The sequence below is a fragment of the Nasonia vitripennis genome (assembly GCF_009193385.2).
Source record: "Nasonia vitripennis strain AsymCx chromosome 5 unlocalized genomic scaffold, Nvit_psr_1.1 chr5_random0002, whole genome shotgun sequence".
NCBI classification, from domain to species: domain Eukaryota; kingdom Metazoa; phylum Arthropoda; class Insecta; order Hymenoptera; family Pteromalidae; genus Nasonia; species Nasonia vitripennis.
In genome coordinates this window covers 1,809,027-2,049,513 of record NW_022279652.1, presented here as the reverse complement: position 1 = coordinate 2,049,513, position 240,487 = coordinate 1,809,027, and the positions used below count along the sequence as shown (strand labels likewise).

At 35.1% G+C, this 240,487-nt stretch overlaps 2 protein-coding genes across 2 annotated transcripts; both read right to left on the bottom strand.

Annotated features, from left to right (window-relative positions):
• Positions 1–107,580: 107,580 nt before the first annotated feature.
• Positions 107,581–237,502, bottom strand: LOC116417797 (protein scarlet). The gene is made up of 6 exons (XM_032602132.1): positions 237,290–237,502; positions 223,325–223,552; positions 211,748–211,883; positions 175,522–175,627; positions 152,204–152,304; positions 107,581–107,815 (listed from the first exon to the last, which is right to left on the bottom strand). The coding sequence occupies exons 1-6, from the start codon at positions 237,500–237,502 to the stop codon at positions 107,631–107,633; spliced, it is 969 nt and encodes a 322-aa protein (XP_032458023.1). The 3' UTR covers positions 107,581–107,630.
• On the bottom strand, positions 122,230–124,395 carry LOC116417798 (probable serine/threonine-protein kinase kinX). The gene is made up of 2 exons (XM_032602144.1): positions 123,243–124,395; positions 122,230–122,933 (listed from the first exon to the last, which is right to left on the bottom strand). The coding sequence occupies exons 1-2, from the start codon at positions 124,279–124,281 to the stop codon at positions 122,350–122,352; spliced, it is 1,623 nt and encodes a 540-aa protein (XP_032458035.1). The 5' UTR covers positions 124,282–124,395; the 3' UTR covers positions 122,230–122,349.
• Positions 237,503–240,487: the final 2,985 nt, after the last annotated feature.

Sequence of the window (240,487 nt, the reverse complement as noted above, 5' to 3'; positions counted from 1 at the left end):
AGTCTATTTCAGTACAGACATATTTCAAAACACATTGCAAGCGCATGTATATCAAGTTTCTCTTGCATACATAGCACCACTTTTGCAATATATATTTTTAAATCACTTGGACCTTGAAAAAGTGAAATTATATAAAAGTGCAAAATTTATTAAATCAACATATTTGTAAAGTTAAATCACATATCTGTCACCAGAAAGTGTACTTCGTTTCAACTTATCGCCTTTTGCGTAAGTTTTTCCAGAACAAAGTACAGATTCGAGTGGTTGTGAGTCTATTTCAGTACAGACATATTTCAAAACACATTGCAATCGCATGTATATCAAGTTTAGTTGCATACATAGCACCACTTTTGCAATATATATTTTTGAAATACTCAGATCTTGAAAAAGTGAAATTATATAAAAGTGCAAAATTTATTAAATTCACATATTAGTAAAGTTAAGTCACATAACTGTCACCAGAAAGTGTACTTCGTTTCGATTAAACGCCTTTAGCGTAAGTTTTTACGGAACAATGTACAGCTTCCAATGATTGTGAATCTATTTCAGTACAGACATATTTCAAAACACATTGCAAGCGCATGTATATCAAATTTCAGCTGCATACATAGCACCACTTTTGCAATATATATTTGTAAATCACTTGGCTCTTGAAAAAGTGAAATTATATAAAAGTGCAAAATTTATTAAATCAACATATTAGTAAAGTTAAGTCACATAACTGTCACCAGAAAGTGTACTTCGTTTCGATTAAACGCCTTTAGCGTAAGTTTTTCCGGAACAAAGTGCAGCTTCGAGTGGTTGTGAATCTATTTCAGTACAGACATATTTCAAAACACATTACAATCGCATGTATATCAAGTTTAGTTGCATACATAGAACTAATTTTGGAATATATATTTTTAAATCACTTGGATCTTGAAAAAGTGAAATTATATAAAAGTGCAAAATTTATTAAATTAAAATTTGATATGCTAGCCATTGTCATGTATTGCAACATATTTGTAAAGTTAAGGGAATTATCTGTCACCAGAAAGTGTACTTCGTTGCAATTAAACGCCTTTAGCGTAAGTTTTTCCGGAACAAAGTACAGCTTCGAGTGGTTGTGAATCTATTTCAGTACAGAAATATTTCAAAACACATTACAAGCGCATGTATATCAAATTTTAGTTGCATACATAGCACCAATTTTGCAATATATATTTTTAAATCACTTGGACCTTGAAAAAGTGAAATTATATAAACGTGCAAAATTGTATAAAATGAAAACTTGATATGCTTGCCCTTATCATGTATTGCAACATATTTGTAAAGGTAAGTGACTTATCTGTTACCAGAAATTGTACCTTGTTACAACTAAACGCCTTTAGCGTAAGTTTTTCCGGAACAAAGTACAGCTTCGAGTGGTTGTGAATCTATTTCAGAATAGAAATATTTCAAAACACATTGCGCATGTATATCAAGTTTAGTTGCATACATAGAACTAATTTTGGAATATATATTTTTAAATCACTTGGATCTTGAAAAAGTGAAATTATATAAAAGTGCAAAATTTATTAAATTAAAACTTGATATGCTAGCCATTGTCATGTATTGCAACATATTTGTAAAGTTAAGGGAATTATCTGTCACCAGAAAGTGTACTTCGTTGCAATTAAACGCATTTAGCGTAAGTCTTTCCGGAACAAAGTACAGCTTCGAGTGGTTGTGAATCTATTTCAGAATAGAAATATTTCAAAAAACATTGCAAGCGCATGTATATCAATTTAGTTGCATACATAGCACCAATTGTGTAATATATATTTTTAAATCAGTTGGCTCTTGAAAAAGTGAAATTATATAAAAGTGCAAAATTTATTAAATTAACATATTAGTAAAGTTAAGTCACATAACTGTCACCAGAAAGTGTACTTCGTTTTAACTTATCGCCTTTTGCGTAAGTTTTTCCAGAACAATGTACAGATTCGCGTGGTTGTGAGTCTATTTCAGTACAGACATATTTCAAAACACATTACAATCGCATGTATATCAAGTTTAGTTGCATACATAGCATCACTTTTGCAATATATATTTTTAAATTACTCAGATAAAAATAAAAGTGCAAAATTGTATAAATTTAAAACTTGTTATACTAGCCCTTATCATGTATTGCAACATATTTGTAAAGTTAAGGGAATTCTCTGTCACCAGAAAGTGTACTTCGTTTCAATTAAACGCCTTTAGCGTAAGTTTTTCCGGAACAAAGTACAGCTTCGAGTGGTTGTGAATCTATTTCAGTACAGAAATATTTCAAAACACATTCAAGCGCATATATATCAATTTAGTTGCATACATAGCACCACTTTTGCAATATATATTATTAATTAATCAGATCTGTGAAAATTGAAATTATATAAAAGGGCAAAATGTATTAAATTAACATATTTGTAAAGTTAAATCACATATCTGTCACCAGAAAGTGTACTTCGTTTCAACAAAACGCCTTTAGCGTAAGTTTTTCCGGAACAAAGTAAGCTTCGAGTGGTTGTGAATCTATTTCAGTCCAGAATATTTCAAAACACATTACAAGCGCATGTATATCATGTTTAGTTGCATACATAGCACAATTTGTAATATATATTTTTAATATTACTCAGATTAAATAAAAGTGAAAATTATAAATTTAAAAGTGTATAACTTATCATTATTGAACATATTGTAAAGTTAAGTTCCATCTGTCACCAGAAAGTGTACTTCGTTTTAATTAACGCCTTTGCGTAAGTTTTTCCAGAACAAAGTACAGATTCGGTGGTTGTGAGTCTATTTCAGTACAGACATATTTCAAAACACATTGCAAGCGCATGTATATCAAGTTTCTCTGCATACATAGCACCACTTTTGCAATATATATTATTAATAATCAGACTGTGAAAATGAAATTATATAAAAGTGCAAAATTTATTAAATCAACATATTTGTAAAGTTAAATCACATATCTGTCACCAGAAAGTGTACTTCGTTCAATTATCGCCTTTGCGTAAGTTTTTCCGGAACAAAGTCAGTTCGAGTGGTTGTGAATCTATTTCAGTACAGACATATTTCAAAACACATTACAATCGCATGTATATCAAGTTTAGTTGCATACATAGCACCACTTTTGCAATATATATTTTTAAATTACTCAGATCTAAAAAGTGAAATTGTATAAATTTAAAAAGTGCATACTAGCCCTTATTGTATTGCAACATATTTGTAAGTAGTAAGTCAATTCTCTGTCACCAGAAAGTGTACTTCGTTTCAATAAACGCCTTTAGCGTAAGTTTTTACGGAACAAAGTACAGCTTCGAGTGGTTGTGAATCTATTTCAGTACAGAAATATTTCAAAACACATTCCAAGCGCATGTATATCAAATTTAGTTGCATACATAGCACCACTTTTGCAATATATATTGTAAATTATCAGATCTGTGAAAAATTGAAATTATATAAAAGGCAAAATGTATTTAAATCAACATATTAGTAAAGTTAAATCACATATCTGTCACCAGAAAGTGTACGTCGTTTCAACAAAACGCCTTTAGCGTAAGTTTTCCGGAACAAAGTAAAGCTTCGAGTGGTTGTGAATCTATTTCAGTACTGACATATTTCAAAACACATTACAAGCGCATATATATCAGTTTAGTTGCATACATAGCACCATTGTGTAATATATATTTTTAAATCAGTTGGCTCTTGAAAAAGTGAAATTATATAAAAGTGCAAAATTTATTAAATTAACATATTAGTAAAGTTAAGTCACATAAATGTCACCAGAAAGTGTACTTCGTTTAACTTAACGCCTTTTGCGTAAGTTTTTCCAGAACAAAGTACAGATTCGAGTGGTTGTGAGTCTATTTCAGTACAGACATATTTCAAAACACATTGCAAGCGCATGTATATCAAGTTTCTCTTGCATACATAGCACCACTTTTGCAATATATATTTTAAATCACTTGGACTTGAAAAAGTGAAATTATATAAAAGTGCAAAATTCATGATTTAATTTAATATATTTTGTTCTTTATATAATTTCACTTTCACAGATCTGAGTAATTTAAAATATATATTGCAAAAAAGTGGTGCTATGTATGCAACTAAACTTTGATATATATAAGTGCTTGCAATGTGTTTTGAAATATTTCTGTAATTGAAATAGATTCACAACCACTCGAAGCTGTACTTTGTTCCGAAAAACTTACTAAAGGCGTTTAATTGAAACAAGCACACCCCTTTCTGGGTGACAGTTATGTGACTTTAACTTTACTTACAATGGCAGCACTTAATAAAGTTTGCACTTTATATAATTTCACAATTTTTCAGGAGCCAGCATTTAAAAATATATATTCCAAAAATTGATGCTATGTATGCAACTAAACTTGATATATAAGTTTTGTAATGTGTTTTGGAAATATTTCTGTACTCGAAATAGATTCACAAACTACTCGAAGCTTTTACTTGTTTCGGAAAACTTACAAAGGCGTTTTGTTGAACGAAGTACAGCCTTCAGTGACATATGTGATTTAACTTTACAAATATGTTGATTTAATAAATTTTGCACTTTAATATAATTTCACTTTTTCAAGATCTATAATCCAAAATATATATTGCAAGTGGTGCTAATGTATGCAAGAGAAACTTGATATACATGTGCTTGCAATGTGTTTTGAAATATTTCTGTACTGAAATAGATTCACAACCACTGAAGCTGTACTTTGTTCCGGAAAAACTTACGCTAAAGGCGTTTTGTTGAAACGAATTCATACCATCTGGTGACAGACATGTGACTTAACTTTACAAATATGTTGCAATATATGACAAAGGCACATATCATGATTTAATTTAATACATTTTGCCCTTTTATATAATTTCAATTTTCACAGATCTGAGTAATTTAAAAATATATATTGCAAAAAGTGCGGTGCCTTGTGGCGCAACTAAACTTGATATATATGCGCTTGTAATGTTTTGAATATTTGTACTGAAATAGATTCATTAAATCACTCGAAGCTTGTACTTTGTTCCGAAAATCTTATTAAAGGCGTTTAGTTGAAACGAAGTACACTTTTCTGGTGACAGCAGGATTTAACTTTACTAATATGTTGATTTTAACAATTTGCACTTTTTATATAATTTCTACTTTTCAAGAGCTAAGTGATTTATAAATATATATTGTGTGCAGTTATGAAGTGTTGAAATATGATATACATGCGCTGCAAATGCCTCGGAAATATGCCCGTACCTAGGGAAATAGACCCAAAACACCGAAGCTTACCTTTGTCCGGCAAAACCTACGTTATCGGCGTTTCTAATTGAAACGAATTACACTTTCTGGTGACAAAGCATTCTAATCCTTTACCAATATGTTGATTTAATAAATTTTGCACTTCCCTTTACATAATTTCACTTTCAAGAGCCAAGGATTTACAAATATATATTTAAAAAGTGGTGCCATGTATGCAGCTGAAACATGGTTATACATGCGCTTGCAATGTGTTTTGAAATATTTGTGACTGAAATAGATTCATGTTCATTACTCGAAGCTTTACTTTGGTTCCGGAAAACTTACGCTAAAGGCGTTTTGTTGAAACGAAGTACACTTCTATGACACAGATATGTGATTTAACTTTTACAAATATGTTGATTTACTTCAAATTTAAAATTTTATATAATTTCACTTTTCAAGATCTGAGATTTCAAAATATATATTGCAAAAGTGGTGCTACGTATGCAAGAGAAACTTGATATACATGTGCTTGCGTCGTGTTTTAAATATTTCTGTACTGAAATAGATTCACAAACCACTCGAAGCCGTACTTTGTTCCGGGAAAAACTTACGCTAAAGGCGTCTTTTGTTGAAACGAATTACACTCATCTGGTGACAGACATGTGACTTAACTTTACAAATATGTTGCAACATATGACAAAAGGCTAACATATCATGATTTAATTCTACATTTTGCCCTTTATATAATTTCACTTTCACAGATCTGAGTAATTTAAAAATATATATTGCAAAAGTGTATATGTATGCAACTAAACTTGATATATATGCGCTTGCAATGTGTTTTGGAAATATTTCTGTACTGGTAGATTCACAACCACTGAAGCTTTACTTTGTTCTCTGAAAATCTACTAGCTAAGGTTTTGTTGAAACGAAGTACACTTTCTGGTGACAGTTATGTGACTTAACTTTACAAATATGTTGATTTAATAACTCTGTACCCCTTTATATAATTCCCCACTTTTCAAGATCTGAGTATCAAAAATATATATTGCAAAAGTGGTGCTACGTATGCAAGAGAATCACATACATGCTTGCAATGTGTTTTGGAAATATTTCTGTACTGAAATAGATTCACAACTGACTGAAGCTGTACTTTGCTCCTGGAAAACTTACGCTAAAGGCGTTTTGTTGAAACGAAGTACACTTTCTGCGACAGATATGTGATTTAACTTCTTACAAATATGTTGGGATTTAATAAATTTTGCACTTACATAATTCCCTCACTCTTTCAATCTGAGCAATTTAAAAATATATATTAAAAGCGGTGCTATGTATGCAACTAAACTTGATATATATGCGCTTGCAATGTGTTTTGAAATATTTCTGTACTGAAATAGATTCACAACCACCGAAGCCGCACTTTGTTCCGGAAAACTTACGCAAAAAGGCGTTTAGTTGAAACGAATTACACTATCTGGTGACAGAGACATGTGACTTAACTTACAAATATGTTGCAATACATGACAAAGCAATATATCATGATTTAATTTAATACATTTTGCCCTTTATATAATTTCAATTTCACAGATCGGAGTAATTTTAAAACATATATTGCAAAGGAAGCATGTATGTGCAACTTAAACTTGATATATATATATTGCAATGTGTTTTGAAATATTTCTGTATCAACAGACTCACAACACTGAAGCTGTACTTTGTTCCGAAAAACTTACGTTATTTATGCTTAATTGAACGTGAATTACACTTTCTGGTGACAGTTATGTGACTTAACTTTTACTAATATACACTTAATAAATGCACTCTTTATATAATTTCACTTTTCAAGAGCCAACTGATTAAAAAATATATATATTACACAATTGGTGCTATGTATGCAACTAAACTTGATATATATGTTTGCAATGTGTTTTGAAATATTTCTGTACTGAAATAGATTCACAACCACTGAAGCTTCTACTTTGTTTCGGAAAACTTACGCCAGCTATGCTTTGTTGAAACGAAGTACACTTCTCTGGTGACAGATATGTGATTTAACTTTACAAACATATGTTACTCTAATAAATTTTGCACTTTAATATAATTTCACTTTTTCAAGATCTATAATTCAAAATATATATTGCAAAGTGGTGCTACTGCATGCAAGAGAAACTTGATATACATGTGCTTGTACGTGTTTTGAAATATTTCTGTACTGAAATAGATTCACAACCACTCAGTTGTACTTTGTTCCGAAAAACTTACGCCAGTTAGCGTTTTGTTGAAACGAATTCTCACAATTCTTTATCTGGTGACAGACATGTGACTTAACTTTACAAATATGTTGTAATATGACAAAGGCTAACATATCATGATTTAATTTAATACATTTTGCCCTTTATATATTTCAATTTTCACAGATCCGAGCAATTTAAAATATATATTGCAAAAGTGGTTCTACGCACCCAAACTTGATATATATGCGCTTGCAAATGTTTTGAAATATTTCTGTACTGGAAATAGATTCACAACAGCTTCTGTACTTTGTTCCGGAAACTACGCTTTCAAAGGCGTTTAGTTGAAACGAAGCACAATTTCTGGTGACAGTTATGTGACTTAACTTTTACTAATATGTTGATTTAATAAATCCCTTGGGTAACTTTTATATAATTCACCTTTCAAGACAAGGATTTACAAACATACATTGCAAAGTGGTGCTATGTATGCAGCTGAAATATGATATACATGCGCCGGTAAATGTGTTTTGAAATATGTCTGTACTGAAATAGACTCACAAACACTCGAAGCCGTAATTTTATCCCGAAAACTTCATGCCATCGGCGTTTAATTGAAAACAATTACACTTTCTGGTGACAAAGTTATGTGGACTTAACTTACTAATATGTTAATTTAATAAATTTTGCACTTTATATAATTTTACTTTTTCAAGAGCCAACTGATTTAAAAATATATATTACACAATTGGTGCTATGTATGTAACTAAACATGATATATATGTTTATAATGTGTTTTGAAATATTTCATGACTGAAATAGATTCATTAACCACTGAAGTTTTACTTTGCCCGAAAACTTACGCTAAAGGCGTTTTGTTGAAACGAAGCACAATTTTCTGTGACATATGGATTTAACTTACAAATATGTTGATTTAATAACCTTTTAATTCTTTATATAATTTCACTTTTCAAGATCTGAGATTTCAAAAATATATATTGCAAAAGTGAAAGCATGCATGCAAGAGAAACTTGATATATGCTTGCAATGTGTTTTGAAATATTTCTGTACTGAAATAGATTCACAACCACTCGAAGCTGCACTTTGTTCCGAAAAACTTACGCTAAAGGCGTTTTGTTGAAACGACCACACTATCTGGTGACAGACATGTGACTTAACTTTACAAATATATGTTGCAATACACATGACAAAGGCTAACATATCATGATTTAATTTAATACATTTTACCCTTTATATAATTTCAATTTCACAGATCTATAATTTAAAAATATATATTGCAAAAAAGTGGTGCCATGTATGCAACTAACTTGATATATATGCTTGCAATGTGTGTTTTGAACATTTCTGTACTGGAAATAGATTCACAACCACCTCGAAGCTGCACTTTGTTCCGAAAACTTACGCAGTTTATTGAAACGAATTACACCATCTGCGATGCAGACATGACTAACTTTACAAATATGTTGCAGCACATGACAAGGCCAACATATCATGATTTAATTCTAATACATTTTGCCCTTTATATAATTCTAATTTTCACAGATCTGAGTAATTTAAAAACATATATTGCAAAAAGTGGTGCTATGTATGCAACTAAACTTGATATATATGCGCTTGCAATGTGTTTTGAAATATTTCTGTACTAAAATAGATTCACAAATCCTCACCTCGGAAGCTTCGTACTTTGTTCCGAAAACTTACTAAAGGCGTTTAATTGAAACGCACACTTTCTGCGATGCTATGTGACTTAACTTTACTAATATGTTAATTTAATAAAGTTTGCACTTTATATAATTTCACTTTTCAGAGCCAGGTGGATTTAAAAAATATATATCTCAAACATATGGCAACTAAACTTGATATATAAGGCTTGTAATGTGTTTTTGAACATTTCTGTACTGAAATATTCAACCACTGAAGCCTTTACTTTGTTTCGAAAACTTACGCTAAAGGCGTTTTGTTGAAACGAAGCACACTTCTGGTGACAGATATGTGATTTAACTTTACAAATATGTTGGATTTAATAAATCTTTAATTTTAATATAATTCACTCTTCAAGATCTGAGTAATTCAAAAATATATGCATTGCAAAAGTGGTGCTACGTATGTAAGAGAAACTTTGATATACATAAAAAGTTTCTGCAATGTGTTTTGGAAATATTTCTGTAATTGAAATAGATCTCACAACCACCTGAACCGTACTTTGTTCCGGAAAAACTTACGCCAGCTAGCGTTTTGTTGAAACGAATTACACTATCTGCGACACACTAACTTTACAAACATAAGCAAATATACACAAAGGCTAACATATCATGATTTAATTCTAATACATTTCGCCTTTATATAATTTCAATTTCACAGATCTGACACCGAAAAATATATATTGCAAAAGTGGTGCCTCTGTATGCAACTAAACTCTGATATATATGCGCTTGCAATGTGTTTTGGAACATTTCTGTACTGAACAGATTCACAACCACTCGAAGCCAGGTACTTTGTTCCGAAAAAATCCATGCTAAAGGCGCTTAGTTGAAATCGAAGTACACTTTCTGGCATGACTTAACTTTACTAATATGTTGATTTACAAATTTGCACTTTTACATAATTTCTACCTTTCAAGCCAAGATTTACAAATATATATTTAAAAGTGGTGCTATGTATGCAGCTGAAATATGATATACATGCGCTTGCAATGTGCTCTTGAAATATGTCTGTAATTGAAATAGACTCACAAACGGTGAAGCCGTACTTTGTTCCGGAAAACTTACGTTATCGGCGTTTAATTGAAACGAATTCATACCTTCTGGTGACAGTTATGTGACTTAACTTTACTAATATGTTGATTTCCTAATAAATTTGCACTTTTCATATAATTCTCAATTTTCAAGAGCCAAGGATTTACAACATATATTGCAAAGGGTGCTATGTATGCAGCTGAAATATGATATATACATAAAGTGCTTGCAATGTGTTTTAAGTATCAGACTGAAATAGATTCAATAAATCCACTCTAGCTTTACTTTGTTCCTGGAAACCACTAAAGGCGTTTTGTTGAAACGAAGTACACTTTCTGCGACAGACATGGATTTAACTTTACAAATATGTTTGATTTAATAACCCCTTTAATCTTTATATAATTTCAATTTTTCAAGATCTGAGTATTTCAAAAATATATATTGCAAAAGTGGTGCTACAAAGAGAAACTTACATACATGCTTGCAATGTGTTTTGAACATTTCTGTACTGAAATAGATTCACAACCACCTCGAAGCCGCACTTTGTTCCGAAAAACTTACGTTAAGGTTGGTTAAAACGAATTACACTATCTGTGTGACAGACATGTGACTTAACTTGCCAAAATATGCTGCAATACATGACAGTACATATCATGATTTAATTTAATACATTTTGCCCTTTTATATAATTTCAATTTCTTACAGATCTGAGTAATTTTAAAAATATATATTGCAAAAGGTGCCATGTATGCAACCAAACCTGATATATATGCGCTTCGCAATGCGTTTTAAAACATTCTGCACCGAAATAGATTCAACCACCGAAGCCGCACTTTGTTCCGGAAAACCTACGTTTAGCCAACGAATTACACCATCCGGGTGACAAGACATGACTTAACTCTTTACAACATGCTGCAACACATGACAAAGGCCAACACATCATGGACGGACTACATTCTACCTACAATTTCAATTTCTCACAGATCTGAGTAATTTAAAATACAAAGTGGAAGTATGTATGTAACTACAACTTGATATATATGTGCTTGTAATAAAGTTTGAATATTTCTGTACTGAATAGATTCATTAACCACTCGAAGCTGTACTTGTTCCGAAAAAATCCCCATTAAAGGCGTTTAATTGAAATGAAGTACACTTGGCATACAGTTATACTAACCTACTAATATAGCACTTAATAAAGTTGCACTTTATATAATTTCTACCAGAGCTACAGGGGTGGATTTTAAAAATATATATTCCAAAATTGATGCTAAGCATGCAAATCTTTAAACTTGATATATATGCCTGCAGGCTTTAAATATTTGTACTGAAATAGATTCATAAACTACTGAAGCTTTACTTTACTGGAAAAACTTTACGCCAGCTAAGTGTTTGTTGAAACAGCAAGTACACTTTCTGGTGACAGATATGCATGAACCCCAAATATGTTGATTTAATAAATTTTGCACTTTAATATAATTTCACTTTTTCAAGATCTGAGACCAAAATATATATATTGCAAAAGTGGTGCTACGTGCATGCAAGAGAAACTTGATATACATGTGCTTGCAATGTGTTTTGAAATATTTCTGTACTGGAAATAGATTCACAACCACTCGAAGCTTTCGTACTTTGTTCCGAAAACTTACGCTAAAGGCGTTTTGTTGAAACGAATTACACTATCTGGTGACAGACATGTGATCAACTTACAAATATGTTGCAATACATGACAAAGGCTAACATATCATGATTTAATTTTATCAGATTTGCCCTCTTTTTATATAATTTCAATTTTCACAGATCTGAGTAATTTTAGTAAAAATATATATTGTATGGTGCTATGTATAACTAAACTTGATATATATGGGTGCTTTTTGCAATGTTTTGAAATATTTCTGTATCGAAATAGATTCACAACCACTGAAGCTCGCACTTTGTTCCGGAAAACTTACGCAAAAGGCGTTTAGTTGAAAACGAATTACACTATCTGGTAGACAGACATGTGACTTAACTTTACAAATATATGTTGCAATACATGACAAAGGCTAACATATCAAGGATTTAATTTTAATTACATTTTGCCCCTTTTATATAATTTCAATTTTCACAGATCTGAGTAATTTAAAAATATATATTGCGTAATGGTGCTATGTATGCAACTAAACTTGATATATATGCGCTTTAAATGTGTTTTGAAATATTTCTGTACTGAAATAGATTCACAACCACCGAAGCTGCATTTTGTTCCGGAAAACTTACGCTAAAGGCGTTTAGTTGAAACGAATTACACTATCTGGTGACAGACATGTGACTTAACTTTTACAAATTATGTTGCAATACATGACAAAGGCTAACATATCATGATTTAATTTAATACATTTTGCCCTTTATATAATTTCAATTTTCACAGATCTATAATTTAAAATATATATTGCAAAAAGTGGTGCGCTATGTATGCAACTAAACTTGATATATAAGGTACAAACATGTGCTTGAACATTTCTGTTAAAATAGATTCATTAAACTGACTGAAGCCGCACTTTGTTCCGTAAAACTTACGCAAGGCAAATATTTAAAACGAAAATGGGTGACAGTTACGTGACTAATCCTTACTAATATGTTGATTTACAAATTTTGCACTTTTATATAATTTCACTTTTTTTCTCAAGAGCCAAGTGATTTTACAAATATATATTGCAAAGTGGTGCCATGTGCATGCAGCCAAATACATGCGCTTGCAATGTATGCTTTGAAATATGTCTGTACTGGAAATAGATCTCACAACCACTCGAAGCTGTACTTTGTTCCGAAAATTTACGCTAAAGGCGTTTATTGAAACACCACTATCTGGCATGACATGACTTTAACTTTCTTATAAATATGTTGCAATACATGACAAAGGCTAACATATCATGATTTAATTTAATACATTTTGCCCCTTTTATATAATTTAAATTTTCACAGATCTTGAGTAATTTAAAATATATATTGCAAAAAAGTGGTGCTATGTATGCAACTCAACGATATATATATGTATTGCAATGTGTTTTGAAATATTTCTGTACTGAAATAGATCTCACAAAACACTCGAAGCTGTACTTTGTTCTGAAAAACTTATTGCCATCGGCTTAATGTGGAAACGAATTACACTTTCTGGTGACAGTTATGTGACTTAACCTTTACTATCATAATTTAATAAATTTGCACTTCTTTATATAATTTCAATTTCTTTTCAAGAGCCAATTCGATTTAAAAATATATATTATACAATTGGTGCGTATGCAACTAAACTTGATATATATATTGCAATGTGTTTTAGCATTTGTACTGAAATAGATCTTCACAACCACTGAAGCTTTTACTTTGTTTCGAAAACTTACGCTAAAGGCGTTTTGTTGAAACGAAGTACACTTTCTGGTGACAGATATGTGATTTAACTTTACAAATATGTTGATTTAATAAATTTTGCACTCTAATAAAATTTCACTTTTCAAGATCTGAGTAATTCAATATATATTGCAAAATTGGTGCCATGCAAGAGAAACTTATATACATGTGCGCTTGCAATGTGTTTTGGCAGGTTCACTCGAAATAGACCTTATTGTAACCACTGAATCTGTACTTGTTCTGAAAACTTACGCAAAAGGCGATAAGTTAAACGAAGTATACTTCTTCTGGTCACAGCGTGGATCTAACTCTTTACTAATATGTTAATTTAATAAATTTTGCACTTTATATAATTTTACTTTTCAAGAGCCAACTGATTTAAAAAAATATATATTGGTACAATTGGTGCTATGTATGCAAACTAAACATGATATATATGGCAAGGTTTATAATGTGTTTTGAAATATTTCAGGACTGAAATAGATTCACAACCACTGAAGCTTTACTTTGTTCCGAAACTTATTAAAGGCGTTTGTTGAAACGAAGTACACTTTCTGGTACAGATATGTGGATTTAACTCATGCAAACATGTTGATTTAATAAATTTTGCACTTTTATATATAATTTCACTTTTCAAGATCTGAGTATTTCCAAAAATATATATTGCAAAAGTGGTGCTACGTATGCAAGAGAAACTTCTGATATACATGTGTTTTGGCCGTGTTTTGAAATATTTCTGTACTGGAAATAGATCTACAACCACTGAAGCTGCCTTTGTTCCGGAAAAACTTACTAAAGGCGTTTTGTTGAAACGAATTACACTAATTGGTGACAGACATGTGGACTTAACTTTACAAATATGTTGCAATACATGACAAAGGCTAACATATCATGATTTAATTTAATATATTTTGCTCCTTTTATATATTCCCCACTTTCACAGATCTGAGTAATTTAAAATATATATTGTAAAAGTGTGCTATGTATGCAAACTAAACTTGATATATATGCGCTTGTAATGCTTGGAAATATTTCTACTGAAATAGATTCACAACTACTCGAAGCTGTACTTGTTCCGAAAAACTTACGCTAAAGGCGTTTAGTTGAAATGAATTACACTATCTGGTGACAGACATGTGACTTAACTTTCTATTAAATATGTTGCATTACATGACAAAGGCTAACATATCATGATTTAATTTAATACATTTTGCCTTTTTATATAATTTCTAATTTTCATAGATCTTGAGTAATTTAAAAATATATATTGCAAAAGTGGTGCTATGTATGCAACTAACTTATATATATGCGCTTGTAAAATGCTCGAAATACTTCTGCACCGAAATAGACTCACAAACACTCGAAGCCGTACTTTGTCCTGTTCCATGCCATCTATGCTCTGAATTGGAAACGAATTCACACCCTTCTAAGTAGACAAAGCCATGTGACTCTAACTCACTAATATGCCACTCTTAATAAATTTTGGCACTCTATACACCTCTCACTCTTTCTCAAGAGTCAACTGATTTAAAAAACATATATTACACAATTGGTGCCATGTATGCAACTAAATCCTGGATACATATGCGCTTCTGCAACGTGCTCTTTGAAACATTTCTGTACTCGAAATAGATTCACAACCACTCGAAGCTTTACTTGTTTCGGAAAACTTACAAGCGCTCTTTGTTGAAACGAAGTACACGCCCTAAGTGACAGATATGATTTAACTTTTACAAATATGTTGATTTTAATAAATTTTGCACTTCAACATAATTTCACTTTTCAAGATCTGAGTAATCCAAAACATATATTGCAAAATTGGTGCCATGCATGCAAGAGAAACTTGACATACATGCGCTTCTGCAATGCAGTTTTGAAATATGTCTGTACTCGAAATAGGACCAACCACCGAATCTGTACTTTATTCTGGAAAACTTACGCAAAAAGGCGACAAGTTAAAACGAAGCACACCCTTCTGCGATACAGGTGACTTAACTTACTAATATGTTGAATTAAATAAATTTTGAAATTCTTTATATAATTTTACTTTTCAAGAGCCAACTGATTTTAAAAATATATATTACACAAATTGGTGCCATGTATGCAACTAAACATGATATATATGCGTTTATAATGTGTTTTGAACATTTCAGACCGGAAATAGATCTCACAACCACTCGAAGCCTTTACCAAGTTCCGAAAACTTACGCCAAAGGCGCGTTTTGTTGAAACGAAGTACACTTTCAAGTGACAGATATGTGATTTAATCCTTTACAACATGTTGATTTAATAAATTTTGCACTCCTGCATAATTTCACTTTCTCAAGATCTGAGCATTTCAAAAATGAGCATACTGCAAAAAGTGGTGCCATGCATGCAAGAGAAACTCTGATATACATGCTTGCAATGTGTTTTGGAAATATTTCGTACCAAACAGATTCACAACCACTGAAGCCGTACTTTGTTCCGAAAACTTTACGCTGCGCTGCCTTTGTTGAAACGAATTACACCTTCATTCAAGGACAGACATGTGACTTAACTTTACAACATTTTGCAATACATGACAAAGGCTAACATATCATATTTTAATTCTTAATACATTTTGCCTTTATATAATTTCACTTTCACAGATCTGAGTAATTTAAAAATATATATTGCAAAGTGGTGCTAAGTGTATGCAACTAAACTTGATATATATGCGCTTGCAATGTGTTTTGAAATATTTCTGCACTGAAATAGATTCACAACCACCGAAGCTGTACTTGTTCCGAAAAAACTTACGCTAAAGGCGTTTATTGAAACGAATTACACTATCTGGTGACAGACATGTGACTTAACTTTTACAAATATGCTGCAACACATGACAAAAGGCTAACATATCATGATTTAATTCTAATACATTTTGCCCTTTATATAATTCTCAATTTTCACAGATCTGGAGTAATTTAAAATATATATTGCAAAGTGGTGCTATGTATGCAACTAAACTTGATATATATGCGCTTGCAATGTATGCTCTTTGAAATATTTCTGTACTAAAATAGATTCATGTCCACCTGAAGCTGCACTTTGTTCCGTAAAACTTACAAAAGGCGTTTAGTTGAAACGAAGTGCCACCTCTCTGGGTGACAGTTATGTGACTTAACTTTTACTAATATGTTGATTTAATAAATTTTGCACTTTTATGCTAATTTCACTTTTTCAAGAGCCAAGTGATTTACAAATATATATTGCAAAAGTGGTGCTATGTATGCATTGAAATATGATATACATGCGCTTGCAATGTGTTTCGGAAATATGTCTGTACTCGAAATAGACTCACAAACACTGAAGCTGTACTTTGTTCCGAAAATCCATGCTACCGGCGTTTAATTGAAACGAATTACACTTCTGGTGACAGTTATGTGACTTAACTTTTACTAATATGTTATATAATTTCACTCTTTCAAGAGCCAACTGATTTAAAATATATATTACACAATTGGTGCTATGTATGCAACTAAACTTGATATATATGCGCTTGCAATGTGTTTTGAAATATTTCTGTACTGAATAGATTCAATAACCACTGAAGCTTTACTTTGTTTCGAAAAACTTACGCTAAAGGCGTTTTGTTGAAACGAAGTACACTTCTCTGGTGACAGATATGTGATTTTAACTTTACAAATATGTTGATTTTAATAAATTTGCACTTTAATATAATTTCACTTTTTCAAGATCTGAGTATCCAAAATATATTGCAAAATTGGTGCTACGTATGCAAGAGAAACTGATATACAAGCGCTTGCAATGTGCTCTGAAATATGTCTGTACTCGAAATAGACCCATTAACCACTGAATCGGTACTTTGTTCTGGAAAAACTTTACGCAAAAAGGCGATAAGTTAAACGAAGTACACTTTCTGGTGACAGTTATGTGACTTAATCCTTTACTAATATGTTAATTTAATAAATTTTGCACTTTTATATAATTTTACTTTTCAAGAGCCAACTGATTTGTAAAAATATATATTACACAATTGGTGCTATGCATGCAACTAAACTTGATATATATGCGTTGTAAATGTGTTTTGAAATATTTCTGTACTGAAATAGATTCATAAACTACTCTCGAAGCTTTACTTTCTTGTTCCGAAAACTTACGCTAAAGGCGTTTTGTTGAAACGAAGTACAATTTCTGGGTGACAGATATGTGATTTAACTTTACAAATATGTTGGATTTTAATAAATTTTGCACTTTTATATAATTTCACTTTTTCAAGATCTGAGTATTTCAAAATATATATTGCAAAAAAAGTGGTGCTACGTATGCAAGAGAAACTTGATACATGTGTTTGCAATGTGTTTTGGAAATATTTCACTGAAATAGATTCACAACCACTCTGAAGCTGTAATTGTTCCGGAAAAAACTTATTAAAGGCGTTTGCCTAGAATTACACTATCTGGTGACAGACATGTGACTTTAACTTACAAATATATGCAATACATGACAAAGCTAACATATCATGATTTAATTTAATACATTTTGCCCCTTTTATATATAATTTCACTTCACAGATCTGAGTAATTTAAAAATATATTGCAAAAGTGGTGCTAAGTAATGCAACTAAACTTGATATATATGCTTGCAATGTGTTTTGAAATATTTCTGTACTGAAATAGATTCACAACCACTGAAGCTGCATTTTGTTCCGAAGAACTTACGAAAAGCGCCGAGTTGAAACGAATTACACTATCTGGTGACAGACATGTGACTTAACTTTACAAAATATGTTGCAATACATGACAAAGGCTAACATATAATGATTTAATTTTAATACATTTTGGCCCTTTTATATAATTTCCACTTTCACAGATCTGAGGAATTTAAAATATATATTGGCAAAAGTGGTGCTATGTATGCAACTAAACTCATATATATATATGCTTGTAATGTGTTTTGAAATACTTGTACTGAAATAGATTCAACCACTGAAGCTGTATCTCTTTGTTCCGGAAAAAACTACAAGGAAGGAACGAATTACACTATCTTGGTGACAGACATGTGACTTAACTTTACAAATATAAGCTGCAATACATGACAAAGGCTAACATATCATGATTTAATTTTAATACATTTTGCCCTTTTATATAATTTCAATTTCACAGATCTGAGTAATTTAAATATATATTGCAAAAGGGAAAAGTGCAACTAAACTTGATATATATATGCGCTTGCAATGTGTTTTGAAATATTTCTGTACTAAAATAGATTCTACTAACCACTCGAAGCCGCACTTTGTTCCGAAAACTTTACGCAAAAGGCGTTTAGTTGAAACGAAGTACTTTCTGTGACAGTTATGTGACTTAACTTTACTAATGTTGATTTAATAAATTTTGCACTTTTATATAATTTCACTTTTTCAAGAGCCAAGGATTTACAAATATATACGTAAAAAGTGGTGCTATGTATGCAGCTGAAATATGATATATATGCGCTTGCAATGTTTTGAACATTTCTGTACTGAAATAGATTCACAACCACTGAAGCTTTACTTTATTTCTGAAAAACTTACGCTAAAGGCGTTTTGTTGAACGAAGCACAATTTCTCTGGTGACAATGATATGTGATTTAACTTTACAAATATGCTGATTTTAATAAATTTTGCACTTTTATATAATTTCACTTTTCAAGATCTGAGTAATTCAAAATATATATTGCAAAATTGGTGCAAGAGAAACTTGATATACATGCGCTTGCAATGTGTTTTGAAATATGTCTGTACTGAATAGACTCACAAACCACTGAATCTGTAATTTTGTTCTGGAAAACTTACGCAAAGGCGATAAGCAAAACGAAGTACCTTCGGTACAGTTATGTGACTTAACTTTACTAATATGTTAATTTAATACATTTTGCAGAACTTTTATATAATTTCACTTTTCAAGATCTGAGCATTTCAAAATATATATTGCAAAAGTGAAGCATGTACAAGAGAAACTTGATATACATGTGCTTTAAATGTGTTTTGAAATATTTTGCACTGAAATAGGGATCACAACCACTGAAGCCGTACTGCCTGAAAACTTACGCAAAGCGTTTCTAGTTGAAACGAAGTACACTTTCTTAAGTACAGTTATGTGACTTATCCTGCATAAATATGTTAATTTAATAAATTTTGCACTTTTTATATAATTCTTACTTCTTTTCCAGATCTGAGAATTCAAAATATATATTGGTAAAAGTGGTGCTATGTAAACTAAACATATATATATGCTTGTAATGTTTTGTGTCATTTTCAGACTGAAATAGATCTGACAACTGACTGAAGCTGTAATACTTGTTCCTGAAAACTTATTAAAGGCGTTTAATTGAAACGAAGTACACCTCTGACAGAGAATTCCCTTAACTTTAGAAATATGTTACCATACTATTAAAAATACATAAAGCTCTAAATTTATACAATTTTGCACTTTTATTTTTATCTGAGTAATTTGAAAATATATATTAAAAGATATGTATGCAACTAAACTTGATATACATGAGATTGTAATGTGTTTTGAAATATGTCTGTACTCGGGAAACAGACTACAACCACTCGAAGTTGCATTTCAAAAACTTTGATGCTAAAAGGCGTTTGTTGAACGAATTACACTATCTGGTACAGACATGTGACTTAATCCTTTACAACATGTTGCAATACATGACAAAGGCTACCATATCATGATTTAATTTAATACATTTTGCTCCTTTTATATAATTGATGACTATATAATTTAAAAATATATATTGCAAAAAGTGGTGCTATGTATGCAACTAAACTTGATATATATGCGCTTGCAATGTGTTTCTTGAAATATTTCGTACTGAAATAGATTCACAACCACTCGAAGCCGTACTTTGTTCCGAAAACTTACGCCAAAGGCGTTTTAGTTGAAAAACGAATTACACTATCATCTGGGTGACAGACATGTGACTTTACTTTACAAATATGTTGCAATACATGACAAAGGCTAACATATCATGATTTAATTCTAATTACATTTTGCCCTTCTTTTAGCAATTTAACTCTTTCAGCAGATCTGAGTAATTTAAAATATATATTGCAAAAAGTGGTGCCATGTATGCAACTAAACTCTGATATATATGCGCTTGCAATGTGTTTGGAAATATTTCTGTACTAAAAATAGATTCACAACCACTGAAGCCGCACTTTGTTCAGGAAAACTTACGCAAAGGCGCTGAAGAAACGAAGCACACTTCTCTGGTGACAGTTATGTGATCAACTCTTACTAATATGCTGATTTAATAACCCTTGCACTTTTATATAATTTCACTTTTCAAGAGCCATGATTTACAAAGTGGTGCAGGTAGTAGTTGAAGAGGATATATAGGCTTTGTAATAAGCTGAAGGTTCAGATTTGAATAGATCTATTAAAATACTTGAAGTTGTATTTTGTTCTGAAAATCTCTGTCACCAGAAAGTGTACTTCGTTTCAATTAAACGCCTTTAGCGTAAGTTTTTCCGGAACAAAGTACAGCTTCGAGTGGTTGTGAATCTATTTCAGTACAGAAATATTTCAAAACCAATTATAAACGCATATTATCATGTTAGTTGCATACATAGCACCAATTGTGTAATATATATTTTTAAATCAGTTGGCTCTTGAAAAAGTAAAATTATATAAAAGTTGCAAAATTTATTATTAACATATTAGTAAAGTTAAGTCACATAACTGTCACCAGAAAGTGTACTTCGTTTTAACTTATCGCCTTTTGCGTAAGTTTTTCCAGAACAAAGTACAGATTCGAGTGGTTGTGGGTCTATTTCAGTACAGACATATTTCAAAACACATTGCAAGCGCATGTATATCAAGTTTCTCTTGCATACGTAGCACCAATTTTGCAATATATATTTTTGAATTACTCAGATCTTGAAAAAGTGAAATTATATTAAAGTGCAAAATTTATTAAATCAACATATTTGTAAAGTTAAATCACATATCTGTCACCAGAAAGTGTACTTCGTTTCAATTAAACGCCGATAACGTAAGTTTTTCCGGAACAAAGTACAGCTTCGAGTGTTTGTGAGTCTATTTCAGTACAGACATATTTCAAAACACATTGCAAGCGCATGTATATCATATTTCAGCTGCATACATAGCACCACTTTTGCAATATATATTTGTAAATCACTTGGCTCTTGAAAAAGTGAAATTATATAAAAGTGCAAAATTTATTAAATCAACATATTAGTAAAGTTAAGTCACATAACTGTCACCAGAAAGTGTACTTCGTTTCAACTAAACGCCTTTTGCGTAAGTTTTTCCTGAACAAAGTGCAGCTTCGAGTGGTTGTGAATCTATTTTAGTACAGAAATATTTCAAAACACATTGCAAGCGCATATATATCAAGTTTAGTTGCATACATAGCACCACTTTTGCAATATATATTTTTAAATTACTCAGATCTGTGAAAATTGAAATTATATAAAAGGGCAAAATGTATTAAATTAAATCATGATATGTTAGCCTTTGTCATGTATTGCAACATATTTGTAAAGTAAAGTCACATGTCTGTCACCAGATAGTGTAATTCGTTTCAACTAAACGCCTTTAGCGTAAGTTTTTCCGGAACAAAGTACAGCTTCGAGTGGTTGTGAATCTATTTCAGTACAGAAATATTTCAAAACACATTGCAAGCGCATATATATCAAGTTTAGTTGCATACATAGCACCACTTTTGCAATATATATTTTTAAATTACTCAGATCTGTGAAAATTGAAATTATATAAAAGGGCAAAATGTATTAAATTAAATCATGATATGTTAGCCTTTGTCATGTATTGCAACATATTTGTAAAGTTAAGTCACATGTCTGTCACCAGATAGTGTAATTCGTTTCAACAAAACGCCTTTAGCGTAAGTTTTTCCGGAACAAAGTACAGCTTCGAGTGGTTGTGAATCTATTTCAGTACAGACATATTTCAAAACACATTACAATCTCATGTATATCAAGTTTAGTTGCATACATAGCATCACTTTTGCAATATATATTTTTAAATTACTCAGATAAAAAATAAAAGTGCAAAATTGTATAAATTTAAAACTTGTTATACTAGCCCTTATCATGTATTGCAACATATTTCTAAAGTTAAGGGAATTCTCTGTCACCAGAAAGTGTACTTCGTTTCAATTAAACGCCTTTAGCGTAAGTTTTTCCGGAACAAAGTACAGCTTCGAGTGGTTGTGAATCTATTTCAGTACAGAAATATTTCAAAACACATTGCAAGCGCATATATATCATGTTTAGTTGCATACATAGCACCACTTTTGCAATATATATTTTTGAATTACTCAGATCTGGAAAAAGTAAAATTATATAAAAGTGCAAAATTTATTAAATTAACATATTTGTAAAGTTAAGTCACATAACTGTCACCAGAAAGTGTACTTCGTTTCAACTAAACGCCTTTTGCGTAAGTTTTTCCGGAACAAAGTGCAGCTTCGAGTGGTTGTGAATCTATTTCAGTACAGAAATATTTCAAAACACATTGCAAGCACATGTATATCAAGTTTCTCTTGCATACGTAGCACCACTTTTGCAATATATATTTTTGAAATACTCAGATCTTGAAAAAGTGAAATTATATAAAAGTGCAAAATGTATTAAATTAACATATTAGTAAAGTTAAGTCACATAACTGTCACCAGAAAGTGTACTTCGTTTTAACTTATCGCCTTTTGCGTAAGTTTTTCCAGAACAAAGTACAGATTCGAGTGGTTGTGAGTCTATTTCAGTACAGACATATTTCAAAACACATTGCAAGCGCATGTATATCAAGTTTCTCTTGCATACGTAGCACCAATTTTGCAATATATATTTTTGAATTACTCAGATCTTGAAAAAGTGAAATTATATAAAAGTGCAAAATTTATTAAATCAACATATTTGTAAAGTTAAATCACATATCTGTCACCAGAAAGTGTACTTCGTTTCAACAAAACGCCTTTAGCGTAAGTTTTTCCGAAACAAAGTAAAGCTTCGAGTGGTTGTGAATCTATTTCAGTACAGAAATATTTCAAAACACATTGCAAGCGCATATATATCATATTTCAGCTGCATACATAGCACCACTTTTGCAATATATATTTGTAAATCACTTGGCTCTTGAAAAAGTGAAATTATATAAAAGTGCAAAATTTATTAAATCAACATATTAGTAAAGTTAAGTCACATAACTGTCACCAGAAAGTGTACTTCGTTTCAACTAAACGCCTTTTGCGTAAGTTTTTCCGGAACAAAGTGCAGCTTCGAGTGGTTGTGAATCTATTTTAGTACAGAAATATTTCAAAACACATTGCAAGCGCATATATATCAAGTTTAGTTGCATACATAGCACCACTTTTGCAATATATATTTTTAAATTACTCAGATCTGTGAAAATTGAAATTATATAAAAGGGCAAAATGTATTAAATTAAATCATGATATGTTAGCCTTTGTCATGTATTGCAACATATTTGTAAAGTTAAGTCACATGTCTGTCACCAGATAGTGTAATTCGTTTCAACTAAACGCCTTTAGCGTAAGTTTTTCCGGAACAAAGTACAGCTTCGAGTGGTTGTGAATCTATTTCAGTACAGAAATATTTCAAAACACATTGCAAGCGCATATATATCAAGTTTAGTTGCATACATAGCACCACTTTTGCAATATATATTTTTAAATTACTCAGATCTGTGAAAATTGAAATTATATAAAAGGGCAAAATGTATTAAATTAAATCATTATATGTTAGCCTTTGTCATGTATTGCAACATATTTGTAAAGTTAAGTCACATGTCTGTCACCAGATAGTGTAATTCGTTTCAACTAAACGCCTTTTGCGTAAGTTCTTCCGGAACAAAGTGCAGCTTCGAGTGGTTGTGAATCTATTTCAGTACAGAAATATTTCAAAACACATTGCAAGCGCATATATATCAAGTTTAGTTGCATACATAGCACCACTTTTGCAATATATATTTTTAAATTACTCAGATCTGTGAAAATTGAAATTATATAAAAGGGCAAAATGTATTAAATTAAATCATGATATGTTAGCCTTTGTCATGTATTGCAACATATTTGTAAAGTTAAGTCACATGTCTGTCACCAGATAGTGTAATTCGTTTCAACAAAACGCCTTTAGCGTAAGTTTTTCCGGAACAAAGTACAGCTTCGAGTGGTTGTGAATCTATTTCAGTACAGAAATATTTCAAAACACATTGCAAGCACATGTATATCAAGTTTCTCTTGCATACGTAGCACCACTTTTGCAATATATATTTTTGAAATACTCAGATCTTGAAAAAGTGAAATTATATAAAAGTGCAAAATTTATTAAATCAACATATTTGTAAAGTTAAATCACATATCTGTCACCAGAAAGTGTACTTCGTTTCAACAAAACGCCTTTAGCGTAAGTTTTTCCGGAACAAAGTAAAGCTTCGAGTGGTTGTGAATCTATTTCAGTACAGAAATATTTCAAAACACATTGCAAGCGCATATATATCAAGTTTAGTTGCATACATAGCACCAATTGTGTAATATATATTTTTAAATCAGTTGGCTCTTGAAAAAGTAAAATTATATAAAAGTGCAAAATTTATTAAATTAACATATTAGTAAAGTTAAGTCACATAACTGTCACCAGAAAGTGTACTTCGTTTTAACTTATCGCCTTTTGCGTAAGTTTTTCCAGAACAAAGTACAGATTCGAGTGGTTGTGGGTCTATTTCAGTACAGACATATTTCAAAACACATTGCAAGCGCATGTATATCAAGTTTCTCTTGCATACGTAGCACCAATTTTGCAATATATATTTTTGAATTACTCAGATCTTGAAAAAGTGAAATTATATTAAAGTGCAAAATTTATTAAATCAACATATTTGTAAAGTTAAATCACATATCTGTCACCAGAAAGTGTACTTCGTTTCAACAAAACGCCTTTAGCGTAAGTTTTTCCGAAACAAAGTAAAGCTTCGAGTGGTTGTGAATCTATTTCAGTACAGAAATATTTCAAAACACATTGCAAGCGCATATATATCAAGTTTAGTTGCATACATAGCACCAATTGTGTAATATATATTTTTAAATCAGTTGGCTCTTGAAAAAGTGAAATTATATAACATATTAGTAAAGTTAAGTCACATAACTGTCACCAGAAAGTGTAATTCGTTTCAATTAAACGCCGATAACGTAAGTTTTTCCGGAACAAAGTACAGCTTCGAGTGTTTGTGAGTCTATTTCAGTACAGACATATTTCAAAACACATTGCAAGCGCATGTATATCATATTTCAGCTGCATACATAGCACCACTTTTGCAATATATATTTGTAAATCACTTGGCTCTTGAAAAAGTGAAATTATATAAAAGTGCAAAATTTATTAAATCAACATATTAGTAAAGTTAAGTCACATAACTGTCACCAGAAAGTGTACTTCGTTTCAACTAAACGCCTTTTGCGTAAGTTTTTACGGAACAAAGTGCAGCTTCGAGTGGTTGTGAATCTATTTTAGTACAGAAATATTTCAAAACACATTGCAAGCGCATATATATCAAGTTTAGTTGCATACATAGCACCACTTTTGCAATATATATTTTTAAATTACTCAGATCTGTGAAAATTGAAATTATATAAAAGGGCAAAATGTATTAAATTAAATCATGATATGTTAGCCTTTGTCATGTATTGCAACATATTTGTAAAGTTAAGTCACATGTCTGTCACCAGATAGTGTAATTCGTTTCAACTAAACGCCTTTAGCGTAAGTTTTTCCGGAACAAAGTACAGCTTCGAGTGGTTGTGAATCTATTTCAGTACAGAAATATTTCAAAACACATTGCAAGCGCATATATATCAAGTTTAGTTGCATACATAGCACCACTTTTGCAATATATATTTTTAAATTACTCAGATCTGTGAAAATTGAAATTATATAAAAGGGCAAAATGTATTAAATTAAATCATGATATGTTAGCCTTTGTCATGTATTGCAAAATATTTGTAAAGTTAAGTCACATGTCTGTCACCAGATAGTGTAATTCGTTTCAACAAAACGCCTTTAGCGTAAGTTTTTCCGGAACAAAGTACAGCTTCGAGTGGTTGTGAATCTATTTCAGTACAGAAATATTTCAAAACACATTGCAAGCACATGTATATCAAGTTTCTCTTGCATACGTAGCACCACTTTTGCAATATATATTTTTGAAATACTCAGATCTTGAAAAAGTGAAATTATATAAAAGTGCAAAATTTATTAAATCAACATATTTGTAAAGTTAAATCACATATCTGTCACCAGAAAGTGTACTTCGTTTCAACAAAACGCCTTTAGCGTAAGTTTTTCCGGAACAAAGTAAAGCTTCGAGTGGTTGTGAATCTATTTCAGTCCTGAAATATTTCAAAACACATTATAAACGCATATATATCATGTTTAGTTGCATACATAGCACCAATTGTGTAATATATATTTTTAAATCAGTTGGCTCTTGAAAAAGTAAAATTATATAAAAGTGCAAAATTTATTAAATTAACATATTAGTAAAGTTAAGTCACATAACTGTCACCAGAAAGTGTACTTCGTTTTAACTTATCGCCTTTTGCGTAAGTTTTTCCAGAACAAAGTACAGATTCGAGTGGTTGTGGGTCTATTTCAGTACAGACATATTTCAAAACACATTGCAAGCGCATGTATATCAAGTTTCTCTTGCATACGTAGCACCAATTTTGCAATATATATTTTTGAATTACTCAGATCTTGAAAAAGTGAAATTATGTTAAAGTGCAAAATTTATTAAATCAACATATTTGTAAAGTTAAATCACATATCTGTCACCAGAACGTGTACTTCGTTTCAACAAAACGCCTTTAGCGTAAGTTTTTCCGAAACAAAGTAAAGCTTCGAGTGGTTGTGAATCTATTTCAGTACAGAAATATTTCAAAACACATTGCAAGCGCATATATATCAAGTTTAGTTGCATACATAGCACCAATTGTGTAATATATATTTTTAAATCAGTTGGCTCTTGAAAAAGTGAAATTATATAAAAGTGCAAAATTTATTAAATTAACATATTAGTAAAGTTAAGTCACATAACTGTCACCAGAAAGTGTAATTCGTTTCAATTAAACGCCGATAACGTAAGTTTTTCCGGAACAAAGTACAGCTTCGAGTGTTTGTGAGTCTATTTCAGTACAGAAATATTTCAAAACACATTGCAAGCGCATATATATCAAGTTTAGTTGCATACATAGCACCACTTTTGCAATATATATTTTTAAATTACTCAGATCTGTGAAAATTGAAATTATATAAAAGGGCAAAATGTATTAAATTAAATCATGATATGTTAGCCTTTGTCATGTATTGCAACATATTTGTAAAGTTAAGTCACATGTCTGTCACCAGATAGTGTAATTCGTTTCAACTAAACGCCTTTAGCGTAAGTTTTTCCGGAACAAAGTACAGCTTCGAGTGGTTGTGAATCTATTTCAGTACAGAAATATTTCAAAACACATTGCAAGCGCATATATATCAAGTTTAGTTGCATACATAGCACCACTTTTGCAATATATATTTTTAAATTACTCAGATCTGTGAAAATTGAAATTATATAAAAGGGCAAAATGTATTAAATTAAATCATGATATGTTAGCCTTTGTCATGTATTGCAACATATTTGTAAAGTTAAGTCACATGTCTGTCACCAGATAGTGTAATTCGTTTCAACAAAACGCCTTTAGCGTAAGTTTTTCCGGAACAAAGTACAGCTTCGAGTGGTTGTGAATCTATTTCAGTACAGAAATATTTCAAAACACATTGCAAGCACATGTATATCAAGTTTCTCTTGCATACGTAGCACCACTTTTGCAATATATATTTTTGAAATACTCAGATCTTGAAAAAGTGAAATTATATAAAAGTGCAAAATTTATTAAATCAACATATTTGTAAAGTTAAATCACATATCTGTCACCAGAAAGTGTACTTCGTTTCAACAAAACGCCTTTAGCGTAAGTTTTTCCGGAACAAAGTAAAGCTTCGAGTGGTTGTGAATCTATTTCAGTCCTGAAATATTTCAAAACACATTATAAACGCATATATATCATGTTTAGTTGCATACATAGCACCAATTGTGTAATATATATTTTTAAATCAGTTGGCTCTTGAAAAAGTAAAATTATATAAAAGTGCAAAATTTATTAAATTAACATATTAGTAAAGTTAAGTCACATAACTGTGACCAGAAAGTGTACTTCGTTTTAACTTATCGCCTTTTGCGTAAGTTTTTCCAGAACAAAGTACAGATTCGAGTGGTTGTGGGTCTATTTCAGTACAGACATATTTCAAAACACATTGCAAGCGCATGTATATCAAGTTTCTCTTGCATACGTAGCACCAATTTTGCAATATATATTATTGAATTACTCAGATCTTGAAAAAGTGAAATTTTATTAAAGTGCAAAATTTATTAAATCAACATATTTGTAAAGTTAAATCACATATCTGTCACCAGAAAGTGTACTTCGTTTCAACAAAACGCCTTTAGCGTAAGTTTTTCCGAAACAAAGTAAAGCTTCGAGTGGTTGTGAATCTATTTCAGTACAGAAATATTTCAAAACACATTGCAAGCGCATATATATCAAGTTTAGTTGCATACATAGCACCAATTGTGTAATATATATTTTTAAATCAGTTGGCTCTTGAAAAAGTGAAATTATATAAAAGTGCAAAATTTATTAAATTAACATATTAGTAAAGTTAAGTCACATAACTGTCACCAGAAAGTGTAATTCGTTTCAATTAAACGCCGATAACGTAAGTTTTTCCAGAACAAAGTACAGCTTCGAGTGTTTGTGAATCTATTTCAGTACAGAAATATTTCAAAACACATTGCAAGCGCATATATATCAAGTTTAGTTGCATACATAGCACCACTTTTGCAATATATATTTTTAAATTACTCAGATCTGTGAAAATTGAAATTATATAAAAGGGCAAAATGTATTAAATTAAATCATGATATGTTAGCCTTTGTCATGTATTGCAACATATTTGTAAAGTTAAGTCACATGTCTGTCACCAGATAGTGTAATTCGTTTCAACAAAACGCCTTTAGCGTAAGTTTTTCCGGAACAAAGTACAGCTTCGAGTGGTTGTGAATCTATTTCAGTACAGACATATTTCAAAACACATTGCAAGCGCATGTATATCATATTTCAGCTGCATACATAGCACCACTTTTGCAATATATATTTGTAAATCACTTGGCTCTTGAAAAAGTGAAATTATATAAAAGTGCAAAATTTATTAAATCAACATATTAGTAAAGTTAAGTCACATAACTGTCACCAGAAAGTGTACTTCGTTTCAACTAAACGCCTTTTGCGTAAGTTTTTACGGAACAAAGTGCAGCTTCGAGTGGTTGTGAATCTATTTTAGTACAGAAATATTTCAAAACACATTGCAAGCGCATATATATCAAGTTTAGTTGCATACATAGCACCACTTTTGCAATATATATTTTTAAATTACTCAGATCTGTGAAAATTGAAATTATATAAAAGGGCAAAATGTATTAAATTAAATCATGATATGTTAGCCTTTGTCATGTATTGCAACATATTTGTAAAGTTAAGTCACATGTCTGTCACCAGATAGTGTAATTCGTTTCAACTAAACGCCTTTAGCGTAAGTTTTTCCGGAACAAAGTACAGCTTCGAGTGGTTGTGAATCTATTTCAGTACAGAAATATTTCAAAACACATTGCAAGCGCATATATATCAAGTTTAGTTGCATACATAGCACCATTTTTGCAATATATATTTTTAAATTACTCAGATCTGTGAAAATTGAAATTATATAAAAGGGCAAAATGTATTAAATTAAATCATGATATGTTAGCCTTTGTCATGTATTGCAACATATTTGTAAAGTTAAGTCACATGTCTGTCACCAGATAGTGTAATTCGTTTCAACTAAACGCCTTTTGCGTAAGTTTTTCCGGAACAAAGTGCAGCTTCGAGTGGTTGTGAATCTATTTCAGTACAGAAATATTTCAAAACACATTGCAAGCGCATATATATCAAGTTTAGTTGCATACATAGCACCACTTTTGCAATATATATTTTTAAATTACTCAGATCTGTGAAAATTGAAATTATATAAAAGGGCAAAATGTATTAAATTAAATCATGATATGTTAGCCTTTGTCATGTATTGCAACATATTTGTAAAGTTAAGTCACATGTCTGTCACCAGATAGTGTAATTCGTTTCAACAAAACGCCTTTAGCGTAAGTTTTTCCGGAACAAAGTACAGCTTCGAGTGGTTGTGAATCTATTTCAGTACAGAAATATTTCAAAACACATTGCAAGCACATGTATATCAAGTTTCTCTTGCATACGTAGCACCACTTTTGCAATATATATTTTTGAATTACTCAGATCTTGAAAAAGTGAAATTATATTAAAGTGCAAAATTTATTAAATCAACATATTTGTAAAGTTAAATCACATATCTGTCACCAGAAAGTGTACTTCGTTTCAACAAAACGCCTTTAGCGTAAGTTTTTCCGAAACAAAGTAAAGCTTCGAGTGGTTGTGAATCTATTTCAGTACAGAAATATTTCAAAACACATTACAAGCGCATATATATCAAGTTTAGTTGCATACATAGCATCAATTTTGGAATATATATTTTTAAATCACCTGGCTCCTGAAAAAGTGAAATTATATAAAAGTGCAAACTTTATTAAATTAACATATTAGTAAAGTTAAGTCACATAACTGTCACCAGAAAGTGTACTTCGTTTCAATTAAACGCCTTTAGCGTAAGTTTTTCCGGAACAAAGTACAGCTTCGAGTGGTTGTGAATCTATTTCAGTACAGAAATATTTCAAAACACATTGCAAGCGCATATATATCAAGTTTAGTTGCATACATAGCACCACTTTTGCAATATATATTTTTAAATTACTCAGATCTGTGAAAATTGAAATTATATAAAAGGGCAAAATGTATTAAATTAAATCATGATATGTTAGCCTTTGTCATGTATTGCAACATATTTGTAAAGTTAAGTCACATGTCTGTCACCAGATAGTGTAATTCGTTTCAACTAAACGCCTTTTGCGTAAGTTTTTCCGGAACAAAGTGCAGCTTCGAGTGGTTGTGAATCTATTTCAGTACAGAAATATTTCAAAACACATTGCAAGCGCATATATATCAAGTTTAGTTGCATACATAGCACCACTTTTGCAATATATATTTTTAAATTACTCAGATCTGTGAAAATTGAAATTATATAAAAGGGCAAAATGTATTAAATTAAATCATGATATGTTAGCCTTTGTCATGTATTGCAACATATTTGTAAAGTTAAGTCACATGTCTGTCACCAGATAGTGTAATTCGTTTCAACAAAACGCCTTTAGCGTAAGTTTTTCCGGAACAAAGTACAGCTTCGAGTGGTTGTGAATCTATTTCAGTACAGAAATATTTCAAAACACATTGCAAGCACATGTATATCAAGTTTCTCTTGCATACGTAGCACCACTTTTGCAATATATATTTTTGAAATACTCAGATCTTGAAAAAGTGAAATTATATAAAAGTGCAAAATTTATTAAATCAACATATTTGTAAAGTTAAATCACATATCTGTCACCAGAAAGTGTACTTCGTTTCAACAAAACGCCTTTAGCGTAAGTTTTTCCGGAACAAAGTAAAGCTTCGAGTGGTTGTGAATCTATTTCAGTCCTGAAATATTTCAAAACACATTGCAAGCGCATGTATATCATATTTCAGCTGCATACATAGCACCACTTTTGCAATATATATTTGTAAATCACTTGGCTCTTGAAAAAGTGAAATTATATAAAAGTGCAAAATTTATTAAATCAACATATTAGTAAAGTTAAGTCACATAACTGTCACCAGAAAGTGTAATTCGTTTCAATTAAACGCCGATAACGTAAGTTTTTCCGGAACAAAGTACAGCTTCGAGTGTTTGTGAGTCTATTTCAGTACAGACATATTTCAAAACACATTGCAAGCGCATGTATATCATATTTCAGCTGCATACATAGCACCACTTTTGCAATATATATTTGTAAATCACTTGGCTCTTGAAAAAGTGAAATTATATAAAAGTGCAAAATTTATTAAATCAACATATTAGTAAAGTTAAGTCACATAACTGTCACCAGAAAGTGTACTTCGTTTCAACTAAACGCCTTTAGCGTAAGTTTTTCCGGAACAAAGTACAGCTTCGAGTGGTTGTGAATCTATTTCAGTACAGAAATATTTCAAAACACATTGCAAGCGCATATATATCAAGTTTAGTTGCATACAGAGCACCACTTTTGCAATATATATTTTTAAATTACTCAGATCTGTGAAAATTGAAATTATATAAAAGGGCAAAATGTATTAAATTAAATCATGATATGTTAGCCTTTGTCATATATTGCAACATATTTGTAAAGTTAAGTCACATGTCTGTCACCAGATAGTGTAATTCGTTTCAACAAAACGCCTTTAGCGTAAGTTTTTCCGGAACAAAGTACAGCTTCGAGTGGTTGTGAATCTATTTCAGTACAGAAATATTTCAAAACACATTGCAAGCACATGTATATCAAGTTTCTCTTGCATACGTAGCACCACTTTTGCAATATATATTTTTGAATTACTCAGATCTTGAAAAAGTGAAATTATATTAAAGTGCAAAATTTATTAAATCAACATATTTGTAAAGTTAAATCACATATCTGTCACCAGAAAGTGTACTTCGTTTCAACAAAACGCCTTTAGCGTAAGTTTTTCCGAAACAAAGTAAAGCTTCGAGTGGTTGTGAATCTATTTCAGTACAGAAATATTTCAAAACACATTACAAGCGCATATATATCAAGTTTAGTTGCATACATAGCATCAATTTTGGAATATATATTTTTAAATCACCTGGCTCCTGAAAAAGTGAAATTATATAAAAGTGCAAACTTTATTAAATTAACATATTAGTAAAGTTAAGTCACATAACTGTCACCAGAAAGTGTACTTCGTTTCAATTAAACGCCTTTAGCGTAAGTTTTTCCGGAACAAAGTACAGCTTCGAGTGGTTGTGAATCTATTTCAGTACAGAAATATTTCAAAACACATTGCAAGCGCATATATATCAAGTTTAGTTGCATACATAGCACCACTTTTGCAATATATATTTTTAAATTACTCAGATCTGTGAAAATTGAAATTATATAAAAGGGCAAAATGTATTAAATTAAATCATGATATGTTAGCCTTTGTCATGTATTGCAACATATTTGTAAAGTTAAGTCACATGTCTGTCACCAGATAGTGTAATTCGTTTCAACTAAACGCCTTTTGCGTAAGTTTTTCCGGAACAAAGTGCAGCTTCGAGTGGTTGTGAATCTATTTCAGTACAGAAATATTTCAAAACACATTGCAAGCGCATATATATCAAGTTTAGTTGCATACATAGCACCACTTTTGCAATATATATTTTTAAATTACTCAGATCTGTGAAAATTGAAATTATATAAAAGGGCAAAATGTATTAAATTAAATCATGATATGTTAGCCTTTGTCATGTATTGCAACATATTTGTAAAGTTAAGTCACATGTCTGTCACCAGATAGTGTAATTCGTTTCAACAAAACGCCTTTAGCGTAAGTTTTTCCGGAACAAAGTACAGCTTCGAGTGGTTGTGAATCTATTTCAGTACAGAAATATTTCAAAACACATTGCAAGCACATGTATATCAAGTTTCTCTTGCATACGTAGCACCACTTTTGCAATATATATTTTTGAAATACTCAGATCTTGAAAAAGTGAAATTATATAAAAGTGCAAAATTTATTAAATCAACATATTTGTAAAGTTAAATCACATATCTGTCACCAGAAAGTGTACTTCGTTTCAACAAAACGCCTTTAGCGTAAGTTTTTCCGGAACAAAGTAAAGCTTCGAGTGGTTGTGAATCTATTTCAGTCCTGAAATATTTCAAAACACATTATAAGCGCATATATATCATGTTTAGTTGCATACATAGCACCAATTGTGTAATATATATTTTTAAATCAGTTGGCTCTTGAAAAAGTAAAATTATATAAAAGTGCAAAATTTATTAAATTAACATATTAGTAAAGTTAAGTCACATAACTGTCACCAGAAAGTGTAATTCGTTTCAATTAAACGCCGATAACGTAAGTTTTTCCGGAACAAAGTACAGCTTCGAGTGTTTGTGAGTCTATTTCAGTACAGACATATTTCAAAACACATTGCAAGCGCATGTATATCATATTTCAGCTGCATACATAGCACCACTTTTGCAATATATATTTGTAAATCACTTGGCTCTTGAAAAAGTGAAATTATATAAAAGTGCAAAATTTATTAAATCAACATATTAGTAAAGTTAAGTCACATAACTGTCACCAGAAAGTGTACTTCGTTTCAACTAAACGCCTTTAGCGTAAGTTTTTCCGGAACAAAGTACAGCTTCGAGTGGTTGTGAATCTATTTCAGTACAGAAATATTTCAAAACACATTGCAAGCGCATATATATCAAGTTTAGTTGCATACAGAGCACCACTTTTGCAATATATATTTTTAAATTACTCAGATCTGTGAAAATTGAAATTATATAAAAGGGCAAAATGTATTAAATTAAATCATGATATGTTAGCCTTTGTCATATATTGCAACATATTTGTAAAGTTAAGTCACATGTCTGTCACCAGATAGTGTAATTCGTTTCAACAAACGCCTTTAGCGTAAGTTTTTCCGGAACAAAGTACAGCTTCGAGTGGTTGTGAATCTATTTCAGTACAGAAATATTTCAAAACACATTGCAAGCACATGTATATCAAGTTTCTCTGCATACATAGCACCACTTTTGCAATATATATTTTTAAATTACTCAGATCTTGAAAAAGTGAAATTATATTAAAGTGCAAAATTTATTAAATCAACATATTTGTAAAGTTAAATCACATATCTGTCACCAGAAAGTGTACTTCGTTTCAACAAAACGCCTTTAGCGTAAGTTTTTCCGAAACAAAGTAAAGCTTCGAGTGGTTGTGAATCTATTTCAGTACAGAAATATTTCAAAACACATTGCAAGCGCATATATATCAAGTTTAGTTGCATACATAGCACCAATTTTGAATATATATTTTTAAATCATTGCTCTTGAAAAAGTGAAATTATATAAAAGTGCAAAATTTATTAAATTAACATATTAGTAAAGTTAAGTCACATAACTGTCACCAGAAAGTGTAATTCGTTTCAATTAAACGCCTTACGTAAGTTTTCCGGAACAAAGTACAGCTTCGAGTGTTGTGATCTATTTCAGTACAGAAATATTTCAAAACACATTGCAAGCGCATATATATCAAGTTTAGTTGCATACATAGCACCACTTTTGCAATATATATTTTTAATTACTCAGATCTTGAAAATTGAAATTATATAAAAGGGCAAAATTTATTAAATCAATATTTATTATCAACATATTTGTAAAGTTAAGTCACATATCTGTCACCAGAAAGTGTATTCGTTTCAACTAAACGCCTTTGCGTAAGTTTTTCCGGAACAAAGTCAGCTTCGAGTGGTTGTGAATCTATTTCAGTACAGAAATATTTCAAAACACATTCAAGCGCATATATATCAAGTTTAGTTGCATACATAGCACCATTTTGCAATATATATTTTTAAATACTAGATCTGAAAAAGTGAAATTATATAAAGTGCAAAATTTATTAAATAACATATTGTAAAGTTAATCACATACTGTCACCAGAAAGTGTACTTCGTTTCAAAAACGCCTTTAGCGTAAGTTTTTCCGGAACAAAGTACAGCTTCGAGTGGTTGTGAATCTATTTCAGTACAGAAATATTTCAAAACACATTGCAAGCGCATGTATATCAAGTTTTTGCATACATAGCACCACTTTTGCAATATATATTTTTAAATACTCAGATCTTGAAAATGAAATTATATAAAAGTGCAAAATTTATTAAATCAACATATTTGTAAAGTTAAGTCACATTCTGTCACCAGAAAGTGTACTTCGTTTCAACAAACGCCTTTTGCGTAAGTTTTTCCGAACAAAGTCAGCTTCGAGTGGTTGTGAATCTATTTCAGTACAGAAATATTTCAAAACACATTGCAAGCGCATATATATCAAGTTTAGTTGCATACATAGCACCACTTTTGCAATATATATTTTTAAATTACTCAGATCTGTGAAAATTGAAATTATATAAAAGGGCAAAATGTATTAAATTAAATCATGATATGTTAGCCTTTGTCATTATTGCAACATATTTGTAAAGTTAAGTCACATGTCTGTCACCAGATAGTGTAATTCGTTTCAACAAAACGCCTTTAGCGTAAGTTTTTCCGGAACAAAGTACAGCTTCGAGTGGTTGTGAATCTATTTCAGTACAGAAATATTTCAAAACACATTGCAAGCACATGTATATCAAGTTTCTCTTGCATACGTAGCACCACTTTTGCAATATATATTTTTGAAATACTCAGATCTTGAAAAAGTGAAATTATATAAAAGTGCAAAATTTATTAAATCAACATATTTGTAAAGTTAAATCACATATCTGTCACCAGAAAGTGTACTTCGTTTCAACAAAACGCCTTTAGCGTAAGTTTTTCCGGAACAAAGTAAAGCTTCGAGTGGTTGTGAATCTATTTCAGTCCTGAAATATTTCAAAACACATTGAAACGCATATATATCATGTTTAGTTGCATACATAGCACCAATTGTGTAATATATATTTTAAATCAGTTGGCTCTTGAAAAAGTAAATTATATAAAAGTGCAAAATTTATTAAATTAACATATTAGTAAAGTTAAGTCACATAACTGTCACCAGAAAGTGTAATTCGTTTCAATTAAACGCCGATAACGTAAGTTTTTCCGGAACAAAGTACAGCTTCGAGTGTTTGTGAGTCTATTTCAGTACAGACATATTTCAAAACACATTGCAAGCGCATGTATATCATATTTCAGCTGCATACATAGCACCACTTTTGCAATATATATTTGTAAATCACTTGGCTCTTGAAAAAGTGAAATTATATAAAAGTGCAAAATTTATTAAATCAACATATTAGTAAAGTTAAGTCACATAACTGTCACCAGAAAGTGTACTTCGTTTCAACTAAACGCCTTTAGCGTAAGTTTTTCCGGAACAAAGTACAGCTTCGAGTGGTTGTGAATCTATTTCAGTACAGAAATATTTCAAAACACATTGCAAGCGCATATATATCAAGTTTAGTTGCATACAGAGCACCACTTTTGCAATATATATTTTTAAATTACTCAGATCTGTGAAAATTGAAATTATATAAAAGGGCAAAATGTATTAAATTAAATCATGATATGTTAGCCTTTGTCATATATTGCAACATATTTGTAAAGTTAAGTCACATGTCTGTCACCAGATAGTGTAATTCGTTTCAACAAAACGCCTTTAGCGTAAGTTTTTCCGGAACAAAGTACAGCTTCGAGTGGTTGTGAATCTATTTCAGTACAGAAATATTTCAAAACACATTGCAAGCACATGTATATCAAGTTTCTCTTGCATACGTAGCACCACTTTTGCAATATATATTTTTGAATTACTCAGATCTTGAAAAAGTGAAATTATATTAAAGTGCAAAATTTATTAAATCAACATATTTGTAAAGTTAAATCACATATCTGTCACCAGAAAGTGTACTTCGTTTCAACAAAACGCCTTTAGCGTAAGTTTTTCCGAAACAAAGTAAAGCTTCGAGTGGTTGTGAATCTATTTCAGTACAGAAATATTTCAAAACACATTGCAAGCGCATATATATCAAGTTTAGTTGCATACATAGCACCAATTGTGTAATATATATTTTTAAATCAGTTGGCTCTTGAAAAAGTGAAATTATATAAAAGTGCAAAATTTATTAAATTAACATATTAGTAAAGTTAAGTCACATAACTGTCACCAGAAAGTGTAATTCGTTTCAATTAAACGCCGATAACGTAAGTTTTTCCGGAACAAAGTACAGCTTCGAGTGTTTGTGAGTCTATTTCAGTACAGAAATATTTCAAAACACATTGCAAGCGCATATATATCAAGTTTAGTTGCATACATAGCACCACTTTTGCAATATATATTTTTAAATTACTCAGATCTGTGAAAATTGAAATTATATAAAAGGGCAAAATGTATTAAATTAAATCATGATATGTTAGCCTTTGTCATGTATTGCAACATATTTGTAAAGTTAAGTCACATGTCTGTCACCAGATAGTGTAATTCGTTTCAACTAAACGCCTTTTGCGTAAGTTTTTCCGGAACAAAGTGCAGCTTCGAGTGGTTGTGAATCTATTTCAGTACAGAAATATTTCAAAACACATTGCAAGCGCATATATATCAAGTTTAGTTGCATACATAGCACCACTTTTGCAATATATATTTTTAAATTACTCAGATCTTGAAAAAGTGAAATTATATAAAAGTGCAAAATTTATTAAATCAACATATTTGTAAAGTTAAATCACATATCTGTCACCAGAAAGTGTACTTCGTTTCAACAAAACGCCTTTAGCGTAAGTTTTTCCGGAACAAAGTACAGCTTCGAGTGGTTGTGAATCTATTTCAGTACAGAAATATTTCAAAACACATTGCAAGCACATGTATATCAAGTTTCTCTTGCATACGTAGCACCACTTTTGCAATATATATTTTTGAAATACTCAGATCTTGAAAAAGTGAAATTATATAAAAGTGCAAAATTTATTAAATCAACATATTTGTAAAGTTAAGTCACATAACTGTCACCAGAAAGTGTACTTCGTTTCAACAAAACGCCTTTAGCGTAAGTTTTTCCGAAACAAAGTAAAGCTTCGAGTGGTTGTGAATCTATTTCAGTACAGAAATATTTCAAAACACATTGCAAGCGCATATATATCAAGTTTAGTTGCATACATAGCAGCAATTGTGTAATATATATTTTTAAATCAGTTGGCTCTTGAAAAAGTGAAATTATATAAAAGTGCAAAATTTATTAAATTAACATATTAGTAAAGTTAAGTCACATAACTGTCACCAGAAAGTGTAATTCGTTTCAATTAAACGCCGATAACGTAAGTTTTTCCGGAACAAAGTACAGCTTCGAGTGTTTGTGAGTCTATTTCAGTACAGACATATTTCAAAACACATTGCAAGCGCATGTATATCATATTTCAGCTGCATACATAGCACCACTTTTGCAATATATATTTGTAAATCACTTGGCTCTTGAAAAAGTGAAATTATATAAAAGTGCAAAATTTATTAAATCAACATATTAGTAAAGTTAAGTCACATAACTGTCACCAGAAAGTGTACTTCGTTTCAACTAAACGCCTTTAGCGTAAGTTTTTCCGGAACAAAGTACAGCTTCGAGTGGTTGTGAATCTATTTCAGTACAGAAATATTTCAAAACACATTGCAAGCGCATATATATCAAGTTTAGTTGCATACAGAGCACCACTTTTGCAATATATATTTTTAAATTACTCAGATCTGTGAAAATTGAAATTATATAAAAGGGCAAAATGTATTAAATTAAATCATGATATGTTAGCCTTTGTCATGTATTGCAACATATTTGTAAAGTTAAGTCACATGTCTGTCACCAGATAGTGTAATTCGTTTCAACTAAACGCCTTTAGCGTAAGTTTTTCCGGAACAAAGTACAGCTTCGAGTGGTTGTGAATCTATTTCAGTACAGAAATATTTCAAAACACATTGCAAGCACATGTATATCAAGTTTCTCTTGCATACGTAGCACCACTTTTGCAATATATATTTTTAAATCACTTGGACCTTCAAAAAGTGCAATTATATAAAAGTGCAAAATTTATTAAATCAACATATTTGTAAAGTTAAATCACATATCTGTCACCAGAAAGTGTACTTCGTTTCAACTTATCGCCTTTTGCGTAAGTTTTTCCAGAACAAAGTACAGATTCGAGTGGTTGTGAGTCTATTTCAGTACAAACATATTTCAAAACACATTGCAATCGCATGTATATCAAGTTTAGTTGCATACATAGCACCACTTTTGCAATATATATTTCTGAAATACTCAGATCTTGAAAAAGTGAAATTATATAAAAGTGCAAAATTTATTAAATTCACATATTAGTAAAGTTAAGTCACATAACTGTCACCAGAAAGTGTACTTCGTTTCGATTAAACGCCTTTAGCGTAAGTTTTTACAGAACAATGTACAGCTTCCAATGATTGTGAGTCTATTTCAGTACAGACATATTTCAAAACACATTGCAAGCGCATGTATATCAAATTTCAGCTGCATACATAGCACCACTTTTGCAATATATATTTGTAAATCACTTGGCTCTTGAAAAAGTGAAATTATATAAAAGTGCAAAATTTATTAAATCAACATATTAGTAAAGTTAAGTCACATAACTGTCACCAGAAAGTGTACTTCGTTTCGATTAAACGCCTTTAGCGTAAGTTTTTCCGGAACAAAGTGCAGCTTCGAGTGGATGTGAATCTATTTCAGTACAGACATATTTCAAAACACATTACAATCGCATGTATATCAAGTTTAGTTGCATACATAGCATCACTTTTGCAATATATATTTTTAAATTACTCAGATAAAAAATAAAAGTGCAAAATTGTATAAATTTAAAACTTGTTATACTAGCCCTTATCATGTATTGCAACATATTTGTAAAGTTAAGGGAATTCTCTGTCACCAGAAAGTGTACTTCGTTTCAATTAAACGCCTTTAGCGTAAGTTTTTCCGGAACAAAGTACAGCTTCGAGTGGTTGTGAATCTATTTCAGTACAGAAATATTTCAAAATACATTGCAAGCGCATGTATATCAAGTTTCTCTTGCATACATAGCACCACTTTTGCAATATATATTTTTGAATTACTCAGATCTGGAAAAAGTAAAATTATATAAAAGTGCAAAATTTATTAAATTAACATATTTGTAAAGTTAAGTCACATAACTGTAACCAGAAAGTGTACTTCGTTTCAACTAAACGCCTTTTGCGTAAGTTTTTCCGGAACAAAGTGCAGCTTCGAGTGGTTGTGAATCTATTTCAGTACAGCAATATTTCAAAACACATTGCAAGCGCATATATATCAAGTTTAGTTGCATACAGAGCACCACTTTTGCAATATATATTTTTAAATTACTCAGATCTGTGAAAATTGAAATTATATAAAAGGGCAAAATGTATTAAATTAAATCATGATATGTTAGCCTTTGTCATATATTGCAACATATTTGTAAAGTTAAGTCACATGTCTGTCACCAGATAGTGTAATTCGTTTCAACTAAACGCCTTTAGCGTAAGTTTTTCCGGAACAAAGTACAGCTTCGAGTGGTTGTGAATCTATTTCAGTACAGAAATATTTCAAAACACATTGCAAGCACATGTATATCAAGTTTCTCTTGCATACGTAGCACCAATTTTGCAATATATATTTTTGAATTACTCAGATCTTGAAAAAGTGAAATTATATTAAAGTGCAAAATTTATTAAATCAACATATTTGTAAAGTTAAATCACATATCTGTCACCAGAAAGTGTACTTCGTTTCAACAAAACGCCTTTAGCGTAAGTTTTTCCGAAACAAAGTAAAGCTTCGAGTGGTTGTGAATCAATTTCAGTACAGAAATATTTCAAAACACATTGCAAGCGCATATATATCAAGTTTAGTTGCATACATAGCACCAATTGTGTAATATATATTTTTAAATCAGTTGGCTCTTGAAAAAGTGAAATTATATAAAAGTGCAAAATTTATTAAATTAACATATTAGTAAAGTTAAGTCACATAACTGTCACCAGAAAGTGTAATTCGTTTCAATTAAACGCCGATAACGTAAGTTTTTCCGGAACAAAGTACAGCTTCGAGTGTTTGTGAGTCTATTTCAGTACAGACATATTTCAAAACACATTGCAAGCGCATGTATATCATATTTCAGCTGCATACATAGCACCACTTTTGCAATATATATTTGTAAATCACTTGGCTCTTGAAAAAGTGAAATTATATAAAAGTGCAAAATTTATTAAATCAACATATTAGTAAAGTTAAGTCACATAACTGTCACCAGAAAGTGTACTTCGTTTCAACTAAACGCCTTTAGCGTAAGTTTTTCCGGAACAAAGTACAGCTTCGAGTGGTTGTGAATCTATTTCAGTACAGAAATATTTCAAAACACATTGCAAGCGCATGTATATCATATTTCAGCTGCATACATAGCACCACTTTTGCAATATATATTTGTAAATCACTTGGCTCTTGAAAAAGTGAAATTATATAAAAGTGCAAAATTTATTAAATCAACATATTAGTAAAGTTAAGTCACATAACTGTCACCAGAAAGTGTACTTCGTTTCAACTAAACGCCTTTTGCGTAAGTTTTTACGGAACAAAGTGCAGCTTCGAGTGGTTGTGAATCTATTTTAGTACAGAAATATTTCAAAACACATTGCAAGCGCATATATATCAAGTTTAGTTGCATACATAGCACCACTTTTGCAATATATATTTTTAAATTACTCAGATCTGTGAAAATTGAAATTATATAAAAGGGCAAAATGTATTAAATTAAATCATGATATGTTAGCCTTTGTCATGTATTGCAACATATTTGTAAAGTTAAGTCACATGTCTGTCACCAGATAGTGTAATTCGTTTCAACTAAACGCCTTTAGCGTAAGTTTTTCCGGAACAAAGTACAGCTTCGAGTGGTTGTGAATCTATTTCAGTACAGAAATATTTCAAAACACATTGCAAGCGCATATATATCAAGTTTAGTTGCATACATAGCACCACTTTTGCAATATATATTTTTAAATTACTCAGATCTGTGAAAATTGAAATTATATAAAAGGGCAAAATGTATTAAATTAAATCATGATATGTTAGCCTTTGTCATGTATTGCAACATATTTGTAAAGTTAAGTCACATGTCTGTCACCAGATAGTGTAATTCGTTTCAACTAAACGCCTTTTGCGTAAGTTTTTCCGGAACAAAGTGCAGCTTCGAGTGGTTGTGAATCTATTTCAGTACAGAAATATTTCAAAACACATTGCAAGCGCATATATATCAAGTTTAGTTGCATACATAGCACCACTTTTGCAATATATATTTTTAAATTACTCAGATCTGTGAAAATTGAAATTATATAAAAGGGCAAAATGTATTAAATTAAATCATGATATGTTAGCCTTTGTCATGTATTGCAACATATTTGTAAAGTTAAGTCACATGTCTGTCACCAGATAGTGTAATTCGTTTCAACAAAACGCCTTTAGCGTAAGTTTTTCCGGAACAAAGTACAGCTTCGAGTGGTTGTGAATCTATTTCAGTACAGAAATATTTCAAAACACATTGCAAGCACATGTATATCAAGTTTCTCTTGCATACGTAGCACCACTTTTGCAATATATATTTTTGAATTACTCAGATCTTGAAAAAGTGAAATTATATTAAAGTGCAAAATTTATTAAATCAACATATTTGTAAAGTTAAATCACATATCTGTCACCAGAAAGTGTACTTCGTTTCAACAAAACGCCTTTAGCGTAAGTTTTTCCGAAACAAAGTAAAGCTTCGAGTGGTTGTGAATCTATTTCAGTACAGAAATATTTCAAAACACATTACAAGCGCATATATATCAAGTTTAGTTGCATACATAGCATCAATTTTGGAATATATATTTTTAAATCACCTGGCTCCTGAAAAAGTGAAATTATATAAAAGTGCAAACTTTATTAAATTAACATATTAGTAAAGTTAAGTCACATAACTGTCACCAGAAAGTGTACTTCGTTTCAATTAAACGCCTTTAGCGTAAGTTTTTCCGGAACAAAGTACAGCTTCGAGTGGTTGTGAATCTATTTCAGTACAGAAATATTTCAAAACACATTGCAAGCGCATATATATCAAGTTTAGTTGCATACATAGCACCACTTTTGCAATATATATTTTTAAATTACTCAGATCTGTGAAAATTGAAATTATATAAAAGGGCAAAATGTATTAAATTAAATCATGATATGTTAGCCTTTGTCATGTATTGCAACATATTTGTAAAGTTAAGTCACATGTCTGTCACCAGATAGTGTAATTCGTTTCAACTAAACGCCTTTTGCGTAAGTTTTTCCGGAACAAAGTGCAGCTTCGAGTGGTTGTGAATCTATTTCAGTGCAGAAATATTTCAAAACACATTGCAAGCGCATATATATCAAGTTTAGTTGCATACAGAGCACCACTTTTGCAATATATATTTTTAAATCACTTGGACCTTGAAAAAGTGAAATTATATAAAAGTGCAAAATTTATTAAATTAACATATTTGTAAAGTTAAGTCACATAGCTGTCACCAGAAAGTGTACTTCGTTTCAACTAAACGCCTTTTGCGTAAGTTTTTCCGGAACAAAGTGCAGTTTCGAGTGGTTGTGAATCTATTTCAGTACAGAAATATTTCAAAACACATTGCAAGCGCATATATATCAAGTTTAGTTGCATACATAGCACCACTTTTGCAATATATATTTTTAAATTACTCAGATCTGTGAAAATTGAAATTATATAAAAGGGCAAAATGTATTAAATTAAATCATGATATGTTAGCCTTTATCATGTATTACAACATATTTGTAAAGTTAAATCACATATCTGTCACCAGAAAGTGTACGTCGTTTCAACAAAATGCCTTTAGCGTAAGTTTTTCCGGAACAAAGTAAAGCTTCGAGTGGTTGTGAATCTATTTCAGTCCTGAAATATTTCAAAACACATTGCAAGCGCATATATATCAAGTTTAGTTGCATACATAGCACCACTTTTGCAATATATATTTTTAAATTACTCAGATAAAAAATAAAAGTGCAAAATTGTATAAATTTAAAACTTGTTATACTAGCCCTTATCATGTATTGCAACATATTTGTAAAGTTAAGGGAATTCTCCGTCACCAGAAAGTGTACTTCGTTTCAATTAAACGCCTTTAGCGTAAGTTTTTCCGGAACAAAGTACAGCTTCGAGTGGTTGTGAATCTATTTCAGTACAGAAATATTTCAAAATACATTGCAAGCGCATGTATATCAAGTTTCTCTTGCATACATAGCACCACTTTTGCAATATATATTTTTGAATTACTCAGATCTGGAAAAAGTAAAATTATATAAAAGTGCAAAATTTATTAAATTAATATATTTGTAAAGTTAAGTCACATAACTGTCACCAGAAAGTGTACTTCGTTTCAACTAAACGCCTTTTGCGTAAGTTTTTCCGGAACAAAGTGCAGCTTCGAGTGGTTGTGAATCTATTTCAGTACAGAAATATTTCAAAACACATTGCAAGCGCATATATATCAAGTTTAGTTGCATACATAGCACCACTTTTGCAATATATATTTTTAAATTACTCAGATCTGTGAAAATTGAAATTATATAAAAGGGCAAAATGTATTAAATTAAATCATGATATGTTAGCCTTTGTCATGTATTGCAACATATTTGTAAAGTTAAGTCACATGTCTGTCACCAGATAGTGTAATTCGTTTCAACTAAACGCCTTTAGCGTAAGTTTTTCCGGAACAAAGTACAGCTTCGAGTGGTTGTGAATCTATTTCAGTACAGAAATATTTCAAAACACATTGCAAGCACATGTATATCAAGTTTCTCTTGCATACGTAGCACCACTTTTGCAATATATATTTTTAAATCACTTGGACCTTCAAAAAGTGCAATTATATAAAAGTGCAAAATTTATTAAATCAACATATTTGTAAAGTTAAATCACATATCTGTCACCAGAAAGTGTACTTCGTTTCAACTTATCGCCTTTTGCGTAAGTTTTTCCAGAACAAAGTACAGATTCGAGTGGTTGTGAGTCTATTTCAGTACAAACATATTTCAAAACACATTGCAATCGCATGTATATCAAGTTTAGTTGCATACATAGCACCACTTTTGCAATATATATTTCTGAAATACTCAGATCTTGAAAAAGTGAAATTATATAAAAGTGCAAAATTTATTAAATTCACATATTAGTAAAGTTAAGTCACATAACTGTCACCAGAAAGTGTACTTCGTTTCGATTAAACGCCTTTAGCGTAAGTTTTTACAGAACAATGTACAGCTTCCAATGATTGTGAGTCTATTTCAGTACAGACATATTTCAAAACACATTGCAAGCGCATGTATATCAAATTTCAGCTGCATACATAGCACCACTTTTGCAATATATATTTGTAAATCACTTGGCTCTTGAAAAAGTGAAATTATATAAAAGTGCAAAATTTATTAAATCAACATATTAGTAAAGTTAAGTCACATAACTGTCACCAGAAAGTGTACTTCGTTTCGATTAAACGCCTTTAGCGTAAGTTTTTCCGGAACAAAGTGCAGCTTCGAGTGGATGTGAATCTATTTCAGTACAGACATATTTCAAAACACATTACAATCGCATGTATATCAAGTTTAGTTGCATACATAGCATCACTTTTGCAATATATATTTTTAAATTACTCAGATAAAAAATAAAAGTGCAAAATTGTATAAATTTAAAACTTGTTATACTAGCCCTTATCATGTATTGCAACATATTTGTAAAGTTAAGGGAATTCTCTGTCACCAGAAAGTGTACTTCGTTTCAATTAAACGCCTTTAGCGTAAGTTTTTCCGGAACAAAGTACAGCTTCGAGTGGTTGTGAATCTATTTCAGTACAGAAATATTTCAAAATACATTGCAAGCGCATGTATATCAAGTTTCTCTTGCATACATAGCACCACTTTTGCAATATATATTTTTGAATTACTCAGATCTGGAAAAAGTAAAATTATATAAAAGTGCAAAATTTATTAAATTAACATATTTGTAAAGTTAAGTCACATAACTGTAACCAGAAAGTGTACTTCGTTTCAACTAAACGCCTTTTGCGTAAGTTTTTCCGGAACAAAGTGCAGCTTCGAGTGGTTGTGAATCTATTTCAGTACAGCAATATTTCAAAACACATTGCAAGCGCATATATATCAAGTTTAGTTGCATACATAGCACCACTTTTGCAATATATATTTTTAAATTACTCAGATCTGTGAAAATTGAAATTATATAAAAGGGCAAAATGTATTAAATTAAATCATGATATGTTAGCCTTTGTCATGTATTGCAACATATTTCTAAAGTTAAGTCACATGTCTGTCACCAGATAGTGTAATTCGTTTCAACTAAACGCCTTTAGCGTAAGTTTTTCCGGAACAAAGTACAGCTTCGAGTGGTTGTGAGTCTATTTCAGTACAGACATATTTCAAAACACATTGCAAGCGCATGTATATCATATTTCAGCTGCATACATAGCACCACTTTTGCAATATATATTTGTAAATCACTTGGCTCTTGAAAAAGTGAAATTATATAAAAGTGCAAAATTTATTAAATCAACATATTAGTAAAGTTAAGTCACATAACTGTCACCAGAAAGTGTACTTCGTTTCGATTAAACGCCTTTAGCGTAAGTTTTTCCGGAACAAAGTGCAGCTTCGAGTGGTTGTGAATCTATTTCAGTACAGACATATTTCAAAACACATTACAATCGCATGTATATCAAGTTTAGTTGCATACATAGCATCACTTTTGCAATATATATTTTTAAATTACTCAGATAAAAAATAAAAGTGCAAAATTGTATAAATTTAAAACTTGTTATACTAGCCCTTATCATGTATTGCAACATATTTGTAAAGTTAAGGGAATTCTCTGTCACCAGAAAGTGTACTTCGTTTCAATTAAACGCCTTTAGCGTAAGTTTTTCCGGAACAAAGTACAGCTTCGAGTGGTTGTGAATCTATTTCAGTACAGAATTATTTCAAAATACATTGCAAGCGCATGTATATCAAGTTTCTCTTGCATACATAGCACCACTTTTGCAATATATATTTTTGAATTACTCAGATCTGGAAAAAGTAAAATTATATAAAAGTGCAAAATTTATTAAATTAACATATTTGTAAAGTTAAGTCACATAACTGTCACCAGAAAGTGTACTTCGTTTCAACTAAACGCCTTTTGCGTAAGTTTTTCCGGAACAAAGTGCAGCTTCGAGTGGTTGTGAATCTATTTCAGTACAGAAATATTTCAAAACACATTGCAAGCGCATATATATCAAGTTTAGTTGCATACATAGCACCACTTTTGCAATATATATTTTTAAATTACTCAGATCTGTGAAAATTGAAATTATATAAAAGGGCAAAATGTATTAAATTAAATCATGATATGTTAGCCTTTGTCATGTATTGCATCATATTTGTAAAGTTAAGTCACATGTCTGTCACCAGATAGTGTAATTCGTTTCAACTAAACGCCTTTAGCGTAAGTTTTTCCGGAACAAAGTACAGCTTCGAGTGGTTGTGAATCTATTTCAGTACAGCAATATTTCAAAACACATTGCAAGCGCATATATATCAAGTTTAGTTGCATACATAGCACCACTTTTGCAATATATATTTTTAAATTACTCAGATCTGTGAAAATTGAAATTATATAAAAGGGCAAAATGTATTAAATTAGATCATGATATGTTAGCCTTTGTCATGTATTGCAACATATTTGTAAAATTAAGTCACATGTCTGTCACCAGATAGTGTAATTCGTTTCAACTAAACGCCTTTTGCGTAAGTTTTTCCAGAACAAAGTACAGATTCGAGTGGTTGTGAGTCTATTTCAGTACAGACATATTTCAAAACACATTACAAGCGCATATATATCAAGTTTAGTTGCATACATAGCACCACTTTTGCAATATATATTTTTAAATTACTCAGATCTGTGAAAATTGAAATTATATAAAAGGGCAAAATGTATTAAATTAAATCATGATATGTTAGCCTTTGTCATGTATTGCAACATATTTCTAAAGTTAAGTCACATGTCTGTCACCAGATAGTGTAATTCGTTTCAACTAAACGCCTTTAGCGTAAGTTTTTCCGGAACAAAGTACAGCTTCGAGTGGTTGTGAGTCTATTTCAGTACAGACATATTTCAAAACACATTGCAAGCGCATGTATATCATATTTCAGCTGCATACATAGCACCACTTTTGCAATATATATTTGTAAATCACTTGGCTCTTGAAAAAGTGAAATTATATAAAAGTGCAAAATTTATTAAATCAACATATTAGTAAAGTTAAGTCACATAACTGTCACCAGAAAGTGTACTTCGTTTCGATTAAACGCCTTTAGCGTAAGTTTTTCCGGAACAAAGTGCAGCTTCGAGTGGTTGTGAATCTATTTCAGTACAGACATATTTCAAAACACATTACAATCGCATGTATATCAAGTTTAGTTGCATACATAGCATCACTTTTGCAATATATATTTTTAAATTACTCAGATAAAAAATAAAAGTGCAAAATTGTATAAATTTAAAACTTGTTATACTAGCCCTTATCATGTATTGCAACATATTTGTAAAGTTAAGGGAATTCTCTGTCACCAGAAAGTGTACTTCGTTTCAATTAAACGCCTTTAGCGTAAGTTTTTCCGGAACAAAGTACAGCTTCGAGTGGTTGTGAATCTATTTCAGTACAGAAATATTTCAAAATACATTGCAAGCGCATGTATATCAAGTTTCTCTTGCATACATAGCACCACTTTTGCAATATATATTTTTGAATTACTCAGATCTGGAAAAAGTAAAATTATATAAAAGTGCAAAATTTATTAAATTAACATATTTGTAAAGTTAAGTCACATAACTGTCACCAGAAAGTGTACTTCGTTTCAACTAAACGCCTTTTGCGTAAGTTTTTCCGGAACAAAGTGCAGCTTCGAGTGGTTGTGAATCTATTTCAGTACAGAAATATTTCAAAACACATTGCAAGCGCATATATATCAAGTTTAGTTGCATACATAGCACCACTTTTGCAATATATATTTTTAAATTACTCAGATCTGTGAAAATTGAAATTATATAAAAGGGCAAAATGTATTAAATTAAATCATGATATGTTAGCCTTTGTCATGTATTGCAACATATTTGTAAAGTTAAGTCACATGTCTGTCACCAGATAGTGTAATTCGTTTCAACTAAACGCCTTTAGCGTAAGTTTTTCCGGAACAAAGTACAGCTTCGAGTGGTTGTGAATCTATTTCAGTACAGAAATATTTCAAAACACATTGCAAGCGCATGTATATCAAGTTTCTCTTGCATACATACCACCACTTTTGCAATTTATATTTGTAAATCACTTGGCTCTTAAAAAAGTGAAATTAAATAAAAGTGCAAAATTTATTAAATTAACATATTAGTAAAGTTAAGTAACATAACTGTCACCAGAAAGTGTACTTCGTTTCGATTAAACGCCTTTAGCGTAAGTTTTTCCGGAACAAAGTGCAGCTTCGAGTGGTTGTGAATCTATTTCAGTACAGACATATTTCAAAACACATTACAATCGCATGTATATCAAGTTTAGTTGCATACATAGCATCACTTTTGCAATATATATTTTTAAATTACTCAGATAAAAAATAAAAGTGCAAAATTGTATAAATTTAAAACTTGTTATACTAGCCCTTATCATGTATTGCAACATATTTGTAAAGTTAAGGGAATTCTCTGTCACCAGAAAGTGTACTTCGTTTCAATTAAACGCCTTTAGCGTAAGTTTTTCCGGAACAAAGTACAGCTTCGAGTGGTTGTGAGTCTATTTCAGTACAGAAATATTTCAAAACACATTGCAAGCGCATGTATATCAAGTTTCTCTTGCATACATAGCACCACTTTTGCAATATATATTTTTGAATTACTCAGATCTTGAAAAAGTGAAATTATATAAAAGTGCAAAATTTATTAAATTAACATATTTGTAAAGTTGAGTCACATAACTGTCACCAGAAAGTGTACTTCGTTTCAACTAAACGCCTTTTGCGTAAGTTTTTCCGGAACAAAGTGCAGCTTCGAGTGGTTGTGAATCTATTTCAGTACAGAAATATTTCAAAACACATTGCAAGCGCATGTATATCAAGTTTCTCTTGCATACATACCACCACTTTTGCAATATATATTTTTAAATCACTTGGCTCTTAAAAAAGTGAAATTAAATAAAAGTGCAAAATTTATTAAATTAACATATTAGTAAAGTTAAGTAACATAACTGTCACCAGAAAGTGTACTTCGTTTCGATTAAACGCCTTTAGCGTAAGTTTTTCCGGAACAAAGTACAGCTTCGAGTGGTTGTGAGTCTATTTCAGTACAGAAATATTTCAAAACACATTGCAAGCGTATATATATCAAGTTTAGTTGCATACATAGCACCAATTGTGGAATATATATTTTTAAATCACTTGGCTCTTGAAAAAGTGAAATTATATAAAAGTGCAAAATTTATTAAATCAACATATTTGTAAAGTTAAATCACATATCTGTCACCAGAAAGTGTACTTCGTTACAACTTATCGCCTTTTCCGTAAGTTTTTCCAGAACAAAGTACAGATTCGAGTGGTTGTGAGTCTATTTCAGTACAGACATATTTCAAAACACATTACAAGCGTATATATATCAAGTTTAGTTGCATACATAGCACCAATTGTGGAATATATATTTTTAAATCACTTGGCTCTTGAAAAAGTGAAATTATATAAAAGTGCAAAATTTATTAAATTAACATATTAGTAAAGTTAAGTCACATAACTGTCACCAGAAAGTATACTTCGTTTTAACTTATCGCCTTTTGCGTAAGTTTTTCCAGAACAAAGTACAGATTCGAGTGGTTGTGAGTCTATTTCAGTACAGACATATTTCAAAACACATTACAAGCGCATGTATATCAAATTTTAGTTGAAAACATAGCACCACTTTTTCAATATATATTTTTAAATCACTTGGTCCTTGAAAAAGTGAAATTATATAAAAGTGCAAAATTTATTAAATTAAAACTTGATATGCTAGCCATTGTCATGTATTGCAACATATTTGTACAGTGAAGTGACATCTGTCACCAGAAAGTGTACGTCGTTTCAACAAAATGCCTTTAGCGTAAGTTTTTCCGGAACAAAGTAAAGCTTCGAGTGGTTGTGAATCTATTTCAGTCCTGAAATATTTCAAAACACATTACAAGCGCATGTATATCAAATTTTAGTTGAAAACATAGCACCACTTTTGCAATATATATTTTTAAATCACTTGGACCTTGAAAAAGTGAAATTATATAAAAGTGCAAAATTTATTAAATTAAAACTTGATATGCTAGCCATTGTCATGTATTGCAACATATTTGTAATGTTAAGTGACATCTGTCACCATGAAGTGTACGTCGTTTCAACTAAACGCCGATAGCGTAAGTTTTTCCGGAACAAAGTACAGCTTCGAGTGGTTTTGAATCTATTTCAGTACAGAAATATTTCAAAACACATTACAAGCGCATATATATCAAGTTTAGTTGCATACATAGCATCAATTTTGGAATATATATTTTTAAATCACCTGGCTCCTGAAAAAGTGAAATTATATAAAAGTGCAAACTTTATTAAATTAACATATTAGTAAAGTTAAGTCACATGTCTGTCACCAGATAGTGTAATTCGTTTCAACTAAACGCCTTTAGCGTAAGTTTTTCCGGAACAAAGTACAGCTTCGAGTGGTTGTGAATCTATTTCAGTACAGAAATATTTCAAAACACATTGCAAGCACATGTATATCAAGTTTCTCTTGCATACGTAGCACCACTTTTGCAATATATATTTTTAAATCACTTGGACCTTCAAAAAGTGCAATTATATAAAAGTGCAAAATTTATTAAATCAACATATTTGTAAAGTTAAATCACATATCTGTCACCAGAAAGTGTACTTCGTTTCAACTTATCGCCTTTTGCGTAAGTTTTTCCAGAACAAAGTACAGATTCGAGTGGTTGTGAGTCTATTACAGTACAGACATATTTCAAAACACATTGCAATCGCATGTATATCAAGTTTAGTTGCATACATAGCACCACTTTTGCAATATATATTTCTGAAATACTCAGATCTTGAAAAAGTGAAATTATATAAAAGTGCAAAATTTATTAAATTCACATATTAGTAAAGTTAAGTCACATAACTGTCACCAGAAAGTGTACTTCGTTTCGATTAAACGCCTTTAGCGTAAGTTTTTACAGAACAATGTACAGCTTCCAATGATTGTGAGTCTATTTCAGTACAGACATATTTCAAAACACATTGCAAGCGCATGTATATCAAATTTCAGCTGCATACATAGCACCACTTTTGCAATATATATTTGTAAATCACTTGGCTCTTGAAAAAGTGAAATTATATAAAAGTGCAAAATTTATTAAATCAACATATTAGTAAAGTTAAGTCACATAACTGTCACCAGAAAGTGTACTTCGTTTCGATTAAACGCCTTTAGCGTAAGTTTTTCCGGAACAAAGTGCAGCTTCGAGTGGATGTGAATCTATTTCAGTACAGACATATTTCAAAACACATTACAATCGCATGTATATCAAGTTTAGTTGCATACATAGCATCACTTTTGCAATATATATTTTTAAATTACTCAGATAAAAAATAAAAGTGCAAAATTGTATAAATTTAAAACTTGTTATACTAGCCCTTATCATGTATTGCAACATATTTGTAAAGTTAAGGGAATTCTCTGTCACCAGAAAGTGTACTTCGTTTCAATTAAACGCCTTTAGCGTAAGTTTTTCCGGAACAAAGTACAGCTTCGAGTGGTTGTGAATCTATTTCAGTACAGAAATATTTCAAAATACATTGCAAGCGCATGTATATCAAGTTTCTCTTGCATACATAGCACCACTTTTGCAATATATATTTTTGAATTACTCAGATCTGGAAAAAGTAAAATTATATAAAAGTGCAAAATTTATTAAATTAACATATTTGTAAAGTTAAGTCACATAACTGTCACCAGAAAGTGTACTTCGTTTCAACTAAACGCCTTTTGCGTAAGTTTTTCCGGAACAAAGTGCAGCTTCGAGTGGTTGTGAATCTATTTCAGTACAGCAATATTTCAAAACACATTGCAAGCACATGTATATCAAGTTTCTCTTGCATACGTAGCACCACTTTTGCAATATATATTTTTGAAAAACTCAGATCTTGAAAAAGTGAAATTATATAAAAGTGCAAAATTTATTAAATTAACATATTGGTAAAGTTAAGTAACATAACTGTCACCAGAAAGTGTATTTCGTTTCGATTAAACGCCTTTAGCGTAAGTTTTTCCGGAACAAAGTGCAGCTTCGAGTGGTTGTGAATCTATTTCAGTACAGACATATTTCAAAACACATTACAATCGCATGTATATCAACTTTAGTTGCATACATAGCACCACTTTTGCAATATATATTTTTAAATTACTCAGATAAAAAATAAAAGTGCAAAATTGTATAAATTTAAAACTTGTTATACTAGCCCTTATCATGTATTGCAACATATTTGTATAGTTAAGGGAATTCTCTGTCACCAGAAAGTGTACTTCGTTTCAATTAAACGCCTTTAGCGTAAGTTTTTCCGGAACAAAGTACAGCTTCGAGTGGTTGTGAGTCTATTTCAGTACAGAAATATTTCAAAACACATTGCAAGCGCATGTATTTCAAGTTTCTCTTGCATACATAGCACCACTTTTGCAATATATATTTTTGAATTACTCAGATCTTGAAAAAGTGAAATTATATAAAAGTGCAAAATTTATTAAATTAACATATTTGTAAAGTTGAGTCACATAACTGTCACCAGAAAGTGTACTTCGTTTCAACTAAACGCCTTTTGCGTAAGTTTTTCCGGAACAAAGTGCAGCTTCGAGTGGTTGTGAATCTATTTCAGTACAGAAATATTTCAAAACACATTGCAAGCGCATGTATATCAAGTTTCTCTTGCATACATACCACCACTTTTGCAATATATATTTTTAAATCACTTGGCTCTTAAAAAAGTGAAATTAAATAAAAGTGCAAAATTTATTAAATTAACATATTAGTAAAGTTAAGTAACATAACTGTCACCAGAAAGTGTACTTCGTTTCGATTAAACGCCTTTAGCGTAAGTTTTTCCGGAACAAAGTACAGCTTCGAGTGGTTGTGAGTCTATTTCAGTACAGACATATTTCAAAACACATTGCAAGCGTATATATATCAAGTTTAGTTGCATACATAGCACCAATTGTGGAATATATATTTTTAAATCACTTGGCTCTTGAAAAAGTGAAATTATATAAAAGTGCAAAATTTATTAAATCAACATATTTGTAAAGTTAAATCACATATCTGTCACCAGAAAGTGTACTTCGTTTCGATTAAACGCCTTTAGCGTAAGTTTTTCCGGAACAAAGTACAGCTTCGAGTGGTTGTGAATCTATTTCAGTACAGAAATATTTCAAAACACATTGCAAGCACATGTATATCAAGTTTCTCTTGCATACGTAGCACCACTTTCGCAATATATATTTTTGAAATACTCAGATCTTGAAAAAGTGAAATTATATAAAAGTGTAAAATTTATTAAATCAACATATTTGTAAAGTTAAATCACATATCTGTCACCAGAAAGTGTACTTCGTTTCAACAAAACGCCTTTAGCGTAAGTTTTTCCGGAACAAAGTAAAGCTTCGAGTGGTTGTGAATCTATTTCAGTACAGAAATATTTCAAAACACATTGCAAGCGCATATATATCAAGTTTAGTTGCATACATAGCACCACTTTTGCAATATATATTTTTAAATTACTCAGATCTGTGAAAATTGAAATTATATAAAAGGGCAAAATGTATTAAATTAAATCATGATATGTTAGCCTTTATCATGTATTGCAACATATTTGTAAAGTTAAATCACATATCTGTCACCAGAAAGTGTACGTCGTTTCAACAAAATGCCTTTAGCGTAAGTTTTTCCGGAACAAAGTAAAGCTTCGAGTGGTTGTGAATCTATTTCAGTCCTGAAATATTTCAAAACACATTGCAAGCGCATATATATCAAGTTTAGTTGCATACATAGCACCACTTTTGCAATATATATTTTTAAATTACTCAGATCTGTGAAAATTGAAATTATATAAAAGGGCAAAATGTATTAAATTAAATCATGATATGTTAGCCTTTGTCATGTATTGCAACATATTTGTAATGTTAAGTCACATGTCTGTCACCAGATAGTGTAATTCGTTTCAACAAAACGCCTTTAGCGTAAGTTTTTCCGGAACAAAGTACAGCTTCGAGTGGTTGTGAATCTATTTCAGTACAGAAATATTTCAAAACACATTGCAAGCACATGTATATCAACTTTAGTTGCATACATAGCACCACTTTTGCAATATATATTTGTAAATCACTTGGCTCTTAAAAAAGTGAAATTAAATAAAAGTGCAAAATTTATTAAATTAACATATTAGTAAAGTTAAGTAACATAACTGTCACCAGAAAGTGTACTTCGTTTCGATTAAACGCCTTTAGCGTAAGTTTTTCCGGAACAAAGTGCAGCTTCGAGTGGTTGTGAATCTATTTCAGTACAGACATATTTCAAAACACATTACAATCGCATGTATATCAAGTTTAGTTGCATACATAGCACCACTTTTGCAATATATATTTTTAAATTACTCAGATAAAAAATAAAAGTGCAAAATTGTATAAATTAAAACTTGTTATACTAGCCCTTATCATGTATTGCAACATATTTGTATAGTTAAGGGAATTCTCTGTCACCAGAAAGTGTACTTCGTTTCAATTAAACGCCTTTAGCGTAAGTTTTTCCGGAACAAAGTACAGCTTCGAGTGGTTGTGAGTCTATTTCAGTACAGAAATATTTCAAAACACATTGCAAGCGCATGTATTTCAAGTTTCTCTTGCATACATAGCACCACTTTTGCAATATATATTTTTGAATTACTCAGATCTTGAAAAAGTGAAATTATATAAAAGTGCAAAATTTATTAAATTAACATATTTGTAAAGTTGAGTCACATAACTGTCACCAGAAAGTGTACTTCGTTTCAACTAAACGCCTTTTGCGTAAGTTTTTCCGGAACAAAGTGCAGCTTCGAGTGGTTGTGAATCTATTTCAGTACAGAAATATTTCAAAACACATTGCAAGCGCATGTATATCAAGTTTCTCTTGCATACATACCACCACTTTTGCAATATATATTTTTAAATCACTTGGCTCTTAAAAAGTGAAATTAATAAAAGTGCAAAATTTATTAAATTAACATATTAGTAAAGTTAAGTAACATAACTGTCACCAGAAAGTGTACTTCGTTTCGATTAAACGCCTTTAGCGTAAGTTTTTCCGGAACAAAGTACAGCTTCGAGTGGTTGTGAGTCTATTTCAGTACAGACATATTTCAAAACACATTGCAAGCGTATATATATCAAGTTTAGTTGCATACATAGCACCAATTGTGGAATATATATTTTTAAATCACTTGGCTCTTGAAAAAGTGAAATTATATAAAAGTGCAAAATTTATTAAATCAACATATTTGTAAAGTTAAATCACATATCTGTCACCAGAAAGTGTACTTCGTTTCGATTAAACGCCTTTAGCGTAAGTTTTTCCGGAACAAAGTACAGCTTCGAGTGGTTGTGAATCTATTTCAGTACAGAAATATTTCAAAACACATTGCAAGCACATGTATATCAAGTTTCTCTTGCATACGTAGCACCACTTTCGCAATATATATTTTTGAAATACTCAGATCTTGAAAAAGTGAAATTATATAAAAGTGTAAAATTTATTAAATCAACATATTTGTAAAGTTAAATCACATATCTGTCACCAGAAAGTGTACTTCGTTTCAACAAAACGCCTTTAGCGTAAGTTTTTCCGGAACAAAGTAAAGCTTCGAGTGGTTGTGAATCTATTTCAGTACAGAAATATTTCAAAACACATTGCAAGCGCATATATATCAAGTTTAGTTGCATACATAGCACCACTTTTGCAATATATATTTTTAAATTACTCAGATCTGTGAAAATTGAAATTATATAAAAGGGCAAAATGTATTAAATTAAATCATGATATGTTAGCCTTTATCATGTATTGCAACATATTTGTAAAGTTAAATCACATATCTGTCACCAGAAAGTGTACGTCGTTTCAACAAAATGCCTTTAGCGTAAGTTTTTCCGGAACAAAGTAAAGCTTCGAGTGGTTGTGAATCTATTTCAGTCCTGAAATATTTCAAAACACATTGCAAGCGCATATATATCAAGTTTAGTTGCATACATAGCACCACTTTTGCAATATATATTTTTAAATTACTCAGATCTGTGAAAATTGAAATTATATAAAAGGGCAAAATGTATTAAATTAAATCATGATATGTTAGCCTTTGTCATGTATTGCAACATATTTGTAATGTTAAGTCACATGTCTGTCACCAGATAGTGTAATTCGTTTCAACAAAACGCCTTTAGCGTAAGTTTTTCCGGAACAAAGTACAGCTTCGAGTGGTTGTGAATCTATTTCAGTACAGAAATATTTCAAAACACATTGCAAGCACATGTATATCAACTTTAGTTGCATACATAGCACCACTTTTGCAATATATATTTGTAAATCACTTGGCTCTTAAAAAAGTGAAATTAAATAAAAGTGCAAAATTTATTAAATTAACATATTAGTAAAGTTAAGTAACATAACTGTCACCAGAAAGTGTACTTCGTTTCGATTAAACGCCTTTAGCGTAAGTTTTTCCGGAACAAAGTGCAGCTTCGAGTGGTTGTGAATCTATTTCAGTACAGACATATTTCAAAACACATTACAATCGCATGTATATCAAGTTTAGTTGCATACATAGCATCACTTTTGCAATATATATTTTTAAATTACTCAGATAAAAAATAAAAGTGCAAAATTGTATAAATTTAAAACTTGTTATACTAGCCCTTATCATGTATTGCAACATATTTGTAAAGTTAAGGGAATTCTCTGTCACCAGAAAGTGTACTTCGTTTCAATTAAACGCCTTTAGCGTAAGTTTTTCCGGAACAAAGTGCAGCTTCGAGTGGTTGTGAATCTATTTCAGTACAGACATATTTCAAAACACATTACAATCGCATGTATATCAAGTTTAGTTGCATACATAGCATCACTTTTGCAATATATATTTTTAAATTACTCAGATAAAAAATAAAAGTGCAAAATTGTATAAATTTAAAACTTGTTATACTAGCCCTTATCATGTATTGCAACATATTTGTATAGTTAAGGGAATTCTCTGTCACCAGAAAGTGTACTTCGTTTCAATTAAACGCCTTTAGCGTAAGTTTTTCCGGAACAAAGTACAGCTTCGAGTGGTTGTGAGTCTATTTCAGTACAGAAATATTTCAAAACACATTGCAAGCGCATGTATTTCAAGTTTCTCTTGCATACATAGCACCACTTTTGCAATATATATTTTTGAATTACTCAGATCTTGAAAAAGTGAAATTATATAAAAGTGCAAAATTTATTAAATTAACATATTTGTAAAGTTGAGTCACATAACTGTCACCAGAAAGTGTACTTCGTTTCAACTAAACGCCTTTTGCGTAAGTTTTTCCGGAACAAAGTGCAGCTTCGAGTGGTTGTGAATCTATTTCAGTACAGAAATATTTCAAAACACATTGCAAGCGCATGTATATCAAGTTTCTCTTGCATACATACCACCACTTTTGCAATATATATTTTTAAATCACTTGGCTCTTAAAAAAGTGAAATTAAATAAAAGTGCAAAATTTATTAAATTAACATATTAGTAAAGTTAAGTAACATAACTGTCACCAGAAAGTGTACTTCGTTTCGATTAAACGCCTTTAGCGTAAGTTTTTCCGGAACAAAGTACAGCTTCGAGTGGTTGTGAGTCTATTTCAGTACAGACATATTTCAAAACACATTGCAAGCGTATATATATCAAGTTTAGTTGCATACATAGCACCAATTGTGGAATATATATTTTTAAATCACTTGGCTCTTGAAAAAGTGAAATTATATAAAAGTGCAAAATTTATTAAATCAACATATTTGTAAAGTTAAATCACATATCTGTCACCAGAAAGTGTACTTCGTTTCGATTAAACGCCTTTAGCGTAAGTTTTTCCGGAACAAAGTACAGCTTCGAGTGGTTGTGAATCTATTTCAGTACAGAAATATTTCAAAACACATTACAAGCGCATGTATATCAAATTTTAGTTGAAAACATAGCACCACTTTTGCAATATATATTTTTAAATCACTTGGACCTTGAAAAAGTGAAATTATATAAAAGTGCAAAATTTATTAAATCAACATATTTGTAAAGTTAAATCACATATCTGTCAGCAGAAAGTGTACTTCGTTTCAACAAAACGCCTTTTGCGTAAGTTTTTCCGGAACAAAGTGCAGCTTCGAGTGGTTGTGAATCTATTTCAGTACAGAAATATTTCAAAACACATTGCAAGCGCATATATATCAAGTTTAGTTGCATACATAGCACCACTTTTGCAATATATATTTTTAAATTACTCAGATCTGTGAAAATTGAAATTATATAAAAGGGCAAAATGTATTAAATTAAATCATGATATGTTAGCCTTTATCATGTATTGCAACATATTTGTAATGTTAAGTTACATGTCTGTCACCAGATAGTGTAATTCGTTTCAACTAAACGCCTTTAGCGTAAGTTTTTCCGGAACAAAGTACAGCTTCGAGTGGTTGTGAATCTATTTCAGTACAGAAATATTTCAAAACACATTGCAAGCGCATGTATATCAAGTTTCTCTTGCATACATAGCACCACTTTTGCAATATATATTTTTAAATCACTTGGACCTTCAAAAAGTGTAATTATATAAAAGTGCAAAATTTATTAAATCAACATATTTGTAATGTTAAGTCACATGTCTGTCACCAGATAGTGTACTTCGTTTCAACTAAACGCCTTTTGCGTAAGTTTTTCCGGAACAAAGTGCAGCTTCGAGTGGTTGTGAATCTATTTCAGTACAGAAATATTTCAAAACACATTGCAAGCAAATGTATATCAAGTTTCTCTTGCATACGTAGCACCACTTTTGCAATATATATTTTTGAATTACTCAGATCTTGAAAAAGTGAAATTATATAAAAGTGCAAAATTTATTAAATCAACATATTTGTAAAGTTAAATCACATATCTGTCAGCAGAAAGTGTACTTCGTTTCAACAAAACGCCTTTAGCGTAAGTTTTTCCGGAACAAAGTAAAGCTTCGAGTGGTTGTGAATCTATTTCAGAAAAGAAATATTTCAAAAAACATTGCAAGCGCATGTATATCAAGTTTCTGTTGCATTCATAGCACCACTTTTGCAATATATATTTTTAAATTACTCAGATCTCTGAAAATTGAAATTATATAAAAGTGCAAAATTTATTAAATTAAAACTTGATATGCTAGCCATTGTCATGTATTGCAACATATTTGTACAGTAAAGTGACATCTGTCACCATGAAGTGTACTTCGTTTCAACTAAACGCCGATAGCGTAAGTTTTTCCGGAACAAAGTACAGCTTCGAGTGGTTGTGAATCTATTTCAGTACAGAAATATTTCAAAACACATTACAAGCGCATGTATATCAAGTTTAGTTGCATACATAGCACCACTTTTGCAATATATATTTTTAAATCACTTGGACCTTGAAAAAGTGAAATTATATAAAAGTGCAAAATTTATTAAATCAATATATTTGTAAAGTTAAATCACATATCTGTCACCAGAAAGTGTACGTCGTTTCAACAAAACGCCTTTAGCGTAAGTTTTTCCGGAACAAAGTAAAGCTTCGAGTGGTTGTGAATCTATTTCAGTCCTGAAATATTTCAAAACATTCGAGTGGTTGTGAATCTATTTCAGTACAGAAATATTTCAAAACACTTTGCAAGCGCATATATATCAAGTTTAGTTGCATACATAGCACCACTTTTGCAATATATATTTTTAAATTACTCAGATCTGTGAAAATTGAAATTATATAAAAGGGCAAAATGTATTAAATTAAATCATGATATGTTTGCCTTTGTCACGTATTGCAACATATTTGTAATGTTAAGTGACATCTGTCACCATGAAGTGTACTTCGTTTCAACTAAACGCCGATAGCGTAAGTTTTTCCGGAACAAAGTACAGATTCGAGTGGTTGTGAGTCTATTTCAGTACAGACATATTCCAAAACACATTGCAAGCGCATGTATATCAGGTTTCTGTTGCATACATAGCACCACTTTTGCAATATATATTTTTAAATCACTTAGATCTGGAAAAAGTAAAATTATATAAAAGTGCAAAATTTATTAAATTAACATATTTGTACAGTGAAGTGACATCTGTCACCAGGAAGTGTACTTCGTTTCAACTAAACGCCTTTAGCGTAAGTTTTTCCGGAACAAAGTACAGCTTCGAGTGGTTGTAAATCTATATCAGTACAGAAATATTTCAAATCACATTACACGCGCATATATATCATGTTTAGTTGCATACATAGCACCAATTGTGTAATATATATTTTTAAATCAGTTGGCTCTTGAAAAAGTGAAATTATATAAAAGTGCAAAATTTATTAAATTAACATATTTGTAAAGTTAAGTCACATAACTGTCACCAGAAAGTGTACTTCGTTTCAACTAAACGCCTTTTGCGTAAGTTTTTCCGGAACAAAGTGCAGCTTCGAGTGGTTGTGAATCTATTTCAGTACAGAAATATTTCAAAACACATTGCAAGCGCATGTATATCAAGTTTCTCTTGCATACATAGCACCACTTTTGCAATATATATTTTTAAATCACTTGGACCTTGAAAAAGTGAAATTATATAAAAGTGCAAAATTTATTAAATTAAAACTTGATATGCTAGCCATTGTCATGTATTGCAACATATTTGTACAGTGAAGTGACATCTGTCACCAGGAAGTGTACTTCGTTTCAACTAAACGCCTTTAGCGTAAGTTTTTCCGGAACAAAGTACAGCTTCGAGTGGTTGTAAATCTATTTCAGTACAGAAATATTTCAAAACACATTACAAGCGCATGTATATCAAATTTTAGTTGAAAACATAGCACCACTTTTGCAATATATATTTTTAAATCACTTGGACCTTGAAAAAGTGAAATTATATAAAAGTGCAAAATTTATTAAATTAAAACTTGATATGCTAGCCATTGTCATGTATTGCAACATATTTGTAATGTTAAGTGACATCTGTCACCATGAAGTGTACTTCGTTTCAACTAAACGCCGATAGCGTAAGTTTTTCCGGAACAAAGTACAGCTTCGAGTGGTTTTGAATCTATTTCAGTACAGAAATATTTCAAAACACATTGCAAGCGCATATATATCAAGTTTAGTTGCATACATAGCATCAATTTTGGAATATATATTTTTAAATCACCTGGCTCCTGAAAAAGTGAAATTATATAAAAGTGCAAACTTTATTAAATTAACATATTAGTAAAGTTAAGTCACATAACTGTCACCAGAAAGTGTACTTCGTTTCAATTAAACGCCTTTAGCGTATGTTTTTCCGGAACAAAGTACAGCTTCGAGCGGTTGTGAATCTATTTCAGTACAGAAATATTTCAAAACACATTACAAGCGCATGTATATCAAATTTTAGTTGAAAACATAGCACCACTTTTGTAATATATATTTTTAAATCACTTGGACCTTGAAAAAGTGAAATTATATAAAAGTGCAAAATTGTATAAATTTAAAACTTGTTATACTAGCCCTTATCATGCATTGCAACATATTTGGAATGTTAAGTGACTTATCTGTCAACAGAAAGTGTACTTCGTTTCAACTAAACGCCGATAGCGTTAGTTTTTCCGGAACAAAGTACAGCTTCGAGTGTTTGTAAATCTATTTCAGTACAGAATTATTTCAAAACATATTGCAAGCGCATGTATATCAAATTTTAGTTGCATACATAGCACCACTTTTGCAATATATATTTTTAAATCGCTTGGACCTTGAAAAAGTGAAATTATATAAAAGTGCAAAATTTATTAAATTAAAACTTGATATGCTAGCCATTGTCATGTATTGCAACATATTTGTAATGTTAAGTGACTTATCTGTCAACAGAAAGTGTACTACGTTTCAACTAAACGCCTTTAGCGTAAGTTTTTCCGGAACAAAGTACAGCTTTGAGTGGTTGTGAATCTATTTCAGTGCAGAAATATTTCAAAACACATTACAAGCGCATGTATATCAAGTTTCTCTTGCATACATAGCACCACTTTTGCAATATATATTTTTAAATTACTCAGATCTCTGAAAATTGATATTATATAAAAGTGCAAAATTGTATAAATTTAAAACTTGTTATACTAGCCCTTATCATGCATAGCAACATATTTGGAATGTTAAGTGACTTATCTGTCAACAGAAAGTGTACTTCGTTTCAACTAAACGCCGATGGCGTAAGTTTTTCCGGAACAAAGTACAGCTTCGAGTGTTTGTAAATCTATTTCAGTACAGAATTATTTCAAAACATATTGCAAGCGCATGTATATCAAATTTTAGTTGCATACATAGCACCACTTTTGCAATATATATTTTTAAATCGCTTGGACCTTGAAAAAGTGAAATTATATAAAAGTGCAAAATTTATTAAATTAAAACTTGATATGCTAGCCATTGTCATGTATTGCAACATATTTGTAATGTTAAGTGACATCTGTCACCATGAAGTGTACTTCGTTTCAACTAAACGCCGATAGCGTAAGTTTTTCCGGAACAAAGTACAGATTCGAGTGGTTGTGAGTCTATTTCAGTACAGACATATTCCAAAACACATTGCAAGCGCATGTATATCAGGTTTCTGTTGCATACATAGCACCACTTTTGCAATATATATTTTTAAATCACTTAGATCTGGAAAAAGTAAAATTATATAAAAGTGCAAAATTTATTAAATTAACATATTTGTACAGTGAAGTGACATCTGTCACCAGGAAGTGTACTTCGTTTCAACTAAACGCCTTTAGCGTAAGTTTTTCCGGAACAAAGTACAGCTTCGAGTGGTTGTAAATCTATATCAGTACAGAAATATTTCAAAACACATTGCAAGCAAATGTATATCAAGTTTCTCTTGCATACGTAGCACCACTTTTGCAATATATATTTTTGAATTACTCAGATCTTGAAAAAGTGAAATTATATAAAAGTGCAAAATTTATTAAATCAACATATTTGTAAAGTTAAATCACATATCTGTCAGCAGAAAGTGTACTTCGTTTCAACTAAACGCCTTTTGCGTAAGTTTTTCCGGAACAAAGTGCAGCTTCGAGTGGTTGTGAATCTATTTCAGTACAGAAATATTTCAAAACACATTGCAAGCAAATGTATATCAAGTTTCTCTTGCATACGTAGCACCACTTTTGCAATATATATTTTTGAATTACTCAGATCTTGAAAAAGTGAAATTATATAAAAGTGCAAACTTTATTAAATTAACATATTAGTAAAGTTAAGTCACATAACTGTCACCAGAAAGTGTACTTCGTTTCAATTAAACGCCTTTAGCGTATGTTTTTCCGGAACAAAGTACAGCTTCGAGCGGTTGTGAATCTATTTCAGTACAGAAATATTTCAAAACACATTACAAGCGCATGTATATCAAATTTTAGTTGAAAACATAGCACCACTTTTGTAATATATATTTTTAAATCACTTGGACCTTGAAAAAGTGAAATTATATAAAAGTGCAAAATTGTATAAATTTAAAACTTGTTATACTAGCCCTTATCATGCATTGCAACATATTTGGAATGTTAAGTGACTTATCTGTCAACAGAAAGTGTACTTCGTTTCAACTAAACGCCGATAGCGTTAGTTTTTCCGGAACAAAGTACAGCTTCGAGTGTTTGTAAATCTATTTCAGTACAGAATTATTTCAAAACATATTGCAAGCGCATGTATATCAAATTTTAGTTGCATACATAGCACCACTTTTGCAATATATATTTTTAAATCGCTTGGACCTTGAAAAAGTGAAATTATATAAAAGTGCAAAATTTATTAAATTAAAACTTGATATGCTAGCCATTGTCATGTATTGCAACATATTTGTAATGTTAAGTGACATCTGTCACCATGAAGTGTACTTCGTTTCAACTAAACGCCGATAGCGTAAGTTTTTCCGGAACAAAGTACAGATTCGAGTGGTTGTGAGTCTATTTCAGTACAGACATATTCCAAAACACATTGCAAGCGCATGTATATCAGGTTTCTGTTGCATACATAGCACCACTTTTGCAATATATATTTTTAAATCACTTAGATCTGGAAAAAGTAAAATTATATAAAAGTGCAAAATTTATTAAATTAACATATTTGTACAGTGAAGTGACATCTGTCACCAGGAAGTGTACTTCGTTTCAACTAAACGCCTTTAGCGTAAGTTTTTCCGGAACAAAGTACAGCTTCGAGTGGTTGTAAATCTATATCAGTACAGAAATATTTCAAATCACATTACACGCGCATATATATCATGTTTAGTTGCATACATAGCACCAATTGTGTAATATATATTTTTAAATTACTCAGATCTCTGAAAATTGATATTATATAAAAGTGCAAAATTGTATAAATTTAAAACTTGTTATACTAGCCCTTATCATGCATTGCAACATATTTGGAATGTTTAGTGACTTATCTGTCAACAGAAAGTGTACTTCGTTTCAACTAAACGCCGATAGCGTAAGTTTTTCCGGAACAAAGTACAGCTTCGTGTGTTTGTAAATCTATTTCAGTACAGAATTATTTCAAAACATATTGCAAGCGCATGTATATCAAATTTTAGTTGCATACATAGCACCACTTTTGCAATATATATTTTTAAATCGCTTGGACCTTGAAAAAGTGAAATTATATAAAAGTGCAAAATTTATTAAATTAAAACTTGATATGCTAGCCATTGTCATGTATTGCAACATATTTGTAATGTTAAGTGACATCTGTCACCATGAAGTGTACTTCGTTTCAACTAAACGCCGATAGCGTAAGTTTTTCCGGAACAAAGTACAGATTCGAGTGGTTGTGAGTCTATTTCAGTACAGACATATTCCAAAACACATTGCAAGCGCATGTATATCAGGTTTCTGTTGCATACATAGCACCACTTTTGCAATATATATTTTTAAATCACTTAGATCTGGAAAAAGTAAAATTATATAAAAGTGCAAAATTTATTAAATTAACATATTTGTACAGTGAAGTGACATCTGTCACCAGGAAGTGTACTTCGTTTCAACTAAACGCCTTTAGCGTAAGTTTTTCCGGAACAAAGTACAGCTTCGAGTGGTTGTAAATCTATATCAGTACAGAAATATTTCAAATCACATTACACGCGCATATATATCATGTTTAGTTGCATACATAGCACCAATTGTGTAATATATATTTTTAAATCAGTTGGCTCTTGAAAAAGTGAAATTATATAAAAGTGCAAAATTTATTAAATTAACATATTTGTAAAGTTAAGTCACATAACTGTCACCAGAAAGTGTACTTCGTTTCAACTAAACGCCTTTTGCGTAAGTTTTTCCGGAACAAAGTGCAGCTTCGAGTGGTTGTGAATCTATTTCAGTACAGAAATATTTCAAAACACATTGCAAGCAAATGTATATCAAGTTTCTCTTGCATACGTAGCACCACTTTTGCAATATATATTTTTGAATTACTCAGATCTTGAAAAAGTGAAATTATATAAAAGTGCAAAATTTATTAAATCAACATATTTGTAAAGTTAAATCACATATCTGTCAGCAGAAAGTGTACTTCGTTTCAACAAAACGCCTTTAGCGTAAGTTTTTCCGGAACAAAGTAAAGCTTCGAGTGGTTGTGAATCTATTTCAGAATAGAAATATTTCAAAAAACATTGCAAGCGCATGTATATCAAGTTTCTGTTGCATTCATAGCACCACTTTTGCAATATATATTTTTAAATTACTCAGATCTCTGAAAATTGAAATTATATAAAAGTGCAAAATTTATTAAATTAAAACTTGATATGCTAGCCATTGTCATGTATTGCAACATATTTGTACAGTAAAGTGACATCTGTCACCATGAAGTGTACTTCGTTTCAACTAAACGCCGATAGCGTAAGTTTTTCCGGAACAAAGTACAGCTTCGAGTGGTTGTGAATCTATTTCAGTACAGAAATATTTCAAAACACATTACAAGCGCATGTATATCAAGTTTAGTTGCATACATAGCACCACTTTTGCAATATATATTTTTAAATCACTTGGACCTTGAAAAAGTGAAATTATATAAAAGTGCAAAATTTATTAAATCAATATATTTGTAAAGTTAAATCACATATCTGTCACCAGAAAGTGTACGTCGTTTCAACAAAACGCCTTTAGCGTAAGTTTTTCCGGAACAAAGTAAAGCTTCGAGTGGTTGTGAATCTATTTCAGTCCTGAAATATTTCAAAACATTCGAGTGGTTGTGAATCTATTTCAGTACAGAAATATTTCAAAACACTTTGCAAGCGCATATATATCAAGTTTAGTTGCATACATAGCACCACTTTTGCAATATATATTTTTAAATTACTCAGATCTGTGAAAATTGAAATTATATAAAAGGGCAAAATGTATTAAATTAAATCATGATATGTTTGCCTTTGTCATGTATTGCAACATATTTGTAAAGTTAAGTCACATGTCTGTCACCAGATAGTGTAATTCGTTTCAACTAAACGCCTTTAGCGTAAGTTTTTCCGGAACAAAGTATAGCTTCGAGTGGTTGTGAATCTATTTCAGTACAGAAATATTTCAAAACACATTGCAAGCGCATGTATATCAAGTTTCTCTTGCATACATAGCACCACTTTTGCAATATATATTTTTAAATCACTTGGACCTTGAAAAAGTGAAATTATATAAAAGTGCAAAATTTATTAAATTAAAACTTGATATGCTAGCCATTGTCATGTATTGCAACATATTTGTACAGTGAAGTGACATCTGTCACCAGGAAGTGTACTTCGTTTCAACTAAACGCCTTTAGCGTAAGTTTTTCCGGAACAAAGTACAGCTTCGAGTGGTTGTAAATCTATTTCAGTACAGAAATATTTCAAAACACATTACAAGCGCATGTATATCAAATTTTAGTTGAAAACATAGCACCACTTTTGCAATATATATTTTTAAATCACTTGGACCTTGAAAAAGTGAAATTATATAAAAGTGCAAAATTTATTAAATTAAAACTTGATATGCTAGCCATTGTCATGTATTGCAACATATTTGTAATGTTAAGTGACATCTGTCACCATGAAGTGTACTTCGTTTCAACTAAACGCCGATAGCGTAAGTTTTTCCGGAACAAAGTACAGCTTCGAGTGGTTTTGAATCTATTTCAGTACAGAAATATTTCAAAACACATTGCAAGCGCATATATATCAAGTTTAGTTGCATACATAGCATCAATTTTGGAATATATATTTTTAAATCACCTGGCTCCTGAAAAAGTGAAATTATATAAAAGTGCAAACTTTATTAAATTAACATATTAGTAAAGTTAAGTCACATAACTGTCACCAGAAAGTGTACTTCGTTTCAATTAAACGCCTTTAGCGTATGTTTTTCCGGAACAAAGTACAGCTTCGAGCGGTTGTGAATCTATTTCAGTACAGAAATATTTCAAAACACATTACAAGCGCATGTATATCAAATTTTAGTTGAAAACATAGCACCACTTTTGTAATATATATTTTTAAATCACTTGGACCTTGAAAAAGTGAAATTATATAAAAGTGCAAAATTGTATAAATTTAAAACTTGTTATACTAGCCCTTATCATGCATTGCAAAATATTTGGAATGTTAAGTGACTTATCTGTCAACAGAAAGTGTACTTCGTTTCAACTAAACGCCGATAGCGTAAGTTTTTCCGGAACAAAGTACAGATTCGAGTGGTTGTGAGTCTATTTCAGTACAGACATATTCCAAAACACATTGCAAGCGCATGTATATCAGGTTTCTGTTGCATACATAGCACCACTTTTGCAATATATATTTTTAAATCACTTAGATCTGGAAAAAGTAAAATTATATAAAAGTGCAAAATTTATTAAATTAACATATTTGTAAAGTTAAGTCACATAACTGTCACCAGAAAGTGTACTTCGTTTCAACTAAACGCCTTTTGCGTAAGTTTTTCCGGAACAAAGTGCAGCTTCGAGTGGTTGTGAATCTATTTCAGTACAGAAATATTTCAAAACACATTGCAAGCAAATGTATATCAAGTTTCTCTTGCATACGTAGCACCACTTTTGCAATATATATTTTTGAATTACTCAGATCTTGAAAAAGTGAAATTATATAAAAGTGCAAAATTTATTAAATCAACATATTTGTAAAGTTAAATCACATATCTGTCAGCAGAAAGTGTACTTCGTTTCAACAAAACGCCTTTAGCGTAAGTTTTTCCGGAACAACGTAAAGCTTCGAGTGGTTGTGAATCTATTTCAGAATAGAAATATTTCAAAAAACATTGCAAGCGCATGTATATCAAGTTTCTGTTGCATTCATAGCACCACTTTTGCAATATATATTTTTAAATTACTCAGATCTCTGAAAATTGAAATTATATAAAAGTGCAAAATTTATTAAATTAAAACTTGATATGCTAGCCATTGTCATGTATTGCAACATATTTGTACAGTAAAGTGACATCTGTCACCAGGAAGTGTACTTCGTTTCAACTAAACGCCTTTAGCGTAAGTTTTTCCGGAACAAAGTACAGCTTCGAGTGGTTGTAAATCTATTTCAGTACAGAAATATTTCAAAACACATTACACGCGCATGTATATAAAGTTTAGTTGCATACATAGCACCACTTTTGCAATATATACTTTTAAATCACTTGGACCTTGAAAAAGTGAAATTATATAAAAGTGCAAAATTTATTAAATTAAAACTTGATATGCTAGCCATTGTCATGTATTGCAACATATTTGTAAAGTTAAGTGACATCTGTCACCATGAAGTGTACTTCGTTTCAACTAAACGCCGATAGCGTAAGTTTTTCCGGAACAAAGTACAGCTTCGAGTGGTTGTGAATCTATTTCAGTACAGAAATATTTCAAATACATTACAAGCGCATGTATATCAAATTTTAGTTGCATACATAGCACCACTTTTGCAATATATATTTTTAAATCGCTTGGACCTTGAAAAAGTGAAATTATATAAAAGTGCAAAATTTATTAAATTAAAACTTGATATGCTAGCCATTGTCATGTATTGCAACATATTTGTAAAGTTAAGTGACATCTGTCACCATGAAGTGTACTTCGTTTCAACTAAACGCCGATAGCGTAAGTTTTTCCGGAACAAAGTACAGCTTCGAGTGGTTGTGAATCTATTTCAGTACAGAAATATTTCAAAACACATTACAAGCGCATGTATATAAAGTTTAGTTGCATACATAGCACCACTTTTGCAATATATATTTTTAAATCACTTGGACCTTGAAAAAGTGAAATTATATAAAAGTGCAAAATTTATTAAATTAAAACTTGATATGCTAGCCATTGTCATGTATTGCAACATATTTGTAAAGTTAAGTGACATCTGTCACCATGAAGTGTACTTCGTTTCAACTAAACGCCGATAGCGTAAGTTTTTCCGGAACAAAGTACAGCTTCGAGTGGTTGTGAATCTATTTCAGTACAGAAATATTTCAAAACACATTACAAGCGCATGTACATCAAATTTTAGTTGCATACATAGCACCACTTTTGCAATATATATTTTTAAATCGCTTGGACCTTGAAAAAGTGAAATTATATAAAAGTGCAAAATTTATTAAATTAATACTTGATATGCTAGCCATTGTCATGTATTGCAACATATTTGTAATGTTAAGTGACATCTGTCACCATGAAGTGTACTTCGTTTCAACTAAACGCCGATAGCGTAAGTTTTTCCGGAACAAAGTACAGATTCGAGTGGTTGTGAGTCTATTTCAGTACAGACATATTCCAAAACACATTGCAAGCGCATGTATATCAGGTTTCTGTTGCATACATAGCACCACTTTTGCAATATATATTTTTAAATCACTTAGATCTGGAAAAAGTAAAATTATATAAAAGTGCAAAATTTATTAAATTAACATATTTGTACAGTGAAGTGACATCTGTCACCAGGAAGTGTACTTCGTTTCAACTAAACGCCTTTAGCGTAAGTTTTTCCGGAACAAAGTACAGCTTCGAGTGGTTGTGAATCTATTTCAGTACAGAAATATTTCAAAACACATTACAAGCGCATGTATATCAAATTTTAGTTGCATACATAGCACCACTTTTGCAATATATATTTTTAAATCGCTTGGACCTTGAAAAAGTGAAATTATATAAAAGTGCAAAATTTATTAAATTAAAACTTGATATGCTAGCCATTGTCATGTATTGCAACATATTTGTAATGTTAAGTGACATCTGTCACCATGAAGTGTACTTCGTTTCAACTAAACGCCGATAGCGTAAGTTTTTCCGGAACAAAGTACAGATTCGAGTGGTTGTGAGTCTATTTCAGTACAGACATATTCCAAAACACATTGCAAGCGCATGTATATCAGGTTTCTGTTGCATACATAGCACCACTTTTGCAATATATATTTTTAAATCACTTAGATCTGGAAAAAGTAAAATTATATAAAAGTGCAAAATTTATTAAATTAACATATTTGTACAGTGAAGTGACATCTGTCACCAGGAAGTGTACTTCGTTTCAACTAAACGCCTTTAGCGTAAGTTTTTCCGGAACAAAGTACAGCTTCGAGTGGTTGTAAATCTATATCAGTACAGAAATATTTCAAATCACATTACACGCGCATATATATCATGTTTAGTTGCATACATAGCACCAATTGTGTAATATATATTTTTAAATCAGTTGGCTCTTGAAAAAGTGAAATTATATAAAAGTGCAAAATTTATTAAATTAACATATTTGTAAAGTTAAGTCACATAACTGTCACCAGAAAGTGTACTTCGTTTCAACTAAACGCCTTTTGCGTAAGTTTTTCCGGAACAAAGTGCAGCTTCGAGTGGTTGTGAATCTATTTCAGTACAGAAATATTTCAAAACACATTGCAAGCAAATGTATATCAAGTTTCTCTTGCATACGTAGCACCACTTTTGCAATATATATTTTTGAATTACTCAGATCTTGAAAAAGTGAAATTATATAAAAGTGCAAAATTTATTAAATCAACATATTTGTAAAGTTAAATCACATATCTGTCAGCAGAAAGTGTACTTCGTTTCAACAAAACGCCTTTTGCGTAAGTTTTTCCGGAACAAAGTAAAGCTTCGAGTGGTTGTGAATCTATTTCAGAATAGAAATATTTCAAAAAACATTGCAAGCGCATGTATATCAAGTTTCTGTTGCATTCATAGCACCACTTTTGCAATATATATTTTTAAATTACTCAGATCTCTGAAAATTGAAATTATATAAAAGTGCAAAATTTATTAAATTAAAACTTGATATGCTAGCCATTGTCATGTATTGCAACATATTTGTACAGTAAAGTGACATCTGTCACCAGGAAGTGTACTTCGTTTCAACTAAACGCCTTTAGCGTAAGTTTTTCCGGAACAAAGTACAGCTTCGAGTGGTTGTAAATCTATATCAGTACAGAAATATTTCAAATCACATTACACGCGCATATATATCATGTTTAGTTGCATACATAGCACCAATTGTGTAATATATATTTTTAAATCAGTTGGCTCTTGAAAAAGTGAAATTATATAAAAGTGCAAAATTTATTAAATTAACATATTTGTAAAGTTAAGTCACATAACTGTCACCAGAAAGTGTACTTCGTTTCAACTAAACGCCTTTTGCGTAAGTTTTTCCGGAACAAAGTGCAGCTTCGAGTGGTTGTGAATCTATTTCAGTACAGAAATATTTCAAAACACATTGCAAGCAAATGTATATCAAGTTTCTCTTGCATACGTAGCACCACTTTTGCAATATATATTTTTGAATTACTCAGATCTTGAAAAAGTGAAATTATATAAAAGTGCAAAATTTATTAAATCAACATATTTGTAAAGTTAAATCACATATCTGTCAGCAGAAAGTGTACTTCGTTTCAACAAAACGCCTTTAGCGTAAGTTTTTCCGGAACAAAGTAAAGCTTCGAGTGGTTGTGAATCTATTTCAGAATAGAAATATTTCAAAAAACATTGCAAGCGCATGTATATCAAGTTTCTGTTGCATTCATAGCACCACTTTTGCAATATATATTTTTAAATTACTCAGATCTCTGAAAATTGAAATTATATAAAAGTGCAAAATTTATTAAATTAAAACTTGATATGCTAGCCATTGTCATGTATTGCAACATATTTGTACAGTAAAGTGACATCTGTCACCAGGAAGTGTACTTCGTTTCAACTAAACGCCTTTAGCGTAAGTTTTTCCGGAACAAAGTACAGCTTCGAGTGGTTGTAAATCTATTTCAGTACAGAAATATTTCAAAACACATTACACGCGCATGTATATAAAGTTTAGTTGCATACATAGCACCACTTTTGCAATATATATTTTTAAATCACTTGGACCTTGAAAAAGTGAAATTATATAAAAGTGCAAAATTTATTAAATTAAAACTTGATATGCTAGCCATTGTCATGTATTGCAACATATTTGTAAAGTTAAGTGACATCTGTCACCATGAAGTGTACTTCGTTTCAACTAAACGCCGATAGCGTAAGTTTTTCCGGAACAAAGTACAGCTTCGAGTGGTTGTGAATCTATTTCAGTACAGAAATATTTCAAAACACATTACAAGCGCATGTATATCAAATTTTAGTTGCATACATAGCACCACTTTTGCAATATATATTTTTAAATCGCTTGGACCTTGAAAAAGTGAAATTATATAAAAGTGCAAAATTTATTAAATTAAAACTTGATATGCTAGCCATTGTCATGTATTGCAACATATTTGTAATGTTAAGTGACATCTGTCACCATGAAGTGTACTTCGTTTCAACTAAACGCCGATAGCGTAAGTTTTTCCGGAACAAAGTACAGATTCGAGTGGTTGTGAGTCTATTTCAGTACAGACATATTCCAAAACACATTGCAAGCGCAAGTATATCAGGTTTCTGTTGCATACATAGCACCACTTTTGCAATATATATTTTTAAATCACTTAGATCTGGAAAAAGTAAAATTATATAAAAGTGCAAAATTTATTAAATTAACATATTTGTACAGTGAAGTGACATCTGTCACCAGGAAGTGTACTTCGTTTCAACTAAACGCCTTTAGCGTAAGTTTTTCCGGAACAAAGTACAGCTTCGAGTGGTTGTAAATCTATATCAGTACAGAAATATTTCAAATCACATTACACGCGCATATATATCATGTTTAGTTGCATACATAGCACCAATTGTGTAATATATATTTTTAAATCAGTTGGCTCTTGAAAAAGTGAAATTATATAAAAGTGCAAAATTTATTAAATTAACATATTTGTAAAGTTAAGTCACATAACTGTCACCAGAAAGTGTACTTCGTTTCAACTAAACGCCTTTTGCGTAAGTTTTTCCGGAACAAAGTGCAGCTTCGAGTGGTTGTGAATCTATTTCAGTACAGAAATATTTCAAAACACATTGCAAGCAAATGTATATCAAGTTTCTCTTGCATACGTAGCACCACTTTTGCAATATATATTTTCGAATTACTCAGATCTTGAAAAAGTGAAATTATATAAAAGTGCAAAATTTATTAAATCAACATATTTGTAAAGTTAAATCACATATCTGTCAGCAGAAAGTGTACTTCGTTTCAACAAAACGCCTTTAGCGTAAGTTTTTCCGGAACAAAGTAAAGCTTCGAGTGGTTGTGAATCTATTTCAGAATAGAAATATTTCAAAAAACATTGCAAGCGCATGTATATCAAGTTTCTGTTGCATTCATAGCACCACTTTTGCAATATATATTTTTAAATTACTCAGATCTCTGAAAATTGAAATTATATAAAAGTGCAAAATTTATTAAATTAAAACTTGATATGCTAGCCATTGTCATGTATTGCAACATATTTGTACAGTAAAGTGACATCTTTCACCAGGAAGTGTACTTCGTTTCAACTAAACGCCTTTAGCGTAAGTTTTTCCGGAACAAAGTACAGATTCGAGTGGTTGTGAGTCTATTTCAGAATAGAAATATTTCAAAAAACATTGCAAGCGCATGTATATCAAGTTTCTGTTGCATTCATAGCACCACTTTTGCAATATATATTTTTAAATTACTCAGATCTCTGAAAATTGAAATTATATAAAAGTGCAAAATTTATTAAATTAAAACTTGATATGCTAGCCATTGTCATGTATTGCAACATATTTGTACAGTAAAGTGACATCTTTCACCAGGAAGTGTACTTCGTTTCAACTAAACGCCTTTAGCGTAAGTTTTTCCGGAACAAAGTACAGATTCGAGTGGTTGTGAGTCTATTTCAGTACAGACATATTCCAAAACACATTGCAAGCGCATGTATATCAGGTTTCTGTTGCATACATAGCACCACTTTTGCAATATATATTTTTAAATCACTTAGATCTGGAAAAAGTAAAATTATATAAAAGTGCAAAATTTATTAAATTAACATATTTGTACAGTGAAGTGACATCTGTCACCAGGAAGTGTACTTCGTTTCAACTAAACGCCTTTAGCGTAAGTTTTTCCGGAACAAAGTACAGCTTCGAGTGGTTGTAAATCTATATCAGTACAGAAATATTTCAAATCACATTACACGCGCATATATATCATGTTTAGTTGCATACATAGCACCAATTGTGTAATATATATTTTTAAATCAGTTGGCTCTTGAAAAAGTGAAATTATATAAAAGTGCAAAATTTATTAAATTAACATATTTGTAAAGTTAAGTCACATAACTGTCACCAGAAAGTGTACTTCGTTTCAACTAAACGCCTTTTGCGTAAGTTTTTCCGGAACAAAGTGCAGCTTCGAGTGGTTGTGAATCTATTTCAGTACAGAAATATTTCAAAACACATTGCAAGCAAATGTATATCAAGTTTCTCTTGCATACGTAGCACCACTTTTGCAATATATATTTTTGAATTACTCAGATCTTGAAAAAGTGAAATTATATAAAAGTGCAAAATTTATTAAATCAACATATTTGTAAAGTTAAATCACATATCTGTCAGCAGAAAGTGTACTTCGTTTCAACTAAACGCCTTTTGCGTAAGTTTTTCCGGAACAAAGTGCAGCTTCGAGTGGTTGTGAATCTATTTCAGTACAGAAATATTTCAAAACACATTGCAAGCAAATGTATATCAAGTTTCTCTTGCATACGTAGCACCACTTTTGCAATATATATTTTTGAATTACTCAGATCTTGAAAAAGTGAAATTATATAAAAGTGCAAAATTTATTAAATTAACATATTTGTAAAGTTAAGTCACATAACTGTCACCAGAAAGTGTACTTCGTTTCAACTAAACGCCTTTTGCGTAAGTTTTTCCGGAACAAAGTGCAGCTTCGAGTGGTTGTGAATCTATTTCAGTACAGAAATATTTCAAAACACATTGCAAGCAAATGTATATCAAGTTTCTCTTGCATACGTAGCACCACTTTTGCAATATATATTTTTGAATTACTCAGATCTTGAAAAAGTGAAATTATATAAAAGTGCAAAATTTATTAAATCAACATATTTGTAAAGTTAAATCACATATCTGTCAGCAGAAAGTGTACTTCGTTTCAACTAAACGCCTTTAGCGTAAGTTTTTCCGGAACAAAGTACAGCTTCGAGTGGTTGTAAATCTATTTCAGTACAGAAATATTTCAAAACACATTACACGCGCATGTATATAAAGTTTAGTTGCATACATAGCACCACTTTTGCAATATATACTTTTAAATCACTTGGACCTTGAAAAAGTGAAATTATATAAAAGTGCAAAATTTATTAAATTAAAACTTGATATGCTAGCCATTGTCATGTATTGCAACATATTTGTAAAGTTAAGTGACATCTGTCACCATGAAGTGTACTTCGTTTCAACTAAACGCCGATAGCGTAAGTTTTTCCGGAACAAAGTACAGCTTCGAGTGGTTGTGAATCTATTTCAGTACAGAAATATTTCAAATACATTACAAGCGCATGTATATCAAATTTTAGTTGCATACATAGCACCACTTTTGCAATATATATTTTTAAATCGCTTGGACCTTGAAAAAGTGAAATTATATAAAAGTGCAAAATTTATTAAATTAAAACTTGATATGCTAGCCATTGTCATGTATTGCAACATATTTGTAAAGTTAAGTGACATCTGTCACCATGAAGTGTACTTCGTTTCAACTAAACGCCGATAGCGTAAGTTTTTCCGGAACAAAGTACAGCTTCGAGTGGTTGTGAATCTATTTCAGTACAGAAATATTTCAAAACACATTACAAGCGCATGTATATAAAGTTTAGTTGCATACATAGCACCACTTTTGCAATATATATTTTTAAATCACTTGGACCTTGAAAAAGTGAAATTATATAAAAGTGCAAAATTTATTAAATTAAAACTTGATATGCTAGCCATTGTCATGTATTGCAACATATTTGTAAAGTTAAGTGACATCTGTCACCATGAAGTGTACTTCGTTTCAACTAAACGCCGATAGCGTAAGTTTTTCCGGAACAAAGTACAGCTTCGAGTGGTTGTGAATCTATTTCAGTACAGAAATATTTCAAAACACATTACAAGCGCATGTACATCAAATTTTAGTTGCATACATAGCACCACTTTTGCAATATATATTTTTAAATCGCTTGGACCTTGAAAAAGTGAAATTATATAAAAGTGCAAAATTTATTAAATTAATACTTGATATGCTAGCCATTGTCATGTATTGCAACATATTTGTAATGTTAAGTGACATCTGTCACCATGAAGTGTACTTCGTTTCAACTAAACGCCGATAGCGTAAGTTTTTCCGGAACAAAGTACAGATTCGAGTGGTTGTGAGTCTATTTCAGTACAGACATATTCCAAAACACATTGCAAGCGCATGTATATCAGGTTTCTGTTGCATACATAGCACCACTTTTGCAATATATATTTTTAAATCACTTAGATCTGGAAAAAGTAAAATTATATAAAAGTGCAAAATTTATTAAATTAACATATTTGTACAGTGAAGTGACATCTGTCACCAGGAAGTGTACTTCGTTTCAACTAAACGCCTTTAGCGTAAGTTTTTCCGGAACAAAGTACAGCTTCGAGTGGTTGTGAATCTATTTCAGTACAGAAATATTTCAAAACACATTACAAGCGCATGTATATCAAATTTTAGTTGCATACATAGCACCACTTTTGCAATATATATTTTTAAATCGCTTGGACCTTGAAAAAGTGAAATTATATAAAAGTGCAAAATTTATTAAATTAAAACTTGATATGCTAGCCATTGTCATGTATTGCAACATATTTGTAATGTTAAGTGACATCTGTCACCATGAAGTGTACTTCGTTTCAACTAAACGCCGATAGCGTAAGTTTTTCCGGAACAAAGTACAGATTCGAGTGGTTGTGAGTCTATTTCAGTACAGACATATTCCAAAACACATTGCAAGCGCATGTATATCAGGTTTCTGTTGCATACATAGCACCACTTTTGCAATATATATTTTTAAATCACTTAGATCTGGAAAAAGTAAAATTATATAAAAGTGCAAAATTTATTAAATTAACATATTTGTACAGTGAAGTGACATCTGTCACCAGGAAGTGTACTTCGTTTCAACTAAACGCCTTTAGCGTAAGTTTTTCCGGAACAAAGTACAGCTTCGAGTGGTTGTAAATCTATATCAGTACAGAAATATTTCAAATCACATTACACGCGCATATATATCATGTTTAGTTGCATACATAGCACCAATTGTGTAATATATATTTTTAAATCAGTTGGCTCTTGAAAAAGTGAAATTATATAAAAGTGCAAAATTTATTAAATTAACATATTTGTAAAGTTAAGTCACATAACTGTCACCAGAAAGTGTACTTCGTTTCAACTAAACGCCTTTTGCGTAAGTTTTTCCGGAACAAAGTGCAGCTTCGAGTGGTTGTGAATCTATTTCAGTACAGAAATATTTCAAAACACATTGCAAGCAAATGTATATCAAGTTTCTCTTGCATACGTAGCACCACTTTTGCAATATATATTTTTGAATTACTCAGATCTTGAAAAAGTGAAATTATATAAAAGTGCAAAATTTATTAAATCAACATATTTGTAAAGTTAAATCACATATCTGTCAGCAGAAAGTGTACTTCGTTTCAACAAAACGCCTTTTGCGTAAGTTTTTCCGGAACAAAGTAAAGCTTCGAGTGGTTGTGAATCTATTTCAGAATAGAAATATTTCAAAAAACATTGCAAGCGCATGTATATCAAGTTTCTGTTGCATTCATAGCACCACTTTTGCAATATATATTTTTAAATTACTCAGATCTCTGAAAATTGAAATTATATAAAAGTGCAAAATTTATTAAATTAAAACTTGATATGCTAGCCATTGTCATGTATTGCAACATATTTGTACAGTAAAGTGACATCTGTCACCAGGAAGTGTACTTCGTTTCAACTAAACGCCTTTAGCGTAAGTTTTTCCGGAACAAAGTACAGCTTCGAGTGGTTGTAAATCTATATCAGTACAGAAATATTTCAAATCACATTACACGCGCATATATATCATGTTTAGTTGCATACATAGCACCAATTGTGTAATATATATTTTTAAATCAGTTGGCTCTTGAAAAAGTGAAATTATATAAAAGTGCAAAATTTATTAAATTAACATATTTGTAAAGTTAAGTCACATAACTGTCACCAGAAAGTGTACTTCGTTTCAACTAAACGCCTTTTGCGTAAGTTTTTCCGGAACAAAGTGCAGCTTCGAGTGGTTGTGAATCTATTTCAGTACAGAAATATTTCAAAACACATTGCAAGCAAATGTATATCAAGTTTCTCTTGCATACGTAGCACCACTTTTGCAATATATATTTTTGAATTACTCAGATCTTGAAAAAGTGAAATTATATAAAAGTGCAAAATTTATTAAATCAACATATTTGTAAAGTTAAATCACATATCTGTCAGCAGAAAGTGTACTTCGTTTCAACAAAACGCCTTTAGCGTAAGTTTTTCCGGAACAAAGTAAAGCTTCGAGTGGTTGTGAATCTATTTCAGAATAGAAATATTTCAAAAAACATTGCAAGCGCATGTATATCAAGTTTCTGTTGCATTCATAGCACCACTTTTGCAATATATATTTTTAAATTACTCAGATCTCTGAAAATTGAAATTATATAAAAGTGCAAAATTTATTAAATTAAAACTTGATATGCTAGCCATTGTCATGTATTGCAACATATTTGTACAGTAAAGTGACATCTGTCACCAGGAAGTGTACTTCGTTTCAACTAAACGCCTTTAGCGTAAGTTTTTCCGGAACAAAGTACAGCTTCGAGTGGTTGTAAATCTATTTCAGTACAGAAATATTTCAAAACACATTACACGCGCATGTATATAAAGTTTAGTTGCATACATAGCACCACTTTTGCAATATATATTTTTAAATCACTTGGACCTTGAAAAAGTGAAATTATATAAAAGTGCAAAATTTATTAAATTAAAACTTGATATGCTAGCCATTGTCATGTATTGCAACATATTTGTAAAGTTAAGTGACATCTGTCACCATGAAGTGTACTTCGTTTCAACTAAACGCCGATAGCGTAAGTTTTTCCGGAACAAAGTACAGCTTCGAGTGGTTGTGAATCTATTTCAGTACAGAAATATTTCAAAACACATTACAAGCGCATGTATATCAAATTTTAGTTGCATACATAGCACCACTTTTGCAATATATATTTTTAAATCGCTTGGACCTTGAAAAAGTGAAATTATATAAAAGTGCAAAATTTATTAAATTAAAACTTGATATGCTAGCCATTGTCATGTATTGCAACATATTTGTAATGTTAAGTGACATCTGTCACCATGAAGTGTACTTCGTTTCAACTAAACGCCGATAGCGTAAGTTTTTCCGGAACAAAGTACAGATTCGAGTGGTTGTGAGTCTATTTCAGTACAGACATATTCCAAAACACATTGCAAGCGCAAGTATATCAGGTTTCTGTTGCATACATAGCACCACTTTTGCAATATATATTTTTAAATCACTTAGATCTGGAAAAAGTAAAATTATATAAAAGTGCAAAATTTATTAAATTAACATATTTGTACAGTGAAGTGACATCTGTCACCAGGAAGTGTACTTCGTTTCAACTAAACGCCTTTAGCGTAAGTTTTTCCGGAACAAAGTACAGCTTCGAGTGGTTGTAAATCTATATCAGTACAGAAATATTTCAAATCACATTACACGCGCATATATATCATGTTTAGTTGCATACATAGCACCAATTGTGTAATATATATTTTTAAATCAGTTGGCTCTTGAAAAAGTGAAATTATATAAAAGTGCAAAATTTATTAAATTAACATATTTGTAAAGTTAAGTCACATAACTGTCACCAGAAAGTGTACTTCGTTTCAACTAAACGCCTTTTGCGTAAGTTTTTCCGGAACAAAGTGCAGCTTCGAGTGGTTGTGAATCTATTTCAGTACAGAAATATTTCAAAACACATTGCAAGCAAATGTATATCAAGTTTCTCTTGCATACGTAGCACCACTTTTGCAATATATATTTTCGAATTACTCAGATCTTGAAAAAGTGAAATTATATAAAAGTGCAAAATTTATTAAATCAACATATTTGTAAAGTTAAATCACATATCTGTCAGCAGAAAGTGTACTTCGTTTCAACAAAACGCCTTTAGCGTAAGTTTTTCCGGAACAAAGTAAAGCTTCGAGTGGTTGTGAATCTATTTCAGAATAGAAATATTTCAAAAAACATTGCAAGCGCATGTATATCAAGTTTCTGTTGCATTCATAGCACCACTTTTGCAATATATATTTTTAAATTACTCAGATCTCTGAAAATTGAAATTATATAAAAGTGCAAAATTTATTAAATTAAAACTTGATATGCTAGCCATTGTCATGTATTGCAACATATTTGTACAGTAAAGTGACATCTTTCACCAGGAAGTGTACTTCGTTTCAACTAAACGCCTTTAGCGTAAGTTTTTCCGGAACAAAGTACAGATTCGAGTGGTTGTGAGTCTATTTCAGAATAGAAATATTTCAAAAAACATTGCAAGCGCATGTATATCAAGTTTCTGTTGCATTCATAGCACCACTTTTGCAATATATATTTTTAAATTACTCAGATCTCTGAAAATTGAAATTATATAAAAGTGCAAAATTTATTAAATTAAAACTTGATATGCTAGCCATTGTCATGTATTGCAACATATTTGTACAGTAAAGTGACATCTTTCACCAGGAAGTGTACTTCGTTTCAACTAAACGCCTTTAGCGTAAGTTTTTCCGGAACAAAGTACAGATTCGAGTGGTTGTGAGTCTATTTCAGTACAGACATATTCCAAAACACATTGCAAGCGCATGTATATCAGGTTTCTGTTGCATACATAGCACCACTTTTGCAATATATATTTTTAAATCACTTAGATCTGGAAAAAGTAAAATTATATAAAAGTGCAAAATTTATTAAATTAACATATTTGTACAGTGAAGTGACATCTGTCACCAGGAAGTGTACTTCGTTTCAACTAAACGCCTTTAGCGTAAGTTTTTCCGGAACAAAGTACAGCTTCGAGTGGTTGTAAATCTATATCAGTACAGAAATATTTCAAATCACATTACACGCGCATATATATCATGTTTAGTTGCATACATAGCACCAATTGTGTAATATATATTTTTAAATCAGTTGGCTCTTGAAAAAGTGAAATTATATAAAAGTGCAAAATTTATTAAATTAACATATTTGTAAAGTTAAGTCACATAACTGTCACCAGAAAGTGTACTTCGTTTCAACTAAACGCCTTTTGCGTAAGTTTTTCCGGAACAAAGTGCAGCTTCGAGTGGTTGTGAATCTATTTCAGTACAGAAATATTTCAAAACACATTGCAAGCAAATGTATATCAAGTTTCTCTTGCATACGTAGCACCACTTTTGCAATATATATTTTTGAATTACTCAGATCTTGAAAAAGTGAAATTATATAAAAGTGCAAAATTTATTAAATCAACATATTTGTAAAGTTAAATCACATATCTGTCAGCAGAAAGTGTACTTCGTTTCAACAAAACGCCTTTTGCGTAAGTTTTTCCGGAACAAAGTAAAGCTTCGAGTGGTTGTGAATCTATTTCAGAATAGAAATATTTCAAAAAACATTGCAAGCGCATGTATATCAAGTTTCTGTTGCATTCATAGCACCACTTTTGCAATATATATTTTTAAATTACTCAGATCTCTGAAAATTGAAATTATATAAAAGTGCAAAATTTATTAAATTAAAACTTGATATGCTAGCCATTGTCATGTATTGCAACATATTTGTACAGTAAGTGACATCTGTCACCAGGAAGTGTACTTCGTTTCAACTAAACGCCTTTAGCGTAAGTTTTTCCGGAACAAAGTACAGCTTCGAGTGGTTGTAAATCTATATCAGTACAGAAATATTTCAAATCACATTACACGCGCATATATATCATGTTTAGTTGCATACATAGCACCAATTGTGTAATATATATTTTTAAATCAGTTGGCTCTTGAAAAAGTGAAATTATATAAAAGTGCAAAATTTATTAAATTAACATATTTGTAAAGTTAAGTCACATAACTGTCACCAGAAAGTGTACTTCGTTTCAACTAAACGCCTTTTGCGTAAGTTTTTCCGGAACAAAGTGCAGCTTCGAGTGGTTGTGAATCTATTTCAGTACAGAAATATTTCAAAACACATTGCAAGCAAATGTATATCAAGTTTCTCTTGCATACGTAGCACCACTTTTGCAATATATATTTTTGAATTACTCAGATCTTGAAAAAGTGAAATTATATAAAAGTGCAAAATTTATTAAATCAACATATTTGTAAAGTTAAATCACATATCTGTCAGCAGAAAGTGTACTTCGTTTCAACAAAACGCCTTTAGCGTAAGTTTTTCCGGAACAAAGTAAGCTTCGAGTGGTTGTGAATCTATTTCAGAATAGAAATATTTCAAAAACATTGCAAGCGCATGTATATCAAGTTTCTGTTGCATTCATAGCACCACTTTTGCAATATATATTTTTAAATTACTCAGATCTCTGAAAATTGAAATTATATAAAAGTGCAAAATTTATTAAATTAAAACTTGATATGCTAGCCATTGTCATGTATTGCAACATATTTGTACAGTAAAGTGACATCTGTCACCAGGAAGTGTACTTCGTTTCAACTAAACGCCTTTAGCGTAAGTTTTTCCGGAACAAAGTACAGCTTCGAGTGGTTGTAAATCTATTTCAGTACAGAAATATTTCAAAACACATTACACGCGCATGTATATAAGTTTAGTTGCATACATAGCACCACTTTTGCAATATATATTTTTAAATCACTTGGACCTTGAAAAGTGAAATTATATAAAAGTGCAAAATTTATTAAATTAAAACTTGATATGCTAGCCATTGTCATGTATTGCAACATATTTGTAAAGTTAAGTGACATCTGTCACCATGAAGTGTACTTCGTTTCAACTAAACGCCGATAGCGTAAGTTTTTCCGGAACAAAGTACAGCTTCGAGTGGTTGTGAATCTATTTCAGTACAGAATATTTCAAAACACATTACAAGCGCATGTATATCAAATTTTAGTTGCATACATAGCACCACTTTTGCAATATATATTTTTAAATCGCTTGGACCTTGAAAAAGTGAAATTATATAAAAGTGCAAAATTTATTAAATTAAAACTTGATATGCTAGCCATTGTCATGTATTGCAACATATTTGTAATGTTAAGTGACATCTGTCACCATGAAGTGTACTTCGTTTCAACTAAACGCCGATAGCGTAAGTTTTTCCGGAACAAAGTACAGATTCGAGTGGTTGTGAGTCTATTTCAGTACAGACATATTCCAAAACACATTGCAAGCGCAAGTATATCAGGTTTCTGTTGCATACATAGCACCACTTTTGCAATATATATTTTTAAATCACTTAGATCTGGAAAAAGTAAAATTATATAAAAGTGCAAAATTTATTAAATTAACATATTTGTACAGTGAAGTGACATCTGTCACCAGGAAGTGTACTTCGTTTCAACTAAACGCCTTTAGCGTAAGTTTTTCCGGAACAAAGTACAGCTTCGAGTGGTTGTAAATCTATATCAGTACAGAAATATTTCAAATCACATTACACGCGCATATATATCATGTTTAGTTGCATACATAGCACCAATTGTGTAATATATATTTTTAAATCAGTTGGCTCTTGAAAAAGTGAAATTATATAAAAGTGCAAAATTTATTAAATTAACATATTTGTAAAGTTAAGTCACATAACTGTCACCAGAAAGTGTACTTCGTTTCAACTAAACGCCTTTTGCGTAAGTTTTTCCGGAACAAAGTGCAGCTTCGAGTGGTTGTGAATCTATTTCAGTACAGAAATATTTCAAAACACATTGCAAGCAAATGTATATCAAGTTTCTCTTGCATACGTAGCACCACTTTTGCAATATATATTTTCGAATTACTCAGATCTTGAAAAAGTGAAATTATATAAAAGTGCAAAATTTATTAAATCAACATATTTGTAAAGTTAAATCACATATCTGTCAGCAGAAAGTGTACTTCGTTTCAACAAACGCCTTTAGCGTAAGTTTTTCCGGAACAAAGTAAGCTTCGAGTGGTTGTGAATCTATTTCAGAATAGAAATATTTCAAAAAACATTGCAAGCGCATGTATATCAAGTTTTGTTGCATCATAGCACCACTTTTGCAATATATATTTTTAAATTACTCAGATCTCTGAAAATTGAAATTATATAAAAGTGCAAAATTTATTAAATTAAAACTTGATATGCTAGCCATTGTCATGTATTGCAACATATTTGTAAGTAAGTGACATCTTTCACCAGGAAGTGTACTTCGTTTCAACTAAACGCCTTTAGCGTAAGTTTTTCCGGAACAAAGTACAGATTCGAGTGGTTGTGAGTCTATTTCAGATAGAAATATTTCAAAAAACATTGCAAGCGCATGTATATCAAGTTTTGTTGCATCATAGCACCACTTTTGCAATATATATTTTTAAATTACTAGATCTCTGAAAATTGAAATTATATAAAAGTGCAAAATTTATTAAATTAAAACTTGATATGCTAGCCATTGTCATGTATTGCAACATATTTGTAAGTAAGTGACATCTTCACCAGAAGTGTACTTCGTTTCAACTAAACGCCTTAGCGTAAGTTTTTCCGGAACAAAGTACAGATTCGAGTGGTTGTGAATCTATTTCAGTACAGAAATATTCCAAAACACATTGCAAGCGCATGTATATCAGTTTTGTTGCATACATAGCACCACTTTTGCAATATATATTTTTAAATCACTTGATCTGAAAAAGTAAATTATATAAAAGTGCAAAATTTATTAAATTAACATATTTGTACAGTGAAGTGACATCTGTCACAGAAGTGTACTTCGTTTCAACTAAACGCCTTTAGCGTAAGTTTTTCCGGAACAAAGTACAGCTTCGAGTGTTTGTAAATCTATTCAGTACAGAATATTTCAAAACATTTCAAGCGCATATATATCAATTTTAGTTGCATACATAGCACCATTTTGAATATATATTTTTAAATCAGTTGGCCTTGAAAAAGTGAAATTATATAAAAGTGCAAAATTTATTAAATTAACATATTTGTAAAGTTAAGTCACATAACTGTCAACAGAAAGTGTACTACGTTTCAACTAAACGCCTTTAGCGTAAGTTTTTCCGGAACAAAGTACAGCTTTGAGTGGTTGTGAATCTATTTCAGTGCAGAAATATTTCAAAACACATTGCAAGCGCATATATATCAAGTTTAGTTGAATACATAGCACCAATTTTGGAATATATATTTTTAAATCACTTGGACCTTGAAAAAGTGAAATTATATAAAAGTGCAAAATTTATTAAATTAACATATTAGTAAAGTTAAGTCAAACAACTGTCACGAGAAGGTGTACTTCGTTTCAATTAAACGCCGATAGCGTAAGTTTTTCCAGAACAAGGTACAGATTCGAGTGGTTGTGTGTCTATTTCAGTACAGAAATATTTCAAAACACATTGCATGCGCATGTATATCAAGTTTCTCTTCCATACATAGCACCACTTTTACAATATATATTTTTATATCACTTGGCTCTTGAAAAAGTGAAATTATATAAAAGCGCAAAATTTATTAAATTAACATATTAGTAAAGTTAAGTCACATAACTGTCACCAGAAAGTGTACTTCGTTTCAACTTATCGCCTTTTGCGTAAGTTTTTCCAGAACAAAGTACAGATTCGAGTGGTTGTGAATCTATTTCAGTACAGAATTATTTCAAAACACATTGCAAGCGCATATATATCAAGTTTAGTTGCATACATAGCACCACTTTTGCAATATATATTTTTAAATCACTTGGACCTTGAAAAAGTGAAATTATATAAAAGTGCAAAATTTATTAAATTAAAACTTGATATGCTAGCCATTGTCATGTATTGCAACATATTTGTAAAGTTAAGTGACATCTGTCACCATAAAGTGTACTTCGTTTCAACTAAACGCCGATAGCGTAAGTTTTTCCGGAACAAAGTACAGCTTCGAGTGGTTGTGAATCTATTTCAGTACAGAAATATTTCAAAACACATTACAAGCGCATATATATCATGTTTAGTTGCATACATAGCACCAATTGTGTAATATATATTTTTAAATCAGTTGGCTCTTGAAAAAGTGAAATTATATAAAAGTGCAAAATTTATTAAATTAACATATTAGTAAAGTTAAGTCACATAACTGTCACCAGAAAGTGTACTTCGTTTCAACTTATCGCCTTTTGCGTAAGTTTTTCCAGAACAAAGTACAGATTCGAGTGGTTGTGTGTCTATTTCAGTACAGACATATTTCAAAACACATTACAAGCGCATATATATCAAGTTTAGTTGCATACATAGCACCAATTGTGGAATATATATTTTTAAATCACTTGGCTCTTGAAAAAGTGAAATTATATAAAAGTGCAAAATTTATTAAATTAACATATTAGTAAAGTTAAGTCACATAACTGTCACCAGAAAGTGTACTTCGTTTTAACTTATCGCCTTTTGCGTAAGTTTTTCCAGAACAAAGTACAGATTCGAGTGGTTGTGAGTCTATTTCAGTACAGACATATTTCAAAACACATTGCAAGCGCATGTATATCAGGTTTCTGTTGCATACATAGCTCCACTTTTGCAATATATATTTTTAAATCACTTAGATCTGGAAAAAGTAAAATTATATAAAAGTGCAAAATTTATTAAATTAACATATTTGTACAGTGAAGTGACATCTGTCACCAGGAAGTGTACTTCGTTTCAACTAAACGCCTTTAGCGTAAGTTTTTCCGGAACAATGTACAGCTTCGAGTGGTTGTAAATCTATTTCAGTGCAGAAATATTTCAAAACACATTACAAGCGCGTGTATATCAAATTTTAGTTGAAAACATAGCACCACTTTTGCAATATATATTTTTAAATCACTTGGACCTTGAAAAAGTGAAATTATATAAAAGTGCAAAATTTATTAAATAAAAACTTGATATGCTAGCCATTGTCATGTATTGCAACATATTTGTACAGTAAAGTGACATCTGTCACCAGGAAGTGTACTTCGTTTCAACTAAACGCCTTTAGCGTAAGTTTTTCCGGAACAAAGTACAGCTTCGAGTGGTTGTAAATCTATTTCAGTACAGAAATATTTCAAAACACATTACACGCGCATGTATATAAAGTTTAGTTGCATACATAGCACCACTTTTGCAATATATATTTTTAAATCACTTGGACCTTGAAAAAGTGAAATTATATAAAAGTGCAAAATTTATTAAATTAAAACTTGATATGCTAGCCATTGTCATGTATTGCAACATATTTGTAAAGTTAAGTGACATCTGTCACCATGAAGTGTACTTCGTTTCAACTAAACGCCGATAGCGTAAGTTTTTCCGGAACAAAGTACAGCTTCGAGTGGTTGTGAATCTATTTCAGTACAGAAATATTTCAAAACACATTACAATCGCATGTATATCAAGTTTCTCTTGCATATTAGCACCACTTTTGCAATATATATTTTTAAATCACTTGGACCTTGAAAAAGTGAAATTATATAAAAGTGCAAAATTTATTAAATTAAATCATGATATGTTTGCCTTTGTCATGTATTGCAACATATTTGTAAAGTTAAGTCACATGTCTGTCACCAGATAGTGTAATTCGTTTCAACTAAACGCCTTTAGCGTAAGTTTTTCCGGAACAAAGTATAGCTTCGAGTGGTTGTGAATCTATTTCAGTACAGAAATATTTCAAAACACATTGCAAGCGCATGTATATCAAGTTTCTCTTGCATATTAGCACCACTTTTGCAATATATATTTTTAAATCACTTGGACCTTGAAAAAGTGAAATTATATAAAAGTGCAAAATTTATTAAATTAAAACTTGATATGCTAGCCATTGTCATGTATTGCAACATATTTGTAAAGTTAAGTGACATCTGTCACCATAAAGTGTACTTCGTTTCAACTAAACGCCGATAGCGTAAGTTTTTCCGGAACAAAGTACAGCTTCGAGTGGTTGTGAATCTATTTCAGTACAGAAATATTTCAAAACACATTACAAGCGCATATATATCATGTTTAGTTGCATACATAGCACCAATTGTGTAATATATATTTTTAAATCAGTTGGCTCTTGAAAAAGTGAAATTATATAAAAGTGCAAAATTTATTAAATTAACATATTAGTAAAGTTAAGTCACATAACTGTCACCAGAAAGTGTACTTCGTTTCAACTTATCGCCTTTTGCGTAAGTTTTTCCAGAACAAAGTACAGATTCAAGTGGTTGTGTGTCTATTTCAGTACAGACATATTTCAAAACACATTACAAGCGCATATATATCAAGTTTAGTTGCATACATAGCACCAATTGTGGAATATATATTTTTAAATCACTTGGCTCTTGAAAAAGTGAAATTATATAAAAGTGCAAAATTTATTAAATTAACATATTAGTAAAGTTAAGTCACATAACTGTCACCAGAAAGTGTACTTCGTTTTAACTTATCGCCTTTTGCGTAAGTTTTTCCAGAACAAAGTACAGATTCGAGTGGTTGTGAGTCTATTTCAGTACAGACATATTTCAAAACACATTGCAAGCGCATGTATATCAGGTTTCTGTTGCATACATAGCTCCACTTTTGCAATATATATTTTTAAATCACTTAGATCTGGAAAAAGTAGAATTATATAAAAGTGCAAAATTTATTAAATTAACATATTTGTACAGTGAAGTGACATCTGTCACCAGGAAGTGTACTTCGTTTCAACTAAACGCCTTTAGCGTAAGTTTTTCCGGAACAATGTACAGCTTCGAGTGGTTGTAAATCTATTTCAGTACAGAAATATTTCAAAACACATTACAAGCGCGTGTATATCAAATTTTAGTTGAAAACATAGCACCACTTTTGCAATATATATTTTTAAATCACTTGGACCTTGAAAAAGTGAAATTATATAAAAGTGCAAAATTTATTAAATCAATATATTTGTAAAGTTAAATCACATATCTGTCACCAGGAAGTGTACTTCGTTTCAACTAAACGCCTTTAGCGTAAGTTTTTCCGGAACAAAGTACAGCTTCGAGTGGTTGTAAATCTATTTCAGTACAGAAATATTTCAAAACACATTACACGCGCATGTATATAAAGTTTAGTTCCATACATAGCACCACTTTTGCAATATATATTTTTAAATCACTTGGACCTTGAAAAAGTGAAATTATATAAAAGTGCAAAATTTATTAAATTAAAACTTGATATGCTAGCCATTGTCATGTATTGCAACATATTTGTAAAGTTAAGTGACATCTGTCACCATGAAGTGTACTTCGTTTCAACTAAACGCCGATAGCGTAAGTTTTTCCGGAACAAAGTACAGCTTCGAGTGGTTGTGAATCTATTTCAGTACAGAAATATTTCAAAACACATTACAATCGCATGTATATCAAGTTTAGTTGCATACATAGCACCACTTTTGCAATATATATTTTTAAATCACTTGGACCTTGAAAAAGTGAAATTATATAAAAGTGCAAAATTTATTAAATCAATATATTTGTAAAGTTAAATCACATATCTGTCACCAGAAAGTGTACGTCGTTTCAACAAAACGCCTTTAGCGTAAGTTTTTCCGGAACAAAGTAAAGCTTCGAGTGGTTGTGAATCTATTTCAGTCCTGAAATATTTCAAAACACATTACAAGCGCATATATATCAAGTTTAGTTGCATACATAGCACCAATTGTGGAATATATATTTTTAAATCACTTGGCTCTTGAAAAAGTGAAATTATATAAAAGTGCAAAATTTATGAAATTAACATATTTGTAAAGTTATGTCACATAACTGTCACCAGAAAGTGTACTTCGTTTCAACTAAACGCCTTTTGCGTTAGTTTTTCCGGAACAAAGTGCAGCTTCGAGTGGTTGTGAATCTATTTCAGTACAGACATATTTCAAAACACATTACAATCGCATGTATATCAAGTTTAGTTGCATACATAGCATCACTATTGCAATATATATTTTTAAATTACTCAGATAAAAAATAAAAGTGCAAAATTGTATAAATTTAAAACTTGTTATACTAGCCCTTATCATGTATTGCAACATATTTGTAAAGTTAAGGGAATTCTCTGTCACCAGAAAGTGTACTTCGTTTCAATTAAACGCCTTTAGCGTAAGTTTTTCCGGAACAAAGTACAGCTTCGAGTGGTTGTGAATCTATTTCAGTACAGAAATATTTCAAAACACTTTGCAAGCGCATATATATCAAGTTTAGTTGCATACATAGCACCACTTTTGCAATATATATTTTTAAATTACTCAGATCTGTGAAAATTGAAATTATATAAAAGGGCAAAATGTATTAAATTAAATCATGATATGTTTGCCTTTGTCATGTATTGCAACATATTTGTAAAGTTAAGTCACATGTCTGTCACCAGATAGTGTAATTCGTTTCAACTAAACGCCTTTAGCGTAAGTTCTTCCGGAACAAAGTATAGCTTCGAGTGGTTGTGAATCTATTTCAGTACAGAAATATTTCAAAACACATTGCAAGCGCATGTATATCAAGTTTCTCTTGCATACATAGCACCACTTTTGCAATATATATTTTTAAATCACTTGGACCTTGAAAAAGTGAAATTATATAAAAGTGCAAAATTTATTAAATTAAAACTTGATATGCTAGCCATTGTCATGTATTGCAACATATTTGTACAGTGAAGTGACATCTGTCACCAGGAAGTGTACTTCGTTTCAACTAAACGCCTTTAGCGTAAGTTTTTCCGGAACAAAGTACAGCTTCGAGTGGTTGTAAATCTATTTCAGTACAGAAATATTTCAAAACACATTACAAGCGCATGTATATCAAATTTTAGTTGAAAACATAGCACCACTTTTGCAATATATATTTTTAAATCACTTGGACCTTGAAAAAGTGAAATTATATAAAAGTGCAAAATTTATTAAATTAAAACTTGATATGCTAGCCATTGTCATGTATTGCAACATATTTGTAATGTTAAGTGACATCTGTCACCATGAAGTGTACTTCGTTTCAACTAAACGCCGATAGCGTAAGTTTTTCCGGAACAAAGTACAGCTTCGAGTGGTTTTGAATCTATTTCAGTACAGAAATATTTCAAAACACATTACAAGCGCATATATATCAAGTCTAGTTGCATACATAGCATCAATTTTGGAATATATATTTTTAAATCACCTGGCTCCTGAAAAAGTGAAATTATATAAAAGTGCAAAATTTATTAAATTAACATATTAGTAAAGTTAAGTCACATAACTGTCACCAGAAAGTGTACTTCGTTTCAATTAAACGCCTTTAGCGTATGTTTTTCCGGAACAAAGTACAGCTTCGAGCGGTTGTGAATCTATTTCAGTACAGAAATATTTCAAAACACATTACAAGCGCATGTATATCAAATTTTAGTTGAAAACATAGCACCACTTTTGTAATATATATTTTTAAATCACTTGGACCTTGAAAAAGTGAAATTATATAAAAGTGCAAAATTGTATAAATTTAAAACTTGTTATACTAGCCCTTATCATGCATTGCAACATATTTGGAATGTTAAGTGACTTATCTGTCAACAGAAAGTGTACTTCGTTTCAACTAAACGCCGATAGCGTAAGTTTTTCCGGAACAAAGTACAGCTTCGAGTGTTTGTAAATCTATTTCAGTACAGAATTATTTCGAAACATATTGCAAGCGCATGTATATCAAATTTTAGTTGCATACATAGCACCACTTTTGCAATATATATTTTTAAATCGCTTGGACCTTGAAAAAGTGAAATTATATAAAAGTGCAAAATTTATTAAATTAAAACTTGATATGCTAGCCATTGTCATGTATTGCAACATATTTGTAATGTTAAGTGACTTATCTGTCAACAGAAAGTGTACTACGTTTCAACTAAACGCCTTTAGCGTAAGTTTTTCCAGAACATGGTACATCTTCGAGTGGTTGTGAATATTTCGCTTTGGTTTTTGATTTATACTTGCTTTTCTCACCTTATTTGGATATGCCGAGGTGTTGCTCAAATAAATTATTGCTCGCTAGAGCATGGCGTCGCTGGGTTTGAGCGCTTTGGTATTAGATCTTATCCTTGCTTCGCTCGCCTTCCTCCGATGTGCTGAGGAGTTTTATTAAATAAATTATTAAGCTCGTGAAGCGTGGTGTAGTTGAGTTTAAGCACTTTGGTTTTTGATTTATACTCGCTTCGCTCGCCTTTCTTTTATATGCCAAGGTATTGTTCAAATAAATTATTATCTAAGGAGCATGAAGTAGCGGGGTTTAAGCACTTTGGTTTTTGATTTATACTCGCTTTACTCGTTTTTCTGCGATGTGCCGAGGTGTTGATTAATTAAATAATTGAGCTCAGCAAGCATTGGATCGCTGGGTTAAAGCGTTTCGGTTTTTGATTTATACATACTTTGCTCGGCTTCTTTGGATATGCAGAGAAGTTTTGATAATTAAATTATTAAGCTCAGGGAGCATGCGGAATCTGGGTTTAAGCGCTTTGGTTTTTGATTTATGCTTGCTTTACTTGCCTTCCTTCGATGTGCTAAGGTGGTAATTGAATTAATTATGTATCTCGGGAATCGTATTGTAGTTAGGTTCAAGTGCTTTGGTTTTAGATTCATACTCACCTTCCTTCGATGTGCCGAGGAGTTTTTTTTAATAAATTATATTTAACTCGGGGAGCATGATGTAGCGGGATTTAAGCGCTATGGTTTTTGATTAATACTCTCTTCGCTCGCCTTTCTTCGATGTGCTAATGTGTTGTTCAAATAAATTATTGTCTAAGGAGCATGAAGTAGCGTGATTTAAGCGCTATGGTTTTTGATTAATACTCGCTTTGCTCGCCTTTCTTCGATATGCCAAGGTGTTGTTCAAATAAATTATTGTCTAAGGAGCATGAAGTAGCGGGGTTTAAGCACTTTGGTTTTTGATTTATACTCGCTTTGCTCGTTTATCTTGGATGTGCCGAGTTGTTGATTAAATAAATAATTGAACTCGGCAAGCATTGGATCGCTGGATTAAAGATTCGTAATCAGCGACCCCGAAAACCCCTTAGAGTACGTAGGTTTCTATTAAAACTCAAATTATGCAGTAATTTGCATAAACAAAGTTGTTTAAACAAATTATTTTGTAAATCTGCTATCAGATTTGTAATCAGCGACCCCAAAAACTCTTTATAGTATATAGGTTGAAGCGTAATTAAGAAATTTTACATTTCAGTACATAGTATAAAAGGGGCTTTATTGTTTTATTGCATTTAAATTGTTGTTTAAACGTTTTGATTATTCTAATAATGTCTAAATAATTTATACTTTTCATATAGTTTATTATTCAACCGTTTTCAACCGCCTGTAATGCCAGAATGAACATTTTTTACGATTTCAATAATGCGATTTTGGTAATAGTACGTAAAAAGTTCAATGGATGTTTTTAACTGTAATTAAAGTTAAAAAAATATTTTTTTACAGTAACTTTTATTTTTTCAGTACCTTATTACTTGCCCGATATTAAAAATTTAATTATAGAAATTTTTTTTTATTTTAAAATTATTCAAATTTACCGTTTTCTGTTTTGCCACTTTTGGCATCGCTTGGTCTGAACCATACGCACATGCGCAAAAAATTAAGAGAACTTCCGCTACTCGGTCTTCAGCGTAGAAACTACGCATATTTTTCGACCGATTCTGGATTTTATTTCTACCGAGTCGCTATAGGGAACGGGCCAAAACTTATCGGCCATTTGCTACCAGGGATATAAAATACATTAATGAAATTATACAATTTATGGGAATGTTTGTTTAAAACATCCATTTGATTATTAGTTACGTTTTATTTGAATAAATTTATATTGTTTAATATTAATTTCTCTTTCTTTACTGATAAACTCGTGTAAGTGCTCTTTATATAAAGAAAATAATTACATAACGATTTTTGTAATTTCATATTCACAAACACATATCTTTAAAAGAAGGATCATATCTGCAGGAATAATTATTTGCAGCATCCCTTTTATCATGATGAAATCTGCAGATTACATCTTGTGATATGCATAAATGCATTTAGCATTAGTCATTTTATATTCACAAACAGATAGCTTTAAAAGAGAGATCATATCTGCACAAAAATTTATTCGCAGCATTCTTTTGATCTTGACCAAAACTGCAAATTACATTTTGTGATATGCATGAAACCATACGGCATTCGTCATTTTATATTCACAAACACGTAGTTTTAAAAGAAAGATCATATTAGCACAGTAAAATTATTTGCAGCATGCCTTTCATCTGGACCAAATCTGCAGATAACATTTTGCGTTATGCATAAATGCATACAGCATTCGTCATTTCGTATTCACAAACACATAGCTTCGAAAAAAAGAGCATATCTGCACAAATAATAGTTTGCAGCCTCCTTTTTTTAGAATCATATCTTCACAAATAATTATTTGCAGCTTCTCATTTATCTCGACCAAAACTGCAGATTTTATCTTGTGCTATGAATGAATACTTACAGCATTCGTCATTATATGTCAAACACAAAACTTAAAAAAAAAAAAACGATTATATCTGCACGAGTAATTATTTGCAGCATCCCTTTTATGTGTTACGTCCGGGTAAGCCGCACCGATTTACACCGACCGCCTTGGGCAAAGGTACCGAACGCGCAGGTAGAGACAAGCGAACAAGTATTGTTAATGATCGGTTGCGCCCGTACTGATTATCCGTCGGCTATTCTGTTAAGGGGGAGTGAGTACTAGATTCCCTTACAATACTGATACAATCATACACACATGGACATAAAGCTCAGTGTAGTTAATAGCTTACCTTGTCGTGAAGTTGTTCGGGTCTCGGCTCAGCTTCGCTCCGTGACGTCAGACAGCTACGTTGACTCGTTCTCAGGGCGGGAAGTTTGAATAAGCCGCGTGACTCGCAATTTATAAGTTTAATAAAGAGTTTCAGTTTATTCTCGGATAAAATTTACAAAAGACTTTTTACAGAGAGTATTAAGAGTATTAAGTAGTTAAGAGTATTAAGAGTATTAAGAGTACTAAGTCAGAAGTTAAATGAAACTAAGAAGCTCGAAATGTCTCGAGAACTAAATCTGAAATTGAATAAAGATCAGTTGGCGGGCAGACAGAGCTTCGCCCAGTGAACTCCGGTTGCAGAAGGCTCCTCCTCGTCGTCACACATGGGTTTTTATAGGTGGATGGAGGTATGGAAAAGGATAGGATGAAGGGTGTGTCTTTTTTGGCGGTGCTCCGATAATGCGTCGGCGTCCCTTCTCCCCGCAGTTAATTTATAGCTTATCGGGTGGTCACCGCCTGTCACCTACTTGCGAGACCGAACACTCATAATTTGTACCTCCCCTTCTCCAGGTGGGCAGCTGTCAGCTTCTTATTTCTAGTTGCAAGTTCGGTATTGATCCCTTCGGATGACCTCCTGGAGTCATAACACGTGTCTTGTCTGTTGTAATTGTGTGCGTGGCTGATTGGATTTGCCATTGCGATAGTGGTAGTTTCATGTTGTCGAATCCTACCATATCTTATGTTATATAGGATTTCTGCTGTACCGACGATTGGTCCTGTATCTCTGGAGTACCGACTGACAGGTTTATATAACCTTCATTTAATACATTATCGCCAGACGTGACATATGTAAATCAAATCTGCAGATACCATTTTGTGATATACATGAATACATAAATCGTTATTTCATATTCATAAACAAATAACTTACAAAAAAATCATATCTGCAGAAATATTTAATCGCAGCATCCCTACTACCTGGACCAATTTTAAAATAATCTTTATTCATCCATGTGTATATATATATATATATATATATATATATGTGTGTGTGTGTGTGTGTGTGTGTGTCATAATATATGTTAAAAATATACAAAAAAAATTAATTTATTGCTTTTTTTCAATTGTTTTAACAGCTTCCAATCTACCTGGACCAAATTTTGAAAATGTTTGTTGGTAGGAATGTATATTTTTATCATATGTACCTGTCTATACCATTAAATAGTTTTTTTATTTATAAAATACATCAAGTTTTGTGGAATAATTGCAAAAAAAATCCGGACGGACGGACAAACGGACAGACGGACATTTTTAGATTCTTTTATTGCTAGAAACCAATTAGAATATGATACATTTGACTTTTTTTCGGTAACCTAAATGATTTACGTTCAAAGAATATTTCTACCGTAAAATAGATTTAATTTGTTTGCTTTTACGAGTTTTAAACGGTTTTTACAAAATTTACCAAATATAAAATTTCAATATAGTGCAGATTTATAGAGAATAGAGACAGAACATAGAAACACGGAACACCATGGAACTAAACAAATGGCCAGATTATGGTTTTTTACAAATAAATAAGGATATTCTTAACTTTATGAAAAAGAACAAACATCGCAATCATGTTTTTTTTTAATGAATAAAAATATTCGTAATACTATGGATGGGAATCAAAGACATGATCGTGGTTCTGATATAGTGAATAAAAATAGTATAAATACAGTATCCCTGTGTATATAGAATACACAGAACATAGATATGTAATTTCTATGGAAGCTACATGGAATATTGAAGAATTACCTACTTATACTTGCTCTCATAGTGTGATTAAATTATCTGTTCATCTATAGAATCAATAAATAACAATTAATGTACAATCAAATTTAAATAAAAATATCCTATAAAATATTTATTGTGTTATTTATTATTTGTCATTTATTTTATCAGTCAACAATTCCTTAGAATATGTATCATGATACACAGTCTGTGTGTATATGAATGTAGATAAAATGTACATATGTCCGAAAACCATCGTGATTAACCAGGACGCCGAGGTACTTCACCTCTTCTCGGCAAAAGAGACTTTTGGCCCGGTTGATCGTTAATCCAGCCGCGTTCACTCGCTGGAGCACTTTCTCTAAGTACTCGAGATGCTCTTCGAACGTCTCTGTCGCGATGATGATATCGTCGAGATACGAGTACGCGTATGGCTGGAGTTCTGGGCTGATCACTTCGTCGATCATTCGCTGGAAGGTCGCTCCAGCGGAGGCTAAACCCAACGGCATACGCGTGAATTGGAATAAACCTAGCCCAGGAACTGTAAAGGCCGTCAGAGGTCTCGCCTCCGGCTTCAACGGTATTTGATGGTACGTGCTGCTAAGGTCCAACGTCGATATGTACTTCGCTTTCTGCAGTTTACGAAGGATATCATCCATGTTAGGTAATGGATATGCGTCAGCCTTTGATAGCACATTAACTTTCCGGAAGTCGACGCAAAAACGATATTGCCCGTTCGCATTGCGCACCATCACTACCGGGCTTGAAAAAGCACTGTCAGAGGGTTCGATGATTCCCGCAGCAAGCAACTCTCGTACTTGTTGATACATCTCCTCCTCTATTTTTGGCGACACGGGATAATACTTCTGTTTTATCGGCCTGGTAGATCCAACGTCTATCCCGTGCTCAATCAACTGCGTCCGTCCTATCGTATGGTTGGATTTCGGCAGGATGCTGTCCAGCATTCTGCGAATCTGCGCGTGCTCGTCGTCACTGACGTACGCGAGTCCAACCGCGGCGATATCTATCGCCCCTGCTGTAGCTATTGCAGCCACCTGAAGTAGTTGCTACTTTCGCTCAGCGCTTGCGTATGCGCATTCGTCGCATTCAACTCGAAGCTCCACCGCGCCCGCGTCTTCGCGGAAGCTGCTGTGATTCATGTGATTGATAGTATACGTATCCTGGAAATTCACATGTCCGGCTCTGCGTGAGTTCTGTGGATTACTCTCGCTTGCTGGTGGCTCCACCCTTATACTGGACGCTATGTTAGTCGGCCATTGTGACATCATGGCCTCCATCTTGCACATCAGCGCCCTCATCGTCGCGGTATTCTCAGCTATCGACTGACTTAGCAAGTCATTCTGAGCTATCGAATTTTGCGCTGATACCCCGTGACTCTGGGCGTATTGTGCGCTGCAACGCTCGTCTTCACCGTGCCGTCGGTTGAGCGGTCGATTGCTCGTTGTTGCAGCGCTTTTTCTGGGATCTAGCGTCTAATCCGCTAGTCACTGCCGCTGCCCCCATGACTGCGCGTGGTGCAGTGACCTTCACACTGCGGAACTTTCCGTTTTTCCAGACGTATTCGCCTTTGCCTTCGCTTGCCTTTGTCGGCGTTGTCCTTGTCGTCGTTGTCGTGGTTACTGTCGTGACCAGATTCCCTGTAGGCACCTCTGTTGTGACTATTCTATTCTGGTCTCGACCTTGCGCCTCCTGCGCCGTTAACCTGGCTTGGTCTTCCGGCGTCGACACTGGCGCTTGTGCCTGTTCACTCTCCTCAGTGACTGGCATTTCTGCGAACGCATCTCGCATTGTCATCGCGTTTAGCAGTTGTAGATTAGGCCCTGTCGGTTGGCCTAATCCTTTCGCCGGTTGACTGTAGTTCATCTCGATCGCTGGCGTCACCACGACTTCGTTGGTCTTGATCTCTTGTTGTAACATCTTCAGAGGGTGCGGCTGTTCGGCGATAGCCCTCGAGCTGACAATTCCAACTAGGACATTTACGTAAAAACTGATACGGTGACTAATTTCTAAATTGTTTAACAAATATCCGTACAAAAATTCAGATATCTAGTTTTAATATAACACAAATGGAATAGTAATACTGGGACTTGGACATCAGCTACCAGGGGTAAGATATAAAATTTTGATGTTACTTAATTAAAAATAACGGAATAAAAATGTAATCCTTTATTAATAAATATTTTCAAATTAATGTTTAGTTAAATGTTTAATGCCTTTATTAATAAATAATTTCTATTTTATATTGAATGATATATTTTCTTGCACTAAATTATAACCTAAATTTTTTAATTCATATTGCTTGGCGGGTGGCCTATCACCACTACACAGCGCGTCCTGAGGTTGCGGATAGAGGAACAGCCCCTGAGAAAGAGGTTAGCTGCGAATAAATTGAATAAGCAGCCGCGGACAGCCGATAGGAACAGGCGTGGGTGTGATGAGCCCACACTGTCGAACGCATTCATCTAGAAACACTACGCAAGCACCACAACAACAAAAAACACTTCACATTATCTCTTATCTCTCAATCTATCTCTTTCATCACACATTACAAAAATGGGTAAAAATCCTGCTGCCGAGGAGGATGCGGGAGCGATGACAACTGCCCCGAAAGGGGATGTGTAGAATGATTCGTCACCTGGTCTTACGCGGTAACGATGCCAGCGAAGGCGCGCTGCCTTGCAGGGGGGCGTTAGAATGCGAGAATGAAACCGTACTGTGTCTGACGACGAATTGACACTGTCCTCGTCAAAGTCGGAAAGCTCTCATACTTAGTTCTAGAGAGGTATGGGGGTTATTACCTCTAGAACGGTGGACTCACCTGCAATCGGAACAGGATCCGAAGCGCGCGGGTTTAACATAACATCATGGGTCAAAAACATCAAATCCGAACCAAAAGGGACTTAAGGGTCGGAACTTGGAACGTTCGCAGTCTATACAGAGCAGGTGCATTTAAAGAACTCCTAAAGGAAGCTGATAGGTACAATCTAGATTTGGTAGCAATACAGGAATCGCGGTGGCCAGATGGCGGAGTACTAGCATCGGGTAACTTCACGTACCTGTATGGGGCCGGGAGTGGGGGATCTCTAGGCACCGGATTTCTCGTAAGCAAAAGCATCATACATTCGGTTAAAAGTTTCAAATCCGTCAATGATAGGCTCTCGTACATCATTATCGAAGGTGAATGGTATAGATATGTATTTATTAATGTACACTGTCCTACGGAGGACAAAGAAGAAGAAGCTAAGGATCTCTATTACGAAACTTTAGAGCAGGTAATCGACCAGTTCGCGTCTTACGACACAAGAATAGTATTAGGCGATTTCAATGCTAAAATAGGTAGGGAGGAAATGTTTAGGCCTACTATAGGTAAGGAAAGCCTGCACGAAGCCAGCAATGATAACGGTATTAGGGTCATAAATTTCGCGGCGGCAAAAGATCTTATAATCAAAACTACGTGTTTTAAGCACAAGAACATACACAAGGGAACGTGGACATCGCCGGACGGAGCTAGACAGAACCAAATTGATCATTTCCTCATTGAAAAAAGACAAATTAAGAGCTAGACTAGTAGCGAATCAAAATAGTAAGCGAGCAAGCAAGGTAGAAAGCTTCGATATTGAGAAACTACGAGATAGAACAGAGCGAATTAGGTACCAGATAGAAATTAATAACAGGTTTAAGGCACTTGAAGAAGCAAACACATCGCCGGAGGGGAATGACGAACCGAATAGGGGACATCGAAAAAACGGTAAAAGAGGCCGCGAACAAAGTACTGGGTAAAAAGAAAAAGCCAAAGAGCAAACCATGGTTTGACGAAGAGTGCGAACTCTGGTTTGAAAGGCGCAAAAAGGCTAAATTAGATAGCTTACAAAATAGAAGCGATAGGACCGTAGAAGAGTATTCTAACGTAAGGAAACAGACGAGCGCGATCTACAGAAATAAGAAGCGGGAGTATCAAAAGAATCTTATTAGGAGAATAGAAACTAACAGTAAGGAAAATAACCCCCACGAAATGTACAGAGGGATTAACGCCATCAGAAACGGTTTTAGGAGTAGAGCGCAATTTATGAAGGACGAAAACGGAGACCTCGTAACAAATGACAACGAATTACTGTCGCTGTGGAAAAATTATTTCGTTAAATTATTAAACGTGCACGAAAATAGCGAAGAATTAGGGGACGAAATTCCCACTGCTGAACCCCACGTGGAGGAACCGAGCTACCAAGAAGTAGAGGCCGCGATTAAAAAAGTAAAAAACAACAAAGCCGCGGGAAATGACTCCATACCAGCTGAGTTACTCAAATATGGGGGCGTCGAGCTCACTTTCAAAATCTATAAACTAGTATGTGCCATCTGGAAAAATGAAACAATACCCGAAAATTGGAAGGAATCTATCATTATACCGATTTTTAAAAAGGGGGATAAGACAGACTGCAATAACTATAGGGGTATTTCACTTTTAGCAACGTGCTACAAAGTTCTGTCAAACGTAATACAAGCTAGACTCACTCCATTCGCGGAAGATATAGTAGGAGATTATCAGTGCGGATTTCGGCGCAACAGATCGACGAGCGATCAAATGTTTACCATAAGACAGTTGTTAGAGAAAAAGTGGGAATTTTGCGAAACCATACACCAACTATTTATAGATTTTAAAAAAGCGTACGACTCTAAGCGAAGCAAAATGTATCAAATTCTAGTACTTCTCGGTTTACCGAAAAAACTCGTGAGATTAATTCAAGTATGTCTGAACGGAAGCACGGGAAAGGTCCGAGTAGGCGGTAATGTATAAGAACCCTTCATGATACGCGATGGTTTAAAACAAGGGGATGGGCTCTCTACGGTGCTGTTCAACTTAACGTTAGAGTATGCCGTTAGAAAAATGCAGGTTAGCCAGATGGGCGCTACGCTTAATGGAACAACGCAGATACTAGGCTACGCAGATAATTTGGATATACTGGGGGATTGTAGGGAAACGGTAGCAAGAAACGCGGAAATCCTCATAAAAGCGGTGGAGTATACAGGGTTAGAAGTGAGTGAATCAAAAACAAAGTACATGATTGTGGATAAGCTAGGCATCTGCAGAGGGGAGGAAGATCTCAGAGTTGGGAATTTTACTTTTGAAAAGGTTAGCGAATTCAGGTATCTGGGTACGACCATAAATGATAGAAACGAGATTAATGTCGAAATAAATAAGAGACTCCATTCGGGTAATGCTTGCTTCGACGCCGTGAGTAATTTACTTAAGTCGAGGCTGTTGTCTAAAAACGTTAAAATAAGAATATACAGGACAATAATACTGCCGGTGGTTCTGTACGGGTGCGAAACGTGGGCTCTCACTAGGCAGGCGGACAACCGTTTTAGGGTATATGAAAATAAAGTCTTGCGAAAAATATATGGGCCGAAGAAAGATGAGGAAACCGGGGAATGGAGGAGACTACACAATGATGAGTTACACAATCTGTACGCGTCACCAAATATTAACAGAATAATAAAATCGCGCAGATTGGGATGGGCAGGGCACGTAGCGAGAATGGGAGACGACCGTACGGCAGCGCGTGTCATGAAGGGCAGGCCGATGGTAACGCGACCTCTAGGTAGATCTAGACGTAGATGGGAGGACAACGTAAAAGCGGATTTAGTAGAAATAGGACGGGTGGGTGTCGATCGGAGAGGTGCATCTTGGGTGGGGTTGACACAAGATAGGGCAGCGTGGAAGGCTTGCGTAGATGAGGCGATGAACTTACGAGTTCCAAATGCCATGTAAAAAAAAAAAAAAAAAATTGCTTGGCGGGTTGTTACCGAGTTTTCCACGGGTTAACGTCACACCAGGTCACGGGGAAACTGGCAAAATTGGTTCAAATAAATTCGCGTAATTTTTCAAATTCGGGTATTAATCGACACCAACTCCTCAAGATTTCTACCAGGAAATGATTAACCAGTATTAATATTTTTTATATTGTAATAGTTGATTAGCCATACCTCTTAACAAAAATACTGTTTTTCTCTGCAAAAACTGTAGCCTTATAGTGTGTTATTGTGTTTATAGTATCACAACTCTATATCAAATGCAAATGTAGAGGTAACTATAGAGTTAAATGAAAAATAATAGTTTTAAAACATGTGACGGTAGGACTTTCCCCCGGATACTGGGTAATCAGTCAGATCCAGGATTCGGATAGGGGAAAGGAATAACAATGAGTCTGTTATTATGTATTTTACTAATAATATTTCTGTATATATCGTATAAAATAAATAAATAGTTTTGGGGTCAGATGTTAAATCCCGTCTGAAACAGAAATCGAGTATGCGAATAGTTAAGAATATTTCGTCTTTACAATCAGAATTGTTTAACTAGCCTAGTTAACAATATATAATTGAGGCTACACCATTACAGTACAATAATGATTCTACGATCACGGCATCGGTGTATCGGTTCGGTTTCGTTATTAAAGGTCGGTGACGGATTTTGAGGTTAGGAATTCATTGGGGTACGGCGGAGTCGTGTGCGCACGGCTACATCGACCCGACTGCGTCGTGTAATAACGGTAATGCCTTTATGTCAATATGTAACTGCGTAATGCCCTGTGTGCGCACAGTTGCAATCGGAATAGTTTTACGGTGTTTTGTGGTTATTCCTCGGACTCGTAGAGTCGTGAGCGCACGGCTCTATGGATCCACGTCGCTCGTCTCGTTCTTCCCTTTGCCCTATGTGCACACAGTGACAAAGGGAGTCGTGAGATGTCGGAGATTAGAGGTTAACCTTAAATTCACCAGGATGTGAGCGCACGATCTAGAGAATCTTTAGCAAGAATATAGCTACTTTCTCAACCCCGTGTGCTCACAGTGGCAGAGGGAGCAGAAATGTATCAGGACGTAGGCTAGAGAGTTTTGGCGACGCTGAGTATCGTCTACGTGTGCTCACGTAGACGAGACTCGGTGTCGTTCGGATGTTCCGGGTCGTCTCGTGTGCTCACGACGACAATCCGGAGTTTCGGGTTTCGGTGTGGCTAACTCGGTGAGGTCACGAGACGATTTCGTCGGCCTGGATCTATCTTTTGCTATCCCTGCAGTATCGTGTACTCACGATACTGCCTGGAGTGGAGCTCGAGTAGAACTGCTCGTTGCGCCGCGCGGTAAGCCTTATAGAGGCGCGCGGCGCGTATGTGTATAGATGTGTTTGCAGCGCTCCGTTTGCGCCGCTCCCGCTGCCTGGCGCGTCGCGGCTGAGTCGCTCGCCGGCTGCCGCAGTCCAAGCTCATGCAGACCCGCCTTTCGGTTGTTGCGCGCGCGCTCATCTCGCATAGTGCGGACTCCCCTTTCGCTCGAAGTTACAGCTAAATATTTTACTAATATGCTTATATTAAAAATTTGTTTTAAACAACTTTATTGTAATCGATACAGTAAAAGTATAATTACATCAAAAAAAATTTCTTGATTGACATTTTTTTAGAAGATTGTAATATCCCAGCAGATGAAATAAAATGTATAAAGCAATCATAGAATAGATATCTGCAAGAAAGCTACACTCCGAAAAATCATACAACTCAAGTACTTTTTCGCCATTTGTAATGCATGGAAAATCAGCTGTAAGGTTATTGCAGGCTGTGAACAAAAAAAAATTATTTGAACAGTATATTAATAATAGCAAGGATAATTACTTTAAAATAACAAAGTTCTTATGTAATAATCAAACATTTATTTATTTAAGAACCTCAGATTTCCAAGGCTTGCTTTATCTAAGAGAAAGTATTTTAGATTACATTAGACACATAATTCATCAGTCCAATATATATATATATATATATATATATATATATACAGTGGGTCGCAGATAAAGCGGACACAATTCTTTAAAACTGGGGAGGGGATAATTAAAGGTCAAATCACGCTCTACAAAGTTACTGTAGCCTTTTTTCCCCGAGTCGTAAGGTTTTTTTTTTACGGCAATAGGTATAATGCAACGATGCATAGAAAAAAGTTAGGTAAGGTGCCCTAAGCCCTTCCATTCGATAGGCCGTGGCAAATAATGCTTAAAACCACGATTATACGATTACCTTTGTGTTTATTCAATTTTAAATCAATTTTGAAAATTGATTTCTGAAGAGGGTATATTTCGCCGTGCAACCGAAGATGGTGGCATGCGACGGACTTCCGTACTGTTGTGACTCGAGGTGAGTACATCGTTTGCTACGTGCAAGTTATTCGATCTCCTTGGGGAAACCGCGTCGTCGATTGAAAAGTATTCAGGAGTGTTTCTCGACCATCAAAAATTGCTCCGAGTGATTTTCGACAATCAAAAAGTTCTCTCGATTATTTCTTGACGATTGAAAATGCTCTGAGTGCTTTTTGACAATCGAAAACGTTCTAAGGGTGACCGGATAGGGCCATGTTGGGTCGGGGGGGGGGGGGGGGGGGCTACTGAGGCCACGGGCGTAGGGGTTGGCTTCTCCGCGGTGGGTGGGTTCTGGGGGGCGTACTGATCCGGGATGTGGGGGGCGGGGCTTGGTCCACACACACACTTACCCACCCGTAAAATATACAAATGGAAATGGAAAAGAATGAAATACCGAAAACGGTTGCAAAAGTGCCAGCAACAAAGGAGCTTCCCAGCTCAAACCAAGTTTCTACGGACGGTATTTTGAAAGACCGGGCGGCTGTCGTCAAGACGACAAATACAGGTGTAAGTTCCCAGGAGAGTCACTGGGTGGCTGCGGGGTCCGCCCCAGCGGCAAATACCGGTGCCTCCTTGGGAACAGAAAAGTAAGAAAAGTAGTAAGGAAAAGAAAAGAAACAGGCACGCTAATAGGAAGCTAGCCTCGCGGGCGATGCTGAGGACGAAGCGTGTGGAGGACGCTCCTGGGGGTCTCAGGTTGAGACCCTTGCAGGCGCGACCGAAAGACAACACTCCGACAGCTTCACCCCGAGGAAGCTCAAGGGAGGTTTGTTGGGGATGATTCAAAAAGCTACAGCCGAGCGGTGACTATTGACTTAAAGGTGGCTATCGTTCCGGTCGACTATCCGGAAGAGCGCCTTGACGAGGATCAGAGAAAAAAGGTCCTAGAGGCCTTGGAGGGGAAGATTGACGACGCCCCGGACGGAGGCTATTTTCCAAATTTCTTGGACAATTGGTTCCAGAGGGGCGCATAGATCTTCCACTGCAAGGACCAAAAGGACAAGGAGTGGTTACTCAGTAATGCCAGTGTCCTTAGGTTTGCGAAAGCTATCTTTATTATAATTCATTATAGTTCCTCTTAGAGATATCGTTTATTTAAAATAAGGTTGTCTCTGTGTTACCATAGTACTTAAGTGATATTAATAAATAAATAATCTTTTCTACTTTTCTATTAAATCAAGCGTCATCTGATTACTAAAATAAACGGCCTGTGTCCTCATCACCTGAACCCACTCCGTTCTATGAGGCTTCTACCCGCCCCACTAGGTTAAGTTAGAATTAAGTGAGTCTGTGAGTTAAAGAGAGACGGTTGATCTGCCACGCGTGAGATTAGCCTTGAGACTCGCTTTCACCCGCGGGGTCGGCCGGGGAGTTTGACGGAGAGATTTGCTGGCTCGCTCCTTTCCTCACGGAGGGGAGATTTGTAACACGGCAAAATTATGCCGTGTAAAAACGACGTTCGACGCGGTCGGGGTAGAGCGTCTCAAGGCTACCTGTGTGAATGAGAGAGTGAAGGTGTCTAAGTGCGTCGTTTTCTTTTTGAGTGAACGACAAGAGAGGAGCAATGGCTGCGACGGACGAAAAGGACAACGCATGTTGCTGACTCGGTGAGTGAAAGATGCGAGGAGATGACGAGCAAAGTTGGCGCAGCAGCAGCGACCTTTCACCTCGACAGGGCGTTCAAATCGGCAACGCGCACTGTAAGACAGCCGATGCAGGTGGCGGAGCCCTTCGTGGGGTCTACCTACGTGAGCGTCTAATGCAGCAGGACCAGCGTGATGGCAGCTCGCCCGCATGAACGCCAGGAACAAAAGCTACAGCGTCTCGTGTTCGTAGTGACAGATGCCGCCCGAGTCAAGAGCCCTGACGACGGGGCATTGGGAGTCACTACAGGTTCCTGAGTGTTAGAGTTCACTTCACTTTCACTTCACTCAGAGTTATCTTGGTTGTCTGCGGATGAAAGGCTGTCTGTGTGCTACGAGAATTCGAATTTTGCAGCTATCTACTTCAACATCGTGTCCGCGGGGCTATCTGCGCGTACGCGCGACTGCGCGACTCGGCAACTGCGCGTGAACCGATAGTGTTGCGAGCGAGCGGACCGTTGGGTCGCGACGCGTTGACCAATTAGCGCGCGCGCGGTACGGCGGCTAAGGAAAGCAGAGTGGCGGCCGCGAGCCGCGGGCGCTCGAGCCTGGACTCGCCTGCCCCGACTGCTCCCGAACGGGCGTGCCTCAACTTCAACCTCACCCGATGTTCCAGCTAGAAGGATTTAAGGTCAGTGAATCGTTTTCCGTTTTCTTTTGCGGGTGAACGGCAGTTCTATGTTCGGTTTCGCGAACGAAAAGGTTATCTCGCGTACGCGTTAGTTACCTCCAGATCGCTGTCTTTATCTCTTTGTATTGTGTTCCGTCGAATAAAGGATTATATCGTCTATACGGGTTATATTCTCAAGTAATAAGCGAAGTGTAGAATTAAGGATTTTTAGGATTATGATAGAAGCGTAAAGTTGTAGTGTAAAAACGTAGGTTAATACTTGGCGCTGACACCTGGACGCACGAGACGTAAGGTGGTCGGGCAATTTTAGGATAACTCGTTCGGTGTTTGCGGAATTCGCGTGCGACGTAATCGTGTGAGCGAGTGAGAGACAAAAAGTGCGAGCAAGTGTGTGTGATCTGGTTGCTTCTTGAGCCTTGAGACGCGTGCGAGTCACGCGGGATATCTTTCGTGTACGGGTATTTGCTTGTCGGAGTTGTCTTTGTTCACGGGTTATCTTAGTAATTTGTACGAGTCGATTATAAGTTGTAAGAATTTAGTAAGAATATACAGTTCCGTCTGATGAACCACGTGTCTCTATTATCCCGAACCGCCCTCTCTTCTTACCGTTTTTAGGGGCTGCAGCTAGCCGAGAAAACCTCGTGCAAAAACCCTCGCGCCGGGAAACAAAGAGTAGCGAGACTCTGGCGTTCACGAGGAGCGCCTGGCGCCACCGGGTCATTTTCCAAGTCCCAATCGATGGATTGCACCATAACTAGGATAGCACGAAAAAACAAGTTACACAATGTATTTAATATTGATTGCAGAACGTCTTAGTTCTAAAATACATTAAACAAAAACAGCTGTTTCCTCACTATGACAAAGTTTATATCAAATATTTTCACCTTCGATGTATTTTCGAGGAAAGTACCGACCTCTAGTTTGCTAAGACTGCCTTGATGTTACGCCACAATGATGTTTATGGAGAAAAAGATATGCCGCGCAGGTAAAACGCCAAGCTATGCAAATTTAGAGGTTAGATGCAGTGCGAGAAGTTCAAAGCAAGAAAGATGATAGAAAATAATTGCAGCCTCCAGCGATTTATATGTCACTGTGAAGGTTGCAATTAGGAGCGTGCGACTAACTAAAATCGGAAGAGAGCCTGAAGGCAAGATTCAGCAAAAACAACTTAAATTAATATCATCCTGACGCAGTATCATCTTTGTTTATCTACTGTAGATTTATTAAACTTAACACTACGGCGCTACAGACTTGGTTTTTCATTTGCAAGCTTTATTAAAAAAGTTTTATGTAAAATTAGATTTTAAGGTTGGCGCTGCAATCGCATGAGTACGCATAAACATCTATTCGTATTTCCAAGAACTAAACGTCCAATCGAAATTTCCCTTGGTAAAATGATTTATTAAATCTCACACTAGAGCGCTGCAAGCTTGGTTTTTCATTACAAGCTTTATTTTAGAAGTTATATGTTATAGAACACGAAAATGACATCCCCTCAATAATTGCAATATTGCCAATACTTGAAAAGTTGGTAGGTTTTCCATCAGTAACTTTAATTGCCAATTTTTACCAAGATTATTTATTACCTAAATATTTATATTGGAAATGATTTATTTCTGTATGTTTCAGATAATTGTTAACATCAAAATTCGACAACGGATTCATTTAATGCTAAAAATAATTTGCATAAACATAAAAGTAATATATATATATATTACATAAAGATCAAAATATTTTACATTTTTAATAAATTTTTCAGGATAATAAAACTATTTGTTCAATTGTAGGAAAATATAGAGGTACAAAAAGCGGAAAAAGACATCAATTCAAGAATTTAAACAATAAACATCTAAAAGCGATCCAAAACAATGTGCAAACTATGTTTTTCGCAATGTTAAATGCGGCTAAAAATGCAGAAATATTATTAAAATTTGTATATTGTATTTTCTAGAAAAATTTACAAATGAAGTATATAAAGAAATGTAACTAAATACATTAGGATCAGTTAAGTAAACTTTTCATAGCCCTTATAAAATCCGTTATTCATAGAGTTTAGCTACTCTTTTGGTACTTCTCTGGGTCAATCAGCATGCAATTTTTTGTTTGCATGCACAAGTTTTAATGAGATTTATATACTTAAAAAAATACAACCAACTTTTTTCAAAAAATTTAATTTGCGTTAAATTTTAATAGCGTTTAATTTGCGTTAAAATTTAATAGCCTTTAATAGCGAAAAAATTTAATAGCGTTAATATTGTAAATTATAAAAGTATGAATATTTTCTGCTAGCCATTCACTAATGGAGGACCAATTTTATGAAGTCTGGTCAACAGTTCAAGCAGCCAAAAATATAATAAATCATTAATGCCTGCTCAAATAATTTATTAATATGACTCTATTATAATTAGACAAGCATTAGATCAAACAATAATATGGTTTTGACATCGTAGAATTAGATTTTAAGTGAGTATAAACTTTCATTAAATTTTTGGGTTATGTGAAAAGGTGTACGCATGAGTCGCCAGGAGTGACTATAGTGCGCATGCACGGCATCAGCTACAAAGCACATGTTTGCTAATACACACAAGCAGTCTTCTAATAGATAAATTTGGTTGATCAGCGGTTGGTAAACGCCGCACTATGGGCGATTCTACTTCTCAGATATAGGGAAAAATATCAGAATATTGTTTTCTGATGATGTCGAGCCGGGGCACCTATGAAAAGTACGAAATTTTAAGAAAACAATATTTTAGCTACATGTAAATGCATTAATATGCCATAAAAATGCATTTTAAAATTATTGGGAATTTTTGAGACAATCATATACTATTTTTTTATATTAATGAATGGTTTTTTTTACCTACATAACCTAAAAATTCATCTATTTCGACCTATTGTACTAAGAAACGTGAATCCGGGACTTAAAACTATCATAAATCACGGACCTCTAATTTGATTAGCTTCGAATATTATATTCTAATAATACGGCACTATATAAACAAGAAAACATGTTATTTTAAAGTATTGTAACCTACAGGAATTTTAAATCTGAGAAGTTTCATTCTGTAGCATGAAGGATTTCAAAGTTAACACACATAAAATTGTTGATAAAATAAAATATTATTATTCTCACCACATATAACGTACATAAACTGTTATATATTTATGCATCGCAAGTTTCCGGTCATATTTTTAGTATACAAGACGTGTTTCCGGGATTTTTGGACTTTTCCGGGTGTAACCGGAAAATATTATATGCAAGACAGGTTTCCGGGATCCCGGAAAAAGCCAAAGTATAGTTTCCAGGATTGCCAAAAAACTATATCCGGGATCCCGGAAAAAATCTTCTTCTATTTCCGGGATCCCGGAAAAAGTTTAACACTTTTTCCGGGATCGCAAAAAATTCTGTCTAGAATCCCGGAAAAATACTGTGCAGTTTTATAATGATTTGTTATAGTAAGTCATAAATTATTTTAACATCTTTTTTAATTATCAAACATTAAACTATTTTTTACTGATTTAGAATAATTTTTTTAGATGAAGGCCGTATTTTATAAATATTATCGAATAAAATAAAGAGAAATATAGTTTATATTAAAATGTTGGAAATTAAATGGATTAAACTTTCTATTTCCATTGAATGCCTTGTTATCCACAAATCCAATGATTATTCTTTTGAGTATTTGACCGAGAATAACGTTGTCCAGTGTATTGCCAAGAATACCTCAATGCATTGTAAATGCCTTCACCTCCACACGATTGATTGGGTGGCTTTTATAAGTGCATTAGCATGAGCTAGTATAACACCTGAACTTTTTTTAACTCGACGCACAATCAGTGAAGCTTCCTTAATGCGTATAGTAAATTTATCATCATCTGTAAAATCCATCAAACAAAAAGCATCCTTACTCCTAACCAATCGTAATCGCAGTTCAACACCATTTAACAGAAATTTATTTTGATTAAAAACATCGCAATGCAAATGACCGAGTAAATCGACAGTTTTACCATTCTGGGTAAAATACTGACGGTTACACTGACCAATATTTGCATTTACATCAGTACGCTTGGTATTGGGAGGCGCTGCCCATTTTCCAGGGGTATCCGCATACCAGAGTCCACTCGTGAGATGTGATTCCATACTACTCTTTGAATAATTTAACAGTGTTTCGATGTAAGCTCGGTAAGGATAAGCATTGTTTGGTGGTGAAACCAATTTTTGATTAAAGAAAACGTCTATTTGGTTAAATAGCGAATGTAACGTGTTATTTATTGCTGCTACCTTCGGATACTCTGTAGCTTTAGCTGCTTCTGTTATTTCAACATTTGACTCTATCTGCATACGAATGCTTAGCATTGTGTGTGCAAGATCGAGATAATCACTACCAGCTGGAACGACGAATTCCAACGGTCCATCGTCTGTTAGCGAAGAAACTGGTTTATAATGTATAAATTGAGAGCTTTCCACCGAAGTCTGTGTAGGTGGTAATGTAAATAAATCTAATTCTGACTTCATGCATTCGCATGAGTTTGAGTGTAGAAAAGCCATATTAAATAATATCTATGTAGATCCAAAAATATCGCTCACACTGCGTTGTTTTCTCTTCTTCCTTGTCTTATTCTTACCCGCTTTCTTTTTCGTAGATTTGCGAACACTGACACGGCTCTTCTTCTTCTTCTTCTTTACACGGCCACTTTTACTGCTGATGCCTACAGCTGAACTGTTCTTGGACGATTGACGCTTCCGCTTTTTAGCGCGTATGTTATATCCTGATCCCTTCATCATAGCGGCAATTTTATCAGCGGCTTTATGCTTAAGATTTTTACCGGACTCACGCATGCGCATATTTACAGCTTGTTTAAAATTGCTTCCGTGATTTCCCACATCATCTAGTATATGCATTCCTGCTCTGATAGCTTATTTTCCAACGGCTTTAGCACCACTCGTGATGTAAGGTAAAACTCTTCGAAATAATTCACTCAAAAAGCTGCCGATTCCACCATGACCTCGCTGATAAGTTGAACCTGCAAACACTCGACGTACTCCTCCTCCACCATCACCACCACCGATTTGATCGGCATAGTATTCTGCGTAGTAAGCCATTTTTTTTCTCAGAGAATGCGCTTGAAATGTAGTGTTACGGTCAACGTCCCGTACTCGAATGGTATATGATTCCCATTTTCATCTCTTATATCTATTATTATATTCTGAAATGTGTTATTTAACAAAGGTAGATAAATTCCCGGTGCAAATTGTTTGACCACTCTCGCACCAAATTTATATTTTGAATTATCGAGTGTTACTATGCGCAAAAGGGATGCTTGAATGTCACCGACTGTGTACGGAATACAAATATCTGAGTAAACGAAATATTGATCAGCTATCGCTCTAGCCAAACAACCAGGTCTGTTTCCTACCAATGTTGCATTTTTTTTTTCGACTCTACAGATGGAATCATGGGTATAAATTCCTGATTTCTATATTTTTCATTCTCAAAGCCAAATATTCGTTTGACCTTTTCGCTCAAGCTGAAAAAATGAGTTTCCTTACATTCACACTTTTTATGTAAATTGTAATAACCACTTTTTTCCTTTGCCTGTTCAATACGTAAGTGAGATTCAGGTATATTGTTTATAGCTTCTGTGAGATTGTTGAGATTCTCGTAAACACCTGGTGGAAATATTGCATCGTTGTGTTTGTCGTTTGTCCAATCCGGTAAATATTCAGATATGTCTCTCTTTCTTGCAACTGCTATTCTACGTGCGTTAACAAACTTTATATTACATTCGTGTTTCTGAATATGCATCATCGTGCATGGTATGCTGATTTCCGTGAGAGCAACACTCCACTTACCATGCAGACGTACTTCGTGCGATAAGTGCGTGGTGAAGCAAGATGTTGTATTTTCAGAAAAATATTTCATACTACTGTTAATCGGTAATATCAAATAAAATTCGTCCTCAGCCATGTTTAAAGTGTAACGATTTCGCTTGTTTTAATCCACGAATTAAATTTATCAGGATAGCCAAGCCACTTTACAAAAACTTGTTTTTTAACATCACGTCCCCTACTCTTGATCACACGTTCCACTTTGAATTCCTTATTTTGTGACAAACGATCATCGCCAACTCGAGCTAGTTCTTCGGGATAAAAAAATCCGTCGATTATTTCACCTTCTAAATCAGTCAATTCATAGGTAAACAGATTTTGACGACGTGAGACACGGGTAATCTTAAAGATCTCTTCACTGTAATTCTTTTCGTAACCTTTATCGAAGGTGCCTTTCAACCGATTGATGCGAACATGATCACCCACGCTGTATATATGTGCTCTAGACTTTTTTCTCTGACTAAGAGCTCTTTTTTCTAAATTTTTTCTTGCCACAACTGCATTACGAATATTTACAACTGCCGGAACCATTTTAGTACCACTATGCATAGTGTGATTATACGCGTAAACGATATTTTCAATAACATCGATATACCTATGAGTATTTTTGTGAGTAAAATATCTGAACATACGTTCTTTGAGCGTGCGATTTAGACGCTCGACGACGGCTGCTTTAACATCGGGATTACGTGCTACTCGAAAATTAATCTTGTGTTGTTTTATATAATTTTGAAAATCTGATCCGACAAACTCTTTGCCTCGATCAGTTTGTATAAGAATTGGGCGTCGCCCATCGGCTCTTTTTAAGATTTTGTCGAAAGCAGCTACAATACTTTTTGTACTTTTGTCACGTAAAGGCTCGAACCAAGCATATTTACTGAGAACATCTATGACAACAAGTAAATACGCAAAATTATCGTTATACGTTTTGAGAGATTGCATGTCACACAAATCCATTTCCCAACAATCATCCACATTAGTGACATTGTACATCAATCTAGGAAATTTTCGTCTAATAGGTTTGTGTAGTGTGTATGCATCTTGATTACTTAACCACTCATCAACCTCGCTTTTCTTCTTCTTATTTTTACCATTGATTCGTAACAGATTACGTGTACCAGCGTATCCAGTCTCGTGTCTAGTGTCAAAGTATTGATTTTCATAAGACATGTTAAATTTTATAAGCCAGCCACTTGTTGTCTGCTTTTTGCGGTATGGATTTTTTCTTATTCAAACGTGCACTATAGCGTTGTGCGGCCGCGAGTCTAGTACCTTGTTCCAAAGTCTGAACGCTCTCGGAATTATTTCTCTTGGTTGAAAGAATTTTGTTTAATGCACGTTTCAAACTTTCACTAATTTTTATCACCTCTGGATTACTTATTAATTTGGGTGGAGTGTCAGTTGTTGCTATAAAATTAGCTAATTGAAATCTTCCTACAGGTTCTTCAACAGGTCTACTCTGTACCACGTCTTCTAGTAAATCTATAATATTTGAGTGTGGTATAGCTTTATCATCAATGCTAACTGTACCTGAATTATCCCATTTAATACGATGCGATGCTGATTTCCAATGTTGAAGCAATAAACGTGCTTTTCTCACATAACCCTTGGAAATGCTTGCAAGTATCGCTTCATCGGACAATGGACTCGATATATCTTCATTTTCATGCTCTACATCAAGTATATTTGCATCTGATAAAAGTACCTGACGTTCCAAATTTTTAAAATGAAGAAATCTTCTTAAAATTTGTAAATATTTTTGACATTTTTCACGTTCATCGGTGATACTTTTTGAAAAAAGTATATTGTGCATCTCAGCATCGAGACGACTTAAATTATCACCCTTTGTCTGTATCGTTGGCTCTAAAGCATTACTCGACTCTTCTACTATATGTTGTTGTTGTTGTTGTTGTTGTTGTTGTTGTTGATGCTGTTGCTTCGTTACTCTCTCGTATGTTTCCTCTGGTACAATGACCATTTTACGAGCGTGCTCCATATTTTAATTTCCAGAGACTCCAAATATTTTTGACACAAGTGCACCTATAATTGGTGCAAGTAACATTGATAAAAAAGCACCACCGTTTTGAATAAGGACGCGTTTCTTTTTTTCCACTCTTTTTCACTGTTATTACTACTGGATTTATTTAATAATTTTCTCAAGACACTTTTATGTTTTTTTAACTCTGACTTGTGTGAGTTTTTTTATTTTAACGACTCATGCATTTTAGTTCTTCTGATAGTTTTGAATTTTAAGCTTATTTTACTACATTCATCATTCATTTTTTCAGATTCGTGATCTTCGTTTGCAAAGGCATCGTTAATCAAATTCTTAATGCTATCAAAATTAATTTTTACACCGTTTGAGAAGTTTAATGAAATACCTTTTACTTTACAACATTCAATTTTATCATCTTTATTGGGTGTTACAGCTGTGTAAGCGTAAAACTTTGGTCCTCCCGAAACAAAATTACTTATATACGTATTCTCACCATAACCACAAAGTTCATCTGTCATATCACCTAGTTTAGAGCCAATAAAAGGTTTATACTCATCCGGAGCATCGTCATGCGAAACAAATATACAAGAATCTGTGTCATAATAAAGAACACGATCACCCAACCTTCTCAAGTAATTATATAGTTCTAAACGTGCTTGAGCAGTGGTGTAAGCCGCAATCACGACACTCGTATGCGGGGCAGGAGTGACAGCCTCATCCTTGTATTGCCAATTGACGTACAGTATCTCATCATTAATTGCTAGTATATCATTAACATCTCTTTCCGGACAAGTAAGAAGTTTTAAAAGAGATTCACGTGATTTTACAATTTCAGTTTGTTTCAAATTACTCCGTTGTCCAAACTTACCCCAAAACGAATTTAAGCAGAGCTTAGCAACAGCTCGTAACCCTGAATTTTTTTCAATATTATTTTTATCCAAAGTTATACCCTCATCGAGTCTATACTGTTCAATGTATTGTAATTTAGTTGCTTCATCAGTACACCATGAGGGCCATCCGCTAGCCTCTTGCTTGATTTTTAAGCAAGTATTTACGTATTTAGCAAAAAGACCTCCGCTACCATCAATTTGATTATATTGTGTCATCTCATATTGCCAAATAATATAAATTTTCGTAATACTGTAACCGAGTTTAACAGCTTTACGCAACTCATCAGCAACCCAGGTGCCCGTGAATTCACGCATTTTTGGGTCTTCGTGATTGCAGTCACACTGCTGCATTTCTTCGCAGCATGAGCGGCAAAGAGCAAAAAGAAGACGTCCGTGCATTTTAATTGGTAAGAGTGGAATGTGCAGGTCGCGCGGTGGTAAGATACTACATTTAACTAATCCTTCAATATTGTTGAGATTATTGTTATTCTCCTGCGTTAATTCGTTGCAGTCTTCACCAATTAAAATTCGCGGATGTCCTACGGGAAATCGACCTCTTTTACACACGTACGGATAAAGAGAGCATATATCTGTATATTGAATTTTTTGGTTATTTCCGATCGTGTACTCAGTAACTATATTCTCCGTTCTACCTCCAAAAAAAGCATCGCGCAGATTCAACGTTATACGACTCATAAGAGGATGCTGTGTTACATATTCATAGATTTCGCGATTCTCTGCTTTTATCCGATCAAAAGTACATTCCCATATCTCTCGAACTTCGTAACCCAGGGCTTTTATTTTTTGAATTTTCCGAAAAGTATTCTCGTACGACTCATCCATAGTTCTACCGTATGAGATTATTTTATCTCGTCGTTTATTAAAGAAAATAGGGCAACCGTGTGTGTAACAGCCTTGATATTCTAAGACAATACCTTTAGCATTATCATTTTCTGGAGGTAAATAGCCATCTACACGAAACCCTTCTGGAAGCATAAATTTACGTGCTCTACCCGCGTGTATGATTTCCCGACCAATCTCACGTTCACACTGTAACAGCCACTGTATTGACTTTTGTGAATGATTATCAGCGCGTCGATATCCACCTGCTGTAATGATACCGATAGTTTTTTCGCGTAAGAAATTTTTTCTATACACAATGGAGCATGCAGAAGCTATGGTCGTTGCCTCTGTAAACGGACAAGTATTCCCGCACTTAATGAAAATTTTCCGAAAAGCCATGCATGCAAGTCATAAAATTTCTACATCCATACGGCAATAATCGAGTATTTCACGTTGAAAATCAAACTCATAAGTATTTCCGTTCTCCTCATACCATACAATAAACTTTTCCCTCTCAGACGTCGACATGACATTAGGCGCATAGAACGATGCTTCGGGTAAAGCGCCAACATAATTTTGATTATCTAAAGTATTGAATAGATGAGGAAAATATCCCTTTTTGCTAACTGTCGGTAGAGAAAAGGTTTGTGGTAAAGCACTTAATTTCATGTGAAAATAGTTTAAGCTATCAATAAATTTTGTTCGCCCGCATTGAAGCATAATTATATTTTGTCCATTCAATATTACGTTCGGTACTATTGAGGTATTTTCAACGATTTCTCTCAAAATAAATTGCGCATCAAAACCAAGAGAGTTATGAGCAATACAAATTATTTGACCGAAGGTAGTTTTCTCGCGTACTGTCAAACCTATTAATTGTTTAACTGGATCATCGCGAAATATATGCTCTCTTACACCACACGTATGGCATAGTATATTTATATTTTCATCATCCATGCAATCATCGCAAACCTGTTGTACAACACATAGATTTGGAATGTGTATTTTTATCTCTGTATGTTCACGATAAGCAGAATCTTGACGCGTCTCAAAGTCATAAAAAATAAATAAGTTTTTCTTTGGGGATTTACGATTAATCTGCACGTTAACATTACGTCCAATGGGTTGAATATAACAGAGCTGATTTACATCATGTTTTTCGCGACATAAATTGCACCAATTGATTCCACACTCGTGCTTTGACTTGTAGATATTAATTCGTTTGCAACACATATTACAAACTTTTACTACATCGCATATTTTTTTATTATTTTTTTTGTATGACCCATTTATTTTGTGACGGTCGAAACATATTTGTCCGTAAAATTCTCGGTTACATTCTACACACTTGATAATATCTATATTAGAATTACACGTTGGCGCACAAAAAAACCTGTCACATTTGGCTGTGCATCTATGCTCATCTACGTATCTATAGTTTTTATTACAATGTTCGCAGAAAAAACGATTGCGTGCAGCACCGGTTAAATTTAATATTGCATCGAAATGACGCCTTCGCGCGTCGTACAAAAGATTTATAACGTCAAAAAAATTTGAATTTAACAGAGGTCTTCCATCGTAAAAGGGCGGTTCTCCACTTCCAAAAGATAAACTATCGTATATTACAATAGCGATATTTTTTGCAACATAATACCGCTGATACGTCTCTATTTCTCGTATACCGCACCCGTTTGCAGGAATTACGACGTTTGCATTAATAGTAAGGAGCTTTGCGCGCTCTTTTTGCATACCACGTCTGCTATCTCTGACAATATTCCAAGTATCAATGACTTCGTTTGAAAATAATTTTTTATACATCATATAAGCCTCCCCGACAATTAAAGCTCTTGGCAAGCATAAATTATCGTTATTTCTTATAGATACAACCGATCTCTGAGCTAAGCTGTCAACATTTATCCTCTTTCTATTCTATGTATATTCTAGGTATATTAACAAGTGTTAATGTTAGAATAAAGCTCTCATCTATTTGAAAATCCTCATTACTCTGAGCTAATCCGCTTATTAAATTCCATAAATCATTGTAAAAAAATTATGTACTAATCGTAAAGATCACTCACCCGGGCCTCGTGCAAAATTTAAACTTCTAACGGAGACGCCAATCATGTCGTTTTCATTACATAATGAAATTATATAAGAATAATTATCGCGAATAACTAACTCCAACCAAACTATCGGATTTATAGATCCATCCTTCGGTGGAGATCTTATTTTTAGCACAATACGTCTACCTTCTATTTTATACTTAGATATATAATGCGAATTTTGTTGGAAAATATCAAAACGATTACCAGGAGGCTGGATATCCTCATCTCCTTCCTCATCGACTCCTTGATAATTCATATTATCGTCTGTTTCGCTTCTCTCCTCATCCTCCTCGCTAATCTCCTCCTCCGCCTCCTCATTCTCCTCACTGGGCTGATTATCCTCTTGTTCGTAGTCAGACAAATCATCATTATTGCTGCTTAAATTTTCAATTCTTCTTCTTTGTCCTCTACCAACTTGAATAGAAAAATCACTTTCATCGGCCTCGTAATCCTGCGATTCTACAGAAGTATTGGTGTTCGAAGATGATGTAGATAAGGGAAAAATGGTTGTAGAAGAAGAACAAGATGAATCGTCAGAGTGATTATGTTCTGAAAAAATTTATTGAATACAAAATATTTGAATACCCTATTTTACACTTTCTTATTTTCAAATTATTCTTCTGGTGGTCCTGAAAAACTCTGTCCCAGGCGATTAAACACTTCAGGTAAATTTTCAGTGTCTAACAGTATGGAATTTTTATCTTTACTCTTACACATTACGATACGCATGATATCTTGTTTCAAAGCCCTGGGGTACTTAGCAAATCCTTCGAGACCACGTCGAATAACTTAAATAATATTTAAAAATAAGAATTTATTTCAAGAAAAATGTATATTTAAATACAGCATAATACTCACGTTCATTAATTTGACGATCTCTTGGATTTCCCTGGTTAAAAAAATGCTCGGTGACCAATCCTCCAGCGCTTCTTCTTGTGTACCGCATTTCTTCGGGTTCTACTGGCCGGGCCAAAAAGTCGAGGATTTGTTGCCGTCTTTTGACACATGGATACTGCGCATACTCAATAATATTCTCGCTTTCATCAGCTGCTCGTTCCATCAAGCGCTGTAGAATATTATTAGCAGCAGCTGTTGGCTCTATACATGTGGCAAGAAGGTGGTCAACATTAACCATGCGCTGAGAATCCCTATTGGCAGGTACATCTTCAGCCTCTTCCGCTCTAGTATCGTGCTCATTCTGCGCTCTCTCTACTGCTTCATCTTCCTCCTCCTCCTCCATCGCCTCATTCACCTGAAGACGCACCGCTGCAGGCGCCGCAGCCACCGCTGCTGTTGCTTCTCTCCTTACGGCTTCGCTCTCCTCCGCCCGCAACTCCTCTCCGTGTGCATCGGCAGCGCTCACCCCCACCATTTCAGCCGGTACAAACTGTACATCGGCTACAGCATTCAGCGCTTGCGCTGCATCCTCCTCTTCCGTCTCACTTGCCTCTCTTTCTTCCTCCTCCACCTCCTCCTCCTCCTCACCTTCATCCGATGACGTAGGTTCAACATATTCACTTGATGTGTATTCTGTAATATTATCATCATCTTCATCAGAGGTTATGTCGGCTAACAAATTTTCTAACGCTGAAATGTAAAACAATTTTATGTTAAAAATACAGAGCTTACTTTTTATAATAAACGTTATATGTATTCGAAGGTAGTGATGCATACAGCACATGAATATTAAAATCTCTTTGATGTCGAATGAATTAAAACAAAATATTAACCGATATTTGATTACACATTTTTTTAATAAAAAAAAGCAAGAAGTATTGTGAGAAAAACAGTTGTTTAAAAAAGTATTCTCACTGTCATAGAATATAGCGGATGTATATTCTTTGATTTTATAATTATACGTTATATTACTGTAATGATAAAGAGATACGCATCGCATGCTATGTAATATGACAGATGTAAGAAGCTAATATCCCTAGCGCTGAAGCAGACGACTTGAAAACACTAGGCGTCATACGTAGCAGTCGACGCGTTCTACGGCAAGAGCAGACGACACTGCGTTACGAATGTGTGTATGCGCGCGCGCGAGTGAATGAAACAGAGCTTGTAGCAGCAGTAGCAGACGACGCTATCAGCTGTGGCACCGTTTACCTCGTTGCCAAGTATAAGTGCTGTTTGATTTTTATTAATGACAACGCGATATAGTGCAGAAAAATTGCAATCACTAAAAATGTACTCACCATTATTCTCCTCGAATGCTGTCATTAACCGCGTCAACACAGGTAAATGCGCAAAATTCTGTTGCATACAAAATTCTGCTGCGCATCACACAGCTAAATTGCATTTTTTAAAAATGCGTCTATGAAGCTGTGCAATTTTCCGTGGCCCATAGCATCGTAAAAGATGTGAAAACTCGCGGCATAATTGGCACGCTACCATGCGTTTCACGCGTAGACACCAGCTTCTTGTACACCTGCGTCTAACAACACTATTTGCTTGAACATTGCCCGCGATGCGAAGCACTACACTGCGTAAAGACTCCTCGGCTACGTTATACATGCTTGCGAGCTCTTGATTTAATGCAACTACTCTCATGACTACTGAGCTCCTGAGGTCAACGTAGGGTTTATATAGTATAAAAAACGTCTTGCTAGTGGGGGGATGTGTGGACTCGCGCAACAGTATAAAGCACAAAAAATAACATCCTGTGATAAGTTTTGCCTCAGCTTTATCATTCGCGAGTATCAAAATTTCGCCGAATGTCACTTACACGGTAAGAGGATCGACTGATTAATAGGTATTATAATACCTACGCTCTCACGGGTCCAAGATGCATAACAATCTGAAATAATGATACCGTCGACGATTCTCGCACGATACAAGGCGGCTGAAAGCAATGCTCTATCATCCATAGCATTCGACTTCCTGTGCAAGCGATGACCATAGCGATTCTCATACAAGCAGTATCAAATATACGGCTCCTAGGATCCACGTGTTAATTACATTTGAGATTACTCTGAACCGTTGTTTTGTCACACTGATCCATTTTTTCCGCGCATAGGTATCGACTGTAAAGACTCTTGCCGCCGAGTAGATACTAAAAATATCAAGTTCACGCTTAGAGCAGTCGAGAGTCAAAGATCATGCTCTCTCTCTCTCTCTCTCTCTCTCTCTCTCTCTCTCTCTCTCTCTCTCTCTCTCTCTCTCTCTCTCTCTCTCTCTCTCTCTCACACACACACACACACACAATCGTAAAAAAAGTATCCCGTGTTCGTCGAGCAGCAAGCAGTATCAAACGTGTATAGTTGTTTTGTCACACTAATTCATCTCCGCTGTATAGGTATAGCCTCCTAAGACTCATGGCGACAAGTGGATACTAAAAAATATCAACTTCCTGCGAAGAGCACTTGAGACTCAAAGGTTATGCTCTCTCGCGCTCGTAAAAAGTATCCCGTATCCGTCAAGCATTTCGCTGCACAACGCGTCAGCCAGCTCGTTCGGGTATCGGGTGTACGAGCACACGTGCGGTATCGAACAATAATCAGCACAAGTCTAAATTTTTCTCCTTCGTCCCTCCTTCTCCTCCTAGGCCCTACAGATGACTGCTTCGACTACAGTCGTCAGTTCCAAGTTGATCGTAGTTCCACTAGGATGTCTGTGAAAAGTGTTGTTTTACGTCAGTTGGAGGAGAAAAGCTCTCTCCTAAAATCACGGATGGAGCGTACGTCGCGGCTCATACAACAGCACCGCGACACGTATGCTGCGCTGTATGATGAGCGTGAAGAAATCAAACGCACGCTGCACATCATGAAAAGTTGACCTTGCATCGGCCCCGTCAATTACTACATCCCTAAGCTTGGGGATGTATGTGAAGTGTGTGCGCGGGTGATGAAGCGGATGACCGGTGGACACGGTGGACGTACTGCACGGAGTGCAGGGCGCGACGCTGTACGACGTGCAGTAGAAGAGAGCTGTGGTTTTGCAGCGTAGGAACAGAGAAGAGGGAGGAGACGGAGGTGGTTGCTGAGGAGGTGATGCAGCAGCAGGAGGTTAGTTAGTTAATAAGATGAATATCTTATGTTTGTCACAATAGATTAATTATGTGTATCTTTACAGGTGGTGCATGCCGATGAAGATGCTACTATGCTAGATCTTGTCAAAAGAGAGGAGCAGCAGGAGGAAGCAGAGTTGCAGCAGGAGGAAGCGGAGTTGCAGCAGGAGGAAGCGAAGGGTGATGAAGTCGATACGGAGATTGATATAGGCGAAGAATTTTGTCAGTTCGACTCACCTGCATCTCCCGACAACATAGCTGACAGGGGAAAGCTTGTCATCGTGAAGATAGAGGCGAGTGCTGAAGAAGAGACAATCGACGTCGTATCGTGAAATTTTGTGTTTATGTGCGTGAGTGTATAGCGAACGCGTAAGTTTTATCACTAATTATATTTACCCGTGTATGTGTATGTGTGTGTGTGAGAGTGTGTGCGTAAGAGAGAGAGAGAGAGAGAGAGAGAGAGAGAGAGAGAGAGAGAGAGAGAGAGAGAGAGAGAGGAAGAGTGTGTGCGTAAGTGAGAGAGAGAAAGAGAGAGAGAGAGAGAAGTAAAGCTTGTGCGTGAGAGAGAGAGAGAGAGAGAGAGAGAGAGAGAGAGAGAAGTAAAGCTTGTGCGTGAGAGAGAGAGAGAGCGTGTGCGTAAGAGAGAGAGAAGGAAAGCTTGTGCGTGAGAGAGAAGGAGAGATGGAGAGAGAGCGTGTGTGTAGGAGAGAGGGAGAGATGGAGAGAGAGCGTGTGTGTAGGAGAGAGGGAGAGAGAGAGGAAGAGCATGTGCGTAAGAGAGAGAGAAGGAAAGCTTGTGCGTGAGAGATAGAAAAAGAGAGGGAGAAAGGAGAGCTGGAGAGAGCGTGTGTGCGTGAGAGAGAGAGAGAGAGAGAGAGAGAGAGAGAGAGAGAGAAGGAAAGCTTGTGCGTGAGAGAGAAAGAGATAGGGAGAAAAAGAGAGCGTGTGCGTGTGAGTAAGAGAGAGAGAGAGAGCGCAGTGTAAGAAGCTAGTGTCCCTCGTGCATTAGCAGACGATACGATTGTGTGTGTGTGTGTGTGTGCTCGCGTAAGTGTACGTATGTGTACACATTTGTGATTGGATTTATATTGTTTATGATAATTCGAATAATAATATTTTTTATAATAAAAACCATTATACATTGTAAGAAATAATTTTTTTATTTACTAACTTGGTGTGTGGAGACAAATGACATCATTACTATTGTATCCTTATCTTATCATTGTAAACAAATAATTTAGTTAAGGTATTGTTTGTTTACATAAATAATTAATTAAAATTATCTATATTACATGTAATAAAGATAATTTTAATTACTTGTTATAAACATGATACCTTATCTTTATTACTTGTTTACATTGATAAGATAAGGATGCGCCAGTGATGACGTCATTTGTTATGTCTCCCCATACCGGCTCACTTACTACTCGCGTAACTTTTTTTAATTTTGAGCCAAGAGATTAGAAATTAATACCATACTTGACGCTTAGAAAATATTTCTTAAGCTTTAGAATAAGTAATTCTAAATCTATCGTCTTATCTCTCAAATGTCTATAATATTAGAATAATAGATTTACAAGGATCAATCTTGCGATCATAAATAGTTCGAAGGCTATAACAGCAAGATGAACTACTTGTCGTAAGATTGTTAATATTTTCATTACTCTGCCTGTACCAGAATAGATTTAGCGTTTACAAGCTTTATCGGCAGTCTATTGCAAGGCTTCAAAACTTACTGTGAACCAAGTGACTGGTATGCTTAAGCCTTTGGAACGAAGCTTTATCACTAAGATTTTATTATTCTAAATCTATTATTTGTCTTTATTAAGTCCTAAATCAATAGGATAAACGATTTAGAAGTGCTATATTTCACCACGGTTAACAAAAAGCCTGCTACTACAAAAAAGAGAGCCGTCTCTCAAATTTGAAAATTCTTAATTTTTTTCCGTACATGAAAAAATTTTTATAGCACAGTGTGGCTAAAATCCGCTGTTAAGTCACGCCTATCTGTGACTAAAGTATTCTTTTTTTGAACCGCGTTTACCACACTCGCTACGCTTGTGTGCTGAACTTACAGCGCAAATAAATTAAGTTGCACTCTTAATAGGCGCCTTAAAATTATGTTTATCCTTCAAAAAACATTCTTGATGAATTAATAGGGTGTATATTCATCAATTTCTAAAATTTTTCAAATAATGTTAATGTAGAGCAGGATCATTGACGCAAAAAGTAAGGTTATGTGAACAAATCATAGTGGGGAAAATATTCTACCGATATTTTCTCTAGAATTCATTTCTGATTTATCGGGGTTTTTGTCTAGATTCTAACCTGGAAACTTGGTAAACTGAAAAAATCTCGGTAGCTTTTAGCTGATAATCGTGCCAAAACGTCAGCTGATTATCATGTGATTTCAGCTTAATATTTTTATTAAAGCTGATAGTTATAAATATGTGTTTATATCCCAAGCGGAAATGATCTTCTATAATAAAAGTTTTAAAAAGTTTATAACTAATATTAACAGAATATAAAGTCAGGAATTGAGACTTTTATAAAAGTTAATTAAAACTGTCAAAATTAGTTTTATACTTTTATAAGTTAATTGGGTCGTAGTAAAAATGTAATTCTTTGATCAGTAAAAAAAAGTAAATAACTGTTAGATACTATTATAAATTTTTAATAATTTTTACTAATTATTACTAATTGAAAATAATAATTATTTGTATTTTGAAATTTTCGTATTAATCAAATTTGTTTCTTCCCAAAAGTAAATATTTATAAAACATTTAAAACTAAAAATATTTATTATAATTAAATAAAAAAAATTTATAAATGATAATAATTTTTTATAGATTGATTTTATGGTTACACGGCGTAGCCTAAAAATGTAAATAAAAGTTTATAACTGTTGTAAACTTTTTTTGATTATTTATAATAGAATAATACTGTTGATAAGTTTTATAAACTATTATTATAGTCTCAAATCCTACTTTTATTAGCAGTTATAAACAGTTATAAACTTTTTTTAAAAATTATGAAAAATGATATATTATTATAATTATTTGCAAAGTTTTCTTACGCTTGGGATGAGATAAAATGTTGAAGATAATCAGGTGATAATCATCAAAAATTTGTAACCCTTAATATATTTATTCTAAGTTGTTTAAAATAAGTAAAATTTATAAAATTCACATAATGAGGGTCAATACTGGTGTTACCATCAGGATGATAACACGAAACCTCTGGCTGTGAGCTCCAACATTATTATTTTTTAACTTCGTTTTCGTGTTATCATCCTGATGATAACACCAGTATTGACCCTCATTATGTGAATTTTACAAACTTTACTTATTTTAAACAACTTAGAATAAATATATTAACATTTTATCTCATATAAACACATATTTATAACTATCAGCTTTAATAAAAATATTAAGCTGAAATCACATGATAATCAGCTGACGTTTTGGCACAATTATCAGCTAATCATCAGCTGATTATCAGTTGATTATCAGTTGATTGTCATCTGATTTTTTTCAGTAGGGAACAGCCGCTTCCGGAGTAACACAGTAAAAATTACCGGACTTTACAGCAAAAACGGCAGGGTTTTATTTTCAGTATAGGCCCAATAATTCATTTGAGATTACACATGATAAATTGATTTTATAAATACGAAAATTTTTCATTTTTTTTTGTATTTTTGTTACGTAATTTTAATATGTACTTTGATCATATACTTTTGTTACATGCTTAACGAATAAATGGCAGTCCCAATTTTGTAAATGCCGAAATACATATTTTTGCTGTACGAAAAAAATACATACAAAAATTACACCGGCACACAAAATAAAAAAAGATGTCCGTACAAAAAATCAGACCCATGTATCCTTATGTTTTTCGAGTCGCTGAATTCGAATCCGGGGTCAGTTTGGCACTATCACGTCAGGGTCAAGGTCAGTTCAAGGTCAAACTGAGAAGAAACGGTTCAAAAAAATTGAAATGCCATATATTTATGTTTTTTTGGTCGCTGAATCGGAATCCGGGGTCAGTCTGTCCCCATCACGTTAGGGTCAAGGCCAGTTCAAGGTCAAACTGAGAAGAAACAGTTTAACCCGATAAAAATGTTATATAAAACTTTCCAAAAATGGTAAAAGATACCAAAAATTGTAAAAAGTCTTATTCAAGAGATTTGATCACTTAATACCTTCCTTGTGTACAGAGGAAAGTTGCTTTCGTTTATATTTTTTTTTCCACTAGTTTAGTAACTGTCGATGTCTTTCTTTACTCCTTTTTTCTCGTGTAACGAACTCATTTTTCTTCAAATGACCTATGCAATGGGTTTCTTTTTCTCTTTTTGTTATTTGTTTTAATGTCTCTCTTCAGCGTCCAGCAAAAATCTGCCATCATGTTGACATTCCATCTTCCTTGGTATCGATTCTCCATTACACTTATATCTTGATGAAATCGTTCTCCCTGTTCTTCACTGACGTCTCCTAGATTAAGAGGGAAGTAATCAAGATGGGAATGTAATAAATGCATTTTATAACTCATCACGCAACCCAAATTTTTGAAATTCTCCAACATTTGTGCAACTAGTTCCTGATAGTTCTCACTCTTTTTATTTCCTAAAAAGTTCTCACGAACAATTTTGAAACTTTGCCATGCAGCTTTTTCTGTGTCGTTCATTTTTGTAATAAATGTTTCGTCTTCAAATAGAGTACGTATTTGTGGACCATCAAAAATACCTTCTTTTAATTTAGCATCACTTATTGCGGGAAACTTTTCTCCTAAATACTGGAAACAATCGCCATCTTTATCCAGAGCTTTGACGAACTGCTTCATGAGGCCAAGTTTGATATGAAGTGGTGGTAGCAGATAGTTTGATGGGCTAATCAATGGCGTACGTATAATGTTCCTCGAGCCTGGTTCAAAATATGTTCTAGTTGGCCATACTTTCTTAACGTAGTGATTTACCCTGTCTCTACTATCTCATAAACGCAAGAAGCAGGGATTTTTAGTAAAACCTGATTGTTGTCCTAAGATCATGGTTGCAATTTTAAGATCACCACAAATTTTCCATTGATGTTCCAAGTACTTTATTTTTTCTAATACAATTTCTAAATGTTCATAAGTTTCTTTCAGCTTAGTCGAGTGAGCTATGGGAATAGATGCAAACCTGTTTCCGTTATGAAGCAGAACAGCTTGGCAGGCACAAGTGATAAGTGTCTTACGATGCAGGGATTCGGAACCCCAGTATCGGCGTCTGGTCAGGGTCTGATCTTAAAATTGCAACCATGATCTTAGGACAACAATCAGGTTTTACTAAAAATCCTAGGAGATAAGAATTTGCAAAGGTAAATGATTCAAACTTGATTTAACCCTATTTGAAGGAGAAAATCTCTAATAAGTTGAAATAACTATGTTTGATCCGATTTAATCATATATGATCATAAACAAATTTTATATATCCATTTAACAATATATTACACCTACATGCCAATTTGGCCAGCAACTCGACGTTTTATCAGTCTGTATCTGCATATTTATTTTTAATAAATATATAAAAATAAAAAATAAATATATAAAATTTGTTTATGATCGTATATGATTAATTCGGATAAAACAATGATTTCAACTTATTAGAGGTTTCCTCCTTTAATTAGGGTTGAATCAAGTTTTGCACTTTGGAAATTCTCCAATAACTTCTCAAACTTCTATTAGAAACTCATTTTTGTAAACATTTGTTGGTTTTATCGTTTACAAAAGTTTCGAAATGTCGTGAATCATCATTACCTTCGTAAATTCATATATCCTTGAATAGTTTTCGAATAATCAATAAAAGTAGCAGTGATACGTGAAAGTATTGTCCACTACAAGTATTAAAAAAAATAAATTATTAAGATCGGTCTAAAATTGAGCAGTCAGCTGATTTTTGAACTAAATTTTTTCAAAAATATCACTGTGCGATGCTATCCTCTCTACTCTATACCGCTTTCCTTGTGTGTGTGTGCGTGCTTGCATGCGTGTGCGTGTGTGTGTAGCGTCTCTCTCTATCTCTCTCTCGCTCTCGCCGCCACGCTGCACTCTAATACTCTAGCCGAATATTGCATGGCATGTATTATTAACGAATAAGCAGGAAGCAGGGCTTTGGTAGGTAAAAGAAAAGCTTGTTACGAAATTGACTCTTTAGTTTCAAATATTATATTATCCTTTTACAATCTAACCGACACAACTGATAGACAAACGATGGCAGCTTTGACTCTCCGGATCAACAGAGACGTGTGATCAGTAGGAAGTCTACAGTACGCACTAATATCGAAATCGCGCTGAAGGGCTTATAAGGGCTACGCGTCGAGCGAACGATCGCAAGTGATAAACACACACACACGTAGAGACAATAGCATTGACTCTGCCGCCTCTACTACTAAGCCGAAATAGTTCGGTCTAAATATGAGTTGATCCTCAATATGTATTAACGCCCGAGTGCAGTGAGTGTAAAACGCCGTGCACTGATGATCTGCTTAGGTCACGAGTATCGTATACAATTTTATATATAGCACAGCTGCTTAAATCCGCCAAGTCACACCTATCGGTGATCAGTCCATTATTATACCATGAGGTTAGCACACGAGAGTAGCGAGTACAATATTCACGGTGCAATAATGGACTACTTAGGTCATGGATAGGCGTGACTTCACCGTGGATTTAAGCCACACTGCGCTATAAAATTGTATAAGATCCTTGTGACCTAAACAGCCCATCATTGCTCGGCCTTTTATCACCCTTGCTGCGCTCGAGCGCTAAGACACGCCGTGCAATAATCGGCTACTTAGGTCACACGTATCGTAATATACTAATAGAGAGAGGCTACCGGGCTCCCCTCTCTCAGACACGTCCTTTAAATTGCATACTTCAATTTTCATGTTCTTAAAAACTATAAATATTTATTTATTCCACTTGGAGTTGAAATTGGCGGGCGAAAGAGAATAGTCGAGTGTACAGTTGTGTGTGAGTTTGGAGAGTTTTGTTGGTTGGAACGATAGAGAGGAGAGTGATTTGGGGTGAAGTGTGGGGTGGAGTGGAAACAGGAGTTGGATTAGTTAATAAGGTTTAGAGGGTAGTCAAGAGGCCTGTCTGAAAAACAGGGTGAAATCGAAGGCTAAAATAGGAAGGTTAGGAAGCGGGAGACAAGGATAGACATAGGAGTGAAGTTGGCGGAGTATGAGCTTAAGCAATAGGGAGATCTGAGGAATTATTAGAACGGGAACTGAAGAGCCAGAAGAGGAACAGACCTTCGGTACACCGGGATTACTGGAGGATTCCACAGCGGCAGCGTCGGGAATCAGGGAAGTAACTCCGGCAGGATCCAGAGGAGGAAGGAGGGGTAGAGGAAAAGGAGGTGCAGGAACAAGAGGGCTACGGCGGAGGAACTTAAAAGAGAGTTTCAAGCAAACGGATGGAAGTGGACAGAAGGGGAAGGTAAGAAGCCTAGAGGGAACGGGGGAAAGGTGAAGAAAGAAAAGGTGGAAGAAAAGGTAAAAGAGGATCCATTCGCGAGAAGCACACGGACACAGAGGTCGCCGGTTCAAGTGCAGGATACAGGGAAGAAAGAAGAGGAAGATATGGATGAGGTATTAAAAAGGCTGGATAAGATGACAGAGATGGTGAGGGAGAAAAAGGAGGAGAGGATGAGAATGAGGACAGAATGGAAGACGAAATGGTCACAGATAGAGGATACGCTGGCCAAGAATATAGAGGAGCAAGCAAAGACAACGGAGGGAAGACTGAGGGAGAAGAAAGAAGAGAGGAGGAGACAACAAGTATAGTGGAGAGAAGCCTTGAAGAAGGAGGAGGAGTGCAGAGAAGTATTGAGAAGGGAGATGAAAGACCTGCTAGAGAAAGAAAAGAGGGAGAGAGAAGAGGATAAGAAGGAGGTGGAAGGGAAACTAGAGGCTTGGGAAGAGTGGAAAAGCTGGAGATTAAAAACAGGGTAGAGTCAGATCATAACCCCATAGTGATAGAGGTAGCAACAGGAAGGTGGAAGGTAGAGAAGGAACAGGATGCAGAGAGGAAAGTGGCAACGTGGTCTGAGAAAGCAGTAGAGAAATACAGGAAGGAACTGAAAGAAGGATAAGAAGCAAGCAACTGGAAAGATCTGAAACAAAAGGTGGGAGGTGCAGTTCAGGAAAGAAGGATAAAGAGCGGACTAAGAAAAAGGAATGCATGGTAGGACGAGGAATGCAGAGCGAAAAAGGTAGAGGTAAGGAAGCTAGGCAGGGCAATTAATGGTGGGGAAGGTAGGGCAGATTAAATCAAGGCTGAAAGAGAATGGATGGTGGAAAAAGAAAGAGAATGAGATGAAGAACAGGATAGATGAGGCGGGAAAAGACAGAATGGGCAAGAAATTCTGGGAGCTGGTCAGTAGCAGAAGGAAGAGGAAAAAGGTCAACAAGAGTAATGAAATAGGAGCAGAAGAGTGGATAAACCACTTCAAAAGCCAATTAGGAAGGGAAGAGGTAGATGAGGGTGCGGGAAATAAGGGTGCGACCGAGGAGAACTACGGGAGTGAAGACGGAGAGGAACACATCACGGAGGCGGAGGTTAGTAGAGCTATGAGGAAAATGAAAAAAGGGAAAGCACCAGGTGCAGACGGTATACAAAATGAGGCGTGGGGAGGAGCACATCATCGGTGAGTTGACAACCATACTGGACAAGATCTGGAGACGAAAGGACATTCCAGAGGAGTGGACTTCGGGAACTATAGCACCGCTGTATAAGAAGGGGGACGCAGGGGACTGCAAGAACTACAGAGGCATCACACTCATGGACACGGGCTACAAGCTGTACGCAGAAATCGAAAGGAAGAAATTGGAGAAAGAACTGGTGGGGAAAGAAAAACTGGACGATACGCAAATGGGCTTCAGAAAAGGGAGAGGGACAGTGGGCGCCATCTACATCTTGAGCAAGGCCATAGACATGGAACTAAGGAAAAAAGGAGGTAAGGTGTATGCTTTTTTTGCACATATGAAGGCGGCTTTCGACAAGGTTAAAAGGAAGGAAATGTGGGAAATAATGGAGAAACTGGGGGTTGAGAAAAGAACAAGGACAAGGATAGAAGGGATGTATCAACGGACAAAAAACACCGTAAGAGTCGGGGAGCAGCATCTAGAAGGTTTTGTCATCTACAATGGAGTGAGGCAGGGCTGCCCGCTAAGCCCGACACTATTCAACGTGGCAATGGCGGACACAGAAAAGGAAATTAGCAAGGTGCAAGAAAGAGGTGTGATGCTGGGCAGCAAAAAATTCTGGTCACTCTCGTATGCAGACGACGTGGTGCTATTGTCAACTAATGCAGAAGGTTTGAAGCAGATGATGAGGAGGTTTAAAAAACTGATAGGGAGAAAAGGTCTTGAACTGAATGCGGAGAAGTCAAAGATAATGGTTTTCAGAAACGGGGGAAGAAGGAAAAAAGAGGACAGATTCATGTGGGATGACAAGAAAATTGAAATGGTGAAAAAAATTCGAGTACCTAGGCCACGAGATGAAGGAGAACGGGAAAGAACATGCACAGATAAAGAAGCTGAAGGAAAAGGCGAATGCAGTCATGAGTACGATTCGGGGAATAGGAGAAGCACTATTCAGGGACAGCTGGATAGTGAGGATGAAGCTGTTTGACACGATGATTCAGAGTATTTTAGAATATGGAGCGGAGATCTAGGGCTGGAAGGAGCAAAAGGAGCTAGAAAAGGTACAGAGGAGATACATAAAGTGGACATTGAAGCTGGATAGTAACACGCCTGGACATATACTACAGGCGGAGACGAAGAGGTTTAAGCTAGAGACAAGGACGAGAAAAAGGGCCATGAAGTATGAGGAAAAACTATGCAATGCAAAGAAGGTTCTCTATGGAAGGAGTGCTAGAAGCTACTGGAAAAGGAGGAGAAAAGCAGCCCAAAGGGAACGAGAGAAGGGGAGGTAAATAAATGTGGATGGACTCTGAAGGAATACCATAGGAGGATGAAAGGGGGTGAGCAGGTGTGGCAAGATTTGGAAAGGGTCAGCAGAGATATCCAATGGCAGGCCTGGTCAGAATAAGTGAGAGGGTCGAGGCAAGCGAGAGACGTAGCAAGATAATGACAGAACAAGGGGAAACGCCGCAGTACTTGCAAGACGGAGTAGGCGTAGGAAGAAAGGCGCTAGCAGTAACGGCGAGATTTAGAATGGGAAATGAGGCGAGGGGATACATATACTGGATGAGTTAGGAAGACAGGAGGTTCAGACTCTGCGAATAAGAACAGGAAACCATGGAGCACATTTTTGAAAGGTGTAAGGTTACTGGCGATAGACATGTGAAATGGGAAGAGGTTCTAAGCGGAGAGAAGAAAAACCTGAGCAAGCTACTTAGAGTTCTGTGGAAAAGGGAGGAAAAAATGAAAAAGGAGGAGGAATGAAAGGAAAAAGAAGAATGGAGAGTAGGAGCAATCGGAAAATATGTTGGACACTGGCTGGTGAGAAAATCAAGCAATAAAAAAAGGTGCAAAGAAGAAAGAAGGACATGGTTAAAGAGCAAAATAGAAGCAAAAAAATATTCTTTTGGTCCTTCTGTTGTATACTTAGTGCGTTGTATCATAAACCATGTTTCGTCATCCGGGAAGTGATTTTGACACCTAGATATCGTCTACTAGAATTGAAAATATTCTTTTGATATTTTCAGTGTATACTGAGTGCGTTGTATCATAGACCAAGTTTCGTCATCCAGAAAGTCATTTAGACACCTAGACATCGTTTACTGTAAGTAAAAATATATTTTTAGTACTTTTGTTCTCTACTAAGTTCGTTGTATAAGAAACCATGTCTCGCCATCCGGAAGTAATTTTGACTCTTGGATATCGTTGCCTGGAAGTGGAGATTTCATATTGATACATTAATTGTATATTAAGATCGTTGTACTATATACCATGTTTCGTCATTCGAAAGGTGATTTTGACACCTGGACATCGTCTACTGGAAGTAAAAATATTCTTTTGGTCCTTCTGTTGTATACTTAGTGCGTTATATCATAGACGATGTTTTGTCATCCGACAGGCGATTTTGACACCTGGATATCGTCTACTAGAAATGAAAATATTCTTTTGATATTTTTAGTGTATACTGAGTGGGCTGTATCATAGACCATGATTCGTCATCCAGAAAGTGATTTTGACTCCTAGACATCGTTTACTGTAAATAAAAATATAGTTTTAGTACTTTTGTTGTATACTAAGATCGTTGTATCATAGACCATGTTTCGTCATTCGAAAGGTGATTTTGACACCTGGACATCGTCTACTGGAAGTAAAGATTTTATTCTTGACTTTTCTTCTATACTGAGTGCGTTGTATTATATAACATGTCTCGTCATTAGGAAGGTGATTTTGACACCTGGATATCGTTGCCTGGAAGTGGAGATTTCATATTGATAGATTAATTGTATACTAAGTGCGTTGTACTATATACCATGTTTCGTCATCCGGGAGGCGATTTTGAGACCTGGATATTGTCTACTGGAAGAAAAAAAATTATTTAGTATATTTGTTTTATTCTTGGTGCGTTGAATCATAGACCATGTTTAGCCATTCAGGAGGTGACTTCGGTACCTGGATATCGTCTACTGGAAGTAAAAATATTCAATTGGTATATTTGTTGTATACTGAGTCCGTTGTATCATAGACCATGTTTTGTCATCCATGAAGTGATTTTGACACATGGACACCGTTGACTAGAAGTGGAGATTTCCTATTGATACATTTGTTGTATACTAAGTGCGCTGTATTATAGATCATGTCTCACTTTTCGGGAGTTGATTTTGACAACTGGACATCGTCTACTGGAGGTGAAAATTTTATTTTTGGTTTCGTCTGTGTGTGTGTGCGTTCACGTGGTTGTATGTATGTGTATCTGTGTGTGAGCGTGTAGACCGAGAAAAAAAATTAGATTTTAATCCGAGTTTATTAGCATATTACCTTTGTGGAAAAAAATGTAATAAATTGTAATAAATTGTAATAAACCGTAAAAAAAATGTAAGAAAATTTAAGAAACTGTACCTTTTTGTTGGATTTCATACTTTTTTTCATATGCTTTTGTTCGCTCTCTTACATTTTCAGATTTATTAACTTTTTTTTACATTTTATTACATATGTTATTTCACTGCCTAATATAGTCAATACATTTTTTAATTATTAATTTCATATTAAAATGTAACAATGCATAAAAAATTGTAAGAATAAGTAAATGGATGTAAGCAGTAGTAAGAAAATAAAATATTCGCCATTTTCTTATACAGGGTGAGTCATTTTAATCTTTAATCTCAATTATCTCGTTGGCAAAGCATGCCAGCGAAAAAAGTTTCGGATAAAAGTTTTAGGATTTTTCCCTGGCTATCTGATGATGACCTTGACAATGTCATTGAGCGTGACCTTCAAGGTTATTTGAAGGTCAAGTTGATTTTTTTCAAATAGAAACCCCTACTTTTGGCATCAGAAATGGAAAGAGCGGGAAATTTTACGTTTGAATATGACCTTGCCTTGACCTTGAATTCAATGGTCAAGGTCATTGGTCATGCCGATAACAGTACAACTGGTTAGCTGAACTCGAATGCATTCAAGGAGAAAATGTTACCCACAAAAGTTTTCAGTTTTCTCCCCGGCTGACGAATGGTCATCTTGACCCTGTCGTTAAACAGGATCTTCAAGTGCATTTCAAGTTGATTTTTTGAAATGGAAACCCCTACTTTTAGCCCCATTAATGAAAAGAGAGTGACATGCGTTCAAAAATGAAAAAATTTTCAATATTTCCAGAAATTTTCAATATTTTCTAAAATTTTCGTAATTTTCCAGTTTTCAAAAATTTTCAAAGTCATTCCATTATTTTGTATTAGTGTCAATTTTCAAAATTCATGATGTAGTTAAGTCATTCCATTATTTTGTATTAGTGCCAATTTTTGAGAGTGAACTACTCTTAACAGTTATGTAGATAGCAAATTAGTGCAGAAAAGCTTAATCGTGTTTTTTACTTCTTGTAAATCGATAATTATTATTGAAAAAAATCTGTTTCCCTGTTTACTGGTCTGTAACAAATTATTTTGATTTTGATCATGGCTGATTATGGTCCCAACGAAATCGTTCATATGATCATGATTTTGGGAGAAAGTCGAAATAATTATGCAGCAGCTGCTAGACTTTATGCTGAACGCTATCCCAATAGGAGACACCCAAGTAATGTTACTATTCAAACCTTAACTCAGAGAGCTCGAAATGGAGCTTTTGTTCGTCAACGCCGTCATCATGAATACGACGAAAATGATCCTCGTGTTATTACCATTCTAGCGATTATTCATCTTGATCCTCACATTAGTACTCGACAAATAGAAAGAGAAATAGGTATACCTCAATCAACAGCATCCCGAATATTGAGAGCGAGAAGATATCATCCTTATCACATAACATTAACACAACAGTTAACTCCAAATGATATGATTTTGCGAGTACGTTTTTGTCGATGGGCAATACGAATGATTCAACAAGATCAAGACTTTTTCAGGCACGTTCTTTTTTCAGATGAATCAACATTCAGAAACACTGGAGAATTAAATAGACATAATTACTAGAAAATGTAGACCTAGCCACAAGGCTAAGAATATGGATCCAATTAGATGGAGCACCACCACATTATGCACGCATTGTTCGTGATTATTTAAACACCCGCTACAATGGCAGGTGAATTGGGCGAGGTGGCCCAGTTGCCTGGCCCCCTCGTTCACCTGATTTAACCCCTCCCGATTTTTACTTATGGGGATATCTTAAGAATGTTGTTTATGCTCAACGGCCAACAACGCGAGATAATATGATCGAACGTATTCGTACAGCTTGTGCAGCAATCCCTCGAGATGTTCTACTTAGAACCATAAGACAATTCAGAGCTCTACTTGATCTTTGCATCCAACAAAACGGCGGTAATTTCGAACAATTAATCAATGGTTAACTCCAGTTAACATTCCATAAAAATACCAAAAAAATTACAAAAAGGTAAAAAACAAAAAAATACAAAAAAAAAATAAAACAAAAAACAAAAAATGAGATGCTAAATCCTTTTGACAACCTCCTCGATGGTGCATCCTGGGTTCGGCTGATGTCAAAGGTAATTTCCGCACAAAAGATGATTTGTTTCCAAAATCACATGTTCGAACGTAAAATTTCCCGCTCTTTCCATTTCTGGTGCCAAAAGTAGGGGTTTCTATTTGAAAATATCGACTTGACCTTCAAATGACCTTGAAGGTCATGCTCAATGACATTGTCAAGGTCACCATCAGATAGCCAGGGAAAAATCCTAAAACTTTTACCCGAAATTTTTTTCGCTGGCATGCTTTGCTTGATAATTGAGATTAAATATTAAAATGACTCACCCTGTATAATATTACGCTTACAGACAATTTTTTACATATTGTTATGCTTTTATACGTATTTTTACATTTGTCGTGTTAAAGAAGAGTCCCTGATGAAATCCTGGATTAATGGATTTGTAATAAATTGTAATATAACGTAAAAAAGGTCAGAAATCCAACAAAAACGTACAAAATCGTAGTTTTTTTATATTTTATTACACTTTATTACATTTTTTATTTTCACTAGGGTAATAATACAATACGAATTTAATAGTTGTAATAATCAAGTATTATAAATCATATGAAATATGCAATAGTTTAACTTTAAGAGTAGTAAATAATTCAAATAAATAAGAAAAAAGATTCTAAAATTTACGAAATATGCATAAAATGTTAATACTATAATACATAATAATCCTAATGTCAGAATATATTGAAAAATTAGATAGCATATCGAAAAGAGCGCGCAATAATTTCATTGACAATATATTCGTATATTAAGGAAGAAAATTATAAGTTTAGTACGCTTACTTATTTAATATTGTTCAAATAGTTGGAATAAATAATTTATGGGCAATACAATTATTATAAAAAATTAAATGTTTGAACATTTATTTAAATAATAAATTGTATCATCTTGGTTTTCTGTCATTATTGAATCTTCTGCTAATGATATTTTTCAATTATTTTTTTTTACGTACTCTAGTTAAAGCAACATATAATTGACAATGACTAAAAACTGAAGACGGTAACGTTGACATTGTCAAACGATTGACCTTGAGATTTATTTATAGTTATTGCGAATCCTAATCTAAATAGAAATTGTCTTTGTACCATGGTAAATGGAACTTCTTCAATGTAAGGACTTAAATCAATTCAGGGTATTAAAATAATTTTACCTCTAAAGATACCAGTAATAATTTCAGCATTAACAGCATAAGATCGTAATTCTTGTATCATTAATCTAGTTCCATTGCATAAACCACCATCTAAATTTAAATTCCTCAATAAAATTACAATCGCATCAACTTAACGTTAATTTATGAGAAGAAAGTCCATTGGGAGTTACTGAATGGACAAAGTTATTGATATTGATTTGAGCTAAATGTTTTGTAGTTTTTTGGCCCAAAAATCAGTTATTACTACGTCAAAAATGCTCGAAAAAATTTTTTTAAAGTTGGTTTATCGAACTTTGTTCATGTTAGATAAATAAAAATATTTACCCTTAATTATTTGGCATTAGTCGAAACCTAGTGCGCAAGAAACTTTAGCAAGTAATCCTATTATTCAACAGTTTTTTTGAATTATTTCATTAAAAAATTTTTTAAAATTGCTAAAAAGTTAGGTATCTTTTTCTTTTTTTTATACTAAATATGGGTGCAAAATTTGAGAAAATATTACAATGTAATAAAAAAGTTGAAATATTCGGTAGAACCCCACCTTAAATTTATTTCATATTAGACTTTTTTTGACACATGATTCTAGAATTTGAGCTCAATTTCCACGTCGTACAACAGGTAATATTTGACGAAAATCTCCTGATAATACGACTACTATTTCTACAAACGGTTCTACTGAATTATGCAAATCTTTAAATAATTTATTAATTGCATCAAACGCATATTTTAATACTTTTATTGGTTTTAGAAATTTTCCATAATTTGAATTAGGACTTACATTACTTGTTGATAATTCTGATAAATTTAATGGTAATTGAAATGTTGTATGAACTGTTTTACCTCCATGTAACAAATTTGCGGCTATACCAGTCCAAGCTACAGATATAACTGAAATTCGATGATAATTAAGATATGAAATTAATATATTGTGTAAATAACTTTTTTTCTGATCCTCCGGGACCATCTACAAAAATTAATTTTGAAGTCTTTTATCAGAATGTATTGCTTTTATGACCTCGTTTAAAATATCACGTTATCTCTTATTAAGTGAGTGAGGGTAAAAATTTTGAAAAATAAAAATTAGAAAGGGTAAATATTAGAAATTCAAAATTTATAAACTGAGATTTTGAAATGAAAAAATTTGTAAAACAAAAATGTTAAATCGAAATATTGCGAAAGGTAATATTTGTATTTAAAATATTGCAAAAGCGATATTTTTAGGAATTTCCAAATTTAGGTTTTCAAAATTATACCTTTCCAATGTTCTGGGACTTTTGTTCTGGAAATTTTACCTTTCGTTATAATTCAATTCGTAATTTTTGCCTTTCAAATATTTATGTTTCAAAATTTTAACCCTCACCCTTATTAAGTGAGTGAATCATGTTGAAATCATATGAAGGTGCTAATGGATTAGTTTCGCAATCATTAGAGTAATAAAAAATTTGAATAGTTTCGTCAATGAAAGTTAAATCATAATCACGTAACGTTATTCCATGAAATATTAAAATAAAAGAATATAACTGAATTAATGCATTGTGCAATTGATATTTTATAGCTTCCTGTAAACATGTATCGCATTCATTATCCGCTAATATTAAATGTAAAGCTAATGCTGCTTCATAAAATAAAGAATATACGATACCTTTTACAGTTCGTATATTCTCAAATGATGTGGCATCTTTTACATGTAATAACAACATACGTAAATAAAATAATTCACAATTTAAATATATAATAAATCTCGTGCTGAAGAATTAATTTTGTATAATTCAAACCAAGCTGTTAATGTAGTATTTACATTACGATCTATTAATTCTGTTTCAGATCCTTGTTTAAAATAAACAAATTGTTCATTTTATAAATAGACCGTTAATGGATAAATTACGTGGGATTGATTTTATAATTTGAATTTTAATAATCTATACATTGCTTTGGTCGGACTCATTATTTAAATCATTGTCTTTTCTAAAACATACTAAAGCGAAATCGGGACCTTTATAAAAATATTTAAACAAATATTAATTGATTTTACAGTGCTGCATATCTCAACGTTAATATGACAATGAAATGTTAGCAATAAATAAGTATTATATGGGACTACAAATTAATTATTAGCAGTATGATTTGATCCGTACTTTACTATTCGTCCATCATTACGTCGACGATATATTGGGTATCCATTTTCTGCATTGTAATTAGTAGATGAAGTTATTAATAAAATCAAGAAAAGTTATTAACTCAAATTTTTATATAAGATTTCAATTAAATGTTGTAGTATAAACTAATAAGTAGATAAATCTGACATAGTTGTAACTGTGAAAACGCGCCATAATATGGTAATTGATCATGTTTTAAGTATTCGCGAGTTAGGGCAAAAGTCGAAGCTACAAGGCACAAACATCTTCATAGATCACGACCTAACTTGGAAAGAAAGGAGGAATAAGGAAAAAATAAGAGAGGCTGCGATAAAGCTAAGAAAGGAGGGAAAAGTGGTGAAGATAGGATACAATAGACTATGGATAGATGGGGCAGAGCACACATGGAATGAAAGGGAACAAGAATTTTTTCGGAGCAGAAGAAGGACAGGGGAAAGTAACAAAGAGAAAACGGAGTAACATATGGATATAGTTAACTGGAATATAGCGGGCATAAAAGGATCAGATGAGGATACATGGAAATACTTGAGAGGATTTGACATCATCTGTCTACAAGAGACATTGATAGAAGATAGAGTGGGTACATTCTGGAAAAAGAAGCTGGTTGGCTTCGAGTTCAAGACAAGGGATGCAAAAAAAGGGGGAGAAAGAGGAAGAGTAAAAGGAGTTTTAGCAATGGCAATAAAAATAGATGAAAAGGCAGAAGAGGTAATGAATAGAGGAAAAATCAAGTGAATTCATAGGGGCTAAAATAAAAAAGAAGGGAGAGACATGGTGGATAGGGACAACATACATGAGAGAGGAGAAACAGGAAAACTATAAAGAAATAGATGAACTGATAGAAAGGGCCAGAGGAGAGAAGGTGCTAATACGTGGAAATATGAACGCAAGAACAGGTACGGAAGGAGGAAGACTGGATGAGGAAGGAAGAGAACTAGGCTTAAGCATTCTAAACGGAATCACAGAGGAAGATGAACAGGGAGAGTATACTTATATAGGAGCAGCGGGCTGTTCTGTAATAGACTATGCCATAACATATGAGGAGGGGTGAAGAGGAATAAAGAGAAGGAGTATAGTACACAGGCTAGAATCGGACCATAACGCAATGGAGATAGAGGCAAGTACAGAGGAATGGGAGAGAGAAAAAGAGGAACGTCAGGTTGAGACGGTAACAGTGTGGACAGAAGAGGCAGTAGGACTCTTTAGAAAGGGTCTAGAGGAAGCAGAAGAAGCGACAGAATGGAAAGAGAAAATAGAAAGGGCAACCAAGAAAAGATTAAGAAAAAAGGGGAAGGAAAAAAGGAATACCTGGTGGGATGAAGAGTGCATGAAGAAGAAAGCCGAAGTAAAGAGGATAGGAAGAGATATAAGAGGAGGAGAAGAAAGGAGGGAATACATAAAAGCTAAGAGAGAATGGAGGATACTCGTGGAGAAGAAGAAAAAGGCGGATATGGGGAAGAGAATAAGGAAAGCGGAAGAAGACAGGTCAGGGAAGAAATTCTGGGAAGTGGTGAAGAAAAGGAGAAGGAAGAAGATAGTAAAAGGAGGCAGCAGCATAGGAGAAGGGACGTGGATTGAACATTTCAAAGCACAGCTGGAAGAGGTGAGGAATACCATAAGAAAAATGAAAAAAGGTAAGGCACCGGGGGCAGACGGGATACAGAACGAGGTATGGTTGTACGGGGAGGAACAGATCATAGGAGAGTTAACAAAGATACTAAACGACATATGGGCGGGAAACGCAATCCCAACAGAGTGGAAGACGGGTTTAATTACCCCACTATTTAAGAAGGGGGACAAAGAGGATGCAAAAAACTATAGAGGGATAACGCTGATGGACACAGGGTATAAAATCTACACAGAAATAATCAGAGGAAAAATGGAAAGGGTACTAGAGAGAAATGGGATTCTGGACGATACACAAATGGGTTTTATATATATATATATATATATATATATATATATACTGAATAAAACGGTGGAAATAGAACTCATTAAGAAAGGAGGATATTGCAGCATTTGATAAAGTGAGAAGAAATGAGATATGGGAAATGATGAGGAAACTGGGTTTGGGGAGTAGAGTTAGGGACAGGGTAAAGGAGCTTAATGAGGGCACAAGGAGTAAATTAAAAATTGGGAATAGAAAGATAGGAGGCTTCGAATTACACAAAGGAGTAAGAGAAGGGTGCCCGCTAAGCCCGACGTTGTTCAATGCAGTGATGGCAGACGTAGAAAATAAACTAATTAAAGTGTAAAAAGGAGGGATCGTACTAGGAAAAAAGAAATTTTGGTCTTTATAATACGCGAAAATATCATTTTTTGGGAAAACATAATTTTAACTTTAATTTTATATCTTAATGCGTATAGCAAAAAAACATTTACTTGACATTTTTATATTTAGAGATTTCACTACGTTTATTAGCCTTTTTCTTGCCAAGATTTTCACTTTTGAAAAAAGTTTTTTTTTGAGAGATTTCACATCTTTTACAAAGCATATTCTTCTTGCTATTGCACTTCATTAAATCTTGATCTATTCGATAGACAACAAGCTACTATTGGTTCAGACATTGATCGCATCGCGCATATAATTGTATAGCAATATATACATATATACGTATAGCATTACATGCATATTATAATCGCGTGTCGCCGAGTAGCAGATGGATGTCGGTAAAGTAGATTAACTACTGTAACCACTGGTGTATAATACCAAATATACTCACCGGAAGTCAAGTGACCGGAGGAGACAAAAAATATCGGGTTTTCAACTTGCAATATTAAGTTAATAACTTAATATTCTTGAATGAACCTTTTATACATTAAAATTTAGGATAATATATTTAAGTCGATACCAACAGATTGCGCATACGCGCAATAATAATGATTTAAATGCAATCGAGATTTTTTTAAGGTTAGGAACACCTATTTTCAAAGAATATAGGGTCGCGCCGTCGACAAATCGTACTTCGTACTTTTTCTTGATTTATAAAAATAAAAGGTTAGGCGAGTTTGATATATTCCGCAATGAAATAACATATAAAAAACAACAAAGATCAATCAACCAAAGTCAAGTTTATTATATTTAATCATAATGAAGCAACAACATTTTTTTGGTCAACATAAAGAGCTTATTTAACTTAAAGTTAAGTGATATAATGATCAATTAGAGATCAACTCTCAAGCCACTTACAATGTAACTTGCCATGACTGTTTCATTGTACTTGTGGTGTTTTTATGACGTTCTAATACATGAAAAGAAAATTCAGTTGTTCACCAATAAACAAAATGAAACGGTCATAGCAAGTTACGTAGTAAGTATCTTGAGAGTTGTTCCCTAATTGATTCCCCATTTTTATCACTATGAAATAAAATCACTGATGGTTCTGATACACTACCCTCGAGAGATTTCTACACCTAGACACTAAAAACAACGGTTCGCTCTACCTAGACCTCGTCATCGGCCACCCTGTACACATAGACACCGCCCTCGTGTGATGTATTTACCTAGACATACAAAATTACGGAGAGCACTACCTAGACCTCGACATCGGACACCCCGTACACCTAGACACCGCCCTCGAATTATTTCTACACCTAGACACAAAAAACTACATGTGAGCGAGCATGCAGAAAATCGATGAGAAAGCAATATCCATCTGTTTAATTTTTTAATCCAAAAATCTAATTGAACCATTTTAAAAACGTTCTACAAAAATTAATTATCATCAAAGATACATCTAATATTTAACAGGATATTTGATAATGATACATCGAATGATTGAATATCATTTTAATGAATATGTAAATCGCAAGCGAAGCAAGCGTTCTTTGCTAGTTATATTTCAGACAATACAAGAAATATGATACAATATATCACTGAGTTGTTTGTTATTGATCAATATATTACTTAAGTTTAAATTACCAATCATTTGACTGAGCCCTACAGTAAACATAATGATTTTTTGTTAGTCGTATTATAAATAAAATAATATGATTGTAAACTTGACTTGTTTTAATTGATCTCAGTTGTTTTTTAATCTGTAATTTCACAGTAAAAATAATTATTGACATTCATGATGATACGCAAAACATCAAACGCGCCTAACCTTTTTACTTTGGTTAAGTTTTTTTTAGAGATTTCATGTCTTTTTAAGAGAACTTATTGAAGTATGTATCTAACATTTTTTCTAAAAATAAAATATATGATAATGGGGTTCGGGTAGTGCACACTGAAAATTTTATTACGGGAATATCGATATCTCTTGTGTATGGTATCCAGCTGCATGAGGACGCCGATGACAGGGTCTTGTTGATTCGCTCCATAGTTTTTGATGTATAAAATCAGTTTTTACACATAGACAATGAAAGTTATGAAACGCACTATCTCGATCGCGTCATTGTCGACCGCAAGTACCTGGACAGTAAACATAATCAATTTAAACATGTTTGCACCAAGAAGTACAGTGCGCACTGACTCCGTTATCGGTCACCCTAGACCGCATTCATGGCCAATATTGACACGTGGATATAAAGATCTATAGCGCGCAATATATACCCTATACTGAAAAAAATCAGATGACAATCAACTAATAATCAGCTAATAATCAGCTGATAAACAGTTGATAATCATGCCAAAACGTCAGCTGATTTTCAGGTGATTTCAGCTCAATATTTTTATTAAAGTTGAAAGTAATATGCATAAAAATATGCATTTAAATGAGATAAAATGTTGATAATAATCAGGTGATAATCAGGTGATAATCATTCAAAATTTGTAATCTTTAAAATATTTACTATAATTTGTATAAAATAAGTAAAATTTATGAATTTCACATAATGAGGGCCAGTGCTGGTGTTACCAACGAACATAGACCTTAATAGAAGCGCAAAGCCCCATCCTAAAGTGAGGCACCCCGAAAGTTAGTAAGCACCCCGACTACCGCGGCGCGTCAGTCTAGTTTCTTGCGTTCTGACGGTAACAGAGTTCAGCTTAGTCGGTAACATATCGGTCATATCAACTTAGTTTTTATATGCAATCGGATCATCGTGTAGGAGGGCGAGCGAAATCAAAGAATAAATCTAAAACTGAAATGCTTGAACCCAGCTACCCAAGGCGTCGCGATTCTTAACTACCCCACGCGCCGAGATTTTAAATGACAGAATATTTATTTAAAAAAGACGTCGGCATACCGGAATAAGAAGGCTAGCGAAAGCGGCAAACAAATCTAAAACCAAAAGCCCTAGACCCACCTACCCCTTGCGTCGCTATTTTTTGTGATAGAATATTTATTTAAAAAAGACATCGGCACGCCGGAATAAAAAGGCTAGCGAAAGCGGCAAATGAATCTAAAACCAAAAGCCCTAAAACCACCTACCCCACGCGTCGCTATTTTTTGTGACAGAATTATATTTATTTAAAAAATACGTCTGCACATTGGAGGAAAGCTAGTGAAAGCGAGGAGTATTCTTTAAAAAGAAGATCTTTTATTAAAATATATTATTCTCTAAAATCTCGAAGCGTGAAGTAGATGGGTTTTTGTTTTAGATTTATTCCTCGCTTTCGCTAGCCTTCGTCCGATGTGCCGACGTCTTTTTTAAATAAATATTCTGTAATTTAAAATCTCGACGCGTGGGGTAGCTGGGTTTGAGGGTTTCGGTTTTAGATTTATTCCTTGATTTCGCTGGCCCTCCTCCGATGCGCCGATTGCATATAAAAACTAAGTTGATAAGCATAACCGATATGTTACCGACTAAGTTCCACTCTGTTACCGTCAGAACGCTAGAAACTAGACTGACGCGCCGCTGTGGTCGGGGTGCTTACTAACTCTCGGGGGCCTCACTTTAGGATGGGGCTTTGCGTTTCTATTAAGGTCTATCTTCGTTGGTGTTACCATCAGGATGATAACACGAAAACTCTGACTGTGAGCTCCGAAATTCTATTTTTTAACACTTAAAACAATGTTATTTAAATTAAATTATTGAAAAACAAAAATATTGGAGCTCACAGCCAGAGTTTTCGTATTATCATCCTGATGGTAACACCCGTACTGGCCCTCATTATGTGAAATTTATAAATTTTACTTATTTTAAACAACTTATAATAAATATATTTTACAGGTTACAAATTTTGAATGATTATCACCTGATTATCACCTGATTATTATTAACATTTTATCTCACATAAACGCATATTTATATCTATCAACTTTATTAAAAATACTGAGCTGAAATCACCTGATAATCAGATGACTTTTTGTCACGATTATATCAGCTGATTATCAGTTGATTGTCCTCTGATTTTTTTCAGTAGGGTATCGACAGTCTCGTCATCGAAGACCCTTGTCACCTAGACATCGAGCGTGACCCGTCATCAGTGACCCCGAATACTCAGAAAGTTTGTACAGCATCAGTGTGGCAGCTGTTCAAAAACATAACCTTAAATTCAAGCAGACAATGTAAAAACATTTACTCTGCGCAACTTATAGAAATCTGTGGGAAAGCGATACCCAACTGTATTACTTATAGAAATCTGTGGGAAAGCGATAGCCAACTGTATTACACATAATAGCTTGTGCGGTCAACTTTACACTCCTACCACTTTTAGGCTAGAAAGCCAACTTCACGGTCCGACCACACTGGAGAAAAAAGTAGAGATACTGTTTTGAGCATTCGTTATGTATAAACTCGTTTATTATTAAACGAAACGGCTTTTTAACAAATATTTTCATTGAAAACCATAGTTTAGCTCAGAAAACATACTGATAAGCCAAAAAAACTCACAAACAGTAACGATAAACATTTTTTTCTGTATAATGAAAAATCCGAACACCAATATAGAAGTAAATAGTGTCACGGGCGCTGTGGCTTCGTCTGCTTCTCAAACTCGCCTTCGTGTCGCTACCACGCCACTTGGTGTAATAATAACCGGCTAAATAAATATAAAAAAATTAGAAATTTTAATTTATTAGCACATCATGGCCCTACTAAAAAAAAGCAGATGAGAATCAACTGATTATTAGCTACTAATTAGCTGATAATATGCTGGTAATCGTGTCGAAGCGTCAGCTGATTATCCGGTGATATCAGCTTAATATTTTTATTTAAGCTGATAGTTACAAATATGCGTTTATATGAGATAAAATGCTAATGATAATCAGCTGATTATCAGGTGATAATCATCAACAAATTTTTAACCTTTATTATATTTATTAAAAGTTTTTTTAAATTAATAAAATTTATAAAATTCACGTAATGAGGGCCAATACGGTTTTTTATCCAGATGATAACACCAAAACACTGGCTGTGAGCTACTAAATTTTTATTTTTTAATAATTTGATTTAAACAAAAAATTTTTTAAATATTATACGTTTCTTTAACAAAGCAATGCTTACTAAATATGTAAACTTACTTGAAATATAATTAATAAATGAATGAATATTTTTTATAAAACATTTATTATAGATAAAATATCTCCCGCGAGACATTAAAAATTCCCTTGTGTACTTCTATATAAAAAAATCTAAAATCAAGAAATATTACTTTTCTGAACAATTGTCTACAAACATGTATAATTATGTATGTTCACGTACGTTCGCGTACGCTTAAGTACGCTTAAGTACGCTTATGCACAAGCGAGTATCTTTTAGAAACGTAAAATTTTACGTATAAAAATTGTTTTATCTCTGATTATGTATAAAGCTGTACATATTCGTGTAAATGAGTATATTCCAGCAATTTTTCGTACGGTTATGTACGTTGGCTTACGTTGGCGTACGTTTGCGTACGTTTGCGCACAATTGCGTACGTTTGCGTACGATTACTTATAATGTTGTAGTAAACGTCCGATTTCCACCCAAAACATACGCAAATGTACGTCAACATACACAAGTCTACAGTAATGTACCGAAATGTATCACAATCGTACAGTGATTTGCATTATAATACTGTAAGCTCCTCGAAATCAAACAGACGCTGTCAATAACATTTATACAAATTCCACACGCACAACCTTGGGACGCTCTGCCCCAGCCTCTCCCGAATAGCTCTCTTCACCACAACAACAAAATTAAAATTTCACTTTGTTACAAAGCTTAACTACTAAGTTTTAAGTTGCGCATACAAAAGGAAAGGTACAGGTAAGCTAAATAGTAGCGATCCTTACCAGATGCTCTCTCGTTCTCGTGCGAGTATAGACACACATAGTTGAATTTCAAAATAAACATAAATAATTGGTGGCTTTGAAAACGATGTAAAATTTATAATTAAAAAAATAATTTTGTTACTTATTCATATTTATAATTAAAAATTATTATCAACTACAACTATAAAGCGTACTTACAAATATTATTTACATGACGCCATTGTATTATTGAGATAGCTTCAGTTGAGTAGAATAGCCATGATATATACTTTATCCATTGTATATAAATCGGTAAAGAACTAAAAAAATATAACTGTTTAACCTTTTAACACTTACTAAATTTTTTATAGCATTAATTAAGAACTAGTAAAATGACTAGCGGGACACAAAATTAATTCACTTTAAAATTTAATTATAATTTTGCAATCTTATTTATACGAGACTTGAGTTGAAAGGCATTGTCATTATGGAAATATCGACTCGCGGACAAGTGAAAGAAATCGCAAATAAATAGTCAAGATTTAAGTGAACGTGAACGTGGCTTTATTGTAAGAGATAACGTGTAAACAGAAAGCGTGAATTGTCTTGTTGAAATAGTGAGTTATTGATAGTTGGAGTTTGTAAGTTACTATATTGACTGTTACAATGCCGCTACTCTAAGCGGGTCTTGGGCGTTGTGGTCCAGATCGGACGGGTACTCAGGTTGCGGATAGAGAAACAGCCCCTGAGAAAGAGGTTAGCTGCGAATAACTTAAATAAGCAGTCGTGGACAGCCGATAGAAACAGGCGTGGGTGTGATGAGCCCACACTGTCGAACGCATTCATCTAGAAACACTACGCAAGCACCACAACAACAAAACCACTTCACATTAACTCTTATCTCTCAATCTATCTCTTTCATCACACATTACAAAAATGGGCAAAAATCCTGCTGCCGAGGAGGATGCGGGAGCGATGACAACTGCCCCGAAAGGGGATGTGTAGAATGATTCGTCACCTGGTCTTACGCGGTAACGATGCCAGCGAAGGCGCGCTGCCTTGCAGGGGGGCGTTAGGATGCGAGAATGGAACTGTAGTGTGTCTGACGACGAGTTGACACTGTCCTCGTCAAAGTCGAAAATCTCTCATACTTAGTTCTAGAGAGGTATAGGGGTTATCACCTCTAGAAAGGTGGACGCACCTGCGATCTGAACCAGATTCAAAGCGCGCAGGTTTAACTTACTATCATGGCTCAGAAAAATAAAAACCAAACCAAAAGGGACTTAAGGGTGGGAACTTGGAATGTTCGCAGTCTATACAGAGCAGGCGCATTTAAATAACTTATGAATACAGCTGATAGGTATGATCTAGATTTGGTAGCAATACTGGAACCATGGTAGGCAAATGGCGGAGTACTAGCATTGGGTAACTTCACGTACCTGTATGGGGCCGGGAGTGGGGGATCTCTAGGCACCGGATTTCTCGTAAGCAAAAGCATCATACATTCGGTTAAAAGTTTCAAATCCGTCAATGATAGGCTCTCGTACATCATTATCGAAGGTGAATGGTATAGATATGTATTTATTAATGTACACTGTCCTACGGAGGACAAAGAAGAAGAAGCTAAGGATCTCTATTACGAAACTTTAGAGCAGGTAATCGACCAGTTCGCGTCTTACGACACAAGAATAGTATTAGGCGATTTCAATGCTAAAATAGGTAGGGAAGAAATGTTTAGGCCTACTATAGGTAAGGAAAGCCTGCACGAAGCCAGCAATGATAACGGTATTAGGGTCATAAATTTCGCGGCGGCAAAAGATCTTATAATCAAAACTACGTGTTTTAAGCACAAGAACATACACAAGGCAATCGCCGGACGGGGCCACACAGAACCAAATTGATCATTTCCTCATTGAAAAAAGACATCATACTAATGTTCTTGACGTAAGGGCTTACAGAGGGGCAGATAGCGACTCGGACTACTTCCTAGTAGTATCCAAATTAAGAGATAGACTAGTAGCGAATCAAAATAGTAAGCGAGCAAACAACGTAGAAAGCTTCGATATTGAAAAACTACGAGATAGAACAGAGCGAATTAGGTACCAGATAGAAATTAATAACAGGTTTCAGGCACTTGAAGAAGCAAACACATCGCCGGAGGGGAATGACGAACCGAATAGCTTATGGGGGGATATAGAAAAAACGGTGAAAGAGGCCGCGAACAAAGTACTGGGTAAAAAGAAAAAGCCAAAGAGCAAACCATGGTTTGACGAAGAGTGCGAACTCTGGTTTGAAAGGCGCAAAAAGGCTAAATTAGATAGCTTACAAAATAGAAGCGATAGGACCGTAGAAGAGTATTCTAACGTAAGGAAACAGACGAGCGCGATCTACAGAAATAAGAAGCGGGAGTATCAAAAGAATCTTATTAGGAGAATAGAAACTAACAGTAAGGAAAATAACCCCCGCGAAATGTACAGAGGGATTAACGCCATCAGAAAGGGTTTTAGGAGTAGAGCGCAATTGATGAAGGACGAAAACGGGGACCTCGTAACAAATGACAACGAATTACTGTCGCTGTGGAAAAATTATTTCGATAAATTATTAAACGTGCACGAAAATAGCGAAGAATTAGGGGACGAAATTCACACTGCTGAACCCCACGTGGAGGAACCGAGCTACCAAGAAGTAGAGGCCGCGATTAAAAAACTAAAAAACAACAAAGCCGCGGGAAATGACTCTATACCAGCTGAGTTACTCAAATATGGGGGCGTCGAGCTCACTTTCAAAATCTATAAACTAGTATGTGCCATCTGGAAAAATGAAACAATACCCGAAAATTGGAAGGAATCTATCATTATACCGATTTTTAAAAAGGGGGATAAGACAGACTGCAATAACTATAGGGGTATTTCACTTTTAGCAACGTGCTACAAAGTTCTGTCAAACGTAATACAAGCTAGACTCACTCCATTTGCGGAAGATATAGTAGGAGATTATCAGTGCGGATTTCGGCGCAACAGATCGACGAGCGATCAAATGTTTACCATAAGACAGTTGTTAGAGAAAAAGTTGGAATTTTGCGAAACCATACACCAACTATTTATAGATTTTAAAAAAGCGTACGACTCTATTAAGCGAAGCAAAATGTATCAAATTCTAGTACTTCTCGGTGTACCGAAAAAACTCGTGAGATTAATTCAAATATGTCTGAACGGAAGCACGGGAAAGGTCCGAGTAGGCGGTAATGTATCAGAACCCTTCATGATACGCGATGGTTTAAAACAAGGGGATGGACTCTCTACGGTGCTGTTCAACTTAACGTTAGAGTATGCCGTTAGAAAAATGCAGGTTAGCCAGATGGGCGCAACGCTTAATGGTACAACGCAGATACTAGGCTACGCAGATGATTTGGATATACTGGGGGATTGTAGGGAAACGGTGGCAAGAAACGCGGAAATCCTCATAAAAGCGGTGGAGTATACAGGGTTAGAAGTGAGTGAATCAAAAACAAAGTACATGATAGTGGATAAGCTAGGCATCTGCAGAGGGGAGGAAGATCTCAGAGTTGGGAATTTTACTTTTGAAAAGGTTAGCGAATTCAGGTATCTGGGTACGACCATAAATGATAGAAACGAGATTAATGTCGAAATAAATAAGAGACTCCATTCGGTGGTTCTGTACGGGTGCGAAACGGGGGCTCTCACTAAGCAGGCGGACAACCGTTTTAGGGTATTTGAAAATAAAGTCTTGCGAAAAATATACGGGCCGAAGAAAGATGAGGAAACCGGGGAATGGAGGAGACTACACAATGATGAGTTACACAATTTGTACGCGTCACCAAATATTAACAGAATAATAAAATCGCGCAGATTGGGATGGGCAGGGCACGTAGCGAGAATGGGAGACGACCGTACGGCAGCGCGTGTCATGAAGGGCAGGCCGATGGTAACGCGACCTCTAGGTAGACCTAGACGTAGATGGGAGGACAACGTAAAAGCGGATCTAGTAGAAATAGGACGGGTGGGTGTCGATCAGAGAGGTGCATCTTGGGTGGGGTTGACACAAGATAGGGCAGCGTGGAAGGCTTGCGTAGATGAGGCGATGAACTTTCGAGTTCGAAATGCCATGTAAAAAAAAAAAAAAATCAATCAAACACTTTGTTTAATCACTTTGAAACTTTTTTTCACCGCGTGGCTTTAACCTCACTTCTATTTTATACTAATTACCCTCATATTTCCCCGAAGGTTAATATGAGTGTAAGTTTGAAATACCAACCACGCTACTACCATGTTGGAGTGTGTGGATAAATAATAACACTGTGAGGTTAATTAATAATCTAATATATTTATAATAGTAGTGGCAATATAGCCTAGTCGGCAGTGCGTCCGCTCACATGGAAGTCTTGCAGTAGAGAGAGAGAGAATATGTAGTACAGTGCGGTATAGTCTGACTCTACGAACGAGAGTGTACAGTGTAGTATAGGCGCTTAGAGTATAGTCGCGAGGCATGCGCGATACGCTTGCTCTCGCGTGAGCTTGCCTGACTGCGCGAAATCGTCGCAAACCAATAGATTGCGCGATGAGTACCATTTTAAGTATTACGACTGTATAAATTTACATATTACAACAAGATTATAAAAATAAAATTTATTTTGAAACAATTGCTCAGATTTCAATTATAAGAAACGTTACTCATGCAGTAAAATACGCTGAATTTAAATTATATTTTGATATATTTTATTATTAATTACAAACAGCAATCATTAACTCTTTCAGAAGCCAACACAAAGAAAAAGTAAATGCTAAAAATTAATCAAAAAATAATATAGATAATAAAATAATAAGTTTTTCTGATAAAACAACTATTAATTGTAATCATCATTTTGAAAGAATCATACTGATGGATGTGGATAACAATGACATTGCATATATATCAAATCAAAATAGCAAAAAAACTTCATTAAAACGAAAATTTGATTAAAGCAGTATAATATTTTATAATACCTTATTGATAATAGATCAATAGATGGGATATTATAAAATACACAGATAATAGATCAATAAATAATTGATCTGTTTTTTCATATAGCCCATAATTATTATTCAAATTCAACTGTCACATTAACGTTGAAGTGTATTTAACGGTATACTGTGCTAAATTTTATTTAAATGTACATTTTTTAAAATTAATTATATTGATGTAATTTTAAGTATAAGATACATTTAGAATTGTGCATAATTTTAAATATTTTGATATTTCAACACTAAAATATGTATATATGAATGTGTGTGTTGCGACGGTACGATGTCCGTCGCAAGGCCGCTCTTTTTCCGGACAAATAATAATTGCATTTTGCAATTATTAATCGCGACTTTCTTTTGTTTTTATGCGAGTGGAGAAGAAAGGAACGTCAACGAGGAGATAAGAGGATTCAAGGGAATCGCTGATCAATGTGGAATCGTCGAGAGTTCGCGGAAGACCAGCTAGGGGAGAGTATTTCGGGAAAGAGTGTCGCGGGCGCGATGTGTAGCTCTGCTGCGACAGAGCATCGAAATCTTGTCCGTGAGTGTGAAAGAGAGAGAGAGAGAGAGAGAGAGAGAGAGAGAGAGAGAGAGAGAGAGAGAGAGAGAGAGAGAGAGAGAGAGAGAGAGAGAGAGAGATGGTTAGGGAGTAAAGTCTTGTAGCGCGGTGAAATTAATTGTAACTGAAGACCGAAATAAAGACATTCCCAAATATCCCGATTCGAGTTGATTTAGCGCCCCCCTCCCTCTGAGATCCAGGCCGGGATCCGGAGGATAATAAATTATAGTGACCCGGATAAGGGGCCGTATAACGAAAGGGAAAATTTGTTTGCGGATTTTGCCACGTCACAGTGTGTTTGTATGTGTGTGTGTGTGTATATATATATATATATATATATATATATATATATATATATATATATATATATATATATATATATATATATATATATATATATACATATATACATATATACATATATATATATATATATATATATATATATATATATATATATGTATATGTGTGTGTGTATTTATTTATTAATGTATAAGAAAGGCTTCACAATTATTTACAGTTTATGAATAATACTTTTCAAACTTTGTAAAATTTTTATTAACTATTTGTTGATTTATTTCCAATTTACCCCTTAAGAGTACTTCAGCAAATATGCATCATTCTGGTTATTTCCTGTTCATTTTCGGTATATTTCTGGTTCATTGCCGGTTATTTTCGGTCACTTCCGGGTCATTTTGTATTTATTCCTATTATTTCCAGTCAATTTCCGATCGACTTCCGGTCTACTTCTAGTCTACTTCCGGTAAACTTGTGGTTCACCATAACCCCTAAGGAGGGGTAGTTTTGGGGATGAAGTAAACTTATAGCTGGAGACTGCCAGACACATTTTAATATAATAGAGGAAGAGGATGACTTGAGATTTGGGAATAGTTTTATGAATGATTTCTGACATGATTTTTCACATGAAAAATCACACTATGTAGTTACGTAATTCATTACGTAAGAATTCAATCAATCTATCACGTAATTGACTGTGTGATAAATTACGTAATATTTCTCGTCAAGGTTGGTAAATAAAATTAAATCCCTTTGGTATTACATTTAATACATCACATCGCATAAATTTAAATAATAAATATCATGTTTTAATGTTATAATGCAGATACTTTCAATTTTAAAATAAAATTATATTGAAATATTGATATATTATTTTATTATTGTTTTTGTTTCATATTTTTATTATCATAAATTTGTGAAATATATATATTTAAAACTTGAATCAATGTTTAAATAGAACGAGCGAGCGTCCGCGAGCGAGTTTTTAGCTAGTACAAATTATAGAACTAATAAATAAGTAAATATACATAGATACTAAGTAAAGTCGTTGAAAAAGATATCTTTTATTTTTTTTCTTTTTCTTTACGATTTTCAGTTCCGTCATCATCGAGAGATTTAGACCGTTTTGGCATTTCTAAAAAATATAAATTGTTTATGCTTATAATTTAAATATGTATATATCATCATTCAACTTGTAATATTTACAATTGCTAAAATTTCTCGATATGTTTTTTCAAAATATCACTCCTGTGAAAATTCTTTCCACATATAAAACATATGTGTTTCCTTTCTTTGTGAGTTAGTGAAAGTTGTCTTATATTAGTGCATCTATTAAGATTTATGACTTATTATCGTGATATTCAGCAACATGTCTCACTAAATTTCTTTTGTGTCTTAATACTATTCCACAAATATTGCATGCTGACTGTCGATATGTTTATTTGTATGTAGCGTTAGAAAATGTAGACTCAAAAATTCTGCATTACATATTTTGCACAATATCTTAGTTTGATGTTTGTCATTTGTCTCATCTTTTTCAAAATGATTCATTTTTCACAGAATCTCTGAAGGAGCTAAAATTTTTACAATGTTAACCTGCTAATCCGTATTAAATATACACCAATCATCTAAATTGTAATGTTTATGATTTTACGTTTTATAAACTTATATAAAACTTTTGTAAATAATGTGAATATAAAAAATCGTAAATATTTCAAAAATTTGATTTCTAAATAGTTAAAAATCTGTAAACATCGTACATACATAAATTTTCTAACTAAGATCTGTAAACAAACTGAAGTTAGTCTCTAAGTGTGTTCGATATACCGAACAATCGATCAATCGTTCTTATTTTAAACAATGCATAAAGAACGGAATATAAATTGACGACTTCTTAGATCTTTTTGAGAAACGAAATTGTATCGACGATCACCCAAAAGTTCAAAATATGAAGATTTCGGATGCGTTTAAGTTACCATATGGGTTGTACTCAGATATTTTGTTCTGTAATCATGTTTTGCGTTATGTATTTAAATGGTGTGGATTGAAAGTAGACCAGAAGTTGACAAAAAGTAGACCAGTGGTGAACCGAAATTTTTTAAATTTCGTTTGTAAGTCTGTTTTGATAATTCACTTCATCCCCTAAACTGCCGTTTCTAAGAGTTTAGTGAAAACTATTAGTTGACTGAAAGTAAACTAGAATTTTATTTTATCAATTTATATTGCATTTTATTTTGCAGTTACTTTCTAATTCCACAGCGCAAGTTGTATTGCAGTCTGTACTAATTTTAAATTAATGTAATGATTAAATAATTCTAAAAACATTACTTTAAACGTGTTATATAGAATTATAATATTTCATTAAAGGCAACGTTTTTAGTATATAATTTGTGCATACTATTTTTATCTTTTTCATTTTTAACTGTTGATCGTTCTGTTAGAAAAATTTTTAAATTAGTTTTTGATGTTACTCTTGAAAGGGAAACATAATTGACCATAACTAAAAACTGGAAATGGAAGATGATGTATTTCAACATTTTTAAATGTTTGTCCTTGAGATTTATTTCTTATCAATACGCGGAAAAAAACATTATTTCCAATTTTACTTTCACTTAATATTTCTGCACAAATAGTATATTCTAACACTTCATCAACTTTTAATCGTGTTCCATTATATAGACCATTATTCAAATTAATATGACGTAATAAAATAATAATTACTGCATCTTTTAATTTTAATTTGTATAATGTTAAGCCATCTAATGTTTAGGAATTTAAAACTTCTACTGGTAAAGAAGCTTCTAAATTTTAATTGTTATCATCTTCTGCAGAATCTATACTAATATATCTGCATTTTTGGTGCTTATATAACTTTTTTATTAATATTTTTTTCATTAATATTATTTTCGAAAATTGAGTGAATTATATTTTTAGTACAGGAGTGCCATATTAGATTTGATTGTGATAAGGAGTGTGTAAACTGGTGCTTGAATTAGAGGCGTTTAGGAAGCAGAATAAGAGGAGAAGGAAAGAGGAAGAAGGTGAGAGTTAATAGAGAAAGAGGTTCAAAGGGCAGGCGACAAAAAATACGGGAAAAAAGAGACAGAAGTAGATAAACTATGTCAATTCTGGCCCACCCGGGGAGGGGGATGGGGTGTAATGGTTTATAGCATGTCAGTTCTGGCCCACCTGGGGGCGAAATGGTACATGGCGTGTGAGTTCTGGCGCAAGCGGTAAGAGAGCGGTGAGAGAGCGGTCGATAACGCCATCAACGCTGGCGTTGTCGATCACGAGATCCCCGATCGATGCAGCGTCTCGGTGCTGGCGCGGACGTCAACGGCCCCATGTTACCTTCTGCTGTTGATACCGACGGCTTGCTGCCCTACCGATATGTTTCCATAGCAGCGAGAGTCAATTTTAAACGTATGGCTTTACCACGCAACTTATCGTTTCCGCTGGCGAATGTTTCGAGAATCTATTATCTAACTTATAATCAAAATTCGCATGGTGACTATAGAACGATGATCATGGGGACGCATTGCGGGCTGTTCTCTCGTACAGCAAAGGTCACATGCATTCAAGAGTTGTATCGTTTTATAATAAAATGGCTGAAAATATGTAAGTAAAATAATAATTATTATTTTTATATTTTATTAATATTTTAGTCGCTTTTAAAAACCTTTTAAATAAAAAATTTTTTTGAGTAAATATAAAACTTTATATATATACTTTAAATTACAATTTTTTATTTGTAAAATCTAAAGCGAAAATCTAGTGCTAAATCTTAAGAGTATTTGATAAGGAGAATTTTTGTTTTTGAAATCTAAATATGTATATATTCATATTTTTTAGCAAGTATCACCACCAGCGCCTTTGTTTGCCAAGAAGAGATTTTTTCTTTCTTTGGCAGAAGATTATTATGAGGGAAACAACACGTTTTATGCAGTAATGCTAGACGACCACTTCAAGACAACATCTTTTATGCAAAAAGGGATTGAATTGTTTGGCGATGTAGCGAGTTTTTTTAGGGAGATTGATGTCTCACTCCTTTTTAAACGATTATTGCTCTTGGAAATTGGCTCTGAGGTATGTACTTTTTAAATAAATGTACAGATTATTATTATTATACAACATATTAAAAAAAGTTATTTTTTACAGAAATTTGGAAGCATTCGTGATTTCTATACACAACTGTGTTTAGAAAGTGATGCTGAACCTTCAATATATATGCAGGAAGGCTGCAGCCTGCACATGCACAAGGATATTTTTTTATATGAAGTGCAGAAGCAAGTGACACGAGAGCAGCATATATTTGTGTTTAAAACCATACATGATTGCATCCATTATAATCTACCAAATGTTGCACTTTTGATGTTAAAACGCATAATAGAGGAATTAGAAAATGAATAAAATTTACGTTTTTAGATATTTGTGTTGTTTTACCATGATTTCCATGTAATCATTTTAAACTGTTAAGAACGAGTGACAGAGACAGATATGTGTGTGTGACAGATTAGATTAGATTAGATTAGATTTATTTGCTGTACAATATGTTGTACAATACTTGTCGATACATAATTTAAAGTTTAATTGGATTGAGGATATGTGTGTAGGTGGGCTTGAAGGTGTGTGTGTGTGTGTTTGTAGTTTTGTTTAATAATGGTGAAGTATGAGACTGTATGAGAGGTAAGTGCTTGGTTTGCTATGAGGATGATTACGAATTACGAATTTTCAAGACTAGAAAAGTATTTTTTAGCCTCGCTTTTGAAATAATTGATGGGTATGATGTCTCGTAATCGTGAGGGTAATGAATTCCAAAGGTATGCGGCGTTTATGTGAAATGAATTCCTCAGCGCCTCTGACGAGAAAGGAGGTATGTCTAGCGGTATCGCTTGACCTCTCACAGGACGGAGTGCGACGTGGAAGTCAAAGTAGGCAATTAAATAAGATGGTTTAGCATTGTTAAAGAGCTTTCTCAAGAAGCAGGCCGCAAAGTACTTCCTACGTCCGGCAGTGGTGAGCCATTGCAGCTTGCGCCTGTAAGGCGTGATGTGCTCGTCTCTCTTAAGACCATAGATGTAACGTATACCTATGTTAACCAGTCTTAGTAGTTTAATGTCGAGTTCTTGTGTTAAGTTGCAGTAAACCAGTGAGCAGTAGTCTATGATCGGGAACAGTAGGGCCTGTACGAGGTGTTTGCGCAGACCGAGGTTCGTGCTTTTCCTGAAAAAGTATAGCCTATACATAAGAGAGTGAGCACGCTTACACATTTGTGTTACGTGCTCTCTCCAGGTAGGAGTCAAGCACGACCCCCAGGCTGCGCACAGAAGATTCAAAATCGACCCGGGCTCACCCTATATTGATGTAAGTGTTAGCCATTGTAGGTAGAGCATTGATATAGTAGGGCGAGCCCAGGACGATCGCCTTAGTTTTGAGGACATTGAGTTTTAGATTGTTATGCTCAGTCCAGCACCTTATCCTCTCGGCATTAGCTCTCATTCTGTCGGAATAGGAGTCAAGCTCTTCGAGGTGGCACTGGGTGTAGATCTGCAGGTAATCCGCATAGATCAGATGTGCAATATCCACGTCCAGACAGAGGCTTATGTCATTGACGTACAGTGCAAAAAGTAGAGGGCCCAGTACGGACCCTTGTGGGACTCCCGTATTGAGCGGAAGGTATGAGGATAGTTGATTGTCGTCACCAATGATGGCCTGCCGTCTGCCCGTGAGATAAGATGCAATCCATCGGATGACCTGCTTAGAAAAGCCGAAAGAGGTTAGCTTTCTAAGGAGCTTGGCGTGACACACAGTGTCAAACGCCTTGCTAAAATCAAAAAGAAGAAGAAGTGTGACCTTCTTTTTGTCTATTCCAAGCCTGACATCATCAGTCAGCTTTATTAAGCCGGACTGTGTGCTGTGACCGGTACGAAAACCTGTCTGTAGGTCATCAAGGAAGAACCTAGTTTCCAGGTAATGAGAAAGCTGCCTATGTACCAGCCACTCCAGCGCCTTAGGTAGAAAACATAAGAGTGAGATCGGACGATAGTCAGTAGTGGATTTTGGAGAACTGACTTTGTTGAGTGCACGCACCAGTGACCTTTTCTAGTCCGAGGGGAAGCATGACTCGCTCAAGGACAGGTTGAAGATACGACATAATATGGGCGCGAGTACTGGCATGGCCTTGGAGACAACAACCTGTGGGATGCCATCAGTTCCCCTGGCTTGAGAGGTGAAATGCTGAACTGCGGCCAACACGTCCGATTCCGTAATCTCACTGAAGCTGAAGTGGACAGGATATTCCAGACTATCAAGTGATTGCAGTTGTTCGTCGACAGAAGGGGCGAGTGGATCATTGGATATCCCGCTGAAGTAACTGTTAAGATCATCTGTTGAGAAGCGAGATGGAGTGATTTCCTTGGAGGTGGTGATTCCAAGTTTCTCGAGTTCTCTCCAGATTTCCCCTACGTCTGTTATGTTTGATAGTCGTGAGTGATCGTAGTTCAGTTTGGCTTCCTCGACCTGCTTATGTGCGTTATTTACTGCTTGTGTATAAAGAAGTTGATCTCAAGGATGACGTGTCCTGCGAAATATCATGTATAGTCTGTCCCGCCCAGTCACGAGGTCTCGAAGAGCCGAGGTGAACCACGGGTGTCGTGTGGGTCCTGGCGTTATAGTCCGTAATGGGGCGAGCTGATTGATGGCGTTTGTTAGGTTGGTGTTGAGAGTGTTGATGCATGCGTCAAGGGATGATGTGTCGATTGTAGACCAGTCACATGTGTTGAGGTAGTTGTTTAGTTTTTCAGCACTGATGCCTTTGTAATTTCTATAGGAATATGTTCTAGATGCTTGTCGTGTAATTTGCACGTCGAGTGTAGCCGTAATGAGGTCATGTCCGTTTATGAATGGTGAGTCAGTCTTTCAGTATGAAATTAGGCAATCCTGTTCGTCGACCAGGCAGAGGTCGAGCCATGTGTCAGAGTTTTGCTTGTGGTGCGTAGCACCATAGGGCACCGATTTGAGGGAGTTCTTTTCTATGAGGGCCTTGATGAACTTGGCATCTTCTGAGGAGGAGAGTTGATCTGCATTAAAATCTCCCATTATAACTTTCGTGGAGTAGTTGTGCATGTGACTATTGAGCTGTTCAATGAAATTGTTTCCTTGTAAGAAGGGCGCGTGTGGTGGCCGATACACAACCGCCACGAAAATAGGTCGGACTCCCTTCGCAGTGATCTCACAGAAGAGATTCTCCGGGTAGCCTGGCTTTCCCATCCAGATCCCGTCGGATGAAGATATTATTGTAGCAGTCAGCGTGTTGTGGATGTAGAGGGCCACTCCTCCACCGTCTCTGTTTCTGTCTCGTCTGTGTAGCGTATAGTTAGTCAGTGTGGGAATCGAGGTTATTTTATCATTGAGCCAGGTTTCTGTTACAGCTATTACGTGAAAAGTAGGACGAGTAGACAAAAAGAGTATTATCATTTCAATGTGCCTCGTGAGAGAGTTCGAATTGAAATGACAGACCCGTAGTCCTTCTGATAGAGTTACCTTGGAGTGTGAAGATTTCGCGATCGATGAAGTTGATGATGGTGGTTTGGGTGGAATGAGGTGTATGTATTTTAGTTGTTGTTGTTGTTGTTGTTGTTGCTGTTGTTTGGTGGTGTCCGGGATAAAAAATTATCTAGGTGTTCCTCGGTTTCGATGACGACGGCGCGGTTCTCGTTGAGGCGGATATAGAGCTAGCCATTCCTCACGTAGGTACGACATCCTTCCCTCCTCTTGACCTCCATCCGCGCTCTGACCCTCAGCTTGTGCACCTGGGAAGGAGCGGATTGATGTTGATTAGCCACTGGTGGTCAGGAGCTGGGGCTCGCGCTTCCTCCAGTAGGTCTGCATCCAGTTCCGCTGTGTGAAGCTTGCGCTTTCTGGCCTTCGCAGCTATTATTGAGCAGGCGAGGGCATGTGACGCAAGAGTGACAGCAATAGGTGGCATTCTGGCTGAGTCGTCAGCGGCTGTGTCCAGTCTTCCCATAACCCTCGCTCTTACTACGTCCCGTTGGAGCACTGTGCAGCGCAGTGAGCACCGCATAAGCCAGCAGCCGCAATGAGGATTCCTCAGTGTATCGGAGTCCCGTAATCACAACGACAATGTCGTTGTTGGTGTGCTCCTGCTGCCTTTTGATGACGGATATTTCCCTGCGGAGGTGGGCCAGTTCGTCGTAGTTGCCGTCGTGAGGTGTGCCGTTACTGCTGTTGGTTGGCTGCGGGATAGCAAGATTCCTCGATGCCAGGTCTTCTAGCTTTGCCTGCAGCTCACTGATGTTTTTCTCAGCATCATTAATGCGAGAAGTAAGCTGCGGCAGGTCATCAAGGGCCTTGAGCCTCTGCTCCAGGGGAGCCAGCCTTTGCTCAATCTCGGTCATCCTCTTCGCCATCTCGTTTTGAGTCTTCAGGGATGCCTCCTGTTTCTTGCGGATGTCAGCTAGAGCCTCTAGGATGTTTTTAAGAGAGCTCTCGATCATCGAGGGTGTTGTTTGACGAGCAGGAGATCCATTTCGAGATGGGGCGCGAGATTGTGGTGCAGAACTGTAGGGCTTGGTCGTTGCCTGCTTAGATGTAGAGTTAGGCCCTGCCAGCGATAGATTGAGCTGCGAAGAGTTGAGCCTTTTCTTGGCCTGCTCCCTCTCCACTTCCTCCATACAAATCGCGCCGTCGCAGGTCAGGACCGCCTTACCTCTGACCTTTGAAGATGTGAATGTAACACACCTGGAGTGGTAATGTGTGTTACATATATCACATTTCTTAGGGGCCTTGCTCTTAATGCTGTTATTGCATTTTCCGCAGGTCTCGTATCCCGCATCGTCGTTTCCCGCATTCATTATGCTCATCTCGATGTTTCTCACTGTAGTTGGTGATCTGACCTCTAGGTGGAGCAATGGTGAGAGAAGAGAGAGCGTTTACCGACCTTAAACTGAGTGGCGCTGCGATGGTGTTCAGTCTGCTCACTAGATGGCAACAGGTGGTCGAAACGTTGAGAGAAAGCCGTGCGGGAAAAGAGACAAGCCGTGCGAGGTGTTTTGAGGTTAGAAAATTATATATATATACACAATAGATAAGATTCAGCTATATGTACATGCATTGGTATATATAATATATATATGTATATACAGGGTGAGTCATTTTAATCTTTAATCTCAATTATCTCGTTGGCAAAGCATGCCAGCGAAAAAAGTTTCGGGTAAAAGTTTTAGGATTTTTCCCTGGCTATCTGATGATGACCTTGACAATGTCATTGAGCATGACCTTCAAGGTCATTTGAAGGTCAAGTCGATTTTTTCAAATAGAAACCCCTACTTTTGGCACCAGAAATGGAAAGAGCGGGAAATTTTACGTTTGAATACGACCTTGCCTTGACCTTGAATGCAATGGTCAAGGTCATTGGTCATGCCGATAACAGTACAACTGGTTAGCTGAACTCGAATGCGAACTCGAACTCGAATATATATATATATATAATTCGAAAAATATTCAAAAATTTATTTAATTATTTCTAAATATATTTATAACAAATTTCATTATTCTTTCAGGATATATTTTACAGTATTATTAAAGTAAAAATGGTTGAATTACACATAAAATATTATTGAAATTTCACGTGAATCATTCGAGAACTATTTAAAATTTGTTAATTATTATATTACTGAAATTAATTTTAGTAGTTTTTGACGGAATATTCATGGAATATTTCATAAATATTTTAAGAAAAAATTAAAATTTTCTTTCAATCTTATAAGAGAATATTTATAATAGATTTTACAAATCTTTTATGAAATATATTAGTGGAACATTTACAAAATATATTACAACAATTTTTTATTAAATATTTTTAAAATTTTTCGTAAATAATTTGCTGAAACATCTAACTATTATTTTAAATATGTCAATGAATTATTTACAACAGATCTCAGAATTTTTCCAGGAAATATTTTAGTGATGTATGAATGAAATAATTTGGAATGGGGTGAGACTTGACAATGAAAGGAGAAATCACAAAAAGGAGCGCCGGAACCGAGAATCGATTTGGCGTCCACTGAGCCGACGGCAATTTTTTATGAAATATTCATATAAGATTTCGTAAATAATATATTGGAATATATAAAAGAATTTTCAAAGGTTCCAACAAAATATTTATGGAATATTTCAATCAAATCATTTGATCAATTTTCCATAGAAGATTACTGCAAGGGGTTGCGTAACGGGGAGTCGAGTTTACGCGAGACTTTGGGCGTCGTGCGGAAAATCGGAAATCACTTATTTTTTCCACCAAGGGAGATGACAGCTGGAGTCTTCAATACTTCTCATATAGTTCCAGTTAAAGCCAAAAAACAATTCTAAGCGATTTTTGGAGGTGACCGCACTCTGCGTATATGCAGGATAAAGCCCAAAATAAATTCGGTACCTTACTATTTCAAGGGTAATTTGCACATAAATTTTTAGCCCGAGTGTTGTGTAAAGTCTCAAAGATAATCGCGTAATGCCGAAATTATTATTTAAAAAACACGTAAGAATTGAACAAATTTTGACCGCATTTAAAAAGAAAACGAAGAGGATCGGGATAAAAAAAAATTATTTCAGATTGCGCGAGAGTAGAGCCTTCCCAAAATTTCAGCTCGATCAGTCAAATATTGCGTGAGACATCGCATCTCATACATTTTTCGCGCATGAATTAACTATAAGGCACTTTCGTGTCGCGTTTGTGCCTAAAAAAATAGAATTTTTATCAAAGTGACTACAAAAAAATTACCTATTCGCCAGTGACTTCACTTGCAGAAAAAAGTATAGCTATGACGTATAATAATGATCAAAAGTCACCCCATTTATGGATCAAAATTAAAATAATTTTCATCTGGCAATTTTTTAGACCTTTTCACCCCCGCAACCCTATTTCCACCCTTGAAACGGGGGATGATCGCAGCACGGTTGTATAGATCAAAAGGACTTGAAAACCACCTGCGAAAACCTTTCGAAAAGAGTTAATTAGAGTAAATCAGTTAATATGTATATCTGGGAGTGAAAAATATCTTCTATCTTTTCATTGTGGATAAATTAGATTATTGTATTTGTGCCATACTCTAAAAAGTGAAAGTTTTTTGAATTGTTATAACTAGCAATAACCACACTGTGAAACTTCTAAAAATCATAACAGTGTACAGAGAGCAATGTCTCTGAACGGTAGCTTCTCATCCGCGGGTTCTTTCGATGGCAGAGTCATGCCGATTGACGATTTGACAAGGTGGTCTGTAACCTTTGTCTCGGACCCTCGACCTTCGTTTCTACTACACAACTGGGTGATTATGGGTCATATGTCCCTGCTTCGAACCCGGTGTCGGTTGCCGTCGGAACATCTTAGTTAGCAGCGGCAATCCCTGCCCCTGCCCAGACTATTGTATCGGATGGTAGATTTGAGGAGTTGAAGAGGTTACTGCAGGGATTAATTACTCAAGCAATATGGAATCCCTGACTGAGATTGATAATAGGTTTGCGCGCCTGGACTCTTAGCTGGACCAGAATAGGATGGAGAGATGCACTATTCGTGCAGAAGTGTCCAGGCTGGATGCCCGTTTGAGGGCTCTTGAGAAGCGCCCTGCTGCCGTTCTGGCTGGGCCGGCTGATGCGTCTGGGGATAGCTTAACATCTGTACTTGCCTCTCTCAATTCTGCGTCAGAAGTCCAAGACCAGCTGTACCGCTTGCGTAATCTCCTTCTGCATGACGTTCCGGCTGGCGTGTCAGACTTAGACTTGGTAACTGTCAAATAGATCCTGCGTGCACGTCGTCGTTAGCTGCTCGAGGAGGCGAGTAAGCATAACCGTGATAATTCTGATAAACCCAAGACTGACAAATTTGTTCGGGGCAGTTTGGCTCTCATCGATGCCAAGAAAAGACAGGGGTTTTTTCTTGCTAACAAGAACCAAAATTAATTCTTCTGCTGCGAATAAAGCTAAGCTTATCATCTACTATCAGAATGCTCACTCACTGGTATATAAGCTAACCAATTTTCGTACGAATCTTCTTCAACTTGCTCATTTACCGGACGTCATAGTTTTTAAAGAGACTTGGCTGCAAACCGCCGTTTTATCCGCCAAACTCGGACTGGTTGGCTATCGGATTCATAGAAGGAATCGTGACCTTCAGACTGTTGGTGTCTCGAGAGGTGGTGGCGTACTTGTTACAGTGAAGGATCACTTCAACTCCTCTGAATAACTTGTCAAATCCTCACTCGAACAAATTTTCATCAGAATTTCCCTTCCAGACACCACCATGATCCTGGGAGCAGTCTGTCTTCAGCCAAATTCCGATACAACACAATTCCAGGAATATGTTGATAGATTAGAGATGGTGGCTAAGGCCAATTCTGATTGTCAGCTTGTTATGGTGGGAGATTACAACCTTACTTCTGTTACATGGCGCTCTAATCCTCTACAGTTTGCTCAGACTGGCTATGTGGATCCGGGGCATCGTATGAATACTGAACTTATCTGTGGCTGCTTCTTATCGCTGGGACTGTCTTAACTAATTCCACCTCATCCATCGAAGGGCTACTCGTTGGACCTGTTGTTTACCTCTTCTAAATTTATCGATCTCTTCGATCTAAATGAACAGCTTGTACCTACCGATGGTCATCGCGTTCCAAGTGTTTTTAATGCGAAAATGTGTTGTGATAGTGATTTTGTACCTGTGTTATAGCGTAATTTTTTTTGCTGCCGATTATGAATTGATTGTAAGCTATCTTGGTGACGTGGACTGGAATTCGATCCTTTCTTGCGACTATCTCGAGGACAATTTATGTGGTTTTTATGATGTTGTGAACACTTGTATTAGCAAACAGGTTCTATTGTCGAGATCGAATCCTGGAACATATCCTGTGTGATTTGATCAGAAGCTTATATGTACGATTCGAAATAGAAAGCTGGCTTACAAAGCGTGGAAACTTACTGGCGAAATCAGTGACAAATTAGAATTCACGAGGCTCCGAGCCGTTTGTATCTGGATATCGAGATCCAGTTACCGGGACAAAATGCTCAGAGAATCCTGGCCCAGATAAAGTACGTAATGTTTTTGTTAAGCGCTGCTGGCCAGCTTTGGAGAGGCCTAGTGTCGATATTTTTAACAAGATGTTGGTAACGGTCATTTTCCTAAGGCGAGAAACCGCTCTTATATCTTTTCGGTGTTTAAACACATCGATAGACATGATATCAGGAATTATAGGCCTATCTCTCTTATCAGTTGCCTTTCAAAGCTTTTTGACGCGTTCTTGACCGGCGTATTATCTCAGCGTCTGCTTTGTAAGATCACTGATCTGCAGCACGGTTTTCCCTGGCGAGAAAAATCACGTGATTTATCACGTGATTTATCACGAGATAGATCACTTGAATTCTCACGTGATAGATCACTTGAATTCTCACGTGATAGATCACTTGAATTCTCACGTGATAGATCACTTGAATTCTCACGTGATATATCGCGTGATTTATTACTTGAATTCTCACGTGATATAACGCGTGATTTATCATGTGACTATTTGACGAGATTTCCCACGTGATGAATCACCTTCAAAATCACGTCAGAAATCACTCATAAAATTAAAGTATTTGTTTTAATTATAATAAATTAAATTATTTTATTTTTACTAAACAATTATGAAAAATAGTTATGTTGCTAATTCAAATAAATTGACCACAAAAAAATGAAAAAAAACTTTGTCCTAACTGAGGATTGAACCCCCGGTCCTCAACTTCATAATCCTTTATCTTACTGCCTTAACTATTTGTGCTGTAGTAAGCCTTGAAATTCTATGCTACTTTTACCTAAAAATATGTTAGATTTATAACTTTTTAAAGTTTACACGTATACTTCAAGATAAAAATTAAGAAGATCTAAAATATTTTTGAAGTTAAGATTGATATTTATAATATAAATTTGTACTACCAAATAATATATATTATTTAGTATAGAAGAATTACTATAATTTATAAACATTAAAACACAAAATAAACTTTTTATTACGTAATAAAATTGTTTTCCTTATTTTGTCAAATAACAGCAGATAGTCTATACACTGCAACAGCAGTATCTAGTCGTCTGCGGTAGAGGGGAGCCGAGACTACATCGTACACGCCTGCTCCGAAGATCAGGGCCAGGCGCCCCAAAATTTAATTTTTGTAGGTACGCAGGTGAGCAGCGAGCTGTGTGAACGAGCATTCAGCAGTGTAGCCACGCCTACTTTCTCGCTTTCGGGTACTTTCTCTCTCTAGCGCATGCAGACTTGTACCACTCGGGTGTCTTCGGGCGCGACTGCGCCCAATGAAACTCAGTAACAATGTTGCGTACATGCAAACGCGTTACTGAGTTTATCTTCTTGAGCGCGTCTCCACCGTGGCCTGCTCGAGACACGAGCAGCAGGAGCTCATTACGCATTCTACAATCAAGCTATTAACACTTACTTACTAGAGATTGGTAGCTGCCACGTGACCCACACGTTTCTAAATGAATGATATTTTTTCTGAAGTGCGATGAATCCAGTAGGACGCAGCCTAGGAAACAAGTGTATTAAGGGGTCCAGCCTGGGTTAAATCCTGCGAAAAAATAAGAAAATATTCGTCCGATAATAATTTTTTTTTCACACGTAAATTAAAAAACAAAAAATATCTACTGAAAATATTTACAATATACACTATTTCTACTGAAAAATATCATACATATACTATGCAAAATCACTGACCAAAATTCATGACATTTTACTGTATAATTAAGTGTTTTTAGTCACTTGCTACGGCTTTGTGAAAGATCCGAACCATCTTCTTTACTCTACCCAAGCTTAAAGTGTACCTTAAACATGCTTCCTCAGACCTAATAAAAGACATTTCTAAAAAATATTAATTAAATATTGTTAGGAACAAGTACAGTGTAGAAAATATTAATTAAATTTATTAGCTATGCATAGAACGTATGGATAATAATATTTAGTTAATATTTTTTAGAAATGTCTTTTATTAGGTCTGAGGGGGCATATTTAAGGTACATTTTAAGCCCGGGTAAAGTAAAGACGGTCCAGACCTTTCACAAATCCGTGGCAAGTGACTAAAAACACTTATTTATATAGTAAAATGTCATGAATTTTGGTCAGTGATTTTGTATGGTATATGTATCATATTTCTCAGTAGAAATAGTGTTTAGTGTAAATATTTACAGTAGATATTTTTTGTTTTTTAATTTACGTAAAAAGAAAAAAATTTTGTCGGACGAATATTTTGTTGTTTTTTTAGGATTTAACCCAAGCTGGACCCCTTAATACACTTGTTTTCTGGGCTGCGTTCTATTTTTTACTTATTTTAAACTAAACCAGTGCACCCGAGGATCTCCCTTGTGGACTGATCCGGGAAGTATCTCCGACTTTGGAGGAACTTAGCACAGAGAATAATAATAACTAATCTGCCTCCGAAGGGATATAAAAGTACCGTTATATGCCGTCCGGCTGGCGACGTCAGAGCCCACCCGGTTATCCTAGGACGCATCGCAATCGGAATTACTAACCACGTCACACTAACCATCTTGTGTGATCTAACAAATTAAATGCACAAGACTAGCACGTTTCCTGTTATTGCACTCATATGGGTATGTTTCATTTCCGGTCACTATAAAATTACTATCCAATATTTTTTTATGCAAGATTCGCGTTTCTCTCAAATATTATTAACCTTTTGTTTTTCTGTAAGATCTGTTGAATACCAGGCATACGCTTGTGTCGCAGGCAAGATCCAACAAACAGTCCATATAAAAATTAATTTCTAACGTAATGTGTTCCTAACCAACATCTCATCAATATACTAACATAATAGTAATTTCTTCATATTAGCGACCAGGAATGCGGGGTCACTTCTAGGAGGCCGCAATGCACATACGTGGTGCGCACCACTACAACCTTGGACTCGTGCCTTTTATTTCACTTTTTCTCAATGAGTAAATAATATGACCGGTTATTATTTTAGTGTAAAAAGTCCGTTTAACGGGTGAAGAATTCTACGTATTTTCTCGCATAAGCATTCAAATTATCCAGATAAATAAAGTAAATAAAGGCTTCATGCCCATATAAATTGTTCAATATAAAAAAAGAATTATATTTTTGCATTTGCCTTATCCTACTATCCTGCTCTGTGCCACAATGAACCCAATTGAACAATTTGAGTATTGAGTAAATTCTACAACATAATAAGTACAATATTTTGCCTAGATTCAAATATACGTTCAATGATAAGTTTTACAGTACACAACCATCAGTCTACATGTAGTGTTAATTCACGAGTTATATTATACATTTATATTCAAGAGGAAAAATATAGAAACTTGCAACATGTGAATGATACATTACCAAAATTTATATATGATCTGCGACATGATTTTTACACCTAGACACCAAAAACCACGGAACACTCCACCTAGACCTCGTCATCGGTCACCCTGTACACCTAGACACCGCCCTTGAATGATTTTTATACCAAGACACTGAAAACAACCTGAACCTTGTCATCGGCTACCCTGATAAGCTAGTTACTGTTACAGCTCCATAATGCAGAGTATGCACTGGCAACCTCTTCTAAATATCGTAATATATTATTATATTTTCTTGAGAAAGCAATTCCCATCTGTATATAGTTTTGAGGACAACTTCACGGTCCTAACACATCTTGCGGCTAACTAAACGGTCCTTTCACATTTCGGGCTGAAGAAAAAAAACGTGATTTTAGCATTTGTGGATTATACACTCACATATTATAAAAATAAGCAGCTTTTCTGATATTTTTGTTGGAAATCATAGTTTAGCTTAGAAAACATTTTAATGAGCCAAAAAACCTTACCAACAGTAATGATAAGTATTTATTTTTGTATAATGAAAAATCCAAACACCAATATAGAAGTAAATAGTTTTACGGGCGCCGCGGCTTCGTCTGCTTTTCAAACTCGCCTTCGTGGTGCTACCGCGCCACTTGGTCATCTTCGTAGCCTAGTATCTGCGTTGTTCTATTAGGCATTGCGCCTAGCTGGCTAACCTGCATTTTTCTAATAACATACTTTAACGTTAAGTTGAACAGCACCGTGGAACGCCCATCCCCTTGTTTTAAACCATCGCGTATCGTGAAGAGTTCTGATACATTACCGCCTACTTGGACCTTTCCCTTGATTCCGTTTGATAGTAAGTTAAACCCGCGCGCTTTGGATCCGGTTCAGATCGCAGGTGCGTCCACCTTTCTAGAGGTGATAACCCCTATACCTCTCTAGAACTAAGTATGAGAGATTTTCGACTTTGACGAGGACAGTGTCAACTCGTCGTCAGACACACTGCGATTCCATTCTCGCATCCTAACGCTCTCCTGCAAGTCAGCGCGCATTCCCTGGCATCGTTACCTTGAAAGACCAGGTGACGAATCATTCTACACATCCCGTTTCAGGGCAGTTGTCATCGCTCCTGCATCCTCCTCGGCAGCAGGATTTTTGCCCACATTTATTAATAATAATAAATTTAAAATTAAAATTGGTGGTTTGCAAATAGGGTGAGTATTAGGGAAACTCCCATCCCCTTATTTAATAGTAGAAAAGATAAAATTTTTACCTTAATTTAATGAACAATCCCATCGTAATCATTAAAAGATAATCAAATGGGACTAAATATGCCATTGCCAGTGCTACATTTTCAAACGACGTTGAGAAAAAAAAACCTGTAAAACATTTATACTCCATTATTTCTTTAAAGTTATATAAATATTAGAATAATACGATTATCACTGAATAAATGTATGTTATAAGAGTAGAAGGGGTACATTATCGATCCGGCATGGGCGGGGCATGAGCGTCTGGGGACGCTACTGATCCTAGGGGGAGGTAGAGGGTCTAGTAGAGAAGCTCTCGGCTCGGGGGACGGTATCGATCCGAGGTGGCGGCCTGTCTCGGGGTCCGTTATAGTTCAGCTTAGCGAGGGTGGGTGAGGAAGTGGTAGGTCATGGTCAGTATCGGGAGACGGTATCGTTTAGCGGCGGCAGGACAGTGTCGTTCAGGCGTGTTTGTTTATAAATTTTTATTTATTGAAAATTTGTTTATTGTAGATGATCACTTTGTTAATTGCGAATTTCTTGGATGAATTATATAATTTTGTGTGTGAATGAGGTAAGTGAAAAAAGTAAGAAAAATGTATAGATGTTATCTAAATATCTTCTATCTTCGTCTACACTATATTAAAATTTTATATTTGGTCAATTTTGTAAAAACCCTCCAAAACTAGAAAAAAAAAAGATAAATCTATTTTACGGTATAAATCTTCTTTGAACTTAAATCATTCAAGTTACCGAAAAAAATATTAAATGTCTTGAATTTCAATTAGTTTTTAGCAGTGGAAGAACTTAAAATATGTCTGTTTGTCCGTCCGTCCGGATTTCTTTTGCATTTATTCCACAAAACTTGATGTATTTTATGAACAAAAAACTATTAATTAGTATAGACAGGTAATTATGATAAAAATATACATTTCTACCAAAAAACATTTTCAAGATTTGGTCCAGGTAGATTTGAAGCTGTAAAAACAATTAAAGACAAAGTTATATTTGGTCTATCTTGTAAAAATTTTCTAAAACCCGTAAAAACAAACGAATCAAATCGATTTTACGGTAAAAATGTTCTTTAAACGTAAATTATTCAGGTTACCGAAAAAATGTCAATTATATCAAATTCAATTAGTTTTTAGCAATAAAAGAACTTAAATGTCCGTCTGTCCGTCCGTTCGTCCGTCCGGATTTTTTTTTTGCATTTATTCCATAAAACTTTGAATTTTTTTAATAAAAAGCTATTTAATGGTATAGAAAGGTACATATGATAAAAATATACATTCCTACTGAAAAACATTTTCTAGATTTGGTCCAGCTAGATTGGAAGTTGTTAAAACAATTAGAAAAAAGGCAATTAATTAATTTTTTTTATATATTTTTTAAATATACCATTACATATTTTCGGGACACATATTGGTATCGGTAGTCATAAAATGTACTAGGTTATAAGTGTTAAATTTGTATGTAAAACCACTTATTAACTATTATATCATGTTTGTTTTTTTCATAACTTCTAGTAGAAGGTTAGGCCTATTCTGAAACTTTACAGTTACTTTTTTACTATAATAAGGTATCTTTTTACAGTATTGAGGTTGTCGGAGTCCGGATCAAACATTTAGATTTTCATATTTTAAGGTTTGAAATGCAAATAAGGTAGCCTTAACATACATATAGGGTTTTAACAGTATTTTTATTAAAAAATTCAGAAAATTTCACAATAAAAGCATATGGGTAGTTTTAGGTAAAAATGCATTCCTTATGAGCTAAAAATCACTGAAAATAGGCAAAAAATGCAAGAATTGCTTGAAATTCTAACTTTTACCAACTATAGCTCGATTTTTTTTGGGAATAAGGTACAACATGTAGAATATATATATATATATATATATTAAAAAAAACAGCATATATGCACACATATTTAATCGCAGCCTCCCTTTCATCTAAACCAATTTAAAAATAATCTTTATTCGTCCATGTGTATATATATGTATATATATACACATGGACGAATAAAGATTATTTTTAAATTGGTTTAGATGAAAGGGAGGCTGCGATTAAATATGTGTGCATATATGCTGTTTTTTTTTTTAAAGCCATATATTTGTGAATATGAGATGATGAATGCTTTATGTATCCATGCATATCATAAGATGTAATCAGTAAATTTGGTCCAGATAAAAGAGATGCGGCGATGAAATATCTGTGCAGATATGATTTTTTTTTTAAAGTTATTTGTTTGTGAATTTGAAATGACGATTTATGTATTCATGCATATCATAAAATTTTATCTGCAGATTCGATTTACATAAAAGAGATGCTGCAAATAATTACTCGTACAGATATAATCATTTTTTTAAAGTTTTGTATTCGTGACATATAATGACGAATGCTGTAAGTATTCATTCATATTACAAGATAAAATTTGCAGTTTTGGATGAGATCAAAGGAATGCTACAGATAGTTATTTGTGCAGGTATAACCTTTTTTTAATTCTATGTGTTTGTGAATATGAAATGACGCACACGCATCTCAGAAGATGAAATCTGCGGTTTGGTCAAGAAAAAAAGAAGGCTGCGAACTATTATTTGTGCATATATGCTCTTTTTTTCAAAACTATGTGTTTGTGAATACGAAATGACGAATGCTGTGTGCTGTAACGTGGCAGTTCGACTGCACGTTACAAGTGGATAATTTGCGCCGCGCAATAGAGAGGCGACGACAACCTCGCAACGTGGCAGGTCGAGCCACGAGTAGGCGCACAGAAGGGGCAGTAGTTCGCGTGGGGAGCGCGTGCAGCGCTGGTTCCGCGGCCACATGTTGCCGCGTCGGGAGAGTTCGGCCTCTTTCGCTCCGCAACGCTCCTACCGATAGGACGCCTGCGCTGCTCACCGAGGCTTCGATTGTCCCGGTGCCCGCGTGCCATTGCAGCTCGCCTTCGCTCTCGTTATCGTAGCAAGTAAGTAACAGTGTACTTAGCGTGCGAATAAACTAGTGCGGCTGTGCCTCGGATGAACGCGTCGCGACACGGTTAGTGCGACGCAATGCACTTTGACGGTCGTGGCAAGGGCGGCGAGTCGAGTGCCGTGAGGTCTCGTCGCCTGTTGCGAATTTTGTAAGCTCTCGTTTTTCCTCGCTATCGTTCCTTTCACGCTATCGTTACCCATGTATTGTGCATATTTCCTCGCTATCGCTCTCACCTCGTATTGTACCTCCCCGCTATCGTTTCCTCACCCCCGCTATCCCTATCAGCTACCGATTACTGCGTGTTACCGAGCTACCGTTAGTAAGTAGGTTAGTGATTAGGTTAAATTAGCTATTAGTAGAGTTTCCGTTAAGCAGCCGTCAGAATGCACGAGTGTGCGCGGAGAGGACGGATAAGTGGTGTGTCGTCGCGCGATCGTGTCGAGGTCGTCACCTCGTGAGGTAGTTTTCGGGGAGTTATTATAGAGTACGGGTTTTTCACGACGCGGTATATGGAAAAATATGCGCCTGATGGGCCGGGGAAGTCGCATAACTCGCGAGAATACGCCGCGACGGACGCGCTGGTCGTCGGGGCCGGTAGACGATCAGAGAGGCGAGGCGGGTATTCGCCCGCACCGAAAAGTCGGCGGACGGCGCGCTGACGAGCGTGGCGGTGGCGTCGATTGCTCGGTGGGCGCGGGTGATCTCCCCGGAAGGAGGTTAGAATTATTAAAATCGTTGCGGGGCCGCGTGTAGAAGTTCACTCTTATTCACGATGACCTCGATCGGCGGAGTGACGTGCCGCATAGTAGTTTAGTTAGTTCAGCGTAGTGCCTCTGGACTGTAGAGGCCGCAGGTTTTCGGCAGGTTGCCGTGGTTGTTAAGAGGGAAAATGAAGAATAAATACGACATATCATATCAGCAGCAAGCCTTAATGAGTTTTATGACCCACGACCCTGTTCGATACTCCACCCCTTCCTTAGAGCTAGCCGAGCTCATCTCCCACGCCGTCGGGTCCCAACATACGGTGGCGCTCACGCGGAAAGGGGATCGCGGGATCCCTGGTATCTCGATGCCTGGCGCCCTGGGCCGAGGCGGCCCGCCACCGTGTATGCATTGTAGCGTGACGGCGCGCGAACATAGATTTAAGAACGCTGGGCTGCGCTAGCAGACCCCAGTGTTTCAGTGCATTTATGCATAACGCAAGATGTTATCTGCAGATTTGGTCCAGATAAAAGGCATGCTGCAAATAATTTTATTGTGCTGATGTGATATTTCTTTTAAAACTATGTGTTTGTGAATATGAAATGACGAATGCCGTATGGTTTCATGCATATCACAAAATATAATTTGCAGTTTTGGTCGAGATCAAAAGAATACTGCGAATAATTTTTTGTGCATATATGATCTCTCTTTTAAAGCTATCTGTTTGTGAATATAAAATGACTAATGCTGGATGCATTCATGCATATCATAAGATGTAATCTGCAGATTTGATCCTGATGAAAGAGATGCTGCAAAGAATTTTTTCTGCATATATGATCATTTTTTCAAAACTATCTGTTTGTGAATATAAAATGACTAATGCTGGATGCATTCATGCATATCATAAGATGTAATCTGCAGATTTGATCCTGATGAAAGAGATGCTGCAAAGAATTTTTTCTGCATATATGATAATTTTTTCAAAACTATGTGTTTGTGAATATGAAATGACAAACATCATTATGTAATTATTTTCTTTATATAAAGAGCACTTACACAAGTTTATCAGTAGAGAAATATAAATAAATATTAAACAATATAAATTTTTTTTTAAATAAACTGTAACTTATAATCAAATAGATATTTTAAACAAACATTACCATCAATTATATACTTTCATTAATGTATTACATATGTTTACTATAATTTTCAAATATATTTCATACAAATTTACTGCACACCCCAAGCTAATGTGAATTTTCAATATTTTAATGTTTTCATTAATTATCTATAGTCATTCCTATTGATTAATCTAAACTAAGATATCTACTATAAGGTATACTGCTCTTTTAGGTTTACTTCTAAAATACTTTTAATTTGTTATAATTGAAAATTATTTTGCTTCCTCCTAGAGGAAGCATTGTAATAGTAAAATTTTGAGTTTCGTCAAAACTTCTAGAAAATACTTTTTGGTGTGTTAGAAGTTCAAATCACGTGTTTTTAGAAAATGTCCGTATGGATGTGTGTATGTATACCGTAATATTTCTGGAACTACTCCGTCAATATCATTAAAATTTGACATGCATGTATATTTTTGGATTCTGAATTCGGGAAAAACATTTATTTTTTATTTTTCTAACTATTTTTTTACCGCCAATTTTTGATTTTTGAAAAATACTATTTTGCGTTTTTAACAATCATCCCATCGTTACAAACAATTCAGCTAATATGCATTTGAAAGAGAATAAAATTACCTACTTTTCCCCATTTTGTCCTCGGGATCGACCGCTTTGTTCGGCAGATAAAATGAAAAAGGTGATTTTTTTTTAAATTCATATCTCTGAAACTAAACATCATAACCTCACGAAAAACCTCACGTCGATGGATCACGTGTCAAACTATATCCCATTAAAATTTCAAGGTATTTGACTACTTATTTTTTCAGTAAAAAATGAGTTTTTTTTGTGCCTCGATTACGGAAGTAAAAAGGCTTTATTGTACTTGAGATTTTGGGAAAAAGTAGATATTTTATGTGTCTTGGCTAAGTTCATTGCGCAGCTTTCAAACCCCTATGGTACTTAAGATATCAAGGTTTCAATTTTTTTTTGTGAATTTTTTGATTCCTTATATCTCTAAAACAATGCAGTCAAATGCTTCAAAATTTTATTTGCTGATTCACCATAAAAAAACGGGCCGCTGACGGATTTTGAGGTTAGGATTTCATTCGAGTACGGCTAAGTTGTATGCGCACGGCTACGTCGATCTGAATGCGTCGCGTAACAACAGTTCCGATCGCCCTGTGTGCGCACAGTTGCGGTCGGAATGGTTTTACGGTATTTTGAGGTTATCTCTTAGACTCGTAGAGTCGTAAGCGCACGTATCTACGGATCCTTGTCGCTCGTCTTGTTCTTCCCTTTGCCCTATGTGCACACAGTGACAAAGGAAGTTGGGAGATGTCGGCGTAAAGATGGTTCCGGAGGTTAGCGGTTAACCTCAAATTCACCAGGACGTGAGCGCACGACCTGGAGAATCGTCGGCGAGACTATTGCTACTTCCTCAATTCTGTGTGCTTACAGTGGCAAAAGGAGCAGCAATGCACCAGGACGTAGGCTGAAGGGTTTCGGTGACGCTGGGTATCGTCCACGTGTGCTCACGTAGACGAGACTTGGTGTCGTTCGGATGTTCCAGGTTGTCTCGTGTACTCACGACGTCAATCCGAAGTTTCGGGTTTCGGTGACGCTAACTAGTCGTAACGTGAGCTCACGAGACGATTTCGTGAAGTGGAGCTTAAGTAGAATTCGCATTTTACGCACACTATATCGTAATATATTTTAAATACTGTCTTATTTAATAATTTAGAGTAGTATAAAATAAAATAATAACAAAAAGAATTTATCTTTATATGAGGATATAAAATATGATTTTGTGTAGAATTACATAATTTTCCATACTTATATTGATACTGCGGATAATACCAGATTCCAACAGTTTTCAACAGTTACGTTAATTAGATTCTATTATCAAGTGACGTGGTAGCGCCACGAAGGCGAGTTTGAGAAGCAGACGAAGGCGCGTTGCCCGCGCTAATATTTACTTCTATGTTAAGGTTCGCATTATTCATTACAAAGAAATAAATGCATTTTTTTCTTGTCTCTAATATATTTTGACTTATATCATCTTTTATTATGCCTAACTATGATTTTTAACAAAAATATTGATAAAAACTACCTTTGATATAATATACGAGTATGTTATTTACAAAATGCTCAAATTCAAATAAAAAAATGTTAAGACCGTTAACTTAGCCGCAACAAGTATTAGAACCGTGAAGTTGGCCGCACACCTATACAAAGATGGATATTGCTTTCTCTTTGGTTTTCTGCATGCTTGCTTACATGTAGTTTTTAGTGTCAAGATGTAGAAATAATTCGAGAATAGTGTATCAGAACAATCAGTGATTTCATGTTAGTCATAAAAATGTTACAATAAAACCATGGTCAAAAGGTGCTAAAGATGCTCATATTTTCTTTTTAGGATAAATATGAAATACCTAAAAAAATTTACTAAAAAGTACTAAAATCTAAAAAAATTAACTTTTAAAAAAGTAAAAGATTAAGCGAGTTTGAGATATTCCGCAACGAAAAAGCAGATAAAAAAGAATTGAGATCAATCAATTGAAATCAAGTTTATTATATTTAATCATAAAGAAGCAGCAAAATTGTTTTAATCAATAAAGGGCTTACTTAACGTAAAGTTAAATTATATACTGATCAATTAGGAACAACTCTTAAGATACTTACCAAGTAACTTGCCATGACCGTTCATTGTACTTATGGTGTTTTTATGACGTTCTAATACATAAAAAGAAAATTTTAGTTGTTCACAAATAAACAAAATGAAACAATCATGGCAAGTCACGTGGTAAGTATCTTGAGAGTCGTCTCTAATTGATCAGTATATAATTTAACTTTAAGTTAAGTACGCCCTTTATTGACCAAAAAAATGTTGTTGCTTCATTATGACTAAATAAACTTGATTTTGGTTGATTGATCTCAGTTCTTTTTATCTTTTATTTCGTTGCGGAATATATCGAACTCGCCTAACCTTTTACTTTTTTGAAAGTTAATTTTTTTATGTTATTAAAGGCGTGTTTTTAAAAAAGTTAAGAAAAATGTATAGAAATCCGAAGATAGCTGTTTTGATTGGGAACAAACTAGCGAACGAAGAAGACAGCATTTATAAAATAAAAAAAAACTGTTTTGAACTACGAAAAAACTGTTGTCTTCACTTATAAACATATATTGTCTGTTTTTTTATTTATTTTCTAAATTGTAAAATTGAAAAAAAAAAATGCAACTGAAGTATCTAGCAAACTAATTAAAACTGAAGACAACAAAAGATTACTGTTATCTGTGTTTCAATTTCGACATCTTTCTGTTTTTTTTTCAATTGTTTTTATTTTTCTTTTTCGTGAGGGATCGAAGATATCGTTATCATTCAATATAAAAGTAAATATCGTATTATGTATTACATTTTAGTACAGAATATAAATGTTATGATTGTTATAATCTAACAATTTACATTATTTTATAAATGTAAATAAAAAAAAGTTCAATTTATATTATTTTTTTTTTGTTAGATTTTGTTAATATAATCAATACTGTCATCAAATAATTACAAAAAGTTTAAAAACATTTTTTAATATTCAAAATTTATTTTTATTTCATTTTATAAATTTAAAGCTGGTCCTGTGTACTAGTAGCTATAACTACTTTTATAGAATGTTGGCTGTATTGTATACATTCATTTATATTTGACGGTAATTAATTCTTATGAAACGTTTTTGAAGTCGTGCTTTTGATTGGTTAGAATTTATTAATCTGGCAATCTAATTAAAGCATTTCAAAAACGTTACACAAAAATTAACTACCATCAAGTGTACATATAATATCTAATAGTATATTCAATAATGGCACGTCAAATAATTAAGGGAATGTTAGCGCAAAAGCTTCGCAAATTCGCCATGGAGTATTTTTAAACTTCTAGAAAAACAGGGAGTCTGATCAAATTTTTCTTTTGCTAGAACGATTCATTAAATTTAACACTACGGCGCTACAGACTCGGTTATGCATTTGCAAGCTTTATTTAAAAAGTTTTATGTAAAATTAGATTTTAAGGTTGGCGCTGCAATCGCATGAGTACGACGAAGTACGCGTAAATATCTGTTCGTATTTCCAAAATTTAAAAAAAACAAAAAGTCCGATCGAATTTTTTTTTGGTAGAACGGTTCATTAAACTTAACACTACGTTGCTACAGACACGGTTTTTTATTTGCAAACTCTATTCAAAAAGTTTTATGTTATAGAAATACAGTGTTTTTTGGGACGACAGCTCCTTAATTATCATCAAAATTAAGTTGTTAAGCACGAGCGAAGCGAGCGATTTTTGCTAGTAAACAATTGAATGTTTATAAAAATTATTTGTAAATTTAATTACGACATATGCGGTGCTTTTCATGGTGTTAATGACTGAATATTTGGTACGCTTTGAGTCGCCAGAGGAGTGTTTTTCTAATGGGAAAATATATGTATGATATAATATAGGTTTGTGTGTTTTTAAATAAATAAGATTCTAATTTAGGAGTAAAAAAAAATGTTTATTGCAGTAGGCTACTTTTTCATGACTGATTGTTATTTGAAAAATTTACAACTTGATTTCTGTTTTTTAGAAATTTTTGTAGATTATTTGCATACAATGTTGTTATTTAATAGTTAATTGTTTTTCCATTAAACGATGTTTGTTTTCTAATCTGCCATCATCTGCACCCTTTCAAGTGCATGCATAGTGAGAATATAAAGTTTATCGGGGTTATTGCTCCTGCCCCGTGGAAAGGTGGTAATTTCGTGTCTTTACACAAGACCCGCTAGCTGTCTGTGCGGATTGCCAAATGTCGCGAGAGCTGTCTCGAGATGTCTCTACAGGGTGCGAAAGATGTAAGAGAAGTTAATACTTTTCCATAAATTTAACTTTTTAGGGGGGGGGGGGGGATTACAAGACTGTTATGACCGTTGATACTCGAAATATAAAGCAGCCTGCTTTAGAGACAGGACTACGAGTTATGAAGGTGCATACCTACACCTTTGCCTAAATTGACCTCTGAACTGGCCTGTGTATCCGAGTAGCCAAGTGCTCGACATATTTTTGCCAAATGTGCGCGTTTTGATCGAGGTTGAGTCTAAAGGTGTCAAGAGAAGGCATTATTTTTCAGGAAAATGTGGAAACCTTGGATCCGAAGACGTGATCTGCGGGTGGGTATCGTAAGAGAGTGCTTGGCATCTTGGGGTCTTCTCTCTAAAAAATAGAGGGAGTGGAATCTCAAAAAACGGAGAACAGGACCCGTTTCTACACTATCGTGTAGAATTCTCTGTGTTTAAAAGTCAAGAGCAGAGTAGGAAGAATTTGTTCGCGTTCCGAAGTCGGCGGAGTTTGTCAAACTTGTCGCGAGTTTCCGTGCTATATTGTCTGAATGTGCATCTGCAGCCTGTATGTAGCATAAACGTCTAAGAGAGCGTCGTTTGAACAACGAGTGGTCGTCGCAAATACTGCACATGACACCAAATAATCTTGTGCTAGAGTTATTATACATCCTAGCACTGTGTGACTTAAAATTTATGTTCAAACTCTACGACAGGTGTATACACCAGACTGTGTTGGCTACACATATCGCTGGAAGGTATTTGACAGCGAGCAGTAGACTCGTGCCGGAACATTACGAGCTTTCGCTTATTAAGAAGTATCATAAATTGCGAAGTACTTATCTTATTTACTTTTAGTCCAGTATAAATTGAACTTGTTCTATAATTTTTGTGTTTTTACAGGGGGTATACATGTTTTGTGAGTAAAGCAGGATGATACGAGAATTTGTATAAGGATGGTGACCGGGAGTTTGTTAGCGGGCCAGCTTACAGAAGTTTTTGAGGCGAGCAAGGAAGTCACTAGTCCTGACGACGATATGGAGGAGTTAGACGTTGGCACACCGCAAAGAAGAGAGGTATCTTTACAAGGACCTCTCCGACAAGGACCTATCTCAATGGAAGTCGCTAGCTAACTTTTGTACGTTTTGGACATACCCCGATGTCTACTTGCAGTGGCTTCGTGGTATTCTCGCAGTAACTTTGAGGGAAGGTTGGGTGAATAAATCAAGGCAAAACACAATGAATTTCGCGAGAGAAAAAAGACGACTTGAGACGAGTAGAGAAAAATCGGGACAAGTCTATAGCTTTATTTTAGAAATAAGGAAATTATACAAAGAAAAGTGACTCTAGGATAGACTAAACAAAAAGAGAGAGAAAAACGCAATTACAATGTACGCTTATACAAAAAAGAGACTCTACTATAGGCAACAAAAGAGAAAGAAACGCAAGTAACTTAATACTATCACCGCGAGGTACCTTTCGCACGCTGGAGAGCTCTCCTACTTTATTCGCAGAACGAGACGTGGACGGCGCGACGTCTCGAGGGAACCAATCCTGGATCACGGGCAGACCTTTTCAGCCCTGCCACGTAGGTAGCAATTGCCGGGTGGAGATCGACACGGCGAGGAAGCTCGCACGTGGCCGAAGTCCCAACATTCGAAGAACTCACACAAACAGCACACCTCACGCAAAATGCACACATACTACGCAACGCACGGTAATACAATAAAGAGTGTCGATCGTCCTAAAAAGGACGATGATGACGACTCTATTCGCACGCAATTTACAAAGAGGCTTTTGCAATCGCAAGTACAAAAGGTGAAATGTCAACTGACTATTCGAGAGGAGCTGTCAGAACTGAACTGCACGTGCTCCCGCGCGCCGGAGCCCGCAAAAACGGGAGAGGCCCACAGCGGCGCGTGCATGCGCTCGACCGCTCTCGCTGCAGCGCTCGCCGCGCTCCCGCGCGAAATTCAAAATTCCTCTTCCTGCTCTTACATAAGCCGAACATTTCGCCCACCTTCGTCCGACAGACGAATCTGACCCTAACCGCGTTCGCAGAGCCCTTGTTCACCTTCTCGTCCAAAGCTAGTGGGCAAAGCCGAGCAACATGTCGTCGGAGAGAAGATGTAACCGTCTTGATGGTAACGACTCGCACCAAACCAAACCATCTGGGCCAGGATGCACCTCAAGGACCCTGCCCAATGGCCATTTTGATGGAGGATACCGATCATCCTTGACTAAGACGAGCTAACCTACCGCAAAGTTCTCGCTAGGGTCCCTCCACTTCTCTCTTTCTTGTAAATGAAGCAGATACTCCGTGGGCCAACGCTTCCAGAAGGTGTTTCGAATGCGTTGAAGCATCTGGAATCTGGACAAACGTTTTTCTGGCAACTTTGGACAATCATCATTCGGAAGGCCGAGGCAACTTAGTTGGAGACAGTGATAACCACGCCGGGCCCTGCCACCAAAGAGCACAGTTAGCCAACTCTCCCGGCTGAACTCCTCGCGTCGCCAAGTCAGCCGGATTCTCCTTGCTCCTTCTTCGGCGGAGTAGACGTTGATCCTTGACTGCTCCTACTCGGATCATGAAGAGAGGCATGATGCTTTGTTTACATTCCGAACAATGACCCGAAGAGGAACAAGAATTCGCTCGATGATGTCCCAGACACTTGAAACAGAGCCAGAGCCGCTTAACCTCCTTCTGGAGATCCTGGGGCTTCTTCTCCTTGTACTGAGAGCATCGCATCAGGGCGTGTGGACCAGCAGAGAGAGGACACTGCGACAAGTTCGCGTGGAACACCTTACGAGGATGAATCGATTTAAGCGGAGCAGCCGATCTTTTCTCGCCACGTCGATCAGGAGCCAGCACGCCAACACTTTGAACTCGAGTTTCAAGGAATTCGATAAACTCGTGGAACGTCGCTGGAATATACGACAAACTCAGTGGCCTCCTGCCCTACGCCTACCCCTGACTCAATTTTCTTCCGCTCCTTCTCGCTAAGCAAAGACTCCCATCGACTACGAGACTCCGGATCTAAACGCTCAGACAAGAGAAAAATGAATCATACATCCCACTGGTCAATCGGCATCTTCAAATTCTCCAGAGCACGAACGATACGCGTAGCTTCGTCAATGAAAAAGTGTAACTCATCACCTGATTCCTTCTTAAGATGAGGAAGAGCCATAAAAGCCGTCAAGTACCTTGTGATGATGAGTCTCGGATTATGGTAACGAAGCTCCAACGCCTTCCATGTGCTTGCATAGTTAGCGTTAGTAGTTGGAATTTCCTTCACTAAATCAGCCGCGCTACCGGCCAAGCACATTTTCAAGTACTGTAACCGAGTAGTATCAGAAATTCGAGGCAAATTATGCACCAGGTTCCTAAAATTATCCCTAAAACTCGCCCAATCCTCTTAGTTGCCTGAAAACGAAGGAAGGTTAATTTTGGGAAGTTTCGTGAACCCAGCATCTGACGCAGTAGAATTCAGCAATCCGACAGGAAGTGACTGATCAGCGACCTCAAACTGCGACAGCAACGTCAAAAATTGAGAGACGCAGAGGGCTTAGCGAGTAATGACTATTCAAACCCCTGATTTCGGTCAAGCGTCTTGCCTGCGAAGCTACCAACTTTTTGAGCGGTGGAGCCGTGGTAGACTGGTCTTGAAAGACGCAAACGAGAGGACAAAACCAAATTTCGAATGAGAAAAGAAAACACCGAAATATAATCGACAAACGAACTCAAGAGGAATTATCAAATACAGCAATGAGTGAAATTAAAAATAATAATTGAGAATGCGCTGTATGAGTGTGCTAGTCACGACTCAATTCCCAGAATCGCTGTGTTTACGCTGCAAGTCTACGGCGCGAAGCTGAAACGCGATAATAACGCACGAGGCCGAAGTCCACTCGCTCGCTTACAAGTTCGCTTTGAAATTATTTATTTTAAAAACCCAAACAATGACTCACTCCTCACCCGGGGCACCATGAACGAAAGCTAATGAGTTCAAATTATATGTATATATATGGTGGAATGAGTGAGGGAAGGTTGGGTGAATAAATCAACGCAAAACACAATGAATTCCGCGAGAGAAAAAAGACGACTTGCCTCGGCGTAAAAACTCTCACGGAGTAGAGAGAAAAGCCGGGACAAGCCTATAGCTTTATTTTAGAAATAAGGAAATTATACAAAGAAAAGTGACTCTAGGATAGACTAAACAAAAAGAGAGAGAGAAACGCAATTACAAAGTACGCTTATACAAAAAAAGAGACTCTACTAATACTATCGCAGCGAGTACCTTTCGCACGCTGGAGAGCTCTCCTACCTTATTCGCAGAACGTGACGTGGACGGCGCGACGTAAAGCCCTGGCCGCACGTTAGTGGGATGCATCTTCCTCGGTCACAGGACACCTCGACGTGTCAGTTTTGTGAAATCAAGCAATTACTCGAAAAGTGTAGATTTTCGTAAATTGAAATGCTTATAGCTTTTGTCACAGGTTCCAAACCCTCAGCAAATTTTAACTGAATGTTTATCTTATTAATATCTAACAGCATACCAAATTTTATCAAATTCTGAACAGTCAATCACTTTTGGGTAGTACTACCTTAAATTGAGATACTACCTTAGATTGAGAGTCTTACGTGTGTCGGCCACTAAAATGTGGTGTTTGATCCGGTACGTCATAATGGACACATATGTTTATGCTGAATTCATATGTTTATGTGAAAATGAACGCGCAGTTAACCGTACCATAAGCGGTTTTAGATTCTAAAATTTTCTTAGTTTACGACGGCTCTCCGCATGCGTATAATTTTGCCAAGGTGAGCAGGTGGTGTCTCAGCCACGTGGTTGATGCCTATAGCTTGTGCAGCTTTATTAACGAAAAGAACAGACAATTCCCTGGTGGCGAGTTTGGGATATCGTTTGAGTTCTCGTCTATCAGCACAGGCTTCCTCTCGTTATTCCGAGGAATGCCTGAGAAGTCCTCTAACGGTCCTTTGGTTTCGGGTGGTGACGAGGCTTGTGATCCGCGTGCTGCTGCGAAGCTTGCTTTCGGAGAACGCAACTAGCTCGTAACTGTTGTTTGCCTGCCGTCGGCTTTTTTTCTCTCGCCTTACCCGTTTTTTTCTGAAATGCTCTCATCGTTACGCGAGCCGGTTTTGAGCGGCCGTGGCAGTTCTTCCTCTGTACTGCTCGCGTAACAGCTTGGTGTGCGTGCACTCTGCCCTGTTTCCTCCCTTCTACATCAACGCGAAGCTTGTTTTTGAATTCATCTCCCAACCAAGACCATGCTGTCAAAGCCTCCGGTTTCGACGCGCTGGCTGAGGAAGTTTTTCCTGTCGGTTCTTGGCTCACGTCTCTCCAGGAGTCGTCCAAGATGGTTGAGCTGGGAGAGGACGCAGGGTTTGCAGCAATATACGAACGGTCGTAGCTCGCCGTTTTTCCGGCGCGTTTTTTATGCCCTGTAACGCTCGGTACCAGAGCGCCACTCGCCCGTGGAAAGCTAAAGGTTTGCAATGGTTCCAACTCTTCGCTGCTGCTCGAGCCATCAGCATCGCCTAAGTTTGGAGCTGCAGGGGCCTGGCCTTGCTGACTGCTACGAGTCTCACGGTCAGATGGCTCTACATACTTCAGAAAGGCCTTTAGTTGCAAGGGCACCTATTACCTGCGTGATTAGTTGGATATTCCTGATTCGACCGTGCGCATTGATTTATCTGAATCCGATTCCTGACCAGCTGACGCGGCTGGTCCAGCCGTGTTTACTGGGGACCTGCAAAATTCGATCGCGGCCCGTAGAATTTCCCGAATGCGCTCGCGCTTGCTTTTGCACAGCGAGTACCTGTCCTTACTTAGCCTCGTAAACGATTTACCAGTGAGTGCACACTCGAATTGAGCTGAGTCGCGATAGTCGGGCGCGTATACAAACTTGTGGCCCTGTACCTCGGTAAACCATTGAATTTTTAATTTACCGTCCCCGTGGAAAACGTCGTATAACGAGCGGCATAAATAGAACCCATCGTGCTCGTTTCTTATGGCAAGGATTTCACCCTGTTTGTAGATCAACGCGTTCTTCTCGTGCCTCTTTTTGTTTGCCATGCGACTGCTCAAGGAGCTCGAATTTGAGGCTTGGCGCACTTTTCTTATCCCCATCGATTCGATGCCGTTTTATAGCGAGGGTTCGAGAAATTTTACCTGGCGGTGTGCCCGCTTCCTCGTCCGGCTCCTCTTGAACTTGCAAGTTGGCGAGTGAGTATATTTCCTTCCTTGGTAACTCGGGATTTGCTTCGCCTTCACCAATTACCGAATTTCTCGATAGCGCGTCTGCGTTTGCGTTCTTGATTCCCGGTCTATAAATTATCTCGAAATCGTAACCGGTCAACGCGGCTTTTAAACGATTGAAGCTAAGGTCCGTCTTCTTGGTCGTATGGAAATGCTTTAAAGCCTCGTGATCCATAGCGATAACAAACTTTTGGCCAAATGAATAACATCGAAACTGCTTCTTCGCGAACACCACTGCTAGCAATTTCTTATTATAAGTCGGGTACTTTAACTCGCTCCCCTTAAGGCAACGAGATGCATACGCACAAGGCTGATCCGCCTCGTGTCCGTCGGCTCTAGATAATCGGCCATGGCGCACGTGTGCCTCCTTCCTAAGGAACTGACATTTCCGCGGTTCGACTACCATGTTAGCTACTAACAGTCTTTTTAATGCGCGACGTACCCGTACCATATGCTGGTCCTGCGTCTCGCTAGATACCATCAGATCGTCTAAATATATTTCTATCTCGTCCCCCTGCAGTCCGGCCATAGTTAAAGACATAGCTACTAGACGTGCTAATATTTTCACCTTGGGGGGAATCGTTATACGCTCTTGGGACGAATGGTAGGACTCTGTCGCCTAGCTTCAGATTCCCGCTGGCTATATCCACGCATCCATCGTGCGCGTGCATAATACTCCAGCCGATAATACTATCGTTTTCTATAGGAAAATCATAGGGTACAACCTGGATATCGCACTGTAGCCCTTGTAGCTGTATAACAGGCTGTCCGATCGTAAACGAAACACCCAGATGACTCCTTGTATCCTTATAATTTTTTGTCGATCGATAGGATAGCCGGGAACTAATTGGTCGATTTTTATAACCGAAATGTCCACTCCAGAATCCGCGTAAAATTTGTCCGTCCTGTGTACCATTTGCAGGTAACTCACGGATACGATAGACGATTGTCTTCCTGCTGTTAGAAATCTGATTTTTGCCGAGGGATATGCTGACTCTACGCCTTTCTTCTGACACTTGGCGTTTGGGGAGTGCGACGAGCGTCCGTCTAGTTTAAACTCTCATTCGTATTTTTAGAGTCCTCGCAGCAATTACTGTCACGGTCTACTGTCAATTGCTACCGTTGCTTTTATTATTTCGCCTATTGTCTTTTCGATTGCGATTATTATTTCTGCCGCGGTAACGGTTGCCGTTATTACGGGTAGGGTGCACGATTACTTTTCAGCGTGTCTGATTAAGATGCGGAAATCTTCTAACGCATGGCCCGGAATGTCGCAGTACGGGCAATGGGCTTCATTCGGCGTAGCGTTACCCTGTGCACTGTCGGGATTCCCCGCTTGCTCTTCCTGTTCCGGGTCCGCAAGCGTACTTGTCCTGCGTACTTGCACGGTTGGCTTATTCGATAGAGACATTGCATTGCTACCATATCTCTCGCTTTGTTTGCCCTCAAATTCGATCGCTGCCGTCATCGCGGTACTTAAATTCCTAGGGAACCTATTGCGTACTTGATGATCCAGCGGCGAACACAGGCCTAACAAAAACTGTTCTAGCAAGTCTTCTTTCGCACGGCGTTTTCTAGCGTCTCTATATGCGCGTGATAGATCCAGCGCGGAGCTTATTATAGTTATTAAGCGGTTATAGAGCTTATCTACTCGCATGCCGTACTCGCCGATGGGCTCACTGGGCCCTTGTTTGATCGACATGATTTGAGTATGGATTTGGTCTGCAATCCCGATGTTCGCATAGTGAAGCGTGAGGTCGTGCAACAGTTTTTCTACGGATTTGTAGTTTGCGGTTCTAGCGCCTCTAGTAGCCCTCCGTTGCCTTGCCCCTTAGCCGATTTGCAATGTGTAATACCATGTATTTTATATGGCTAGAGCCATACAAGCTCATTACCTCGCGAACTGCATTGCAAAACAAATTTAAATTGTTGGGATCATCGTCAATGTTCGGTGTGAATGCCGCTACCTTATAGAAAGGCATCTTGCGAGCTCCGCTTCCCGATTTGTTCGGAGATCCATTACGAGGCGCGGCTTAGTCGCGTTTCTGCCTGCTTTCGCTGTCGAAATCATCGCCCGGCGAGCGGCGCCCGCGCCTGCTTTCGCGCTTGAACGAGGCCGCTTCCGATCGCCCGGGTCACTCCGGTACCCACTGGGTCCAGCGCTGCTACGCTTGCTCTTGTGGGCATCGCGCTCATGTCCGTGCTGCTGAGTGCGCGTTCTCTAGAGGCTCGATCTGTGCGAATTATATTGGCCTGCACCTAGCCCGTGTATCGACACTGATAGAACGGATTTCGCATCATCGCTTGAATCGACGCATGTTACCCTTTTCGCGCTATCGCTGAATCTACTACTTGAAGCGCTACTCCAGCATGAACTCTACCTGTCCTCCGGTTCTGACCTTAATCCTGCGCTTACCGCGCCGTCGCACTTGTCGCCCGAACCGCCTTCTGACTCCGAGTATCGCCAGGGTCGCTGCGTACTATCTTCCTTATTCTGTGTAAGTTGAATACGCCCATGCGGCATCTCTCGTCAATCGCGGCCCGCTCATTTACTGATAACGGCACGCCAGTAAAGTCCCCCGGAATCACCTCGCTTTCCAAATCCGCGCTTAGTTTGAGGTTTTCAAGTCTACTCTTTATAGTCTGCAGATCAAGTTGGCTGGCCGATTTTTTCTCTCTAGGAGACAACGCCCGCGCCTCTCTGAGTTACTCGGTTAAATGATTCGTTCCCGTAGATTTAAAAATATTCAAAAGCAATGAATCAAACAGAATTTACCATCTTTCTCCCAAGTAACAGCAGTGCAAAGTACTTTCCCAACAATACAGCTACATGCTTTTCGACACGGATTTTATGGACGAACAGCTAGGCGACACTGGTAAAGAAATACAGATCTCCTTGAAAGACAGGCATGTCTAGCGAGTGGCAAGCAATACGATCTTCTTGGACATCTTCATTGCGATATAATGAATCAGGATAGATTTCTCATAAACGGCGTCTAAGTTCGACTAAGACTCGTGCACTCCAAAGACGCTTTCTGCTTCGTGAAAGCATCACCCACCGAGTACTCTGTGCATATATCCAAAGCCACACTTTTCGTGCGTGAAGTAAAAGTCTCATCAGCTGTACTCATAGCACAAATACCCTATTACACGTGTAGAAGTAAAAACTCTTACTATGCACAGCGGTATAATCGGTGATTCTTTAGAAAACGTTATACTCGGACAATTATCTAAGAGGTTCTTGGCTTTGTCGACAACAAAGCTTTTAACGGCGACAAGACAAAAACCCCATTCAAATTTCAAAACTTTTCCATCAATTTTCTATCTCTCTATGTTGACGGCACTTAAATACCAAGCAAGTCATTACAGCCAAAGTTTGACGAAAAAGATCCTATGCACGTTGAATCCTATCACACGTTATTCTCAGGCACTGACATACATTACATGAACGAAGGCAACGATATTGCACGTTCAGAATACGCTGACGGCTATTGTCTTTTTGCTATTTATTTAAAAAATGGATTAATAAGAATCAAAGTCCGCTTCAATAAGCCATTAACTAAAACTATAAATTGCATACTCTGTTCAGAATTTGACAACGTGTGAGGGATAGATATCAAGACAAGTCATTATAGATTTTAACTCGTAAGCCCCTTATATATACACACACACATGCACATATACACTCAGCGTCATCCTAGACAGAGCAGAAAGGGAGAGAGATACTCTCCTGAGAGAGAGAGAGAGAGAGAGAGAGAGAGAGAGAGAGAGAGAAGTGGCATAGCGGAAGGGACTGCAGACCCACTCGACCCCTATACCTCAGTCAGTTCAGAACCCTGAATCGTAGTGCTGTGTGCTCTCTCTCTCTCTCTCTCTGTCTGTCTGTCTGTCTGTCTGTCTCTCTCTCTCTCTCTCTCTCTCTCTTCATCATGGAGAAAACAGAATACGTAATTAATATACAAGCGATTCACGATGAAAACGGCGAATTTCTACCCAAGGATGTTGCTGTGCTGGGAGTTGACTGTAAATTCATTGCACACTGGATCATTAAACCTCCGCCATACGAATGCGACATTATACAAAAAGGTATACTCGCCACAAATACATATCTGTCGTGCTATCACCACGATCTTAAATAGTTCGACGGCGAGACAGACTTGGACTGTGTCTGCAAAGTGCTTCATGAAGTGGCTAGCAATGCGCTACGAATATACGTGCGCGGGCCTCAAAAACAAAAGCTACTAGAAAACATCCTCGGTCGACACATAATCAATTAGGAGGAGTTCAACTGCCCATCTTTCAAAAATCTACCCCGTGTTAACGAACACTACTGCTTCTTTTACGGCGAAAAACCCGAATATTTCACTTGTGTTCTGTGCTACGTATACAAACTACGGCTGTGGATCATGAAAAATCTGCATGTCCTCGTAGAAGTTCATACCAATAACGCCCAATAACGCTCAAGAGATGTGCCTGATAATAAAAATACCTACATTCATGTAGATCAAATAAAAGAAGCTTGAGGAAAATTGAAAAATTTAAACATATCTGTAAAATCCAAGCTGTCAGTGTCTCCCACGACTACAGCTACGGCCAGCGCTAGTAGTAGGAAGTACAGATCAGCCGAGGAACATCACTACAATCGCGTTCACGATAAACTCTCTACAGATTATACGCGCACTCAAAAACCTACCAGCGACGACAGTAGGTGTTTTTTCAGCGGACCAAATACCCTTCGTCCTGGAGAAACCGTGTGCAATTATGGTTAACACGGATGACAGCACAAAATCTGGCTCAGATTGGGTTGCGATTTTCATCGACACCGCAGGACGAGGAGTTTGCTTTTTAAAGCTATGGACTACCCCCCAGCCACCCGGATCACATCGATCGACTCAGACAAAATTGCTGTGTCTACGATTGGAATATCCAACAGCTGCAGAGCTTTTATTCTGACGTCTGTGGGTATTATTGCATTAGTTTTTTCTTTTATCTTACTTGTAGTTGTTCTCTTTCTAATTTTCTTACAATATTTTCAATAGATACTGTAGTCAACGATTTGTGCATTGTAAATATTACTAACCATCTCAAAGTACGCAAACACAAACATGTAAGTAAAAGATTCATCTACACTAACACCAAACAAACGTGTAAACCAAAAAAACCGACATTGTAAATTGTAACGTTGTAAGCAATTGCAGCGTTCCAAACAGCACGAGTCCTGAGCCGGGGTGGCAGCGGAGCGTCCCGAGACCGAAAAGAGTGGATGTTTAGAGCAAGATTTTATGTTTGTGTGCTTTTTGCTTTTCATAACTTCCGACAGAGAGCGGTGCCGAGAACTACGGTGGGTGCAAGGGAAAGAGGGAAGAAGGAGAAAGAGGAGTAGGAGTCGCAGCGTTACTAGATCAACCCAAGAACGAGAGTATTGCAGAGCAGAAACCCGGAGAACCTTCGTCATCGAGAAAAATGCGAGGCCAGGGATGAGCTAAAGAGTGACTGACAAAAAATTATTGGATTCGATTTATCGGGAATAGGGGCTTATCTTAGAAATTTCGCATGAATCAGAGTGAATGCGTGTAAACGCGTTTAAACGAAATCGAAAAGTGCGCGCGGACAAGGCCTAGTAGAAGGCACGTGGATTCGTGGGTAGTGACGGCGCAAGAAAGCCAATCAGCGGTCTTCGTTGTCGCCAGCGCGGGCCGCGAGTTAGAACAAGGAGCAGCGCTCCTTCTCTTGCTTGCCAGCTCTAATCCGGGACGGACGTGTCCATCAACGCACTCTAGACAAAGGTTAGTGGTTTTCGCCCTTTAACATCTTCTCCGCGGTCAGGCGTGTCGCTAAAACTTCTGGTTGAGGCGACATAAACGGGTTTCGGTTTAGAGAGAGTTTCGTGTTAGTTTCGTGTCGGTTTTTTTTTGTGTTACGCATCGGGATATAGATTTACGGTTTTCCGCGAGTTTATCTCCTGGTATCTTTGTGTTTTGCTTAAGTTTATCTCTTGGTTTAATGCGAAAATCGAGGTTTATCGAAGGTCGACAATTGGTTTGCATTTGATCGGTTGAACACAGAAAGCGTAGTTTATTGGTTAAGACGAAGCTCAGTAAAAAATCGGAAGTTTCGAAAGCAAAAGTGTATCGCCGATTAGTGTCGTTAAGTTCGGAAAGTGTTAAGTAAAAGGTGCATATCGGTTACTTGGACTAGGCAGACGGCGCGTGTTAGCGACAACCTGGCACAAGCGAGAGCGACAGTGCTTGCTCGTTGCAAGCAGAGTCTTGCGCGGTCGGTCAGAAGCGTTTTGTTGTGCACGTCCTAGATGGCTGTCCACCATCTCCTGGCGCGAGCGAGGATAACAGCGGTTATCTGTCGCAGGCAGCAGAGGTCCGGGAAGTTTCTGGGAAGGGTAGGCCACGTCTGAGCTTTCCGGGTACGAGTTAGCGGTGAGCGCGGCGGGTGAATGAGTCGTCCGGGGATAGGCAATAGAACATCGCCCGATGCACGAGCTTGACCGGAGTGTTGCTCCATGAGGAGGAGTACCAGGGGTTTCGTACGACCGTGTGTATGAGTATTTGGGTGAATGAGTTCAGCTATGGGACAAAATTATCGGCGGTTTATCAAATTCTATCGGTTGAAGGTTGTTGTTAAGCAAAATAAGCAATTAGTGCGAAATGAAAGACATGAATAAATAAGAAAGTCACAGCATAAACCTCTTGAGTTCTGCGTAATTTCTCCCTCCGTTTCACTTCCTCTACTGACCAAGGACTTGTCCCGCTCTTAACACTATCACGACTGAGCTGCGGGAAGATTCGATGGTGCGAGAGTGCAAGCGCAAGAATAAGACCTCGCGATCTTGACGATTTGGTCGTCTGGCGCCCCTTTGTTAGAAGAGGGCCTGCACTGTCGCTAAGCTGAGGAAAACACGTGGACGATGCCGAGAAATATTTCGAGTAAAACAAAGTAAGCTCAAGCAGCCAAAGTGTTTTAAAATAAAATATCAAAGGGCATGTATGAGCGTGGCAAGTATATGTGTGTGCCTGTGAATGTATGCGTATGAACGTCTGTGAGACTTATATTATTTACTCGTATACAATCATGTGTGTGATTTTCTTATACATTCATGTACTCCTATACATTTAGAGCAAAATAAAAAAAACACTAATTGAAACACGTATTTCCTCATTTATTTTACTACCTTCGTTACGGAAAAATCCTCAAGAAAGCTCTACCTCAAATTCCAACTGTCCTCTACACGTGCTCATCCTCAGCATTTTAAAATGCATACGTTCGCTTTCCCTTTTCTCACAAACATGTGTCATCCGCTCGACCCTCGCAGCGGGTGCGCCACCTCGACACGCACAGATCCGGATAGTCTCTGCTCCGGATACCCTCCTAATAATCAACTCTGAAAACAGGCTCCATAAATTATTTACAACTTTAAAATTTCCAAGTGTTATAAACATTAAATTGTTCATAACATCTAAACATTTTTTTATTTTTCTTCACTTACCTTATTTACACACAAAATTATTTCATCCATCCAAGAAATTCGCAATAAAACACGCCTGAACGACACCATCCAAGAGCCAAAAGCCTCTCCACCAGACCCAGGCCGCACCTCTCCCACGGATCGGTAGCGTCCCCAGACGCTCATGCCCCGCCTCTGCAGGATCGATAACGTACCCCTTCTACTACAGCAATATACCTAATAGTAGAGATCTCATTTGAGATTTACTCTACTTTAGGCTACTTCTAAAGTTTAGGGCAGACTGAGGTATTCAAACCACTTTCCCAGCTATTTATATATATTGGTACGAATGCACAAATCGCATTTGTGAATATCAAAAATATGTATAAATATATTATATATATTTAACTTACACTGCCTTTCAAAGTTTAGTCGGCTTTGACACTATGATTTTCTACGTCAAATACTATATTAAAAAAATATTACACACAAACTTATAGGAATATTATCGTACAAAATGTTTATGATTTACTGATCATACTATATCGAAAGATTCGAGCAGACTGATCAATGAAACAACTTTCACGCATATATATATATATATATATATATATATATATATATATATATATATATACAAATGTTACATGTGAAAGTCAATGGTTTTGTTCTTCGTGAGGTGTGTTCACGATTGCTGCGTAAATATCAGGGCGATGAAATGAGTACAATAGATTATCGGTAAATGCGTTTGTTTATTAATCGTAATTCACAATGTATGGTTTAGTTTTTTTAGATATATATTAGCAACATGTGAAGCCTTTCATATCTTTTTCGTACAAATAATATAATAGTGCATATTAATCTAATCACGCGCCGCGAGCTTACGTCACTGACGTAACTGATTAAAGCAGAGCCCGCCAACTAAAAATTTGAGAATTTTCTGCAGTTGCAATATATAAAAAATAACTTAATGAGAAACTTCAATTATTGTAATTTTTTTTCATTAATAGAACTTCATTTTTTACATAGTTCGATCACATAAAATTAATTATGATTCAAAAATTGTCAATATCGGGTCCATTAACTGTGTTTTGTTTGTAATTAAAACTGTTTATAAAATATACATTTTATTTCTAGACCATATTTTAAATACTTCTAATAAGATTGATTTAAAAAAAAATGTGATGTCTCAAAAATATTAACTTTCAACAGAAGTAAACGGTTAGCCAAGTTTGATTTATTCTATATTACAGTACATGTCAATAATAGTATGTAACAGAATAATTTCGATTGAAACAAAATTACAGATCTAAAAAGAAATATGATCAATCGAATAAAGTTAATTATAGTATATTAAATAATAGTAGGAATATTTGTAACAATAAAATCAAGTTCTATGATTTTTCTGGCGATGATCCAAGTGACGCAATTTATTTGTATAAGCAAATATGTATTTAAATAATTTATCACTAAGCTTTTAATTTTTAGTCAGTGATGGACATTAAGGAACAGTTTTCTTCTACAGTAACTTTCTTTATTTTAACGTTGTCCACCTATGTGATTTTTTTAGGAATGCTCCAAGCAATTCATAAGCTTTGCCACAGGCTCTGCAGGATCGATAACGTACCCCTACGTTATCGATCCTGAATTTAAATTTAAATCAATAATTTTAGCACAAATTTATGAATATCTTCATTTTTAGCCAAAGGTACAGTCTCTGCCATTCTGGGACCCATACAGAAACTTTTGCACTATAAAAAGGAATCTCAATGAATTTTTTGGTGGTCGTAGTCCGGATCGAAATCTTACTTTCAACAATATTAAGGTTTAAATGGCTTATAAGATAGGTCTTTTATATATATATATATATATATATATATATATATATATATATATATATATATATATATATGTATATGACTTCAAGGGTATTTTAAAAATAAAAAATTTAAATTTATGAAAAGGTGAGCAAATTTTACAAAAGAAAGTATATTTATGTCTATAGCGAAAAATACTTCCCTGAGGAGCTATGAATTAATTAATTTGTGCTAAAAACCAAAAAATTGCAAAAATTGTCATCTTTAGCTCCCTACCATACCGTACATTTTATGACTACCGATACCAACGTGTGTTTGTTCGGCAAACATGAAATTCACTAGGTTATAAGTGTCAAATTTGCATGTAAAATCATTTATTAGCCATTATATCACGTTTGTTTTCTATGTGACGTCCTGCGACGTATTGCATTTAAACAATATCAGCGGAATCGTTACGAAGTCGAAAACTGACGACTCAGATTAATAAGTAGATCAGCGAGGTTAATGAGTATCCCCTGTATACGCTGAGCGACCAGTTGTAATTATACACTCGATCTGGACTCTTGTACGACGCTCCTATCCGTCGACAAGAGTTATCCAGGCTTAAGTGGCGATCCCGATACCTATAGAACTTTATCTTGAATAAATCGTGAAAGTCAATCAAGTACAAGTGTTTTTCTATTGAATATATTCATCCTGTGTAAGCCTGACTACAGCACAGCAGAGTTTCCAGCCCAAGCAGTTAAACCCAAGTAAGTAAAATTCAATAATTAATTATAGGTCAGAATTGTGATTGGTTCCGATACAAATCGAATTACAGTCTTAAAAGAAAAGTTACATATAAATAAAAGAGGGAAAATTTTAACAAATTAATGAAACTACAATTGCATTGCTAAATTTAAACAAATATAAATCACATACATAAATACCCCAAAAGTAATTCAAAGTGTAAATAAAAAAAAAAAAAACAAGTGGGTGCTAGAATTTTGTGCAAAAACCTATCCTAAAAACGCTGTAAAGCGACTCATCCTTTGATCGCTTAAACAGCGATTACTCTTTTTCATAAATCAATATCCTAACGGAAACCATATAACTCGGGAAATTCAGTTAGTCAACTATGAAATTATATCTGAATAAACAGAGATAATATAAAAATAAATAAATAAATAAAATTTACAAACAAGACGGTAGTTAGATTGGAAAATCAACCATCAAAACAGAAATATAAAATCGCGAGTTCAAAGAAAGATTGGGTGAGTGACCTGCTTGCGCTCATCGGCGATCGCGCTCACCTGACGTTGCAGTGTCAGCAAGGCGATTGAAAGAAGCGCTTCAAATTGTTAGCGCTTGTGTCACTAGGTCAATCGATAATATTCAAAACATATGCGAAGAAATTAATTACGCGCATACCTAGAAAGTAGGTCGTGTGTTAAAATATAAGCAGGACAGTAAAATTTCGTTTGAATTGTTTGTAAGCGATTTGAAATTCTAAAATTCGGACTAAATAAGATTTTGTAATAAATGAAAAGGTAACAAAAATGAGATTATCAAATGAGTGATAATAAGAAAGAAGTAAATAAAAATGACACTCAGAGGCCAAGATTAACTAGAAACGCTGTTCGTGAAAATCCAGCATTAACAAAGGACATAGTAATCCCTAATATCCAAAACCCATTCACAAAAAGTAAGAAAATAATTCGATCGCCGCCGACAAACAGCGGATCGATAAAAGATAGTCAACAAGTACTATTATCTGATATAAATAATCAAAAGCTAGAAGATAGCCAACAAATAGTAACACTCGATACATTTCTCTTTTGCGAATTTGAATATTGATTTATTATTTGTAAATCTGGGTTTAAAAGACTGTAGTCTAAATCAAGTGTTTGGTTTCCACGAGTTTTCGTTATATTTGCTTCCCGATTTATTGTGGTTCTTTCGCTCTCGTCACTACTCGACATAATTAATACAACTTTCATTTTTCAATTTTTGTGTTTTCAATTTGTTTAGTTTAATTTCTCTTTCAGCGAATGCGAATAGCGCGTCGAACTTTTTCCCTATCTTGTTTTGAAATTCTGACAATTCGACGTTATTTTTTTTTGTTTCAATTTACTCGTCGTCGCAATGGCTTAGGAGTTTTCTGTCAATGAATGCGCTTCACTCAGCCGCTTTTCTAAATTTTCCCTCTCAATTGCTACTTTTCGCAGAAATATCAACTTTTTACCTCTTCTGTTTTTCGCGGAACCTTAACTGATTTATTTTCAGTATTCATTTAATTTTATTCATAGCACAGTGTGGCTCAAATCCGCGTTTAAGTTACGCCTAACCGTGACCTAAGTAATCCATTATTGCACCGTGTATATCACAGAAAAGGAATATTTGTAAAAACTGGTCGAACAACGAGGCGATTCTCCGTTTTTGAAAGGATAGGAAGAAGAATGACGCGAAATAAAATATTATGTTAAACGATCACTTCTTGTAGTTTCTTAATTTTTAAAGAGGTTTTGTGGTAGCTATTCCGACGCGATTTTACAAATTTTTGTCAAATAATTACCTAAAGATGTCTGAATTTTTTCGCGTTTCAAAATAATTCCCGACTGCGATGCACTATAAATTATAAGTAAACAACCTGTTATGTCCTAAACTTCTGAGAGTTCTCGCCAGACAGTAACTCTACGGGTTGATTTGCTTTATAAGCACAGAGGACGACAAAGCTTTAAAACGCAGAGTCTTAGCGCCCTCGGTGCCTAACTACCTTCGCGATCTAAGAAAGAACAGCCTCCAGTAGCCGCCGGAAAATCTTTTGAAACCACTATTGATCTTTCTGTATTTTTAGTCTAAATCCAACACTGAGGTTTATAGCAAAAATTAATCCTCCCTTAGTAGCCAGTTGAGTAGGACATCACTCTTATCGTTACGACTGTATCACGGACTAATATTATGTTAGGCTTTTGGGAGATGCGACTGACTTTTTCTGCAACGAATTGTGATAAAGAAAAAAAGAGATATAGAGCGCAATTGAGGCGTGCAGCCTGATTAGTGGGACACAACACCTTTAAACTTCGAAAAAATCGATTTTTTTTATTTCTTATTTTGACAGGAAATTTTCCATAGAACACGTTCCTGAAACCCATTTATCAAAAAAAAATTTCCCGCAAAGTTAGAAGCAAAATACTAAAACGAAATTTTTATTATTTTTTTCGTAAAATTGCGTATTTTTCATTTTTTGTTTGATACGACTTATAATTTTAATTTTAAGTTTTATAAATCCAATCTGAAAGAAATTTTTATTGTAAATACTATTTCTTTTACCGCAGTATATACAGGGTGGGCCATTTTAATCAAACCAGTCTAATAACTCCTAAATTAAGCCATGAACAGAAAAATTGTTCAGATGAAAGTTGTCCGGGATCAAGGGGGACATCTTTTAATGCAATTAGTTTTGACCTTGAACTCAAATTTCAAGGTCATTTGAAGGTCAAATTTTTTTTTTAAATAGGAACCCCTATTTTTGATAGCAGATTCGGAAAGAACAGGAAATTTTACGTCCGAAACGGTATTTCAAAATTTTTTTCATGACCTTCACAATGTCATTTCAAGGTCAAATGTTAAGAAATACTGTAATTGCTATTTAATCGCATTTTCTGATAGAATAATCGTAGTTAATGTATTTTTATGATGAATATTCAAACCCAATGTGACAATGACTATGAAAATATTTACCTTGAAAACAAAATAATTCCCTAATTTCAGCGCTACCCAGGAACAACGACGTGAACGTATTAGGATTATGTTCCCTTTGGGGTGCTTTTTTAACGTGAGTCCCCTTGCCTCTCACTGGGGTGCTTGTTTACTGTGTGTCCCCTTGCCTCTCACTAGGATGCTTGTTTAACATTCGTTAACAAATTTTTAGTGGTCAAAAGTAAATTTTGAATAAACATGATAATTTTAAATATCTGAGTTCTTAATGGGAGTGGGAAATGGAACGTTAAAAATCAATGTTGTCAATTCATTCACGGTCGAAGCAGAGTAAAGTAAAAGTTTAACGTTTCAAAAGCGTAAAAAAATGGTTAAACAATAAAGGTAGGATGTTAAAAAATACATTATTTAAGATAAAATATTAAACAGCATTTTGCTTTTGTAATATTAAAAAAAATTTTTAATAATTGTATTTGCCAAAGTGCATCATTTCCAGTTTAGATGTTTTTTTTAAGTTGAATTTCTTTAATCTAATAGGAATTGTAACAATTGTTCTCACGCTGTCTTCAATTTAAATCACAATGTCTTAACGTAAGAAAATAAGAAGTTACAAATTTTAAGAAGTTACAAATAGCGCTGTGCACTCTGTTGGTTTCCCCTTCATTGCACGTGCATCGCTTTCTGGTATGCGCGGTCCAGGATGCCCAGTAGGCTTCTTATTTTTTCTCTCTACTTGTGCTTGCTGTGTTCCCGCCGTAGAGTCGTAATGTGTGCGTGCATATAGGTGTACTTCGCTTGGTTTATTGCCATAGAACCGCTAGGTGTGTGTGCGTATCGGTGTTCTATTTTATCATGATTGTTTTACGTCAGTCTACTATTATTATTGATTTTCTTAACTGATTTTACTTGTCAACATTTAAATTTTATTATGTTTTTATGCTTACTTTGCCTTACGTTGTCATTCCTTGTTCTTATCTATTTAATTAATTATTGGATGTGTCAATTATTATCGGTTTCGTATTTAGGGTCTGTTTAATACTAATGTGATAGTATCCCAATGCCAAGTATAGTGTTATACTTTGTGCTATCGAGAGCGTCTTGTGACCTAAATATCCTGAGTTTGCTATATCTTATTATACGCTGCATTCTAGTGGGAAGGGTATCGATTGATTTACTTTATAACAACTAACCTTACTTGTTTCTAATATATCAAAATGCGTAAGAAAGTGAGCATTTCACAGTGTATATGATTAGGTACATATGTGTATGTGCGTGTGTGTAAACGCGAAAATCAGTACATGCGTTACAAAAACTATGGTGTGCGCCAAGGGCTAGGCGGGCTTTTTGGCCTCGTGTGGTTGCAGTACTCGTCTGCGGCTCGTAAAACCCCTCGCCTTCGGCTTGGGCTAACTCGCCTTGCCTCGTACTGTAAACTGCTCACTCGGCCTGAAAAAGCCCACTTTACGCCCTTGATACACAATATACTATAACATAATACCATTTTACAAAATCAATTATGATTTAAAAAAAAAATGTGGCTGTCTCGGGAACAGCCGATAGAAGTAAATACTTAAATCGTAGAGGTACTACTACTATTTATGTCATAGAGGTAGTAGTAGTACCTCTATGACTTAAATAGATGGTGTGGAATTTTGGAAAATTTTGAATAGTTTCGTTGCCAGAGAATCAAACGTATACGAAGTGAGAAATGTACTAGTCTTCGCAGCGGCCTGCAAATGTACTTTTTATAGTCTTCGACGCAAGAGTTTAAAAAAAAAAATATATATATATATATATATATATATATATATATATATATATATATAGATATATATAAATATATATATATACTATAGTCTTCACGGCAAAACTGAACTGAATTAGTCTTCGATGCAAATTCAAATGCGTCTTCGTTGAGTGCAAAGTACTAATCTACAAGGATACATTTAATTGTAACTTTTTTGATACATTTTTATAATTTTTTGATTTTGTGATTTTGATGCGTAAATCGCTGCCATTTTCTTATTTTTCAACTTAATCGCAACTTTGACAGAGAGTTAATAAATCTTAGCTGAAGTAATCATTGATCAACTAGTAAATTAAGGATAGGCAAAATATAATAAATCGGTAAATCGAAGTTAATAATGTTTACCTGCAAACGTTTTGCGCATATTAAAAAAGTCACGTCGTCTAGTTGACGCACAAAAATTGACACACCATGAAAAGGTACCGCTATATTAGCGCGTCCGGAATCCGAGCGAGCCTATAGAAGTATTCTCTTCAAAATTGTCAATTGTCAAGTCTATTAACCATTTTTTGTTCCCAGTCAAAACTTTTTATAAAACATACATTTTTTCTTCAGACCATATTTTGGATATTTACTTCCACTCGTGCTCAATTATCATCCTTACATGAAAATACCAACTTTCGCCCCTAGTTATGTAATGGACTATTTTTTGTAATGGTATGTAATGGATCGAGTTCTAGCAGTGCAGAAATAACAACCTGTGGGATGCCGTCACTCGTCCGGGCCTGAGTGTTAAAATGTGATACCGCAGCCAACACATCTGATTCTGTTATAGTGTTGAACTTAAAGTGTTTAGAAAGAAACCTTCTAGAGCAAGCAGATAATCCTGAATAGCAGGAGCGAGTGGATCATTAGAGATTGTAATGATCTGTGGAGAATCAAGATAGTGTAGGGGCCTTAGAGGCTGGTTATCAGTTAGGTAAAGGTCAAGCTAGGTATAGGAACCCTGTTAGTGGTGAGTGGCACCATAATGAACTAAAGAATGAAAGTTTTCATGAATGAAGGCCTTGATAAAATTGGCGTTGTAATGACCGTACTTGATAGAAGGACGGGCTGCGCGAGCCTTACAAATAATTATTTATTCGCGAGAACTAGCCTTCAGCTCGAAAGCCTGTTCTGTTACTAGAGCTACACGTGGACTGTATAATTGAGTATGTCCCGCGCTACTAGTCTGGGCGCGTATTTGCGTGCGGACGGTGTTCTGTCCGAGACTGCGTTTGGCGGACGTGGGAGTATCCGCTGTACTTACGGTCGTTGCAGACAAGTTGCTTGTGACACTTCTGTGTCCTGTGGACTCCGCGTTATGTCCGCTTAACTCGCCTCGTGTGTTAACACTGATGGTTCGTCCACAAGTAATGTACTCTTACCTGCACGTCGTGACTGCGAAGCTAATTTGAATTTATTTGTTCGTTCTGATTGAGGTTTAATTATTATTATTAATTTGGTACATAAGAGATTTATTTATATTGATTGTTATGTTTTTATTGGCCCAGAGCACTTCACAGACGTTTAGTTTACAGAGTTTGACGAAGTTTTGATATTGTGTTATTAGCTTTGGATGTTGTCGCTTCACAGTAGTATTTTAGCAAGTTTAGTCTTATTTATTTATTATTTGTAATGTATCTATGATCAATTTTAACAACTTACAATTATTATAATCCTGCGCACTTTAGATGGTTCTAATCACCCTTTGTGGCAGATGCTGACAGTACGATCTACACACGTGCACGTGGCAATTTAAAGTAAAGATGGTCAACTGCTCTTGCTAACGCCCGAGATTCCACTCGACGGTCCTTAGCTTGTACTTTTCTCTGTAGCACTAATCTGTATTCAAAGGGCTCTCTGGAGTATGCTATGCCGAGGGACGGATTAAGCACGCTCCCAATGTGTTGGACAGATTTAACACGCTCCAAACACTAACACTAGCAAACACCGACGCTTCACCTTAGAATCAGTCGTAACCGCCAGGGAGTAGGTCACTACGCAAAAAGGCACCGCGTGGATCGGCTCCAGTGTTTTTAAAGCCTCGGTACCGATTGGCACGGTTATGAAATTGAAATGAAAAAGATCGCGGTAGTCCAATCAGCATTCGCCACAAAGGATCGACGCGTACGCCTTGCAGTAGTCGTTCACGCGCAAGGAGTGCTGACACAGATGTTAAAGCACTCGCTTCGATTTTCGGCGCTCTAGCAATCCAGTTGCTTCGTCACGATCAGTTGTACATTGTGTGTGTGAGTGCATGGTTGCAGTCCCGCAGCCGTCATTTGTATATAAATACATGCATATATGCACATGACTCTTAGATACATACTCAGTCATACATATACACACGTATAAACATATATTCATGCAATTTGAACATGGCACTTTACAGCGTCTTTAGATGAGAAAAGTTTGTCTGAGTTAAGTAGAATTTACCTATTATGATCTTCGTGGAGTAGTTGTACATGTTGGTTGCTAGTTGGTTAATAAAATAAGAGCTTCAAAAGAAAGATGTGCATGATGCACAACCCCCGCAAAGATGAGTAAAACTCCCTTTGCTGACAAAGGATTGCCTGACCAATTTTCGTCAGACTACGAGATAACGCTCACTGTCAATAATTTATGAATATAGAGGACCACACTTTCTTAGTTCCTGTTTCTGTCGCGTCTATACAGTATGTAATCATCCAATGAAGGGATGAATGCTATCTTGTCGTTCAGCCAGGCCTTAGTCACAGCTTTTACGTGGAATGGAGAGCGGATGGACAAGAGCCTGATTATCTCAATGTGACCTGTAAGAGAGTTTGCATTAAAATAATACACCCTTAGACCTTTAGTCAGAGACATCTTAGAATCAGATGAAAACGTGACAGATAAGCTTGAGGGTGGGCGTAGTTGTATGTTGCATGTGTAGGAGTTTTAGCGCTAGTTGATGCTGGTAGCTTGCGGTGTCTAAGCTAAAAAAGTGTTTACAGCGCATGTAGAGCCTCTCGTCTCTTACGTAAGCACGACGACCCTGCCTCTTCTTGGCCTCCAGCCTTGCCTTTAAGCGCAGCTTGTGGACTTCTGGAAGAAGCAGCTCATTTATTTATGAGCTCTTGATGCTCAAGACTGAGAGATTTTGCTTTTTCCAGAAAAGTGGCGTCTAGATCGCTGGCTTTGGTCACAACGATGAAGCAAGCAAGTGCACTTAAGGAAAGAGTGATGGCTAATAGTGGTAGTCTGCCGTTACCCCTAGGGGTGTTGTTTGTTGCATGAGGTCTCCCTATGGTCCTGACAGATTCCACGTTCTTCCCGAAGACCGTGGGGTTAAGCACATTTAGTACTGTGTACACGAGGAGGTACAGCGAAGTATAACCGGTGTAATGTAGGCCCATAATTACAATAACGCTGTAAGAGGTCTGTTTTTATTGCCTCTTGACTTCTGCTAGTTTACTGCAAAGGCTGTAGAACACCTCAGAACTGGGAAAAGTATTGCTGTTGTCCTGCTTCGTTGTTGAGCTCCTTGATGAAAGATCTTGGTATTGTGTCTACAGCTCTAAGATAGAAGACTCAGTATTAGTAATGTGAGTTTTGAGCGCAAGCAAATCTTCAAGGGCTTTTAGTCACTTCTCCAGTGGACCCAGACGTTGCTCAATCCTTAACCTTAAGAGGACCAGAAAACCGATATATCGGTTCACCCTGTGATATGATATAGTTGATACATGATACCAGACACCAATTAGGCCACTTTTCAAGGACGATTTCAACTCTTAAATCTCGGCTGTTTAAAGGTTAAGACCCTTTTAGGCATGATGTTCTGTGTTTGTTGCGGATGTAATCAAGTGCCTCACGAATATCCTTTAGGGCAGCTTCAATAGACGATTTTGTTGCATTGGAGCAAGTCGACGAAGGATCGCGCGATGTAGAGGTTCATAGTAGTACCGACCTGCATTTCTTTACCTAAGTCTGCTTTGGAGTAGCTTTTGCTGCTGTTGTGTGAGCTACTCCAGTTGTTTTTGTTGTCGTAGTAGCCTTCACCTTGGCACTTTTAGCATATTCATCTGCACACGTAGGCTAATGTGCACACGTAGGCTAATGTGGCCGTCTTTTTTACCGTAAAAGTCCTAAAGTTTGAACATTCAGCCATTTTGTATGGTAGAAAAGCTCGAAAATCTCACACATCTTGGGCTTCCTGTGCTGTATCAACTGCTTACAATTGCTACAGAGCTTAGTAGGCACTTTCGCATTCTTGTCGCCGTTTGCGCTCATTTTTGTCGATATTTTAATAGCAGTCGGTAAAGCAAAAAGTTAGACATAGTATCCGTAGATAGTATGTTATCGCCAGAGCGGATGAGCAGATAACTTTCATTCTCACGGCTAGATAAAGTGGTGATAGTGAAAACGAGAAAGTGCTGACCTCGAGTTTAGTGAGATTGCCTTGAACCACAGCAGGTGTCGCCACGATGATGATCACGAAGGAAAAGAAAGCCGCGCAGATAAAAAGATAAGCCGTGCAGATTCGTACGTTAGATGCAGTGCGTGACGTTCAAAGCAGGAAAGATGATAGAAAAGAATTGCAGCCTCCAGCGATTTATGTGTCACTGTGAAGGTTGCAATTAAAACACGGAAAGCGCTGAGGAATGTCCGAAAAAATAACTTCTCTGGTCGTCAGTTTAGTTTGCTCTGCAAAGACTCGAAGGGAACAACTTTCTTTGAGGCCTGCATAGGCACGGTTTTTCGATGGAGATTGCATAACTTGCACGTAGCAAACTACGCACAAACCTCGCGACACAATAGTACAGAAGTGCGCCGCGTGCCGCCATCTTCAGTTGCCCCGTGGAGTATTCCCTCTTCAAAAATAAATTTTTTAAATTAATTTGAAATTAAATAATCACAGACGTTAGCATTTTGTATGCATCATTGTATTAAACCTCGTAACGTAAAAACCTCTTCCAACTTGGGGAAAAGATTTTTACGTTAAAAACATCTTATATTTTTTTGTATTTTCATTTCTAGCTTTGGTATAGTACGGGTTCGAGTACGACTTCAGAAGCATAAAGTCCTCTAAGTTCACTATACATATTTTATATTTTTTTTTGACACTCCGTGCGCGAAACGCGGTTTTTCGGGCTCGTTTTCCGTGCGCGAAACACCAGGTTTTTTAACTAGTGCGCGAAACGAATAATATGGAGCGGAACATGCCGTTGTTATCGAAACGTGGTTTCGCATACGCAACACAAAAACCAAGCCCCGTGAAAACCACGTTTTTCGCGCACGTCGTGTTAAAAAATATGGTTTGATACAAGTACGCGAAGTAAGCGATCATCGCATGGGTGTAGTTTGTCGCCCGAGCCAAGCGAGCTCGATTTCTCCAATGTTTTAATATTAGAAACCATCTCTGAAAGTTTTAGTGAATCCCTTTTCAAGAGCCCGTTAGTTTTTCATGTTTGCGCGAATCCAACACATACTTCCGTTAAAGGAATTTTTTAGAGGATATCAAACAATAACATGCTATGATATAATAAAATAAAAATTTTACTTTTATTTTTTTGAAAAGAAAAAAATATCATACCACATGCCGTAGATACGTTGATTGTCAGAAGAATAATAAACAAAGTTAGACAAAATTCTGTAATGCTATTTGATAAATCGGATAGCCAGTAAACTATAGTCGTAAATACTATGGATTCCAGTGCTAGTCCAGGAAGCTAAAAATCATACACAATTAATTAAATAATCTAAGTATGTTTAAACTCAAGATAATTTATGTATTCAAAGTATGTACGTTATTGCAAGCAGGCTACAACAAGTCCCTAAATTCTGCAAAAAATCTTCCAGACTATAACAGCCAGAGAAACCCTAAGCACGTCTTGTCATAATTACATGACTACGATGCCAAATTTTAATGTTTTTATGATCTGGACCTAACGGCTATAACAGTTCTATATCCCGTTTGTTACAATATATATATATATATATATAACATTTCATGACTACCGATACCAACATGTGTTTGTATCAATAGACATGGAATTTACCAGGTTATAAGTGTCAAATTTGCATGTAACCACTTATTAGCCATTATATAATGTTTGTTTTCTACATAACTTCTAGTAAAAGGTCAGGCCCATTCTCAAACTTTACAGCTACTTTTTCAAACATTCACATTTTCATATTTCGAGGTTTAAAATGCAAATAAGGTAGCCTTAACATATATATGAAGCTTTGAAAGTATTTTTATTAAAAAATTCAGAAAATTTCACAAAAAAAGTATTCGAATAGTTTAAGTTAAAAATCCATCCCTTATGAGCTACAAATCATTGAAAATAGGAAAAAATGCAAAAATTGCTTGAAAACCTCCACTTTTACCGAAGCCAAATGAATGAATCGCGCTGAAATTTTCTTTTAAGAATAAGGTACAACATATGAATATATATATATACACACAGTTTAGGCAAAAATTAAAATTTTCATATCTTCGATTTCACAGAGAACCAACGATATATATATATATATATATATATATATATATATATATGTATATAGTAGAGAGACTTGAGTTGAGAGGAGAGAATCACAAAAGAAGACGCCGGGACCGAGAAATGATCCGGCGCTTCTGAGATCTCTAGGCGCGCGCGCTACTACTTGAGCCAATGCCACCCTATTTCGTCACTCTATTTTGCCTCTGTTACCGGCGTGGCGAGGGACGTTGTTCCTCGTTGCACAGTACACAGAATCGCTGTTGCCAATCGTTTTACAATTTTGTGCACATGTTTATAAATCATTTTCCAATGATTTATAAAGTTTTTCATTTTATTCTTACCATTTTTGGGGCAATCGCACTCTAAGTGTTTTGATCATTTTTAAGGTTATCCTATAACAGCTTGTGTATTAGTGCCTAACTTTGAATTCAATTATTGCAAAAACTATACTGACAATCGATCCGATGTTGTACCAACAGATATATCGGATGTTTATTAATAGATTTTAATTGTTTTCAAGACATTCTAACCATTTTCATTTTAGTATCGCACCTCCTTAAGGTACCTGTGTGCCGTAAATCCATTCACATCTTTTCTCAATAACTGATATATTTTGTTAGTTTATTAGATATTAATTATTTATAACATACGAAATTTTCGTATATATCTTATTTGAATTATCATTATTTTTACTTTTATCCTCGGAACTTGAATTTTTTGAAAGTAAAATTGTTAAATTTTTTTTAACGTTACCCTGGATATAATTGACCATGAAAACTGGATTTTAGCATAAATCTACACTAATAGACTTTCTTACATCGCCTTGCATCCTTGTTACGGGATATTTTAGATAAATCTCCCTCGAAAATATTATTTATTTATTCTAACGAGTTTGGTGGGGACGGACAACTATACAGTTATCGAGCAAATGCATAAATGGTCAAGTTATACGATTTGCTCCCACGATCGACTCTTTTATTCTCTCCTTTAATTTTGTTATTTACGTGATGGTGTTTATAATTTACTTTAATTTCTTACCTTATTGCTTCTTCTTAATATCCTGGTTCAAGGAATCCGATTTCTGCTAATGATTTATTTAATAATTCCAGGGAATTGGACAGAATGAATTATTCCAGTATGTTGAAACCAAATTTGTTTGTATTTACTTGTTCAGTGTTAATAATTGATCACAATTAAATGACCCAAAATTTCTTTCTACTGATTCTAAATTATAAGTCCCTTTCTCTAAATAATCTGTTCTACAAATATGTAAGCTCTAAAAGAAATCTTTCTAAAGGTCCGCCGGCTTCGTTGCCCGATCACGGAGTGAGAGAGCAGCGTGGTTCGAGAGCGCTCGGAAGAGGTTCCGGGCCTCCCACGCTGTCGCCAGCTTACTTCCCCTTAGCCGCGTTACAGTGTCGACGCTTGTTGCACTCATTAGACCTTACGGGGCGTGGCAACTAGTTGCGCGCCGAAACTGCAACGTAGCTCTGCACGTGCGCCTCTAGCCGTTGACGGGGAAGTTGTTTAGGTTAGCGAGATTCTTAGCCACTTGATACTTTTGTGGCCTTGAGTCTCGCTGTACCTTTTTACGTGTGGAACTTTCTCGATCTTACTTTTGAAATTATTATTTCAAATGCGAGATCGGGAAAGTTGTCACGTAACAATCCTATTTAAAATGTTATGATTGATTTTTAGTACATCATTGTTTTTGAGAGCTAAAATAACCAAGCAATACTAAAGCGTAACTAAAAGCAATCTCCATAAATTTCCGTAATTATATTATTGGTTGAATAATTCTTTCCATCTCCAATTGCTTTCTCCTAGATGAAGCTTTGTAATAGTAAAATTTTGAGTTTCGTCAAAACTTCTAGAAAATATTTTTTGGTGTGTTAGAAGTTCAAATCAAGTATTTTTTGAAAATGTCCGTATGGATATGTGTGCGTGTGTGTGTGTGTGTGTGTGTGTGGATGTATAACGTAATATTTTTTAAACTACTTCGTCAATATTAATAAAATTTAACATGCATGTCTATTTTTAGATTTTGAATTCGGAAAAACAGTTATTTTTTTATTTCCTTAATTATTTTTTTATGGCCTTTTTTTAATTTTTGAAAAACACTATTTTGCGTTTGTTTTCAATCATCCCATTGTTACAAACAATTTAGCTGAAATTCATTTAAAATGAAAAAGGTGATTTTTTTCCATATCTCTGAAACTAAACATCATAACCTCACGAAAATCATGTCGATAGGTCATGTATCAAACTATATCCCATTAAAATTTCAAGCGATTAGACTACTTATTTTTTCAATAATAAATCGAAAACTGAAAAAATGAGTTTTTTTTGTGCCTTGATTACGGACGTAAAGAGGCCTTATTGCACTTGAGATTTTGGGAAAAAGTAGATATATTATGTGTTTTGGCTAAGTTAATTACGCAGCTTTCAAACCCCTATAGTTCTTAAGATATCAAGGTTTCAATTTTTTTTTTGAAAATTTTTTGATTTCTTATATCTCTAAAACAATATAGTCAAATGCTTCAAAATTTGATTTAATGATTTACTATAAAAAATGTTATCTGGTGCTAAAATCTTAAACGATTTCGCCGAGCAGTTCTCAAGTTAAGAGCTAAAATTCATACTGTTATATATACATACATATATATATATATCTTCCTATATTATATAGTCATTTTGGCAAGACTCCCCCCCCCCCCACCACCCCTCCACCACCCCCCACCTTGGCCCCCCCACCAAAACACGTAAAATTCTTTCATTTTTCTGTTATTTTCGAAAATCTCAAAACCCCCCCCCACCCCCCCCCCATCGCCCCCCCCCCCGCCTGCCCCCCCCCACCAAATAACATGACTGCTCTCTGCGTTATCGGGCTTGAGACCGTCATACTTTCACAACGCTATTGCGTAGTAAAATAAGGCCGCATTAACAGTCCAATTAAATACAAATTTATAACATATTATGATTAAATAGATTTAAATTGGATAATATTAAATAGAATTAAGGTTTAGGTTAAGGTAAGAAGTATCAGTTCCAAGAGAACCAGATATTGAAGATCTCTAATTTTATTTAAGTTATAAGATTAAAGTTAATTATTAATAACGTGTAAATAAGTTAGGGAATAATTGAGTTCAAAGAACTCAAAGAACCATCAGAAAGTATAATCATTATAGATGATTCACTGATTGAATAAACAACAAAATGGACGAGATAAGCGAGATCAAAGACCTCGATGAATTTTCAGATAATATGAGTAGTCAGACAGAACTAGAGAGACAGAATAAAGAGACAGTTTTCCAAATAATTTAATTTTCAGGATCACCTCACGTCTCCCAATGGCGCGCAACTCGAAAAGTCTATCATTTTATAGATGCCTTTTGCGGCACAAAGATTTAAACATTAAGAACATTAAAAAAAATTAAAATTAATTTTAAAAAAAATATATATATAAATTCAAATGATGAATTTCAAGCGTCAGAAAACTTCAAAAACTAGCTAAAACTATTTTAAATGCCATTAATAGTAGAAGTTCAATGTTAAACAATACTTTTACTTCCAGTAACAGGTTTTCTTATACAATAAGATCGATCATTTTCAACCATCCAGAACATAATTATCAGTTCATGAAAATAAAATTTTGAAGATAAAATCACACAGAAACTACAATAGGGGGTTGGCGAGCGAAGCGAGCAGGGGGGCGGAGCCCCACTAGTATATATATATATATATATATATATATATATATATATATATATATATATATTATGACGGTAGCTCGGCCGTCATTATTATTTTAAGTTGTTTGTTGTTTATGCTACTATTCACCGTTTCCGTCGGCTGTGCAGAAGGCACTAGATTCTACCGACCATAATCTATCCGCGCACGGACGTAAAGACGTATGAACACGCGGCGGTGATAGTAGTACTCAGGACGTGGATTCAAAAGGAGGAAAAGTCAATGAACACTCGCGGATTATTGTAAAACTTAGACTAACTGTTTATTGGTGCTTGGCTTACACAGGCGCGCCAGACGGGCGCATGCCAGCTACCAGCATGTAGTCGAGGAGAGAGAGAGAGGAGGCTTAAAGTCGCCCGAGTAAGCGAGAGTTGATAAGAACTAGTACTTACAGATGTACGTGGCCGGCACGGCCGTTCTAACCCACGCGAAGATGGTCTCGGACGGATTGTCCTCGGTTCGGTTGATCTCGCAACCCTCGCATGCAATAATCGCAATCGCAGAGTGTCTATTCGCGAAACGGAGCGGAGCGAAGACAGACTCGGAATGGCTCGCTAGCGCGAGCACAGATTTACCTATGCCCTCTGACACACTGTTGTCAACTCTTGACAGCAGTGTGCGAGCAGGTGGCAACATTGTACGTTGCTGAATTTAAATCTCTCTCGATGCTTATTCTCTCTCTGTCTCTCTTACTCTCTCACATGCTGCGCCTTTAGTAGCTGTAACAACAGAAGTATTATACAGAATGTTGATTCTGTCCCGGAGAGACGTCGTAACGTGCTCAACGTGCGTTAATTGCAATGGCAACCGTAACAACACCCCCCCCCCAAGACGCTGGGTAGCCGGTCAGGTGTACCAGCTCTTATCCACTACGTCTATCCGGGCGATCCAGGACAATTCTATTTTTATTTAATCAAAAACAAATAAAGATGATAAGAAAAGAAAAGAATATGGAATCAAACAAAAGTATATCAAGTTAGAGGGGTTACCTCCTTTCTCTCTCTGGGTTCCTATAGCTTGTTACAACGTCATTCACGGCCGTTACCGAATTTTTACACGGACTAATGTCGGCAGACTTATGCCTAACGTCGAACGCAAAACGAAAAGGAACGGAGAGATTAACTTCTGGAACAAATAACCCGTTTTACATTTGTCAAAGCAAGTTTCTCATTATTCAGTCGGTGGTTGACTAACTCGATCGAATACGTATGGACGGTTTTTGTCACTTTTCAACTGGACGTACATGCATCATCCTAAACGGTCTAACATAAATTTCATACCATGAAAAGAATTGCGACAATATCTGCCATTTTTTGTGTCCGACGGTTAGATTAACTCACGAGAAGCTTCGAACGGTTTTATAAAACGATGAGAATAATAAATGCCTTTCGTATCTCGACAACCATGTGGATTTGACGTACGAAACTGGTCGTAACCCTCCTCATAGTTCGCGGACGTATTGATAATAATTACGGACGCTAGCGGTTCGAGTGGAGTCCTTTAAAATTTACTTTCGTGCCCCACTGTCGAGAACCCTGCTTAGAAGCATTTTCCTCGGTACAATGTACTGATGCCTATCTGGTATCACCAGCGAGTTTAAGTACAGCAATTTTAATTTTTGGGTTACTCTAACCTGCCGTATTATTCCACGTCGTTTGCAGACTACTAACCTGAGTACCATCAGTTCGCACGCATCATGCTACGGTTGCTCGAATACTATTACTATTCTAAAAATAGTCCTACAACTAATTTTTCAAACGTCTCGCGCTCGAGAGCTATATGATCGCTACAGTGGAATAAACGCATTTTCCTTGATCTTCTCTCTTCAGTTGTGGAGTCGTTGGTACGGCCGTCTAACCACTTCCTAAAAGCGGATGGGTGCCTAGATGTTAGACTGAGTTTTAACAGATGTGAATCTTCCTCGGACGTAAATTCTGCCATCTCGGATCGGATTATCTGTACAGTATAACCAATTTCGTTATCAGAGAATCTTCCCTCCTCCAGCTGTTCCAATTCCGTGAACAAGCGATAACAATCTAAGCATAATAACATGCGACTATCATCCGTTGGATGAAATTGGTTGCAAATAACTTTTTGTCTAATAACTTTAGACTCGCACGAAAATCGTGCTAGCAGAAAGAACATTTTTTTGCTGCGACATCATTCGTCTCCGCTGTTGCCCTAGAGTCGAGCGTATCAGCTGATGTCTGGGTTTTGGCTTTGAATTCAAAGTATTCTTTACAGCCTTGGTGCTGTGGTGTTTGTGCTTGTTGCTTCGTGGGTGAATTAGGTCCACAGCTCCTGAATTCAGAGCTCGAAGACTCACAAACGGACATCGATGAATAAAACTCCCCGTGCTGCAGACACCTTGGGCAGTTCGTCCGCTTATATCCCGCCAGCTTGCATTTATGGCATTTGAGGATATGCGGCTCCGGACAAACGCGAGCGCGATGCCCTACGACATCACAGTTCCAACAGCTCCCTTTGAAAGGTTGAGAAGTCGGTGTTTTCCGAATCCCTAGATTCATACGTTCATTCTCCACACGCGCATTACGAAACGATCGATTTGGCGTGTATTTTTCTCGTTCACACGTCTGTGAGCAAGATTTTCGACTGGTGTCATCACTACCGGTATCAGAGACACTTGATGCGGGTCTCACCTTGTGATACAGCTTACTTCCGGGTGAAGGATTTCTGCGAAGAGTTGCAGAAGTGCAGCCGTTGTGACCTTGTTGACTTGCATGTTTGTCTCGATCGAGGCTAACTTTCGGTGGACGTTTGTCACACTTGTTGCTAGAACTAGCCTGCTGCTAGTGAACATTGTGACTAATTTCCTTCCGTTTGGCCGAACGGGAAGTTGCACTCGTGCTGTTAATCTTAGCAACAACGCGCGATTCCTTGTCACAATTATTCCGACGACGCTTACAGGTTAAACACCCGCCCGAATTTATGAGTGACTTCACTAAATCCGTGAGTAACTCAATCTTCTGGGTGAGCACCGCAAGCGTTGCACTGCTCTCACATGGCGTACCAGAACACGATATTTTTCCGGCTGCTTGGCAACTGCATTGTAGCGTGGATTGCCCTTGCAATAGCCTGTGTTCTGAAAGTGATGAATCGTCTGCCAAGTTAGACTGATTCATTTCAGAAGTTGACTTCTTTGAACCGTCGGACGCTTTTACTGATTCTTGATCGTCCATAACTGAGCCATAGTTCAAGTTAAACAAGTTCTCTATGGAAGTACACTTCTTCGTAAGGTCGGACGTATTCACAGATTGTTGTTCGTCCCAATGACAGTTGAGCCTGTTGTGCGAATTTGCCACTGTTGTATTTTCACAAAATGAATTATGATGGTTGGGGGTGCAAGGATTATCCAACTCTTCCTTCGACCCTTGTGTAGAAGAATTCAGTAATGGTTTCGTTGGTACTCTAGCATGACTTGCTGATGACTTCCTCTGCTTCCCAACCTTAGCTTCCACGGGTTCCTCCAAGCGTGGTAATTCTTGTGCACGACTAAGACTCGGTATACAGGAATCGGATGTGTTTCTTGTATTAATTCTCTGTCGATCGCTGATTCTCTGAATCATTGGAGCGATACCGTTCAAGTACGTCGTACGACGTGCTTGACGAAATTTCCCTTCGTCGTAAGAATGGTCCAGCATAGTTACAGCTGTGAAGTCCGTTGGCCTATAATCGCCTGCGAGGTAATAAACTGCTCGCTGGATTTTCTCTTCTCTGGAACCTGTTGTTTTTAAATTAAGGTAGTCGAGAGATTTTGACAGCGTCGTCTCGTCCTGAGTTGAGATTAACTCCCTCAGAGCATCCGACCGAGTTCTGTAGGCTGTCAGATGTGTTTTACTATCGGACGATACAATTAAGTCGGAGGATCCCCCTCGCCTAAAACACATCTATCCGGTGAAACGGACGTCGAATCTTCAGACATCATCTCCGTTGATGGTACGCTGTCTGTATCAGTCCAGTCTTCTTCCCTATCTGGTGAGAATTTTACACCTGTTTGTGACGACCTACTAGATTTTAAACTCATTTTCCGTAATTACTTAGTTAATACGCGAAGGTGAAGAAAATAATAATGTAGAAAGAATTGAGTTTCCAATTACCAGTTTTTCAGTGAGCTGTCAATTTGACTGAATTTAGCGAAGCAGAAAAAAACTACTCTTTCGGTTATTTTATTTCGATTCAATTTTTATCAATTTAAATCATCTGAATCACGAAAAAAAAAAATGTTCTCTGCGTTTGTGTAAGATAATTTAGATAAAATTTCACTGCCTGGCTAAATAAACAAAAATACTCTAAGGTACGTGTCCTCAAATTATTCAATTATTGAGTAATCAGCTGTGCTGATCAGATATGATAATGTGATCTTGTTAGAAAAACAACAAAGATTATTTTTAAATTATCATTGCAACTATAATTTCCGATTTACTCAGCCATGCGGTTATCCATACTAACACGACCGAATTCCGAAAAAGTACTTTCCAAATTAAAATCTGTTTATTTAAGCCTTATATCCGAACGGATGTGTACACAAAAAAAAATTGGCAACAACGCAAAAACTAAATTTTCAATGATTCGATGAATAGCAGTCTGTTGATAGCAAGAAGCTTCCGATTTTACTGACTATTGTTTACCGCTAGAACGCATTAGATAGAGCTATATCGGACTATTCTGTTATTGTATACGGCTGTCTATCAAATTCGCCGCTTCAGACGATTGTGTTGATAATATTTACAATTGGAATACTCTAATCTATTCTCTTCGTTACAATGATAACACCTAATTCACTAAGTATTTAAGATCCGTGTTTACCGCAACCTCGGATGTTAACGAACAACTCAATAAAATTATCAATTAGAAAACAAACATGATATACTGGCTAATTAGTGGTTTTTCATTCAAATTTGACACTTATAACCTAGTAAATTTCATGTCTACCGATACAAACACATGTTGGCTTCGTGAGGTTATGATGTTTAGTTTCAGAAATATGAAACTCAAAATTTTACTATTACGAAGCTTCCTCTAGGAGAAAGTAATACTTTTTCATAACACGTGCATCGAAAACGCGCTTTTCGCCTAGGAAAAAGTGGAGCGAAAGTCGAGTTTTTCAAGCCTGAGCGAAAGGTCTTTTTATTGTTTTTGTGTGTATATATACGTATAAACACACCCAAACATACATATATACATATATCTCAAGGCGAAAGTGTTTTTTCCCTAGGGTCAAAAGTAAATTACTTTCGCTCCTAGGGGCAAAAGTATACAGCACTTTCGCCTCCACAATTTTCGAAATTTTCAAAATTTTTGACATTTTAAAAATTTTTGAAATTTTCAAAATTTTTGAAATTTTTAAAATATTTGAAATTTTTAATATTTTCAAAATTCTGCTTTTTTATACAGACTAAGAAGTGCGCTATCGATGCCCTGATTATAAAAAGTACGGTACACAATAAGGGGCGAATTGGCTTTTTCAGACTCGGATGAGGTGTTTTTAGCACTCGTCTATGTCTTGTGCGCCTTCGGCTATTTTCTCCCCTTGTTGCACAATATAATATTCCAAAGAAGTAATCAAAGCATTTATTCTTCTTAGCACCTGTTTTTGTTCTTTAGACTTTAGAGTGTATATATATACAGGGTGGGCCATTTTAATCAAACCAGTCTAATAACTCCTAAATTAAGCCATGAACAGAAAAATTGTTCAGATGAAAGTTGTCCAGGATCAAGGGGGACATATAATAAATGCTCAAAATTTCTTCCATTTGCTTGAAGACACAAATTTAACCTCCTTTGAAAATGCTGTAACGTCCTGAGCAAAACTTCTCTTGGGATCGCTGCACAAGCTCTGCGAATGCGGTCCATCATGTCATTTCTAGTCGTTGGCTGCTGTGCAAAACAAATATTTTTTAGATAGCCCCACAAGTAAAAATCAGGAGATGTCATGTCTGGTGAGTTTGATGGCCAGTTAATTGGACCTTCGCGACCAATCCATCTTCCATTATAATTTTCATTCAAAAATGTACGCACTGTTCGCGCAAAGTGGGGACCTGCACCATCCTGTTGAAACCACATTCTTCTTCTCTTTTCCAAGTCAACATCCCCTAAAAGCTCTAGCAGTCGATCTCTGAGCAATGTCAAATAGCTATTCTGGTTAACATTTTGACCCAAGAAATATGGCCCAATCAGGTAACCATTAATGATCCCACACCACACCATTAAACTCCATCGGTTTTGATGGTCAATAGCCCTGTACTAGTGGGGATTTACAGGTAACCAGTAGTGACTATTGTGCCTATTTAATTCGCCATCACTGCGAAATATAGCCTCGTCAGAAAACATAACAAATCTGAAAAAATCTGGATCATTTCGTAAAACTCCTAAAGCCCACTGGCAAAAGTTAATACGCATTAGAAAATGGCGTGGCCTCAGCTCATGAACTAATCTTATGTGGTAATCGTGATGGTGGAGATTATTGAGAATTCTCAATGCTGTTCTTCGTGGTATACCGATTTCTCTTTCAATTTGTCAACTACTAATTTGTGGATTGAGATGAACAGCTGCTAAGGCGGATATAACATTAGGATCATTTTCGTTGTATTCGTGGTGTCTGCGTTGACGACGAAGATGTCCATCACGATCCCCCTTGATCCTGGACAAATTTCATCTGAACAATTTTTCTGTTTATGGCTTAATTTAGGAGTTATTAGACTGGTTTGATTAAAATGTCCCACCCTGTATATGTATAAGAGAAGCTTCAACATTATTTACAGTATTTGAATAATACTTTTTAAAATTTTTATTCATTATTTATTTTTTGATTTACCCCTTGCCGAAAACTACCAGACACATTTTGATATAATAAAGGATTATTAATACACATTGCAAAATTAATTAAACATACGTACCAAAGCTATGACTTGACTTAAATAATAAACATGCACCGAATATAGTCCGTCCTCATATTCACGTAAGAACAATGAAAATTGTTGAGGAATTAATGACAATGTACCATACATAGGAAAAAATGTATTTTCAGAAATCAAAATAAAAATTACTCCTTGAACGGCTTGAATTCCGAGCTGATCTTGATTAATAGCTCCAAAAAAACACATACTGGCTAGAAATGCAACAACCTGTAAACAAACAATGCAATATATTTGTTAGTATTGTTTTTACAGAATTTTAATCAAAGTAAACTGCAAAGAAAATTTACTAGCAAATATATGCGACGCTATGCCTCTCAACTCAAGTGCGCAACAACTAGCGCCCCGCATGTATTTTAGGATTTGTTTAGTTCGTAGGGCTTTACACAATTGCCGACGTTTAGAAGAACGCAAGGAAGAGGAAAAGTATGCTCAATACAATGTTATTGCACAATGTATTACGCCCGCAGAAAAAATTCCCGCGCAGAATGTAGCCACGCAGTAGGACTTATGCTCGCACGCACATATATACTGACGCTGACTTCCCCCCTTTCTCTTCTTTAGGTGTTGATCCTGAGAACAATCAAGTAAATGTTTTATTCGTAAAACGTAATGACGTTGACAGTAAATTCGAAAATCGGATAAAAACAGGTTTAATTAGGAATTGTAAACACTTAGATATATCCAAATTTTCATAAGAGAAATCACAACCCTGTCGAGATAAATCACGTGATTTATCACACGATTAATCACGTGATAGATCACTTGAATTTTCACGTGATCCATCACGTGATTTATCACTTGACTGTTCAGCGTGATTTCTCCTTATACTAATTGTACTACTTGTACTAACAATAATGACTTGCAGATTATATATGAATCGTAGTTATATATCATTTACGTGTATAGACAATCTGCTGTTATTTGATAAAATAAGGAAAACAATTTTATTACATTATAAAAAAAAATAATTTATTAAGTAAACATACGTTTATTTTGTGTTTTAATCCTTATAAATTGTAGTGATTTTTCTTTATTTAATTATATATATATATATATATATATATATATATATATATATATATATATATATATATATATATATATATATATATATATATATATATATATATGTAACGCAAGACGATCTCTCTTTTCTTGAAATTCGGTTAGCTCTTCTTCTGTCTACATGCAAAAAAATATATGTATTAAAAAAAATAACAATAGTTTTTTGTACACAAAATTGATGATTATTTAATAAAATAATTAATAAAATATCATCATAATTTCCAACATGGAGTCATCGAGCGCAGGCTCGGTGACTTCACAGACAGCAATTTTTTATAAATGTCATCCAAAGGTGGAAGTAAAAACGGTTATTTCTATAATATGTGAAAAGACTTTTCATACTAGTAATTTTGCTAAAATACACAGGGCAGTAAAAATTAGTGGAGTTCTAGGATTATGTCCGGAACATAACCAAGTAGACCTAACCTCAAAAGTGAATACGAATGTGCTGAATAATGAAGCTAAAATAATCATTGTTCATATTAAATTAGCACACAAACTTAGAACAAGTGATCAATTAAGTGTGTCTGAAGCTGATAGTGATAATGATGATGAGAATAGTATCAAAATAGACAGTAATTTGAAGTGTGAAAATGCCCTATTAAAAGAATTAAATAAAGAACTGAAAGAGAAAAATAACTTATTGAGAGAATTACTTGATAAGCAGTAAAGTGAAATAAATATCTCAAAAAACAAAACCGATAGTTAAGTAATTTCGAGTGCCATGCCTAATAACAAGCCAAAACAAACCCCAAAAATTATAGTTAAAAATAAAGATACTAAAGAATTTTCTACTAACAAGATAAATGATATGGTTGCACACTATCATATTAAAGTTAAGAGTATACAACTTATCAAGAAATGGAGTGAAATAATAGTAGATTGTTTAACAGAAGAAAATGCAAGCAAAGCATATAATGTATTTAAGAAAAAGCTTGATGAAAGTGGTGATGTTATAAAAGAAAAAAAAATAGAGAATCCAAAGGTAATAAAAGTAGTTAGAATAAATAATTTTGAAACCCTAGACAATAAGAAATTGAAGATTACATAAATGAAAGGAATTTTGTATGTACTGTACCAACATGTAAGAGATAATAAAAATAGGATGGCTATTGCAACATTAAACCATGTTTTAATTGTGATAGATATAGGCATAATGGCTATAAGTGCACAAATAATCACACATGTTAAAAATGCGCAGGTAATTATAAGACTACAGATTGTACGGGTAATAAATTAAATTGTCCTAATTGTATCTTCAGCAATAATAAGTATAAAACTCAATATAATACTGAGCATATGGCAACAGCAAGTTCATTGACCATACTAATTATACGATACGATCTGTAATACCGAGATAAGTCGGTATGGCAGAAAATACTTCAAGCAAGTCTATATAGCTATGCGAGCATCTGGGATGTCTTCTAAATCACTTAACTCAGTTAACACGCATATAGCAAATAGATTAAGAAATAAGGATTAACTAATGGCCCAAGAATTCTACTTTGAAGATATATACAACATAGAACGTGATGCAGAGAACATCAGATCACTCAACAAGAGTATCACGAAGATAAAGAACTTAATTTTGTGTGTAAATATAAGAAGTCTAAAAGCGAATTACAAGAAATTAGAATACTAATTATTATAATATGTTCGGAAACATGGATCTTATAATATCCTGAATACTATCAATTACAAGGCTATAAAAGCTATTAAAATGATAGTAAAATTAATAGTGCTAGTGGAATCATGTTATATATATATATATATATATATATATATATATATATATATATATATATATATATATATATATATAAAAGAATATACAGAAAATAACTAAAATAGAAGTAATTGACAGATTGAGTGTTGTAAGTTCTGATACTTTTCTAGAGTCAGGTAAGGCAATCAGGATCTCTGCTATGTACAGGTGTCATGATATATCGAAATCTGAATTTACTAATTCCGTGAGAAAATTTCTGTCTAAACAGGTTAATATAGAAAATCAATGTATTTTTGGGGATTCTAATATTGATATAAGGGATATAAATTATGATAAAATGGGTTTAGCTGAAAAGACAATTGCTCAAGAATTTCTAAATAATTTTTTTGAAAATGAATATACTCCATTTTTTAGAGGAATCACAAGACCATCTCAGAACAGTGAGAATGGTACGTGTATAGACAATTGTTTCGTCAAAGTAAGAAATATTGAGTTGAAGTCTTTTAAGTTAAATATTCAGTTCAATGATCATTACCCACTCTTCATAAGTATTAACAAATTCAAAAAACCTGCATTAACTATGGCAAGTTAATAAATATTGCAAAAAGAGTTGAGTGGGACTCATTGTTACAAATAAACGATCCTAATCAAGCTATAAACGAATTAATAAGTATGATCCAAAGCTGTGTTGAAAAAGCAACTGATAGAAAATATTCGAATAAAAAAAAAGATTCAGTTCCAAAGAAAAAATGGATTACCGAAGCAATAATAATATCCTGTAAAACTAAAGAGATGTTATATAACATATGGAAAAAGAATCCAACAAATATGAAACTGAAAATGAACTATAAAAATTATGAAAAAATTTTAAGTAAGGTAATTAAAGATGCTAAGTATAAATACGAATATAATGCTATTAAAAAATGAAGTGATAATTCAAAACAGCTTTGGAGCATAATAAATGATAAGAAAAAAAAGAAACAAGGAGAATCACTTGATAGTATAATAGTTAATGATCAGAAAATTGAGGATAAGACTATTGCGAACACTATGAATGAATATTACTGTAATGTAGGAATAAATTTAAGCAATCAAATTTAAAATATTAATCTAACTAATATGTATAAAATTCAAAATTCAAAATATAATACCGGCACACAAAATAAAAAAAGTTGTCTGCGCGAGAAATCAGACCTATCTATCTTTATGTTTTTCGGGTCGCTGAATTCGAATATAAGTTCAGTTAGGCCCCATGACGTCAGGATCAAGGTCAGTTGGAGGTCAAATTAAGAAGCAAAGGTTTAAAAAAATTAAAATGCCATATATTTATGTTTATTTGGTCGCTGAATCCAAATCCGGAATCAGTTTGGCCCCATCTCGTCAGGTTCAAGGTCAGTTCAAGGTCAAACTGAGAAGAAATGGTTAAAAGAAATAAAAATGCCATACATTTATGTTTTTTCCCAGCGGGGTTGGTATTGAAGTAGCCAATCAAAATGTAAACTGGGTGCCACAAAAAGTTTGTAGTAGATGTTATACGATGGTAACACGCTGGGAAAGAGATAAAACAGAAAGAAACTTGAAATTTACATAACCAATGATATGGTCTTCTCCAACGTTTCAAAATGACTGCTATTTTTGTATGGCTAATACCAAAGGTTTTAACACGGCTACTAAATCTAAAATTGTATACGCAGACGTTTCTTCAGTAGTAAAACCTGTGAGAATAGAAGTCAGGGATAAAAATGTTAGTATCGAACCCATGGATGTGGACCGCTCAGGCGAAGTAGAAGAAATGCAAGTTGATCAGTCCTGTGACGAAGAAGGTTCTGAGGTTGAAGAAGAATCTGACGAAGAATCCTCAAACGAAGAATACCTGCCAGCTAGTACAAGGAAAGCTCCAGAAACCTTTAACCAAGAAGAGTTAAGTGATCTTATTCGAAATTTAGGATTACCTAAAGATGGAGGAGAATATCTAGCGTCAGTTCTTAAAACGAAAAATCTGTTAGCAAAAGGAACAACGGCCTCTTTTTATCGAGATAGAGAAAAAGAATTTTTTTACGAACGATGAAGAGAATTCGTTGGTATATTGTATAGATGTTAAAGGTTTAGTCGATGCAATAAAACCGAATACGTATAAAGACGAGGAATGGAGACTTTTTTATTGATTCGTCAAAACGAAGTCTGAAAGCTGTTCTGCTTCATAACGGAAACAGGTTTGCATCCATTCCCATAGCTTACTCGACTAAGCTGAAAGAGACTTATGAAAATTTAGAAATTGTATTGGAAAAAATAAAGTACTTGGAACATCAATGGAAAATTTGTGGTGATCTTAAAATTGCAACCATGATCTTAGGACAACAATCAGGTTTTACTAAAAATCCCTGCTTCTTGTGTTTATGGGATAGTAGAGACAGGGTAAATCACTACGTTAAGAAAGTATGGCCAACTAGAACACATTTTGAACCAGAATCGAGGAACATTATACGTACGCCATTGATTGACCCATCAAACTATCTGCTACCACCACTTCATATCAAACTTGGCCTCATGAAGCAGTTCGTCAAAGCTCTGGATAAAGATGGCAATTGTTTCCAGTATTTGGGAGAAAAGTTTCCCGCAATAAGTGATGCTAAATTAAAAGAAGGTATTTTTGATGGTCCTCAAATTCGTACTCTATTTGAAGACGAAACATTTATCACAAAAATAAACGACACAGAAAAAGCTGCTTGGCAAAGTTTTAAAACTGTTCGTGAGAACTTTTTAGGAAATAAAAAGAGTGAGAACTATCAGGAACTAGTTGAACAAATGTTGGAGAATTTCAAAAATTTGGGTTGCTTGATGAGTTATAAAATGCATTTCTTACATTCCCATCTTGATTACTTCCCTCTTAATCTAGGAGATGTCAGTGAAGAACAGGGAGAACGATTTCATCAAGATATAAGTGTAATGGAGAATCGATACCAAGGAAGATGGAATGTCAACATGATGGCAGATTTTTGCTGGACACTGAAGAGAGACATTAAAACAAATAACAAAAAGAGAAAAAGAAACCCATTGCATAGGTCATTTGAAGTAAAAAGAGTTCGTTACAAGAGAAAAAAGGAGTAAAGAAAGACATCGAGAGTTACTAAGCTAGTAAAAAAAAAGCAAAATAATAAAAAAAATATAAACGAAAGCAACTTTTCTCTGTACACAAGGAAGATATTATGTGATTAAATAAGATTTTTTACAATTTTTCGGTATCTTTTTCCATTTTTGGAAAGTTTTTATATGACATTTTAATCGGTTTAAACTGTTTCTTCTCAGTTTGACCTTGAACTCACCTTGAACCTGACGAGATGGGGCCAAACTGATTCCGGATTCAGATTCAGCGACCAAAAAAACATAAATATATGGCATTTTAATTTTTTTAAACCTTTTCTTCTTAATTTGACCTCCAACTGACCTTGACCCTGACGTGATGGGGCCTAACTGACCTTATATTCGAATTCAGTGACCCGAAAAACATAAAGATAGATAGGTCTGATTTTTCGCGCAGACAACTTTTTTTATTTTGTGTGCCGGTGTAATTATTGCAATGAAAAAGAAGGCTGGTGGGGTAGATAATATTAGTGCAATAACTATCAAAACTTTATCTAAACATATATTAAGACCATTAGAGTATATATTTAATCTAAGCATACAGCAATCAATCTGGCCAAATGCACTAAAACAAGCGGATATTGTACCTATATATAAATCGGAAGACAATAGTCGTATTAATAATTATAGACCAATATCGCTAACTTCTAACATTGCCAAAGTATTTGAAAAAATCATATACAATAGACTTCATAATTTTATCATGAAACACAAAATAATATCTGATAAACAATTTGGCTTTATAAGAAAGAGAGGAACGAAAGACGCTCTTAACTGCCTAAAAAATATTATATATAGAAACCTAGATAAAAGTAAACCGATTATAACAGCCTTCTTAGATCTGGCTATAGCCTTCGATACTGTAGATCACAGTATACTGCTAGACAAATTAGAAGGATACGGTGTAAGAGTAGAAGCATTAAAATTACTGATTAGCTGTCTATCTGATAGGAAACAATGTGTAAAAATAAGTAACTGCAGGAGTGAGTACAAAGAAATTACGATAGGGGTTCCACAAGAAACCATACTTGGCTCTTTATTTTTCATATTATACATATGTTAATGACCTATTGATATATATGCAAAATGAAACTATATTATCTTACGCAGATGATACAGTTATCATTTCATGTGGTAACTCGTGGACAGCTGCACAAGAAAGATTAAATGAATATCTTCGTAAGGTGGCAATATGGCAAAACCTAAATAAATTATCGCTTAATGTAAACAAAACCGTATATATTGCATATGGAAATTACTGTGATAGTGTGCCTACCACCTTAAACATCAAAATTGGTGATAATGTAATAAATAGGGTAGACAGTAACAGATATTTAGGATTAATAATCGACTATTACAAGAAGTGGGATAAGCACATAAATTATATTATAAAATCAAGATATTTAATCTTTATTTTTATTTTATATTATGCCTTCTTTCAAAGTATTACAAACTATGGTATAATTGCATGGGGTGGGGCTTATAACAATTATTTAAATTTAATTCAAGGTATACAGAAGAAAATACTTTGAATTATAAATAAAAACTGTTATATAACACAGAACCAACCTCTACCTGTAAGGCAAATGTTCCAACTAGAGTGTATAGTATATCATTATAACGAGACAGATATATATATATATATATATATATATATATATATATATATATATATATATATATATATATATATATATATATATATATATATATATATATATATATATATATATATATATATAAAGTACAAATAAGACACGAAACAAGAATCTGCCATTGCCTAAAATTGATAAAACAGTAAGCAAAAAAAGCAGCTATTACGTGGCTGTGAGTGTATTTAACACTCTACCGAATGATCTCTAAGACCTACCAATAAGTAAACTCTATTATAAAAGAAAACTAAAGATGTTGATAGGAAATAATTAATCTAGATGTTATATATTTTAATATTGATAACTTTTTTATGAAAAGTTATAAGGGCATGATAGCGTTGATTGCGTTATCTTGGCTCTATATTGTAATTCGTCGTCTTCTTGTAATAATTTTTATGTAACACGCGAACGATTTTCTCGTTTTTCGTACCTATTAATAGGGACTAAAGTGACTCTTTTTTGACCGGCGGGCAAAAAAGTTATTTTAGCGGGCAATAATGGCCTTTATTGCCCGCTAAAAAGTCTTTATTGCCCGAAAAATTTTTTTTTTTTGTAAAAAAAAGTTGATTTTGATAATTTTGCATTATTTATTTATTTTATATAATGTTTGAACAAGACAAGAGCAAGGTTGCCGTGTCAAAAAATAGTCACATCAGTCCCTCTTAACACGTACGAAAAAACGCGAAAATACGTCCGCGCGTTACATAAAATATGGTGTGCACGAAGGGCTAAGTGGGCTTTTTGGCCTCGTGGATTTTGCAGTACTCGTCTGCGGCTCGTAAACGCCCTCGCCTTCGGCACGGGCTTACTCGCCTTGACTTGTACTGCAAAATCCACACTCGGCCTAAAAAAGCCCACTTTACGCCCTTGGTACACAATATAATATTATTGAGTCCAAGCATACTTGATGATATTTTCTGCTACTTCGTCCCAAGTATCTATAAACTTATGTCCAAGTAATGTTTGTCAAAGTCACTAGATAACTAACAAAATATTAGGTGATAATAAGCTACTTTATTCCCGCTTTTCAAGTCAAGAAAGTGACTTTTATGGTTAAGCCATATTTAAAAAAAAATTAAAATGAGGCAAAACATAAAACATTAAACGTAAGTAATAACTCTTCAAAAAATTTACAAGCAAATGTCCAAAACTGGAGTTTTAGCGCAAAATACTATGCAACTTTTTTACAATAGATTCTATTCGTAAACGTGTTCTTCCACTTTTCTATGACTTCATCTTTTGGCTCACTATTGTTTTGGAGCCACTCTTCGTCTTTCTCCACAAGGTCTATCTGAATATCTATAAAATAAACTGAGTTGTATAACGAAAAATTTGTGTGATATTTAAAAAAACAAAGTTGTAGTATATAATACCATTTGGCGATAAATCGTCTTTAGTGATTAACTTGACTGATGCAATTTTCCGACGAAGATTTAAATATTTTGTATACAGACACCCATTTGTATGAAAGACTTTATTTTTCTTTCCTTTGCGAAATGGACTATAAAAGGTTAAGCTGTATTCTTCTACAGTCTTCTTTGCTGGCTTGAAAATCTGGGTGCACTCTTTTGCAAGTTCCAGAAATCTTTCTCTTTTTGTACTGCAAATAAGATATAAATGTTCAATTAATTATTGTTATTATTATATACATTATCACTATACGCTAGTGTGCGTACGTGACAACATATAAGTAAAATGTATTATATACAGGGTGGGTCATTTTAATCAAACCAGTCTAATAACTCCTAAATTAAGCCATGAACAGAAAAATTGTTCAGATGAAAGTTGTCCAGGATCAAGGGGGACATCTTTTTGTGCAATTAGTTTTGACCTTGAACTCAAATTTCAAGGTCATTTGAAGGTCAAATTTTTTTTTTTTTTAAATAGGAACCCCTATTTTTGATAGCAGATTCGGAAATAACAGGAAATTTTACATCCGAAACGGTATTTCAAAATTTTTTTCATGACCTTCACAAGGTCATTTCAAGGTCAAATGTTAAGAAATACTGTAATTGCTATTTAATCGCATTTTCTGATAGAATAATCGTAGTTAATGTACTTTTATGATGAATATTCAAACCCAATGTGACAATGACCATGAAAATATTTACCTTGAAAACAAAATAATTCCCTAATTTCAGCTCTACCCAGGAGCAACGACGTGGACGTATTAGGATTATGTTCCCTTTGGGGTGCTTGTTTATCGTGAGTCCCCTTGCCTCTCACTGGGGTTCTTGTTTATCGTGAGTCCCCTTGCCTCTCACTTTACTATTTTATAATAAATGCTCAAAATTTCTTCCATTTGCTTGAAGACACAAATTTAACCTCCTTTGAAAATGCTGTAACGTCCTGAGCAAAACTTCTCTTGGGATCGCTGCACAAGCTCTGCGAATGCGGTCCATCATGTCATTTCTAGTCGTTGGCTGCTGTGCAAAACAAATATTTTTTAGATAGCCCCACAAGTAAAAATCAGGAGATGTCATGTCTGGTGAGTTTGATGGCCAGTTAATTGGACCTTCGCGACCAATCCATCTTCCATTATAATTTTCATTCAAAAATGTACGCACTGTTCGCGCAAAGTGGGGACCTGCACCATCCTGTTGAAACCACATTCTTCTTCTCTTTTCCAAGTCAACATCCCCTAAAAGCTCTAGCAGTCGATCTCTGAGCAATGTCAAATAGCTATTCTGGTTAACATTTTGACCCAAGAAATATGGCCCAATCAGGTAACCATTAATGATCCCACACCACACCATTAAACTCCATCGGTTTTGATGGTCAATAGCCCTGTACTAGTGGGGATTTACAGGTAACCAGTAGTGACTATTGTGCCTATTTAATTCGCCATCACTGCGAAATATAGCCTCGTCAGAAAACATAACAAATCTGAAAAAATCTGGATCATTTCGTAAAACTCCTAAAGCCCACTGGCAAAAGTTAATACGCATTAGAAAATGGCGTGGCCTCAGCTCATGAACTAATCTTATGTGGTAATCGTGATAGTGGAGATTATTGAGAATTCTCAATGCTGTTCTTCGTGGTATACCGATTTCTCTTTCAATTTGTCGACTACTAATTTGTGGATTGAGATGAACAGCTGCTAAGGCGGCTATAACATTAGGATCATTTTCGTTGTATTCGTGGTGACTGCGTTGATGACGAAGATGTCCATAACGAGCTCTTCGAAGTAATCTGAGTAATGTGGCGTGAGTAGGACGCCTTCTTAGAGGAAAGCATTCAGCGTAGAGTAGCACCGCGGCTCTGGCATTGTTTTGGGTTTCGCCTAAGATCATTATCATATTAACAATTTCATTGGATTGATAAAATCGCCCATGTTGAAAATTTTGTTTATAATAAGGAAAACTATTTTATTTACATTCACTCTTTATTGAAATTGAAACTAAACCAAAATAAGAAAGTGACAACAAAAAAAGGAGGAATTTTCAAACTGTATAATTTTTAAATCAAATTTGTAACTTCTTATTTTCTTACGTTAAGACATTGTGATTTAAATTGAAGACAGCGTGAGAACAATCGTTACAATTAATATTAGATTAAAGAAATTCAACTTAAAAAAAAACATCTAAACTGGATATGATGCACTTTGGCAAATACAATTATTAAAAATTTTTTTTAATATTACAAAAGCAAAATGCTGTTTAATATTTTATCTTAAATAATCTATTTTTTAACATCCTACCTTTATTGTTTAACCATTTTTTACGCTTTTGAAACGTTAAACTTTTACTTGACCCTGCTTCGACCGTGAATGAATCGACAACATTGATTTTTAACGTTCCATTTCCCACTCCCATTTTGAACTCAGATATTTAAAATTATCATCTTTACTTCAAAATTTACTTATGACCACTAAAAATTTGTTAACGAATGTTAAACAAGCATCCTAGTGAGAGGCAAGGGGACTCACGTTAAAAAAGCACCCCAAAGGTAACATAATCCTAATACGCCCACGTCATTGTTCCTGGGTAGCGCTGAAATTAGGGAATTATTTTGTTTTCAAGGTAAATATTTTCATGGTCATTGTCACATTGGGTTTGAATATTCATCATAAAAGTACATTAACTACGATTATTCTATCAGAAAATGCGATTAAATAGCAATTACAGTATTTCTTAACATTTGACCTTGAAATGACCTTGTGAAGGTCATGAAAAAAATTTTGAAATACCGTTTCGGATGTAAAATTTCCTGTTATTTCCGAATCTGCTATCAAAAATAGGGGTTCCTATTTAAAAAAAAAAAAAATTTGACCTTCAAATGACCTTGAAATTTGAGTTCAAGGTCAAAACTAATTGCACAAAAAGATGTCCCCCTTGATCCTGGACAACTTTCATCTGAACAATTTTTCTGTTCATGGCTTAATTTAGGAGTTATTAGACTGGTTTGATTAAAATGGCCCACCCTGTATGTTTAAAAACATATAGCTCGTTTCTGTAGTTTCAAACTCATGCTCTATAACTAAATCGGTTAATAGGTGCATGTCTACGATTTAATTAATCTTGAAATTTTCTGCCACTATCCTACCCTTTACTTTTTTTTTAATAACTCTGCGACACTCATTTTCCTTTCAGTTATTATTGAAATTATATTAGAAATCAATCATAAATAATTAAACATACACAAATATATTTATACATATAAATAAATAAATACTGACAAACTAATACGATCACACCAACTGTACTTCCAGTAACATTAACAACATTAACTTCATGTGCAACATTTAGAACATCAATTTCATGCGCAACATTTGTACTATATGAGTGTGAGTTAGCGATAGTGTTAGAAGTTTGTGAAGCTTCGACATTATTAGGGTTGCTCAAAGCAAAGGATAAAGGATCTTTTTTCTATTCATCAAAGCGAATCTTAAACTTTCTTCTAAAACCACATTCTTCGTTGCTAAATAGTTTGTTAAGAAAATCATTATCAATACTTTCGAAAAGCTCTTTGTCCACTCCGGCCACAGTCAACAATTAAAAGTTTTTTGAAACAGAATCATTTTAAAAATCTTAACGAACGAATGAATTATATTAGCAAAAAAATAAGTTATCTTTTTATGTCAGTTTATTCTGAAGATATAAGATTGTGAAGAACAATGTTCAATAATTCATTGCAATAAAAAACGTACTTAATGAAGGATAGAATTATTTTAAACCAGATAATAAAACGAAGAAATATATATTAATTGTTATTCCTTATATATCAAAACAAGTTATTTTAAAGCTGTATAAGATAATTTAGAGATTTCTCTACCATTGATTATAATAAAACTGGTTTAATGTCTGACATATTAAAAATTCCAAATATCGACAGAAAAAGGTTTAATAGAGCAACAACATTTTTTGTAAAACAATAATATAAATTCAACTGCATTAAAACCCCTAAAAAATCTCACGTGAGATCTTATTTGAGAATTCATACTAGAGATGCACTTATAGTATGTTAGACCAGCTTAATTTACAGTTGTATAAAAAATTTCAGTAGTCTACATGCCATAGTTTTAAAGAAAAGTGGTCGAATAGGCGTCACATGCAATATTTTAATCGACGAATAGCAGGGTCTAACAAGCGCACCAGCCTATTTTTTAAAAATCAGAATATAAACACCACTACTTTGATATTTAATAATAACATATTAGACCAGGTTATTTTATAGTTGTAAACGAAATTTCAGTGGTCTACATTCTATAGTTTTCAACAGAAAAGAGGTGTGGTTATTATTTTATATAAGAAGCTGGTGTGCACATTAAACCTTGCCCATCTTACTTTTGGTTTTCTATTGTCATTCATTCACAATAGTTAGATCATCAGGGCATTTTCTCTTTTTTTTCACATAATGCCTAATAAATCGCTTGATCTATGGATAATTAATCGTCGTCTAATCGCAAAATTGAAGATTAAATATATTATTATGCGTACTTACTTTCAAATCTTTCAATGAATTGATCAAAATTCCATGTCTTGAAAATAATCCTTGTAAATTCGCCCATTATACTATCTTTGAATTGTCACAAATATAAATTTTCATAAATTATTCCGAAACACAGCTGCTTCTTTATTCTGAACAATAATATCTACTTAAGCGCGAAGAGTAATTTTAACCTAAGCGATGCTTCAGTCACCCGAAACTAACAATTCAGTAGATTTTACTAGTCTGTATTAGCATTGATTGAAGAGGCGCCTTCTGTAGGTTTACTGAAGTCGCTTTAGTAGATTCAACGTTTTTTTCTTTCTTTGTGTACGAACGATTCGATCGTGAGCTTCCAGGCTTGTCGTCGTAGATTGTAATATTTTGTTTGCTTCTGGAAGGCTTGTATAAGATTCGTTTTTACGAACTCGCATGCTTCTTGTAGTCATTCCAAACGGGGGTCTGTTCACAAGTCGTTTGGACGTGATTCATTGAGACTTCTTGAAGTGTTAGTTCTCGTCCGTAGTTCAGGTAGGCTAGAGAGAATCCGGTTGATTTTGAGATGGCGGAGTTGAAGGCGAAGGTTAATTCATTGATATACTTGTCCCACTGGTTGTGTTTCTTTTTTGAAAATTGTGCTATCATTGTTTTCAGAACTCTGTTTGTCCTCTCGACTAGGTTACATTGCGGTGTGTATGGTGGCGTTATCAGTGTTTTATCCCGTAGATTTTTAGCAGTTGGTAAGTTCTTTGCTTATGAACTGTTTTCCGTTGTCGCTGGTCAAACGCCTTAAACGGAGTTACCGTTTGAGGATCGCGGAAGGGGTCCGATTATAATGACAATGATGGTCTGCCAAGGAGCATCAGGGATGTGTGGTTGCATTAGGCCTGGTTTTCGCCGTTGTTCTGCTTTGCACTGCTGACAGGTTGGACAGTTTCTTACGTATATTGCGTTTTTTGGAACATCCCTGGTTAGTAGTACCACTGGGCGAGTCGGTTGACGGTTTTTCTATCCCCAGGTGGCATGCTGTTGGATGGTCGTGATTTTCTTGTAAGATTTGTATCCTGCAGTTAGTCGGAACGCGGAGTTTCCAGTCATCGTTTTCGGTAGTGTTGTTAAAGTCCAGCCTGCTTATTATGCGTCTGTATACCTTATCGTTGATGATTGTGTAGTCTGGGAGCTCTGTCGGTTTTGTTTTTAGTTGGTCGAGAAGTTTCCTATACCATCGGCACGATGTCTGGATTGTATCGACCGGTATTTTCAGCCTCGATAGCATGTCTGCGATTACGTTTTCCGATCCTTTTCGGTATTTGATCTCGAAGTCGTATTGCTGAAGCTCGAGTGCCCATCGGGCTAGTCTGCCAGAGGGATTGTCGATCTTATGAAATCACTGCAGTGCTTGGTGGTCAGTGATTATCGTGAAGCGGTATCCTTTTACGTAACTTCGTAGTTTTTGAATACCCCATACTACTGCCAGACGTTCTAGTTCCGTGACCATGTAGTTTCTTCCGGCTTTGTTGAGGGATCGGCTTACGTAGGCTATTACTCTTTCTGCACCGTCTATTTCTTGGGTTAACACTGCGCCTAATCCAGTGGTGCTGGCATCGGTTTGAAGGATAAACGGTTTCTCAAAGTCGGGGCATGCAAGTATAGGTGTCGGTACTAGGAGTTTTTTAGTTTTTCGAAAGCCCTGTTTTGGTCCTCTCCTTGTTGCCATCGGCGGGAATGTGATAGAAGATCGTTAAGTGGAGCGGTCAGTATTGCAGCGTTTGGTATAAATCTTCAGTACTACTTTATCATGCCCAGAAAGCGGCGGAGGGCTCGTCGGTTCGTTGGTACTGGCATGTCAGTAATGGCACGGATTTTTTCTGGGTCGGTGTAAATGCCGTCTTTGTCGATAACGTGACCGAAGTAGATGAGAGATTCCACGCAGAATTTGCATTTTTGGAGATTTATTTGTAAATTGGCTTCCCTTAGGCGGCGGAATACTTCGCTTAGATGTTTGAGATGGTTTTCGAAAGTATCGCTTGCGATGACGATGTCGTCGAGGTAGGCAAAAGCGTAGGGCTCCAGTTATGGTCCAATGACTAGGCTTAGTAACTTCTAAAATGTAGTTGGGGCTGAGTGAAGGTCGAATGGAAGGACACGGAATCGGAGTAGTCCTCATCCCGGTGCGAGAAAAGCTGTTATCGGTTTACTTTCTTTGGTGAGTTCCACCTGCTAGTAGCCGTTTTTGAGATCGATTGTAGATAAGTATCTTGCTTCTCGTAGTTTATCGATCGTAGCGTTTATTTGTGGGAGAGGGTAGGCGTCTTTTTCACATGCTTCGTTGACCTTTTTGAAGTTTGCGCAAAATCGTGGGTCACCGTTCTTTTTTCGGGCTATGACGACAGGTGAACTCCACGCGCTGTCGGATTGCTTCATGACATCTTCTTTTAGTCCCTTATCCACTTCGTCATTGATAATCTTCTGCATAGCTGGATTGTGCAGCCAGTAGCTTTATTTGATTAATGTAGGATCTATTAATTTGATATGATGTTTTAATAGTGAAGTGCATCCTGTCACGTTCTCAAATTTTCGTAGTTCGGTTTTGAGAAATTTCTCTAGGATTCTCGATTATTCCGGGTTGTTTGCTCTGACGCCTCCACGGCAACATATTTCACAATTTTGTGAAATAAGGAATGTCTGGGATGGCGGTGGTGTGACTGGATTGATGTGGTGGCCGAAAAGGGATGCTTTGTACCGAATTTTTAATAGGATGTAGAATCCCAGAATTATCTCGCGAAGCATGGACGCTAAAATGAAGAAGGAGTTGTTGACTTTCCGCTCCATGACTTCTACGACTGCTTCCGTATTACTGTTGATATCTATTTCTTTGCCTTTCGCCATTCTTGCAGCCAGGTGTTCCGGGTTTGTAGGCCATTTTAGTCTGCGGCAGTGACTTGCGATGCCTTCGTTAGAAAGGAAGATGCGGCACCCAAGTCTATGAGGGCTGTTACTCTCCGTTCACCTATTTTTACTGCAATGGCCGTCCGTCCATCCTTTAATTTAGAGGAGGGGTCGCACTCCCTAGTGATCCCTCCTTTTTTTTTGTTTTCCGGTTTCTTACACGGACATTTCATAGAGAAAACCCCGTCTTTTCGGCAGTAGGAGTAGAATAATCGTCTTGGGTTTTTGCATGCCCGTCGGCTGTGTCCTGGTTAAGAGTAAGGCCTATCGGAGGCAGTTTGATGGCCAGTTAATTGGACCTTCGCGACCAATCCATCTTCCATTATAATTTTCATTCAAAAATGTACGCACTGTTCGCGCAAAGTGGGGACCTGCACCATCCTGTTGAAACCACATTCTTCTTCTCTTTTCCAAGTCAACATCCCCTAAAAGCTCTAGCAGTCGATCTCTGAGCAATGTCAAATAGCTATTCTGGTTAACATTTTGACCCAAGAAATATGGCCCAATCAGGTAACCATTAATGATCCCACACCACACCATTAAACTCCATCGGTTTTGATGGTCAATAGCCCTGTACTAGTGGGGATTTACAGGTAACCAGTAGTGACTATTGTGCCTATTTAATTCGCCATCACTGCGAAATATAGCCTCGTCAGAAAACATAACAAATCTGAAAAAATC

Coding starts and splice junctions, on each gene's coding strand:
- LOC116417798 (XM_032602144.1), bottom strand. CDS start 124,281: ATGCGATGCGTATCTCTTTATCATTACAGTAATATAACGTATAATTAT. Junction 122,934..123,242: donor AGATCGTCAAATTAATGAAC/GTGAGTATTATG, acceptor AAATTTTTTCAG/AACATAATCACTCTGACGAT.
- LOC116417797 (XM_032602132.1), bottom strand. CDS start 237,502: ATGATAGCACAATTTTCAAAAAAGAAACACAACCAGTGGGACAAGTAT. Junction 211,884..223,324: donor TAAGTCAAGTCATAGCTTTG/GTACGTATGTTT, acceptor TATGATTTTTAG/CTTCCTGGACTAGCACTGGA. Junction 152,305..175,521: donor GGATTGTTCATTAAATTAAG/GTAAAAATTTTA, acceptor ATATTTTTTTAG/TTCTTTACCGATTTATATAC.